Source organism: Plectropomus leopardus, chromosome 7 (assembly GCF_008729295.1).
Source record: "Plectropomus leopardus isolate mb chromosome 7, YSFRI_Pleo_2.0, whole genome shotgun sequence".
Taxonomy (NCBI): Eukaryota; Metazoa; Chordata; class Actinopteri; order Perciformes; family Serranidae; genus Plectropomus; species Plectropomus leopardus.
Window position 1 is genome coordinate 387,292 of NC_056469.1, and position 254,990 is coordinate 642,281.

At 40.8% G+C, this 254,990-nt stretch overlaps 4 protein-coding genes across 6 annotated transcripts in view; 2 read left to right on the forward strand and 2 right to left on the reverse strand.

Annotated features, from left to right (window-relative positions):
• Positions 1-7,940, reverse strand: part of pomgnt2 (protein O-linked mannose N-acetylglucosaminyltransferase 2 (beta 1,4-)) — a 16,763-nt gene extending 8,823 nt beyond the window's left edge. The window contains exon 1 of one of the 2 annotated variants that reach the window (XM_042490590.1): positions 7,716-7,940. The gene's annotated coding sequence lies outside the window, so the exon portion shown is untranslated. The remainder of the gene's footprint in view (positions 1-7,715) is intronic. The other variant, XM_042490591.1, reaches the window with a different exon arrangement.
• A 13,839-nt stretch (positions 7,941-21,779) lies between these two features.
• Positions 21,780-76,799, forward strand: snrka (SNF related kinase a). Its single transcript, XM_042489467.1, is given in 9 exon segments — positions 21,780-22,020; positions 23,133-23,846; positions 59,858-59,999; positions 61,804-62,016; positions 67,642-67,776; positions 69,282-69,480; positions 71,649-71,755; positions 73,182-73,896; positions 73,898-76,799. Coding segments are annotated over 8 exon segments (2,571 nt in total). The 5' UTR covers positions 21,780-22,020; positions 23,133-23,257; the 3' UTR covers positions 74,369-76,799.
• Positions 76,800-94,697: 17,898 nt separating this feature from the next.
• On the reverse strand, positions 94,698-126,073 carry ano10a (anoctamin 10a). 2 transcript variants are annotated; one of them, XM_042489480.1, is made up of 15 exons: positions 126,011-126,069; positions 121,179-121,227; positions 119,474-119,629; positions 119,201-119,398; positions 116,385-116,519; positions 111,642-111,761; positions 110,984-111,168; positions 109,743-110,127; positions 108,981-109,036; positions 108,783-108,857; positions 108,142-108,330; positions 107,849-108,040; positions 107,297-107,425; positions 103,261-103,377; positions 94,698-96,234 (listed from the first exon to the last, which is right to left on the reverse strand). In XM_042489480.1, the coding sequence occupies exons 3-15, from the start codon at positions 119,607-119,609 to the stop codon at positions 96,193-96,195; spliced, it is 1,959 nt and encodes a 652-aa protein (XP_042345414.1). In that variant the 5' UTR covers positions 119,610-119,629; positions 121,179-121,227; positions 126,011-126,069; the 3' UTR covers positions 94,698-96,192. The 2 variants fall into 2 exon arrangements, with proteins under 2 accessions (XP_042345414.1, XP_042345415.1); XM_042489481.1 differs by lacking the exon at positions 121,179-121,227 and having other exon boundaries at positions 126,011-126,073.
• A 458-nt stretch (positions 126,074-126,531) lies between these two features.
• abhd5a (abhydrolase domain containing 5a) lies at positions 126,532-153,045 on the forward strand. Its single transcript, XM_042489466.1, is given in 11 exon segments — positions 126,532-126,560; positions 128,257-128,337; positions 129,589-129,674; positions 130,482-130,857; positions 136,718-136,872; positions 140,334-140,445; positions 140,584-140,770; positions 145,518-145,648; positions 151,582-151,637; positions 152,512-152,531; positions 152,758-153,045. Coding segments are annotated over 11 exon segments (1,521 nt in total).
• The last annotated feature ends 101,945 nt before the right edge of the window (positions 153,046-254,990 follow it).

Consider the following 254,990-nt stretch of genomic DNA (forward strand, 5'->3'; position numbering starts at 1 on the left):
CAAGTAGTGAGATTTGCTTCGTCAACACAATTATTTCCCAGATCACTAGAAAAAAGTCGCTATAGATTTGTCGCTGGTCACTTTTGACAAATTAAGTCATCAAGGGGGTTTGGACAGTCACTAGATATAGAGACAAAGTCGCCAAGTTGGCAACACTGGTTGTCTCTGTTCTGCAGGAGCACAGCAAAGTCCCTGGGCTATTTTTGACATCCCAAAAAGTACAAAATGTCACGAGCAAAAGGGTCACTCTTTTTGATGAAACTCAGCAAATACACATTAGTGCATTAGTGCCAAGGTTTGTCCTTGCACAGTCTCATTTACTAAGCACCCACGATTAAAATGTAGAAACGACAGTCTTGTGTCTTTATGGATACATGATGTTTGTGTGAGGTGCATTCAATGCTGCCTAAAAGATACAGCGCATCTCTGAACTATACCAGTGGACTCTGTCTTTCACTATTTTAAATGCAATAACAAAACTGGAGATATAATGGAAATGAATGTTTGGTAATAGTATTACTATCACTGACATTGTATCTGTGTGCCAGTGTCTGTGCCCATGCTTAAGGGTTAACACACAGCACCACAGCAATTCATCTGTATACTGGACTAAGGCTGCATCTGAGGATTATTTTCCTCATCTACTATTTTCTCAATTTATCAGTAAACTGTTTGGTCAATAAAATGTGAGGCAACTGTGAAAAAAAAAAGCTTCTGAACACCAAGGTGAGCTATAGATACAAGATCTTCATTTGGTGACATTAGGAAAGAGAAGCAGATGCTGAGACACAGAATTCCTGGCATTTCAGATAAAGAAATTATTTCAATAATTATTCAAATATTGTAGAATAGGCTGTGTTATGACCCCTGGGGTCATCTTGGTCTTTTCTGTGCCTGTGGTGAGCTGCAGGTGGAGTGCCATCATTGGGTGTTCCAGGGGCCTGGCTGCTACAGGACTGGCTTCTTGGGGATTGGAGGGCTTTTTAAGATGAGAAAACCAACAGCTCCGCCTTCCCTGCTTTCTCCACTCTCAACAGAGCCAGGTAGAGAAAGTGTTTTTTCTACAATTCTGTACTTTGTGATTTGGTAATCCATCAGTGCCTTTTGGCCTTATTTTGTGTTTAATGCTGATTCTGGGTTCGTAGCTTATGTAAATACTATTTTTGGTTTATTGTAGTCATTGTATATAATCGAGCACTTAAAGTGAGTAACCGTTTTTCTTCTATTGAACATTTTCCCATTTTCAGTTAGGAATTTAGGTAAGAGACCTGTCTTTTGTTTGACTTTTGTTTTTAGGCAAGTTAGTGGAATGAGGTGTGTTTTGTGTTGTATTCTGTTGGTTTGCTCACGTCCAAGTAATAAGCTGCTCATTTTGCCTTCAATAAGCACTGTAAGCTGGTTTGTCCTTGAGAGTGGGAGAGCTGGAAAGCACCTTCATGTTGTGTCTAGGTCCCACCTACAATTATTTTCTAGCCACTGACTAATAAATGAATTTACTGAAAGCCTACACTGGGCTGGATCAAAGTCCAGCCCACTTGAATTAAAGGTACAGAGCAAACACCGAGTGGCATGTTGTTTTACACTGTGTGTACACTGTATTGAGCCTAAAGTGCAGCCATAGTGACCACTGGAGGACCTGTCAGCTCCTTAACCATGTGTCTGTGAAGATCTGCGCAGAGCTATGGAGGACTACAACTGCCCAAATCAAAAATAAATAAAAAAATAAATAAATGTGTCAATAAATAAATGAATATGCCCAAAATGCCAATATTTAATTGTTTCCCTATTCATTTTCCATTTTATTTACCAATTTATTCATTTTTATATTTATTTGCTTATTTATTTATGTATTATTTTATTTATTTAATTTCCCAGTTTATTTTACATATTTATTTATTAATTTTTAAATGTATCTATTTATTTTTTTGTGTAATTATTTATGCATTTATTTATGTATTATTTTCTCTTTTTTCCTTTTCCACCTATATTTCCATATGCATTTCAACCTCATTCAGCAAATGAGGCAAAAAGAGAAAATAAATTAATTTAAAGCTGCAAGCAGCGATGAACGGGCCCTCGCACCTCTGCGCATGCCGGAGCTACTTGCTGGACTCTGACTGATGAGATCTCTCATCTCTCTGAAAAAGGGCAATACTGCGTGCAGCAGTGAATTACTACTTCCTCCATGTAGTGATAAGGCTGGAGATGACCTAAGTCACTTTAGCAGGTGCGTGTGTGTATTGTGATCTGCCACCTACAACACTGTTGTGAGCTAACTCACAGCAACAAACATGGGAAAAAATGACGGTATATTTGTCCTATTTCCTGATAATCTAAGTCCCTAAATGTGTCTTTCATTGCTGCTTAAATATAATGCTGCTAAGAGGGTCTGGAAAATTGCTAAATACAATAAAGTCAGCTGGTTGGTAGTGTTTTCCTCCTGTACCCTGGAACCTTAGATCATCTTGTTTGTTTGTAGAAAGCTGAGGCCATTGTTTTTAAACATAACAGTATGTATTTCAATGTTGCTTACCGTTAAAACTCTCTGACTGACTGCACCATCGTCCACTATTCTGCAAGGCTCTCTGTCACAATGTCCTTGAGTGCTGAGAGTAGTATAACGATGGAGTAGGAGCGCACTCTGACTCTGTCTCTCTCTGACTCTTTTTCTCTGTGCCAGAGGTGTGAAAAAACAAGCAGACAGCCTGTGTTATTGAAGGAGGCTGTAGTTGTTCTAATCTGCTGATTTTACAGTGCAGAGAGAAAGGTCAACAATGGAGTAAGCGCTCTATCTGCTGGACAACTATAGAAGGCAACTATTTCTAAAACACTGCTGCATTATATGGTCTGTGAGCAGAGCTTACCTATCAGCGCATATGGTAAAAAATATGAGCCAAGGCTGATTTGCTCCATTTTGTCTGTATAAGGCTTATATCAGGTGATAATATAGGTACACTGAACAATCAGTTGGGCTCTAGCAGAAATGGCAAAAAATTGCCCAAAATTTTAAATGAAATGAAAATTGGTGGACTTTCTGTTGGGTTTAGGGCATGGCTCCAAGAGGCTTTTTTGTAGCTCTTGGGCATTTACACATTTTGTAGCTCTAGGTTAAACGGTTCGCGGGGGCTGCTTCATTGAAAATTAGTAGCTGGCGCTATAGAGCACATTTTGGCACATCACAGCAAAAAGAATTATATCAAATAACACATTATAGGTCTATTAATGTGTATGCAACGTTTCGTGAGTTTTTAAGCATCTTTAGCCCCTCAAACACAACTTCCTGTTTTATGGCAAAGAATGCGGCAGAACGTCAACAGCACTTGATGAAATCAAAAATCAAAAACTTTAGGGATCACTATGGTCTGGATGTGAAGTCGATCAGATGAAATCTGTAGGACAAGATGGTTTTAGAACTGAGGCTAGAATTACAAAAAATCTGAAAATTGAAATCAAAATGCCCTTCCTGTTGGGTTTAGGGCATGGCTCCAAGGCTTTTTTGTAGGTCTTGGTCTTGTACACATATTTCCCAAGTTTTATTGCTCTGAAATTTTTGTAGGGGGGTGCTGGAGAGCCATTTTGGTACATCAATTTGAAAAAATCATATCAGATATCACATTTTAGGATTTCTGATGGATCTAAAAAAATTTGATGTGTTTTCGTGCATGCCTTGCCCCTCATAAAGTGCTTTCTATTTTATGGCAAATAGTGTGTTACCATGGCAACAGCATGTGATGAAATCACAAACGTATTTTTTCACTGTATCATGAAAGTCTTTGCAGTAATATGACTGAATATGAGGTCGCTGGGGTTAACCTGCTCTAACCTGGGGAAACATCAAAGTGTAAAAAAAGTAACTTCCTCTGACCACTAAGTGGCATTATGGCTGTGATTCAAAACTCCACTGCAGATGTGTTCAGGCATGTACTCTCATCAAATGCGTGAAATTTTAACAACAATGAGAGTACCAGGAGGAAATCAACAATCTTGCACAGTGGTGCACAGACAACAACCTACTGCTCAATGTCAGCAAAACCAAGGAGCTGATTGTTGATTTTAGAAAGAAAATTTAGGAAACTTAGGAAGGCTGAATTCCATAGCAAGATCCTGGCTAACTTCTACAGAGGAGTAGTAGAAAGCATTCTGACTGGAAACATCATCAACTGGCATGATTTGTGCACAGCCCAGGACAGGAAGGCTCCACAGCAGGTGATTTAAACTGCCCAAAACATCACTGGTTCCCATCTACAGAGCATCAGTGACCTCGGTGAAGTGAGGTGTCTGCACAGAGCCCAAAGGATACTGAAAGACAGCAGCCACCCCAGCCACAGTCTGTTAACCCTGCTGACATCTAGAAAAGATACAGAAGTATCCACTGCAGAACCACCAGACTACAGAGCAGCTTCTTTCTCAGGCTATAAGACTCCTCAACTCCTCCTTTGATGCCAAAAGATGTAGCAGGGTTAAGGATCACCTTAAATTTAATTTCTTTTTTAAGAAAAATGACAATAAAGTTACCTTGTACCTTCACCACAAATGACTACTGACAAGAGATCAGCTTTAAAAGGATACCTTGGAGTTTTTGAAGTGGGGCTGTATGGGGTATTTATCCATAACCTGTGTGTTCCTTAGAGTGAATGTCAGTCAGCACACCTTCAGTAAGGAGAAGCAGGCTGGAGTCTGACATGGAAGTGCAGCATTGTACTGCTGTGAATGGCACTCAGCACCAAAACGTCTTTTAGCAACATTAAAAAAGTCCCACCTAAAAAGATCAATTTCAGTTTAAATGTAAACTTCACTGAGAGTTTTTTCACAGCTTTAACTTCATGTCAGACTGCCCGTTTTGACAGGGGAGCCCACAACGGCTTCAGTTCCCCCATCCACAGGGTTCCCACATATTTTCATAGACAAAATTTAAAAACTTTTCAATGACTTTTTAAGGACCTTTGATAATCCACAAAGAAGATTACTGTTACAATTTCATTACACGCAGCAATAACTTTCCCAGAACTTCCAATAATTTATCTAATTCCATGACTTTTCAAGGCCTGGAAATGTGATTGTGAAATTCCATGACTTTCACAGGTTTTACATGACTGTGGAAGCCCTGCATTTATGCTCTTGTCAAAGCCACCAGACTCCATAGAGAAAAACTGGGGGTATTCCAGAAAAGAAGTTCTACAAACTATGAGTCTAACCCTGAACTCTGGGTTGATTTACATCGAGATGGGAAACTCTGAGTATTCGGTTCCAGAACAGCTGATCTGAATTAGTTTAATCAACTCTGAGTATGTTCAACTTGAGTTCAGCGCGTGCATGACCTCAATAAAAAGCCATTGCCAATGGCGCCCTGATACCTCGATTCACCATGGCAACCGCTGAGAAAAAGAAACCAAGCTGCTTTACTTCATTGGAACTAGAGGTCCTCATGCTGCCTATGGCAAATATAAGCCCATATTAAGAGAGAAAACTGTTGCAGCAGCTAAGGAGAGAAAAGCGGCATGGTAGAAAATTGCTGCTCGTGTCAATACGTAAGTTTGAATGCACATGTCCATTGACTTAACATTAACCGCGCTTTATCAAAATTGTGGCATTCATCTGAAAAAGTGATGGATCGAATAAATTTTGATTTCCATTTAAGTGCACTCCCACAGGGGGAAATGCACATGGAAGCAACTGAAAATTAAAATATAAAAACATCATTCATAAAGGTATGGCATATTTTGCTAAGCCAAGATTGTAGGCCGACCTCACTTTGGTTTTACTCATATTTGATGTTAAACAAAGTAAATATTCATTCAATGGCTATTTCAACATGTAGTCATTTAAACCCCCAACAGAATGCTGTTTTATATGTCCTCTCTCCTAATATCTCACTAAGTAAATTAACATTTGATATACTGATGTAAAGCAGACACTGTGAACATAATAGTTACTTTCTTCATGGGACTAAGAATTATATGATGATTGTGTATTTGATTATGGTGCATATGTGGGGATGGTATTTTTATTTAGCTAACTGATATCTGATTACTGATTTTGTTTTATTACTTTTATTTCATGTTGGTATGTTAGCTTGTTGGATGCTTTTTAAATTGTATTTATTACTGGAGTTTTGTTTTACTTTATTATTTTTAATATATTCATTTTATATTTCCTTTTTTAAAAATAATTTTTTATTTATTTTATACCTATTGGAGTCACTGGTTTGTATACTAAAATGTGGTGATGTGTATATGAAAATTCAATGAAATACTAATTATAAAAACGGAGCACGATACACAAAATGTGCTCTTATGTAAGCGCACGTCCACGGTGTCTGAGATTGGATATGTACAGCCGCAGAATGCTATTAAGATAAATGATTGATTGTAATGAAAAACTGCCATTATAACAAATATTCATCGGGAAATGAGAGCACATCCATCGAGATCTGAAAATCCTCTCCCAACATAAGGCACTGCGTAATAATTCTTCTGCAATATCTATCGGATTGCAAAAATGCAGACAATCCATGTCTGATGGCTTCAGGTCGGAGGAGACAGGTAGAAACTCTGTGTTTCTTATAGAAAACCTGCCAGCGAGTGGGTTACGTTCACATAGTCAGTTACCATGGTGATTGACTCAGAGTTTGATTTAACTCTCTTTCTGGAACGGATAACACAGAGTTTCCCTCATCTCAGGGTTGACATAATCAGAGTTTTCACATAACCTGCTTTCTGAAATACCCCCCTGCTGCTTAAATCAGTGGGTTATTTTGTGTTATTGTGTGACTTTGGTGAATTCAAGCTAACCCTCAAAAATACCAAAGTCACACAATAACAAAATCTAACTAAGTGATGGAGGCAGCAGCACACCAGCAGCGTCTTTGTTCAAAGATGTTAAATCACTGTTTTTCTCCATGGAGTCTGCCTTTGAAAAAAACAATATAACAGCTTTATTGATGTGATGTTATTATTTTGATTTATTTTTTAACTTATTAGATAACCCAGTGTTTTATGTATTATAACGTTTTTATTTAATTATCACCAAAACCTGAGTACTTAATTTTATTCTTTTCATGTACTGCATGACTGGAATGACAACAAAGAATCCTTGACCTTTGATTTTCCTGTTGGAAATCGCTGTCTGACATTACAATGAAGCACAGAAAATACTCTCAATAAAGTGTACACTTAAATCAATATGTATTTTTTTTTAGGCGGGACTTTTTAAGGTGGCTAAAATATAAGCTATTTAGTTGCTGACCTCTCCACAGCAGTACACTGCTGAGATTCCATGTTGGACTCCAGCCTGCTTTTCCAAACTGGAGGTGTGCTGACTGACATCTACTGTTTGTGAATCAGTACTCAATACAGCCACACTTCAAAAAAACTGAACTCCCTTTAACACCTAAAGCACCAAAACACATTGCAACATAGTTTTGTGGTGTGTCAAAACGTGTAACTAAACATTAGATTATGAAATTATATATTATGTACATTCGAAATATAAATATGGACACTGTGAACAAGGGTTCTTCCTAGCTGCACTGTAATCAAATATTCTTTCATTCATACAGTCACACATTCACATAGCCTCTTCATATGCTGGAAGCTTCTTTCTCTCGAGAAAACAGCTGGACACGCTCGTTAGTGACAACACAGTGTGCAGAGACGGAGGCGCGTGACAGTCCGGCTAACACACATGTAGTGACACAAAGATCCGGTCATTCATACCTCAGTTCTCGGCAAAACGTTAGCTCCTCAGAGTGCTACACGTAATGGAACGCTCGTGGAAATGAAAATAAGAATCCCGTCAGAGGCGGACACTGACACGATGAGTAAAAACACCGGCGGCATCGGTCATTTCACTGACCGATACACTGGCGGTGCCTCTGCTGTTGTTGACAAGCTAGCCACCCGTTAGCCGTGTGTCAGAGAGGCGGGGACAGAGCGCGGAGCACGGACAGACACACGGACCACAGGCGGACAGACGGACAGACGGAGAACAGCTCCACCTACCACCCTGGGAAATCCCGCGCTCACATCTCGCGATAACTCTAAATATGACGTTGTGTGTGGCTTGTGTGGCTTGGGCTGGATCGGACTGGATGCCAAGCATTATCCCAAATCCTGAAATTGCATCCATGCTTCCCTCACTTGCGTCTATTCCTTGGGTCTAAGCTCCGCCCATCAGGGATGCATGGAGAGACGCAAGGAAACCACGAAAGAAGAGAGGAAACGAGCACAGACGGTTTTAAGAGACAGGAGATGACGTTTCCTTTGAAGCCTCACGTGAAGCAACACCCGTTTCTGATGATGGCAGCAGTTGATCAGCTGATTGGGCTGCTGCTGGTCGTTGTAGGTGCACTAAGCATGATGTGATGCTCACATAGAAAAGAGGAAAAGCCACAAAACTTTACAAACTCTGCATATGTGTTCGACTAAAGCTGAACTATAGAACAGGCATTTTCAGCAGCTGTTCTGCAGAGAAACTGCATCACCTGCTGCCAGGTCGTTAATGACGTCATCATATGATTATACTGTGACAGATTCTGACAGAGTACTTCACTGATGACAACAACCACTGATGTTTCTGTCTCACTGATGAACGCAGGTATGTTTCAATGAGCTTAAGTGACAAAAAAAACGTTGCTCTGAGGCAACAGACTGTATAGGCCCAAATAACTATGATATTAACCAAAAATGGAGCTAGTGCTGCAGCTGCTGTGTTCACTGAACCAGCGACAGTGTTGTGTCTGAGAGGGCCTTCACTGAGAGACTTGATGCAATACTTGAGATTACGGTTGATGATGATGATATTGGGCTGTTATGGTGCGCCCTCTGGTACAGGTGCCATATGCACAGCGCCTATTGGCGCGCGAGCAGCACTGCATCTGACCACAACTTGATCAGCTGTCAGTGGCCTTTAACAGCTGCAGAGACTTTTGATAGCATTGATGTCACATCTACACTAACAGATAAATAATAGCCTAATAATACAGATAGAGTTCGGCCTGTCAGTGACACAGCAACAGAGTTTCTCTTTTTAACAAACACCACCACATAACCTGCACACTGTATTCATACTGTACCAAGTTCCGTTTAGAGTCGCAGAACCCTTTATTACCCTTTATTTTTATTTAATAACCCAGAATGTTGATCCCGATGATCAGGGATGATCAGCCTCATGTGTGACTGAATATAAATGAGAATAAAGGGTTTTATGACAGACAGACTCTCAGATCGATGGAGCCAATCGTTAATGAAAACAAATGAAGATAGTTGTTTTTGGCCCTTTTTTGTTCTGTTTTTTTGGATAGTGAATCAGGAGATAAATGAAATATCAAACCAGGGAGTGATAAACTTGAGTGTAGTCTTTGATCTGTAAACTGTCAGTCAATAACTGCTGGGGGCGTGTCAACCGACAAAAGACTTCCGTAAAGACTGCTCTCGAGTGTCCTCGCTCATCGCTTCTCAGAGGTCCCTCCTCGATTCTCGATCCTTGGCACAAATAAGCGCTTTGGTGCGTCCTTTAAGATGGTGCATCAAGATCGACTTCCTGTCCAAGCGAGCATCAAGGAGCGAGGAAATTAAAAATATGAGGCTTGGGATCTGGCCCGTTGTGGCCTGCAAATCTGTTCTTCTTCTTCTCTAAATTTAATGGTGGATCGCAACCAATATGAGCCGGAACCCAACAAAACTGCATATTAATTCCAAGTCTTTGAAGTCTCATAATTATCATATGAATTTCCATCTGTAAATCTTTTCTAGTTGTTTCTTTTGAATTCAAACTTTTAAGAGCTGAAGCTGAGTCTGAACAAATGGCAACTCTTTCTGGTCTTACCTCCTCGATCCACTGCACTCCTATTATTATAGCAGTGAGTTCTGCTGTAAACACAGATAATTCATTATCAATCCTTTTACATAAGGTGATATAAAACTCTGGAAAAAACACTCTGTTCCCACACATCCACTTTCTGGCTCTTTAGATCCATTAGTAAATATTGGAATGAAGTTGTAATATTTATTTCCCAAATATTCAGTCACAAATATTATGTAAATTCTATTTAATCCATTTACACTTTAACTCAATAAACAGAAAGATCACACAGAGCTCTGGGAACATCCATGGAGGAACATTACCCCAGGCAACATATGGTCCATACTCAAAGCTATTCAATTTGTATTCTTATGCCATCACATTAATATGTCATCTAAAACCTTTGCCTTAACATGTCTGTAAATGCTCCCAACAAACATGTGTCACTTTGGTTGCAGGCTGTTCCTCTCCTGATCCCCGTAACTTAACCCAATAAGCTAATGACAACTTGGAGCGACTTAGATCTTAACGTAACTCATTAGCTTCTACCAGCAGCACATTAGTAGGAGTTGTTTTAACTGCATCAATACTGAGTCTTAGAGCTCTGAATTGTATTTTGTTCAGTTTTTCCAAAATACTCTTTGTTGCTGCACCATATACCATGCATCCATAATCTATACTGTATTAAAGCTCTATAGATGTCCAGGAGAGATTGTTTATCTGCTCCCCACTCACATCCAGAGACTGATCTCATGAGGTTCAAAACCTTTTTACACTTTGTTCAACCTGTGTAATATTGTTTCTCCATATACATTTCTCATTAAACCACAATCCTAAGTATTTGAACTCACTTACCCTTTCTAAGTTTTGCCCATATAATTCCAGGTGCACAGTATCTATCTTTCTCTTCCTGGTAAATACCATAAAGCAGGACTTTGAAACTGACATTTTTAAACCTGTCATATGACCATCTTTCAACCTTTAGAATAGCCTCCTGAATACAATTAATTATATGTTTGATATTTCTCACTCTTTTCCATATAGCCCCATCATCTACGTAAAGTGATGACCCAGTATCTCCACCAACATTCATAAAAATATCATTTATCACGATGTTAAACAGTATAGGGCTAATAGCACTACCTTGAGGAATACCATTTACAAAATCAAAAGTTTCTGAGACTGCATCTCCAACTTTAACACAAAATGTTCTGTTAATCTGCAAATCTGATTCAGTTGTAAAACAAGTGTATAGTGATCTTTTTTTTAAGCTAACGTAGCAATACCTGTCTAAATACTCCTTTACGTTTTCATGTACCTAGACTATGTTTGTACATTATAGCAAAATGTATGTTTGACCCCTGTCAGTGGTATTACAATACTCAGTAGCATGTTATACATTAAAAAGTGAGAAAAAAAAATAATGTGTTAAGTGAAATATTAACAACAGTAGTCAAATGAATACAGTAAGGCAAAACAGTCTAAAATGTATGAAATATAATTTCCAAGTGAAAAGTGGTGAAGTTGAAGAAAAATGGCAGTGGAGTGAAATACTCAAGTACCTGTACCTCAAAGTAGCGTAGTACTTAATTACAGTACATAGTAGGTGAAATGTTTTTCTTTTATTCTTTTTATTATTTAGGATTCCCTCATGTTTTCATGGACAAAAAATCAAAATTTTTCATGACTTTTCAGGAACCCATAATACAATTTCCTGGTTGGAAAAGCATGCATTTGACTGCATCTGCAGCATATTATCTGTCCTGTTAACAGTACAGAACAGTACAGAATTTACGTCTGTGATCTTCAACCTGGCAGATTGAATCATCCTTTGGTTTCCTTTTCAGTGTTTTAACAATTGTGAAATCAGTTTAGGTCATGTTTGCTGTAGCTTCTGATGCAAGTCACTGCTGCTTAAGCTAACTTTCTGTGTGTGTCACAGCCAGCATAGATCACACCAGCATTCAACCTTGCATTCATGTGGTGTCAGAATAATTAATAAAATGAGTTCACAACTGGAAGAATTCTCCCTCAGGTGGGAACAACTCGTAAAGTTGATGTAATGACCTCTGTGTTCAGCAGTTAAATTTGCTTTCTTTTGACTGGTTTTATGTTGCTTTTATTTATTCATTTCCTGCTGTAACACAGAAGTGCTTTTATTTTGAAGAAGCAGTAGACAGGTGGGAAAAAGACAGAAATTGATTAGAGGGAAACACTGAAATAACAACAAGACAAACACAAACAAGGAGGAAATAGTTAAAAAGATGAATGGAGAGAGTTTAACAGAGTTGAGCTCCAGTTGAGTGGGCAACAAGGTATGGATTGAATTTATTTGTGTCTGTCTCATAATCAAGAGTTTTTGTGTATTTTATTAATTTATGGTATCATTAGAGCAGAGATTAATGTATTATGTATAAAGCTTCAGTTGGTTACTAACATGTTGTTTAAACGCTCTAAGCATTAAAATACAACGCATCTTCTTTGTAGCCTACATGTTATTTCCATGTTACAACTTAAAGCTCATGGACACACAAAAGTCAGAGGACGACTTCCCCACTTGTGAAACAGAACCACTGGAGGGGCAGAGAGTAGATGCAGTATGATATCATAAACACAAGTTCAGTTGTTTTTCCATGACTCAGCATGACTAGTGGTGGGCAGACTGTGGCTTCCTGTGGCAATGACAAAATGTTACATGGAAATGAATGACAAGTTATTTTTTCAACATTTTACTTTTCACTTATCATTGTTGTTGGCCTTAAGTGATCCTTACATTCTGTAATTGTAAAAATGTGCAGCTTATACACAGAATTGAAAAAAAAAAGTTTTAACATTTCATTCATTTTCCATAACCGCTTGTCCTCGTAAAGGTCGCAGGGGGGCTGGAGCCAATCCCAGCTGTCATCGGGCAGAAGGCGGGGTCCACCCTGGACAGGTCGCCAGACTATCGCAGGGCTGACACATATAGACAGACAACCTTTCACGCTCACAGTCAAATCTAAGGGCAATTAAGAGTCACCAATAAACCTGAGCTGCATGTCTTTGGACTATGGGAGGAAGCCGGAGACCCTGGAGAGAACCCACGCAGTCACAGGGAGAACATGCAAACTTCGCACAGAAGGGCCCCCATCCACGGACCGAACCCCATTCCAACCGGGTTTCAAACCAGAGACCCTCTTGCTGTGAGGCTAACCACGACGCCACCATGCTGCCCAGTTTTAATATTTCATCAACTAAAATGTTTGTTGCATTTCTATATAAACAAAGCATAATAAGGAAGTTAGTCAACATGGTTGTGTTGGTCACTCTGGCATGATTCTTGAAGCAGACACCAACTGACCACAGTAGCAGAGCCCATGCTCACAGGTTGTGACAATCAGGTGCCAATCAGGCATCTGATTGTCAGCACCTGTGGAACCTTTTAAAAAGGGAAATAAACAGGCTTTCCAACGGTATAAGATTTATTGCCAAGAAGTGTTGTTACAACAAGGAAATGATCTACCAAACACAATTTTCCTTACTTTTTATGCTTAGTATATACAGTATATATAATATATATATATATATATATATATATATAGAGAGAGAGAAGAGAGAGAGAGAGAGAGAGAGAGAGAGCAAGAGCAAGAGACAGACACTAGTACTTGTACAAATTAGTTTGCTTTCATCACCAACACTGCAAAGTTAAAGTGCCAAACAAGGTGGCAGCCACTTTATTGTAAAATATATTAAGGAATGTTCATTTAAACCAATCATTAAGGTTGATGGGCTCATTTAGGCTCGGTCAATCAATTTTTCTTTCCATTCTTCATGTATGTTAATTTTAAGGACAACACACATGAAAGAACATTTTTGTAAATGTGCCAGTGTTAGCCATCAGATACATTTTTCAACTGTAGTTCTTCTGCAAGATGTTTTAAAACCTGTAAAATCTCAAAAATAAGGCCAGAGGTAAAGATCCCAGCCACCTGGATAACTGCCTTTTCACTTTGTAAAGATCTGGAAGAAGGTACAGGTTACACCAGGTAGCACTAAGAGGCTCAGCAAGAGCTTCAACCTTCAGGACACAAGGATCCTAATCTCATATACATTATTACACTCATTTTAAAGCACAAATTAAAGGAACTGAACCAAATTAAATTTCACTGACTTGTATTTTATATTATGTCATGTGACAAAAAAATTGATTCGGGGATGCACAATAATATTAGCACATTATTGCTATCGCCCAATATCAATTTTAAAATTAACTAGTGGAATCAGCCAACATGCTTTTTCTTATTATGCACAGTGAGCAAATATTACATACATTAACAAGCACTGCATTTAATGTCTCCATCTACTGGTGAGCCATCATGATAAGAGTATACATAATAAAATGTTAATCCCACTTCTTAAGAGCCTTGATGATCATTAAAATAGGAAAAGGTGCATATCGATATTGGTATGAGTTATCGGCCAAATGAGTTATTATAAGTCGGCATATCAGATATTGGCAAAAAATCCAATACTGTGCATCCCTATATTGACTGAATGATTTATTGAATCAGCTGTGTTACCCTCAATGTAAGGCTTAAATATGTTGGGGGCAAAATTGTCTTTCTTGTTATTTAAGGTTGCTGGCTCCTGAACATGACTGAGTCAGCATGCACCAGACCATAACCAGGCCATCAGTGCAACATGTCAACTTCCCAGCTGATGCAGAAACAATCGACCACAGGTGAAGGAGGTACAGACATCGGTGAATTACACTAATGCCTCTGCTATAGGAAATGTAAATAACATTGTGTGTCTGTCTGTCTGTCTGTCTGTTTAGTTGCTAATTGTGTGTTCAGTATGCAAAATGAAGTTGCTAGTGGACTTTGTTTACTAGGTCCAGAATGGAAAAATATTTTCAACACACAACAGATTTCCTCTATCAAGCTAACTCCTGAGCATTGCTGGAGAAGCAAAGTGCGATTCTGAGAACAGTGTATACACTGACTTTGTCGGCTGGTGTGAGATCTATGCCCTGCAAATCAATGCCAACAAGACAAAGGAGATGGTCATAGACTTCAGGAGGAAGTCACCCCCTGTCACACCGGTGAGAATCCAGGGAAAAGAGGTAGAGACAGTGGACTCTTACAAGTACCTTGGTGTTCACCTCAATAATAATCTGGATTGGACTACAAACACAGATGCCCTGTAAGAGAAGGGCCAGAGTCGACTCCACCTGCTGAGGAGACTGAGGTCCTTCGGAGTCTGCAGGACCCTGTTAAAGACATTCTACGACTCCGTTGTAGCATCTGCCCTCTTCTATTCAGTGGTCTGCTGGGGAGGGGATGCACCGACAAGGATAGAAACAGGATCGACAAACTGGTGCGGAGGTTTGGCTCTGTGCTGGGATGTTCTCTGGAATCTGTGGTCGTGGTGGGTGAGAGGATGGACAACTCTCACCACCCTCTGCATGAGACTGTGAGTGTGCTGAGCACCCTCGCTGCAGGAAGGAGCGCTTTCGCAGATCATTCATCCCAACAGCAGTTAGACTCTATAACGCATCATAAAGTCATGAGTCACTTGGACACTTCACTGCCACTGTCTCCACTTACCTTGAGCCACTCGAACACTTTACCTCCACTGTCCCTATTTTACGCACACACAGTGCACCCCCACGCACATAGAGTATTTATATTACATACATTCATATATAGTACATATACATATGTATACTTATTTATTATCTACATATTTCCACAACCCTTCGCCTATAATGCATACTGTGTATGCTTGCAAATAGATTACCTTCAGCTAACGATGTATATATTATGTCTTTTTTCTTTGATATCTTTATTTTTAAATTGCTGAATATAATGCTACTCTTCTTATTTATATCTCTTTTAAATTGCTGTTTTCCTTATGTCATCTGTATCTGAGCTGCAGTAACACACAAATTTCCCCAATGTGGGATCAATAAAGTTTTATCTATCTATCTATCTATCTATCTACAGCGTGTGGTGACACATCAAATCCAAGGCAACACTCCCATCTTGAGTCTGGAAAAAGAAAAGCAACAATGAAAGCATTTTTTTCAAGTTGGCATGAATATTAAAGGCATGGGCTGCACACTTAAGCCCTGTCCCTGTCTTTCACATTGTAGTTAAAACCCCAAATACCTGCAGAGGATGACTAACTGAAGGATAAAAATAGCAAAGTATGTCAATAAGGCTTTGGTCAACAACAAGCTGCCAGAGCAGCCTCAGTGCTCCTTGGTCTCACGTCTCGAAATCTCTGAACAGACTGAGGGGGTGAACACTATTCTTCTGAAAGATATTTCCAGAAAAGACCACACCATATGATAGAATACATCTCCTGTATCCTTTTTGTTTTGCACCATGGTTTACTGAAACTTTTTAATTTCATGTTTTAGTCAATGTTAACCTCTGCAAATACAATACAAAACCTGTAAGACTAAGCTCAGAAACACAGAAGTCAATAAGTTGAGGGGCAAAGGCTGAGGTAGCACTGTTTTGAGGAAACAAATCACTTTTGTGTGAGACTGAAACGAGAACACAAACACACAAATGTGAGATGTGGCTGCGGTCGAATACCTCTTTTTGCTTAGGAAGGTTCCTAACTGAGTGAGATAACCGGAAGCACCTGAACGGTTCCAATTCTCCTATTAAGGAAAGGTGCGTCAATGCTTCCTTTGTAATCTCCTTTAGCATAGGATACACTATCCTTTACCAAAGGAAATGAGAGAATCTGTCCCACAATTCTTTGCAGTGGCAACTTTTAAAGTGACACACGACATCGGCCATTATTTGGGGAATCAGCTGTTGTATTACATCACAGATCCACAGTCTGTATGAGCTGAAACAACTTTAACACAAACATGTGAACATGAAGTTGTTAACACAGCTGTGTGCTGCTTCTTAAGATGTTATATACACAGGCTTATAATCAGATCTTTGTCCTGAATTTAGGTTCTATATTTTTCAAAAAACATATTTTTTATTGCTACCTATATGCTGATTTTGTTATTATATTTTTGCATGTTTTATGTGTTTTTAATATTGACTATTGACTGTTTTCTTTAATACAGCTTCTAGTGAAAATATTTCCTATTATTATACTTCTGTAATCTGAGTGACAATAAACATCTTTATGAGATCAGAATCAGCACATTGACATGAGGGGATGCTTTAAGACAGATGATGTTTGAAACATAAGAATGCTATGTACAGTGGTGGGTGTAACACATTGTACATATTTTATATTTATTACCTTAATAAGTATTATTTTCATAAAATCATATAGCCTAAGGATTCATCACGGTAAATATGAGGGGAAAAGGAGGGTGAGTGTGAGCAAATATCTTGTGTGACAATGTTACATTTCACTTCTGTGACTGAACTTATGCCCCTGTATTGGAGCCATAGCAGACATATATACACTCTATGGGCGCAAAGCATTGCTTTTTCTAATCAATAATAAATTACCATGTAAAATAAAGGCAGTTACATTTTTTCACAAATACTACAGTGCACCTTGGAAGACTTGCATTTTATACTTTTTATTTTTGGATTGAGATTCCACTTCACACATGCAATGAGGCCTTCACAAAAATAAAAAATAGTGTTTGTTTTGGTTAGCACAACAAATTGATTATCTTATAGGACTGATGCAAAAAAATAATTATTGACTTTTCAAACTGGGTCACGATTGAAAGTTTGGAAATCTGTTCACAGAGTAGTTATTGAAAGAATTATTTTATTTTTTGAACAGATTTATGAGTGATTTTTTGTTTTTTGTGTGAGTGTGTGTGTGTGTGTGTGTGTGTGTGTGTGTGTGTGTGTGTGTGTGTGAGAGAGAGAGAGAGAGAGAGAGAGAGACATGGAAACATAGTACAGAACAAGTGACCAAAAACTAGTGTAATACAAGCTAAAACAATTATGCTATTCTCACCATCTCTTATGACCCAGGGCACATATTTGTATGAGAACTTATATAAAATGATCATCTATTAGGCCTATAATATTTTCATTGTGATGCAGATCCGAAACATAGATTGGCATTTTTCAGAAATAGACCTGGGGAGTATTCCTGAAAGGAAGTTCAAGTTATTATTGACTTATTCCATGACTTTTCAAGGCCTGGAAATATGATTGTGAAATTCCATGATTTTTCCAGTTTTTCCATGACCATCACACTCCATAGAGAAAAACTGGGGGTATTCCAAAAAGGAGGTTCAAAAAACTATGAGTCTAACCCTGAACTCTGAGTTGATTTACTCTGAGATGGGAAACTGAGTACTCTGTTCCTGAACAGCTGATCTAAAATAGTTCAATTAACTCGGAGTATGTTCCATGGATGTATTATAGAGAAGTCGGGGTATGTTCACCCTGAGTTCACGAACTCCATGGATCATCCATCATCCACGGAGCCCTGATACCTCGATTAACCATGACAACTGCCGAAAAAAAAGAAACCAAGCTACTGTACCGCATTGGAACTAGTATAATAAAAGGTGGTGCCTTGTAATATTGCCCCATGTATTAATACACAGCTCAACTTTAAGTAAATACTACCTAAGTACCTTTTAGTAACTGTCATTAGTGCTCCACGCTGCTCACTGATAACCAGTTATTTGAATACAGACCGTAGACTGTATATATGTTCTCTGATACAGACACAGTAAGACGTCCATGTTTCAGGCTTTAAAGCCAACAGCGTATGGATGTGTTGTAAAATGGTCAAAATGATGAATTATGATTAAGAAATGATGAACTACAGCAAAAATATCCATTACTATGGCCGGTACGAAGCCTCTGCTGTGTCAGAGTTACATGCGAGTTCACATGGTAGAGTCTCGCGGGTTCGATGCGCGTTCATTTTATGTCTGGAGAAACACCGAATTCCAATCCTTGATTCCGAAAATAGCACATTTTACGTCTTTAGAACTTAATGTTTTTAATAATGGCTATAAAAAAATGCGTTCTGAAAAGTCTCAAAGAAAATTATATAGTGATTTAAGCAGGTCTCTTTCCCAATGTTAACAAATGGGGAAAAGCCTTTCTGGGCCAGTGTGCGTTCCACTTTCGGCCACTATGTAAATTTTGCTTCAGAGGGTGGCGCGCTTCCTGGGGGCTTGGGAATGCTTGTGAACAAGCGTTTTTCGCTTTGAGCACGGAGTCAATGCTCGGGTACACTCAGCTGCACTCGGCAGCGTTAGGCTGTCGTTACTCACTTCTACACATGCTCTATGGGCCAGTAGATCTGGGTATTTTACACTTTACACTACACTATTTTACACTTTTCTAAACCTGGAAAAAGAGTTTTCTCTGCTTCATGCGCCACTGAGCAGCTCTCATAGGAATGAACGAGGCCCGCCCCCACGGCTGTATCCAGATTTATACTAGATCCATGGGTGGATGTGCCATAAATACCAGATAAAATAAGAAACTATTAATTTCACTGAATAGTTTTAAATGTTTTTAGAGTATATGTAGCATGCGATTTGCAGTAATTTATTTTTCTTTATATTTTTAAACCATGACAAAGAAGATTCTGCATATAGTAGTATTTATATAGCAACTGTAATGAAGTGTTTTTTTAAAATAGTTTGGAATAGTTTAGAAATACATTATAATTGACCATTTTTACATGAGTAACATCTTTTCGTCAAATGTGATTTGTTCATGCTGCGGGCTTCACATAAAATGATCTCAAGTACTGCTGCACCCTGCACAGAGGAATGATGAATTAATGACATATATTTGTAGGCCAACCAGGAAGTAAGCATCGCGTTGGTTCCCTTGTCAAAAACCTTATGGGACTTTTGAATGTGATTTTCGATTATCGCCAAAAATAAGCTCTCTGACGAACACAAGTTTATGAGACTTACACTTTTTGTTCAGCATGATAATCTTCACAGATGAACACCACTTTTGTGTGTTTTGAGGAGTAAATGAAATCACCAGGAGCAAAAAGTTTTTGTTAGGCTATAACTGGTTGCACAACTTAAACATCACCAATACAATCACTTTAAAAACACGTTAAAACACGATGGAAAAATATCATAAACAGATAAATCTACAAGTTCAAGTGTGACTCTGTAAGGCTGTAAAGGCGGACAAGTGGTTTTTAATAAGTTTCAATATCAGCAAATGAAGCATGAATAGAGTAGATAACATTTAAGTGACAATGGTGCTCATGAGTGTATGTAATTTATTATATGCCCCCCATTATTGTTGTAAGTACCTGCAATATATGTTGTTTAGATGGCAAAAGCCCTCATAAAGGCTTTCCCAGCCATCCCTGACATGAACTTCAGCACATCTAAGAAGGAAATGGCGAAGGAGAGGAGAGATCTGGCGCTCAACATCCTGGAGGCCTCTGGTAAAGGCAAATTAAGCATAATCAGAAACAAGATAGATAGGGATATGGTTAAATAAATGTTTTTGTTTTGTTTTGTTTTTAGTCTTTGATGATCAGGATTGCTGTGCTATGTGTGCCACCTTCAAGCCACCAGGACAGGGAACTGCCATTGTACAGTGGGTGAGTGATTGAAAACAGTTAAAGACACATTGAATTGTTATATAGCCATAAAAACCCATAATAATGTTTAAGTCTCCAATGATAGTAAATAGAAAATTAAAATTAATAAAATACATATTTCATTTTTACCTAAACAGATCCAATGTGATAACTGCAACTGGTGGTTCCATGGCTCATGTCTCTCCATGGACATAGAGGATGCCAAGAAAACTTGGAAATGTCCCTTATGCCAATAAAAACAAGGGGCATATGATAAAATAAAATAAAGTGTTGCATCATGTTACTTAACTGTCTTCATGAGATACACCTCTTGTTTTTACATTTTACACTTTTTATAATTTTTATTATTTTTTTATATGTAAATATTAGCATTTTAGCTCAATAGCTCCCAGGTCATATGACCAATGGACTCAAAATCAGTGTGGGATGATAGTACTCCACTGGCTGCATTAAACACACCTCTTATTTTTTACATTTTACACCTATTTCTAATTTTTATTAATTTTTTATATGTAAATATTAGCATTTTAGCTCAATAGCTCATAGGTCATGTGACCAATGGATTCAAAATCAGTGTGGGATGATAGTACTCCACTGGCTGCAATTTGATACACCTCTTATTTTTATATTTTAAATCTCCAAATAATTTTTATTAATTTTTTATATGTAAATATTAGCATTTTAGCTCAATAGCTCCTGTCATGTCAATGCTCACGGTGCAGGCTGGTCAGATGTCAAATGATTAGAAACAACAGGGGCTCTGAGCTTCTGATTATTTCTGTCTTTGTTTGGTCATTTGTTATTTGGATGCTAATGGGTGCAGCAAATTATTGTCGTTTTTTTTTTTTTGGAGCGTGACCAGCCCTGTGCTGGAGGTCCTGCTTATCTTAAAACCCCCTTATCAAAAACTGTCCCTTTCCTCAAGCTCACACTGACATCCCTGTGGAGGCTCCTTAGACAGGCCTACCTCTCTATATGATTTATTGATGTGTAAATATGGAATCATGCTTCGGCACCCTTCCCCAGTCAAAGACTGTGTTTGACGTCACAGTTATGTGGTTGACAATGCTCTGATGCTGCCTTCAGTGATCATCGGAAAGAGCGATTCTGACTCTCAACCCGCCAAACAGTCAATAAACAGCTCGTCCCGCAGGAAAGCGCGTTTTAGTCCAACAACACGACACAGAACACAACACAGCGGTCAAATGAGAAATCTTCTTTTTTCACTGTTGTTGGTTCAGGAAAAAAGAACAGTCCACCTTATGATAGATTTAATGGTCAAACTGTGGCTTTGTAGCCTATAGTATGTTTCCATTAACGTTTTAAACATTTGTGATGCACATTTCCTGAACAGCGGGAATCATTTCCGAACACAACTATCCATGATAACGTTTGTGAGAATGTCGATAGTTAGTTGAGGCCGTGAAGGCAGCGTCAGGGCTCAGCGCCTCGCTGGGAGGAAACAGCACTCCGCTCTAACCAGCTCGCCGCTGCCAGCGATGCAATGCTTCTTTCCACACATGAAGCCCGGGCATAGGCAGCTCCTGAGTGCCGCGGTGAGCTCCAAGACACGCTGCCATCCTCGTCCTCTGTGATAATTTGCGCTAAGCTTCAGTAGGGACCGTACGGGGGGAGCCAAGGTGGGCGGTGGAGACCGGACTCGGGGCTGTATGTTTCGGAGAGGTGAGCTAAACGAGCCCTAACTCTAGCTTGCTACATGCTAGCTTGCTACAACTGAGGCTAGCAGTGTGACATGTACAGCAGCACCTGTATATCTGTGTTAACTGCGCTTTGTCTCTCAGCTCTATGTGTGTGTGTAGAAACCATTGTTTGTCAGTTAGCGAGCGACCTGGCGTTAAACAACGAAAACGATTAACGTCAGTCAGCCAGGAACGGTATGCTAACACGGATCAATCAATGAACAACAAGCTAGCTGCTGGTAACGTCAGGCTAACGTCCGTACCGCCGGGCCCGTTCTGGGCCGGTCTGTCAAACTCCACCGTGGGAGCAAAACGACCACAGCAAGCTTTGTCTTCTAGTAAGGGCCAGTTTTCAGACTGGAGTCGTAGGATCAGTGAGCTAATGTTAGTGCAGCAGCCTGCCTGTCAAAACAAGCCCAGCGGCTGCTCGCACTGTTCAGCATGGAGCCACACACACACACACACACACACACACACACACACACACACACACTAACTCACTGCGCAACACACACACACACACACACACACACACACACAAACAAACACAAACACTGAAACACATATCGTACCTCATTGAACTCACAGGACACAGGTCTGTCAGCTGTTACTGTCAGGTGAACATGATATGGGTTTTACACTTGATTTGGACTCAGTTTAACTCCTTGAAACCTGGCACATCAGTCTTCTTGTTTTCCTTGAAAATATGTCTGAAAAGGCAAGAAGAAACTTGGAAAGAGATGTCCAACAGATTACCAGATATTAGGAAAGAAAATGGCTTGAACATAAGTTTGATAATACGCCAGTTAAAATATAATAATAATAATAATAATAAGAAGAAGAATAAGAAGAACAACAACAATAGTTATTATTCATTTTAACCTTTTTCTGTTGGTTACATTTTTTTTAAAAAAAAAGTGTCTTAAATTTCAGGTAATTTTCTTGTAACTCATAACTTGTTACTGCTTCCTATGTCTTTGAAAGAAATCAAGCCAATTTGCTCAGGTTTAAAATGGTTAATGGATAACTTTGCCAAGGTAATCTATATAGTGTTTATTGAAACGGTATTGGTTGTGTGTGTTTGATATTGTGTAGGAAGCTGGAGCTATGGCTCTGTCCTTCAGCCTTGGATGAAGTGAACTAAGCTGGACTCACACGACTCAGCCAGCCTGCCCCTGCCTGCAGCAGGGGCTCCCCTCTCCCCATCGCCCTCTCCAGCTATGGCAGGCTTCAAGCGGGGCTATGATGGCAAGATTGCTGGCCTGTATGACCTGGACAAGACGCTGGGCCGCGGCCACTTTGCTGTGGTCAAGCTGGCGCGCCATGTCTTCACTGGGGAGAAAGTGGCCGTGAAGGTGATCGACAAGACTAAGCTGGACTCTGTGGCCACTGGCCACCTTTTCCAGGAAGTGCGCTGTATGAAGCTGGTCCAGCACCCCAACATAGTGCGCCTGTATGAAGTGATTGATACTCAGACCAAGCTGTATCTCATCCTGGAGTTGGGTGATGGAGGGGATATGTTTGACTACATCATGAAACATGAGGAAGGTCTGAATGAAGAGCTCGCCAAGAAATATTTTGCCCAGATTGTCCACGCTATCTCCTACTGCCATCGGCTGCACGTGGTGCACAGGGACCTGAAGCCAGAGAATGTGGTGTTTTTCGAGAAGCAGGGGCTGGTCAAGCTCACCGACTTTGGGTTCAGTAACAAGTTTCAACCGGGGAAGAAGCTGACGACCAGTTGTGGATCTCTAGCGTACTCGGCACCGGAAATCCTGCTGGGTGATGAGTATGATGCTCCAGCCGTAGGTATGCAAAACATATAGGCTGATGAATAATGCTTAAGTCATGAAATGAGTCACACTGTTAATTAGACAATGGCAGAGAGACAGAGTGTGGTGCCAGAAGACAGAATTTTAGCTACACCACTGATTCAGATTCTGTTTAAAGGGATAGCTTGAGATTTTTTGAAGTATCCATAGCCAGTGTATTACAGATGGTATTTGACGCCCCCAGTTTGGAGAAGCAGGCTGGGGTCATACACGGAAGCTCACCAATGAACTGCTGTGGACAGTGTTAGCAATGTATTTTAGCCACAGAATAAAGTCCTGCCTAAAAAAAAGAGTATGCTATGTTGACAGTATTATCACAGCTTTACCTTCATGCCAGACAGTGATTTCAGAAAGGGAAATATCATATCTTTAAAGCCAAATTTCATGGAGAAAATCAGTGATTTAACGTCTTTGAATAAAGACGCTGCCAGTCTGCTGCTGCCTCCATCAATAAATTAGTTTGTGTTATTGTGTGACTGGTGTTTTAAGGGTTAGTTTAGATTCACCAAGGTCACACAATAACACAAACTAACTAACTGATTAAAGCAGCAGCAGACCAGCAGCTCCCTAGCTCAGCAAGCTAAAAATACTGGTTTACTCTGTGGAGTCTGGTGGCTTTGACAAGAGCATAGTTGGGGGAACTGAAGCGCTGAACAGCTTCTCTGTCTAAATGGTTTCCCTGAAGAAAAAGTACAGAGGTGAAACTACTCTCAGTTTAGGGTACACTTAAACTAATATTGATTTTTTTTAGGTGGTTAAGGTATGTTTTGTTGCTGAGTCCCAATCACAGCAATACATTGCTGAGCTTCCATGTCAGACTCCTGCCTGCTAAACTGGGGGTGTGCTGCTGACTAACATCAGCTGTATGCAACACACTGACTATGGATTAGTACCCCACACAATCCCACTTTAGCAAAACCTGAATTATGCCATTTTAAGTTGGATAGACCAGGCTTGTTGCTTTTGTTGCCGGTGGTATGAACTCAGTTTCCAGTCCTCCTGTTAAATCCCTCACCTCCTGAGAAGCATGTTCCTGTGGGGGAACTCAGGCTTTTGGCATCAGACTCTACAGGGCATCTTCATCACAGTGGTATTTAAAGCTAGCATCAGCACAGTGCTGTAATGAGGTTGACCATGTGGCCAGCACCCATTTCACACATTTTGTCACACCTTGCTGTAACACCTTGGCTGTTAGCTTGCTTCCAGAGCCTGAACACGTATTCATGTGGATGCTTTTGTGTTTGGATTGCTTCAGTCTTGAGCAGCCATCATATGCCACTGTCCTTTGCTACACAACACGGCTGAACGTGTTTTAAATATCAAGCTGCGTGTAGCAGTAGCATCATGGCGCTAACAGTAGCCTGACCAGACAGTAAACATTTTGCAGGCAGCTCTGGGTAATGTGCTACAAGGTCAGCTCCACTAGCACTGATGTCCGTGGGTGTCCCATTGCACTAAATGAACTGGCTCATTGATTTTCTGTGAGGGCTGACAGAGTGCAGACCAACAGATTGTGTGTTCTTCCATTACTGATACGATATTTTTAGGGCTGGGGCGACGCATCGTCACGCAATTACGTGAATACGTTGATTCACGTAACGTGCATTGACGCGTCGCACCGTTTCACACAGTGCGTGGAACAACAGCGTGAGCAGCGCCGGGCGTGTTGTGTTTTGTTTCGGCGCTCGTCTATAAAGTTAGAGCGTGCACAATGCTCGCCCAAGCAGCGGTTGTCAGGCGCATCTGAGCTGCGTATCAGCTGCAGCACATCTAGAGAAACGGTGGCTTGCGGTTTTTTTTATGCGTGATGCTTTTGTTGACTCTATACCACTTTATACTGCAGTTTAAAGTAGCTCTGTCACAGAGATGAGGAAATACAAAGATGTTTGTTTTACCTCAACTTCAGGATTCCCTTTCAAAACAAAGGCTTCATAAATGAGTGGAACGTGCTTATAAATATGAAAATACAGAACTCATATCAGCAGGCAGCAGTATGCCTTAAGGCTTGATTCAGAAATAATTTACTAGTTCTAATTATTTCTGTTAGAGAAAAGTTATAGTGTTACTCAAATTGCACTAATTTTACTGTAAGATGTTTCGTTGGACTGCTAGATTTGAGGTTTGTTACTGTAACAAAGAGTAACTTTTGTTAAGTGACTTGAATTTTACATAGTTTTATTTATTTTGCTGTTGGGTTGCTAAATATAGATTGCACTACATTCCTTTTACTTGAGTGGAACAAGCTCTTGCATTGATTTTATTTTGGAGCGACTTCATATCGGACTGCAAAACACAGGTTACCAGTTAAGACTGGGCTATTTTTTGTCGGGGAATAATGCCCTGAAGTGTTGTACTTGTCCATGTGCTTTGGCCATGTAGTTGTCGTTAAGGAGTAACATGCATAGGCGGGGCTGACCAGAGCTCCTCACAATGATGCCGGCTCACATGCTGGATCATGTTAGTTGTACTATTTGTGTAGTTCAGCATCCTCTTGCAATATTTGCTGCATGTTTTTTCTGTTGTCTTCTCGCTTTTATTTCTTTCTGACTTGATCAAGCTCAAATACCACCACACCTCCACTTTGACAATGGAGGGTGCATCTTCTATATCATAATCACCTGTCGTGGTGCCTTTGCTTCATCTTTTTTTTTACGTTGGCGAGCTGTCTCAAGTCTCGCACAAGACATTGGATGTTAAACATGTAGTGACATATCACCTTGAGCAAGCTAAGTCAAGAGCAGATTATGCCCTCTGCTGTTCAAAAAGAGTGTTCATTTTTCAAGAGTGTTCATTTATCATTTCACTGATTTGAATCTCACATATTTATTGTATTTTTGATTTTTAACTGCCTTGCAATGCATCGTTACATTCCTACTAGGACGGCACAGTGGTGCAGTGCCTAGTGCTAGGTTTGAGTCTCGGCCCTCCCAGGTCCTTTCCATGTGGAGTTTGCATGGTGTCTACGTGGGTATCCTGCGGTTGCTCTAGTTTTCCCCATGATCAAAAACACGTACATTAGGTTAATACTCCTGTTGGTGCTCTTGACCAAGGCGCTGGCTGAAGATCTGGAGTTGGTCCCCACAGCTCACTGCTCCGTTAGACGATTGGTTAAATGCAGAGGACAAATTTTACAGTACAATGTGCATATGACAAGAAATACTTCTTCTGCTTCTAAGACTCTGGGGGCCAGATGCATAATATTCTGTGTAGCTGCACTACTAAAACTGTGGTTACGCACAGAGGCAGAAATATGCAGACACATTCTTTTGGTCAGATTTATAAAGCTGTGTGTATGCCTAATTCTGTTCTGATCTCAATCATTGTGGTGCACAAGCCTTATTTCCACACCCACAATTCACCATCAATAAATGTTGAAACACCTGAAACATCTGTTTGTATAATGACACGTTTGCCCCTCCACCATCATTCCACCTGTCTGTGAGAAATACAGAGAAAGAGCAGTTTCACTGACTGTTGCATTAGCAGGCTCCCTAACAGAGCAGTCGCCATTACACACGGCTGTGAAAATTTCTAGCATCTGTTCCACTAATTCATCAGATTTCTGCAGATCATTGTTGCATTGAAATCTTGATCATTATGATTAGTAAACATCAGAGGGATCAATGATTCATTTAGAGTGCTCATTTATTTTGAAACTGACTTCACAAAATTCTCCACATGAAAAAAATTACATGATCATTAACAGGGAGATGAATGTAGATAAAAATAATGCTGAAATGTATCACTCATAAATAATTTAAGATTTAATATTAACTTAAATGCGCCTGACATTTTACAGAACGTCATGGAAGCTGCAAAAAAAAAAATAAAGCTATCAGTGAAGTTGGCAAACAACCTTAAAAGATTTCTAAAAAAAAGTTTGGCTGAGGAGTGCTACTTAACATGTATAGGTTTCAAAAATAGCTGCTCTTTGGATACAGGTATACAGAGAGAGGTTAGACCATGGATGTATTATAAGGGTTAGACTTGTTATTTCTTTTGTTAGTAAGTCACAACCAAAATATTCCAAAATTGGCACACTGTTTTGCAAAAGTTAAAAAGTCTTAAATAAATGGGTTTGATGCCTATGTGTTTCAGCGTACGGTCTTCACCAGGGCATATAAAAACATGTGGCAGCTCACAGATATACCAAGGCTGATGTCAGGTGCCAGCCAATCAGAGGAACACTAGATAGCTATCACAGGTGCAATCAATGAAGTGAGTGTGCACACACTCAGGTAACTCCAAAAAACCACTATGTGCTCAAGACCAGCAAATTCATCACACAATCAGCAATCAGATACAGATCTAATAATACATACAAATACATTGATAAATAAATGAAAATCCAAAATTGTACAGGGTACATGAATCCTCAGTATAGGTTCCAATGCTTCCCTGAAGGACTCAGGAAGTGCACTTGGTCCTTCTTCATCTCAAACCTTAGAGATGGCACCATCTCTATCCCTGCCATCGCATTGCTCTTCAGGCACAGCCAGCATCTCCTCTAGCAGCGCATCTTTAATGTGGTCTATGGAGTAGCTGTCCCTGTATCTTGAGTCAGCGAATGAGGCCCTCTCCAGAAGATGCTGTGTTGTAGGTGCACTGTATTTGTCCTTCTAAGACTTTTGTCACTTTTCTTTTTAGGTTGGGAGTGGAGCGGTTTAAATAGGGTATTCATTAATTAATCATTTAATTGATAACAATAATAACAATTAAATTAAATTATTAATTAATTAATAATTAATACCAAAATAGCTAACTATAACTAACTAACTAACTAACATAATGCAAAATGATGACTCAGAAATATATGAATTGGTATAAATATGAAGTAGAGTAATGGGAGTCAACTTCAGCTATCAGGAACAATAAGTTTACATTGAAAATTAGAGTTAAAAAACCTTGGAGCACCACCCATTAAAATGGAAAGGTTGATAGCGCATTTTACCTTATAAATTAGTTTAGTGTCATCATTTGAAGTTTGCTACAGAGTTCTTTTTCCAGGTGTACAGGGACCTGACATTATACACACACACACATCACAAGATCAAGTCTTTATAAATGAAAGTTTTATTAAATGACTCACTACACATCAAAACTACTCCTAGAAAACTACAAATGAATGAGTTTAGGAGTGAGTAGGGATAAATGATGACAGCGAATACAGCAAAGACACAAAGTGAATAAAATGACTAAATGAACAACAAACTCATAAATAAAGCAACACTAAAATTTAAAGCTGCAAGCATCGAGGCTACTTGCTGAAAGCTGACTGATGAGACCGCGTCTCTGAGAAGGGGCAATACTGCAGGCAGCAGTGAGTTAGTGTTTCTTCCATGTAGTGCTAAGGCTGGAGATGGCCTAAGTCACTTTAGCAGGTGTGTGTGTGCGTTGTGATTTGCCACTGACAGTGCTGTTGTGGGCTTACTCACAGCAACGAATGTGGGAAAAAATTACAGTATATTTTTCCTTTTTTTTTTGATGATCTAAGTAAGTCCCTAAATGTGTCTGTCATTGCTGCTTAAATATAACGCTGCAAAGAGGGTCTGGAAAATTGCTAAATACAATAAAGTCAGCTGGTTGGTAGTGTTTTCCTCCTGTACCCTGGAACCTTAGATCATCTTGTTTGTTTGTAGAAAGCTGAGGCCATTGTTTTTAAACATAACAGTATGTATTTCAATGTTGCTTACCGTTAAAACTCTCTGACTGACTGCACCACCGTCCACTATTCTGCAACGCTCTCTATCAGTGTCCTTGAGTGTTGAGTAGTTTAACAATGAAGAGTGCACTTTTACTCTCTCTCTCTCTCTCTCTCTCTCTCTCTTTCTCTTTCTTTCTGTGTGTGTGTGTGTGTGTGTGTGTGTGTGGTTAAGTCAAACATTGGGTGAACAATGGAGTAAGAGCACTATCTAGTGGACAGCTATAGAAGGCAACTAGTTTTAAAACCCCCCCAGCATCATTTCCTGCATTATATGGTCTATGAACAGAGTTTTCCTATCAGCGCATTTGGGAAAAATATGAGCGGAGGCTGATTTGCTCCATTTTTTCTGTGAAAGGCTTGTATCAGGTGATAATATGGGTGTATTGAAAAAATTAGTCAGGCTTTAGGAGAAATTTCAAAAAATGTATATAAAATTAAAATTGGTGGACTTTATGTTGTGTTTAGGTCATGGTTCCAAGAGGCTTTTTTGTAGGTCTTGGGCTTTTACATAAGTTTCTTAAGTTTTGTAGCTCTAGGTTAAACGTTTCGCAGGGGCTGCTTTGCTGAAAATTAGTAGGTGGTGCTCCAGAGCACATTTTGGCACATCACAGCAAAAAAAAAAAAAAATCATATCAAATAACACATCATAGGACTATTGATGTGTCTGCTACGTTTCGTGAGTTTTTAAGCATCATTAGCCCCTCAAACGTAACTTCCTCTTTTATGGTGAAGAACGCCGCAGAATGGCAACAGTGTTTGATGAAATCAAAAATGGCGTGCAATTTAACATCACCAAATTTAGAAAATACTGGTGTCCAGATTTGAAGTCGATCAGATGAAATCTGCAGGACAACTGTTGAAACCAAAGAGACACTAAAACAACAAAAAATGTGAAAATTCAAATTAAAATGGCGCACTTCATGTTGTGTTTAGGGCACAGCTCCAAGAGGCTTTTTTGTAGGTCTTGGGCTTTTGAACATGATTCTCAAGTTTCATAGCTCTAGGTTTAACGGTCTGCAGGGGCTGCTTCATTGAAATTTTCTAGGGGGCGCACAAGAGCCATTTTTGAACATTAATGCAAAAAAATCATATCAGTCACAATTTAGGACTTTTGATGTCTGTGCCACTTTTGGTGAGTATTTTTTCTGTGCATCATGAAAGTCTTTGCAGTATTATGAGAGCATTTGAGGTTGCTCAGGTGTATCTGCTATAGGAGACACATTAAAGTGTAAAAAAACGAACTTCCTGTTAACACTAGGTGGCGCTATGACTGAGATTCAAAATTGTGCTGCAGATGTGTTCAGGCCTGGACTGTCATCAAATGTGTGAAATTCCTGCGTCACAGGAACACCGTTCAACAAAAATATTCATTTTCCATCATCACCAACATCTTAATGATTTTTTGACACAAGTTTGAGATCAATCAAGTCAACCTGCTAGGAGCTGGACCTCTTAGTGTAAAACTTTATCTTTCCTTTGTCAATAGGTGGAAGCTCTCAGTATCGAAGAAAATTGTCATATAGATGTGTTCAGGGTGGACTTTTATCAAGCGTGTGAAGTTTGGGGCATCTTGGATCGTGTATAATACTTTTAAAAACTACTTCCTGTTTGGTGGCGAAACACGTAACTTCTTGGCCCCATAACTTTCACACCGTTACACAAAAATGAAAACTGGTCACAAACTAGGGTTGCCCACATCTGAAAAAAGTGACTAAGTATAAATAAGGGTTAAACATGATTAAAATACAAAAACTAAAATATATAAAATATAATAGAAAGTTAGCCCACATGTAGTTTTCGGCTGCTACTAAGTGACTGTTACCCTATTGGCTGGAAGGGTGTTTATGTCTTGAAATACCTTGATCTGACTTTATTGCCATAAGTCATCATTTCCAATAATCAAACGTGGTTACCTCACAACCATAAAGTAATTGACACTAATCTGCCTTATCTCAGTGGACATATTGTATGCACTTTATACATGTACAGGAGCATAACTGGCTGCACTGCTTGTGTGCGCCATGTACCCTATGTGCTCTCAACATACAACGGGATGTATCAATAATAGGATAAATGATATGGTATATATCAAAACTGAAATATCACATGGTCATAAGTATTCAGACCCTTTGCTCAGTATTTAGTAGAAGGGACAGGTGATGAGCAGTGCCTGGTGTTCTCCACACATACCGCTTAGAATTAAGGCCAAAAAGTTCTATCTTGGTCTCATCAGACCGGAGAATCTTATTTCTCACCATCTTGGAGTCCTTCAGGTGTTTTTTTTAGCAAACTCCATGCGGGCTTTCATGCGTCTTGCACTGAGGAGAGGCTTCCGGCGGGCCACTCTGCCATAAAGCCTCGACTGGTGGAGGGCTGCAGTGATGGTTGACTTTCTACAACTTTTCCATCATCTCCCGACTGCATCTCTGGAGCTCAGCCACAGTGATCTTTGGGTTCTTCTTTACCTTCCTCACCAAGGCTCTTCTCCCCCGATTGCTCAGTTTGGCCAGACGGCCAGCTCTAGGAAGGATTCTGGTCATCCCAAACGTCTTCCATTTAAGGATTATGGAGGCCACTGTGCTCTTATGAACCTTAAATGCAGCAGAAATTTTTTTGTAACCTCGGCCAGATCTGTGCCTTGCCACAATTCTGTCTCTGAGCTCTTCAGGCAGGTCCTTTGACCTCATGATTCTCATTTGCTCTGACATGCACTGTGAGCTGTAAGGTGTTATATAGACAGGTGTGTGGCTTTCCTAATCAAGTCCAATCAGTATAATAAAACACAGCTGGACTCCAATGAAGGTGTAGAACCATCTCAAGGATGATCAGAGGAAATGGACAGCACCTGAGTTATATATGAGTGTCACAGCAAAGGGTCTGAATACTTATGACCATGTGATATTTCAGTGTTTCTTTTTAATAAATCTGCAAAAATGTCAACAATTCTGTGTTTTTCTGTCAATATGGGGTGCTGTGTATACATTAATGAGGAAAAAAATGAACTTAAATGATTTTAGCAAATGGCTGCAAAACAAAGAGTGAAAAATTTAAGGGGGTCTGAATACTTTCCGTACCCACTGTATATGGTTATGCTGACATATTTTAGACTTATCATGGTAAAGGAGCAGGTTACTGTTTATTGCTTATATATATATAAATGTGTATTTTATTTATCTTTGTCTTTCTACTGACGTACTGCAATTCATTAATTTCATTAATATCTAATAAACTCAGAAACATAAATAGCACATCAAGCAGTTGTTATATGTCCCACTTTTGTGGTGTCCTCTCAGATAGTCTCCACCATGTTTTGCTGTGCTGCACAGGGACGATCCAGGCATGAAGAGAAAGGCAAGCTGACACGCAGATGAGGAAAATGTTGTTGATAAATACCAGCAGAAGTAGTCTTACACTCACCACAGATTACAACTACAAAAAATATGTGAGGTTATCATTTTCCAAAACTGCATTAGAACATTTTACCCAAACAAAGAGCACACCATTGGGATGCCTTGTATATGGTTTAGTAAAAATAAGGAAAAGGGAAAGGCTTGCAGAAGACAGGGAGCTGATACTCAGGATGAGGGTGCTGTCTTAGTGCAGGGAGTCTTCAGGCTCTATTGAATCCGTGTAGCTCTTTTGCTGAAAGAGGGAGAGAGAAAAGGACAGGAGGGTTAGACATACCTTTATAGGCCTGGGTGGGAAACCGCTTTGGGAGATGAGGCATGTTTTGTTCCCCAACTTCAGTTATGAAACTTTGTTAGTTGTGTTAAGTTTGCGCTTCTCATAGTGAAATACTTGCTTGGAAATTAGCTTTTGCTGTGCTAACCTCAGCATTTGTCTATAAGGTCTCATATGAAAGGTCTACAAATATTGATCCTTTTTTAATAATTTATCAGACTTTGATCCTCTGTCAGCCTGCCCGTCCCTGTGTCCAAGCTTTGTCCTTTGTTTAAAAAGGTCTAGGCTACTTCACTGTTCTATGTCGTCACACTACTGTTAATGTAAGAGAGTGATTTTGATACAAAGTGTAAACCACTGCATGTGAATGCATGAATTAGTCAGATCTGTGCTCCAGAGGAGAGCCCTCATCAGACTGTGTAATATTGCACTTTACTGGATTTATACGATTTATAGAACAATAAGATTGGGAGTTAAAGGGGAGAAAAGGCTTGTGTGATTTATTTTACAAGTCAGTGTGAGTTACATGTCAGCTTTGTTAGAGATAACATGGTGCTTGATAGCAGAATGCTATTTTGTGAAATATTAGTATTGATATGGATTAAGAGTGCATATTTGAGACTAATAAATAATGTAAAAACATCACTGTAAACAGAAACGCAATTTAAGGGTGACTGTTTTAGCTTTGGGATTCTGTTGGCTCCATTTGTCTTTATTATGTTTCAGCTCAGCTGATTTTCCATTGATGGCAAAGGGAGGGAAGCTGAAAGACCTGACTGAGATCACAGGGTAAATCATTTAGAAAAATGAAACCTACTAGGCTTAATGGGGAATTATTCTAAACACTGAAATTGTTACACTACTGTATTATATTATCTTTAATTATTTTGTTATATATCTAATCATGTTATTGTATATTGGTAACTTACAATAGGAGCACTGGGTGCTCGAGGAACTATTTTGAAGCGGGTTATAAAAACACAGAAGGCTCTAGTTTAATGCAGTTCATTAACGTATAAATCCAGTAGAGGGCAATATTACACAGCCTGATGAAGGCTCTCCTCTAGAGCACAGATCTGACTAATTCATGCATTCACATGCAGCGGTTTACACTTTGTATCAAAATCACTCTCTTACATTAACAGTAGTGTGACAACATAGAACAATGAAGTAGTCTAGACCTTTTTAAACAAAGGAAAAAGCTTGGACACAGGGACGGGCAGGCTGACAGAGGATCAAAGTCTGATAAATTATTAAAAAAGGATCAATATTTGTAGACCTTTCATATGAGACCTTATAGACAAATGCTGAGGTTAGCACAGCAAAAGCTGATTTCCAAGCGAGTATTTCACTATGAGAAGCGCAAACTTAACACAACTAACAAAGTTTCATAACTGAGGTTGGGGAACAAACATGGCTCATCTCCCAAAGCGGTTTCCCACCCAGGCCTATAAAGGTATGTTTAACCCTCTCTCCTGTCCTTTTCTCCCTCCCTCTTTCAGCAAAAGAGCTACACAGGATTCAATAGAGCCTGGAGACTCCCTGCACTAAGACAGCACCCTCATCCTGAGTATCAGCTCCCTGTCTTCTGCAAGCCTTTCCCTTTTCCTTATTTTTTTTACTAAACCATATACAAGGCTTCCCAATGGTGTGCTCTTTGTTTGGGTAAAATGTTCTAATGCAGTTTTGGAAAATGATAACCTCACATATTTTTTTGCAGTTGTAATCTGTGGTGAGTGTAAGACTACTTCTGCTGCCATTAATCAACAACATTTTCCTCATCTGCAAGTCAGCTTGCCTTTCTCTACACCTGGATCGTCCCTGTGCAGCACAACAAAGCATGGTGGACACTATCTGAGAGGACACCACAAAAGTGGGACATATAGCAACTGCTTGATGTGCTATTTATGTTTCTAAGTTTATTAGATATTAATGAAATTAATGAATTGCAGTAAGTCAGTAGAAAGACAAAGATAAATAAAATACACATTTATATATATAAATATATATAAATATCAGCATAACTATATATGTACTATATATACTATCATAATATACTATCATATTTATACTATGTAATTATACATTTTTATATATAAAAGTACTATATATGTATGTACTTATATATATATATATATATATATACATGTATGTATGTGTGTGTGTGTGTGTGTGTATATATATATAGTTTAGATATTTTATGTTTTACTTTTTAACTTATATTTTATTTTTTGTATTTAATCATATTTGACCCTTATTTAGCACTCAGTCGCTTTTTTTTCTTTTGCCTCTGACACTTGAGCTACTGAAATGTGTGAATCTCCCGAGTGTGACATTAATCAGTCTAATCTAACCCTGGCAGTTAACATTAATCTTCAAATATAAGCATGTTTTACTTTAAAAAAGCAATTTTTTTGTCTCCTTGTAATGTATTCAGATGGCCCGCCAGACACTTACGGGAACTATTCGAAGCCTCCATGTGTCATGTGACACCCGAGCATTTTGAACTTCCGTTGTCAGTACTCCGTTTATTCTAGTGCACTAGTCCGACCCTTTTTATTAGCTGACAGTATGTCGGCATTAGTAACAGAGAAATATGATCTGACAGGCTGTGAGGGTGTGGGATGGCTTTTTAGCTGTCAGGAATATTTGTATACACATGGTCCAGGATATTTCTTCCTCTGTTGGGGATCTGGACATGCTCGTGGAAATTAGGTTAGACAGATTTGAGGTCTATTTGATTAAAATCACCAGCTACTATGAAGATTCTATCTGGTTGCCTGGTGATGTTGCTGCTGATGGCATCATAGAATTTTTGCAGTGCATTTTTGAAAGTGCATCTGTCGGAATGTAAACAGCATCAATAAAAACACTGGTGAATTCTCTGGGCAGATAATATGTACAACATCTGCGTTTGAGCACCAAGCATCATTTATATAAACACAAAGTCCTCCTCCTCTCCTCTTACCAGAGTCTTGTGTCCTGTCTGCTCTGAACAAGGTCTGCTCATCCAGTGCAACAGCTTGAACTGGGATTTTAGGGGTTAACAGTGTCTTTGGGAAGATGTGTGCAGAGCAGTCTCTGATGTTCTGTTGCTGAGTGAGCCTCAGTTGCATCTCATCCATTTTATTCTCCTGCAACCGGACATTAGCCAGAAGAAGGCTTGGTAATGGAATGGCTCTCTGTCCAAGCCGGCTCTCCTACCTCTTCGTCTGGCGCTTTCGGTTTCGTTTCTCCCCTCTGGTCAGACTGGCAGCTCAGCATATGCTATTGGTGGAGATCCTCTCACGGTCTGGTGCATTCAGTCCAAGACTCACACAGCTTTTCCTGATGATGATAAGTGCTTCTCCATCATTGAAAAGTTGTAATTCAGCAGAAGGGGCCATGGAGTTGAAAATGTTTGTTAAAAAAAATGTAGCAAAAAGTAGCAAGGATTTGAGGAGCTACTGGCTCCTGCATCTACATAAGCCGCCGTCATAACATTTCAGTGCCTCACATCAAGATAGAGGGTCAAAAAAACTTGATCATGACTGGGGGTAGGTGGTATATCTCATGTTTTCAAAGTACTGCCACTTAATCTACATGTGATAAATGTGATCACAAACACTGACTATAAATTGTCAATTTTTAGGCCTCCTACATGAGACTTGCCTTTGAGTGTCGGCATTCTTGCACTCTCCTTTGGCTGTCTCTCACAGACACACACACACACACACACACACACACACACACACACACACACACACAGGGCTTTTGCAGAGCTTCAGGCCCTAACTACTTAGTCGCATTTTGCGACGATGGAGCACTTCTGCAACTTGTATAATAGGAATGCTGTGTGCCTGTGCCCTGCAGAGCTGTTTAGCAGGCCTTTGCATCTTAACCATGAGGGCTTCAGAAGTGTCTCTCTCTCTCTCTCTCTCTCTCTCTCTCTCTCTCATGAGAGAGAGAGAGAGAGAGAGAGAGAGAGAGAAGCCTGAGGGGCTTAATTGCGTAATTGCGGTCCTGCCTGCTGCCAGTAGAAGGGAAGAACAGTTAATCCATACTGTTGTTTGAACTGGGCCAGGAGAGGATGAGAGGGAGGCAGGATGCAGTGATTACACAGTCCTGTGTAGACACAGACTGGCTTGTAACTCATTTATTTAGTTCCCACCACTGGTCCAAAGACCAACTTCCTCATTATCTGTACAATTTTCCTCCCCAAACCCTTTTTTTTGACAAAGCAACATATTTTAGGAGTTCTTAAAACAATTTGATTGAAGAAAAAAATACACTGATGAAATAAATAGATGCAAGCAGCAGTCCTGACATTCAATCACATTCTCAGCCAACAGAAGGACGCAAACTTGCTGCAAACTTTTTGCAAAATTGCTACAAACGTGCAGGAAATAGGCCATAGCGGTCTATTTCCTGCACATCCCCGCAATTTGCCAAGACATTTGGATTGATGAACAAATAACATTGTTTTTTTTTGTTTTGTTTTTTTAAATTGTTTTTATTAATTGCCTTTTTGAGCTTGCTTATTTATAGTGGAATTGTGTATCTCTGTCCCACAATACTTATTAAAATGTATTGTTGATAGGGTCAAAATTGATATGAATGAAAATACTGCTTTATTTGAATTGTTCACCAATTTTACAACATATGACCTTACAGAGGTACTCAGAATGCAGCTTTCTTAAAACTTGATTTAATATAAATAATAATAGCTAGCATTAGTATACACTGGCAACCAATTCTAACAATGAACAGATAACTGGATTTGCTTGATCCCTGGCTTATCTTTGCTCTGCAGCCGTAATGCGCACATCAGGGTTTTTAAAAACCAGACCCAACCGGGCCCGCTATGTGAGCCTGCCTGCCCCAACTTGCTCATACACATAGGCATTAATCAATGACCTGAAGCCGAACTGCATACCTGTCAAATGAAACTGAAAGTTTCTGGTAATAACTTGCTTGCTGTTGGCTATATTGTATGTCATTTACAGTAAATATCACAATATGAAACATGTTTTCTTTCTAACATGTTGATTACACGAGCACACAGCTGATAGGTATAGTGGTTTGTTTACATTATGTTACAGAAGTAAATAGCCTGTTAATGGATTCAATGTGGACAGAAAGACTCTTGCTTGTTGTAGCTAATGGCATGGTGTGAGTCCTACATACACTATATGGACAAAAGTATTGGGCCACACCTCTTAATCATTGAATTCAGGTGTTTCATTCAGTCCCATTGCCACAGGTGTATAAAATCAAGCACCTAGTCATCCAGTCTGCCGTTACAAACATTTGTGAAAGAATGGGTCGTTCTAAAGAGCTCACTGAATTCGAGCATAATATAATAGGCCACCGTTGCAACAAGTCAGTTCGTGAAATTTCTTCCCTCCTAGATGATCAGCTATAAATTGTATCATTGCAAAGTTGCAAACATTTAGGAACCACAGCAACTCAGCCACGAAGTGGCAGGCCACGTAACGTTACAGAGTGGGGTCGCAGAGTGCTGAGGCGCATAGTGCATAAAAGTCGCCAATGTTCTGTTGACTCATTTACTGCAGAGTTCCAAACCTCCTGTGGAATTAACATCAGCACAGAAACTGTGCACCGGGAGCTTCATTGCATGGGTTTCCATGGCCTAGCAGCTGCATGCAAACCTTACGTCACCAAGCACAATGCCAAGCGTCGGATGGAGTGGTGTAAAGCACGCCGCCACTGGACTCTGGAGCAGTGGAAACATGTTCTGTGGAGTGACAAACTGCAATGTGTCAACTGTAAAGTTTGGTGGAGGAGGGATAATGTTATGGAGTTGTTTTTCTGGGGTTGGCCTAGGTCCCTTAGTTCCACTGAAGGGAAATCTTAATGTTTCAGCTTACCAAGACATTTTGGACAATTGTATGCTTCCAACTTTGTGAGAACAGTTTGGGGAAGGCCCTTTTCTGTTCCAGCATGACTGTGCCCCAATGCACAAAGCAAGGTCCATAAAGGCATAAATGGGTGAGTTTGGTGTGGAGAAACTTGACTGGCCTGTACAGAGCCCTGACCTCAACCCAATCCAACACCTTTGGGATGACCTAGAATGGGGAATGCGAGCCAGGCCCTCTTGTCCAACATCAGTGTCTGACCTCACAAATGCTCTTCTGGGTGAATGGGCAAAACTTCCCTAAGACACACTCCAGAATCTTGTAGACAGCCTTCTCAGAAGAGTGGAAGCTGTTATAGCTGTAAAGGGGGGACCAACTCCATATTAATGCCTATGGATTTAGAATGGGATGTCATGAAAGCTCCTGTAGGTGTTATGTGTAGGTGCACCAATAGTCAAGTCAGGTCAATTTTATTCATAAAGCCCATTATCACAAAACAGGGTTTGCCTCAGAGGGCTTTACAGCATACGACATACCTCTGCCCTTAGACCCTCACATCACCTAAGAAAAAATACTTTCGTCCATATAGTGTATTTGCAAAGGGAATATTTTAACAGGAAATTTTGACTAAAGAGATTTTTAAAGGCCTGTGCCTGGACAAAAGTCAAATCAGAAAGCCAGAGCGCAACAGTGTTGATGAGAAAGCTGCTTGTTGTGTGAGAGAGAGAAAGGGAAGAGAAGATGTTAATTGGATTTTTGTGCAGTGTTTCTGTAAATTATAACAGCTTACTTAGAACACTGCTTTGTCCCATTATGACCCGCCCCACCTGAAACCTGTGATATTTGACAAAAAGCTTACCAAAACCGCCCAACCCGCAGGCTGTGGGTTGACCCACACATCATTACTTTGCAGCTATTTGCAGATAATTACATCACCATGTGTGGAGTTGTAGTTGCACACCTGGCTACCCCTTCACAGTAATTTTTCAGCTGTCCATAGGTGATAGAACAGTTTATTTATACTGGTCATTTTCAAGATGGAGCGATAATGGTTCATTAAACTTAAGGTATAAAGCTTTTCCTTAAAAGTAACTAGTAAATATAGCTGTGGCATAAAGGTAGTGAAAGTACAGTATTTCTTTCTGAGATGTGGTGTATGGAAGAGTAGAAGTAAAAAGTATGTGTTGGGATTTCATCAACAAAGGCCTGGGATGCCAGAAAAGTTCTGAGGGTAAAACACAGTTTGATGGTGTTGAAGAAAACAAGGCTGCTGATGTCCGTAACAGCTACTTTGCAGAGGCCTGAGCCAGCAGCAACTGCTCTCCTCCATCAATTTTCCCATTACGACCATCTGCCGAAGAGATTGACCAATGCAGCATTGGTCTTATGAAGCAAGCAACCTTCCGTCTACCCATGTCCACTTAAAAGACTGTTTGTTAAAACACTTTGTACATTGGTTATACCAACGACATAGGACTGTCTCAGGCCATCCCTTTAACCAATATACAGAGTGACACCTCAGTGGTGATGAAAGCCCAGCAGCTCGATAAATGGGCTGCATCAAACAACATGCTGTTCAGTGGAGAAAAATCTGTGGAACTGAGAAGTTACTTCTCCAGAAACCTACCACAACCTCCTCCTCTGTTTCTTGGGGGACAGGAGGTCCGAGTAGTGACCACCAGCAAATACTTAGACTCTTTACCTGTAATCTGACCTTAGGGGTACACTCACATTGAACAGGTGATGATAAAAGCCTCTAAATGGCTCCACTCTCTGACTGTTCTGTAGCCCGACACGGCAGCAAGAATCTTGTTACCATCTACACAGCTGTGATCAGACCATGACTGGAGTATGGTAGTGTCCTCCTGGAGGGGTGCGATAAAAGCCAGGCTGCACTGCTGGAGACGGTGCAGAAAAGGGCCCTGAGGATCATTTACAGAGACTATAACCTACCACTGCAACTTCCATCTCTTCAGAACAGGAAGGAGTGGGCAGCCACCCAGCTGGTCAAAGAGTTGACAGATGTACAACATCCACACCAGGATTTGCTCCCACAGACAAAAGCAGACAATACAAACAGACAGCTACAGAGCAGTAGCAACCTCATGCACATCCAGTGCAGAACCAACAGGTTTAAAGCAGCAACCCTGCCTATAGCAGTCAGACTGTACAATACAGGAGAAAATGATACAAAAGATAGTTTTAGTGGTAGAAGTTTCTGGGGTTCGCTGTAGTGTTGTAAATTGCTGATTTAATGACTTTTGAAATGCGTGCATGGTATTATAAAGTATGGTGTGTATAAGTAGGCTCTTAATGTCTAAGTGTACAAGTCTGATTAAAGTATAATAGACAGCAGTGCCTCCATGTTATTATTTCATAACCTTCACAAGTATGGGCACAACACTAGCCAACATGTAACTGGCGACGTGTGACAGTTTAGTGGTCAGCTGATCCAGACCAGTTGAGCTGCTTGGTAGTGAGAGCAGAGGAGAAGCCCACAGCTATCATGATGCTGGCACAGAGCTGCACATTATTCTAGGTTCAGGTTTCATCCATATTCAGCAACAGCAGCTGTGCTCGTCATTGAGAGCTCACATATTTCTCCTCTCAGTTCTCTCTCACCCTCTCTTTCATTGTCTTAGTAGCTTGTTGCTGTCGCTCTTTCTGTCACTGGCAGGACAAGGAGAAGAAACAAGCTCTAGGAAAAAATCACCCATTAGGTCCGTTTCACACAGCGCAAATGAGCAGCCAATGACTGAGGACAGACAGTTGTTAGTAAAGGCTTTGAAACTGCAGACTGTCTATTATTCAGACACAGAGAATATCACCTTTAAACACAGTGCCTGTATTTGACATGGGACTATGCACACACGTTCTACCCACACTTGACCCATTCATACCAGACTGCTACAAACCTTCCCTATATCTAATTTAGGCATCATGAGCTGGTATAAAGGAAGGATGGAGCCCACCAGCTTGATGTACTAGTTGTACTTGTTGTCTGTGCAGAGGTGTTACCTCTGTGCCCACTTTTTTCTGCTTCTGGAAGTAGCCAGTTGAAATTGTCTCACTCACCCACTCATGTTCTCTCTGTCAGTCTCTTGCATTTTTTGACTGGTCTTGTAGTGGATTACATAAATACAAGGGTGTAAGATACATCCATTGTATTGATGCATTTATTTATATTCCTGCAATCAAACTACATCAATAGGTAAAAACAGCAAGTCGTACTTCTAGTGTGACTTGTGTTGATCTAAAATATTTTATAAGGTATAAATCCATTGTATTGATACTAGAAATTTGAGCCTAGTATTTTGCACGTCAAACTTTATGTGGATGTATTTTTCATGCTTAGAATGATAAATAATTGTAAATGTTACTCTGGTTCATTCTCCTATTCTCTTATGTCCTGGATGTGTATAGTGTCAGCACTCATCAGTGTGTTTTCAGATAATGGTGGATCGTGGCAGGTCAACGGAGAGCGAGAGATTGTAGTCTGCGTTTGCAGTCCAAGGTTTGGACACATATTTGCCCTTACTAAAAACTGACATGTTGCTTTCTGTTTGCAGAATATGCAGATATGAGATCAAATGCAACGGCAATTGGCTATCTAACGCTTGCGTAAACTTATTATGTTGATTTACTTCTGATTCCCTAGCACAAAAAAAAACGGCTGAATCCTGACCTATACTATCCAGTATCCAGGTATTTGTCTCACACACATTGAATAAGAGGTCTTGCACTGAATGTGTCATTCAGTGCATCATACTTTTTAACCTCCATATCAAGTCCATATTGCTCTTGTATCCCCAACCATGTATCGCAACACACATTGTATCGTTGTTAGAAAGCAGTCTCCAGATATCATGAGACTTCCTCTTCCTGTTTAGAGCGCCTGTATGATTTAATGAAAACAACAATATTTTGCGCCAGTGTATTGATAACGTCTCTCAAGAGGAACTTGAGAGATTTTGGCATTGTTTTCATTAAATCATACAGGTCCTCTAAACATCCCCCACATTAGGCTTGTTACCATTTTAGACTCACATGGTTCCACTTGGTGGCGCTTACCAAATGAATGAGGGTAAAACTGATTGGAGGAGGAAGACAGGGAAGAAGAAGAAGAAGAAGAAGAAAAAAACAAAAACTCGTGGAAAATTGCAAATAGCACCAGAACCTGATGCTTTTTATTTCAGCACCCTTGTTAACATATTAGAGCAGCCTCAGTGTTTGCGTGAGCAGCACTGCTTGGCTGCTGCTCAGCTGCTGCTCAAATAAAAACCCTCTGTGAATGTTTCTTTTGACAGATTCCCATCAGTTCACAACAAAAAGCTTTTTATCACAAAATATTTGCAAGAATATGTTGTTGACAACAGAGTTGCTTGCAGGGCTCCATAAATTAGTGGCGTATGTGCTTTTAATTATGGAAATACAGTAGTTAGAGCTGCTCTGCAGCAGTGTCGCAACAACTCCACAACTGTTGTGCTTTCTGGCAGTTTGGCCTATTGCCAGTTTGTTTGACGCTAGAATGATGCTGCACGTCATGGACAAGTTGCTGTCAGTGTGAGTAAGAGGCACTATGCTAAGACTGTGTACTTTGTTGTGTGCTGTGTCATCTCAATTGTCAACTTCTGTGAAACTGACATGCCAGTGCAGTGAATAAATACATAATTTCTACTTCTTACCTTTTGAGGGGAAGAATCGCAATATCATGATAGAATTGTTATGAGTTATCCTCTGATTCACACCCCTACTGTTCAGTGTGTCGAGATGCCACCAAAACATTTGAATGTATGGCTTATATCACTAGGTGTTTTTTTTCCTGGTGTTAAAGGCTGCATTACAGTAAAGTGATGTCATTTTGTAGACTTTCCAGATTGTCCTCGCTGTTCTGTTATTTGCATTTAGTTAATTTGCCTCAGAGGGCTTCAGTGTATAAGACCCTTGGACCCTCATCTCGACTAAGGACCCCCCCCCAAACTCCAACGAGGGAAAAAAAAACCCCAGTAGAAACCTCCGGAAGAGGGACTGAGGAGGAAAGGGTTCTTTTTACCCGTTACAGGGGTTCTTTTTCGGGAGTTTTTCCTTGGGTGATGTGAGCGTCTAAGCGCAGAGGGATGTCGTACTCTGTAAAGCCCTCTGAGGCAAACCATGTTTTGTGATAATGGGCTCTACAAATAAAATTGACTTGACTGCAATAGATGTTGTTGCACAACAACAAAATTACCATAGTTTATGACAAGTCAAGTCAAGTCCATATTTTATAAAGCCCATAATCACAAAACATGGTTTGCCTCAGAGGGCTTTTCAGCATACGACATCCCTGACAAACTGATGCATAGGAAAGGAAGAGGCAGAGATGCAGAGCAGCAATAACATATAACAGTAATAGACAAGAATATTATTAAATGTCGTTCATGATAGTTATTATATTACATGCATAAATGCAAAGACTTAGACATTATACAAGGTGCAAGGTAGATTTATAAGTTCGTTTGTTTTTAAATGTAGTTTAGAAAATAAATGAAATTAAAATGAGTCCCTAAATCCTGCTATATCCGTGTGGATCCATTATTTCCACACTACTGATGACTCTTAACAATAATCTCATAGTGTAAATATTTTTGTGAAAGCACGAATATTCAGCCTACATTATTGTCAGAAATATTGAGATATTTCATCTCTCCATATCACCCAGCCCCAGTATGACTGTACTAAACATCACTCGCTTCATATTATGGGTCATAAAAGAATACTGTTTTGTGTCAGTGTCACTGTAAGGATACTGGTATAAGTACTGGAATCATCATTTTTTAAAACGATACCCAGCCCCATATGTTATAAAACTGAACGTGCTGAAAGCTCTTCTTGGAGCAGCGTGTGGATAAAACAGATATAACTGATTGCATATATACTCAGCAGTAAACCTGACGGAGAGCATGTGGAGCTGCAGCAGGTCTGTCCGTGACAGCAGTTCTCCAGCTGTCCCCCAGACTGCTCTCTCCTCTCTATCTGCCTGCCAGTGACACTACCATTTGTGTGTGTGTGTGTGTGTGTGCGTGTGTGCGTGTGTGCGTGCGTGCGTGCGTGCGTGCGTGTGTGCGCTCTTGGGTTGACAGCTCTGTGCGTGATGGTGACAGCAGCTTCTAAAGTTGCTGTTCATTAATGTGACTATGGTGCCTGCATGTGCTTGTTTGGTATGCCTTTCATTTTATATGAAGATAGTTGCCTGAGTAACTTTTTGCATACTTGAACTGATTTTGTGTTTGTCTGTACTTTATTAAAAGTAAAATTCATCTACCGTATTTAAACTAAGTATTTAAGAATTTAAATTGCTGTAAGTATATAGTACAAGACACTTTGCTGGTTAGAGTTTAGGTCTAGTTCTAAAGGGCAATAAAACTAAAAGCCTGGCTACTCTGCTTTGACTTTTGCGTGGGGTTTTCGTTTTTGTTACTCACATACACTAAAAAAACTTGCTGGTTCACATATTCTTAAAGATTTCAATGTCCCAGACAAATTCCAGACAAATATGAAGTGAGTGTATTGATCTTAAAATCATAATAGTGCTGAGGCACCCAGTAACCTGGAACAAAGGCTATGTCCATGCAGCAGCAGCTGTGGGTTAGATTCCATCCTTGGCCCTTTGCTGCATGTCATCTGTCTTTCCCCCTTTCATGCTATCTGCCCTTTTAAATAAAGGGAAAATCCACCTAAAAATAATCTTCAAAATGATGATAGTGCTGTTATGTCATGTAAATAAACCATGTAACTATCAGCTGTGTGCTTGAGATCAGACTGGATGTGTAACCACTTAAAATATGGATGAGTGGCCACTTCCTATCTGCTTATGTTTGTCTTTTCTGTTTTTTTTAATAAAGAAAACACGTTTTATAATGTGATATTTATTTGAAATTATATACAAGCCAGCCAGCCTACACCTTATTTAAGTTTTTGTTGCGAGTCCTGTGTTGCACTGCACAGCACTGCATTGCTTGCAGCCAATTAGGATATTCCATGAGAAAACAAAGACTTCTAACCGATGCTTGAAAAACGGATAATTAGCAGGTAATAGAACCCCTGGCTGTTAATGTGGAAGCTTCCATTCTTCAGATTAATAGCACTTTCATACCAGTGTGATGGAAAAATGTGGGTGGGAAAAACAGAAAACCAAAGTCTTTAAAGACAAAACACTGACTTAACAATTACTAGATTAATCAAGCAAAAGAATCAGCAGATTAATTGATTATTAAAATAACCGCAATACCAAGCCTCTGGCCAAAGAGCCAGCCTACACCTTATTTAAGTTTTTGTTGCGAGTCCTGTGTTGCACTGCACAGCACTGCATTGCTTGCAGCCAATTAGGATATTCCATGAGAAAACAAAGACATCTAACCGATGCTTGAAAAACGGATAATTAGCAGGTAATAGAACCCCTGGCTGTTAATGTGGAAGCTTCCATTCTTCAGATTAATAGCACTTTCATACCAGTGTGATGGAAAAATGTGGGTGGGAAAAACAGAAAACCAAAGTCTTTAAAGACAAAACACTGACTTAACAATTACTAGATTAATCAAGCAAAAGAATCAGCAGATTAATTGATTATTAAAATAACCGCAATACCAAGCCTCTGGCCAAAGAGGCAGCTACAGATTAGCACAATGTTCCAACCGAACATGCTATGTGTCCTTGCATGAACAGCCTGTGCTATTACTGTTGTCAAAGGCTACGATTACATGCACATCACATTTCTGACTAGGACAATGTTGTGAATTTCATGTGGGTCATATACACAGCATATTCTGTTTAAATGTTTCAAATTAGGGTGTTTTCTGAAGTTAGCATTTTCTGATTAAGAGAATGGGATATGCTGGTATTAGTCGGGGGTTTAGGGGCATTATTTGACCATGTATACAGCTAATTCAGAATTTGAGTCGCAATTGGAGTTTTCACTGCAGTTTATGACACACGGCCTCTCGTCTGTTCACTCTCAGCTCTGTGCGTTGTCATGCTTATGTTGTCCACAAACCAGCTTGCCAACAGATTTCAAAGCTGAGGTAGAGATGCACAAATATCGCAGCGCTGACTGTTCTAAGAAGGAGGTAAAAGGAATGAAAAAGGGGGGCTGAGCTTGCATGGCCCAACAGTCCACCACCGCAAGGAAAATGTGAAAAAGTCCTATTTTGACGCAAATAGCAAAATGACAAGCCGCTCCAGCTGTTCTACTTCTCCATATTTTGACATAATAAACGACATGTTAGGTTATGTAATCAGATTACGCGCAGCTGCATGTAAACAGGAGTATTATTCATTTTTTTGAAAAAGCTTAGTAGGAATATTTTTGTTTTTGGAATTAATGCGGAAACTGAAATATTTTGTTTATGTAAAAGTACTCAAAGAGTCCCCTCTCTGTGCTGCTCGCACACATAGGGTGCTTTCACACTAGAACTGTTTGGTCCTCTTTAAACAAACCCTGGTTTGTTTCCTTGGATAGTCACAGTTGCGCAGCATCAGGTAGCATCACGATATTTTGAAGGAATATCATGATGCGTGATATATATCGCAATATTTATATCATGTTTAAGCCATATTGCCCAGCCCTACAATGAATGCATTTCTGGACATTTACATTGTTCCCTGCTGTTAAAAAAACATCTTTCACAGGGGATAGAGGTGGCTACTGTGGAAAGTTTTGCTTTTGCTAGAGAGGAAAGCAGAGAGGGCAGGTTTGAAGAATTAAATTGGCATTTCCCACTCGTGGGTGATAAGCTGGGCACTTTGTTTGGCTCTTGTACTTGTTTGGGCAAACAGGGTTCCAAATGCGCTTGTCAGTGTGTGACCGGAACACTTCACCATAATACTGGCCTACATGCTGCATCATTTTAGCTATGCTATTAATGTAGGATGTTGAACATGTAGTGACTTGACACTTCAAGCAAGCAAAGTCAAAAGTAGATTCTTCCAAACTTCTGCTGTTCAAAAAAAGTAGCACGGTTCATTTTTCATTTACCGATTTAAATGTCACATATTTTGAATTGGTTTTAACTGCCTCGCGATGCATAGTTACATCCCTATTAGTTTTAGTTATTAATACAGTCAAATGCCTCTGCTGAGCAAAGTTTTTCAAAACTTAAGGTTATATAAACATGTACAGTGGGTACGGAAAGTATTCAGACCCCCTTAAATTTTTCACTCTTTGTTATATTGCAGCCATTTGCTAAAATCATTTAAGTTCATTTTTTTTTCCTCATTAATGTACACACAGCACCCCATATTGACAGAAAAACACAGAATTGTTGACATTTTTGAAGATTTATTAAAAAAGAAAAACTGAAATATCACATGGTCATAAGTATTCAGACCCTTTGCTCAGTATTTAGTAGAAGCACCCTTTTGAGCTAATACAGCCATGAGTCTTTTTGGGAATGATGCAACAAGTTTTTCACACCTGGATTTGGGGATCCTCTGCCATTCATTGAATTGGTTGATAAGGATCTAACGTTCAAGAGTCCGCATTTAATTCTCCTGTTATTATGCTGTATGACAGGAGATGAGTTAATTTTTATGAGATTTTCATGTACAACTCCCCTTTTGTTTATTTTAGTATTAAACAAATGAAGTGGTCGGGGGACAGACACTGTTTTTATAACATTTACATTATGGGTGTGTGACTGTGCTAGAAGAAGCTCAGAGAAGCGTGTAAGACTGCGACTCTGAAACCTGGTCCCAACTCTGGTTTGTCATGGCTTTGGGCCTCTAATAAAATCGGCCAGATTCTTAGAGAGGAGAGCGGCTCCATCCAAAGTGGGATGGATGCCGTCCCTCCGGATAAGACCAGGTTTACCCCAAAAGGAGCGCCAATTATTAACGAAGCCCACATCATTTGCTGGACACCACCACGACAACCAGCGGTTGAGTGCTGACATGCGGCTAAACATGTCATCACTGGTCACATAGTGGAGGCATGACTCATAATAATATTAGTAGAAGGTCGCGTCGAGCAGGATCATGGCATGTGCGCAACCAAGGCCCATGACACAGGCTCAGCTGCAGACAGGACCATAGCAACAGAAACAGCACAACCAAGACCACGATCAAGGCAATCAGGAGGTACAGCATCAGTTCAGCCACAGCACGAGCACAGCCAAAGGCAGGATCACACCATCAGCACAGCATCACCACAATCCAGGCTCAGCCAGGATTGCAGCCAAGATCCAGGAACACTATGAAACAAGGGAGCACGAATGCTCCGGGGAGGCAACCGATTTTGTGTAATGCAGTAAAAGGACATAAGCATTTGCAGATGGAAGGAATAAGAGAAGAAAAAAAGGAGCTCAGTGTATCATAGAAAGTCCCCCGGCAGCCTAACTAGGGGCTTGTCCAGGCAACCTGAGCCAGCCCTGATTATAGGTGTTATCAAAGAAGAAGGTCTTAAGTCTACCCTTAAAAGTGAAGCAGTGTCTGATGCCCTGACTGAAACTGGAAGATAGTTTTAAAAGAGGAGTGTGGTAACTGAAGGCTCTTGCTCCCATCCTGCGTTTTCAGAGTGCAGTGCTTTTGAGGGTTGATAGGGAACTATAGGATGCTACAGAAAGGACACAACCTGTCCATTCAGAGATTTGTAGGTAAGGAGAAAGATTTTAAATTCAATTATGGATTTTACAGGGATCCAGTGCAAAGAAGCTAAAACCGGAGAAATATGATCCCTTTTCTTGGTTCCTGTTAGTTACACAAGCAGCAGCATTCTGCACCAGCTGGAGAGACTTGTCAGGGTAACGGGATAATAGGGAGTTACAGTAATCCAGCCTAGAAGTAACATGCGTGCACTCATTTTTCAGCATCTGTTTCTGACAGGATATGTCTAATTTTTGCAATGTTACGCAAGTGAAAAAAAGTAGTCCTTGAAGTTTGTTTTATAAGAGAGGCAAACATAAAACTTAATCAGATATAACTCTGAGGTTCCTTACGGTTGTGCTGGAGGCCAAGGCAATACCATTTTAGAGATATTATATAGTTTCTGAGGTGTTTGGGGCCAAGAACAGTAACTTCAGTTTTGTCTGAATTTAACATCAGGAAATTGCTAATTGTTAATAGAAACACATGGATTATATCTAACAAAGAGTTGTCAATTAAGTGTAAAACTTCTTTATGTAGCCTAGTTGGGATATGGTTTTACAGGCATGTTGATTTCCCCATCCAAGTCATCAACATGCCTGTTAGACCCCATCCCAACTAGGCTACTTAAGGAACAGTCTACAACCCCTGGCAAAAATTATGGAATCACCAGTCTTGGAGGATGATCATTCAGTTGTTTAATTTTGTAGAAAAAAAAAACAGATCATAGACATGCCATAAAACTAAGGTCATTTAAAATGGCCACTTTCTGGCTAAGAAACACTAAAAGAAATCAAGAAAAAAATTGTGGTAGTCAATAACTATTGCTTTTTTAGATTAAGCAGAGGGAAAAAGTTATGGAATCACTCAATTTTGAAGAAAAAGTTATGGAATCACCTTGTAAATTTCCATTTCCAAAACTAACACCTGCATCAGATTAAATCTGCTCATTAGTTTGCAGTTAAAAAGGAGTGCTCACACCTTGGAGAGCTGTTGCAACAAGTGGATTGACATGAATCATGGCTCCAACACGAGAGATGTAAATTGAAACAAAGGAGAGGATTATCAAACTTCTTAAAGAAGGTAAATTATCACGGAATGTTGCAAAAGATGTTGGTTGTTCACAGTCAGCTGTGTCTAAAATCTGGACCAAGTACAAACAACATGGGAAGGTTGTAAAAGGCAAGCATAGACTAAGGAAGACATCAAAGTGTCAAGACAGAACACTTAAAGCAATATGTCTTGAAACCAGAAAAAGCACAGCAAAACAATTGAGGAACAAATGGGTGGAAACTGGAGTCAACGTCTGTGACGGAACTGTAAGAAACCGTCTAAAGGAAATGGGATTTACATACAGAAAAGCTAAACAAAAGCCATCATTAACACCTAAACAGAAAAAACAACGTTACCATGGGCTAAGGAAAAGCAATCGTGGACTGTGAATGACTGGATGAAAGTCATATTCAGTGATTAATTGTGAATTTGCATTGGGCAAGGTGATGATGCTGGAACTTTCGTTTGATGCTGTTCCAATGAGATTTATGAAGACGACTGCGTGAAGAAAAAATGCAAATTTCAACAGTCATTGATGATATGAGGCTGCATGTCAGGTAAAGGCACTGGGGAGATGGCTGCCATTACATCTTCAATAAATGCACAAGTTTATGTTGACATTTTGGACACTTTTCTTATTCCATCACTTGAAAGGATGTTTGGGAATGATGACATCATTTTCAAGATGATAATGCATCTTGCCATAGGGCAAAAACTGTGAAAACTTTCCTTAAAGAGTACTGTTTGTCACCTGTTCCATGTCTCAGAGACTGCAAGCTGTTATAAAAGCCAGAGGTGGTGCAACAAAGTACTAGTGGTGTGTTGTAATGTTTTTTTGTTTGTTAGTTTTTTCATTATTCCATCATTTTTTCCTCAGAATTGAGTCATTCCATAATTTTTTTCCCTCTGCTTGATCTAAAAAAGCAATTGTTATTGACAGCCAGCCAGAAAGTTGCCATTTTAATGACTTAAGTGTTGTGGCATGTCTGATCAGCATTTTGGTGGACTGGTGATTACATAATTTTTGGCAGGGGTTGTAAATAAACTTCAGGCCCTACTGCCATATCCAAATTACCTGTGTCTGAGGTCAGGTCGGTTGTAGGCAAGAGGTGATGGATTTTAGCTCTAACAGTTATAATTTTATCATTAAAGAAACTGATAAAGTCATTGCTGCTGAGGGCCAAATGAATACAAGGCTCTGTAGTGCTGTGCCTGAGTCAGACTGGCTACAGTGTTGAAAAGAAACCTGGGATTGTTTTTATTTTCCTTAATTAATAATTAGTAATAGTTTCCTCTGACATGGCGGAGGGCCTTTCTATACATTTTAAGACTGTCCTGCTAGACTAAACGGAACTCTTCCAGATTGGTTGAACGTCACTTTCTTTCAAATTTCAGGCAGGGTCTTAGAAGACCTTTGGACAGTGAGCCCCCTAAAAATAAAGAAATAATTACAGCCAAACCTCCATAACCTCTAATTTAATCACTAGATTAAGTGATAGATAACATACTGCGCACTTATTCCTCAGCATTTATTATATTTAAAATCACTCCAAACAGCAACATATTAAGAAAACTAAATGCAAGAGTCTACAAGCTTCTGTACAGGACTGACTGTTTAGGGTAAAAAATATATCCATTAAAAATACTACATTAAACAAAAAATCTCTCATGGTTCCAAAAGATAAAAACTGGAGGTCCAAAAAACCAAGGCTGAACCTGATGGGGAAAAATCCAAACCAGTGCACCATCTCCATGTTACTTACTTTACTATTTGCGATGGGGGAGAATAAACCCAACAAAATAATATGAGGGCATTCTCTGAGCTAGCCTCCTCATGTGTTGGAAGCTTCCTTTGTCGAGATGAGTGAAATGTCAGTAATGTCACTGATCTGAAGCGCTATGCAAGCAGTGCATCAGACTGCAAGTATGAGTTCAAGTTGCACATCACTTGGGACACATCACATATATAGGGAGAGGAGACTGAGAGCATTTCAGGTTCCACTGCTTTTTCCACTGCTTCTTTCGACAGATTTCTGTATTTTAACGTTTTTCTTGAATTGACGGCTCAAGTTATAGTCTTTTAATGCACACACATGTTGAATGCAAACTTAGCACATTGTTTAACCACCAGCCTCTGTGGAAAAATACTTAGCAGTCCATAACTTATTAAACACTCTACATTTGGCATCAACCCAAGCGCTTATATGAAATAGTTGATGTCTCCACTCTCAAATTGTAGCTCCTGTCATCTGTGTACGCGCACACTAACTAATGAGCTCAGCAGACGAAGCTACTTGTGACAGTTAGAAGCAAACTCACAATTTCAAAAGCCAATTCGGGTTATTTCTTTTTAAATTTTTAAGATTATTTTTCTGGGTTTTTATGCCTTTAATTGATAGGAAAGGTCAAGCATGAGAGAGAGTGGGCAACATGCAAGAAAGGGCCAGGGTTGCAATCAAACTACGGTGATGACACAATCTCTGTACATGGGGTGCCTGCTCTATCCACCGAGCCACCAGGCACCCCACTTCATTTTATTTTATTTTTATTTTGGTCTCACAGTAAAATTGTGGGGTTTCCTCCCAGGCCCATCTAGAACCATCAGGCCAGCAACCCATGTGGTGCCCACATCCACTCTATGGAGAACATAGACTTTGTCTGATGCTCACACAAAATGAACTGATTGCTTGTCATGTTTGGAGAATTTAGCATCATGTCTTGAAGATAGATGAGTCAAATTTAAGTGTAAATAACTTCTCTTAAAAAGCAGGTGTTGTTCTGGTCTTGTCTCCTGGATGCTGTCGTCAGTGGTTTTTTATCAGTTCCTTGTTCCATGCTACCTTAACTTAAGCTTTTCTAGGGGATGCAATGATCCAACATTTTGTCTTTCCCTACACTGTTTACAGTACCTAAAGTCACCCAGTACTCAAATGTCAAATCTGTAGATGTTACTGTGTGATCATCTAATTTTTATGTAATTTTAATGGTGGTGCAAAAGCAAAAAAGAAAAGAGAGTGTTACTAAGAGAATGTTAAACATTGACTTTTGTCATTGTCATCGGCAAAGAAACCGTATTTTCTGTGGTTTGGACATGTCATGATGCTGATAACTGTCCAGCAGATTGGTTGGTCCATCCATACTTTTCATTCAGCCAATTCCTCCAGAAGAGCCTTTTTTTGTTCAAGCTAGACTTAAGCCCCTTACCCACTGGACAAAAAAACACCAACACCCACTAACTATCTGGCTGTTTTTATGTGAAAGATTACAGTGGACATTCACTTCTGATCAAAATGACTCAGCAGTAGTCACAGGTATTTATCTGCTTCAGCTCCAATCAAATTTGATTGGCAGTGATGGAAATTTGACACCTGGGTGGACATGCTAGTTTTAGCCAAGCATTTTGTTTTAGCTCCTTTGCTGGTGCGATGCAAGGATGCTTCGCCGCAAAGTACCACCCGTCTCCACCCATGCAGCACTCGAACGTTTTAAAATTACTTTGCACTGATTTTGAGAGAGATTTAATTAATAAGATATATAAAAAAGAACTAACTAAAGTAACATTTTCACTGGCCCCAATGTACTGGGGCTGTTAACTAACCTGTTTTTCAAAACACACCAGAAAAAACCCCAAAAGGCATCCCTATCTGTTGCAGAGCCTTGCAGTTGGATCTAGTATACTAGCAATGGGAAAGTAGTCTATAGCCTATTTTTAATGAGTTTTCCCATGTTTAGAAAACCTGCATGCACATGTTAATATTGGGTGGAAAAACGATTTAGGTCCCCATGGTGCTCTTCCGGGCTGAGCCTAAGGATCCCTTTTGTTCCATGTTACTTCATTCACAATTATGCTGGTATAATCATCTGTAAGATAATTAAAATCTGTGTCATGTTGATGGCATATCATGACTTGCTATTGTTATGACTGATAGAAACGTGGCTGAAAGTGAAATTGCTACAGGCTCTGAAGAGAAGCAGTGAAAAGGGAAAGTGACTTAGTAGAGCAGATTGAACAGGTCAAGCCCACATTTAGCCCTGAAGGACAGTTTAAATGCAGTCAGTTAAGAGCTGTCCAGTCAAAGCATTATCATTTATGAGATTGCAAATCAATTCTGAGAGTTTGCATGTGTTGTTGACTCATGCGCATCCACAGCCTTTCATAGTGTGAGCAGATGCTTTGCAGAGACCTGATTGGTCCACTGAGCAGCTGGAGGATACTGTGTGTCCATCATTCAGCAGGAGAGGAGACATTTCTGCAGGCTGTTTCAGTTATCCAAAATATTGCACGTGTGGTGATGTTGTATGCCAGCTGTTCTGAGGACATGCCTTCTACCAGTTGTTTGATCATCTTGCACCCAGGCAGCTTTTTGGTCCATTAACAGGCCTAAAATGAGCAGCTTGTTGTGGTTGACTAATAGCCATTACACAAACTAGTGCAGCTACAACACACTGAGCGCACTGATGCATTTTTCATTTTAGTTAAAACCATCAAGTGCTAACTATCCTTGTAACACCCCATATGTCAAACTTCAGCAGTTGTTGGGTTTTACTAATACCCTTCTCTTTTGTCTTCTCTCAGAACAAAAGCCACCTGGAGTCAGACAGAAAACAGGGATTATGCTGTAAACTCCCACACTGCCTGTGTTTTGCTTGGTCTCACCAGACAAGCTAAACCTGTATGGCATTGTCAGCCACAGCTGCTTCCTTATGCGTGCTGTGTTCATATTGCCTTGTCATTTCACTGCTGCTGAGTGAACATGACTCAATGGGATTGGTCTAAAACATGCCTCAGGGACACTACTCTCCTGTACTGTGCTGTGCTCCATGCACCAGAGACTTGACCCTGATGGCTGTTACAGACAGAGCCAAGGATAGGAGGAGCACAGGTGTGCCTTTTTTCTTTGTTTTGTTTTTTAAAGAGATTTTTGGGGCAATTTTTACATTTTGTTGATATTGAGTACAGATGATAAAGGGCTGAAGTAAGGACCCAGCCTTAATGGTACATGCTGAGCAACTGCAGCAACCCATACAGATTGAATTTGATGGATGGTTTTAAAGGGGAACTACACCCTTTCATGTGATTCCTATGGTCTAAGAGAGTCCTCAGTCAGGCCCCTAAGTTGAGCAGTGTTTTTTTTTTAGTCTGTTCTGTGCAGTGAACTTCAGGAGATGCTTTGGTCTCCAGATTTATCACAATAATTGCAGTGAATTTCCTCTTCCTCTTAGTAATATCATTCAAATGTGATTATCGTGCTTTGAAATCATGGTAAAAACTGTCGGCGGGGTCTGAAATTAACACCCGCTGAGCGCCAAATGCGGGTAAATCTCTGAGGGTTATCCGCCACACTGCGGGTAAATGTTTGTACCAAAATAGTCACAAATTATACTCTGGTGAGAGTTTGTGCTGTATTTTTAGGGGTCCACTGCTCTGCTGCTCTGTGCAGCTGCTCCATTGCTTTCTCTGTGTTTCACACACACACCTAAGCGGTGCGGCAAAGCCTGTCTTGAGCACTACTCGTTCTGCAGCACTGTTTACCATATGAGACATCAGCTGATCGACTATCACCAGCTGCCGGTCTGCTGGGAGCTAACGCTGCATGCATACTGATGAAGGTTGTGAGATATGAGACAACCTGAGACGGAGGTCCCGCAGTTTGAACCAACACGGTAAACTCTCTTTGCCTCTCACATTGACAGTGACAGCCCAGTAGCTCCAGTTCTTCCGTTATTACCTTTCACAATAAAAGCTGAGGCTGTCAATATATTTAATGCTTTTACTTCAGATTTTGCTCTGGCCTCTTCTCTAAGTTAGCATTCATTATTTTCACAATTAAATTTACTGAAACAAATTTATATGTGAAACAAAAAAGGCAATTTATTATTTTAGCTGGTAAAAATATGCTTGGCAGGTAGATGTTTTAATTAATTTTGGACACTAACTCTCAGACTGTAATGAGTCAACCAAATTTAGCAGCAACAATGTCCTTCAGACACAACAACGCTGAATGTGCAGCCCATACCTCCCCCTTCTGAAAAAAAATCTATAATTCTGTTGTGTAATCTATATATTGGAAAAAAAAACTTTTGACGTATATACATATTAAACAGCCAGATCTGATTTGGCTGTCATAACTCTGAGTTGGGTACAGCCCTACCAAAAATATGAGTAAACATGGGTAACTCTCTCCCAAATCCAAAAAAGAGAGTGCTTAAATTCAAGCTGGTGATGTCAAAGGGTATATGCCAACCAAGTGAGCCCTTCCCTCGAATGAGTCCTCTTAAAAGTTCTATGAGCTCAAGTCCTGGTGCTGTCTGAATGATCCCTCTCTCAGTTCTGCCTTCAGCTCAGGCCTGCACTGCTGATACTAGTCCAGCAAAGCTGGAACTAAGATAGGGCGAGCCCAATTTAGAATGCATCAGTGAGGTAACTGAAGGCTAAGCCTTAGGCTAAAAGCATTTCACCATCTGTGTGAAAAGTCTTTGTCATGCTGTTTGGCCACAAAGAGTAATTCTCAGAGTTGGATTTTTTTTTAGCATCTGGCATTTTTTTCTTGCTCATCATCATTATTCTGCCAACTCACTAAGTTCTGAGGGCATCTAAGCATTTGAGCTTAATTAGAAAGTTACTTAAAAATCCTCATTTGGGTAATTACTTCAGAGTTGCTAATGTTCAACTGGAGCTGCTGTTTTCTTTTTCTCCCAGTCAGTGTGTTGGCTCTGCTTTGCTGCTCAACAGGGGATAGGAGGAGAAAACCATATTGAAATGAATTCACAAATATTTATATTATGTACGAACATATTATGTTAGGACCTATGCAGTACTGTACAAAACTCTTCAGCCACCATATATTTGCAGAGAGTTGTAATGAGGATGTAATATATATATATATATATATATATTATATAATATATATATATATATATTAGTGCTGGGCATAGATTAATTTTTTTAATCTAGATTAATCTCACTGCAATCCTGTAGTTAATCTAGATTAATCTAGATTAAAATTATAGATTTGAATTTTGCCAAAGACATTCAAAATAATATCTATCTATCTAAATGATGAAAATGCATCACAAACTGCTTGAGAAAGATGTTCTACTATAATATTTGGTAAAGAAAAATAATGTTCCATAAGATTTACTTTGGTGTTTAACTTTTTTTTATTTTGTTAAACACAGACATTTAGGAACACAGGTTCTGTCTCCATGTGGAAAAAGCTTTTTCCTGCTAACTGGAATGAACAGCAGAGGGCGCAGCCTCCTGATAACATGACCCTAACTGAACTGTGGGCCTACATTAGAGGTCATGAAGAAGACCATTAACAGTCAGCAGCTTTGTGACACGGCTTGAGCCAATCACTCCAGTCACTCAGGCAGACCAGCTTCCGCCTTGTTCGCGCCCCCTCCGCGTAATTCGACCAGGTATACATCCGCGCTTAAACAACAAAGTGAAATTGGTGCCTTGCTCACTGTATAGACCCAACTTATCGCGCGATAATTTCCTTATCGCGCGATAAGAATCCCGCGTTAACGCAGCACGTTAACGCCGTTAACGGCCCAGCACTAATATATATATATATATACATCCTCCTGTCAAGATTGTTTTTATAGATCACAGTTTTTGCGCGGGAAGTGGCATACACCTCTTTCAGGCCTTTTTTTGTGTGTACACGATGGTTATAAATGAGATCCCTGGTGTGGTCACACATGGTCTGCAGTTGTGAGACTGGTTGGATGTACTGCCAAACTAACAGAAACGACAACAAAGGTGTTGCTTGGACTGTATTTATATTTTCATATCTATCCATACCATACCATATATTGTGCTGGCAAACACTCAGCCCCTGCTTTGTGCACAGCCATTCCTCATTCCACCTGCGAGTGCACAGGATTGATTCAAATGCCATGAGTGAAAACAGTGACATTGACTGGAGGATGGTTGTCCTTCCCTGCATCCCTGCTGTTTCCCTGACTCTGAGTGCATACAGCTCCCCTTATTGTCCCATGTTTCCAGTCACTGGTGTCTCTTCGATTGTGGTCAGCCTTTCTAAAGACAGAACGAAGACATGAGAGAAAAGATGTTATGTATGGCACTGCAGACATGCATGTCCACCACTCAAATATCATCTGATGTAATGTCAGTTACTGAGGACGACTGCAGCACAGTCAGCTGTCAGTGGGCTTCACCTTCTCTGTAGCACTGGTGGTTGCCTTTCTTCAGAAGAGAAAATATAATCCACAGGCCACAGTGTGTCCAGTCACTGATATTACCTCCCACATGATTGAACAGATTGTAAAAACATTAACACTTATTGACAACAAATCTCTGTGTCAAAGTGACCATCATCTCTGACCGTTCAGTGCGCTTGTTTTTCTAACTCTGAGTACATTAAAAAAGTGAATGACTTTGTTAGTAGTTTCCACAACCTGTTGACAGATTGAGCTTTAACCTCTTGAAAACCAAATTGGCCTAATTTCTCTCAGAAACATAGGAAGAAGACAATGAGCAATAGAAGAATAAATGACCCAAAAATTAGCAAGAAAGAAAGATAGCAAGAAAATTACCTTAAACTTTATTTATGTAACTATTATTTTTTTCCTCCCTCTTTTCTTTTTTTTTTCCTCTAGACATTTTCCCTGTAGCTGTTGCTCATTGTTCCTCGCCCTTTCCCATGTTTAAAAATTAATAATCTTCTCAGAGATCCAAGGTTTAAATACTTGTGAAAGGCTACTGAAAGCAACAGTGATGTTACTTCAGGTTTCAAAGGGTTAATCACTATATGTCACAAAATCTAATATTAAATATCTTGATTGATCTTTCTGTCAGATGCTAGCCTTTGCATCTGCATTCATAGATTTTCTATTTTTTGTTTCTAAGTCCATGAAATAATAATCTATACAATGATGACAGCACGTCACAGTGTCGAAAGAACTTAGAAGAAATTAAAGGACATCTCGCCCATATCACAACTAGTGTTTGCATCTCGCATATTCTGACTGACATGTTTGTGACATATGTGTGTGGTTTGGTGATGTATGCTGATTGAGACTGTGTTTGTCTGGTTCCCTTTACCTCAGATATCTGGAGTCTAGGTGTGATCCTCTTCATGTTGGTATGTGGCCAGCCACCGTTCCAGGAAGCTAACGACAGCGAGACACTCACCATGATCATGGACTGTAAATACACTGTACCAGCCCACGTCTCCAGTGCCTGCAAAGAGTGAGTGATAAACACACACACGCATGCACGCACGCACAGTAGGCTTGGGTCATATAAAAATGATGATTGCAGTTGTTATGGTGACACACGTAGTGGAGCTGTAAAATATATCAGACTACCTAGTTTGAGAACTCTGTTTTGGCCTTTGTTACCCCTTTTGTCCTTATTCAACAGAAACATACAACTTTAGTGATCTAAGTTTTGACACGGGGCAACCCTTTATGTTGGGTATTATGCCTTACGCAAGGGTTGCCAATTGTTAGGGTATGGCTATCAGAAATAATAAATAATTATTAAGAATAATCATTTATTATGGTCAATAATGTGACTTAATTTACATTAAATCACCTTGTGGGGCACCATTCCCAAAAAAGAGGAAAATGATAGCCAATCAATAAAATCAGTCTCATAAAATACAAAATCAGAAAATAATCCATTTTCCATGTTTTGATTTAATAATAAAAATTGAAAAACTTTAAAAAAGAGTGATTTTCCTTGATGTGCTTATAAATGGAAATTGGGAAATAAAATACAGGTGTGAAAACCTTCTGTCTCAATTTTGCAATGATTTTTTGTTTTGACCTGGAAGTTGCTGGAAGTAGTGTACTGCTCATAGTTATCAGAAAGCAGATACCTCATTGGCCACTGGTCTAAGCTTGCCATGATTTCTCGACAAAATCGACTGTAATTCTCTTAATTCTCAACCAATTTTCATGAAATTTGTTTTTTATAATCATCAGAAAGTGAACGTGACAGTGGTTACCTGCTTGAATTGATTTTTTTGTTACTGGAGGCAATCTAATCATCTATATGACAAAACAGTAATCTTCTAAATAGCAACATCCAGTAATGGAGTGTAACAAAGTACATTTATTCAAGTACTGTAGTGAAATACAATGTTGAGGTACTGGCACTTCCCTTGAGTATTTGCATTTTTCTTTAAATTTCATGCAACTTCATTTAATTTAACATCATACTTCCACTACATTTCAGAAACACCATGTCTATTTGTCTGCCTTATGTAGATGACAAAGATGGCTGCATAATGGCTTTTTCCTTTATTGTTCACTTCTCACTAGATTCCATATCCCAATTTTTCCGATTCAGCTGCAATCTCAGCTTTTAACAGTGTCATTTGAGTTGGATTGAATTTCCCAGCTGGAGTTTTAACTCCTTAGCTCAATCGCAGAGAAATGTCTTGCACAGTCTGTCGCTGTAAATTATAGAACTTATATTACATGCCGGCATCTGCTTTTACTGAACACAACGTGTTATTTCAACAAGATAGGTTAGATTCTACCCAAACATCAAATGCTGCTTCAGCAGACAGCTGACATGTTGGCTTCACTATGAAAGGTTTCCACCGACTGGTGGCAGATTGACTAAACCTCTGTCTGCTCTGTAAATGCTTTCAAATCAAGAAGGGTCATTTCCCACAGATGTTCAGAGCCGCCTCTTCAAACTGGTGTTGGGGCTGATCCGGACATACTGTATACACAACTGTAATAATTATATAAAACTCTGAATATAGAACATGATGATCGGCAAGGCCAATTATTGGCTAGCCAGCTAACTTTAAACATAACATCCAGATAACAGCTCTCACTCCAAAGCAGGGCATGTGCTCAACGATCAAAAATCAAGCTAACCAATATCAACCAGAAGCAAAAGTCCAGCTGTTCTTATACAGACCACAGCCCTCATCACACTTCCATCTGTGAAACTGTAAAATCATTTTACAGGATTTTTGAGTCTTGTGAATTTAGATTAAATTGAAGTTGTTGTTCTCGTCCCTTCTCTCCAGTCTGATAGACCGCATGCTTCAGAGGGATCCCAAGCGACGGGCTTCCCTGGAGGAGATTGAGAGTCATGCTTGGCTGCAAGGGGTGGATCCCTCCCCAGCTACCAAGTACAACACTCCCCTTGTCTCCCACAAGAACCTGTCTGAGGAAGAACACAACAGCATCATCCAGCGCATGGTGCTCGGAGACATCGCCGACCGAGAGGCCATAGTAGAGTAAGTTTCGCTCTCTTTTTTCTGCTGTCCAAACTGGAGTATAGAGTTGTTTCATTCATGTGCAAGCGTCATGGTGTTTTTCTAGGCTTGGTTTTACATCCAGTCTCTCCTCTGCCTTTTGCCTTAAGTGTGAAAAGTACAGTTAAATGGTAATGACACAAGAAGAACTGCAGCTGACCTCTTCATCAGTCAAACGGACATTAGCACATGCTAATGTAACTGGTAGTGTCTGCCGCTGTGTTTAAATGAAGAGGCCCAGACCAGGATATCTTTGGAGGTGATCTCCATTTCTTCTGACAAAAGAGGGAAATAACAAAACCCTTCATCAACTGTCAAATGTGTGCCTTGAGCCCCTACACAAATTCAGTGACACAGGAATGTGTTAAAGTGCTACACATTCAGTAAAACCCAGGAAGTCCACCTTAAGTAATCAGTCCATGAGTTGTAACACCCAAACACTGTACATTGCATTGATGTATTCAGTATTGTTTCACAACCTTAAAATAATTAGAATAATTAAAAAATGTCATGCAATCTTATATTCCTCCTCAACAATCACAGGTGTCATAACCCGGCCCGTTGGTCATGACAAAAACAGGAACTGACATAAAATGCCAAGAAATATAACTTAATACGTCAGCACAAACATGATGTGGACCTCTTAATGAACAAACACAAGTGTTTTCCAGATTATGGAATGATAAATACTGTTTTAATGGAATGGCACTAAATTACCAGATGATTTGGTAATTTGACTGTAATGTCCCTCACACATTAATCAATGAGAACTGCATACAGCCACATGCAATACTCTGAAAGCAGTCACAGTGTCTGATAAATGCGGGTCTGCCTGTTCATTTCACTGCACTGATGTGTGAGGAGCTGTAACACTGCACAGAGAGAGAGAGAGAGAGACCATAAAAGGAATAAAAGAGAGGAGCTGCTGATTTCAGAGTTATAACCTCAGGTTCATACTTGTTTCTTGCAGCCTCATTTCACACTTTAAATGAATGTTGTTCTATGGAGCTTCCTGTGTGGTGATGAAAAGGAACAAACACACACACACACACACACACACACACACACAAAAAAAAAAATAGGGTTGAAAGATGAATCCAAAAAAACCCAACCCAGCAAAACAAAATGCAATTTTCACATCCCAAAAGTTTTGATATTTTTTTAAAAGCTACTCAATGGAGTAGAGGCTCAGAAATGGCTGGGCCAGTGGGCTTCACATGCACAAAGTGCAAACTGATGCTCACACTATTACTGCATGCCAAAAGCCAAGGCTGAGTTTGAACTGCAGTCCACATTGTATGCATTTACTAAAGTCATGTAATGTGTGCAGGGAGTGTTTGGTTGAGTAAAAGGGACAGTGGATGAGCTCAGAGCAGACAGGTTTTGGTAGAGAGCAGAGAGGACATTAACAGTAGTCAAGTAAATATTGAGTGTAGGTTTCAGTCAAGTCAAGTCCCCGCATCCTGCTGCTCAAGATACCCTGCTGACGAAAGTCAAGCGAGTTAGATATGTTTCAGTGGTAGAGCCAAGTCACTGTGCACTTAAGTTTTTGTAACTGACAGGAGATAAGTCAGATTCATATACATTTTTGAATCACAATAATAATAATAATAATAATAATAATAATACAGATATATAGAAGGAAAAAAAAAAAGGTAATGTTTTTTTTTCATTGCATACTAAATAGTAGCTGCAAAATTGGTATTAAAAAAATCCCAGTTGTATTATTTTCCCACATGGTTTGGCCCTAATATTAAGTGTACACACACACACACACACACACACACACACACACACACAAATACACCACTCTGAGTGTTTACATTGATGCAATTGTTTCTAATTGCGCTCCACTTCCTCTGCTTATTCTGTTGTTGTTTCTTGTGTTTTGTTGTTTGTTTTTGAACTTTATTGATTGTACTCTCAACATTGTTATAAATGAGGGCATGCTCTCAATGATATCTCGAGGTTAAATAAAGGTTGAAGAATGAATTCTTCATGTGCACCTTTTGCCTTTGTCTTTCCTCTCCTGCCTTCAGAGCTACGTCCCCTCTAACCACTTCACAGTTACATGTGTATGTACACACTGACAGGGAGTGTTCATGTGTGTGCGTATGCTGACAGATGAGCAAACCATGTGCTTCTTGCACAGATACGGTGGATAAGCTCATGAGATACTTGTAGAGCAAGAGACATGCTTCACACTGAGCATCAGTCTTTGATTGGTTGTTTCAGAGTGTGTGTGACGTTGTGTTACCACACTTTACACTCTTTGCTTCCTGTATGACACAGTGAGCTTAAGTGGTACACAGTAGAGACCTTGCCTAGCTATCACACACAGCTCATTTCCTCATTATCTCAAGCATCTGAGAGGTTCATTCACAGTCAGCGACAGACTAGGACTTTTGATTGGCCCTCAAACCTTAAGTTCTAATGCCCCTGGCTGAGCAGTCAATTAGCTCTGCCCCACTTGATTAAAAGAAGCTGTGGCACAACATCTGCTGACAGAAATGTCTCTGGAAAAATGCAGTTTGCATGGGTTTAACATAAAAAGCGTTTTGAGCGGTGCCAGTGCTCAAGACATCAGAATTTACATTCACAGCAAACACCATCAGCAGCTAGTTAAAATGGATGCAGACAACCTCCCTGGTACTCTGATCCACCTCTACTATGACTGTCATTATGGGAGAGTTGACTGTCTCATGGGAAAAAGGAATGGAGTCTGCCTTGGAGAGAAAGAAAAAATAATCCAAGCTGGCCTGCTGAGTGCTCACAAGCAGGGTGGAGGGCTCTTACCTTTCTTGTGGAAGTTGGCTGCAGAGGTTACACTGGAACATGCACCCAGCGGGTCCTAAGGTCTCTCTGGATCACAAGCTCCAAGCTGGGGAGGGCTCTCAAAGACCTTGTGGAGGAGGCAGAACAAGGGAGCATTTGGCTCCGGGTCTGAAGAAAGGACAAGGCATGGGAAAAGCAAGGATCCTTGGGCTGGCTGCAGGGGGCAGCTTCCGCTGCTCCACCACTGCGAGATGCTGCGGGATTAAGGGAGCAAAACATTAGTGAAGGGTGGCTCCCAGCTCATGATCCTGCAGCCAGCACAATGGCACTGTCGGAGGTGTGTCATGTAGAACTGCCCAGCAGGTGGACCCAGCTGTGTGTACATCTAATACACATAGAACACACATCTTCACTGGCATGTGTCCAGGATAAGCCTGCTAGAGAGCAAAGTCCTGCTTCTCCCTGCAGCTGTGGTTAATAAAGGCCATTAGATGACTGTTTACAGTATAACTTCCATTTCCATGTCTTTTTAAATAGTTCAATCTGAAAAAGTGAAATATTTGACAGTCTGGAACAATTCAGTAATTAGATTCCCAGCAGCTGACATGACAATAAAAGCAGTGTTTATAATGTACAAAAAGCTCAAAAGACCACACCACTGCAGTGTTCAACATGACACAGTGAATCAGTGTCTGTGTTGTGAATCAACAGAAATATACTGAAGGATTTATCAGTTATGTCTCCTAATAGATGTACAGTTGTACCAGTAAGACACGGCTCTGTAGGAGTCTGTGGTGCAACTTGGAATTTATATCATGTTCTGTCATTATACTAACAACCTTCAACAGAAACAATGCAGATGGGCCGTTTATCCTTGCATATAAAGTATGTGAACAGTAGTCAGATGAGGTTGTACAGTCTTCACATTTGTTGTTGAAGCGGAAGGCAGCTGTTTGTTTGGTTTTTTTTTTTTTTACAAAGACAGCAAACAGCCTTATCTTTGTGAGCCATTTTGCAAGTGGAGGAGCCAAAATACTTGATAGTTTGATTTCATGATTACGGGATCTTAGGGCATGCAGTACATGGAGTTGGTAGGAAATTTTAGAGCACCTTCTGCTGGACCACAAAGACAACCACTTTAATCAGTCTTGTTGCACTGATGGACTACACAATTTAAATTTGAACAGGCCATTGTAGTTGGGTACTTCATTTATTCTCAGTTGCAACCAAAAGTTGGAATTAGTGAAGAAATGAGAGCATCATGTGCAGCAATGTGACGAAATCTACTGCAGACAGGACTAGTTGCAGTTCAACAAAGATATAGAAATCTACTGATTCAACCACTTAGCTACATTTATCTAGTGCCGTGCTGTTGGAGATATTAATTACTGTGATATTTGACAGTTGGTGTTGACGCAGATGTTGGAAATCACAGAAAGCTATCTGAATATTTTGAATTTATAGACTTAATCACTTTGACATTGTGCTGCTTTACGAAAGTCATTTCTAGGTAGAAAACTGGCTGCTGTTTTGAAGTGAGGACATATGTAAATTAAGCAAACTTTTTTTTCTGTTGTCATTTTCAGTCATAGTTGTAACATGTAAAGATAGAGTTAAACAAGGTGGTCCGACCTGTGAGATGCTTCTGCTTTGATTATTTTATGAACTGTGATGCTTTGCTAACGTCGTTGATAAACCAAATCTACAAGTGTTGTACCTGGTATTTAAAAGAAAATTAATGAGAGATGTTTTTTTTTTTTACTGTGGCTCAGGTGAGCAACATACAACTTTAAATGGTGGTATTTTGTATTTATTTGAAATAACCTCTGAGCCCCAAATCCCGCTAGTGGATTTGAAAGGCATGTTTTCTAAAAAATCTGCAAAATCACAGCATTTATCATAGCCTGGAGCTGTAAACACAGAGAAATCAAGTTTCCAATGGCTCTTTAACATGTCATTTTAAGGAGGATTTTCATTTTGCTTAATTCAATGTTTGTTTTCATGATAACTAACGTTGCGGTGTTTAGCAGTTGCATTAGCAAGCATTAGAAGACCTATATTTGGTGTGATTACAAAAAAAAATATTCAAGTTATTAATGGGGGATGGAGGGTGATTGATGTGGAAAAGCATTTATAGCTTCGGTCGACATGAACAAATGAGTCACACCCCTGCCACCCCTCTCCTCTGATAAATGAAGTATAGGCCCTTATAGGGTCAGGGTCAGGTTTAGGTAGAAGTAATACATATCGACGGGGAAACAGTCTTCCACACAACACCAGCACAGAAACTTATTATTTACTTCTGTGAAATGGGGCTGCTGCAAAACATATCCTGCAAAAATCAATATCAGTTTAAGTGTACATTTTTGTTCAGTTTAGGTGAGTGTTTTGGAATAAGTGGCTTCAAATCCTCATAGGTAAAGGCTGTCCTACAACAAGGTAAAGCGGTGAGAATATTCAAAATATAGCGTACACTTAAACTGATACTGATTTTTTTTAGGTGGCATAAAACTAATCAATAAAGGAAGAGTTGGCTCAGCACCATTTATATGTGGCAGGTTTCTACCCCGAAGTTATTGTAAACAAACTTGCGATTTAAACAGACTCCTGTTTCACTGGTTGTACAATAAAGGAAAACACACAGACAAATGCACAGTTAGAAAGGAGCTGGCCTGTACTAACATGTAGACCTACACAAAGTAGCAAGCCAATAATTAATGATCTGTTATCACTTTTTACTGATACTTATAAATTGCCCTCACAGAAGTATTGTATAAAAGCAATATGTGTCTCCCACTTGTAGTTGTTCCTAATGTGACTTTGTTGTTTCAGAGCCCTGGAGACCAACAAATACAACCACATCACAGCTACATACTACCTACTAGCAGAAAGGATCCTGAGGGAGAAGCAGGAAAAAGAGGTGCAGACCCGCTCCTCCAGCCCCAGCAACATCAAGGCACACTTCAGGTAAAAAAACAAAACCCAGCTGAAGGCCACCTCCCTCGTTCTATGGCTTCTGCACCAACTCTGGAACTAGTAAAGAGTTTAACTAAGAAATATCAGTGCTCATCATCATTACGAGTCATGGTATGAGTCAAGAGGGGGATAATTGACCTTTCTTGCTCGGCTGCTTTACACTGCAGCCTGTCTGGCTCTTCTCGGCAGAGTCCAGGCACAGCTGATTCAGACTGGGTTACATCTCCAAAGGTTTATCTTCCATTGCTGGCTTAACTAGGCCTCCACCTGCTGTGCTCAGGAGAGGTGCAGAAGAGGACATGAGAGAGAGAATAGTTCACAATATGTCATATTTGGGCCTTAGTCTCTGTGACTTTTCATCATGAGTCTATCTCAATGTAATGTTCAACATCCGTCCCATTCACTGATTGACTTCAGTCAGTCACCATAAAGGTAAAAACTAAGAAAATATATCCTAGTTCATCCCTTTAACTGTCCAAGTATTTCCTCTTTGCTTCTCTACTAACCTTGTTTATCTTACAAATGTGATTCTTAAACAGTTGGGACACTAATTAAAGCTTTAATAAAAAACAGAATGCAATGATTTGCAAATCAGACAGACAGATGGATAAACAGCCAGTCATGAAGCTCGGTGTTACTGAACTGAAATGAATCTTCAGCCTCCTGTGCACAAGACTGAGTTAAATGTGTTTAAGGGGACCTCAGACTGACCCACATACCAGGGGCTAGATGCATAGACCATGTGAACGCACAAAAACCATGCGTACACCTTTTTCCACACTGACTGGTATTCATAAGGGAGTTAGAATGTGAACACCTCACACACTTTTCAGAGCAGCGTACACTCAGTTTCAGCTGAGACAGCTGCGGGTCAGATGATAAGAAGGAGATTGAATATAAGTTAAGGGAGCGAAAACAATGTTTTAAGGTTGTTTGTCATCTTAACTGATTGTTTAATATATTTATTTATTTATTTTAGCATACAGTGCATTCTAATTATTTCATGTAGAGCATTTTGTGAAGTTAGTTTCAACATGAGAGCTCTGAATGAGTCATTGATCCTTAATCCTGACATTTAATAATAATGACAATGGATATTTCACCATGACAATGGTGTGCAGAAACATGATGAGTTGGTGGTACATGTTTGTGATCTCCATTCCATAGTTTGTCCTTGGGACTTTTTTCGTGGGTCAAATACTTTAATAACCAAACGAAAAGACTGGTTCATGTTGTGCGTGTATAAGAAGATAAAGATAAAGAAATCAACAAGTACAACAAGGATGGACTGGAAAGCTGCAGAGACCCATCTGAAATTCACCTTATGAATGATTTGCGTGTGAACTACAGTGCATTAGGAGCAGCATGTACATGTGTATTAAATGTATTTTTTATGTATCAATTCACATTTTGTTGATCATTCATTTTTGTTTGTTTTTTAAATTGTTTTCATATTCTTCTATGCATTGTCTTCATCATCTGGCTTATTTCTATAGGCAGTCGTGGCCTACCAGAGTGGACATGCACCAGGACATAGAGGACAGCTTGGCAGCATCCTCTATCTCCCATGCTGGGGGCCCCCAGTCCCCAGCCCGCAGTGCAGAAAACCTGCTCAATGGACATCGCTCCAAGGGCATGATGGAGCTGGGCCGACGCACTGAAACAGTGAGTGACTCTCCAGGACTGCAAGCACAGGTACACTCACCTTCATCACACCCAGCGTGCGTTTTCACCGCTGGAAATATTAAAGGAATGTGGCTCTGTCTGAATGCACTGGATACTTAAAGGAAACTTCAACCATAAAACGACCATTTATAAATCAGATAGTTGTGTCCTGCTACCTTGAAGTAGTGAAGAAAATGTTTTTCTCACAGGCCTCTAGTGGGCAAAGACTCCAAAAACTGAAAATGTTAATCTCTATAAAAATATCAGTGCCTTCAGCCTTTTCTGACAGGAACAAAAAGTGAACCTTGTAAATGCTTTCACTCTCAGATAATTGAGACTTGGATTTTACTGGAGGAGTTGTGTGAGTTTGTACACAAGCTATAAGGTACAAGGTAGATTTATTAGTCATTTTTTAAACGTAGTTTAGAAAAAAATGAAATTAAAATTAGTCCCTAAATCCTGCTACATCTTTTGGCGTCGAAGTAGGAGTTGAGGATTCTCGCAGCTTAGGGAAAGAAGCTGCTCTGTAGTCTGGTGGTTCTGCAGCGGATACTTCTGTATCTTTTTCCAGATGGCAGCAGGGTGAACAGACTGTGGCTGGGGTAGCTGCTGTCTTTCAGTATCCTTTGGGCTCTGTGCAGACACCTCACTTCACCGAGGTCACAGATGCTCTGTAGATGGGAACCAGTGATGTTCTGGGCAGTTTTAATCACCCGCTGTAGAGCCTTCCTGTTCTGGGCCGTGCATGAACCGTGCCTGTTTGTGATGTTTCCAGTCAGTGTGCTTTCTATTGCTCCTCTGTAGAAGTTAACCAGAATCTTGCTCTGGAATTTGGCCTTCCTAAGTTTCCGTAGGAAGTAGAGCCTTTTTACAGATGCTTTCATATATTTTGCTGTCACCTTTACTTTAATTAATCAACAATATTTATGTATTTATTTTTGGATTCTCTATTCATGGTAGAGACAACCCAGCTAGCAATTTTTGGGTCTACAAATGTTCTCAGAAGGTTTAAATGCAACCACTGAATGTTTTAGACACGTTTTCAGTGGTTAAAGTACATGTTAAAGTTTTGTTAATATTACCAGAACATTCTTTTTCAAGTTTGGGCAACATTCTCTATATTCTCTATTCTCTATAAACATAAAAATGTATTTATTTATTTATTTTTATTGTTAATACATCACATTACATTATATTTTCATCTAAAAAAGGTGTGTAAGCTCAGTCCTCAATTACATGTTCTGAATATTGCTTCGAAAATGTTCTTCCTTTGTTGTCATGTAACGTGGGAATGTTTTATAAAAGAACATTCTATGATTCTGTCAACTCTTAACATCACCAAAACATAGTCAGAATATTGGAGTTAAAAAGTTATGTCTTAGTCAGCATTTAACTGTACAGGAACACTTTTTGAAATGATAAACATCCTTAAAATGTTGTTTGAACATTTGATTAAAATGATTTTTTTAAAACATTATTGCAACTTGTAGGTAAAATTTTGTGGGAATATTCCCTGCTAGCTGGGATGCAAGAAAGACAGTTTTCTTCACAAAGTCAAGGTAAAACAACTTGACTAATATATCAGCGATCACTTTGTGGGTCAAGTACTCCTTTAACCCTTTGGAACCTGAGGAAATAAGCTTGATTTCTTTCAAAAACATGAGAAGAAAGCAATTAGCAACTTAAGTAGAAATGGCCTAAAAATTAGCAAGAAATTAATACAAAGTTACAAGGAAATTAGCTGAAAATAAGCACAAAACATATAGCATATAAGCAATAAAAGTAAAAAAACAAAAAGAAACAAGAATACGACCTTTAGAAAGAGCTAAAATGAAATAAATATATATATCTTGTAACATAATTTAAAATATATCATTTTAAGAAGTATAAATATAGTTTTCTGGACATTTTTTCTTGTTTTTATATCTATTATCTCCCCAAAGCTAGTAGTCAAGTAATTTTCTTGTCACCTTTTACACATTTCCTTGCAATTTGCTAGACAATTCTTTCCAAGTTTCTCATCGCCTTTTTCCCATGTTTTCAAAAGAAATCAAATTAACTATTCCAGGTTCAACACGTTTGAATTCTTGTTACAGGTGACTGAATGCAACAAAACAAAACTGATGCAGATCCAGGTTCTAGTGACTTTATGAATGAATGCATGTGGCTGCTCTTTTTTTATTCCCATCTGACTGCAGGGAGCCTGTGCTGCTACCTCGGGCCCTGCTCCAGGGTCTGCCTCTGGGACCGTCAGGGCCACACCATCCACCTCAGCTGCAGCCAAGCAGAGAACCTGTCTGTTCAGGTCTGACTCAAATGGATTGTTTTTATTGTGTGTTTGTTTTTATGAAATCATCCAATGTCACTGTCTGAAAAAGGAGTTAGTACATGAAGACTTATGTAAATAACGGTGATATTGATAGCTTTGTAGTGCTGTGGTTGGCACCAAAATGATAATCATGATAATTTATTACAATTATTCATTGACTTTAGAGACAAAATATTTTCACTGTACTTTCACATTTAAATGAGAAGCATTGCTTTTGCTTTGGCATCAAAATAAGACTGGTCCTTATTCACAGTGCATCTCTAAAAAACAAAATGTAAACAAATTTGTACCAAAACCTTTTACCCAGAATTAAATCAACAGAGCACTGCTTTCATTTTCTCTTACCCCTGAACTCAGTGCATCCCCTAAAGCAAAATATTAATAAGATTGGATCTACAATAAAAGCTAACTTAAGATAAATACGGCATCACAGAATGCAACCAAAAAAAAAACAGTGTTTACTGGACTCATATCTTTGACCAAATGTGACTGCATGGATTATTCAGATTTTTGAGATTGGGTGTTTTACAGCAGAGAAGAGGTAGAAATGAACTTTCAATCAGGAAGTGCTCCTCAGTTAGCCTCTGCACACCTTAATGTCCAACAATCACAAGTACACAAAAGGGACATCTCCAACCGTGAGACCGACCCAACTCACGGAGCAAAAAAAAGTGTCACATGAGCAAACATACAGAGAACATTAACACAGAACAGAGCATGATGGGCAATGCCTGAATGACCCTGCACACATCTAAACACACTCCAAAACACAGTCCCCAAAGCAATGCTGGGAAAGCCCTACCTACACATCCCCAACACACTACAATACGTTGATGCGCTTACAGTGTTGCTGTAAAGGGTGTCTGAGTTTATTCATTGAGGACATGTTAGTGACATTATTCCAAACAAACAATGGTGATCTGTTTTAAGGGACTAGATCTCAACCTTCTACTGTACTATCCTCTCTGCACTTTAGCTGCAACATTCAGAAAAGTTTTTCAAAGGCCATCACAGAAGGGTGTGCATGAAGTAGCATGACAACTCCCCAAAATGGAGGCTGGGTTTTAGTTTGGGAATAGGGATGTCCCGATTCCAGTCTCAAAGATTGGAATCTGGGCTGATCAGGGCCATAACTGATTATGATCGCATATATTGACAGGGTCCCAGCAGATCCTAAAGAAGTCGTAAAGTGTTCAATATTTAAGGTCTAAAAATGTCTTTAAAAGTCTGGAATTGTAGGAGGGAGTTATTAAATGAATAAGTGTGTGATATGAATAAAGTCATGTGACACCATCAATGGTAACTTCACTTGAAATCAGAGTGGTCCTGCAGGGTGCAGCCATGTGATCCGTCTCTCCCCTGGTCAATTAAGTCACACCATCCATGTCTCCTGTTTTTGCAGGGTAGAGGAGGATGAAGAGGAGGAGGAGGAGCAGGACCCGTCTCCCCTTCCAACCCAGGTGATTCTGAGGCGTAAGCCCCCCTCCATCACTAACCGCCTTACCTCCAGGAAGAGCGCCCCAGTGCTCAACCAGATCTTTGAGGAGGAAGGGGAGTCAGATGATGACTTTGAGATGGACGAGGGACTGCCGCCCAAACTCAGCCGTCTCAAGATGAACATGGCCGGGAATGCTGCTAATCTGGGCTCGGGCACAGGCTCCTCCTCATCCCCGGGAGGTACGCAAAAGCGCTACCACAGACGCAAGAGCCAGGGGAGGGGGTCGTCATGTTCGAGCTCTGAGACCAGCGATGACGACTCCGAGAGCCACCGGAGGCGTCTGGATAAAGACTCAGGTTTCAGTTACGGCTGGAACAGAAGGGACAGCAGCGAGGGGCCCCCCGGCAGCTCAGGGGGCAACGGGGGAGGCAGCAGCTCAGGGCAAAGTAAACCTCCTGGAGAGGGAGGGGGAACCTCTGGTCCTGACAGGGGGAGTCCTCCTGGAGGAGGTGGTAACGGAGGAGGGGGAGATGGTGGCAGTGGAGGAGGGGGTGGAGGAGGAGGAGGAGGAGGGGGTAATAAAGGAGAAGACAGCCCCTCCAGTTGTTGTAACAACAGTAGCACTACACACCCCTCCTCCACTGCCACCATCTCCCCCTCCTCCGTTACCACCTCCTCCAGGAGAGCTGATGGAAAGTCTGAAGCTGATGAGTCTGTGCCTCAGCTCCCGCCCCCAGGGGGGGCAGCACGGGGGGGGGGGAGGGGGACGGGGAGAGGGGGGAGGGGGGGGGTTCATTATTGACCCTGGTAGCCTCTCAGGAGAGAGCATGAAGATCCAGGAGAAATCAGCCTGGAAGATGTGCATTGGCTCCACTGGGTGCCTGGACACGGTCACCCTCCCCACCACCACTGCCCTGCCTCGCTCTTACACTGCGCACCACCACCGCAAGACAGCGCAGCATGGCCCCCCCGGCCTGCAGGTGGGGCCAGGCGGCAGGGTGGTCCACAGCAACCTGAGCACTTTGAAAAACGGAGTGCTTCAACTACCTCTGTGTGAGAAGACCATCTCTGTGAACATCCAGCGGGGAGGAGGCTCAAGAGACAGCTTGCTCTGCACCTCGGCTCCCGCCAGCTGCTGCCAGGTCATCTGAAGCTCCGCCTTTCAGTCCCTCTGCGCGCTGGTTGAGTTTCATCCCCTGACTGTCGCGGTGAGCTGGCTCACATCAGCTCACCATCAACACACCTGCCTTCTGCTGCTGTCCTCAACTTGTTTTTAACATGTATCAGTCTCTCTTTTAATCCTTGTTTTGTGTCCCACAGATGCCCCCTAGATAAGTGGAACTGATGTTTTTACAATTTAAAAGGATAGTTGTGATGAAGTGGGGCTGAATGAGGCACTTCTCAATAGTAAGTGTATCACTAACAGTTGATGTCATTCAGCATGCTCCCTGTTCAGAGAAGCAGACAGGATTAAAGCCATGGAAGTTCAGCTCTGTGATGCTGTGGACAGGGGTTTGCAGCAAAATGTATTTTTACTGTTTGAAAAAAAGTTCTGCTTAAAAATATGGACAATATTTTCTCTGTTTTACCTAAACGTCAGTCAGCCCTTTGCTTTGGCGCCATTTTTTCTCAACCACAGAACCAACTGTGCCTGCACTTTATTACACTGCAGGTCAGGAGTGGAGTTAGAAAATGCTATCACACAATCCGACTGAAATAAAACTTCACTTTTCTAAAGATATCAACGATAGTGCTTGTTTTTATTATTCAGGGCTGTTCATGGCAGCTGTGGCCAGTTACACTGAATATAAACATGAACACTCCACCTGACAGACTTTGCAGTGAACATTTCTCTCAGCAGGGTTACATAAAAGCACTGCAAATGACAGAGAGACATATGCTGAAGAGCACACAACCCTAAATGCCCAGCTATGAAAAAATAATTCATAACTACAAATAAATGAAAGGACTCAACAAACAGCCAGGAAAGTTGGAGCACTGGCATCATCTTTCATATCCTGACACAGTGTTGTCACAAACTCATGGCAGCAGCTCTCTTTGTCTGTGTGCTCATTCTTAGCTTTCTGTATCTACAGAAACTTCCCCCTCTCTGTCTTTCTCAGCCCATTCAGTCTTCCTCTGCAGAAGTCCTTCTCTGTGTCTTCCAGTTTACAAGGTATCCTTTTGTCTCTATGGTGAACAGCATTTAGTTAAAGCCAACCAAAATGCTGGTAACATCCATTAGTGCCTGTCTGATGGCAAGGTACAGTGGTAAAAATATTCTAAATATAGCGTCCATTTAAATTGATATTGATTTTTTTCATGCAGGTCTTAATTGGCTAAAATAGGTTTTGCTGCTGACCTCCATCCACCTGTCTGCTTCTCCAAACAGGGAGCGTGTCAAGTGACATCCGCTGCAGGTAATACACTGACCATAGATACTTACCTCATACAGCCCACTTCAAAAATATCCCAGAACAATATGCTGTTTTGAGACCATATGAAAATGATGAAGGTTTGATGGTTACTGGACATGGTATGGAAAACATAACAGTAAAAGTACTGTACAGTAGCTGTACTGTGAAGAGAAAAAAATGTCAGCAAGAAAAGTCATTTTATGTAATGTTATGAGCATAACGTCAATATTTTGGGGGAAAAAGGTCAATATAAGAACAAAATAGTAATTTATAAATTATAAAATTATAAAGTTAATTTTAAAAAGAGCATAATTTTACAGAACATTTTTAACTTGGTCACAATTGTACCAAAAAACATATATTGAGGCTAAGTTGTACAACACGAATTCCAAAAAAAGGTTGGATGCTGTGTAAAACATTAATAAAAACAGAATTCTGATTTGTCAATCCCCTTTGACCTATATTAGCACCACCTGCACTACAACTGTATGCTCTGCTACCAGCACGTGATCAAAACCAACATGCTTAACAGCCACCTGTCTAATGTCTATACCCTAACATGTTGGATATGATGGTCATCATGAAATCATGAAAAGAAACTGAATGCATTGATTTGTGAATCTCTTTTGACCTATATTCAGTTGAATACAATCCAAAGACAATATATTTTGTGTTCAAATTGATACACTTTATTGTTTTTCGTAAATAAACACTTGTTCTGAACTTGATGCCTGCAACATGTTCCAAAAAGGTGGGACAGGAACATGTTCACCACTTTGAAAGTGAAATGTTTTCCCATTCATGCTTGATATGTGACTTCAGTTGTTTAACAGTTGTCGGGCTTTGCTCTTCATAATGCTCAACACAGTGGGAGTCAGGTTTGGACTGCAGCAGGTCAGTCTAGTAGCTGCACTATTTTACTATGAAGCCACGCTGTTGGAACATGTGCATAATGAAGAAGATGGATTTTTTCACCTGTGAGTATCCTTGCTTGTCAACAACTTCCCCTTTCGAACCCACTTATGATTCTTTCACCTGTTATCAATTAACCTGCTGATGTGTGGAATGTTTCAAACAGGCCTTTTAAGAGCATTCCACAACTTTCCCAGTCTTTTGTTGCTCCTTTTCCAACTTTTTTGGAAAGTGATGCTGGCCAGAAATTCAGAATGAGTGTACATATACAAATAAAACAATATAGTTCATCAGTCTGAGCATTAAATATTTTGTCTTTGTACTGTATTCAACTGAATATGGGTATAAAAAAAAGTCTGCAACTTGTTACTTGTTTGTGTTTTGTACAGTTTCCCAACTGTTTTTGGAATCAGTGTTGTAATTTCACAATAAGGATTGTAATAGTTTGTAGCTGGCAGCTAACTCTATGCTTATACAGAGAACAGAAACACTCCTGCCCTCCTTCCATCTTCACTCAACGTTAGCCGTCAGCAGCTTTATGGTGTGGATTTTATCTTTATAAATCCATGCAGGAACCTTTGTTTTACCTGAAGAGAAAAGGTTTTAATTTTGACTCCATATTGCACTCAGACAATCTGTTTTATGTTTTTGAAATTATTTCTTCTAGAATGAATCCATATGATGTGTCAAAACCCCTTTAAACATGGACAGAGGCTCTTTATAGAGGCAACAGAGTTTTACTTTAACAAATGAGACCCCAAGACTTGTGTGTGTGTGCATGCGCATGTGTGCGTGCGCACACACTTCTCTGTAGCAAGATAATGAAATGTTACTGCTGACCATTTATTTAAAATGAAGTATTGGTATTGTTTTATTCATAATTTAATGTGTTACTGGTAGAGAACATTAGCTGTGTCTGACTCAAGTAATGTGTCCTGGTTTGGCCTCTGCTGACTTCTTTTAGTACCACCAGCACCCACATGTCACCCATAGCTGACTGTACATGTGGGTGCAGTGTGTTGACTCATGTACATACAGTATGTTGAATAGTAAAGTTTATTTTTAAAACGTGTAAACTTTTTGGAGCGATATGCTGTTGATAACATAGGTGTAAAGTGTCATTGGTTAGAAGAAGAGTGTGTGGTGCAGGTAAACCTGTGCTTTAAAGAGCTGGCCAACAAATGAAAGACAGGAAATGGGGAAATTCTTTAAGGGCATTGGCAATAAGCTATCCGGTGTGTTGCAGCTATCTGTACAGAAACATTTTCATTAGTTTAATTTTCTAAAAGTCCAAACTTGTGCAGCCTTAAAACGGCCGACAAACAGGAAAGCTATGTTTGAAATATTTCTTTCTCTCTTTGTTTGTTGTATTAGTTTTATTTTTCAAAGCAGATGTAAATAAAGTTGTAAATAAGGTGCTCTTTCTCTTTATCTAGAACAGCAGAGTGAACCCTTTGGTGCATAGCTGTACAGTAATCTAGCCTTATGATAATTAGTAATAGTGTATGGGTGTCTCAGCTAAAGGTAAAGCCTATTCATACTGTCAGGTCTGTTTGACTGTTGTCTTACTCAGTTGTATCCAGGTGAATGATGTGCATGTGTTTCAGTGTTTGACATTCAATGACAGAGAGAGAATCAGCTACAGAAACGTTACTGGACCAAAAAGCAGCAGAAGAAGAAGAAAAAGATGCAAAAAAAGAGTTGGAACTGACAGAAATATTCAATGTATTATTCTGTAGTTGATATCTGTTGTCAGAAGTTACATATAGCTATGGTAATATCCAAAAAATAAAATGTGGAATCAGTCTCATACATGGGGTCTTTGTTTGATTTTTTTTTTTGATTATTCTTCATGACACAAGAGACATATCACCACTGCCAAAAGTTGTAAAAGTGCTTATTTATACAAACAACATTTACCGAGTAACATTATCAGTAATGCAACACTCATTAAATTAGATCCTAATCAAATTACAATTGATCACAAATCCAAATGTTGGTGATTACAAAGGAGTGACATCTTGCCAGATCCCTTTAAGAGAGTGGCGTCATCTCTGTTTGCTCCAGTGGACCGTTTTTTTACAGCAATGTCAAAACTTGGAGCATCTCAATAGTTCCTGGAAGTAGCATTAATTGCTAGTGACGCAATGGAGTTGCAGCAATGAAGACCATTTGTGATGGGCTGTAACAGGGTATGACGTCTAAAGAATTGTTGTTTATATATCTTAGCTAAATTAATGTGCATTAAAGCATGATATTGGATTATCTGCTGCTAAATTTGTAGATTTACGAAGCAATAACAGATATACTAACAGAGTACGCTAACGTTAGTACATTGTACTATATATACGAAACATATATCATTAGCCGCTAACAGCCTGTTAATTTAAAATGTCCTGCTCTTGAGTAATTTCATCTAACATTAAGGAGTTAAAGGGGAGAAAAGGCTTGTGTGATTTATTTTACAGCTGAGTGTGAGTTACATGTCAGCTTTGTTAAAGATAACATGGTGCTTGATAGCAGAGTGCTATTTTATGATACATAAGTATTGATATGAATTCAGATTGCATTTTTTTTACATACTTTTTATTGAACAATTTGAACACTATATTACAAACATAGTGCGATTTCCTTGCCATTTAATACATTTTAAGGAAAAAGGAAGAGTATTTTGGTCGTTGTAACGTGCGTAGGCGAATACGAGCTCTTTTATCATTCCATATGAATTTAGTGTTCAGGGACTGTAGTTCATCAAAGTATTTAGGTGGTGGAGGCATAGGGATCATAGAGAACAGGAAATTTAGTTGGCTTAGTACATTCATTTTCAGTATCGCAATTCTGCCTTGCAGTGACATCTTGAGATCAGACCAACTCTGAATGTGCGATACAATCTGTGTTTCAAGTTTATTGTATTTTGCCTGTGATATATCTGAGAAATTGTTCACAATTATGCCTAGATATGTAAATGTGGATTTATGCCATTGAATATGTTGAATGACTGGTAAATTGAGGTGTTTTGCAGGGGCATTTAAAGAAATGAGGAGGGATTTGTCCCAATTAATTTTATAACCAGAAAATAGACTGAACCACCTGAAGACTTTAAATATTTGAGGTAGAGACTCAGAAATCTTGGTAAAAAAAAAAAGTAATACATCATCCATGTAAAGCAAATTTTTTTTGTGTGTACCTTGTATACTAATGGGTGAGACGTGCGGGTCTAATCTAATTGTCTGGGCTAGCGATTCGAGTGACAAAGCAAAAAGGAGTGGGGACAGTGGGCAGCGTTGCCGAGTTCCACGTTGCAGAGGGAATGTTTTAGACAAAATATTATTTGTTTGTACGACTTGTGACGGCCTCCCTAATCTGTGCCTCTCTCCTCAGCTTCTTCCTTTGCTGCAGCCCCAGAGTAGTTGGGCCGTCTAAATGGCTGGCCACACCTATAGGCGGGGCCTACCTCTATAAAAGGGCTGCTCTGCTGGAGTCATTCTGTTCTCTCTCTCTGGTGGTTGAGCAGCTGACGCCACATGGCCGACATGGTTTAGTTTAGTTTGTTATGTTCTTTGTTTGTTGCGCACACACACACACACACACACACATCTCATTCCACCTCACACACTGGTCTACTGATATGCACCTTATTTTCCTTTTAATTATGTTTAGTTAAATAAACATCTCCTTATTCCCTGGCAAACTTTGTGTGGACTCTCTCTTTGTTGCAAACCAGTGAGCCAGGTTTGTAACAGACTGCACAAGGATTGGTGTACAGTGTTTTGATCATTGATATACATTTTTTGCCACATCCGAAATTCTCCAACACCTGCCATAAACATATCTAGCTCACTCGATCAAAGGCTTTTAGTGCATCCAAGCTGAATATAGCTGTGGGGTGTTTATCCAATTCTGATGAAAGGTGATTCATGAAGGTGTCGGACATTGTCTGATGCAAGTCTCCCCTTTAAAAAACCTGTTTGGTCACAATGGATTCATTCACCAACACATGGCTCCAGTCTTCTGACTAACACTTTGGCAAACAGCTTCAGTTGTGTTGTGATAAGTGATGTCAGTCCGTAACTGCCGCATCTCAAAGGTGGTTTATCTTTCTTAAGCAGGACTGATATGAGAGATGTATCTTGGTCACGATGGAAGGAGCCAGTGTCTAAAGCATAGTTAAAAGAATTTAAAAGCAATGGCCCAACCATATCCCACAATTCCAAAAACAACTCTGGAGGCAGCCCATGGAGGCCAGGCGATTTCCCTTTTTGCATCGATCTCAGTGCCTCTTTAAGTTCTAAAAGAGTCAGTGGTGTTTCAAGGGATTCTGCATCATTGTCAGTCAGTGATGGTTATTTAAGTTCTGACAGATACAATTTAAGGGCAGCCAAGTCCGGAACAGGGTCCGCCGTATAGAGATGGGAATAAAATTCTGCAAAAGTATTATTTATTTCACCTGGGTCATAGGTGACAGATCCAGATGATGTTTGGATTGCACTGATAGTGGAAAAGGATTCATTTTGTTTCAATCTGGCTGCTAAAAGCTTGCTTGATCTTTCGCTCTTGTCATAATATATGAGTCTCCTACGATGAATTATAAACTCAGCTTTAGCCTTGAACAAATTATTCAATTCAAATTTCAGGGTCGAAAGAGCTGAATGGTTTTGCTCAGAAAACCGCTGTTTTAGGTCAGATTCCAAAGTTCGTATCTCATCTTTTAATTGCATAACCCTGCGCCTCTTGGTCGTCTTCAAGTGGAAGGCAAATGACAAGGCTTCTCCCCTTATAAAGCATTTACTTGTTGAGGCTGCCATCTCTGAGTTTATTTCTAAAAATACTTTAAGATTATTTCTCTGGTTTTTTTTTCTTCAAAAAATGCATTCTGGAGTAATGTTATATTGAAACGCCCTCTCTGTGTATGTTTACTGTGTGTCCGTAGGAAGTTATATAACACAGGAGCATGGCCTGGTATTACAATAGGGAGGATATCGGTGGAATTGATACAGAATTGCAGCTAATTTATTTTCATTTTTCCTGCACACCTAAACTGTTAACATAAGCATAAAGGGGCAAGCCAGCCTTTATGAGGGTAGAACATTCTGCTTATTACTGCTGAACCAACACATACATCTCCTGATATTCACAACCCATCTAACTGGGTTTTTATCCATAATCCACCTGTTCTAAAGACTGTTGTTCCTGTCTGATAGTAGTGTGTATGAAGACTATTGTTGAGTTTTATCCCTGGATTGCCAGTATATTCCTTCTGACCAAAGACAAATCAGATGTTGCAAGATACCATCAGCTAATGGACACACCCCTTGTTTTACAGAGTGGTCCTTTAAGTTGAATCTGTGCTTTGCCTACCATTTAGCCATTCATGGCTTCATCCAGACATGACTATGAGTTGTCTTATCTTATGCCTAGACAAATGCTACCACCCATCATGCAGGACAGAACAGAATTGTGGGATCTTCACCAAGAATTTACATGGCAAAGGATGGATCAATGTCAGATCTGGGAGCTGTCAGTGACTATGAATTATTCCCAGATCAAGAAGAGCAGTACCTGGAGCAGATTAATTTTCTCTGTACACAAAAAGACATCTTCCACATTAGCTGCTTTTACATCCAACTTTATGCATAGTAAGACCAAAGGGACTAAGGGTATTGAAATTTTAACAAATATGGATGACATCAGCACCTCCAGGCCTGATCCCAGCCTCTAGCTGCACCTTCTGCTGGTATATGGTCATCAGCTCCTACGATGAACTCACCATACCAATAATAACAATATGGTCCATAACCAACATGATCGGTACCAACATGCTCAATAGCCACTTAATCCTGAGTGTCTAAACCATAACATGTTAGAGATGATTGCATCTTCCTATGTCCCCAAACCTAAACAACAAATAGTAGATGTTGTTAGAGCATTTGAAGTTTCCCAGTGCATCCCAAGTAGCTGAACAATACATACATGACCTTACTCCCTATGCAAGTGCCACATAGCCCCAACAGTTAGTTAAAAGTAAACTCAGTGCCCCCTTGCACTCATCACCCCCAAAAAATGTGATGGTCAAGCCTTTCAAGACTTCACCCAGGCTGCTGCCAGTCTAGCAGGGATGCTTACCTGTGTGGAAGGAGTAGCAGAGAGAGTGAGCTTCATTCTGGCCCCCATATGAACAGACTACTTGCTAAACTTCAAGGTACAAGGTACAAGGTACAAGGTAGATTTATTGTCATTTTCTGAAAAGTGGTTTAAGAAGAAATGAAACTGCAGTTGATCCTAAATCCTGCTACATCTTTTTAGCATCGAAGGAGGAGTTGAAGAGTCTCGCAGCCTGGGGAAAGAAGCTGCTCTGTAGTCTGGTAGTTTTGCAGTGGATACTTCTGTATCTTTTTCCAGATGCCAGCAGGGTGAACAGACTGTGGCTGGGGGTCTTTCAGTATCCTTTAGGCTCTGTGCAGACACCTCACTTCACAGAGGTCACAGATGCTCTGTAGATGGAAACTAGTGATGTTCTGGGCAGTTTTAATCACCCGCTGTAGAGCCTTTCTGTCCTGGGCTATGCACAAACCATGCTAGTTCATGATGTTTCCAGTCAGTATGCTTTCTATTGCTCCTCTGTAGAAGTTAACCAGGATCGTGCTCTGGAATTTAGCCTTCCTAAGTTTCTGCAGGAAGTAGAGCCTTTTCTGTGCTTTTTTAACCTGGGTGGTGATGTGTGATGACCAAGATAGGTTCTCAGTGACAGTAATTCCAAGGAACCTATAGCTGTTCACCTGCTCCACCTCAGCTCTGCTGATGTAGACAGGGTTCTGTGTCTTCTGTGTTCTTTCTAAAATCAAAAATCAGCTCCTTGGTTTTACTGACATTGAGCAGTGGGTTGTTCTTGGTGCACCACTTGACAAGATTGTTGATTTCCCCCAGTATGAATTCTTATTGTTTTTTGTAATACGACCAAAGATGGTGGTGTCACAGGGGGTGGAACCCCTGTTTTAGTTTTACTTTCTTTACCTGGTTCAGTTGGGGAGCAATCTGCTCAATCAACATGCAGATTATCAATGTGATGTGCAAAATGTACAATTTATTAAAAACTAAGCCAATAAATAATCAAAAACTATTAAAAGGGCTCCAGTTAAAAGTCTCTTTTAAAACCACTGTCCATCAAGTCCACTTTGAAGGTCTGTCCACTTCCTTGCTCCGAGCGAGGCTGGGTGCAGGGGGAGGCAGGTGAAGGAGAGGAGAGGGAGAGGTGAGGTGAAGCACACTTCACCCCTTCATGTGTCCCACTGAGCCGCCTCTCACGTCTCTCTCTCCTTTGGGTGCTGATCGGCTGCCGAGTCACTGCCATTGTCGGGGGTCACCAGGTCCCTCACTGACGTGCTTCCCCGTCTCTCACCACTGGCCGCTGTCTGCACCTCCCTTGTCGCCAGCTGCAGCTTCGCTCTCATGGTCCGTTCACTGTCGGCTGCACACCATCTCTCTTGCCGTATTCTAGCCACTCTCCTCATGCTCTTTTCATTTTCAGCCTTCTGCGCCTGTCTGCCCCTCTCTTATACATACGCTCACCTCTACACACCTGTGCTTATTCAGGATCACCAAGAAAAAGCCCACACTACCAATATGTGCAAGACTGTCGCTCTCTCTCCCCAGAGTGGAAGGTGTAAGCAGTTAGTAATTAGAGGGCACACAGAGGAGGAAGGGAGAGAAGGCAGAGTCACACCAACACACACACAGTCACACACACCCTGTGATAGTGTTAACAGGAGGGGGCTGAGCACACAGCCCTGGGGGGCTCCGATGTTGAGCACTACTATAGAGGAGGTGTGACTGCCATTTCGAACTCTCTGGGGTCTGCATGTGAGGAAGTCCAGTAATTAGTTGCAGAGTATTGTACTAAACCCAGAGTGTTAAGTTTTCCAATCAGCTTCATGGGAGAGATTGTGTTGAATGCTGAGCTGAAGTCAACAAACAGCATCCTGATGTAACTGTTCTTATTCTCCAGGTGAGTGAAGACTGAGTGAAAAGCAGTAGATATGGCATCCTCTGTGGATCTGTTGGTTCTGAAAGCGGTATGAGCCACAGGGTGGTAGTCATTAAGACTAGACACAGCAGACTTTTTGGGTACAGGAACGATGATGGCTGTCTTGAGGAGTCAGTCATATCAGTTATAACATAAACAAGCTGATCAACACGTTTTTAGTACATGTCCAGGAATGTTGTCAGGGCCAGCAGACCTGTTTATATTCACTCTCAGTAGGAGTTTTCTCACATCTGCTATGGTCACTGAGAGTGGCTGGTCCTCTGGAGGCGGAGTAGACTTTTCAGCTGAGTCCTTATTGAGGAGGTCAAAGTGAGCGTAAAATGTGTTCAGCTCGTCTGGCAACGTGGCCTCACATTTGATGGGGGTGTTCCTGCTTTTGTAGCCTGTGATATTTTGAATCGCCTGCCACATATCTTTAGTGCTGTTGGTGTTGAGGTCTTTCTCCAGTCTCTGCTGATGTCTCCTCTAAGCCTCCTTGATGCCAGCTCTCAGTCATGCTCTGGCAATAATGTATGCCTCCTTGGCTTGGCTTGGCTTGGCTTGGCTTGGCTTAGCTTGGCAAGGCAAGGCAGCTTATTTGTATAGCACATTTCACACACAGGGCAATTCAAAGTGCAAATCAACTAAATTATAAAAACATAATAAAAGATACAGATTTACAATAAAAGAGAAAGAGATAAAATATACAAGGTAAAATCAATTACTAAATGATAAAAAAAAAAAAAGCAGACAAGAGGTGCCAAGATAAGAAGATCATTTAAAATGATTTAAAATCAAGTTTAAGAATCACGGGGTCATTCAGCAGGTGGAGTAGGCAGTGTAAAAAAAAAAGGAAAGGAATCTGGGCCTGTCGAACCTCATCTGGGAGGTTATTCCAGGTTTGTGCTGCATGATAACAAAATGCTGCTTCACCATGTTTAGTTCTGACTCTTGAGATGCTAAGTAGGCCGGCCCCTGATGTTCTGAGGGTCCTTGAAGGTTCATATGACACAAGTCAAGTCAAGTCAAGTCAGTTACATATTTATAGAGCCCATTATCTTGCCTCAGAGGGATTTACAGTGTATGACATCCCTCTGCCCTTAGACCCTCACATCACCTAAGGAAAAACTCCCGAAAAAGAACAAGCATGCCAGAGATATATTTTGGCGCTGAGCCACAGATTGATTTATAGACAAGCAGCGAGATTTTAAAATCAATTTTCTGAGTGACAGGTAGCCAGTGTAAGGATTTTAGAACTGGAGTAATGTGGTCATATTTCGTAGTTTTTGTCAGGACTCTCACAGCAGCATTCTGTATAAGCTGAAGTTGCTGAACAGCTTGTTTTAAAAGGGCTACAAACAGACCGTTGCAGTAATCTAACCTACTGGAAATAAAGCCGTGGGTGAGCCTATCCATGTCTTACTGTGACATTATTCCTCAGACTCTGGCAAAGTTTTTGAAATGATAGTAGGCAGATGAAGTTACTGATTTGAAGTGACTGTGGAAATTTAAATAAGAGTCCATGATAACCCCAAGGTTTCTTGCTTGACTCTGAGTTATGAGAGAGAGGGATTTAAGGTGAGAGCGAACACTCTGCCTTTCTTTCCATGGCCCAAAGACAATGATGTTGGTCTTATCTCTATTGATTAGAGAAAGTTTTGATGCATCCAATCACTGATTTGCTCAATAGAGTGACACAATGTTCTGCAGCTTCATAATCTTGAAAGTGATATGTATATTTGCGTGCCATCTGCATAATTGTGGTAGGCTACTTTGTTATTTTGCATAATTGGCCTAATAGAAGCATATATGTGATAGTCATCTTTTCTGACTTACAGTTTCCAATTGAGACAAGTACTTCCTGTCATGAAGATATTACTTGAACCATTTAAGGACAGTGCCAGACAGTCCAATCCAGTTTTCTAGTCTTTCTAATAAAATTGTGTGGTCCACTGTGTCAAACTTAGATCCAGTAGCACTAAAACAGAGACTTTGTCGGAATCAGTGTTAAGGTGGATGTTATGTAATACCTTTATGAGTCTCAGTGCTGTGATGGGACCGAAAACCTGACTGAAAGTTATCATAGCAATTGTTAAGTTTTAAGAAGTTGCTAAGTTGCTAGTGGACAACTTTTTCAATAACTTTTCTGAAAAAATGGTAAGTTTAAAATAGGCCGGTAGTTGTTGAGTACAGTGGCACCCAGGCTGCTCTTCTTGATGACTGCGGTTTTCAAAGCAACTATAAGAGTGAGTTGTTTTACCAGACTGCTCAGAACAGTTTTAAGGAAGCTAGTGGGTAAAACATCAAGGCAACAGGTGGAGGAAGTGAGACGGGAGATAATTTCTGATGGCTTTAAATTGTTCCACACTTAGCAAGTTACCTTGTGAAGCCTGCAGTGATGGCTCATTATTCTTTGGCATTGAAGAGTTAATTGCAAGTCTGATGCCTTGAACCTTGCTATTAAAAACGTCTGCAAACTCATTTGCTGGTGGAAACAAGTTCTGCAGATATTGGAACAGGAGGGTTAGTTAATCTGTCCTTTGTAGCAAATAACACACGTGAATTGTTACTGTTTCTGTTGATGATCTCAGAGAAAAATGACTACCTTGCACTTCTCAAGGTCAAATTACAAATGTGTAAATTTTCTTTATAGATTTCAAAATGAAGGTGATGCTTTGACTTACCATTTTCGTTCTGCTTTCCGGCACTCCCTTTTCTGGACCATCACAGAAGGAGTGTTTCTCCACGGTGCCTTCAGCCTTTGACTGATTAATTTATCCTTAATAGGAGCAATGGTGTCAATTACATTTGCAATTTCAGAAGTGCAGGGGTGCGAGAGATCATCAACATGGTTTGAGATTGTGTCAGTTTCAAATTGAATGGCTTCCATGAAAAGTGTTCTGGTATTCTCACTGAAGTATCTTTTTTCAATATTTGTTGATCTGTGGACAGTTAAAGAGTTACTGACAGATCAAAAAATACACAGAAATGATCTAACAGAGCAACATCCAGCACAGTGACATTTGAAATATTAAAACCTTTAGTGATGACTAGATCTAGAGTGTGTCTGTGTCTCTATTGTGGGTTGGCTCTCTCATATGTTGACAAAGATCAAATGTAGATCAAAAGATCAAAAGTATTGCAGAAAGTTGTGCGGCATTTTTCTCACAGACATGATCCACATGTATATTAAAATCACCTGTGATTACTACACAGTCAAATTCTGTGCAAAAAATTGAAAGCATCTCAGTAAAATTACAAAGAAAATTTGGAGAGTATTTTGGTGGCCTGTAAATAACTGTATAGAAGATACACAGAGAGAATTTAACTTCCATTTTACGGTAAATGACATATATTCAAAAGACAAAAACTCACCAAATGACAGCTTACAGAGAACTCTGTCTCCCTTAAAAGGGCATAGACACTACCCACCTAGGAGCAGCATTTCCATTTTTGCTGTCTAAACAAATCTCAAAGGGGTTATAAAATCATCATGATCAAAAGTGATTTATTACCCAAGGATCTGATATTAAGTACAGCTAGTTTCACGTTTGTTGATGCAGGGCCTGAGATACTCTGCTGACAGGGAATTTGAATCAGATTTTTAAATTATCTGTCAGGATGTCCTCCTGCTATGTGGAGGGGGCATGTACTTGGAAGTGTCCAAGACAAGTCAAAGGTAAGACATAGTAAAAAGCCTTTACTGCTGAGCAGTTGGCATTAGCTGAACAATACTGCTCCACAAACATTCGAAGTACAAGGTAACTTTACTGTCTTTTTCTTTTAGATGTAGTTTAAGAAGAAATGAAGATTGAGGGGATACCCCCATCTCAACAGTTTCGGCCAGGTAAAGCTGATTCAGTCCAATCACCCTCACCACATCACCCCTGTTGGTCCTGTGCTCCACAAGTCACCAGGAAGGCCAGTGGCTGTTTGTGTAACGGGTGCCAGGCTGCGGCTCCAGTGGACAGCTATATGTAGCTGAAATGACAAAGAAGAAAGGATGACTTGGTAGACGTGGTTTCTTCTTCACTGCATCACGCAGCTATATTTATGAAACATCTCATGTCACTTACTGTCTGTATGCATTGTCCATTTTCATATTTAACCAGCAGGACACTGTATTTTCTTAATGTCTCTTTAGACATATTCAAATCCATAAAACATGTGTTTCTCTCATAATCAGTCACTATCCCAAAATCTACATAAAAATAACATTATGACAAAACCTGCACTTGAAATGCACTTCACTCAAATATTATATTGTATTTTCTGGACTTGTATGTTTCAAAGCAACATGTAAATAGACATAACTTTTTAACTTTTTTAGCTAACTGACTTACTTTCACAGCAACGTGAATTTCCTTATTTTTACTCAACGGCTTACTATTTAACCTGTTTTTAACACAGCTTTTAACACAGTTTTAACACACCGATTAAACACATTGAAATATATCATGGAGCCAGTTCTTAAATAAATAAAAAAAACTTGCATCAAAAGAATGGAGAGGTGCTGCCCACACTAACATGTACAACTTTATCACTCTGCTGAACAGTAACCGAGTGTGGCGCAGTCATTTTGACTACTTTTGTCGGGCATGCAGTCTCATAAACACAGGATTAAGTACTCTACTGTTCATCTTAGCTGACTGTGCGTTGACGAAAACTACCACAGAACATTCACAAGCTTGTTAAACAACTTTCACTTAGTTCTGAGCTCATTTCTGAGCTTATTTCTGAGCTTATTTCGTACCTGAAATGACAAAGAAGAACGGATGACATGGGAGACGTGGCTTCTTCTTCACTGGATCACACTGCTATCAGAGTGACCAGTTTGGAGCGGCAGGTAAACCACAACAACCTCACAGTGCCCCCTACTGGCTGAAGGACCGTGACTACATGTCCATTTCCCTCATTTGTAAACCACACTGTTGTACTAGTATAGATCTTTTTAACAAAAAAATAACTGGCACACATTAGTGGGCATCACATTTGTGCTAAACTAGGTTGGGCACAACAAGGGCTTGCTGGTGTTCTACCACATCAGGTAGAGTGTTTTTTACACTCCTCCTTTGTCACTCAGTCACCAAACCTCTATAAGAAAGTATAAAAGCTGTGGCAATCACAGACCCTGCCCTTCAAGAACAAGAAGGAGGTGAAGCACACAAAGGAAGATCAACATGCAATAGACATGCTGGAGTCACGGTCTATTCATCTACCATTAGATGGAGCTGAGCAGAGTGCCACCCTGTTGCTGAGGCTAAAAGAGCTCTCTTTCCTTCGTGCACCCCCAGGAGCAGTCATGGCCCGTCATAGAACCACAGAGTGTCTGATGCTGAAGGACCAAGGTCAAACTGATAAATTAAACTAAGAGATTGACTGGAGGAAGTTAAATGACTCTGGTTGTGGTAAAACTAACTCCAGAGGGGATGAGCAGTTCCACTGGATCATCGCACATCCTGTGGCATGTTGTAATATTATAATGGCTAATATATTTAAATGCTTTACAACCAGATGCCTGCATCTGGACCAGAGTCATTCCTGATATCAAAGCGCAGATTAATTTCCCATAGTGGAAAACCATATGAGGTATGATCAGACTTGGGCACCAATTTTTGCCCAGCCTCAAAATCATTGGTCTTTTGTCACATTCCTGTGATAGGGGTGGAATGCTCTGGTGAGCTGGACTCCATGTGAAGCCGAGCACTAGGCCATAAACAGCACACTTTTACCGCTTTCCCACCAAAAGTAGCTTGTGCGCAGGTTTTTCAGACACAGGTAAACCTGCTAAATACTGTATTAGAGTGTGCCTTTCTGTCAGCTGTTTTGGGTGTGGGGGGTGGTTTGTTGGTGTGTTTGTACGATGTCACAGACAGGCAGGGGAACAGGTAAACAGTAGACAACAGCAGGAACAAAGGTCTTTTAAAACTTCTCAGTGGTTTCTTCTATTTCTACATATTTATTCAATCTATATTTCAAACTCGGTGCAGACTATTTTGGATCGGTGATTTAGTGCTGCTTTCAGAGGAAACAGATGGTAATTAGTAACGGCGCGTCATTGCATTTTGCCACTTAAAGAGTTGAAATGACCACATTCACCCGGGTGTGGCGTTCCCATCAATGTTGATTTGAGGTGATAAAAACCTGTGTCTACTGCATTTGTCATTTGTCAGTCATTTGACCCGGGTGTGAATGCCGATTGTATGTATTCCCCTTGCATTAAAAAGCCAAATGTTAACAAGTGTTAGCTGTTTTTTTTGTGTAGTGAGAATGAGGCTTGTGTTTACCTGTAAAACACTGACCCTCAAAATGCCACACCCTAATTACCAATTGGTCTGACTCACATCTCACATGTTCAAACTCAGCTGGCAAAACACTCCAGCCATCTGTCAGAGCATGACAGAGGTCTCAGGTGACCTAAACTGTCTAGGGGAAAAACGGAGCAGCATGAGAAGCAGAGAGGAAGAGTGAGAGCAAAGTGAAGAAAGAGGAGGAAGGGGAAGAGGAGGATGAATGCCTTTTGTGCTCTGATTTCATCATTATAGCTCCACATAATACTCTAAACATTTTCTTACTGTAGTGTTTCTCATTTGACTTATGCGTGCGATTTTTGTGATTGTTGCCATAATATGTCAGATTTGTATATATTTGTTTATTCTCAGAAGTCTGATAATGCTGCAGGATCAACTTTTACAGTATGACTCTGTGAAGCTGGTTGGTGAGTTTAGCCCAAATGGAGTTCAGTGGATAAACAAATGTGCATAGTATCCTATGCTGTAACAATGCAATATTCATCCAATACATTAACAAAATGGCAGCATGAAATTGCAGTCTATTTTGGGACAGAACCCCTACAATTTAAAAAAAATTTAATTTCTACCCCATTTTATACATTTGAATCCAAGCCAAATGCATCTAGTGGTTATTTTGATGGTAAATCTTTTACACCAGTGTTTGATTGAAGCGCTGATATATTTACCACCTCTGTTTACTGTTTCTGAAAACAAAATTATCCCTTTTATATACTACATTAAACATCCACTCAAGTTACTGTTTTCGCAACATCCCCTCCCATTAGCTCTTTTTCTAAATGTTTTACAAATTCAGGGTCTATTACGTGCCCTCTTGACCCCATGCCCACTCCTCTGATTAAATCATATTTACCTGTGCTCTTCGTTAGCTTCTGACATCAGTGTGTGAATGTGTGTGTGAATGGGTGAATGTGACATGTAGTGTAAAAGTGCTTTGAATGGTCAGAAGACTAAAAAGGGCTATACAAGTGCAGTCCATTTACCCTTGTCCCCCTGCTGACACAAATCTTTACTGCATCCCTTCTGTCTGGCTTGGTTCTCTACTGTTAAAATATGACTGCTGTACCCCCTTTTTTTAGGAAGGTTCCTCACTGAGTGAAAAGACCCATTAGTATCTAAGCGGCAGTCATATTTGGATTCATGGCGATAAGCATGAGGTGTAAGTAGGATGAGTGTGAGCAACTATTGTGTGTGACAACAATACATTTCACTTCTGTGACTGATTATATTATTAAACTTTTTAATTTGAATTCTAACCTTAATAATGATGTAATATTTTTCACCAGGTTGGCCTTGTTTAGCCTGTGTGACATGCATGAAACAACGAGGTAAGAATGCAAAGTAATTAAGATAATAACAGCAACAACCACAACAACAACAACACTAATAATAATAATAACAGTCTTAATAGTAGCACACTTTTTAAGATCCAAATTACAAAGTGCTTCAAAAAGACAACAAATCATCAAGTGTTTTTTCAAGACAACAGATAAATAAAACAGCAGTTATGAAAGAAAGGGTGCATAAAAAAAACAACAATTTAATGAAGATGTGCTTTTGGTAGTCCATAATCTGAACATTTTAGTTTCATCAACTTTCCTTGACCCCATGATGTTTGACCTCATGGCCTTGACCTTGAACCATCCTCCCTCTTGGACAAATAATTTGTCGACATGGCCTCAATTTCAACTGATCAGCTGCACCTGGACACTCTAACCTAACAGACTGTTCAAGTGGCGCTACAGTTACAGCTCAATTAGGTCATAAAATCAGACTGCTGTCCTTGTTCCAGTAGACAAGGGGGAGGATCCATTTACTAATCGACCAATCCACAGTCAGTAGAGATATGCCCCCTTTCAGCTAGTTGCTACTGGACATTTGGTGAAAACATGGATAACTTTTCCATGCTGTATGTTTTGTATGTACCCTAACGCTTTACTTTTTTACCTTGGTCTTGGTTTTGTTTTCCTCCCCTCTTTTTCTTTGATGTCTGAGCTTTCTTCTATAAATTTGCGCTGTTTGACTTCCAGGTCAAAACCCGGTGTGGGAACTATGGAGCAGCACAGAACACCTAGACCAGGTCAGGTCTGGTTGAGGCGTAGAAATGAAAGAGTATATTGACATCCAATCACTTTATCCAGGTGTTAGTCCAACTTTAAGAAATTCGACTTAGTACAACTTCAGTCAGACTAACATGTTTAAATGTACTTTAAAAGTCCAGTTTTACTTAGACTAACACACTTTTTCTAACATCATCTAGAGAGTTGATCTTTCTACTCTCTCTTTCTTGCAAACACTTTAAAATGTTAGGAGTGTGTGTAAAGCATGTCGGGCGTCTGTGGCTCAGGAAGTAGAGTTAGTCATCCACTAAATGGAAAATTGGTGGTTCACTTTTATTTATTAATATTATTAAGTGTCCTCTGTCCTTACCATGTGTTAGATTCCTGTCTCCTCCAGTCTGCACATCACAGTGTCTTTGGGCACAAATTGTACAATTGGTTTGTAAAAGCGTACAAATGTTTCACTGATGAACAGGTGGTATCTTGTACGGTAGCCTCGGCCACCAGTGAATGAATGTGCGTGTGAATGGGTGAATGTGGTTTGTAAGGTAGAAACACTGAGTGGTTGAAAGACTAGAAATGCATTATATAAATGCAAGTCCACTTTCTATTTTTCAGGCCTCCTGCGCTAAAATACAATAACACTGTAAACACACAGAAGGTACAGATGGACACATATTTCATTTCTGTCTTTATAACTTTACCCTGTAAGGCAGGTATCACCAATTGGCGGACCGCGGTCCAGACCAGGACCAAAACTTCATCCTATCTGGACCCGAAGCCAAGTTGTAATAAAATGTAGAAATGAGAACAATATTTTTTAAGGAGTAGTGCTGGGCAATTAATCAAAAAATAATCGAAACCAACATTTATAACCTCTAACCGACATAATCTTGCCCATGTTGGATATTTCAGTTATTCAAAAATTCTGTTAACCTTTTCCTCACCGGGGCTGCCAACTCCCATGCATCTGCCGTGTGTCTCACACTTTTGGGCTCTGTCTCACGCTCTTATAACACTGAGGAAAATCTCACGCCAAAACACAGCGAGGGCAGAAGTGTTGAACAATCATGTAAAAAAGTGAAAGACTTTAGAAAGACTCTAGAACAGCTGAGTGTTTGACAGCCACAGCATTTCATCATCGCAGATCAAACAGCTGATGGTCCAACAGCAGTGCAGTGAGACAGACAAACAGAGCGCAAAGTGTCTGAAACAGACACATTTGCAGAGGTGGAAAGTGACTTGTTTTTACTCCTACAGACTACTTTGTGTTATTTTCAGGTTTAATCAGACATTGGATGAATTATTTAGAAACAACTCTCATCCAGCCGCTCACTGTGAGCTCTCATTATTATTACCAGGGGCAGATGTAAGGTTTTGGGGGCCTGGGGCCACAAGCACGTGACCTTATTTTTAACCTTTTTCTAACTGGGAAGAATCACAAAAATCGCATGCATAAGGCTGTTGGCAGCTATAGGAGAAGTAGGCCTACTCAAAAGTTTTTAATTCTTGAGTAAAATGATTAATAGCACAGACATTTCACAGAAATTGAAGTCAGAGTCCTGAAGTCAGAAGAGAAATTTACCCAAAGTTTGTTAAAGATGGAGCTTTTAATTTTCATATAATGCTGGAAAGTTTAACAAATACTAATAAATCATATGTTTATTACACTCCAACAAACCATGGTCACATGAAACTGTGTCAGTGAACTATGAGGGCAAAAAAACAAACCAGAAAAAAAGCAAAATATTCATTTATTAATCGTAATCAAGGTAAAAATGTTCAATTAATCGTGATTCTGATTTTAGGTATGAGGTTCGGACCTTTGCTGGGAGGGAATTTTAGCAACTGGACCCATTTGAATTTTAACTGAATACCCCTGCTGTACGGTTTCAATCTACTTTATTCTCCACAACAGTTTCAACACATTAAGTCATGTAAATAGCAAAGGACTGTGTGCAGAGCGTAGGAAAAGAAATATTCAGATAGGCAATACAATTCAAGGCACCAGGGGTGTTTAACTTCAAGTCATATTCCTGAACACTGAAAGTAAAAGACTGATGTTTTTTCTAGCTGATAATACCCTGTTCACATCACATGCTAAGATAATGAAGCCCAGCGTTTGTCATCAACTCTTGTCCAAAGAAGCAAAGAAGAAAGTCATTTTTTTCCTTTAATTTTATAAGGAACTGAATACCTGATTGTGAAATTATCACTACCTATTACTTAATTTTGAAATCAAATACCACTACATTTAATTTTTTAATTTTTAATTTTTGTGGTTTTAATTCCCAGATGGGAGTTTCAGGTTTTTCTTGGTCAAAATCCTGTAAATATGTAATTCAAAAAAGATGATGGAAATGAAATGATTGACAAACCATTACTCAATAGGACGCAGCTCTGATCATTTCCAGTCAGGCTTGATAGCTTTTTCTTGGTAGACCCGGTGTTTAAATTTTGAATTTTGATTTCAATAACTGTCTAAGCAATTTGGAATGGAATTTTTTTGATTAAGAAATGTCCATTGCAAAATTTAATTTTCTCCATGAACTTGTGAGCCCTTGAAAAAAAATCTTTAAATTTAGTTTTTCCAAGTTCTTAAGTTAAATATTTCATACCTACAAATTCACATTTCACAATTCAGGTGTTCAGTTGCTTTTAAAATTGAAATCTTTATGGACATAATTTGCTCCATACTTGGAGTGCAGAACTCAAAATGATACAAGCACCTTTCATAGTGAAGGACAGTCAGTACTTACATCAAGGCTTTGGTTTACTCTGTATACACCATCACTAATCATAATTTTTAACACTCCCAAACCACAGTACTGATTAAAATCAATCAAAACTTCCCCCAGTGACTGAGGAACAGAACAAATACAGTATGTAACAGAAAAAAATGTACTTTTATCAACTCTCATGGATATAAACTCAATACTTGCTACAGTATAGTATGTCATAATACAGCATTCTTTTGTGATTTTAACCACACCATTTATCTCATGTGTACACCACCATCAACACCATTATTACAGTGTACTGTGTAGAGCAATGTAATATCTCTAGTAGTGCCCCACAGTTTGCAGCCCATTCTGAGAAGATATTGCAGGGAAGCAGCACAGCCCTGTGTGAAGATCAGCCACAAATTCTCCAAAGCAGTTTGGTCTTAATACATACATGTGAATTTGTTGGAGTAAACAACAGTGTGAGGTGGCTGCTGCGGTCTGTCACTGTCTATAGGTCCTCCTCTCCTCCTCACTGGATGGTCTTACTGAGTTCCGAGGCTTCAAGCATTTTCTGAAACACAGCAACAACTTAATGTTTCACTACAGAAAAGTGCTTTGTGTTACACTGTACTCAAACCTCCACTCCAACCTCATTAACTGTGACTCTTCTGTCAAAATGTCAGACAGCACAGATATGTGTGATGTGTTCTGAATGTGCAGAATGTTTTGAACATGAGCAACAATATCTTGTTGAAACACATGAATGCTATTAAAGTTCATGGGTTAATAAATTAAATGAATCATGACTGAAAAAATATGTGCCACATGCACACTTAAAGAGGTAACGTTCCCAAACGAAAGACACAAAAGGATGGATCATGCCTACGTGTGCTTTTGTGTGTGTGTGTGTGTGTGTGTGTGTGAGTCAGACACTATTAAATGAGCGATGTTTAGAATAAATATTTGATTGGGTTTTCCTTTGTATGAATTTCTCATTTCCTCCATGAATTTAAGCATGAAAAATTTACAGAATACACAGACACATAGCAGAGTTCATATGAACACCTCTTCTTTTTCTACCGTTATCAGTGTCCTCTGTCACCCAGAGGCAGAATGTCTCTTTCTGTTTCTCCCACAGTGACATTAGGTTTGGAGCAGAGTTTTTAAAATAGTATTTCATGTGTGTGGAAGGCTGCAGGGTGTGGACAGTCTCTGTCTGAAGCCATTTAGCTTCAGAGAGGTTAGACACAAACTGTCTCCTCCAGGATCAGAAAGGAGCAATTAAATGTTTCCAGTAGCCGGAAGGAGAACTGTATCCTTCTTCCAGAGGAGAATCCTGAGCATTAATGTGTTTTAAAGAACACAATGTCTACATCCAAAATTTGCATTCCCCCTTCACACTTAACACAAACAGCAGCGTGTAGCAAAAGAAAGAAGGAAAACGGACAAAAATACAATGTAAGTTTGACTTGTCAAAGCAAAATAAGTGTAGGCTGGCTTACATTTAGTGTTCCTATTGGCTAAGGGCACAGAATTGGGAAGGGACTGCAGGGACATGTAATTATTAATATCAGGCAACTACCGATTTGTCTATAGCAAAAACACAGGTGTATGTCTGTGTCTAGTAAATACACACTGAACAAAAATTTAAAAGCAACATTTATTTATTTATTTTTGCTTTTTATGCACATAAAAACCTATGTCTCTCAAATTTCAATTGCAAATGAGTTTAAAGCCATGTTAGTGAGCACTTCTCTTTTTTCAGGATAATCCATCCACCTGCAGCTGATTAAACAGTGTCATCTGTCAGTCACTATCGCATGTGACCACCATTTGCCTCATATAGTGCAACAAATCTCCTTCTCATAGTTCTACGTCGTTGGTTGGTTCACACCAATCCAGAGCATCCCAAACATACTTAGGTAGGTAGAAACACTGAGTGGTTGAAAGACTAGAAATGCATTATATAATAAATCATATGTTTATTACACTCCAACAAACCATGGTCACATGAAACTGTGTCAGTGAACTATGAGGGCAAAAAAACAAACCACAAAAAAAGCAAAATATTCATTTATTAATCGTAATCAAGGTAAAAATGTTCAATTAATCGTGATTCTGATTTTAGGTATGAGGTTCGGACCTTTGCTGGGAGGGAATTTTAGCAACTGAACTCATTTGAATTTTAATTGAATACCCCTGCTGTATGGTTTCAATCTACTTTATTCTCCACAACAGTTTCAACACATTAAGCCATGTAAATAGCAAAAGAATTGTGTGCAGAGTGTAGGAAAAGAAATATTCAGATAGGCATTACAATTCAAGGCACCAGGGGTGTTTAACTTCAAGTCATATTCCTGAACACTGAAAGTAAAAGACTGATGTTTTTTTTTAGCTGATAATACCCTGTTCACATCACATGCTAAGATAATGAAGCCCAGCGTTTGTCATCAACTCTTGTCCAAAGAAGCAAGAAACTGAATACCTGATTGTGAAATTAACACTACCTATTACTTAATTTTGAAATCAAATACCACTACATTTAATTTTTAATTTTAAAATTTTGTGGTTTTAATTCCCAGATGGAAGTTTCAGGTTTTTCTTGGTCAAAATCCTGTAAATATGTAATTCAAAAAAGATGATGGAAATGAAATGATTGACAAACCATTACTCAATAGGACGCAGCTCTGATCATTTCCAGTCAGGCTTGATAGCTTTTTCTTGGTAGACCCGGTGTTTAAATTTTGAATTTTGATTTCAATAACTGTCTAAGAAATTTGGAATGGAATTTTTTTGATTAAAAAAATGTCCATTGCAAAATTTAATTTTCTCCATGAACTTGTGAGCCCTTGAAAAAAAATCTTTAAATTTAGTTTTTCCAAGTTCTTAAGTTAAATATTTCATACCTACAAATTCACATTTCGCAATTCAGGTGTTCAGTTGCTTTTAAAATTGAAATCTTTATGGACATAATTTGCTCCATACTTGGAGTGCAGAACTCAAAATGATACAAGCAACTTTAATAGTGAAGGACAGTCAGTACTTAGATGAAGGCTTTAGAGCATCCCAAACATACTTTGTGGCTGACTGATGAGTCTGCAGGGACGACAAGAAATGGCTGACCTCAGGATCTCATCATGGTATCTTTGTGGACTCAACCTGCTATCAATAAAATGCACCTGTTTTTGTTGTGTGCATGCTACTCCATATCATAACCCCACCCTGTCATGGGACACTGTTCACAAAGCTGACATTAGCTAACTGCTCACCCACACAACACCGTACATGCTTTCCACTATCTGAGTAATCAGAGTAAACTGGGATCACTGGGAAGAGAACACTTCTCCAAAGTGCCAGAAGCCATTGACAAAGAGCAGCTGCTCACATAAGTTACAAAAATGAACTGCAGTCACAGCGGGACCCTTGAGAGGATGACAAGCACGCAGATGAGTTTGACTGAGATGGGCTCTGATGGTTTGTGCAGAAATTCTTTGGTTTTGCAATTTTTTTTCATTTATTCCAATTATTTCATCAGCTGATGTGGTTACATGTGCTCTGTGACTGTGAGGCTGTTTGATGTACTGACATATTCACAGAAATCACACTGGAGGCAGCTTATGGGAGTAAAATCAATATACAGCTCATAGGCAGCAGCTCTGGTGGACATTCCTGCACTCCCACACTCTGAGGCATTGTGTTTTGTGATCATCTGTGTAGCGATGACGCTGCTTAATTAGCATCTTGATATGTCACACCTGTCAGAAAAAGCTAAAGTGCTCACTAACATGGATTTCAGGTGGAGAGATAGCGGTAGGCAGCACTTGTCTATGTCGTGAACCACGCTGGTTAATGTGAATATAATATGAACACAATTAGGGATGATATTGGATTTTTTTGCCAGTATCTGGTATGCTGATATATACCAAACTCATTTGGCGTACAACTGATAGTGATATAGATTTAGACTTTCTCTACCTAATTTTAGTGATCATTGAATCTCTTCTGTAGTGGAATTAACATCATATTCTGCATACTCTTATCATGATGGCCCACCAGCAGATGGAGACATAAAATACAATGCTTTTCTGTGTGTGTAATTTTCATTCAATGTGCAAAATAAGGAAAATACTTCAACTTAGGGTTGATATTTTGAACATGTTCACTATGTCACAATTTATTATGTGATTTAATTTTGTATAAATAATCTGATTCTGCAAAGTAACATAAGCTGTCAGATAAATATAGCAGCATAAAAAGAACAATATGTACCTGTAGTAGAAGTATGATATAGCAGAAAATGGTAACACTTAGTATAGTACAAGTACCTTAATAAGTAGAGTACTTTGGTAATGCACTAAGTTACAATCCACTACTATTGGCATGAATACATTTAACTGTTTTTCTAACTCTAATCAATAAATGATTGATTGAAAACATTTTGAACATCACAATTTACAAGTAACCTGCAAAGTAGGTTAAAAAACACATTTTGAGGTACATATTTAAATTTTTCAATTATTAAGACATGTACTTTGGATGTAAAGAAGGTAGCACAGGGTGTTTTAAGCATCAAAATGGAGTTTGTTTATAAAAAATGTTCCTGTTTAACTTCAGAGGTCCGCTTTAAGCCCAGATTGCCCATAAAGCCAGAAAATGAGTGGAAGTGGTGATGCTGAGAACCCAGCATGTTATCTCACAGATTCACAAACCACTGGAGATAGGATATTAGATGAGTAGTCAACAATGAGAATACCAATAATATCTCTAATATCATCCTAATAATAAACACAAAGCCCTTTAATACTGTCACTTCAGCCTAAAAACCAACATCATCCAAACTCACACAGCCGTGGCTACTCACCCTCCGTGGAGCTTTCTCTGCAGAACCAAGAGACCACAGAACAGCAATGTCAAACCTTCATTTCACCAGGCCATGATAAGCATGTCATCATGGGTGCAGCCTGCGCAGGACTGGAAGTGAACTATCATTGCATGCACGCTGCACGTGTATCCTTCAGAAGAACACATTTCTTACTAGCTGGAACAATGCAGAAATACTCAATTTCTGTGTGTAGTCTGTATTACAGGGACTGGGTTGTGTAAACTATCCTTCTTGGCAACTGGGACCCTCCATGTAGAGAGTCAAAGCTGTAAAATGGCTGCATACTGATGTGCTGGGCGATATGGACAAAAATTCCTATCTGGGTATTTTCAGGCTGAATAGCGATACATAATATATATCTTGGTATTCTCTATGAAATGGGCTACATGCTTAGATGCAAGTCAAAGCCACATTTGGGATGTAACAAGCACTTTATGTGAAAAAATAAATAAAAAATCCCCAATATACTACCATTTGAAGTTGTATGTCCCTAATCTAAGCCAAAATCAAAATTACAAGTCCTTCCTAAGTGCTTTCTTGGGGTTTTTTTTGTTAAATGCCTGACCCCTCTCCTGAATAATGCACAGTCCCTATCTCTAACCACAGATGGAGGCCGGTAACTAGGAGCACGCAGAGACTGCCTCGTCCACTTAAAGTCATGCTGTGACTGAAGTAGAGCAATGAGTGAAGTGAAGCTGTGAGTGAGGTGAAGCTGTGAGTGAGGTGAAGCTGTGAGTGAGGTGGAGCTGTAAGTGAGGTGAAGCTGTAAGTGAGGTGAAGCTGTGAGTGAGGTGGAGCTGTGAGTGAAGTAGAGCTGTGAGTGAGGTGAAGCTGTGAGTGAGGTGGAGCTGTGATTGAAGTAGAGCTGTGAGTGAAGTGAAGCTGTGAGTATGTGAAGCTGTGAGTGAAGTGAAACTGTGAGTGAGGTGAAGCTGTGAGTGAGGTGGAGCTGTGATTAAGAAGAGCTGTGAGTGCAGTAGAGCTGTGAGGGAGGTGAAGCTGTGAGTGAAGTGAAGCTGTGAGTGAGGGGGAGCTGTGAGTGATGCGGAGCTGTGAGTGAAGTGAAACTGTGAAAGAGGGGGAGCTGTGAGTGAAGTAAAACTGTGAGTGAGGGGGAGCTGTGAGTGAAGTGAAGCTGTGAGTGAGGGGGAGCTGTGAGTGATGCGGAGCTGTGAGTGAAGTGAAACTGTGAAAGAGGGGGAGCTGTGAGTGAAGTAAAACTGTGAGTGAGGGGGAGCTGTGAGTGGGGTGAAGTTGTGAGTGAAGTGAAGCTGTGAGTGAAGTGAAGCTGTGAGTGAGGCGGAGCTGTGAGTGAAGTGAAACTGTGAGTGAGGGGGAGCTGTGAGTGGGGTGAAGCTGTGTGGAGAGTGTGAGAGAGGAGCGATAGCATGGCTTTTTGACAGAATGCCATTATGTAAACTGAAAGCAATGGAGGAGCATGTTGTACTGGACATATACTTTTACACCAATATCACAGGGCTGGACAATATATTCCAATGTATGCATATGCAGTATTTAATTTTACACTTGTTAAATCGCTAATACAGTGGATAATAAAGTGTACTACAATTTCTTTATAGGTCATACACAAAGACCTTGGCTAACATGGTCGCTCTTCACTCGAAGTGGACTAATGTCCATGAGTCAAGGGGTTGGTCATGCCAGTTTTAAGGGATTATTTCGCTATATGATTATTTTAAAGGTTTTTTTCATCCTTCAATATTACAATTTTTTAATGTCTTTTTGCCATTACAGAGTTGCCATAAGAAAGAATAACCTTCACAGAATATCATTCAGTCATAATTACTTGTAAAGATTCGACTACCAGTCACATTTTCATGGAACCAGGGACAACAGTCTTGACCTTTGACCTCTAATGCTGCAGTAGGGCCTAGAAGTGTGTGTGTGTGTAGAGTGTTGATGCACATGGCTCAGCCCTGACTCTTACAAACATCAGCAGTGTTGAAGAGAGCGAGACAGGGGACTATTGAGAGTTGAAGACCCGGTCATCTCTGAGTGACAGTGTCTCTGACTATCTATCTTTTCTGTGGTCATTCTGCAGCTCTACTATGTCTTTTCATGAGGCATCTAATGCTGAAAAATCTATATATGATTGTCTTTTGAGTAACACATTTCAGGACATGTGTCTGTGTGAATGTGGAGGTATTTCATATAACATGCTAAGGTTTTTTGTTTTATTGTCAGCACTCCCTCTTTTACAAAACCGATCAAACAGGTCATGATGTGTCTTCTAATAAGAAACTGAAATTCACTTTAAAAGAATCACTTAAAAAATATTATAGAATCTGGTTTATTTGTTATTGATTATGTGGAGAATCATTTTTTTCCAGCATGTTGATTACTTATGGCATTTAGTGCAAGTGATATTAACATTTGTTTTTCTTTTACTGTATTGTTAGTTTTATTTTTATTTGATTTGTTTTTGCTCAAGGATGCTGTTTTAGTTATATTTATTTTTGCCTCAATCCTTGAATCTTTGCAGTACAGACCCACCCCCACATAGTTATGACATTAAGGATCAGCTTCATCAAGACAGAAATTTTGTATTCATCTTGTGCTTGTGCATTGCTGTTGTTTCTATTGTTAATTGATATTGTTTTATTTAATTGGGAAAAATGAATTTTTAAAAAAGGGGAATGACATTGTGTTGAAGCTTGCCTTCATCCATACAGATACTTTGTAGTCAGGTTTTACCTTTTTCTTGAGGGCTTCCAGTGATTCAAACTCCAGGCGGGCCAAATTGATCTGGATGTGTTTGGGAACATCTGGGATGAGGAAGGTCAGGATGAACTTGAAGGCCAAAAGCCCATGCTGAAATCATAAAACAACAGACACGTGGCAGGGATTACAAATACTTTAGATTTAGTTGTTCTCAGCTTTATTTGCATCCTCTTTTTTTTTGAAAAAGTAGTGAGCAGAGCATGCTTTGTCAAAGAGATCAACATTACTTGATTCTGTTTTTATCGGATAGTGTGCTGTAAAACCAGAGGATGAGAAATATCAGGGTGAGACAGACAGTCTCTGTACAAATGCTCTTGAATCTGAATGATGACAATATAAAGCACGAGTTGCACTTAAAGTTTACATCCAACATTAATGCTTCACACACAGAAGATCTAAAGCATTAGCGTAGCTTCAAGGTGGACACCCGAGATTTCATATCTGACCAAATTTTTGCAAACGTTATGATGCCCATCTCATTTCTTCGCAAAATGAGACAGGCACTAGGTCACAGTGACTTTGACTTTTGACTTTTTTATGCTTGTGCCAAGTTTGAGGAAATTCCTCCAAGGTTTTCTTTAGAATCTGCTCAGTGACACTGCCACCTACGAGACACTGAGGCAAGGTCCTATGAGTAGCTACAAAAAGAAGGCAATGGACTAAATGCAAAACTGGAAAAGGACAAAGTCAGTGACAGTCCACTGCATTACTGACTATTCCCTGGAGAAGCCATCCGATTCATCTATGGACTTCCCAATATAGACAAGGAAGACACACTACTCAGACCAATCATCAGCAGCATCAACTCAGCTATTTACAACATCTCCAGATGGGCCATTATCATATATTATACATCACAAACTCACAGAAGTTTGCTAACACCAAAGAAATTCAACATTCATCAATGTTGATCCATTCTTACTTCTACCCAAGACCCAATCTAATATTACTGCTTTCTTGACTTTGTATTTGATTATATGTATGCCCTAAATGGTGAACGAAGGGGGAAAAAAAGCAAGACCAAAGAAACAGTGGACTCAGACAAAACGTCAATCCACTTTTCTTGCTTTCCCACCCAAGAAGCAGTAAAGAAAACTGACTCGTTGTGCAAGGGCCTTAACCCTGAACTCTGAGCTGATGAACCCTGAGATGGAAAACATGAGTTTTCGCATCCCAAGCAGCTGATCAGAGCCACTTCAACCATCTCTGACTATGTTTAATTTGAATTTAGCCTGTGTGAGGTGAATGACAAAAGTCATCATCAATAGAGCTCCAATACTATGATTCACCATGGCAACACATAAATATCTGTATAATACGACAATTATTATTCATATGCATAATAATTGTAATTGCACCACTTCCCAGCAGGTGTGCTCGGCCCCTCCCCTCACAGTTCAAAAAGAAGTTTCAGCACAAGTTGAAAACAGTGTTGCCAACTTGGCGGCCTTGTCTTCATATTAAGTGACCGTCAGGGTAAGCAAAAAATGTTTTCAAATATATTATTATGTGTTTCATTCCCACGTGCACTGAGCAGGACAGTACATAGCACCTCTGAGCACTCTCTCTCACCCTCTCCTTTTTTCAGAGTTGTACATGCCACCACCCCCACACCCCTGTTATAGGGGTGTCATATGCTGTAAAGCCCTCTGAGGCAAATTGTGATTTGTGATAATGGGCTTTATAAATAAAATTGACTTGACTTGAATTGACTTGACTTCCATTTCTGTCAGGAGCACAATTACTTCACCCAACCACCATTCCCTCTCTCCTCTGTAGCACCACCATCGTGCTCACGCAGAGATCAATCCATCCATGCATTTTCGTCTGCTTATCCAAGGCCAGGTTGCGGGGGCAACATGCTAAGCAGAGCACTCCAGAAGTACCTCTCCCCAACAATGTTTTCCAGTTCCTCCTGGGGGACCCCAAAGCGTTCCCAGGCCAGATGAGATATGTAATCCCTCCAGTGTGTACCTGGGTCTGCCCAAGGGCCTCCTATCAGTAGTACCTGCCTGGAACGCCTCCAGTGGGAGGCGCCCAGGAGGTATCCTGATCAGATGCCTGAACCACCACAACTGGCCCCTGATGCAAAGGAGCAGTGGCTCTACCCCGAGCTCCTCCCGGATGTACGAGCTCCTCACCCTATCTCTAAGGCTGAGCCCAGCCACCCTGCGGAGGAGGCTCATTTCGGCCGCTTATATCCACCATCTCATTCTTTCAGTCACTACCAGGAGCTCATGACCATAGGTGAGGGTTGGAACATAGATGGACTGGTAAATCGAGAGCTTTGCCTTCCGGCTCAACTCCTTCTTCATCGCGACAGTCTAATGCAACTTCCGCATCACTGCAGATGCCGCACCAAACCGCCTGTCCATCTCACGCTCCATTCTACCCTCACTTATGAACAAGAACCCGAGAACTCCTTCGCTTGGGGCAGCAGCAGCCGAAACTTCACCTGGTGCTCCAGTTCCCCTGGAATTCCTATGTTCTTTGTTCAGGTTTTAACTTGGAGCAGAATTACTTGCAGAGGTCTCTTCCTGCACATAAACTATTTTTTTAATATTCACATTTCTATAACTATTGCTATATGTTCTGTTATTATTATTGTTTTTCTTTCTTGTTTTGTTTTCTCTCTTTCCTATATATCATTTTGACACATACTAATTAGTAGTAATTTTATTGTTCTTCACAGCATCTGTTGCACGTCTGTCTGTCCTGGAAGAGGGATCCCTCCTCAGTTGCTCCTACTGAGGTTTCTACCATTTTGTCCCTGTTAAGGGGTTTTAGAGGGGAATTTTTCCTCAGTAACAGTGAGGGTCTAAGGATAGAGGGATGCTGTATGCTGTAAAGCCCTCTGAGGCTAATCATGATTTGTGATAATGGGCTTTAACAATAAAACTGACATGACCTGACTCTCCAAAACAAACAGACCAGGCGATTTAAACTGGTAAAAACTGGATGAAGCATTTCATGTTAAAAATCTGTGTTTCTTCTACACTGTTTGGCATGACTTAGACGGACCTCTGTTAATGTGTGCTCACCTTTTTTTCCTCTGGTAACTTCAAATTCAGACGTTTGCTAGTTTCCTTTTTCCACTCCACAACAAGCGGACCCTTGATTTTAACCAGTAAAAACATTGAATAGCGCAGTTTCACATTAAAAATTGGTGTTTTTCTGACATTGCAGGACGGTAGCTACCTACAGTGGCCAATACAAGAATGTAAATGGCCCTATCTAGAGCCAGTTGTTTGTCAACGTGGCGATTTCTGAATATTCTAAGGTAATAAAAACACAACCATTCTTATTTTCAGGTGCTTATAAACTAGATCTTTAATCCTGTTAATAACGTCCTAATTTAATATTCATATTTTCCTACATTTTATACATGGGGCTGCACAGTATACGCAGTGTAAAATGAGTCATCACTAAACTGAGTGAAGTCAAGTTATGTCTGACAGCTAAACTGCTCAGACAGTTTGGGGGAAAGTTTGCATGTAGTTTCATATGGTTTTTTGGTGTTGTCTATAAAATCAGTAGACGGGAGGTATCAGTGTGGAACAATTTTGTAAAGAAGCTTTGGACGTGAACTGGGCCCCTGAATATATTGGTGCATGTCTTTGACTCGGGCCAAAACATCTGCTCATGTTGCTGTTAAATAATTACACTATTGTAGAGTTCAGCAGTTGTAATGTAGCACACTGCAGGGTTTATTATATCCAGAGCACAGTGGGTTACCATTAACAAGAAATGAGAAGTAAATCAGTGTTTATACAGCCAATACTGATCTTTTTTTTAAATCCCTGATCAGCTCCTTTAGTAATCCTGCAGACTGGCTTTGGACATTCTCATTAAAAAAAACCCAGACTTGTCCCTGCTCCTTGAGCATTGGTTGTGCTTTTAGCATTCTGACATGAGACAAGCTAAGCCTTGTTCTATAACAAGTCGTACCAAAGCTATCAGATAGTGCACTAGATCATGCTGCTGGTGTATGAGTGTGTATATAAATTACCTCAATAGCCACGGTCCACAGGATGAGCTGTGTCTCTGAGTCGGGGAACTGAGCTTTGACTTGTGGAGACATGCCTATTAGTGCACAGTTGGTCACAACAGCTATCACGCTCATGGCCTCAAAGGCAAGCTGGACAGAGACAGAAAGACAGCAACAGTCATAAAACAAATTTGTTGAAATGTGTCTTAAAGAGTCTACTGGAGGTCATACACTTACTATGGGTAAGGACTTTATACAGCCCCACCTCAAAAAACTCCTAATTATCCTTTAATCAACTGGCACTGTTAGGATTAGGAACAAAGGTTCATAATAGAAATAATAACAGTATTTTATCCTTGGGGTACTCAGATCACTGTGGTGACAGGAGAGAATATGTGTGTGTTAGTCATTGGTCTTAAGTTCAATCATTCTTTAACCTGTGCTTTGCTCTGCACTTTAAAAATAAAGAGCACTAGGCCATGCATGAAGTTGTTTTACTTCCTGCAACAAATGCTCCCTTTGTGTCAAGAAAAATTTGATCGATCCAGAAGAGATGCAGTCGGAGACTCTCACCTGCCAGACTCCTATGTTTGCTGCCGGGTCAGAGAAGGGTCGTTTGAACACACTGCACATCTTGAAGGCATCAGAGTAAACCTCGGTGATATTGTTCAGCACCACCAGGACAGCAGCCAGAGGGTAGACGCAGGAGAACAGACTGACATAACCAAAAAGCAGGAAGAGCTCCAGGTAGTCATCAAAGGTACCCTGAGAGAGGTAGGCGCGTACACACACACCAATGGACTGTGAAACTCACAGTATAACAAAGTCACGTAAAACCTTCCGTCTGTTTCAGAATGTGTGCCTACCAAGTACGTGCTCATGTCAGCCTCTAGCCGGACCTGCTCGGCTAGAGGAAGCTCCTTCCCCTCCAGGGTTCTTCTCCTCTGGACTTTGCGGATCATCTTCTTGTTGCGTCTCCTCTGGAGCCAGTAGGGCAGGAAGGCCTCCATAAACTGATTCAAGATCTGACTGGTGATCAACAGGGTGGCCAGACTCTGGATACGGACACAAAGAGAGCGAACAACAGAAACCAGGTGGGGGAAGATGAGGAAGGATGGAAAGAGGGGAGGAAAAATACTTAAGGGAGGAGGTGGGATAAATAATAAGGGACGTAAATAAATGTGGAGAAACAGAAAAAAGAATCAAAGAAAGTGAAGTTAGAAATTAAAGAGTGGACAGAGAGGAGGACAGTAGGAAAGATAAATGGAGGGTGGGGAGGCAGCGTGGTGGAGGAAAAAAGAGAAAATTGAACAAAGACAGGAAAGGTAGAAAAGTGTAGAGTGAAGTATTAAAGGGATCAAGGAAGGAAAAAAGGAAACAAAAGTAAATTAACACAAAAAACAAGGGAACAAATCAAAGACAATCAATCAAATAAGAAAAAAAGGAGTGCAGAGAGAAAGCAAAAAGGGAAAGAAGAAACCTGACAAAATAAGTAAAGTAGGCCTACCTGTCTGAGCAGCACCACGTCTTGCATGACAAAGGCGACGTAAAACAGCGAGGCGAAACAGTTGAAGAAGTTGAACTACCAGGAAAGAGTCAGGACAGCCATGATAAGTCTAGTGTTGACAGGAAATGCTGCACTCTGATCACTCAGGGATCAAACTGGCCATGTTATGGAAAACAGAAATACAGGATTTATACTCACTACTAATACTTTGAGGACCAAATGATTCTGATAGGAAGACTCCAGCCTGTGATTTTCTAAAAGCACAGAAGGTAAAACACAATTGGGAAAGGTCAGACAAGTCAGACAGAGCTGAATTTTCAAGATAAAATCCTGTAAATGGTAATATGGTTGAATTTTAGGCTTTTCCAAATGTTCTATTTGCAGTGAATTGAAAACAAAATTCTTGTCTTCAGTCCACTTTAATATGAAATTCTACTACTCTCCATACTGTCTTCTTGAGATTTTATCGTTTTAAACAGGCTTCAAAGTAATAATACGTTTCCTGTATTTTTCTTTTGCCTGCTCTCACTTCTGAATACCTCATGCAGCAAAAGCCATTCAAATGTGAAAATGTTCTGCTCTTCAACATTTATGCTTGTTTTCAACTTTTTTCTTCTTTTTCAAGTACAAAGCACTTATTCTCTCAGCCTTTTCAGTGAACCTCAACAGTTAACTCCCATCTTTTACAATATAACAGTTTAGCTTTCAGCTTTTTGGCAATGTATTTTGGCTCTCAGCTTTTTTTCTTTGGTAATGCAGTTCAGCTTTCAATTCTGCCAGATCTTTAATACAATTCATTTTACTTCTGCATTTTCAGCAATGCTTTTGAATTAATTTCAGCATTCACACACATTTTTTGCAAGGGATGCATTGTCTAGTTCATGTTTTTATACTAAGTCCTGCTAAAGCAAACATTAGCACATGCATGTGTCTGTGCATAAATCAATGGGTGCTACTCACCCCACTCAGTGAGGAACTCAGCAGCATATCTGTAGATGAGATTCATAATCTCTATGACCACAGCATAGATAATACTGGGGATGAACAACAGTATTCCTGTCCAGAAAGTGGGGTCTTCATCATGGACTGACAGGGCCCAGCCCTCCATTTGAAAATAGATCATCATTACGAGGAGAGACAGGTAGAGGCAGAGCAGGACAAAGGGCAGGGACACGAGGTAGACACGCAGCTGTCTCTTGGCGTTGGGGAAGAGAGGCTCCTCACGGCCCGTCACAGGGTTGAATCCAAGGACACCGTGGAAACCAGGCCGAGGTTCTTCAAAGGCTTTCTTCCTGCTCAGTGTACCCCAGTGATAGGCTAGTGAGGCACTGCAACGCTTCCATAACTGGTGGAAGGAAATGTTAAGCCCATCCGTTACTCACCTTTCACTGGATTCATGTTTCTTCAAGCAACAATGTATTAAACCCCTTTCATTATCACTTTATTTATTTATTACATTTCTTTAATAGTCCTCTAACAGAATTCTTAGAATGATGATGTTTTCTAAGAATTTCCCCTTAAAGTTAAGAATTGGTCTTGGGGAAGATAAAAGTTACTTACAAATCATTCTTTCTGTAAGAGAACTTCTAAGGTGAAATACTGTTAGTAGTAGGGAGGAGGACTTCTGAGAGGCTTAAGAGTGTCTTATGAAGAGAAGAATATGATAGAAATACAAAGAGGTAGGAGAAATATTTTCCAAACACTGGATGACAGTGAGCAAATTAAACGCTGCAGATTAGATGGTGCAGGGATAATGTTTGTGGTCGATCTCATTAGAGATTCTCTCACATCTCTCACCCAGCACAATAACAATATAATGCCAGAAATGAAGTGATTGCAACACTAAGACTGCACTACTGGAAAAATGTTACAGTGCTGCAGTGATCACACAAACTGCACTTTCTCATATTGTGATGCAATTCATTTCATTTCCACTGGGTGTCCACATTTCACAGGCTCGCAAAAGCAAGTGTCTGTGACAACCAATCACACCTTTTAAAAGAATGTGTCATACCTAGCAACACAGTCAACCACACCTCCTCAATAAGATGTCTTCCTCGCTCTAAGCAAGGAAGTGAGTTGCTCTGTGTTACTTTTTCCTAAATCACTCCTAAACTAGGACTCGTTGCTAAAAATGCTTAGCTTAAGCTCCTGAGAGTATTCTGAGATTGTTTCTAAGTATGTACAATCACTGTCCATACCTCTAGGATAACAGTGCACCAGACCAGGTTGAACACAGCAAAGACGACATATTTATCATAATCCTCCCAGTCAAACAGGTAGTATGGCACTCCTATGAGAGCCATAGGAAGCAGGGCAAAGGTAAAGTACTCCAGGAAGCCAAAGTAGAGGGCCTGACCCTCACCATAGTAGTGTCTGATGTCATCTGGGGATAGAGAATGGAGAGGAAAATAGCAGGCAGAAACATTTATTTCAATGTGCAAGTCAGTCACAAATATGACAGAGGAAAATTATCATAAAATAATAATTATAAAAATAGGAGTAAAACATCTACAAAGATTGAGTACAACTCTGAGCTGAACAGCAAAGGAGGCATCATGTAATCGCAATGTAGTAATCTTTCCCACACATTCATCCTGACCTGATTAAAACATCTGCTGCCACAAATAGATATAGATATTTTTGAAGTGCTGTTTGGTTTGGTACTTTATTGCAGCATACTCCTCAGAATTTAGAGAGGGCAAACAGAGTGATACAAGTGGATGCACACATTTAAATGAAAGAAGAAGTCCTTTGGTCAGCTACCGCCACACATAGACTGAATCTGTGGAAAACACTGTAACAAAAATGTGGATTATGTGAGCTTGACAATGACAGATAGTTGGTGCTTCTACTTACCAAGAGGCTGAAAGGACAACTTCACCTTTTTGTACCAAGAAAAGGACAGCCTCTTCAGCTCTACTTTTTCGTGGAGAGGAAACACTTGGATCAGGATCCCCTTGGACTGCAGTCTGCGAACTAAGATGTAAATCATTTTTTATATTTTTTGCCAACTGATCTTATGTGATTTAACAATATAACGGTGGATGAAAATGTTGTATGTAGGTAGTTGAGTGAAGCTTATTTGCTCAAAGCTTCAATTATTTGGGAGATGTTTCACTGACTTTTGAGTGACATGAAAAAAGCCTTAGTAAATTTTGTGTGCTTGAATACACATTTCTAGCCAAAAATTCTTTAAGCTTCATTTTATAAAATGAAGGGCAGGCAAACAAAAGCTATGAGGCAGTCAGCTGTACACAGTGCACTTTCAGCTGCAAACATCTCGATATGACGATATGCATTTGTCACCTCTAGGCTGGATTACTGGAACTCCCTATTATTCGGTTGCCCAAACAAATCTCTTAGGTCTTTCCAACTGGTGCAGAACACTGCTGCACGTGTTCTAACGGGAACCAAGACAAGGGACCATATTTCTCCTGTTTTAGCTTCTTTGCACTGGCTCCCAGTGAAATCCTCCTCTTTACTTACAAAGCTCTAAATGGTCAGGCTCATTCCTATCCGTCGCAGCTCATAGTTCCTTACCAACCCTCAAGATCACTGCGTTCTGAAAATGCAGGATTACTTGTGGTTCCCAAAGTCTCCAAAAGTAGGATAGGAACCAGAGCCTTCAGCTACCATGCTTCTCTCTTATGGAACCATCTTCCAGTTTTGGTCAGGGAGGCAGACACCGTTTACACTTTTAAGGGTAGACTTAAGACCTTCCTCTTTGATAAAGCTTATAATTAGGGCTGGCTCAGGTTGCCTGGACCAGCCCATAGTTAGGCTGACATAGGTTTAATCTGCCAGGGGACTTTCTGTGATACGCTGAGCTCCTTTTCCTTCTCTTACTACCGCCATCTGAAAAATCATGCACGTCTGTTTACTGCATCACCCTTACTGCTAAGCTTAGCCTCGTATCTGTGACAGCCGTTTGTAAGCTTAGCTTAGCCTCAGTAGTTCAGCTTAGCCTTGCATCTGTGATAGCCATGTGGCACTGTCACTACCTGGGGCTCGCGATTAAGGAGCCTGGGTCTGTTGAACTGCACTACGCTAATACCCGTTGCCTCTCTGGAGCATTCCTGCTCCCTTGTTTCCTAGTTTTCGCTGATCCTGGCTGTAACCTTGGCTGTGCCTGATCGTGGTGATATCTGTGCTGGTGCTGTGACCCTCCCTGGTTGTGCTTGTGCTGTGGCTGCAATGATACTGTACAGCCTGCTCGCCCTGATCGTGGTCTGGTCCTGGTTGTGCCGATGCCGTGATCTTGTCTTTGGACACCTCCCTATCAATATACGCATGAGACTCTTATCATCACCCTCAACATCATCATACAGTGCATTTAATAATTTCACACCTATCGTTATTGTAATATGACATGCATCTGTTTCTATTATTGCTGTGCCTCTCTTCCCCTCTCTCCCCCTCTCCTCCCCTCTCTCTTACTCTTGCTTTTTTGCCATGATTGTATTTCATTTGTTATTTACAACATCTATTGCACGTCTAACTGTCCTGGAAGAGGGATCCCTCATCATCCTCTACCGCTCGTCCTGAGGTTTCTTCCTTTTTTTTCCTGTTACAGGGGTTCTTTTTTGGGAGTTTTTCCTTGGGTGATGTGAGGGTCTAAGGGCAGAGGGATGTCATACACTGTAAAGCCCTCTGAGGCAAACCATGTTTTGTGATAATAGGCTCTATAAATACGAGGTTTGAAAAAGAGAAGATCTGAACTGTTGAACAATTTCACAGAAAGAAAAAAAAGGCACGTACACACTTGATTTTCATTCATATTCACAATTCACTTCTCAAAGTTTATGGAGCCTGTAAATTGATTTCATACAGTTTAACTTGGTTGCTTTTTTAAAATAATATGAAGTTCATTCTTTTTCTTTGCCTCAGAGTCTCAGATTGCTACTGTGGCAGCCTAAATTTCACTGTTATTTTGGAATGTGTGTTTTTCACTCACACAGGCAGGTAAATTAAGTTGACCTGTTGGAGGTGAGCCATTACCAGAGGTGCAGTCAGAGCCTGCTGTCTGCAGCTCTTCCTCTGTCTGTGACAGTTTCTGCTTTTACTTTCCTACCTGTGGTATCATCTTGGTAGTCTAAACACTAACAAAGTTCCATTAATGAACACATTTCATTTGACTGTTCACGCTGAGAGCTGAACACACAGATACTTTGAAAAGGCCTCTGAGTTGAGTGTCGCACACATACTTGTTTGAGGGGGAAAAGTGGGACATGACTTCTCAATCTCACCCAACATTATACATGTGTTTTACTTTGGACCACTCCATCTCAAAGCCCTGGCAAAACAGATATGTTGGCATGGTAACACTTCAGTGTGGACTTCAAATGATGTTAGATTCAGGCAGACATGTGGGTCTCTAGTGATTAGTTAAAGAAAATCTAACCTTCCTCCCCCACAGAAATCAGTTAGAGTGGACACAGTGTCAAACTGAAGATGGAAATAAAAATGTAACGAGTTGACAGTTCTGTCTGATATCCAGCCAGAAAACCATATAACTGGGCTGAGAATGAAAAGCAGTGTTATAAGGGCCTGTGTCCACAGCATTTTTTTTACGAGCAGCAGCATCTTTTCTCAGTAGTTCCCAATAACGAGAGCGTACAAGGCTGCATGTCACTTCCTAGAGAAAGAGCTATGCCCAGAATCTTTTTTCAGAAAGGCGCTGGTGAAGTCATTGCAGCTCCTTAAGCTTCTGACCATCCTGAGCTGTAAGATGTCAGTCAGAAACTATCACAACAGAGACTGAAACTCTGTCGCAGCTATGTGGACACACACTCTAAGAGTGTAAAGAGTGTGTACTGTGTGCCATAGTGAGTGTGTGGGTGAGTGACAGAGAGAGAGAAGGAGAAAAAGGGAGAGCAGACAGCTGAGAGCAGACGGCTGAGAGCGATCAGAGCAAGAAAACCTGTGATCCATGGCACACCAGTCTTATCCAGATTTCTTTGCTCACAACTCTCATTATTCTTCCAAACAAAATGTACCGCTTTGCGTTGCGTCATCCAGTGCAGACAGAGAGCAATGTGTTTGCGATGGATAAGCAGAAATAAAATTCTTTTTTTTGGTTTGTTTCTTTATTTCTTTTCCAGGTATCCAGTGCTCAGTATTTCAGGGTTTTTTTTTCTAATTTGGAACTTTTAGTTCCAATGTGTCTGAAAGACACACTCAGATCAATGTGTCTGAAAGTGCCATTTAGAGCAGCATTTAACCTTTACTTTTATTTTCCATTCATCTGTTAATTATTTCCCCAAAAAACAATTTATAGTTCAGCTTTTAGAGCCTTTAGTTTTTGAAGTCCAAGGTGACATCTTTTAGTGACTTCTTTTGTAAATGAACATTCCAACACTCAAAGATATTCACATTTGAATTAGTGCTGTGCAATAAACTGATTTTTATCAATTAATTTGAATTTGCTGTTTGGGACGATATTAAAAATGAAAATGCAGATTTTCTCTTTAACTTCCTCTGTCGCTCCCTTTGGGTTCCCATAGTTCATAGTGGGCTATCCCCCTCTATGCCCCCACCCCTGTGCTTATCTCCTTGAGATACACAAACAAAACAACATGACAGCAAGCATAAATGACAATAAAGAGTTTGTTCCCAAAAAAGACACAGTCTCTTCAGTCTTTTGGAACTGATTCGGTTTTGCAGTGTCAGATTCTGAACAAACCACAGTCTGCTGCAAAGTTTTTTTAAAGTCTGTTACAACTAAAGGCAGCAGTATGTCAGCTTTATTTCAACATCTCAAACAGAGGTTGCAGCCAAGTGGGAGAAATGTGTCCCCGAGATGCACAAGATGGCATCAGCCCACAAACAGCCAGAAAAAAGCACCCGACATTAGTAGAACCGTTTTCCGGTTGTGTCCCGTATGACAGGAAAGCTGCCCGATGCAGAGCTGTTACTGAGTCAGTCGCACTGCATATTACTAAAGATACGGTGTCCATATATACAGCGGAAAAGCCTGCAGGCTTATCCACATGCTAAAAACTATCCTCCCCAGCTACAGTATGTGCTACCAGCCGCCCCGCCTCATCTGTACAACTGAACATGTGAAAAGATTTCAGAGAGCTGGAGGGGATGCGGTTTGACTCCACTACAACAGACCTGTGGTCCACTCAGTTTAACACAAACAACAGCATTATTTGTTAACATGAAACTCATGATGCATGACGGCTGTATGATTTCAGGATTGATCATTTTCAATACTCCACTGCTTCAACTGCAAAACTGTTTAATATGCAAAATTGTGCAATATGCAATACTGACTTGAAGCCCTCTACATTTTTCAGTTTACCTTTCTTAATTTTTATTTTTAAAATTAAAGCAAAACTTGTTTTGAGGAATTTCTTTGTCATTTCTTGACTGTTTTTAAGAGGGATAAAAATTAATTAAAATCGTACATTGATATTTTATTTTTAGGCCATATCGCCCAGCCCTAATGATGATGATGACGATGGTTGACAATTAACTTTCTGTCAGTTGACTTCCTGCCTATGCAGATATATTCATACTGTACATACCAAGATATGGTAACCTGGAGCCTATTTGAATTTCACAGTGACAGAGTGAGAGCAGACAGACACTTACTGATAGATTTCCCAGGGTAGAGCTTGGCCTCAGCGTGTCCTGGTACATGAGTCTCATCTTTGGCGCGTAATGTGTCCAACTCATGTTTAATGATGTACTGACACTCAGCCATGCTGAGGAAGGAGTCCCCATCCCCTGCAGAGACAGAGACAGAGCAGATACAAACATCTCAGGACATTGACAACAGAGCCATGTTACTCAGCTCAGAGGCTCTTACACTGAGCTCATCGATTTCAAACTGCAGTCAGTGTGTCAGTTACAATGACAACAGTTCGTTCCGACACTCCCATTCATTTCCAGCTCTTCTGATTTCAGAGTACCTTGCAAGAGGAGTACTGATGATTAGAAAACATCAGTCATAATCCTGTTATATCAAACTGCAGTGACTCATTTGACTTCACCACTTTACAGGTGACGCTTATAATTACTCTCATTTCTGATTTATCTACAGATTATTTGTGATTAATCAGTCAGGTTTCATTCAGTCATGAATAAACTTTTTATGTTTGATACAACAGAAGCTTAAATATGCTTATATGACACATATTAAACATTGTGATACTACACAATACGGTTTCCAGTCTCCAGTCTGTGTGAGATAACGCTACATTCTGGAAGTCACTGATAGTTTGTAGTATTTTACAGAACTATACCTGCGACATCAGCCATTTAAGGCCCAGACACAACAAACCGACTTTAGAGAACAAGCAGCGCTTGAAAGTCTCCTGCTGCGTCCATAGTCTGTATAGCCTGTCTCAGCCAAAAGTTGCACATGAACACACAAAGACTACCACCATTGACCAACCAGCACATTCATTCTGCATCTGCATGAGAGGAAATACCGCTCCATACCAGCAGATGGAGCTTGTCTGTAACTGTCATTCAAAAAGTAAACAGTAAGAGCATCTTGATGCTATTTAGCCAGTTAGCACATTAACAACACAATCTAATGATGAAAGAACACAACATATTTACCAAGAACACAACCCATCAGCAAGCGTTTCTGCTAAAGAGCTCACTGGCTACAGAAAAACTATCTGACCTGTTAGAAAAAGCTGTTTTGGCCTTATTCTAGCTCTTTGTTTACTTTCCCTACTTCTGTTTCACTCATGCTCATGCTCTGAGCTGAGCTGCCGATGAACTGCCATCACTGTCACTGATTATAAATGCTGAACTGCCGAAAAACAGACCCTAGTGCCCACAAGCGGCAACAGTGCAGGACACACCAAGAAGCGACTAGGGCAACGAACACTAATCGACGGCCCAACATTGACCAACAGCTGACCTTCGACTTGGTGTGTCAGGGCTATCAGACGCAATAACTAATTCTTTTGGCTACCTGGAAAACAGTGGACACAACTCAGGAGCACCAAATTATCATATCATGACCTTTTAAGTTAAAGATCCAGTGTGAAGGATTTAGTGGCATCAAGTGGTGAGTTTACAAAACTAAAACTTCACCACTGCGTCAATTGTGTAGGAGGATTACAGCGGCCGATGTGAAACGCAAATAGCCCTATCTAACAGCCAGCATTTGGTTTGTCCATTCTGGGCTTCTGTAGAAACAAGGTGCCAGACAGCATGGAAGAGGACCAACTCCATATGTAGATATAGATAGATAGATAGATAACAGCTCATTCTAAGGTAACAAAAACATGACAAGTTTTACTTTCTGGTGATTATCCACTGATGACAAAATAGTTATGAATATTATATGCAATTTCTGCCAATTGATGCTCCTAAAGCTTACACACCAGACCTTTAATACAGTAAACCCGTAAGCTAGCAGCTGCAGCCGGCAGTTACACAGCAACATGATCATCTATTTGGAGTTGTGTTTGTGTCGATGTGATGAATGTAAGCCCAGTGATGACCCTTTGTGTTTTGTTGTCTACCAACTCCTGATGGAAAAATGTGTCTCTTCACATGCTAAATGCTACACTAAGGCTACATCCACACTAATATAGTTTAATTTTAAAAGTGCCTTTGTGTTTTCAGAAATATTCTCTTTCTGCACTCTACACACAAACCATGACCATTCACACACACACTGGGCATGTGTGTACCCATGTAAAGAGGATGCAGATTGTCTCTCAACAACTGGTTGCATAGTTAAAGAAAATACCAGGAAAGACTAGATTTCTTTGTGTGGACCAACACTGAGGTGGAACTCTTAATGAAAGTGTATAAGATAGTAAAGGCAGCAGAGAACAGCTTAGGAGTCACTGGAAAGCAAAAATAGTCCTGGAGCTGTAATGTTTTGGTTTGACATTTTGTGACTGAACACTAATATAAAACTAATATAAGTCATAGTTTTCAAAAGTCTCCCTTTCTGCCCAACCAAACAAAAACACAAAGGTTTCTTTTTTAGGGGTTCCCGAACACAGGAGTGGTGTGAACGCTAAACATGAATGTAACAAGATTTACAGATTTAAAACGGAAAGGTATTATTGAAGATGTAGCCTGTGCTCACCAGCTAGTCTGTGTCTGTCTGCTGAGTGCTGCTGAGCAGGTAGTGTACAGTTAGTTTCTGTAGCTTTTTTGAACTTTGAAAACAGCTGCCATATGCAGCTAAAAATGACGCGATGAGAGCAATGAGAGTGACTCAGAACAGTGAAGTTGTGGCCCAGACAGATAAACAATAAGCTGTAATGCTACAAAGCTCATTGTTCACTCACTCACCCCCTCACATCGCCACATTGTTTTCAAATGTTTACAGTAAGAATACTGATTATAGCTGCTTTAAGTAAGAACATATTCGGCAGAAATATTTCCAAGACTAAACTGCCTTCATGCAGTTTCCTGCTGGCCTGTACCTTTAAAGTCTTTGAAGTTGTGTTTGTTAGCACAGGTAAAGCCTCTCATGGATCCATCATTGAACTCCTTGAAGAGGCCTACATCCTCAGCACCAGAGAGCAGCCTCTGCCATGTGGCCCCGACCAGGAACATGTTGAGGTTACCCTTCTCCTGACCCTGCACTCCAGGGGCCAGCTGCTCCACCAGCAGCTCAGCACCTGGGAGAAGTGATGGGGTTAATAACACTGAACGGAATGGCAAACAGGGACACAGATTTACTTTAACTTCCACACCTCCATTCTGTTGTTGGTCTCTTATCCTCCTCAGTAGCCATGCAATGGCTTCCTCCTTGGTGTCTGAGGCCAGCTCCAGCACCACCAGAGGAGTGAACCTGGAGCCACTTATGTCTATGGATGGCCCCTGCAGCATAGTCCCCTTTCCCAGAGCACCTGCACAACAAATGAGAGAGAAATCAATGCAGGACAAAATGTCTTGTGGTGCTTGTCTGAGAGAAAGAGAGTATTTTATTTGGCTTAAAGCTCTGAAGGGGCAGAACCCTACTGAGTTTGTGACGGTTTAATGTTATTGTTGGGGTCCAAGCACCAACGGTGTGCAAGGACCCTGTTGAAACTGCTGTTTATTATTATTATTACTATGGGGTTTAAGCCCAAAGGGTTGAAAGTGTTTTGTTTTTGCTTTGACTTCTTTTTTGGTTTTTTCTTCGGGAAAGTTTTCACAAATTCCTGCAAGATGATACAGCCTTTTAGCCAGTCATCACAAAAGTTGGCGAAACTGTCTACATGTCTTCTAGCAACATACTCTGAAAGGTTAATTGATATTGACCACTAGGGGGCACCACAAATACAAAAAATGGGCGTGACATAACAAAAATCGGATTATAAAATATAGCCGCAAGGGTGACTCTGGGGTTCAAGTCAGCATGAATGTTTGAAACTTGAAGACTGTTGACAGTTTATGACAACTGCAATGAAAATAACCAGCAGGTTTTATGATGCTCATTCATTTACATCCAAATCCCTGCTGGGCCAAGCTCTTCTTTGGCAATACTACTTCCTACTGGTCAACTGCAGAAAACTTTACAAACTGTACAAACTACATTCATTCATTCATTCAAGTTTTGGAATAATTAGAGAAACAATGTCTGATTTACAGTCTTATTTGTGTTATGCTACAACCAATTCTGCATTTGTTGTTCAGTGCTCACATCTGATAGATATGTGTTTCCTTGTCCACCAAGACTGTGTTCCAAAAAGTTTTGCTGATAGAATAAAATTTTAAACAAATGTCATTTTACTGTTTTTCACATTATGCAAATTGGAAAAAAAATCAATTTTTGTGGACTTAAATGGTCAAAAAGGTTTTTTTGTTGAGCTGCACAGGCGTGCCAAAATTCAAGTCAATCAGACTTGCTGCATGAGGGCCGTGGCCTTTTGCCAATCACATTTTTAGGTATTAACTACAGTGGCTATGTGGCCGTTTTGAGTCATATTTCGTTTGAAGCATTTGCATGTCATTGCCAGTTATTGGGACAAATTTCATATTTCTATCAGCTCATTTCAGCTCAAAGGAAACTGAGTAAAGGGATCCGCCCCCTCAGGGCCTGAACCCTTATTCTGGAAATCTTAGGGACAGGCTTTCAGGTGTGTCTAGAGCTGCTCCATGCTCCATAGTGCACTCCCAGCAATCAAGGGATCTTATCATTACAAGTGATATCATTACTGTAGAGGGTCAATAAATGCATTCCACAGCCATATGCTGTAAGGGCGGGGGCCTGAGAACACAGCACAGATGAAGTCTACTGACAGAAACAGCTGACAGAGAGAAGGAGGGGCTGACTGGTGGAGGAGGCCACGTGTTTGGAAGACAGGCACTAGTGGAAAAGAAGAGCTGGAAAGCCAGACTGCTGCAGCAGAAATCGGCAGTGTGACAAGCACTGACGGTTTTTCTGGATATGCATCAGGAAATCTCAGTACTCACCCAGATCTGTGTCTGTGAAGGAAACTGCTCTTCCAGACTCTGGACTGATCTGTGAACAGATTAGATTAGAAACAACATGTCTGCAGTCTTAAGTTTCCTGACACAAAGCAGCACAGCAAGCCTGACCTGTACGCCCACTGACGTCACAGTCACGCTGCTTATTGCAGCAGACGTAAACGGAAAAAAAAAAATCATAGCTGAGATTTTTCCAAAATAAAAGCTTTGTTTTTCTATATGCTGTTACGGATGATGAAGACAAAAATCCATAGAGTAGGTCATGGCTCATTCCATCTTATTGCCCCATATGTCTGTTTTGAAGTGGCTGGTTGCTGTAATCCTTAGTTCTTTATTTTAGAAATGGTCCTCTAATGTAGATATTTAAAATGGATATTATTTCAGGTAACTGTATAATTTTGTCTTTTAGTGATTAGACAACATAGGCTGACAGTTGGACTGCGCTTCCTCGGAAAGGGTAAAGCTGTTTTCCATTTTAGTGAAGGCTGAAGCATCTGTACTAGTTATTATGGTAATAGGTAATGAAGTGTATGAACATGAAAAAAAAGCTTGCTCAACTCTTTCATCATAAGCTATTGAAAATATTGTCTTCATCATGCTCTGGGCATAAGACAAAAAGTCATTTAGCTCTGACACCTACAATGACACCTACTGTTAACAGGCAGTGTCTGAGGGGGAAAGCAACAAGACTTCACTGAAAAACATGGAATGTTTGAAGATTAAGTTGAATGAATTTCCTACAAGTGCTAGTCCAGTCTTGCAAACATATACCAACACAATTAACTCTTTGAAACCTGGGCAAATCACTGGGCTTGATTTCTTTTAAAAATATGGGCACAAGGTAATGAGACACTTCAAAAGAAATGATTAAGAAATTAGTAAAAGTACAAGTAAATAACCTGAAAATAAGCACACAAAAAAGAACACAAGGAAATGACCTGATTTTTTAAATTATAATAATTCTGCAAAATAAATTAAAATATATAACTGTGATAATTATAAATCTACGTATTTATTGCAATTTACGGGACATTTTTGCCAAGTTGCTCAGGGTTCAAAGGTTCAAAAGTGATGTCAAGCTGGGTTTGAAAGAGTTGAAGAGAGCTACCAAGTGTGGCATGCAGCTGTTAGCATCGGTCCTCCTCCACAGTAGTAATAAACTGGCAATGACTTCACCTTGACTCTTCACCAAGTTGACTTGACTGACATTCTTTCCCAAATCAATAATAATATTCAGAACAATGGTGTTCCATTACTTTTATTTACTATAAAATAAATCTAAGGAAAGATTATGCCAAACTATTAAATAGGGTAACACACAATTTCACCATTTTTTAAAAAGGTTTAATTATTTTGTGAAAAGCTTTTAAGGTTACACCACATGAACGTTTTTGCCATCATCCTTCTCCCAAATTTGATTAAAACCAGAAACTGTAAACTAGATCCTCAAAAATATTTAAAAAGAAAAAATGAACACCAACATCAACTATATGAACACCACAAAGAAGTGTCATATCATTGATCCACTGTTGTGGACCACAAAGTCATAGGCCAAAGCAAGAACACAGGTTTAAGAGTTCAACAATGGTGTTTGTTTTTTTTTTCCCCAAAAAAAATTTTTTACAGAGCAAATAACTGAAGGCAACAAATTTAGAGTTAAAGAGTTCTAAAGAGGTCAACAAAATGTAACTCTACTAAACAGTGTATTGTTAAAGTGCTAATAACTATAATCCGGACAACATGGGACCTCGTGCAAGGAACTATATATGAACAAATTTTATCTTAATTTTGCTCATATCCAGGATTTGTTCTTATTTTGTTAGTACCGACTGATTTTTGGGATTCACCGATGTTTTCTTATTTTAGCTTTTCTCCTTGGTGAGAGAAAATTTTACAAGTGGTCCAGGGAAATCTTACCAAAATAAGAAAAAAAACATCCCCCTTTCAAAGGCTATAAATTGTTGTCCAACATGAGGAAAAATAAGTTTTATATTTGGAGCACTTAAAAATGCACTAATATCACATAATCAAATTTAGATAATGTTTTTGAGGAATTATAATGACTGGATTATTAAATTTATGGGATAAAGGGATACAAGTATACTCAGTCTGTTGATCCCATTTACTGTAATTTCAGTTACTGTGCATCCCTTGTTGACCAGAGCTGAACTGTAATTAAGTACATCTACTCAAGTACTGTACTTAAGTACCAATCCGAGGTTACTTCATAATCTAAATCTCATGCCACTTTCCACTTCTACCCCACTAAATATCAGAGGGAATATTGTACTTTTTTACTCCACTACTTTTATTAGATAACTACTTTACAAATTCAAAGCAAAAATATGAAAATACATCAGTGCAGCTGAAACAATTAGTTGATTTATTAGAAAATTAATTGGCAACTACTTTTTCTGTGACATTTTTCATGCATTAAAAAAAAAAAAAAGTCCATGGTTCCGGATCTCATACATATTGTTTGTATGAGGCATTGCTGCTTTTTCTTTAAACTATTGTAATATTTTTTTTTTAATTAAGTTTGTTTAAACCTTTTTGCATGTGTACTTTTACTTTTAATACTTAAATCGTCCTCCTGAAATCACATTTACTTTATGTAACATTATATCAGTGTCACTCCTGCAGAAGTTTTTCTGCTTACAGCCTTTTTTGGTGTCATCTCTCCAGTCTTGTTCATGAGTCGTTGCATGCGGCGCAAAATCTGCCCTTATATAGTGTTTAGGGGACGTTACCTGTGCTAACATGTAAGTTAAGATCAAGTGGGATTCATCATAGAGCCCACCTGGGTAACAGCAAATTTGGGTGGTTAAGAGCATTTGGTGCATCTGGAGGTGACTTCTCTTACATTTTCTCTTACCAGAAAATTAAGAGACAATAAGAGAAATTTAAGAGAATGCTGCTGCATGAGGCCCTGGGTTTTGTATGTTATTTAAGTGACTGCAAATAAAAGGTAACTGAACATGTGGTAATGTGTGTGTGTGAGTGTGTGAATTATTCACGTTTTTGTGTGGCTGTGGGCACATCCATCCCACATCCAGAATAACAAAGGTAGCTCTAGCATTTCAGTAAAAGAGACAGGCTGAGAGCCTGCTGTCACTCTCAAACTGATAGTGTGATTGGTCTTACTGAAGGAAGTTATGTTCAGTAACAACTCTGTCAAAGTTATTTCACTTTTCTTATGTTGCTGCTGTTGTGTAATGCTGTACATTACAGTGTGGCTGTGCAGGGCATTTAGAATTCTAATTCTGTGTCCACTGTGTTGTTATTTTTCTGAAAGGGACTATTCACAGTAATACAAACCGATTTCAGAAAGACAGTAAGACATATTTTGGTTTTGCATTATCTTGTACTTAACCCCTTGAAACCATCACTTTTCTTGTGCTGCATTCCAATGCTTTTTAAAGTATTTAAACCTTTGAACCATAACACTGGTGCATTTTCTTTCAAAAACATGGGAAAAAAGCAATGAGCAACTTGGTGCGAAATCTCCCATAAACTGCAAGAAATTATAGATTTAGAAACTGAATTTTAAAAAAGCTGGGGAAAAATGTAAAAGGATTACATTATAATTGTCAATGACATATTTAAAATTATTTTGACTAATTATTATAATGTAAAGCAGATTTTTTTCCAGTTTTTTTTAATTTACTTTTTTTTTTTTAAAGATGACATTTTCTTTGGTTTGTTCATTAGTTTTTATTACAAATTTTCAGGTAATTTGGGGGCCCCTCTGTGCGGAGTTTGCATGTTCCGGGGTCTCCGGCTTCCTCCCACAGTCCAAAGACATGCAGCCCAGGTTGATTGGTGACTCTAAATTGCCCTTAGGTGTGACTGTGTGCGTGTATGGTTGTCTGTCTATATGTGTCAGTCCTGTGATAGTCTGGCGACCTGTCCAGGGTGTACCCCGCCTTCTGCCCGATGACAGCTGGGATAGGCGCCAGCCCCCCCGCGACCCTTACGAGGACAAGCGGTTACAGAAAATGACTGACTGACTTATTTTCAGGTAATGTTTTTTGTGCTTTTACAAATTCCTTGGTCATTTCTTCTTAAGTTGCTAATTACATTCTTACCATGTTTTCTGAAATAAATAAATAAATAAATAAATTAAAAAAAACAAACATTTCCCCCAGGTTTCAGATGGTTAAGTAACCAATGAAAGAGAATGAATTGTTGAAATTTGGTTTTAAGATTCAATTTGGGGCAGGAATTCTTTAGGAAACATTTCAACTTGTCATAGCAGGAGAGCACAGGAGGGAGTGATCAGAATGGATTGTGGCAGTCTGCAGTTAACTGGAAAATGACATGACATGACATGAAAAAACATAACATAACATAACATAACATAACATAACATAACATAACATGTAAAATAGCGGAGCCTTGGAACTGGGACACTACATGTAATGTAGATTACACCTCATTGTTTCATACTACAATAAGTCTAGATATGTAAGATCTGTAGCTTATCTGCAATCTTTATTTACAGCTTGTTTGCAAAGAACAGGCCCACGTTTATGATGAGGTAGACTGCCAATAGTTCTATTGGAAATTGCGGTTAACTTTTTTGTATTTGTATTGTATTGAATTTTTGTATATAAGGTGTCGATAACCTAGAGACATTAATATTTAGTTGAGTGAACATGCGAAAGTCCTACATTGAGGAAGACAAGCTCTGAACCAAACAGCAACACGTTAGTGTGCCGACAGCTGTCAGCGCTGAGTCGATCATCTGTGCTACGGATAATAAGCACCACTTACTGACTAAGTAAACTGTTAATATCGCATAGCTAGCTACTCACCAGCTGTGTCCCCGCTGAGCAGCAGCCGTCACAGCGTTTAGGAAATGTTTAGAAAAGCTACTTCCGCAGTGGCTGACGATGGGTGGCGCGTGCGCTTGTTTTGTGTCACAGAAATGCTGCAGTGGGCGGGGACGGATGCAGTTCAAACGTGAAGACACCGCTAACTCAAACAACAAATCAACAGGTCTTCGACAATATGGGTGTGTAGGTCAATCCAATCAAACACTCAGTACTAAGATGACAGCGCTGTTGTTCCAACTAAGTTCTATTTCTACGTGGATAAAGGAACAGATAAAGTCCCCACACAGTCACTGCGCCCGGCGCTCAGCTGCTCCGTCTGCACTGACACTAAGCCAGAGCACACTGTGTGCTCCGGATAACCGACAGGTACATTCCAACAGCGCTCCGAATTTACAAACGGTTCAGTTTGTGGCCGAATACGCCCCGGCACTCGAAGTGAGTCTATTCGAATGCACCCTGTCCGTCAGAGTTCCTCTGTCACGTGATGAAGTGGATAACCGATGGCAGAGCAGGCGGTGACAGCTGACACGCGTTGAAAACGAACACACGGCCTTGTTTGTAATTCTGTACCGGACTACAAACGGTGTTCATTGTGTCTGTCTGTTTGTGCACCTCCGGAGAATACCTACCCGTTACTGTCAGACACCTGTAAAGAGACAGTCGCTGTCAAGAGTCAGGCTTGAACTCTGGAGTCCAGATATACTCACACATACACACACACACACACACACCAGTAGTAACCTGGTGTCCAGAGCCAGAGCATATGATAAAACAGGGTTTGCTTGTCCCGTGAAGAACACAGTAGTTTTGCCTCTTGTCCTGGAAGACGAGTGTGTATGAATGTCTGCTTCAGCTGAAGACTACTGTTATCTTGTATGGACTCAGTATTAAGTCATTAAACCCTTACTAACATTACCTAATCACAACTATATAGACTGTAAAGCTTTGATATTAAACTTACGGCTTATGGGCCAAAACTGGCTCCGATACAATGCTGCCCCCCCAACTATTTTCTAGTTCACAATAAAAATAGAGTGATTCACATTAGGAATTGTTTGGGGTTTTTTTTACTTTAGAATACATAATGTCCAAAATTCTGAGAAATTCCCTAAAATCCTTGAAACATATATGCAGCTGCTGCGACTGGCCCCAGGACTTCTGTCACTTTCCAAAAGTGGACCACAAGCAAAGCAAGTTGAGTATCTTTGGTATGAAGAATGTAACATAGGCTATATATTATAATTGCAAGGCAGCAGCATGCAATTTAAGATGAGGCCAAAAAGAGACTAACTTACTAAAAACACTGACAAAAAGTAAATCATTTAAGAAGGAAAACAGAAAAAAAATTAAGTTCAGGGATAATGCCTGGGATACACACTGCTGCGCCTGACTGACAGGCCGGTGGTCATGACTTGTCAGTCAAAAGGTAGCCATTCCCAAACCATGCCCCTGTTTTATCCAGTATTTTACTCAAAACAGGGCCATAATGTACAAACTGAACACCACATTATATTGAAGAAGGCTTAAAACTAGTGATTGTGTCCCTAAATTCCTCAGGAAAATATCTACTGAGGTAATAAATCAAAAGAGAAGCATTGTCATTTTCTTATAAGCAACCAGTAGAGTTGCCCCCTGCTGTTGTATTGTATGTATGTATTTGAAAGAATGCAGGTTAAAGGCACTTGTGCATTGGATTCACTTTTCAGGCCTGGAGGCTACTTCCACTAAATTTATCTGTGCAACTTTGCACCCTGAGCAAAGAGATGTTAGCACAGGGCTCCTGCAGGATGCAACTGCACCACTGAAGAGATGTTGTGGTCCTCTTCAAATTAAGCCCTGTTTCAGCAGGGTTGACTGCAGCCAGCAGCAGAGTGTAGGCTGTTGGAGCAGGGGTCTGGACCTTACGCGCTGACTCACTGTCATTGCAGCATCAGATTGAAGCATCTGAAGTAATCCCACCATATCTAGACAGTGCTTTGTGCATGGTCTGCAGCGAGGCACTGAAGAGGTGATGGCTAATCACCATTGCTAAAGAGAAAAAGGATTGCAGACTGCAGTGTGTGCTGCCTCATACACTGTTGGTCCACACGTATTCCAGGAGGCACATCCTGATGACTTGCTATGTTTATACAGATCTCAGTAAATAGCAGAGCCTGTGGGAGATAGAACCACTCTCTCATCAGTCACTAATCTTTGTTTGTTGATCCATTTTGTTCTGGCTTCAGGGTTGTTCAGAAGATTCTGTCTGTGGTTGGTGCTCACAGTCTGCTCAGCTCTGTGTGGTGCTTTGTGGACTCCACATTAAGGTCAGTCCAGTCTCCAACTCTCACACACTGAAGCAGAGCCTGCAGGTCTGTGCTGGAGCCCTTAAAGAAGTGAACCCCGCGGGTCTTGACCGAAGTACCTCTCCCCTGGAAATTCAAAATATGCCTCTAGAACATGAACAAAGTATTGGCATAGGCAGGGCTTGAGAGCGGGGCTCAAATGGAATCTATATATCTGCGTTGAATGGATACTGTACCTATGGCATAGACTATGCATACACTATGCTAGGGGTAGAGAATATGGCCCTAAGTAATAGCTCAATATTTCAGAGAATTTTTTTGCGATAGTAAAATTCTTGATGTTATGAAAAAACACTGAAAACTATTTTATTATTAATTTTAAGATCACACAATTACAACATAGTAAGTGTTTTAGTTATATATGCCAGCATATTTGTAAAAGTTTGAGTACAAATATTCATTAAAAACTAAACAAAAAAGAACTCTCAGTTCTCAAGTTTGCAAACAACAACAGTGACTCAGAGACTAGCACCCTTTCCAGCAATGAGCAAACACCAGAAACAACTTCACTACTTTCACACCATTAAACACCTCTCAGCAAATGTATTTTCTCATATAGAGAAATGAGAGATGCCAGTGTGCTGATTGCAGACTGCAGGAACATGCCTGTCAATTTAGAATGACTCTAATTCACTAAGATACGCAAGGTGGTAAGAAGAAAATTAGCCTGTGCACACGTCATGAAAATGACCATAATTTTGCATGTGCTGATTAACAACATTTCTACGCATGTGAGTGAATGAGGCCAATTGTCACACAGGGGTTTCACCAGTCTGTAGCCTGATAAACTACCACATAAAGAGAGCATTCTGTTGAAAATAATTTTAGCTCACTTTTTTTTATTCCCTTTGTGAAATAGAGATAAAATTCTAGAAGTCAAAAGATGATTTTGGTCATCAGTGTTTTTTTTTTACAGCTTTGCTCTCTAATGATCTATCCCTAAACCACACTGCTTCTACAGAGCCTGCCTATTGAAGTACCATCTACTAATACGGTTGAACCCACACTAGGCAGCAAAAGTCATCAAATGTGATGCTCTTAAACACATTAAGCAGTAACATACAGTCTCATGCAGCCACATGCTCAGTTTAATATGCTTGTACTTGAACTTGTAAACTATAATGTTTTTTTCTCTCTTTCTGTCTGAATCCTTTAAGAATAGTGCCACGTCGCAGTGACACTGTGTGTTTAAAGTTAAGTTATTCTGTGCAGGCGGTGCCGGATCCCCACCTGGCTGCCGTCATGGTGTCCCACCTCTCAGATCCAGCTACAGACCGCAGAGGACATGATGCTGCGATGTAAGGATCAGCGTCTCAAACTTTTAGTTTCAACATACAGTAGGACTGTCAGGACCTTTACTCAGGGAAAGAGCAATGATTGTATGATAAAACTTAATTTTAAATACACCTACTGAATTGTTACATATGTAACCCTACTTTCTTGATCGGTAACATTCTCCAGTCCTCGAACAATCCAAAAGAAAACTCCAAGGCACTCTCTTGAAATGTTAAAATGCCTTCTTTCTACGGCATGGTCATAATGAACCTTTAAAACACTCACAAACTACGCATTCTGGCATACAAGCCTTTGTTAGGGAGTCAAACAGATGTCAGAAAAACAAAAGGTCCTTTATACTGGTTAAACAGCAATAGGAAACTTAAGCATGTATCTGGGGGCTGTGGCCTGGAAAGAGTGTAGGTGTTTACAAATTCCAGCAGATGGCATTATTTAGGTACACAATACTCATAGATATTAAATATGGCAACAAAACAGTGAAAACAATTCACAAAAACCAAGAAAACTTTCATTTACACAGTGTAGTATTCTCCAGTCTTTATTTTGAAATTGGTCAATAGGGTCCGCTGCAAGGCCATTTAGATTTTTATGAAAGACATATTTCATTTATCGTAATCAAACAAGATGCCACCTCAAAAAACAATTAATCAAATCTACCAACAAGGAAAGACACAAATCACATAAGAGAGAGGTTGTAAAACAATATATTTCCCCTTATCCCTTTCAGCTAAAAGAAATAATCACAATTTCTTGACAATTCTTTTTAGCTCTATGTTCTTCTCTTTCCTTGCTCATCTCTGTCTTTTCAGGTGTAGAGAACACTTTCTCAAAACAGTATGTCCCTATCTCCAACGGTAACCTGCTGTGGACGCTGTCCTTCAGCCGGGACCATGTCAAAGACAAAGTTCCCATAGTTCTGCTTCATGGGTTTGGAGGTGGTGTGGGTCTTTGGGCTCAGAACCTGGACGCTCTCTCACAGCGTCGGCCTGTCTTTGCCATGGACCTGCTGGGCTTTGGATAGAGCAGCAGGCCTCTGTTCTCCACAAACCCCCAGGAGGCAGAGGACCAGTTTGTGGAGTCTATAGAGCAATGGAGGGCTAAAGTGGGTCTAGAGTTGATGATCCTGCTGGGACACAACCTGGGAGGTTACCTGACTGTGTCTTACTCTATTAAATACCCTTGCAGGTGGGTGCAGACTATGGGATTTCTTTTATCATTGGTTATCTGTTGAGTTGTGCTATGTTTCATTAAAAAGTGGTCTTATAATATTTTAAGCAGATCTTGTTGATCTGAGCTATGATAACTTTAATACCAATGGCAAAGCAAATTAGACTTTTGAACTGACACTGAAAGGTGAAAGTATGAGCTTGAGCTCAGCTGTTTTATGACATGAATCTTATAGGTGGGAGTATTTGTAGGTGTTTTTGAGGCATTGCTGTTCATTTAATGAATTGGTAGATGCAGGGGTTAGTGATGGAGACAGAATAAATACTGTGATAGTTATCACAGAAAGGCCAAAAAAATGTCAGACTGAGTCTTTTTTTCAGTGTAAAATTTTCTGAAACAGAAAGGCAGAAGAATCCTTACGCTGGGAAAGCTGACTGACTTGAAGAGTGAATCGAATATCAAATAGGTGTACCTCACAGAGACTTTGCCCTTTACTGTACTCTATGGGTATTGCTCTCCTACAAGCATGCATTTGCCCACTGAAATATTCATAAACTTATCAAATAAGGACGTGCCTACCTGAATATGTGTCTATAAGGCAGCATTTACTGCAAGGGCAGGACACAGATGGTATAAAGAAAAGAAGGTTTATTTTGCCTCAAAGAATGATGAAAATGCTGGTAGGGGGCTGGGGTCGGGGTCCATGGGAAGGAGTGGAGGAGGCTGAGGTGAAGCTGGCGTGGGCAGACAGTGAAGGAAGCGAGGTGAGTAGGTGGGTGATGATCCTGGAACACAGGAAGCACAGGTTACATAAACATATTACTACAGTTAAACTGAGTCGGCCATGAGGTTTATCTACCATAGAAGGTTGAACAATGACCTGGTGGTAAGTGGTTGGACAGCTGGGGTAGAAATACTGCAAGTTGATGAGCTGATAAGAAGCAGGTTTGCTTGATGAGCAGATGGCAGAAAGGTGAGTGTGATGAGCAGAGCTGGGAACCACAGAGACCAGGAAGGGGGACCACGCCCACTCCAGCACAGACAAAACTAGACAGAAGGAAACATGCTGACAGTAACACAGGGAAGAGAAAACACAAGGAAACATTAGTGTTAACATAGATGACAGCAATGTTGTAACAGAGATGGGATTTTGCAGCATTTTTAGTTGCTTTCTGGCAGCTTTTTGCTTGTCCCCTGACACAGTTTTATGCGGAGTAGCAAAGCAACTGTGTGAATGGAATGGATGGACAAGACACTGAGACTGAGCTGTTCTCTCCAGTTCTGCTGCATTCCTCCCCTGTTCATAGGCATCAAAGAGGTGAATCTATCCTCCCAGCAGGAGACAGATTACCCCTTTGCAGAGTTCCAGGACGTATTACAGACACAGTCCATGTCCAACGTCTCCACTCACGACAGAAAGGGTTTTAATCTGCGTACTTTCTAATTCCCAAGAAGGTGGGTTAAAAGCCAGGGTCACTTTGGATTCCACAGTGTTGCACTGCCACAAGATGTTTGGTATGCTAACCATCATGCGGTTACAAGAATTGTTTCAGCTAGACTAGTGGTTCACCACCATTGACTTCATGTTGAGTAATTTCTTGCATTTTGCCCTCCAGGGTGTTAGCCTGGGAGTCCAACATCAGTGTATGTCCATGACATTAGGGTCTGCTTTTATCTCAATGACCTCAATGTCATGGCCAAATCAAACGAATGGGCTATTCCACACAGAGCAGTTGATCTCACAACTAATGTGTTATGTTCATCACACGCAAGGTGCGGGCCACTCTGTCAGAACATAGACAGTAGCACTAGTGACACTTGGCTACCATTCTCCCCCAGTACAGAACAACCTTTAGAATCTGTGAGTCTCCACAAGTCGAATGGAACACTGCTGGACCTCCTATGTCACAGTGTTCATAGATGCCTCCGTCATGTGGTGCAGAGGGACCTGCCTGGCAAGACTGGTAGTTGGTGTATGGCCTCAGACGGAGTGTGTGAGCAAAGCTGGAGAGAGTTGGTGACAATTATTGTTTATAATGCAGTCTTTGCAGTGCTGTATTCCAGGGGTGCGTCAGAGGAAACTGCTCACTCGTCTATGATCTTCTTAGCTTTGAAAGTTAGCTTGAAGACTTTGTGTCTGCCAGGACCAACTTGTCTGGTCTCTCCAACAATTAAGAAGAGTTTTTGGGTCTGCTGAGGACAGGCCACATGAGGAGAGCTAGGCTGAGTTTTGTGGGCCTGTTGACATCAAAGGGTCACATGCCACAGTGAGCAATGTTGGTTGAAAACTGGGTGTGTGGGCAGGTCTTCACACTGAGGTCAGAAACATGAAGGACCTTAGGAAAATGACTTAATTTGGCTGTCCTTTGTCTGAAGATAAAAGGGGACCACAGCTGCCATTTTGAGTGGGCTAAACTTACAGGACATGCTTTAATCATCTCTGGAGTCCAGTGGTTCCAACAACTCCTGATGAATGATAATGTTGAACTTCATCAATTTAAAAGGTGAAGATATGTCAGTGCTGTGAAAGAAGAAGGCCATGTGATGCAGTTGTACGTCCCATAATAAGTAAGGAAGTGCACCTTTTATTTTAGAAGGAGGAGAATGACTCTGAATTAAATAGTTATTCTGCCCTTTTGTGTTAACATGACTGTAGTGAGACATGCCAGCGTGTGTACGAGACACAGTTGTAGCAGTGTGCCTGAAGGTGCTGGCAGCCTGTGATAACAGCAGTGTCCTGATCTTGCGTACAAACCAGCACAGATCAACGCGCAGAAATCATCAAATAATAGGGTTCATATGTGATTCACAGAACGTTTTTATCTAGCAGATCACAGCGTAGGAATGAAGGGGTGGTGTTGTGACACCTGAAAACAATTGTCATTTAAATATCCCGCCACAATATATTCTCTGTTTAGAGGGCTCACCCTTAGAGTTTATGACACATAGAGGTGTAATACAGCCAAGAGGAGAAACTCCACTGAGCTGAGATGGAAATGCTGATGTCCTGCAGGTCCAACTTAACCAATTAATTCAATTTTTGAAAAGAAAGGTGTCAAAGGAAGTCGGAAAAACACAGTATGGAAAGAAAACACTGCTGCAGTCAACTGTGTTGCAGTGGACAATCAAACTGAAGGTTGGCAGATTTAATAAATACATCCATGATATGTACCTACCCATAGCCTACAATTATCAATAATATCGGCCTATATATTGTACAGTCTTTATATTGTTATAATATTGACATTAAAGCTTATAATTGTCCAAGACCACGAGCGTATGGCCAAGTGTTTCAGGTCTGCTTCAGTTTTGGGCAGAAGAGGTGGCAGAGGAGACACAGAGTTGGACAAAGATACTCAGCTTAGGCGATAAAATTTTTAAACAATTACAGTATTGCAAGGTATATACATTTTTGTCAAATTATGGTTTAATGATGAATATTTAAACATGCACTGGCTTGTCAGCTGTAAAAAAAGGAATTCTAAGTTAAAACTGGGCAGCAGTGATGTTCAGCCTGTTCAGCGTACAGTCAGCTCCACAGGGCCAGGACAATGTGTGCTGTGGTAGAGAGCATGTGGCGATGAACGCCGCTACAAAATATAATATTTTCTTATAGGCCAGGTTATACATTTTAAGTAATTGACATGTAGCTGCACATGCTTAAATGTCAGTCAGAATATGGTCTAATAACAATTCTCCAACTCGGCTAGATTTACTGCTGGACAGTTAATTCACACTGACTTGTCTATGTGACATGAGATGTGATCGTGGCCTCCATTCATATCCACATTGATATATGCTGAGCTTTGCGTTAAAATGCTGTACACACAGTATCTGTATTTGCCTACGTAACTGCTTCGATCTGAGCATGGTGACATCACTACAGCAAAGTCAGACAGGGCAAGAAACAACTCAGTAATCAAATGGGTTTTAACAAAATATTTGTTTAACTAATGAATCCAAAACATTTCATCTGGAGATCAAACTAAAGATGTGGATGCTTGGTCTCTATGAAACAGCATGAAAAAAACCCATTGCAGTGTAGTATGTTTTTTATGGTCACAGCTTGTTGTATCAAATTAAGAATAAGCAATATGTCACCTGCGTCATGTACTCAAAGGTGCCATCTCTGCACTTTGCTTTTTCATGGTGGTGGTCATACTGTGAATATATTGCACAATGTTTAGTATGGATTCTTTACTGAGGGACAACTACAGTTGAAGCTCGTTCAGTTTAGGTTTATGAAGCTTAAGGGTTATTGTGATCCTAAGCAAACTCTGGCCAGAAGAAAGAGCAAAGGCTGAGTGTCAGTTCTGTTACATCACCAGTTTGTTGTGTTTGATAATTTTAAATGTGTTCAGAATATGGACTCAGCTCCTCGTGTTTTCCCTTAGTACCCTAAAGGGTGTCTATGCAGGGTCATTTGTGTGCTGAACTATAGTGCAATGCTAGGAGAAAAGCCTGACGAATGTATGTAAGGACAGATCATCAGTGGTCAAAGAGAGTGAAGCTGTGATCTGAGATAGACACTGCAGTATGTGTAATGTATCTGTAATTGTAAGAATATGGAAGAAATATTTTTTTTCCAATATTTTTTTTTTAGGAGCCACTGAAAATGAAACTCACTGCATTCACTCGTCACAATTTATGTTCCTGCAGAATCCATTGATGGGGATCACACTTGGAATCTATAACACAAGCTTAATACTCCAGACTGACCAATCACCTTATGAAGTCATTGTTGTAACATGTTTACAAAACATTGGACACATCAGCATTTACTTGAGGCAATGTTAGTAGCTACCTTTGTCTTTTGGCCATTGTACTGGCCCTGTAGCAGTTTTTTTTTTACCTTTTCTTTTCTGTGTTTTAAAGACAGCAGAGTTGTTTAAGGGCCAGGACCAAAACAATTAGCTAAAATAGGCTTAAAATGTCTGCAGAGCTGAGGTGAACTGCAGAGTCAGTGATCATTTTCTTTGGATTTATTATTTGAGCAACCCCATTTTTTCATGCAATGCTGTTATAATAGAGCAGTTTAAGAATCTACATGTGACATCAATTTCAAAGATACAGTAATTGGTTTGTTTTGGTTTGTTTTTTTAGTTTTGGGTATCATGCCCATTGGTTAGCACTGCACCTGTGCAAGGTCCATCACATCAGACAGGTTAGAAACAACTTCCCAGTTTAACTGTAAAATCCAAACCACTTACTTAGATGTAAAAAATAAAGTAAACTCCTCATATATATTAAAAAGAAAAATGCCTTGGTTAAATCTTGCAGTGCAACAAACTACCTACTGCACCGAATGTAGCTGTGACAGTAGTTTCACTGCACAACAGTGCCTCTAACTAGTCATTCTAGTGTGTTTATTTTCTAAATTGACACGGCACATAAATCATCTGTTAATGATCATCTCATGCTGCTCCTCATAATGGACACTGTTGTTGTATTGGTGCTGACAGTCACAGAGTTGGTGAAATGTCATAATTTAATAAATGATGCAAACAAGACCCAGGTAGTAAAAAATCACAAAACAAAAACAGCTTTATTTTTCCTTAAATTGTGATGCAAGAGATATTTTACATGTAACCATTTTGTAGGAAATTCAAACCAAATAAAACTACCTTGATTCTAGTGTTTAAAGTTGGACGTTTTGGGAGTTCAGTGAGGGGACTGATACTACCATTAGACTACCTATCCTCTCATTCAGCTCGCAGCATGAAAGCAAATAAGTGAACATGTCCCAACATGTCCCAACATGTCCCAAATTTCATGTTAAGATATGTTCATGGGACTGAATGATCCCTTCAACTTAAAACATGAAATAACCCAAATAGCAGTTGAATGTATATTGAACTTGTCTGTCTCTGGCCTACAGAGTACAGCACATAGTGCTGGTGGAGCCCTGGGGTTTCCCTGAGCGCCCAGACACAGCAGAAGCAGACTGTCCCATCCCAGTATGGCTCAAAGCCCTGGGGGCCATGTTCAGTCCCTTCAACCCTCTGGCTGGCCTGAGACTGGTTGGACCACTAGGTAACACTGAAGACTCCTAACCTGTTTCAGAGAGATTAGATAAACCCGAATGATTCCAGCAGTGGCTGCAGCACAACAGGAGGGAAATGGATGCGAGACAAGTCAGAGTAGAGCAAATAGATTAGAATCAAACATAGGAAAACTGATTAATGAAAGGTATAATTAAACAAGAAGTATAACAATGAGAGGAATTAAAAGATAGTTGAGCAACTGTATAGAGAAAATTAATGACAAATATGAAAGGCACTGTGAAAACATAAGAGGGCAATGTTAAAATGTTTTGCTAATGCTGTTTTAGCTAAGAGCATCTACATGTATTTTTTAATGTACAGAAAAGTAGGCTAATAATGAAAAAAAGTCATAGTCATCATTGACTTTTTTAAAGACATGATGGCACCTACAGCTTATTTTGTAATGTTTGGTATGGGGAAGGAGCCTGAGCTGGTGCGCGAGGTTGAGAAGTTCCGACTAGATATAGTCGGCCTCACCTCGACGCATGGCTTGGGCTCCGGAACCAGTCTTCTAGAGAGGGGATGGACTCTCTTCCACTCTGGAGTTGCCACTGGTGAGAGGCGCCGGGCAGGGGTGGCAATACTTATTGCCCCCCGGCTCGGTGCCTGTACGTTGGAGTTTACGCCGGTGAATGAGAGGGTAGCCTCCCTCTGCCTTTGGGTTGGGGGACGGATCCTGACTGTTGTTTGTGCCTATGGTCCAAACAGCAGTTCAGAGTATCCACCCTTTTTGGAGTCCTTAGAGGGGGTGCTGGAGAGTGCTCCTTCTGGGGACTCCCTCGTTCTGCTGGGGGACTTCAACGCTCACGTTGGCAACGACAGTGAGACCTGGAGGGGCGTGATCGGGAGGAATGGCCCCCCCGATCTGAACCTGAGTGGTGTTTTGTTTTTGGACTTCTGTGCTCGCCACAGATTGTCCATAACGAACACCATGTTCGAGCATAAGGGTGTCCATATGCGCACTTGGCATCAGGACACCCTAGGCCGCAGTTCAATGATCGACTTTGTAGTCGTATCGTTGGACTTGCGGCCGTATGTCTTGGACACTCGGGTGAAGAGAGGGGCGGAGCTGTCAACCGATCACCATCTGGTGGTGAGTTGGCTCCGATGGTGGGGGAGGACGCCGGTCAGACCTGGCAGACCCAAACGCATAGTGAGGGTCTGCTGGGAACGTCTGGCAGAGTCTCCCGTCAGAAGGAGCTTCAACTCCCACCTCCGGAAGAGCTTCGACCATGTCCCGGGGGAGGCTGGGGACATTGAGTCCGAGTGGGCCGTGTTCCGTGCCTCCATTGCTGAGGCGGCCGACCGGTGCTGTGGCCGTAAGGTGGTTGGTGCCTGTCGGGGCGGCAACACCCGAACCCGCTGGTGGACACCGGCGGTAAGGGGTGCCGTCAAGCTGAAGAAGGAGTCCTATCGGGCCTTCTTGGCCTGTGGGACTCCGGAGGCAGCAGACAGGTACCGACAGGCCAAGCGGAATGCGGCGGTGGCGGTCGCCGAGGCGAAAACCCGGGCATGGGAGGAGTTCGGCGAGGCCATGGAAAACGACTTCCGGACGGCTTCGAAGAGGTTCTGGACCACCATCCGGCGTCTCAGGAGGGGGAAGCAGTGCTCCGTCAACACTGTGTATGGTGGCGACGGGGCACTGCTGACCTCGACTCGGGACGTTGTGGATCGGTGGAAGGAATACTTCGAAGACCTCCTCAATCCCACCGACACGCCTTCCGTTGGGGAAGCAGGGCCTGGGGACCCGGGGGTGGGCTCCTCTATCTCTGGGGCTGAGGTTACCGAGGTGGTCAAAAAGCTCCTCGGTGGCAGGGCCCCGGGGGTGGACGAGGTCCGCCCAGAGTTCCTCAAGGCCCTGGATGTTGTGGGGCTGTCGTGGCTGACACGACTCTGCAACATTGCGTGGACATCGGGGGCAGTGCCCTTGGACTGGCAGACTGGGGTGGTGGTCCCTCTTTTCAAGAAGGGGGACCGGAGGGTGTGTTCCAACTACAGGGGGATCACACTCCTCAGCCTCCCTGGTAAGGTCTATTCGGGGGTACTAGAGAGGAGGGTCCGCCGGATAGTCGAACCCCGGATTCAGGAGGAGCAATACGGTTTTCGCCCCGGTCGTGGAACTGTGGACCAGCTCTGGACCCTTGGCAGGATCCTTGAGGGTGCTTGGGAGTTTGCCCAACCAGTCCACATGTGCTTTGTGGACTTGGAGAAGGCATTCGACCGTGTCCCTCGGGGAGTCCTGTGGGGGGTTCTCCGGGAATATGGGGTTTCGGACTCCCTGATACGGGCTGTCCGTTCCCTGTATGACCGGTGCCGGAGCTTGGTCCGCATTGCCGGCAGTAAGTCGAACTCGTTTCCGGTGAGGGTTGGACTCCGCCAGGGCTGCCCTTTGTCACCGATTCTGTTCATAACTTTTATGGACAGAATTTCTAGGCGCAGCCAGGGTGTTGAGGGGGTCCGGTTTGGTGACCTCAGGATTAGGTCTCTGCTCTTTGCAGATGATGTGGTCCTGTTGGCTTCATCGGGCCGCGACCTTCAGCTCTCACTGGATCGGTTCGCAGCCGAGTGTGAAGCGGCTGGAATGAAAATCAGCACCTCCAAATCCGAGACCATGGTTCTCAGCCGGAAAAGGGTGGCGTGCCCCCTCCGGATCGGGGATGAAGTCCTGCCCCAAGTGGAGGAGTTTAAGTACCTCGGGGTCTTGTTCACGAGTGAGGGAAGGATGGAACGGGAGATCGACAGGCGGATCGGTGCGGCGTCTGCAGTAATGCGGACTCTGCACCGGTCTGTCTTGGTGAAGAGGGAGCTGAGCCGAAAGGCAAAGCTCTCGATTTACCAGTCGATCTTCGTTCCTACCCTCACCTATGGTCACGAGCTTTGGGTAGTGACCGAAAGAACTAGATCGCGGGTACAAGCGGCCGAAATGAGTTTCCTCCGTAGGGTGGCTGGGCTCTCCCTTAGAGATAGGGTGAGAAGCTCGGTCATCCGGGAGGAGCTCGGAGTAGAGCCGCTGCTCCTCCGCATTGAGAAGAGCCAGATGAGGTGGCTCGGGCATCTAATTAGGATGCCTCCAGGACGCCTCCCTGGTGAGGTGTTCAGGGCACGTCCCACCGGTAGGAGGCCCCGGGGAAGACCCAGGACACGCTGGAGAGACTACGTCTCTCAGCTGGCCTGGGAACGCCTCGGGGTCCCCCGGGAAGAGCTGGATGAAGTGGCCGGGGAGAGGGAAGTCTGGGTTTCCCTGCTTAGGCTGCTGCCCCCGCGACCCGACCCCGGATAAGCGGAAGAAATGGATGGATGGTATGAAACCCAGTGAAAGCGTAGCTGTTTTTGTGCCCCCCAATCTCTCCTGTTGTTTATAATCATGTCAAATGTAACAAAGTAGCCTTGTCTCCAAATGGCTACATGCTTGGTTTTGGCACTTGAGTGTCCCCTCTGTGGCCCCTGCAGGGCCCACTCTAGTCCAGACTGTGAGACCGGACTTCAAGAGGAAATTCTCCTCCATGTTCAGTGACAACACCGTGTCAGAGTACATCTACCACCTGAATGTACAAACTCCCATGTGTGTCTCCTTGTGGAGCCACATTACGACTTGAAAGCGATGTAGTCATCAGCTTTGTTACGCTCATGAGTTAATGTTTAAGGTATGCTTTATGAGCAACATCTGAATTAGCCTAGTTTTTTCTCTGTCTTGTCACAGTGGGGAAACCGCCTTTAAGAATATGACCATTCCCTACGGCTGGGCTACAAGACCGATGCTGCAAAGAATGGACCAGCTACAGTCTGAGATCCCAATCACCATCATCTACGGATCCCGCTCCAGCATAGACAGCAACTCAGGCAGCGCTGTCAAAGAGATGAGGCCACACTCTCATGTGGAGATCATAGTAAGTTGATGGTGTTCTGGACGACAAAGACGGAAGTGACTTTTCATGTCAGACCCCCTCTGCTTTAAGCTTTTTTTTAGAGGGAAAACATTTTATATTTTTTTCAAATATAATTGATATCATGTAAATCTGTGTATTCATGTATTTATTATTGTTCTTCTTTTCTTTATTAGTGTGGATGCTTATGCATTAAACTATCAAACTGTTCAGCTTCTTCGGGAATCGACTGCTATGACTTTTCTCATTTGTACTCGTTATACTTTTTAAAATATTAAGCTTTTTTTTTTTTAACTTTTTTTCCCCATTTAAATGAATGGGGAAATTTTTCAAATTCTCTTTAACCCACTCCACTTTCAAAGTCTACTGCTTCCGTATACTTTCAGCTAGAGACTCCATTTAACTGTTTAACGGGTCACAAGGCCTTCAACTCTTCTGGTATGATTCAGCTCTTTTGTATCTTTTACCGTTTTTGAATTTTGGCGATTTAAGTTTTATGCTCTTTTCAGACGATTTCTGCGTTTATAATGATGTCAAATGGAGACGAATGTTGGAGGTAAGAGCACTTGACATCACTTATGGGCTCCCGAACTCTGGATATCTCTGTCTCTGCTTTTTCAAAAGCAAATCTTAAACAAAGTCTTCTGCTGCCCACAGTATAAGGTCTTCATAAACAATTTGCACATCACAATGTAGGAAAACTTGTGGCGGTCGGAGAAAAGTAGGTTTGAAAGCTGACAACCCAACACAGCTGGCTCAGTGCACCTCCAAAGGAAGGAAGACCCAAAAAATTCCCCATTTACTCCAATACAAACTGAGATGAGAAATTGCTGCCTCAAGCTTTTTCTTACACAAGGATTTTGGATTTGTAGCAGATATTTTTTCAGGCAAGTTGGTATTTCTGCATTCGGTAGTTGATGTCAACTGAAAAGATTAAAAGAATCAGTGTTATATATTTTAGGCATAAAATGTAGAAAATAAAATGAGAGGCATAAATGTCGTCAAAGAGCATAATATTTTGATGATAAAATGGTTTCTGTAGCTTAAAGTAGGCAGAGGTAGCAGTTGACTAGAAAGTACAGGAGAAATAGTACTAGTAGTATTAGTAGCATGAGTGAAAGCCGTAGTAGTAGTAGTTGCAGTTCTGGAAGTAGAGAAAGTAGCAGTACTTCTATCACTACAAAGACCAGTACTTGAGGCCGACAGAGAAACTGACACTTGAGAGGCCACAAGGGCCAATTAAGGGCCCCATCCACCTGAGGGGCCACAAAGGCCAATCAATGGCTGACTTGTGGCCTCTCCTCTGGAGGTCCCCCAAGTGGACCATTAATTACTAACTGGCAACTTTAATTGGCCACAAGGGCCAAATAAGGGCCCACTCCACCTGAGGGGCCACAAGGGCCAATGCTGGTAATATAAAGGATCAGTTAACCATTAATTACTAGTGGACAAGTAGACCAGGCATCACAAACTGGCATCATTGTATTGGAAAGGTCACGCATACCAGGATGGCACTCTGTGTGTGTGTAAGTGCCCGTTGCCATGGTAATTAATGTCCCAGGTGCACCCCTCCTCTCCCCTCTCTCCCCTCAGGTCAGCTCAAAGGAGGCAGCTGAATTTGATGGAAATGTCCCTGTCAAACTCCTCCATTTTACAGCCATACCTTTCACCAAATAGTCAAAATATTACACTGAAAGCGAAAAGAGGTTGTACCGAACGCAGAAATACCAAATTTGCCTGAAAAAATATCTGCTACATATCCCAAATCCTTGCGTAAGAAAAAGCTTGCGGCAGCAAATTTCCAGAAATTTCTCGTCCCTATATACTCTATTGAAGTATATAGGGACTTTTTTGGGTCTCCCTTCCTTTGGAGGTGCACTGAGCCAGCTGTGTTGGGTTGGCAGCTTTCAAACCTAATTTTCTCCGACCGCCACAAGTTTTCCTTCATTGTGATGTACAAATTATATATGAAGACCTTAAACTTTGGGCAGCAGAAGACAGAAGAGCAGAGACAGAGATATCTAGAGTGCAGGTGCTCGTTAGTGATGTCACGTGCTCTGACCTCCAACATTCCATCTCCATTTGAATCCATTATATTATATATGCATAAAACTTAAATTGCCAAAACTCAAAAATCGTAAAAGATACAAAAGAGCTGAATTATACCAGAAGAGTTGAAGGCCTTGTGACCTGTTAAACAGTTAAATGGAGTCTCTAGCTGAAAGTATGCGGAAGCAGTAGACTAAAAATTTCCCCATTCATTTAAAAGGGAAAAAAAGCTTAATATAAAAGTATAAAGAGTAGAAATGAGAAAAATCATAGCAGAATTTTTTTTTTTGTTTTACCGGTGTGGAATACAGTAGGCCCCAAGGATAGAAGAAAACTGGTAGTGGAACAGGTACGTAGGCAGGAGGAGACTGTAAGGGGGGCTAAGGCAGTGGCTCAGGCTAAGCCAGGTCAGTGGTTGAATTGGGAAAGCGTAGAGAGGAGGAAGCTTAGCTGGAGGGACCTGTGGAATATGGAGGAGAGCTGCATTAGATTTTCTGATAGGGGCTACATATGATGTGTTACCAACCCCCCAGAACCTGAAGCTCTGGGTAAATGGCAACCCATCATGCCCATTGTGTTCAGGTACTGCAACCTTAAGACATATTTTGTCAAGCTGCAAAATTAGTTTATCACAAGGCCGGTATACATGGTGACATAATCAGGTGTTGAGAAGCTTAGCTGCAGGTATTGAGGGGAGAAGACGACACGTGAATTTAGGAAGTTTAAAAAAAAGAGAGTATAGATATCCAGTTAGTACTTGAGTGGGAGAAACAGAGGCAGTAAGTTAGGGAGGAGGCAGGGGTGTGGTCGCCTGGAGGGAGCTTGTGACTGGGAAATGCAGGTAGATTTAGGAGGAATGCTTGTTGTTCCCCAGGAAATAGTCTACTATTTCTACTAATTTGAGGCCTGACATAGTGCTGTGGTCGGTGAGTCAACGGATTGTTTATTTCATTGAGCTTACAGTCCCCTGGGAAGCTTCAGTGGAAGAAGCCTATGAAAGGAAGAAACTGAGGTACACAGATTTACAGGCAGAAGCTGAATAGAAAGTATGGAAAGCTAGGTTCCGCCCAGTTGAAGTGGGATGTAGGGGATTTGTAGCTGGATCGGCTATCTCTTTCCTGGGGGAACTGGGAGTAAGGGGACAAAGTTTGAGAAAGACAGTGAGGGAAGTGTCAGATGAGGCACTTAAATCCAGTCAGTGTATTTGGATTAGGAGAAACAATGGTAGATGGGGACCAGCAGGGGGATCCACTGAACGGACAACTCCTTGAGATCAGGTGGAGAGATCCACCAATCAGTCCTCTCAGGAGAAAATCCAGGAAGTGTGAGGGTATTTAGGAGTGGAAGTGGTCTGTTTGAGTCTCTGTGTGAGACCATGCTGCCATCCAAGTAAGCGTGTGGGTTGATCCACTTCACCCTTATTTCCCTTAGCTTGAGTCTTGCATGTGAGTTGTAGCATATTGGCAATTATGATGCATGTGCTAGGAAAGGTAGCATCAGCACAGTCACTACCTGGAGTCTGCATAAATAGAGCCTGGGTCTGTTGAAGGTGGTATTGCTGTTTGGGCTGTGATAGCCATGTGATAGCCAGCCTAGCTAGCTTAGTTAACTCAGTTTAGCCTCCTGGGGGATAGCCATGTATTAGCTTAGCTTAGCTTTGTATCTGTGATAGCCTGTGGTATCTGTCTGTAGGCTGTGATAGCCATGTGATAACTAGCCCAGCTAGCGTGGCTAGCATAGCTTAGCCTTAGCCTTGTATCTGTGATAGCCATGTTATAGTGAAGCTTAGCCTTGTAACTGTGATAGCTTTATAGTAGTTTAGCTTGCATCTGTGAGAGCTTTGTAGTAGTTTAGCTTAGCCTTGTATCTGTGATAGCCAGGTGGTACTGCCACTACCTGAGGCTCGCATAAACGGAGCCTGGGTCTGTTGAAGGTGGCAGGGCTGATGGCTGGCACTAGGGGAGTGGCTTTGGGACGCCAGAGCGCTTGCCTAGCCTCCTGGAGGTGTTGTGGGACCAGAAACAGGAACTAGGTGAAACACTGATGAAAGGAGGTTCCCACCTGATGACACCAAAGATGTGTTACTCTTCACTGCTCTCTGACCTTTATATTAAGCCATAATAGCTGATTGGTGACCCTAGTTTCTTTAGTGTGTATATTCCTGGAGCACAGGTTTCGGCAGGGGTGGTTTTGAGTCCGTTCAGACCTTCCACCCTGGCTCTGCTTCCTCTTTCCCTTGTTTTTTCTATTTCATTTTCTCTTTCTTTTTCTATTACTGCTCTCTGGCATTCATATTTAAGTCATAATTGCTGATCAGTGACCCTAGGATCCTCATTGAGTGCTTATCCTTTTCTGGAGCACAAATTTTTTGTGTTTTAGTTGAACTATTGTATATGAAAACTCGTACGCACTCTTACTAGGGTGTTAATTGTTAATGAAAGGTAATTATGTGTACACACAGGCTTATAAAACTAACAGAAATGTCCATTGTTGTAATTGATTAAGACATGTTGAAGTCATGTTGCTTGGCAGCCACATTATTGTACTGATTTGTGATAACGGAATGCTTTTGATTAAAAATGTCTTTTTGTCTTTGCTTTATTAAAGCAATAACACATAAACCCAGTTCTCTTCAGTGAAAGTTTCCTCTTGGTATATTGCCTCCTGTTTTTAATCATCCTATCCTTGATCCTCCCTGCAGACAATCTGTGGAGCCGGACACTATGTATATGCTGACCAGCCAGAGGATTTCAACCACAGAGTTGTGCATGTGTGTGATAAAGTGGGCCGAAGAGGAGAAACAAGCCGGGTCACTGAACTCTGGAAAAAAAGGTCTGTCATTTGTGTCCCACAAATAATTGTGTACACAAATAATTTGTGTCCCACAAATGACAGACTGAACTTCAGCAGATGCTGTTTACAGACAGGATTCCATGTCCTTAAAGCAGGAAGAAGGAGTGTATTTTCATATCATGTAAAAATACTTCAAGTATAAAGTATGCTGTATTTATCATTATTATTATTTGATATAAATTATATGTAGTTAGATTTTAAATCATATAGTGAAACAGAACCAATGTCACTGAATTCAGAAACCTTGATTACAGTGTCATGTGCTAGATATTTCCTGTAAAGTGCTTGACCTGTAGTTTGATTTTCTTATGATTCTAATGCAGACAGGGAGCATACTCTTTCAAAAAGGCACTTGGACGAACACCAACATAATTACTGGCTGCATTTAAATCTAGAACTGCTTCTTGGTGCTGATGCAGTGCTGTAATTTTTTTGGCTCATCTTTGTAATTCAAAAGTTAATTTTATTGACCTTAATTATGTATATATTCTCAAAATTGGGCTAATAAGTCCTGGACAGTGCCTTCAGATGGATTACTCTTTCTAAATGTTGATCTGACAGATCAAATAACTCTGGCAAGAGAGGGGAAGATAGATGTTGTAAATTAGTGCAAATGTTGGATAAACCAACAGTTTAAATGAAGTGCAGTTTTAATTGATCATATATTTTAAAACAATAGTAACATAAATGAAAACTAAATGCAATGACTTGTAGATCTTTTTGGGCCTTTCTTCAATTTAATTGAGTACAAAGTCAAGATATTTGATGTTCAAACTGATCAACTTTATTGTTTTTAAAGACATAATCTTTTTCTGAATATAATGCTTGCAACATAACACAACACAAAAAAATTGGGACAGAAACAACAAAAGACTGGAAAAGTTGTTGGATGTTGGAATGCTCAAAAAACACCTGTTTGGAACATTTCATAGGTAAACAGGTTAATTTGTAACAGATAAAGGTACCATAAATAGGTATAAAGAGGCATCCTCAAAAGGCTTTGTTTTTCATGAGCAACTCTGTCTGAAATACTGTATGAAAAAAGTCCAACAGTTTAAGAGAGTGTCAAACTGCCCAATTACAAGGAATTTATGGGATTTTATCGTCTACACTCAATATATCATCTAAAGATTTATAAAATCTAGAGAGATCTCTGCACATAAGGGGCAGGGCTAAAAACCAACATTGCCTGTCTGTGACCTTTAACCTCTCAGACAACACTGCATTAAACACTGACTTGATTGTGTAAACAATATCACTTCATGGGCTCAGGAACACTTTGGAAAACAACTGTCAGTAAACATAGTTCATCGCTGCATCTACAAATGTAAGTTCAAACTGTACCATTCAAAGTGAAAGCCAGATATCAACAACATCAAGAAACACCACCGACTTCTCTGGACCCGAGCTCATCTGAGATGGACTGACACAAAGTGGAAAAATGTGCTGTGGTCTGACGAGTCCACATTTCAAATTGTTGGAAATCGTGGACGTCGTTTCCTCTGGGCTAAAGAGGAAAAGGACCATCCAGATTGTTACCAGTTCAAAGTTCGAAGCATTTATGATGGTATGTGGAGGTGGTTGCATCATGGGTAACATTACATCTGTGAAGGCACCACAAATGCTGAGAGGTAGATACAGGTTTTGGAGCAACATATGCTGCCATCCAGACAAGGTCTTTTTCAGGGATGTCTCTGCTTATTCCAGTGAGACAATGAGACACATTCTGTATGTGTTCCAACAGCTTGGCTTTGTAGTAAAAGAATGCTGCCACTGGACTGACCTGCTGCAGTCCAGAACTGACTTCCACTGAACATTTGTGGGGAACTTTGAAGTGTAAAATATGACACTGGAGAAGTCAGACTGCTGAGCAACTAAAGCTGTATAGCAAACAAGAATGGGAAAGAATTTCACTTTCAAAACTTCAACAGTTAACGTTTTCAGTTTTCAAGCACTTACTGAGTGTTGTGAAAATAAAGGTCACACAGTAGTAAACATGCTCCTGTCCCAACTTTTTCTGGAACATGTGAATGCATCAAATTTTAGAATGAGAGAGAGTATACAGCATTTACAAAAAATAATAAAGTTTTCCAGTTTGAACATTTAATATCTCATCTTTGTACTTATTCATTAAATATAGGATAAAAAGGTTTTACAATTTGTTTTTATTTACATTTTACACAATGTTTCAACTTTTTGGCTGGACTTCAGCACACTAGGCCAGCCCTATAAATAGGAAACTCTGTCCATGAGTGAGTGATTGAGTGACAAAGCTGCAGCATGGGTTGGTGTAGCTGATGATGTGTTGTTGCTATTTCCCCATTGGCTGTTGTTCTTTCAAAATAAATAGGTGCGGACACGGTGAACACGACAGACATGGATGGTCCTGTAGTACTGCAATGTTATTTCTCATTCTCGGTAACCAGTGTAACAAGGCAGCATGGTGGGAAGATGAGGAATTCAGGAATTGAAACTGCGTTTCTCTCCATGCCCACGATGCAAATAAATACAAAGACAAAAGCTACCATATACACACACACATATATATGTATATGTGTGTGTGTATATGGTAGCTTTTGTCTTTGTATATACACACATATATATAGTATATATAAAGATGGAATTAAATAATTGGGCAATAGAAAGAAGAAAATGTAGACATGATGTATGTACATACCTATGCTATATACAAATTCACATGTGTGCAATATGGTGCAGTGTTGTGGGTGCAAATAAAGGCAGGTTTGCATTTGCATGAGGTAATGTGTTAATTTAATATTTAGCATTTAGATTTAAAATAATATTTAGGTTTAAGATTTAACATTTAGATTTAACATATACAATATTAACAATATATATATTTATTTAACAATATTTAGATATAATATTAATGTTTTGCCTTCACATATAGCATTTAGATTATATATCTAACATTTAGATATAACATTTAACATTTAGAATTAATTTTAAACATTTTTATTTAACAGTGACATTATCTTGAACATATTTTTTCCCAAAAGAATAAATCTGACAAGAGTTCACAAATATTGCTCTAAATTAAAAAAATTAAATCTAAATTAAACCACTTTTTAATTAAGATTAAATAGTGGTTTTCAAAAATTCACACCTCTTTTTAATCATGTTTTAGAGCTAAATGTGGAGAAATGTTGCTGTTTCTTTTAGAGTGCACAACTTTACAATCTGCACCCCGAGTGTGTAAATGTATATGTGTGTGTCGGTATGCATGCATGTATGTATATTACTCTATTATAATTTGCTGGTCCAACATTTGTTCATGGCTTCTTCGTGGCCATTAGGGGATTTTGTGCATTTATTTTTCTCTCAAGTGATTTTGTGCTGACTTTTGTAGTGTGCTGGTTTAATTGTTGATTTTTGTTTTGTTTTGTCTTTTTAGTTCCTGAAAGTCTTTGTTTTGTTTCTTGTTATTTATTTCTGTTTGTATGTTTGAGATGGATAATCTCAAGGGGTTTAACTTAACGACTGATCCTAAAACTTCCAGTATGTATGAGAGCTGCAGTAATGCTTGTGAAAACTGGGTCTGCTCGCTGGTACATGAAATACGTGCAGGATGCTAATCACAAGTGTTATGGAGGTGGTGTTACAGTAATGTTAGTGCAAAAAAACATGAATCGTTCGCTCACTCCCTTGCTGAGTAGACTGTGTTTATGTGTGCAGTGAAACTCTGTGTTGCGGTTGGGCATTTCTAGTGCTTACTAGTAAAAATAGAATCCTGCTGGCACTACTGCATAGTGCTATTATGTTAGAGTGGACATTTGCACTTGGTAAATTGAGAAAGTAAAACCTTTTGTTTATGCTGCATTTGGCTGAAATTTCAGTGGTTTGTTTTGCACACTAAGAGCACCAACTGCACAGTCTTCTTTTGTTATCAACAAATTGATAATGGCGAGAATCACTAAAATGACGCTTTTTCTCTGAAGTGAAAAGACAAATTGACAAACTTTAGCTTGCAAAATATGGGATATAATGTCTAATGGAGAAATCCAAATAAAGCCTATTGGATGAATGACAGAAACAACTTTAATTTGTGCAACTACTGTAGCAGAAAAAAAATCAAAGTAAAACCGATTTTCCTTTAAGTACTATTGCACTATAAGCTCCCCCACTCTTCTAATATTACAAACACATACACACTCTCTTGGGTGGTGGTGGTGGTGGTGGTGGTGGTGGGGGGGGTGTCTGGGGTGTGTCCATCCATCTCAGCGTCTTGCCATGCTCTTGCAGAGGCTTTCCATCACATTCAGTAGCAGAGCTATCCAGCCAGCACTCTCCCTCATTACCCCCCATGCTTCTTCTTCCTGAAAATGCACTTTTAAAGCACCTTAATTGCATTGGGGAGATAACCCTGAGGACACCAGACAGGAAGCCTTGCCCATATAGAGCTTTGAGCGGCTGGATTGGTGGTGGTGGTGTGTGTGTGTGTGTGTGTGTGTGTGTGTGTGAGAGAGAGAGAAAGACAGAGAGAGAGAGTTCAGATGGGTAGGCTTTTTGCATCAAATCAATGGCCCATCCAGAGTCTAATGCAGCTCCGGGCAACTCCTCAGGAAGCATTTAAAATATTAACACAGGCCTGGCAGGAATACACACATACACATTTTGCCTATCTGTGATGCACACACACTTATATTAACATTATTTGAAAATTTGAAGGAGCTTAAGCAATTTTGATTCTGGTCATATAAATGCATTTGAAACATGGTCAGGCTGGCTTTTGTGTTAGTGTGTGTGTGTGTGTGTGTGTGCGTGTGTGTGCGTGAGTGTGTGTGCATGCATGTGTGTGAGTTTATGTAAAGGGAGTCTCCTGGAGCAAATGCACGTTTGTACAGTGCACACAAATTTGTGCTTTTGACTGTCTTCTTTTCGATTTGCATAGTTTTTGTCTGCATGTCCAAGATTGATAAAAAAGTAAATGTGATTTTTTTGTGTCGTATATGTGCTAGTGTTTGTTTGTGACAATGGTGAAGACCACAATCATCAACTGCAAACAAAATGGACAAAACACACACACAGGGGGTGCCCAGTGCATGGCAGCCCACTGATTGCCAATCAAACTGTGAGTGATTACCAAAGCACAAAGAAACAGAGTGGTATAAGCTCTTACCGACCAGGAAGATGGAAAGAGTACGCTGAGTGAATGTGCGACATTACAGCAGGTAAAGTTGCACCTACAGGCATGATCAATTTGTTATAACTTACCAGACCCAAGGGCGACTTTGCTTCTTCACAATATGTTCTAGGTATCCTCCTGCGTCTGTTGTTTACACTCCAGGATGCCGCTACCATGATGTCAACACCAGCACATGGTGGGACAGCACTGCATGTGGTTATGTTTAGGCAACAACAGCACATGGCAACCAATGGCAGGATGTCAACAAATGCACATTAGATAAGTTTAGATTAAATTAACTTTAATAATCAAAAAGCAAATCAAAGCGCCAAGCGCAGCTCACAGTAATAAAGAATTATACAAGATAATAAAAACAAGCTAAAAACAACATATAAAAACAGATAAAAACAAAAACAGATAGAAAAATGTAAAAAAAAAAAAAAACCTAGAAGACACTAAAGGACTAAAACTTAAAAATAAAAATCAGAGGGCAGAGAATCAATGGTAGAAAAACTCAACCGTAAAAAAGACTGAGTATAAAATGCATCATAAGTGCTTCATTCCTGTGCAAATTAGCCTAGTTATGTGCAAAGAGCGAGGAATTAAAAAGTCTTACTTATAGTAATGAGACTGTCGCTGAAAGTGCTTGTCTGTGCAATGGATGCTGCTCAATTTCCAAGTCCCTTGAGCGATCTCCTCTCAGCCATTTCTACCAGTGAGTCCAGCTGTACACCGAGGACTGAGTCTGCCTTTTTGATCACCTCAGTGAGCCAGTGAGCACAGCGCCCCCTGGCCAGTCCAGATTAGAGAAGGCTCGATGGAGTAAGTAGGTGACAGCATCTTCCACCCTGATGTTATGTTTGTAAGCAAACTGTATAAGATCTAACAATGATCTAACCAGTGGCCTAAGAACACCCAGGAGCAGCCGATTCAGGGTCTTCATGATGTGAAAAGTGAGGCCACTGGTCTGAAGACATTTGGGGTGCTGGAGTTCCCTTTCTTTTCAAAAAGGAACCAGGCAGGATGTTTCCCAGAGCTCAGAGAACTTCTGCAGGCTTAAACTCATATTAAAAATGAGTTGGAGGATATACTGGAGCTGACTGGAACATGCCTTCAAGACCCTCAGACTAACACAATCAAGACCAACAGCTTTACCAGCATGGAGTCTTTTAAATTCTCTCCCCCCCTGGTCGGCAGTAAAGGCAATGGAGTGACTGCTGGACTTTGGAAGGGATGGTGTAGAAGGTGGGGGGGTGGGTGGGCGGATATCGAACCTGTTGAAAAACAAGTTGAATTCATCAGCCCTGACCAAGTCCCCCTCCACTCCCCAGCTGTTGGTCTGTTTAATGCCAGTGATGGTTTTCATGCCGTTCCACACTTCACTCACGTTATTTTGTTGTAGTTGTGTTCAAATTTCTTTGCGTAATTCTCCTTAGCTTCCCTTAAACAGACCCTACCTACACTCTGGATGGCCTCCTTGTCCCCAGCTCTAAAAAGGCCCTCTTTTTGTTATTAAGGAGAAACTTTAGATCCCTGGTAACCCATGGCTTGTGGCACAGGAGAGTCTTTGGAGGGACAATTTCTTTACCAAAATTAATTATAGGGCTGTGGCTGTGGTACCTGGTACTTTGTGGGGCTGGTGGTCTGGTGTTTTGGGTGCTGGGTGTTTTTTTTCTGTTTCTCTGCTGTGTTGCAGGGGCTGGGCGTGGCCTGCGGGTACTGGAGCTCTCCGCACACTTCTTCACCTGCGTCTAATCATTAATCACTAATCACCTCTCCCTGCAGTATAAAGACGCCTGCTTCACTCTTCTCGGCGCCAGATTGTTTCCCACCTTACCAGTGGTAGATCAGCCGTCTCTTTGAGAATTTTTTGATCGCATCTCATGTTTTTTGTGATTCCTGGATTTTGTACTTACTCGTGTTGTCTCTGTGTTTCCTCCAGTGGTTCTCCTCACCGAGCTCCAGTGCCTCACCGCCCAGCCCTTGCCTTTGGACTCATTCTCGCTCAGCCTTCTTCCCCACGGACAAACCTCGCTCTCAGCCACCACCAGCCTCATGTTCTCACTCGCCACGGACAATCCTCGCTCTTGGCCACCACCAGCCACACGCTCTCCCTCTCCACCCTGCAGCCACCATTCCCAACTGCCTCACCTGCTTCCCTCACTTTCACGCTCCCTGGCTTCCCATTTCCCCAGTCCCTTTTACCATCCTGCATCACAACTATTATTAAAAGAATTTTTGTTAATTGTTCTCCCCTCGTCTGCGTGGGTCACAGTGGCCCTGTATGCACCTTTAACATTTGCATAAAATAAGTCCAGAGTTTTGTTTTTTCTTCATTGGGCAGTCAACAAATTGGTGAAAGGTTGGAAGAGCTGAGGCCCTCGCAATGAGTAGCTGTAGTGTGCAGTTCCCTCCAAAAACAAGGTGTAACTTTGCTTGAATTTAGTGAAAAATCACAGTTTTACTTTAACATTTGCATAAAATAAGTCCAGAGTTTTGTTTTTTCTTCATTGGGCAGTCAACAAATTGGTGAAAGGTTGGAAGAGCTGAGGCCCTCGCAATGAGTAGCTGTAGTGTGCAGTTCCCCCCAAAAACAAGATGTAACTTTGCTTGAAATTAGTGAAAAATCACAGTTTTACTTCTCTCTTTTTCCTTTTTTGTAAAACTGAAAAAAAGCACAAATAGTATACAGAAATCAGAATATTGCTCTTACACATACAACAAACATCATACAAGGCACAATTAGCAAAAACAAAACATGCTGAGTCACTCTGCTAATTACTGTCTGAAGCTTGACATATTTTAAGCAAAACAACTAAATCCTTAAGATATGCTGTAAACATGCAAAATATTATAAGCATAACACTTATGGACAGATAGTGTCCAAGGCAATAACGTAGAAAGATGAAAGCTGCAGCAGGATAAGTTCTCACAGTCTGCTCTCCATCATGCCCTGTTAACTCTAACAATGCGGCTGCTGCCATTGAATATTCAGCAGAGGGCACTACCGCGCACACACTCTACTGAACAACCATATATACCGTCAAAAGGGGGCAGAATAGGTGCATGATTAAAATCTACAGATGTAGAGATGAAGGCATTAGTGTGTACGGTCTGCAGTTTGGTGACAACAGTGTGGATGACGTTACAAGCAGTGGCTCTGTTGGCAGATGGCTGGATGTAAACAACAATGGCAATGATGGGTGAAAACTCTAAGGGCATGTAATACGGTCACAGACCTAAAGCAATGAGCTCAATCGGGGAGCAGATCCTTTCTTTAACTGTAATATGCCCAGGATTACAATACCTGTTATTCACAAAGACGGCATGTCCCCCCTACACTCTCCCTGGTTCTGTCAGCCCCGATGGTGTCAGAGCTGCCACTACTCCATTTTGTTGGGGAGGGAATTCACGTTGACCATTTAGATTGATGGCAGAAACAGTTTGTATCAGTCTGGCTGAAGATGCCTGACAGAGGGCCAAAAGTTCCACTCTTGGGTATACCGCAGGTACTCCATTGTGATGGCATGCTTGGACTGAGTAGTGTGATATCAAAGTCCATAAAAGCAGTATAAACACTAAAACCTTTGTTGCCTTCTGCACGTCCATTGTTAAAAGCACACCGTTAGTAGTGTTACATTAAGACTGACATTAAACAAACAAAAGTACCAGAGGAAGGTAGCCGCACAGCATGGCACCATGACACACATGACATGACATGCTGCTAGAGATTTGACAACAAGGCCACAGATGGTTAGGGGAAGGATGCACATGTTAAGATGTAGAAGAAAAACATCACATTCACACAGGAAGTGAATACTGAAAACATGCCCTGCCTTTTGGTGCACTCATGCTGCTTACATTACATCCTTACTGGTAGCATTTCAACCTGATGGCATACGGCGAGTGGCCAGTCAGACCAGAGGGGAGAAACAAAACCGAAAGTGCCAGACAAAGAGAGGGAGGAAAGCCGGCATCAGGCTGACCCAACTTGGACTGCGAGCTGTTCCTCTACCAAGCCTTCTTCTGGCTAATGTCTGGTCGCAAGAGAATAGAGTGGATGAGATATGACTGAGGTTCACTCAGCAACAGGAGATAAGGGACTGTTCCACGTACATCTTCACAGAGACATGGGTAACCCCTAACATCCTGGATCAAGCTGTTACACTGGATGGACTGACCTTGTTGGGAGCCATAAGGACACAAGACTCTGACGCAAATTCACTGCATCAGAATGCACTGCAGGAATTGAATGATGCCACCAGCAGCAACATGCCCAAACAACCAGATGGAATTTTCATAACAGCTGATTTAATCAACTCATACCTCAACTCCTAAGATGGACAAATGTAATTTTGTTTTTTTAATTTTAAAAAGAAAAAAAAGACTAAGAACTCAACCTTATACTTTCTTCTTCTTCCTCTTCTTCTACCCGTACATCAAAAGCACTACAGAAAGCGGCAGTGTTTGACAGCTCTGGAATGAAAACCGGCTGGACAATCACATGGTTACAGGTTAACTGACATGAAATGACACAAATATGTACCATGTTAAGCAATTTGCCGCTCTTTTTCTGTGCAGCTTTGGACAGGTGGGGCAACTTGGGTACTTGTCTCAGAGTAGTGTGTGAACTGAAATGGAAAAAGTGCAACAATGTGATTGCAAAGCACAGTGCCAGCTACATATTAGCAATAATGCTGAGTTACATTCTGTTTTTGTGAGTTTTCCTGCCTTATTAATTGTTCTGCCCTGCACTGATTGGTTTCACCTGTCCCTTGCTAGTTCTGCAGTCAACTCACCTGTTTTCAATCCCCCAGTTAGTGTTTGCCTACTTTTACCTGCCTAGTTCCTTTGTTTGTCGGATCATCTGTTCCAGCTCCCTTGTGGTTTCCTTGTATTCTTGTTTGTTCCTGCTGATCTTCCTTCCTGTTTGCCTGCCTGCCTGGTATGCATCTTATATGCCTATAAGCCTATTCTTCTTAAATTGAAGTACTTTTTCTTAATCCACCTGCCCGCTGCCCTGCTTTAGGGTCCGACCTGCCTGTGCTGCTTCAGTCAGTCATAACAATTTATAGATTAAAAAAAGGCTTGGTGTAACATTACTGTGCACTGTAATTTAGTCCTTTTTTGCTTTGTCTTACATTGTTGGGTGCTGCTTTATGTTTACACATGCTGCTGGTAATCCATTGTTTCTGGTTGTGGAATGATTTAACTGTCCACACATACTGACCTCAGCAAGACAACTCCCTGTTCACTCTTCTTGAATACAGCAGTGATGCACTGCAGCCACTGTTAGCATTGATCCACGGCAGGACAGGCCGAGACAGCACATCACATTCCCACTGACAAACCAGTCCTTATTGACAATAAAACACACACTTCATCTCTGTCTCTCCAGGGGTCCTCCAGTCTGTTGAATCAGCAGGTAGAAAAAGAGTTAGTTGAACAGTGCTGTCCAGAATGAAGTGAATCACAGGATATATATAGATATTATTCCCTGATATCCTATTGGAATTTGATGCAGCAGGAAGGTCGTCCAGTTTATTTCTAACACCTGTACAGTGCTAATAGGATGCTTGTTTAGCTGGTGTCCATGTTTTCATCTTTACTGATATTTACATTTGAAAACCTCCACCTGGCTAGCTAGCAGCTAGATAGCTAGAACTCTGCAGGAGGACAGTTTATAGACTGGTGAGTTCACTTAACCCCGCTATGCTTAAGTAAAGCTAAAATATCCCGGATACGGGCGCTGCCATCTTGCGCTTGTGAGGTCATTCAGAGCCGGAGTGTGCGCAGTAGCGATATCCGCAGTAGGGGAGTTCCCACAAAAACACTTGTCTGACCTTTCACGAGCAGCTCCATTGCATGCGATTGCATGGGTTGGCTGTCACAGCTAAGCTGATCATGAAAATGATCACTTGAACAAACATCAGGGTGATGAAACCTGCCTTCAGTGAAGGAAACCATCTTTAGGAAAAATTTATTTGATGTATACTTTTGATGTGTACTTTTACTTTTTATTTGATGTGTACTGTTTACTTTTTTAGTTTGGCCTGTGTCCCATTCAGTAACATGCAGGGGTGGGCTTCATGACCTATACTGCAGCCAGACACCAATCAAGATTGCAAAGCCACACTTTAGGGGGGTTATCATGTTGTCCATCTTTAGATACAGTCTGTGATCCCGACAATCCCACACTGCAGCTACAAGCCACCATCGTCCAACACATACCAACAAAAGGACCACAAACACTTGCTAAATGGATAATAGACAAGCCTAAAGTATAGTGGAGCTGTCAGAGAAGCAGCTGGAAGTGTCAGTGCCCATTTATATTCTTTGTATTTGTGTTTTAGTCTATGAATGGGCATTTTATTTGTGATTCAGATTTAATTATTGTATATGTCAGTACATAAGCTCTTTCAGTAGACTGGCATGGATGCTGTGGGGCAATAATGACAAAAACAATGAGTGAAGAAACTCATTTGAAATGGTTATCATGTTTCCAAGTGCTTATATAAATGCTTCAAACAAACTGATACCAAAGAGGTTTTTCCACCATTTTTACCAAATTTTGGCCTGGCCTAGTATAATTCTTTATATATATATAACATATAGGTTTTTGCATAAATGTGTAACATACAAACAACACATGTAATTTCATTTATAAAAAAATATCAGGGGTACACAGGAATTTAACCCCAGTCTTCAGCAGAAAAGTCATATTAAAGCATAAAGAATTTTTGTATATATGTTCTTTTTCTCAGAAACTTGCTCATATAAATTCAGTATCTCTCATTAACATAGAATGTTTATGTTCTTTTTCATAAATTTACATATATACATCAAACATATATTGTTGACATACATGGTAGCAACAATACCATAATATATAATACCATATTTTGATCACACTGATACAAATTTTACTATGGATATTTCATATATGTTACAAACTTATGTCGTCATGTATCCAGAGAATGTAATGTTATATATCACCTTAAAGGTACCAAATATGGCAACATTACTCTTTATATAGACATACATGTCATATATTATATTTCTGTTTAAATCCATCTATACACTGCTAGAAATATTTTGGTGATAGAACCCAAAATTCTGTTTTGTTTTTCTTAAAAAAAGATGCTGAAGTATAGCTTACTTTCTGGAAAAATCCCTATCCAATCAAGCTGCTTTTCCCTCATTAGCTCATGTTTCATTAGTATGTAAAATGACAACTTCAATGTACCAGCCCAACCACATGTCTATCAGGAATGACCTCTAATTAAAGGAATATTTCAGCATTGTGAAAAATGTTTATTCCCTTTTTGCAGAGAGTAGATTAACATTCCGATGTTGTGCATTAGGTATGGGTTTATCCTTGCTGAGTATACAGACCAGAAGCACCTGGAAACAGCTTTTTTGGCTCTATCCAAAGTTAAATTTCATTAATGTTCTCATGTGACAATGGATCAAATGACTGTCAGCTTTGGTTTTATGACCTGTTACTCCAGGGCTGCCAACTTTTTAGAAAAATTTGGAGTGAGATTTGGAAGGGGTTTTTTTGGTGGTGGTGGTGCTGCATGTGCGAATGTGTCATGCAGCATTTTTTTTTTTTACACATTTTTTTTTAAGCATGGCATAGCCTGGCTTATTTTGTGTAAAAGAAGTTCATTCTTTCTAGCGTTACAACAAATAACATATGATTCATACACAGATGTGCATTAAAAAACATTACATTAGTGAATGTCAAACTGCACTTATTAAACTAAAAGTGAATTATGCCTTAACCGACGCGCAGTAACTGTAGGCCTACTTTATGTTACACTGGGGCAGCCAGGTGCATTGTGTGTGAAAACAGCATAACTTATTCTACAGCCCACCACCACTCCGAGTTAGAGAATGGTGGAAATCAAAGCAAGGCAGATAGACTGGGGCACGAGGCCTCCAAATCACTAAATTCGCTCCTGATAAAAACGGAAGCAACAAAGCGCAGCTGGATGAGAGATGGAGCGATGCGTCGTCATGTTTATAACAAATTCCATCTAAAGTCTGACTGAAAGTGAAACTAAAACAAAGTCTTTTGTAGAAATCTGAAGAAGTCATTTGCCCTGCTAACTGTTCAGACGCTGTGAGTGTGGCGTGGTGAGGTGTGTGTTCACTTAGTAATGTGAGGGGGAGAACCGACAACGCCACCTGAGGAATTGCACCCCAGGAAATACCTCAAAATATTAAAGTTTGGAAGATCAGTAAGGCACACAGATTCGTTTCTGAAACAGGACAGAGACGTATTTTCCAAAAAAATCAAATATTTATTTGATAATCAAAATAAACAGGCAGCGCTGGAAAGGAAAGGAAGAGGGAAAAATTAACTAGTCAAATAAACTGAATCAATAAACAACATTAAAGGGATTAAAAATATTTTTATTACAAAGTCGTCTAAAAAAGGCCTTAACAACTACAATTTAAAAACCAGAGATGTGGTAAAATATCAAAGACACTCAGCCCAACATAACCTAAATAAAAGAGTGAGCAGAGGCCATCAGTGGGGAGGCAGACTACTATGGAGGGGTGCCTAAAGGTGCCACCACTACTCACCTCAGTGAAACACAGCAAACCTCACAGCAATCTAAAGAACAGCAATCGTGTCCCAGTGCCTTTACTCACATGCAATGTGTAGGAACCTCACCTGGGGTGCCTAGCCTCCCCAGCAAAATGGTGCTCCACTTCACTAAAAGAAAAATACTAATAGCAAAATTAACAAATGCAGCAACCCAATTGTTTCAATATATTCAAAGAAAGAAGAAAGAATAAAGCAAAATTAAGAGCAAAATGCAAAGAGCAAAACAGGAAACCAAACAACAAAACAGAAGCAAAACGAGGGCAAAACAGCAGTAAATCGCGTGAACCACCTGGATTACCAGACCACTACAGCAGGAAGGCTCAGACACCACTGCTACCTCCAGCCTACCAGAGAGAAAAAAAGGGGGTTTTAAATAAAGTGCAGGGAAGAAATAAAACATGACAACTAAACTGAAAAGGGCTCCCGTACCTACCAGTACAGCAAACAGCAGCCACCACACACAGGAACCAGCAGCCAAAAGGAAGGAGCATGTGCTCACTGGTCCCTTATATAGGCTGGCTGTGATTAAGGGAGTGGCTACTGAGGAGTGGAGTCTGGAGGTGCATTCACAGGCGCTACTCAACTGTCAGGTGCTATACCTCACTACATGAGGAAAAACTCTGCTCTGTCTCTGTCTCTGTTACTGCACTGGGCTGTCAGTCTGCTGCAATTTATCGATCAGCTGTGTGATCAGCAAAATGTATAAGGCATATTGTTTTCATTAGTGCCTTCTGTTTTTTGTCAGTGGTTGAACATAGTAAAATTAATTTCTTGGGCTCAGTTACTTCGGACTTCGGTTCGGACAGGAATGTGCGGCCTGAGTCCAAATGCACACACACCTGGCGCAGTCTGTATTCAGGCACGTTTTATAAATACAAAACTATTTAACTCTCTAACCAGCTGCTGCATGTCAGATGTTCAGCAAAACACAAGACAAAAAGTGAAATTTTTGGAGCGGTTCCCCATGGAGACCACGTGCATGGCCCAGGGTTCTAAATCGGGAGTAATACAGGACAAATGTGATGCCGGGAGGACACCGAGAGAGGGCTGCATGAAACAGGAATCTCCCCTGGATTAGGGAGGGTTTGCGGTATGGCTGTGACCAAGGACTATATGGCTGTGACACGCTAGTCATGCACGCTGGCTCTCCAGCTGATTGTGGTGTTGATGTGTGAAATAACAGGTCCTGCTGACAGATGAGAAAAGGTCCAGGAAGGTAGTCAGACAAGCCACAGCGTTGCAGATATATATAGCCTTTGTTTGCATTAATTAATTTCTATGTCACATTTAGGAACCGATACCTGGCGTTAAGTAGGCTACTTGGTTCTAATTTGGAACCGAGTTTTGGATCCCAACCCTACTAGATAGGCAGATCTGCCTTAAGAACTCTCATTCTGAAAAATTCTGAAGGAAGCCCAAACGATATTGCTGGTGACTTGACCGACCCTCTTCACGAGTTCAAGTTTTTTTTCTTGTTTTGGATTTGATTGAGTGAAATAGGGGGGTGTGGTGTGACAGCGTGTGAAAGGGGGTGAACACGTGAGAGTTGGCAGCTCTTGTTACTTTGCTTCTTTGCCTTACTCTGCTGTAATGAAGCGACTGTAATACACCACCTGCGCAGCAACACACAGCAGACAGACAGAGTTAGTGGTTCACTGTGGAACACAGTGGAGCATTTAGCAGCTAAAGAGTCACATATTTTCCTCAGGAGTTGGTGGAGAACAAAGAAAGAGCTAAAAGAGACTGAATAGTTGACTGACAATTATCAGGTGACAATAAACACTGCATGAACACTCTGCATGAATAATAATGTTGCTGTGTAACTGCAGTGTGTATGTAGGTTTTAATTATTTGCTCAACAGAATAACATTATTAGTTGCTGATGTGTAAATGTTATGTTTACAGCTTGTTGTGATGCTCCCAGGTGGACAAAAATAAAAAATATAATATGAATGTAAGTGTGCCCGTAGAAACGCAAATCATCTGTTTGCATAAAGCAATACCTCTGGACAAAGCCAGACTAGCTGCTTCTATAGACTGAAATAAGCTTGCTGCCCTTTGGCTTCCACTCTACTTAACCCTTTAAAGTCACCAAGAAAAAAGAAATGGAGAGTTTCTTCTCTGCATTTTTTAATTTTGGTTCATTTGTAAACAGACCCCACAGACAGGCTTCGACCAAACGGTTTAGGTGGCTATTCATGAGATTGGTAAAACAGAAAGAAAAACAATCAAAATGACAAATCACATAAATTACTGTTACAATGCTTGAAATCCGTTAGTATTCCATCATATATCAAATTGTGACCATGAAATCAGTACTATTACCAGCACAAGTATTATTTCCACATGTTTTCTAGATATTTACCATTACAGTACAGTAAAAACATCTCAGAGATTGTAAAAAGGTCAAAATGATATAATTTCTTTCATGAGATATATAACGGAATAAAAATAGTGGATATTCATCTTATTTATTTCGAATCTATTATCCTTAAAGGCCTGTTCAACCAGTTGGCTTTGGGTAGTAAAAAATAAAACTTGGGAAATTATTTCACCATATATACTGAGCAACATTAAATGTATCATTTAACAGCAATGAACGATCATAAGTTCATTTATTTCTTAGCAAATAGTGTTAAAGTAGTGAGTCCTAAAATGTGGAAGTCCGTTAGCCTTTTGGGACTTCCGTTTCCCTCGTCTTAGAGTCTATGGGTTTTTTGAATGGGTTTTCAGTAAAATGCCTTAAATGAGGTCTGTTTTTTATGGGGTTTTTTCTGCAACATAAAATACATCTTTACAAACACAATTTTTTAACTTTTAAGGTCTTACCCAAGTTGTTAAATCGGACTACAGTGTTTGTTGGAGACATCACACGACATCACACCGAACACAGAAACTCATTGAACCCACTTGTCACCTTTACGAGCTTTACAGCAACAGTCAAGCACCAACTTGTAGATTTATCTGTTTATAATAATTTTCAATTGTGTTTTAACGTCTTTTTACAGTGAAGTTAAATGATTCAGGGTGGTGACGTTAACATCGTGCAACCACGAGTTGTTCGTTTATAGCCATAAAAATAGCTTTTTACTTTTGGTGATTTCATTTCCTCTTCAAAACACATGAAAGTGGTGTTCATGTGTTAAGATTATCACGCTGAACAAAATGTGTAAGTATCATAAACGTTTAGCCAAACATATCTAAATCAAATGGAAGAGATGGCTCAACCAGGTTGAGTTCAGTTGTACACAATTTTTTTGTTTTTTTTTAGATATGGTTACTCAAAATGTGCTCGACCAAATGGCTGAGCAGGATATTATAGGAGCAAACATGAGAGTGGTAACCTATTGATCTTCTCATCTCAGTTTTTGGATGAAGCAAATATATTTGATAATATATTTTTATATTATAATAGTATTATAATACTGACTCTAAAGAATATCAGACGCAGCCTTAACAAAGTACCATATGTTATCTGTGGGTAACTGTAGACCGTAAACTAAAATGCAACATGGACTCCTCAATAATTGTTGTCAGGCACAGCTGAGCATCTGTTGCATAATGGTCCTGTGAGTGAAACATTTTAGATAGTGTGTTAGGCCTGTCCACTGCTCTTGGAACCTGGAATCTTGGTGAAACACTTTTATACCTGTCTGCTTAGACACCTGCCTCCCACTGGCCAACATCCCTTCTTTCAACTGGGACTCCCCTGGTTGCTATGGTAACCCCACTGGGGGGCTTTCAGTATGCCTCAGCTGAGCAGTTCCAGGACACCCCCCATTTATTTCTGTTTTCTCTGCTTGCACATAACCTGACACAGCCAGCTTCACATTGATTTTGGCATGCAAGATTTCTTCTGCTCTGTCTTCTGTACCTCCATTTGCTTTCCCTCAGCATTCCCTCCTTGTCTTATTTTTCTTACTGAAATGAAGTTTGGATACTGGACTGTAATGGCAGATGGACGGCAGACTATGGGAGTCCTTCAACTTGCCTCAGCTGGCCTCCGACTCTGATCAGCTCTGTGGTCCTATCAAACACAGGGGCCAAGGTAAGTATGCAGCTAGTTGTTGGTACAGGTCTACTGGCTTTAAGTAGATGGTATGCTGATGAAGACCTTAAATCAACATGACTCCGACTGAAGTCAGTTGAGCACAGTTGTGGAGTCTGTCCAGTATATGGTTTGTCTGATGTGTACAGTCAGCTCATTTTGGATTAGCTGGGCAAGCTGGGCGCCAGTCACAGCAGCACAAAGTTCCAGCCTCGGCACGGATTGTTATTATTTGGCGGGGACTCGAGATCTGGCCATGATGAAAGTGACTTGGACATTAGCTTGGGTGTCCTCAGACTGCACGTATGCCACCGAACCGTAGGCTTTCTCTGAGGCATCACAGAAAACATGTATATCTCTGACAGTGTCTGCTGTATCTGTGTTAGCTGTGACGTAACATCTTGGCATGGTAATCTGATGCAGACTTGAGAGGTCACTTTGCCAAGTATTCCAGATCCTGAGCAGGTCATCTGGAAAAAGTGGGTCATCCCAGACTTGCTGCTTGTCCCACAACGTCTGTACCAGCACCTTGGCACGAGTTGTGAATGGCAGTATGAATCCAAGGGGGTCATACTGTGAGGCAAGGACTCAGTATACATTGTGAAGGGTAGGTGCCCCATAACTGGATGATGCTTGAACCTGAGGATTTCATCTGACCACTGCCACCTCAGGCCCAGTGTCGACTCTTGGGGATTGGCATGAGCTTGGAAAAGCCGCGGCTCATAGATGTCAGATCTCATCTCCTTGGGTAGGTGTTCCACCACACTTGCCTCATTACTGGCCCACTGGCGTATTTCAAATCCACCAGATGCCTATTGGTCTCTCAGTTTGTTGACCAGGTGTCTTGCCTCTTCCTTGGTAGGTAGGCTCTGGAGGCAGTTTTCAACATAAAAGCATCTCTCTACCGAGAACCTAACATCTTTTTCAGGCTGGCTATGGTTGACAACATGCTATTGAAGGGCAAATGTGGCACAGCACGGGCTACAGGTAGTGCCGAACAGAAGAACTTGCCACTCATATACATATGGTGCTGTAGCTGAGTTTGCTCCACGCCACAAGAATCTTTGCAGGGATCTGTAATCAAGGAGGAGACGAACCTGATGGAACATCCCCTTTATATTGCCACTAATGGTGAAGGCATGTTCTCTGGACTGAAGGAGTACCCCTATGAGTGTTGGAGCAGACCAGAGCAGGTCCTGGCAGCAATGACTCATTTAAGATGAGTCCCTTGAATTGGAAGGAGCAGTTGAACACAATGTGATATTTCCCATTATGTTGCACCAGGTCATGAGGGATATACCATGATTTGCTGGCTCTGTTGACCTCGTCTGGCTGGAGCTTCACCGCTGATCCAGCATCCATCAATTTCTGGACCTCTGCATTGTAGACAGCTGTCTTACTTGGATCTCAGGCAAGGCATCTCTTGGTGTTTTGCAGTAGTGGCATAACAGCCTCTTTTTTGGCCTCAAACTGCGGCATATCTTTTCTTTGGAACAATGGCGTTGCATACTGTGGTATTCCATTCACCTCAACATGAGTGGTCTTGGTCTCTAGCATATGAATGGCTTTCTGGTCCTCCCTAGACCTCGTCACCAGCTTCTCATTGCGGTATGGCATTGTGTCCACTTGCCATAGCCTTTCCACGTCTCCCTGCAGATGAGCAAACGGTGGGTCAACTGCTGTTCCACTAGCCTTGTAGGGCCCCGCAGCACCCTCCCAAGCCTGGTCTTGACAGCAGCTGGCCCTCCAGGGGGTCCCAGGCACACAGGTTCAACTGGTGTCACAAGGTGAGGATGGTCTGCTCCTATGAGAAGTAAAGGGCTGATATTCTTAAAGGACTGGATGGGGAGATGATGTTTAAGCTGTTTCTGCAGGGTGACCATAGGGTATGAGTGGTTGGCTAGTCCAAGAGTCTTAGCAGTAAAGGATCTGAAAGCTCTAACCAGGCCATGTTGCCGATGAGATACGGAATGAAACCTTGGCTCCCTGCACAGTCCGAATGTCCTGCCTTATGGTTCTCTGGGCCAAGTCCTCTGGAGTTCCTTGTAACCCTAGGTTGCTGATAGTGGCAGCCAAGAAGATGGTCCGCTCGGATCCATCATCAAGGACAGCATAAGTTTCTATTGTGCGATTACCATGGTGCAGGAGGACACGGACTACCTTTAACAGGACTCAGCTACTGTCTCCTTGTCGGTCGAGGTAAAGAGTCTCAGTCTCAGGAGCTGACAAGACCGGTGCCTTGGTTAGATGGCTTGCTGTTCACTTCATGGAGTATTTTGATGTGTTTACCTTGGCAAATACAAAAACTAAGTCCACAGATTGCCGTGATGAAGTGAAATGAAGTCCAACCTTCTGCGTTCACGTTGCTTGTACGTCTTCCTATTAGGAGAAAAAGTCTCACAAACCTGTGCAGCTATGACATCATCATCATATGACATCAGAGGGCAGCTGCTTGTTATTTCCGGGGCTTTTTTACACTTACGTTTTTTTTACTTGGCCACCATCCCTATCCACTCTATTCATCCTCCTCACTTCTGGCACTTTGCAGGCTCTCCAGCAGTTCTCTTTCTTCTGTTCATCTCTGTCTCCCTCCCTCCCGGGCTTTTATATTTCCTGTGCGACATCACAGCAGCTGTGGCCTGCCTCACACACCTGGCGCAGGAGGAGAGAGGGGAGAGACGGTGGCCTGTCGACCACTAACTGGTGTTTCGTGGTTACTGAGTGCAGCGAGCATTTCCTTCTTGTTCCTTGATGATCTCAATAAGTCACTAAATGTGTCTCTTGTAGCTTTTTAAATATAACACCACAAAGAGAGTCCAAAAAGCCGCTAAATAGCGAAAACGTTTTCTAGCTTTCGGGTTTACTTACACAGTATGCAGCCATTGAATATGCACAGTAGTGTTTCTCACACTGGCCCCCTCAGAGAGTTCCAGTTTCATCACCTGCACTAGTCTATACTAGTTACATTAAGGGTTTAGAGAACAGCATAACGTCTTCTACAGCTGCCAACAGCCCACCATCACTTCAAGTTAGAGATTTGGTGAAATCAAGGCAAAGCAGTTGGGCTGGGGTACCAGGCCCCCAATTCACTAGGCCCCCTTGATAACAACGCGAGCAGCAGAGAGCAGCTGGATGAGAGGTCTGCCTCTGATGGATCAGTCAGTCAGCTATGTGATCAGCCAGGTATTATGTTTGTTTTTATTTGGCCCACTTTTTGTCAGTCTTTGACAATAGTAAAATTAATCACTTTGGCTCAGTTACTTTGCTTCGGACACGAATGTGTGGCATGAGCTGCGCTCTAGTATCTAAATCAGCACAGGGGTGTAGGGGGGTAGAAAAGTTGCAGACAACGCCACCTAGGGGCTTTCACCCCAATATATAAACAGGATTTAACAATTACCAGTTTTCAATTTGAAACAAAGGCGCACAGTTCGAAAAATCCCACAGGACAGGAACGTGATTTCCAATTACAAAAATATTTTTATTAAACAATTATTTTAAAATGAGTAACAGACTAAATAAATAATAATAATATTAGTAATAATAATAAGGATAAGGAGTGATATGAGGAGCTACCAAAAGGAAAAGGGGATAGGGCTGGGGCTTACCACGACAGCGGTAACAAAAAGGGGAGGGATCCAAAAAACTACACCGCACCCGTGACACAGCAAACCAAAAAGTGAAAAAGGAACCACCACCAAGGGAACCGCTGCGCTCTAGGCCCTCAGCACCTGTCAAAGGAAAAGAACATCATTAAACACATGAAATCAAGGCAACTCTCACACACACGATAACCAAAATGTCAGCCACCCCAAACTCAAAAGAAACTATTCCAAATCACAAATTATCAAGATAAGGGCAAAGAGGTTTCTAAACAATAAAGCAAATATAATCCAGAAACCCAATCAATAATAATTCGAAGAAAGAAATAACAAATGGAAAAGGAATAAACTCAGGTAATTAATTAAATGTCTGCCACTCTAAATTAATTAAAATCAGTCTCTAGAGGGGACGGCTCTGTGTCAAAGGGAGGGTCAAGACGCCCTCTCCTAGCTCACGTTGGCAGCTTCTTTTTTTGTCCAGGCTGTACTGCCACAGCTTTGGGCCGCAGTTAATGGGGACAGATAAAGGCGTCAGATATGAGCGGAATCAGAGCGCCAAATTAATGCGATTGGAGTCCCAAGAGAGCCAAACCAAGGGGAGTAAATACACAGAGGGGAAGAGCCAAACCAAGGGGAGTAAATACACAGAGGGAAAGAGCCAAAACAGCAGCGAGGCCCACAGCGGCAAGTGACAGCCGCGCACTGCAAAATAAACAAATTAACCTAATTAGAATCTGGGCATAAAACATTACAAAAAATAACAAAAGCTGCAAATAAACATTTCCTACCGGAGGGCAGGAAGGCGTCACACAGCGGCGGGAAGAGGAAGCCCGCAGCCCAGACTCCACCAGTGATGGCTGGGAGAGAACAATAATCAATACACCTCACCAGACCATCGGCAGCTTAATATAAAAAGGCAGACAACTAAGCGTCCCACCCACAGAAAGTGCACCGCGCACACACAGGCCCGAGGGAGACAACCCGGCTCCCGGTAACACCACACTGCTGGACGGAGCGAAACTGGAGTAAACACAAGGCCCATAACACTGAATAAATCGAGCGGAACAGAGCATGCGTACCTTTGTTTTGAAACCCGATCTTCTACCCAGCAAGACGCTACCACACACGGCTGCCGGCTCCGTGAAGGAGGAAGAGGAAGCGGAAGGAAGGTGAAGGGTCCGACTGGGTGTACTTATAGGGGATCACTCGCCAATTGTCTGCCACACTGCCCCTCACGGTGGGGAGCGTAGCGCTGTCCTGCCACAACTATTTTTGTGCATTGTCAGTATTTGCTCTATAACAATCTGCCGTTGGATGTACCATCAAATTTCTCCCTTTCCTATACTGAGGCGGACGTGACTCCCGTTTCTCTGTGGAGATTATGTGCGTCGTTGAGGGCTCTAAATCGGGAGAAATACGGGAGATCTGGGACACTAAGCGGACACCGGAAGAGGGCAGGGAAAAACGGCGGGTGTCCCGGGAAAATTGGGAGGGTTGGCAAGTTTGCTTCTACCTCCCGAGGAGAAAGATACAGTGTACTTTGCCGTTCTACGCAAACCTCGCTAACTTTTAGCCCTGGCAGGGGTCTCTAGTCTCATTAACATTGTAGGGAAACACTGCAGATTTGCTGCAGGTCGTTGACCTATCATATGGGTCACAGCAGGAAAATGCTTCCACTAATGTCAACTGCTTTTTACCAGCTGTTTGTGGGCTGACAAGGTCAGAGTGAGACACGTTTTCCCCCTCTGCTGCTGCCTCTGTTTGAGATGTTTAAACAAAGTGGTCGCTCTGCTGCCTTTAGTTGCAACAGCCTTTAAATAAACTTTGCAGGACTGTGGTTTGTTTGAGATCTGACGCTGCAAAACTGAAACTGATTCCAAATGAATGGCCAGACTCTGCCTTTTTGGGAATGTATGGCAGAGGTGAAAATCGCGATTTTCATTTTAAAAAATCGTCCTGAACCACAAATTCAAATTAATCAATTTATCACCCAGCCCTAATGCAGCTTTAATGTTATAACTCTGAGAATTTAAATTTATCAAACCACAATTTTATACGTTATGCTTGGTATTTTTTCTCGTAATGCAATGTATTTGCATTCTGTAAATGCTTCCCTAATTAGAACTGTTCAGTACTACCGAGTCCGCACACACTACTACCCTTGTAAAATTATTCTGACGACATTAGCTCAACATTGTTTTTCTCTCCCTTGTTCAGTGTGGAATCTCTGCCACCTCAAACACTTTCAGTGGACGGGAGTTACTCACTTTGACAGGCAAACTCCTTCTGCCAACCCTGACGCCAGCATCAGTGTGTGCACCTCTACTACACAAATACATTGTCAGTTAACCAGTATGTTTACCCTTTGTGTGTAATATGTACCTCGTCAACAACAATCCCCATGAGGCTTCTGTGATACATTGGTGTTGCCAGTATAATGTTATTTCAGCGTTTCTCCTTCAGCAGCCAGCTGCCTCTGAACTGCAAAATACCAGCTGGCAACGTCCTTGTTGTCTGTCTGAAGCATTGTGAACCAGTGTTCATCTGCATGGCTGTGATCTCCAGCTTTGCAGCCTCTCATATCTGCTCCTCCATCAGCCAATCAGAGGCCAAACAACAATAAACATTGTATTTGAGAGTGAGAAGAAGAGACCGCAACAGAATGTTAAGCTCCTGTCATTAAGATGGTCTTGCCGTGTCCATACTGTCAGGGCTCAAATCATAAACCCACATATAAGGGGCACAGAATCATTGTTGAATGTCATCCTTATACCTCTTTATTGAAACAACATGATGTTTTCTTTGGCTGAATTGATAACAAATTAACTAGCTGCTCTTTTTCTGTTACATTTCTGAAATAGTAGCTGCTCATGGGGCATTTGTTTCACTAGTGGTCAGTTTATGCTACAAATCATTTCGAATGGTGATGACAGGTGTTGCGGTTTCCACAACGACTAAAATCTGAAGGATTCTTTAAAGTTTCCAAAGTGCAATTAATTGTATTAGACAGTCTTTATGAATCACAATAGTTTTTCTTAACATTTTGTGGAGAACATGGATTTTTGTCTCAGGATTTTATGGAAATCCATTCATTAGATACCCAAACATTTAATTTCAATCGCTCCAGAGATCATTCCGATCTAAGTGCTGGAGTGACCTACTGACACCAACACATGAGCCATTACTAGCCTGACTTTATTTTTACCGCCTGTAAAACTACATCTCAGCATTAATGTCACAAAATGCCACAGTTCATTCCAAGCCAAAGCTTTCAGTATTAGTGATATGAACAGCACCTTGAAGTGTCACAAAATTTCTTGCCATAGGTGATATACGCCACACCAGTGTTCCCTCTAAGCTGCGCGCTCGCTCAATCGCAATTTAAGGAGTGGTCTGCATTTGACATTGAAGCATTGAGCTCAGACATCAGTTTTGAGTATGGATCAACAGACATTGCTACACTGGCAAAGAAGTACGAGGCCATTCTCTACCACCCACATTCGGTGGAGGCCATTAACAGTGAATATGCAGAATTCAAGAACATAATGAAGCAAAAAATTAGACAAGGGTCAATCAGCACATTCTCAGATATGGTGGCTGCAGCACTCAGATGTAAGGAGCTAAAGCAGATCTCACAGCTTGTGGATATTTGTGCTACATTTCAAGCATCCAGTGCAGATTGTGAAAGAGGCTTCAGTTTGATGAATCATATCAAAACAGCATCCAGTGTTGTCTTGAAGTGGCACATCTGGACCAGCTGAAGTCAAAGCAAGAAGCAGATGGGGTCATCAACCTGGACAAAGTCTACAACCACTGGAGAAGTGAGAAGGACAGACAGGAAAAATAAGGTGAAATTGTGCTTATTCTAGTGTCATTTATTAAGAATTTTCATTCATGGATATTAATCATTAAATGCTGTTCCTAGATTATGAGTAGTAGAAATGCTAATGAAAAACTGTAATTATAAAATTTTCAGATGAAAAGTTACAGGAATTTACACTATATCACATGCTTGTGCTACAGCATACATCTCATTGTGCAAAATGTGAATGTTTTATTGTTAACAAAATTTGATCTCTGAAAGGTGTAAATGTCTCAATTCTTCCAGAGCAGGACCTCCCACCCAGACCAGAGCAGGACCCTCACCCAGACCAAAGAAGGACCCTCACCTAGACATACAACATACTACACAGCTCATGAAAAACAAGATTTTTGTCTTTTTCACTGTAAGTGGGCCAAATTGCTGATATTAAAAGTAATCTAACGGAAATTACTGCTGTAATTTGATTCTTTTAATAAGGTTTGGACCAGATACTGGTGTGGACACAATGTGCACATCTGATGTTGCTCACAGTGGTCCAAGGAATTCTCAGGGAGTTTATGTGTATGCTCAGACAAATGAAAAATAAGGGGGAACATTGTGCCACACGATGTCACGATTGCTCACCAGAATTTCTTGCCCCGGGTGAAATAGGTTGCGCTTTCATGAGAGGTCAAAAAGGCCAAAATTTCTCTCAGAAAAAAAGTTCATGTGAGTCATCACAGTCTAAACCAGTTCTGGACCAGTGGCCAAGTTGTAATAAAATTTAAGAATGAGAACAATATTTTTTAAGTAGTAGTGTACTGACCCGTGGCCAAGTTGTGCTGGGCAATTAATCAAAAAATAATCGAAACCAACATTCAGAACCTCTAACCGACATAATCTTGCCCGTGTTGGGTATTTCAATTATTTAAAAATTCTGTTAACCCTTTCCCCACCGGGGCTGCCAACTCCCACGAATCTGCCGTGCGTCTCACGCTTTTGGGCTCTGTCTCACAATGTCATGACACAGAGGAAAATCTCACCCCAAAGCACAGCAAGGGCAGAAGTGTTGAACAATCATGTAAAAAAGTGAAAGACTCTAGAACAGCTGAGTGTTTGACAGCCACAGCATTTCATCATCGTGGATCAAACAGCTGATGGTCCGACAGCAGCACAGTGAGACAGACAAACAGAGCACAGCTTCTCCTCAAAACACTAAAGTGTCTGAAATAGACACATTTGCAGAGGTGGAAAGTGACTTCTTTATACTTCTACAGAATACTTTGTGTTATTTTCTGGTTTAATCAGATTTTGGATGAATTATTTAGAAACAGCGGGGCGCATTGCTTCGTGTCTCATCCAGCTGCTCGCTCTGAGCTCTCATTAATATTACCAGGGGCAGATGTAATGTTTTGGGGGCCTGGGGCCACAAGCACATGACCTTATTTTCACCCTTTTTCTAACTTGGAGTTTTGGCAGGCTGTTGGCAGGTATAGGAGAAGTAGGCCTACTCAAAAGTTTTTAATTCCTTAGTAAAATGATTAAGAGCACAGAAGTTTCACAGAAGTTGAAGTCAGAGTCCTGCAGTCAGGAGAGATTAGCCTATTATCAGCACAATGTGCTTAAATTTACCTGCAGTTTGTTTAAGATGGAACTTTTAATTTTCATATAATGCTGGAAAGTTTAACATATAATAATTATTCATATGTTTATTACACTCCAACACAACATGGTCACATGAAACTGTGTCAGTGAACTATGAGGGCAAAAAATAAACCACAACAAAAGTAAAATAATTATTAATTAATTGTAATAGAGGTAAAAATGTTCAGTTAATCGTGATTCTGATTTTAAGTATGAGGTTTGGACCTTTGCTGGGAGGGAATCTTTGCGACTGGACCCCTTTGAATTTTAATTGAATACCCCTGGTCAAAACAATGCACGACGCACAAGAAATTTATGGAATTTTACAATACATATTCATGAAGACCAACCCACTGGCTAACTCCCCTCATTGTAAAAAAAAAACTGTATGCCAAAAAACATTTTGAGAGAATGGATTGTTGAGAGCTGTTAACTGAATTTTCTTAATTATGGAGGAATGAAAACATTTTCAAAATTCCCAATTGGGGGCAGCAAAACTATATCACTTGCAGCGTTTCAACAGCAGTTTCACTCCCATCATTAACTTCACCTGAGCCCTTGATATAGAGTGTCTAGGATGGCATTTTTTTTGTAGGCCAACATGGAAGCTAACATTGCCCTGGTTGCTTCTTCAGAGAACTTAAGGGATTTCTCCATTGGATTTTGGATCATAAAAAATATATATAATAGGAAATAATCTCTGTGGTAAACAAACCTTTATGATACTTGCACGTTTTGTTCAGTACAATAATCTTCACAAATTAACACCACTTTCAGGATTTTTTAAGCCTACATACTCACCAGAAGTAAAAACATTAGGCTTTGAATGGACAACACTACAGGCAAGTCGCCACTGCTACAAGGCAGTTTGGCTTGATGACGTTCCAAAGTCTCTATTAGCCACTTGTTGGCATCCGTCTTTTTTAAGACACATACATACTTCAGAGTTCACAGTGGGGTATATACTCAAGTATCTGATGTTATGTAACAAAACCTGAAAGTCTCTGGCGCTTGTATTAACCACAGACCTTATTTGAAGCTTCTAACCAAAAACCCAGTCAATGAACCCATTGACTTTGAGACGAGGGGACCGGGGGTGCTGAATTGCTACCTCATTTATAGTTTTTTTCTGTGATGCATACACCATCTAACATCAGTTTACATTTAATCTGCAGATTCTCATCCATTCTGACCAGAACGGTGTAATCAATGGGATTCATGAAACAGATAACGTCACCAACTAATGTACCATGATGTCACTAATGATGTCACCAGTCCTCCCTGAGAGTTCATGAAGAGGGTCCTTGGCCAGCCTGTAGATTTACATTTCCTCCTATCTTTGGAGGAAATGACTGGATCTTTGAATCCTGGAGCCCAGCTGCTTGCAGAGTCTGCTTCATGCTACATGTTGCAGCCAGCTGTTTTGACTGCCTGGCTGTCTCTCCTGGAACCAGAGAGCTAGTGTCTAGTGACAGTCCACCAAGTATCCACACACATACACACACACACACACACACACACACACACACACACACACACACACACATAAGGGTGGGGGGTAAAGCTTTCATTATTAGTGATATGAGACGCATCTTCACAAGGTGTCGCCAAAATTTCTAACCATTGGTGATGTAGGCCCCACTTTCATGAGGTGTCGTCAAAATTTTTGCCATAGGTGATATATATAAGATGTGTCACCAACATTTCTTGCACAATAATCTTCACAAATTAACGCCACTGTATTTTAAGCCTACATGTAACAACCAGAAGTAAAAATCTAACTTAAGGCTGTGAATGGACTCCACTACAGTCAATATTTCTTGCACAATTATCTTCACAAATTAACACCACTTTCAGGATTTTTTAAGCCTACATGTATTTGCCAGAAGTAAAAATCTAATGTTAGGCTATGAATGAACAACACTACAGTTAAGTCGCCACTGCTACAAGGCGGTTTGGCTTGATGATGTTCTATAGTCTGTATTAGCCACTTGTTGGCAACCGTCTTTTTTAACACACATACAATCTTCAGAGTTCACAGTGGGGTATAAATTGCAGTACTTGATGCCGTGGAACAAAACCTGAAAGTCAGCTGTTTTGTGCCAGCTCGAAAACTGACTGAGACTGCGCCTGGATGTCTCTTCTGGGACCAGAGAACCAGTGTTGAGTGACAGTCCACCAAGCATCCCCCTATATCTTCTTATTCAAATTTTTGTTCAGGTTATCAGTTCCCTGGCGGCATTCCAGCAGACTTACTTTTCTTTTTCATCACCATCTGATTCCGTCAAACACACAGGAGAGCCTGAGGGTGTGTAGAGTGCAATTAATAATTTCACAACAACCGTTATTGTAATATGACATGCATCTGTTTCTATTATTGCTGTGCCTCTTTCCCCCTCTCTCTTTCTCTTTCCTTTTTTGCCATGATTGTATTTCATTTGTTATTTACGACATCTATTGCTCATCTGTCCTTTCTGGAAGAGGGATCCCTCATCATCCTCTACCGCTCTTCCTGAGGTTTCTTCCTTTTTTTTCCCCGTTCAGGGGTTCTTTTTCGGGAGTTTTTCCTTGGGTGATGTGAGGGTCTAAGGGCAGAGGAATGTCGTACACTGTAAAGCCCTCTGAGGCAAATCATGTTTTGTGATAATGGACTCTATAAATAAAATTGACTTGACTTGACTTGACTTGATGATTCGTAGAGACTGAAGCTGTGGTGGGGTTCAATGAGTAATGAGACAGATAAAGATTCTGCTTCAACAAGTGTTTTAATGGCCTTTTGCAGCTTTTCTGAGTGTTATCTGGGGCTGGGAACAGGTAACGCGGCCTCTTGGCACCCTGCCACCTCCTGGTTTGCTGTGTCACTGTGGCTTATAAAATGATGACTGAGGCTTATGTGTATTCAGTCGTGCCACTGATCTCATTCTGCTGAGGTCACGAGCAACTACACCCTTAATGATGAGAAGGTGATCCTGGCAGCAGGATGTGCAGGGTAAATTTGTCTGTCTTCTGTCTGATGCCTTGAACATCTTTAAAATTGTCAAGTAAAAATTCACCCAATTCTAAATCACTTTTTCTTAGCCATTATTTTGACCATGGTTATAATCAGAGGAACATATGTTGATGGATTATCAGACTAGTATATGTCACATTTTAGTCAGGATACTGTTTTGAAACTATTTCAGTTTTTTGACACCTGATGTCTTTCAAGTCCTTACTGACCCAGTCCTGTTTGACTACGTATAAAGTAAAAATTGCAACCAAAAGCGTTATCTCTTCTTAGCCAACTAGCCAACTCTAATTAATTATCACAAGTTAGTGTTAGTTGTAGGTGAAATTGTCTTAACTCAGCATTGTCTGATTTGCTCCAAATTTCAAGTTTTGTAAGACTTCAGACCTGAATACATCTACATGACAATCAGGTATCATTATCATTGGACCACCACTGGTGACAGGACATCATGTGATCTTCATCATGTGATTTACATGACATTTACATTGTGAGGTCTACACAACGTAACATAAGATATCATTATACTGTTTGTTCACTGTTTGTTCTCGCTCTGTAAGGGAATATAGGAAGTAGTACACTCCATGTAGGACATGCCATTTCAAAAATTACAGTCCAATAAAACAATATAAATGAATTTAAAATTAGCCATTCTGCATTATGAATATTGCTCCTGGTAATTTAAGTTTATTTTGATGCTTATACTTCTGTGCTTCTACTCAAAGTAAGTTTTGAAATGCAGGACTTTTACTTGGAACAGAGTATTTTGACACTGTAGTACTGTTACTTTCACGCAAGTACAAGATCTGATTACTTTTTTGACCTCTGGTAATTTTACATTTTACCTTAACGACCTTAAAGTTGACAAAATACTCTAACTAATAACATTACATATTGTGTATCAACTTGTTCCAGCTCTTCACTGAAATTTGACAATAGACTTAACCGCAAGCTAATTATTAGTGAAATAATCAAGGTACAAGGTACAAGATAGATTTATTGTCATTTTTCTTAAACATGGTTTAAGAAGAAATTAAATTGAAGTTGATCCTAAATACTGCTACAAAACCAAACCAAATACTCAGTGTTTTAATGGTTACACCATTTCATCAAATGGAAATATTCTTAATGTCATGCTCCCTTCCCCCGGCCCCCTAAGCGACACTAAAGACTACTCTGTACATCTTATTCCTCTGCTCTGAGCTCATCCCCTGTCTCTGTCACTTGACCCCACTCACCACAAGATAAGCATCAACAAGGATACTCTGCCAATATCAACACACTGTTATTTAACATTTTGATGACTGTCACTTTTTAAACAGAAAAATGTTTAGAGTGCCCCAGGGATGATATGTTTCTTCTTTGGATTTCTGACAGAATAGCTGCATTCTTACCACCAGTCTTCGGTATTTGGTTTAATTTGCAAGCACAAAATAACTGACAACTGATTTCATCATTATATCTATGTAAAATGTAATTGTAATGGCAGTAAAGCATGTAGAATTTAACAAGTAGAGTAGACAGCAATCGCAATTTGACCCTTTGTCGCCCGGAGTGGAAGTCCCAACATCTCTAAAAATCAGGTCATTTGGGGGGAAACTTTATGAGCTTATGAGACGCTGTCTATGGCATATTAAAAATTAATCATGCCTTGTAAACTCAGCAAACATAATATATTATTCTTATTTCTTTCTTTGAATAAGAAATATGTGTCTATGTCATGTTTCACAAAAGTTCAAGGCTCAGTTGCTAAAGCATCAAGCAGGCAGGATTAGAGAACAAAAAAGCTAGCTTTAATGCAGCTGGCCTGGCCTGGGTACAACAGGAGCTGGACAGAAAACCCCACAGGAATGGTCTGAGGACCGAATAAGGGTGGAGCAGGAAACCACTGCAGGATGGCCACATAGATGGGACCTCACTAGATGATGGATACAGGTTGGACCCACTGAGAGCCCATCAAGAAGCCAGCGACAGGACAGCTGAGCTGGAGGCCGGCGAAAGGACAGCAAGACAAGAACAACACCAGCACACACCACACCACCAGCACTCCAACACCAGAACACATAGGATGTCGGGAGCTACAAGACTGAGAGTCAGGCATCTTTTAAAAATCCTTTAGCCAGTCAGGTAATAGGCTCCTCAACCAAGATTTTATGGTAGCTTTCCATCTTACCACCCTTAGAGCAGCCTCCCTAAGGGGCTGTCTTTCATTCCATAAAAATACAAGTCAGGGGGCACGACAAATTGTAGAGTTTATCCTCAAAAAAGGGTATCTGTGACTCAATATTTGTTTAGTGCGTACTGTCACATGTAATAAAAGTTCAACAGGATTTGTAAAATCGCCATGGAGTCAGGATTGGAAGACAAAAAATTAGTTTTAACCCACTTGAGACCCACCAGACCACCAGTAATCCTGGCCAACATTCAATTCTTTGAAGAGTAACTAATCCCCCAGACCACTGTTTTCACTATAAAGAAATTTAAATGGGTATTTAGTAGTGTAGTTTGATTGATTCAGGTCAACTTTTGACATTTTAGAGGAAAGTATTAAAATTCTATAAATATAGTGACGGCATTTGCTATTGAATTCCTTGAGTTCCTTGAGTGTGTTTTTTTTTTTTTTACGAAGCAAGGCAATAGGGGCCTAACTAAAACAGTGTTTATTAGAGCATCAGTGCTGAGCTGCATCTAAAAGTTATCTTTAGGTTCCCAGCTTTTAGGTGATGTATACCACATATATACCACTGTGGCATCAGCCCATTCTCATTCCAAAGTTGCCAAATACCATTGCAGTTGCAATGTTTTCAGTGTATGATCCCAATGCCAAAAGTCAGCTTTTGAAGCAATATGATACACTGCAGAATGGCACCTGCTGTGGCAACATAATACAGAGATTTATGACATTAGATGAAAACATGGTGGGACCCGATCTGTCATGTCCACTAGATATAGCGCTGCACAAATGCTGCTGGTAAGGACTTGATATAAGGAGCAGCATAGGGCGGGTGGGAAAGGAAGTGGATGGATCGAACAAACCCTGGACTTTAATGCAGGAGTCTGGTTTTTTCATACCTGTCTAAATGTTATGTTTTTTTTTTTACAACTTATCATGTGCCTCTTTTATATTACACAGGGAAGGAAAAGGATGGAAAGCACAGGCATTGGCTGACAATGAAGATGAGTGTGTGGTGGGTAAAACCAGGGTGAAACAAACAATACAGGGCAGGTGCATAGGGAAAACTCTGGAATAGGGAAGTATTAACAAGACTGAAGAAAAAGGCAGGCAACAGACAGAGTTTGGAAGCGATATACTTTATGTTTAAAAACAATCTGAATCAGGGTTTCAAATCACTTAAGATATGTCATGATCCATGGCTCTACAATTGCAAGCAATTCACTTGCGATTGCACCTAAAAATTGATATGTGTAAACTGGAAAAGTAATTAAAAGCACTGCAATAGAAAGGACATAACAAACACCTTTTTTTTAATGAGGAGCCTTTGAATTTGAAATGACGGACACTGGAAGAGGCGACACTTACCTCAGCAATACTACCTTTATCTTACAGTCACAAACAAACGACTTTTGCTTACAAATTGATAACGATACAAATGCTGACATCGTGATGTCACAGACAGGATGAGCTAAGGAATTCAGCAAAGGATATTTATATGCAGGGTCCGAAATTAACAAGCACCAAATGTGCATGGATTTTTGGTTTGACGAGTAAATCTGAGTAGGCCAGCCACCACTCTGATGGGTAAATGTTTTTTACTGAAATAGTCAGGTAATTTCAGATAATTTAGTGTGCATATAAGTCGAAAGGGAGGGTGGCGGGGGACCATCGCTTGTTCTCCATTGACATTTATGCCTGCTAGCAACCAACACAAAAATGCCTTCAATTTGTTGTGCGGAATGTACTAACAAACTGATAAAGGATATATGATCAGGTGGTATGAAATGATAATGATAATAATCATTTAAAGTATGCTCTGTGTTGGAAGCACACTCCCTCACAGCCCACACACATCAGATAGAATAAGACTTTGTGATTTCTGAGCTGATTTCAGGTGCAGTGAACCGCCTCAGCTTCCTCAATCACTGCTCTGTGTGGTATATATAGGTAATCCATTGCAATTGGTTTTCCCAAGGAGTGTTAGGAGTCAGCCCCACTTTTACACCATCATCGTGGGGGATTTCATTCCAGCCACAGGCCAGCCAAGGACCCAGCAAGGTCATGTATCTGTCTGAGCCCCATCACCAAGGAATGGGAAATTCATAGTTGGCAGCTTCTGTATGAGGAAGTCCAGGTGTTGCAGAATCTTCCAATATCAACACTGCGTGTGGTAATAAGGTTGAACCTCCCAAACCCAAAACACTTTGACTGCTGAGGCTGAGCTGACTGAGGTGAAAGTGAGGATAAACTGATGTAAATTTGAGCACCTGTGGGAGTAACGGCAGCAGGGTGAGGCAGACAGCTAGTTGGTCCCCCTGACACCTAACCTTCATCTCTGCTAATCTGTCTGCTTTATTAGACACACTCTCATACACAAACGGGGGTGCCAGCAATGTGGCTGGATTGTGTACTAAACTATACAGCATCAAAAATTCATGACTGGGCTCTTTGTTCATTTTTGTCAAAAATTTTATTCCTATACTCCAAAATATTTCCTGTACTAATCCTTGATTCGGTCTTCAATCCTTTGAGGCATTGCTTCCATCATACCCATCCTCTGCTCATCTTTCCTTCATTTTCATGCTTTCCCTTTCCTCTCCTCTCCTCTCTCATCCCTCCTTTCAGTCCCACACTTCTTCCTCCCATTCCCACTCTCTCTATTCTCCTTCCTCTCTATCTTGTTCCCTTTTATTCTCTCCTTCCTTGTTAATTCCCTCAACCCTCCACATGCAGAGAGGATGTAGCGAGGCAAGACCTCCTGTCATCAGTGGGAAAAATGGGAGAGACCATCAGCTCACAGACGGAGGGATGCAGCAAAGGTATAGGTTGGAAGGTAGTAATATAGGCCTGCTTAGTCTTTCCTCCCCCTCCCCTCCCTCCCTGTTCCTGAGCCGGAGTGGTATGACCTGCTGGATTACAAAAGAGCCCTCCCATGTGTCTGCCTGTTCTCTTTGCCAGCTGAGAGACAGTGATACCAGCCTCCTGGAGCACAGGGTAGGGTGACACAGAGGAGCAGTGGAAAAGGGATGAGAAATTAAGGGAGAGAGGGTGATGGGTGGAGAAGAAAGAAAGGAAGAAAGTGAAAAATAAGGAGATACAGAGCAAGAGTGGTGCGAGAGAAAAGAAGAAACCAAGGAGGTGATAGAAGAGGGATGCAAAAGGAGAAAAATGGAGACAGTGCAGGGAGACAGAAGCAGGAGAAAGAAAGAGAGAGTGTGTCTGGAAGTTTAGAGTGATGCCGAACATACTGTAGATCAAAGCTGTCTGGAGAATCGGGACGCTGAGAAGCATCACCACTGGCAGACCATGTTCAGCCCTTAGGAACAGCTGAGGGTAAGTCACACGCTACCCCGCCACACACACGCATGTGCACCTGCCACACATACATTCCATGCTTCACACACATACACACACTCACTCGTGTATTTAGACACTACAGCATCTTAATGTGTGTCTACTCGAGCCTTGTCTGTGAAACCTCCAGGCTAAATTCCACACATAGCGGGAAACTTGAATGTTCCTGGCGTAAGTGTAGAAAATCTATTTTTCTATGAATGATAAAAGCTCCAGTTAGATTAACGTGTTTTCCACTGGTGAGTAGAGCTGCTCTGATCTGCAGGTCAAAAGCTCCACAGTGCTTTTAACGAAGGAAGACCTTAAAGATATAACATACATAGCTGGACTTCTTCCAAAAGTGTTCCTAATAATGTTTCCTTCACTTTTACATCATCCATATGTGGCTGTACCTCTCTCTCATTCTGTTGGCCCTAGAGAGTAGCAGGTGGGCCATTTTATAAGACGGTAAGACAGACTGATCAACAGCAAGGTATACAGATAATGGCGCAGGAAGAGAGAGGGGAGCTTTAGCTGTGTAGAATCAATTTCATATGTGTGACAGGCTGTCATAGAATCATTACGCAACCCCCAGAGACAAAGAGATGCTAAGAAGCTGTGTGTGTTCGTGTGAGTGTTTGGGTTGTGCTTCTGTCAGAATACACACTTACGTGCATGCAGATTTCTGTAGCCTATAATCCTCGTCATTTATAAGTGCAGGCAGCTTAGTTTCAAAATAACCAAGCAGTAAGGCCCTAAATCAGGTTACAGCAGCCAATCAAGGAATTTTCTAGCAGCCTCTAAAAATCTGCTGTGAATTTTCTCCAGGATACAACAGAAAGAAGCTATAGTTCCAGGGAGTTGTTTGGTCCTTGTTTAGCAGCACAGTAAGTTCAACTGATTCCTGTGCTCAGAGGCAAAAGGTTCCCTCACAGGGAGGAACGATGAGGACAGACTGGGTTTTTTTTGTCTGAATGAACTTTCTGAATGAACCTCAAATTTTGCTGCTTTAACCCCTTGGAGTGGATCGATTAAAGGCCTGTGTCTATGTAGCATTGTCTTTTATTAATTTTTTTTTTTTATCCCAAGTTGTCACATATGTCTGCTTTGCAGTGGACTTGCATCTACATGTTACACTTTAGGCACATGGTACGGAGAAGAAAAAGAAGTGAACACCAAATTAAATTTTCAATTTTATTTATATAAAGCCCATTATCACAAATCACACGAACCATCTCACTTCGTGATAATTCCGGTCAGTATACTTTCTATTGTGCCTCTGTAGAAGTTAACTAGGATCTTGTTCTGGAATTTTGCCTTCCTAAGTTTCTTCAGGAAGTAGAGCTTTTTCTGTGTTTTTTTAAGCAGGATGGTGATATGTGATGACCAAGATAGGTTCTCAGTGATAGTAATTCCATGAAACCTATAGCTGTTCACTTGCTCCACCTCACCTCCACTGATGTAGACAGGGGTGTGTGTCTTTGCCTCCTTCTTTATAAAATCAGCTCCTTGGTTTTAATGAGGTTGAGCAGTTGTTCTCTGTGCACCACAAGATTGTTGATTTCCTCCCGGTATGAACTCTCATCGTTGTTTGTAACACGGCCAATGATGGTGGTGTAATCCACATACTTCACAACAGAGGTCTCCTGATGTCTGAGAGTGCAGTCATGGGTGTACAGTGTGAACTAATGTAGAAGAGATGTGACTGCCAATTTGAACTGTCTGGGGTCTGCATGTGAGGAAGTCCAGTATCCAGTTGCAGAGTGTTGTACTGAAGTTTTAAGTGTTTTGCAATCAGCTTCATGGGAGAGACTGTGTTGAAAGCTCACGTCAACAAACAGCATCCTGATGTAACTGTTCTTATTCTTCAGGTGAGTGAAGACTGAGTGAAGAGCAGTAGATATGGCATCCTCTGTGGATCTGTTGGTTCTGAAAGCATACTGGTGAGGGTCCAGGCTGGCAGAATGTTGTCTTTGATGTGCTGGAGAACCAGATTCTCAAAGAACTTCATCAGGATGAGGGTAAGAGCCACAGGGCAATAGTCATTAAGACTAGACACAGCAGACTTTTTAGGTACAGGGATGATGATGGCTGTCTTGAGGCAGGAGGGAACAGTCTCTTGTGAGAGTAAGATGTTAAAAATGTCAGTTATAACATTAACAAACTGATCAGCACATGCTTTCAGTACACTTCCAGGAATGTTGTCGGGGCTGGCTGACTTTTTTATATTCACTCTCAGCACTCTCATATTTCTTACATCTGCTGTGGTCACTGAGAGTGGTTGGTCCTCTTCAGATGGAAAAAGGAGATGCCAAAAGCACTGTCAAATTTGATATTTGGTATTTGATGACTTCAGAATGAGAATGGGCTGTGACGTCACTGCCGCTCCTTTAGATACTGTGACAAAAAAAAGACAAAAGCCCATCTGTGGGAGCTGATCAGCCAGCAGACTGGATGTTGCTGGTGAATGTAGCACTTTAATTACTGTACTGTTGTAGTGTAGTGTCTCTGTTAGCGTAGCATTACATTAGCTTCCTAGTTAAAGTTAATGTCAAGATATTGTTGTCATAGCAACAAAACCCCACGTGCAGGGCATCATTTAAAAAAGTACTGGGAGCACTATGTAATAACGTGATGGGATGAAGATCCTCAGCGCTCTGCCACCACTGCTGCCAAAGAAAAATGCTATGTGGACACAGACCCCACAGAGGGTGGTGGTCTCCACAGCAGCCATATTAGCTCCTTGACAAGTCTTGTGGGAACAACTGGATGACAGAGGTTGGCATAGTATGTGGGGTCGTCACAGTAAGTGGTTGTCATGGAGATTGTGGCGACCCCTGTGAATGGAGCTTATCTGATCTTAAGAGACCAATATGATCACATCGTACCTGCAACTGCTTATTTTCGTCCTCATATTCTCCAAGTGTCTGCTACACAGAAAAGAAAGGAGATCAGCATTGTAAGACAAAGTTTTTCTGCTGAAAATACACAGATGGATGCCAGAAAGGCAGGGTCAGTTTTTCTTTTTTTGTCTTTTTTTTTAATCTTTACTTTGTGTTGGTGTTGACATTTGTCATTGACAGAGTATTAATACAGCTCCACTTTGTGTATTTCATTAATTAATCCTCTCATAACCCTGCTCTTAGGCCATGACAAATTGAAAAGAGACGCACCAAAACAACGACTTAATAGTCAAAGAAATTTATTTGACAAATTAAGTTCAAATATAACATAATCAAAAACACATTGAATGGAATGTGATTATCAGTAGATCAGGAATGTAAGATGTGTTGTGTGAGTGGTAATGTGACGTGTAGAGTGTGCACAAATTATATGAATGAAACCAAAAAGCAACAGAAGGCCCACATCACCAGGGAGGGGTGCCTGCTGGAGAAGAGAGAAAGACAATTGCTAGCTTGGCTTATATACTAGAATACTGGGACCAGGTGCTCCAAGAAAGCACTGATTAACCACTCATAATAGAAAACACTAGCAGACATTGCAGGCAGGGCTGAGAAACAGCAGGGGACATCACATCCCCCTCCTTAAGACAGGGTCTCAATGAGATCACCAAAAAACAAACATGACAGGATTCCCCCACATCAGTTAAATTTTGTTGGTATGAGCTGAACTTCTTAAAGAAGTAACAAACGAGTTTATTTATGCCATCTGACTCCTGTAACAAGACGGCACCAGTGCCCACCTGGCTGGCATCCACCTGGATCTTAAAATGCTCATTTAAGGACGGCGCAAATAGACAGCGCAACCTTCACGACCTGACACAACCATATTCATAAGATGCTGAAAAGTTGCAGGAGCATTTCGAAGTCCAAAGCTCATGACAGTGTACTCAAACAATCCAGTGGGTGTTACAAATGCAGAAATTTCCCGAGCGCACGCAGACAGAGGAACCTGTCAATACCCTTTCAGTAAATCAAATTTACTGACAAATTTGGCAGCACCGACTTGGTCTATGCAGTCTTCCATACGGGGTAATGGATAGGAGTCTGGTTTTGGGATTTTGTTAACTTTGCGATAATCTTTGCAAAATCTAGGTGAATAATCAGACTTCAACCAATCAACCAATAAACACGACAAGGCCCAACTATAAGAAGAATCAGTCACCATCATCCTCTGTTTATGTGGCGCACATGGATAAAACCGCTGTTTAATTGGTGCATTGTCGGCAACATCAATGTCATGTTCTATCAGATGTGTGCGCGACTGCGTATCACCAAAAAAAGCAGGTTACCCTCTGAGTAACTCAGCAAGTTCAACACTCTGGGACTCAGGCAAATGGACAAACAAACTCTCCAAGTTGCGCAACGTCTGAATTTTTCAGCCTACCACAAACCACAGGGTCATCAGGTGCTCTGATATCTATCTATCTGGATCCACGCCCACACACACCGGTCTTTTCCCCACAACTGCAGAACAAAGCATCGCCGGAGAATGAGGTTGCGACGGAGAGTTATGTTTACTTTTGACTGCAATCGCTGACACTGACCTTTCCAATGACCAACGCCTTTACAGTAATGACACACTTTCCCCACCTGATCTTTAACACAAGAGGTCTGCGGAGACTGTGAGGGCCCAGCCATTGGAAACTGATTACTACAATGCAAGCCACCACTACTGTTTCCCCCACGCTTGGCATCACCCCAGAATACACATCCCCAAAATCCACTTTATGAGTCAGAACAAAAGGGCTGAAAAACAGCAGGGGACATCACAATCCTCAACTAAACTAAAAAATGCTTACACTCAAGGCTTCACCACTTTTGTTTCATTAACTTTGGCTGCATTTAGATTCCATTAAAGCATGTGAGGCAGGAAGAGGGGCAGACTTTGTCACAAAGATTTAAAAATCTGATCTGTTGATTCACTCTGTGCTAAGTTGTATCTGGGAAAGTGAAATATCAAACGTGTGTACAGTGATTTTCGTCTGTTATTTTGCTCAAAACTTTCTCCAGCAGCACAGCCAGGAAGAAGTGTGCATTCGTGGGTGAGCTGCTATTACAGACCAGTTGGCTAGATCATTACTAGGCCAGGAAGGAGCAGGCACTGTACATGTACACCCATAGGCGCGCGCACGTGCACGCACATGCACGCACGCACACACACACACACACACACACACACGCACTCAAACTGGTTTATACGGTGTAGACGGACTACATTGTCAAACAAGCCCGACAGTGGTTAAGGTGGACTACCCTTTCCTGAGGTCCTAGAGCTATGGTAGTAAGATCGAAACACTCTAAAAAATCAGAAAAAAAATCAGCTAACTTTAGCTTTCCTATACACCCTTCAGAACATGATACACACCCACCTGATTCTATTGTGGTTTAGGCAGAAATTCATAATATGTGACTTATAAGGACCTAACAAACACTATCGGGACATTAAAGGGACACGGATGTCACTTTTAAACCCCCCCTCTTTAACATAATACACACTGACCTGACTGCAAACATTATTAAAAGAACAGGGCATTTATTTTCATTTCTGTACTGTATATAGCTGAAACATTACCATAATGTGGTGGTGACACTGACTCTAGTGCTCAGGGAGCTTTACTCCACACTGCCCTGCATGTACAGGTACACTACATTCAGTTCTTTTACTACCAAGTAGTGGTAAAGCATCCACAGTGCTTGGTATGAGTAGGACTGCAACCTCCCTGTCCCTTTTGACCAGTGATTTCAATTCATCTGAAACTGTTGCAGTCTATGTTCAGTCCTTAACAACTCCATGCAACATCTTCATGGAACTTCTCCAGAAGTTTTTAATTAAACACCATGATTTGTGCAAGAATGTCTTCAGCAAGATGAGCATATTTCCGAGTGAAGGCTTCCTCCTTCAACCTGTAAAGGCACTTTCTGCAGATTTACTTGAGGCAACAATGAGGGATCCAAACATCTTCTGTGAAGGGCAATTTTGATGGCTTGTTGTATTTTGCATCACTCAGTGCGTTCAGGGCACTGTGAGACACCAGCTCAGACAACTAGGAGGTGCACCACTTCTTGAATATGTCAATGGACCTTATCAGTTATTAATCTCCTGGCTTTTCTATTGATGAGTCTATCCCGCAATTCACTGTATTAGATGTGTCAGCAGTGTTGGGAGCCATGTGATCTTCCAAAGGTTGCCAACATTTTGATTTGCAGGGTACATCTGTAAAGCTTGTGTCTGACCAATATGATGTTCCAACATCAGGTCTGGGTGGTTTTCCTTGGATCTGTGCAGCTTTTGACAGCAGCATACAATGGAGGCTTGCATCTTCATCATCCTTTGACTCTGAGTGAGGTATGAATTCCTTTTTGGACATTTCTTCATCCTCACCTGACAAGTCATCCCCAAATAATATAGAAAACTGTTTTTCCTAAAATAATACGAAAGAAAACTGTTTTACATGGTAACAACAGTTCAGGTCCACCATATATAAATTACAAGTCCAACATATATAACCTGTGCTAACCCATCTGAGGCAGACATTTGAGGAACACATTTTGAGTAAATTAATGTTGACAGTGCATGTGTATTTATGCTGATTACCTGTCATAGCATTGGAGTGATCTGGAATACACAAAACAGCAAAAAAAACAAACATTTTCACTGTTGAAGAGATATTTAATGAATTTTATGTTTGCTTATTGAAATTGAATATGATGTTGGATTTAGAAAAGCCTGCAGCACTCTCTACCAATCTCCCCCTGTTAAAGCGGACAGTAGTGTTTATTTTCATCATGATATCATATTACTCTTACTCTTATTTTTTAAATTGGCATGGTAGCCTTTTCTGTCATATTTGTTTCTTTAAAGGGTTAATCAGCAGCGTTGGGGTTTTTAGTAAAAAATAGATAATTATATCAAAACAAAAACTCAAAAAATAATGGAGTTCACATTTATTGTTACTTCTGGGAGCGGGCACATGCCCGACAAGCCTCGCTGGGGGCAGTTGCTGATGTGGTGCTGTTGAGCTCATTGAATCAACTGAGCACTGGATTAGATGGACACCGCCTCTTGTATTTCACATCATTTGCTTTTTTTTCTGAATAATTAAGTGGTTAGATACTATTTACTGAGTGTTGGCTTTACAATAGTGAATTTCGAAATTTGAAATTGACATCATTAGCCAGCAGTTAATGTAGGCTGTAAACAAACTGCACTTCAGATGCATGACTTCACAGTCCAACCATCACAGAACATGTGATGGTTGGACATGTGTAATAACTTTCTGAATATTGCTAGCCCAGTAATAGTAAAGGAGGTTGGGCATGGACATCCCTCCCGATGTTTTGGGTCTTTGTAAGAAGGCCCTGCCAATCCGAGGCTGCTTGCCATCCCAGATGAAATTAGAAAATATCCTATCAAGAGAATTAAACTTCTTTTTGGAAATGAATACAGGGATATTCTGGAAAAGATATATAAATTTAGGAATTATATTCATTTTAAGTAAATTAATATGCCCGGCCAATGATAATGGTAACATGCGCCAACGCTCCAAATCTTTTTTGCATTTGTCAATTAAAGGAGAAAAATTAAGTTTATATAATAGCTGAAAAGAGCGAGGGACCGTAATCCCCAGATATTTAAAATGGGATGTTACTCTCTTGAAGGGGAACATGGAAGCAGGAATATTAAGGGCAGTGGGGTTCAGAGGGAAAATTTCACTTTTTTGCATATTGACCTTGTAACCGGAGAGTTTCCCGAACTGTTCCAACTTAGATAGAATGGACGGAAGGGACTTTGCATGATTGGTAGTATATAGGGGGAGGTCGTCTGCGTACAGTGACACCTTATGTACCTTATCACCTCGAATTATACCCTCAAAGGTGCGACACTGTCTTAAGGAAATTGCAAGCGGCTCAATCACTAAGTCAAAAAGCAGCGGCGATAGGGGGCATCCCTGTCTCGTTCCGCGGTACAAAGGGATATAGCTTGATTGTACTTCACTTGTTCGAACTGAGGCTAAGGGACCGCTGTAAAGTAATTTGACCCAGGAAATAAAAGTGGGTCCAAAACCGAGTCTTGAAAGGGTATCGAAAAGGAAGCCCCATTCCACCCGATCAAAAGCCTTTTCTGCATCTAAGGCTACAATAATTTCAGGAGAATAAGACTCTGACTGGGTGTACAATATATCAAGGAGCCTACGGGTGTTCGAAAAGGAGTGTGGTCCTTGAACAAATCCTGTATGATCAGGTGAAATGAGGGCTGGGAGAACCTTTTCTAGGCGCTTGGCAAGACACTTCGCTAAAATCTTACAGTCCACATTGAGTAGACTAATTGGGCGATAGGACTCACAGCGAAGGGGGTCTTTGTCTTTTTTAGGAATTAGACATATAGAGGCTTGCCTCGATGTTTGTGGCAGCTGGCCGTGCAGGAGGGCTTCATTGTACATATTCAAAAGTAATGGGGAAAGCTCACTAGAGAACTTTTTGAAAAATTCCACTGGGAACCCATCGGGCCCGGGTGTTTTCCCAGACTGCATGCAGTTAATGGCTTCCCAAACTTCCTCAACTGTCAATGGATTGTCAAGAGTAGATCTCAAAGTATCGTTCAGCCTAGGTAGATTCAGTTCCTGATAAAAAGAGTCTGCTTCACTGGGGCCAGTGGTGCACTCGGAAGTATATAATTTACCATAGTACTCAGCAAATGTGTCATTAATTTGTTTGTGGTCAGTGACCGTGGAGCCTGTGCTAAATTATCACTGAGTTCCTTTAATTTAGAGATGTTTTCTTTTTTACTGGGGGAAGTGAAACTAAAAATCTGGCCACGCAGGAAGGCTTTTAAGGTCTCCCAAAGAATACCATGCGAGATATCTGGCATGGCATTTGTTTCAATAAAGAACTTTATCTGAGTGCTCGCAAAATTTGTAAATTTAGAGTCTGAGAGTAAAAGAGAGTTCAGACGCCATGCTCTGCATGCAGGGGGTTGCTCAGGGAAAGACAATTCGAAGGAGAGTGGGGCATGATCGGAGATGACTATACTATGATATGTGATGCGGCCAATAAGGGGAATAAGCCGAGTGTCTAGCAAAAAGTAATCAATTCGAAAGTACTATAAACTGGCGAGAAAAAAGAAAACGCTCTACCAGTTGGAAAATTAAACCTACAGGGTTCGAACAGCCCGTATTGTCCTATATAATTATGAATGACTTTGGCTGACTTAGAAAGCGGTCCAGGTTTGGCAGTGGAGCGGTCTAGCTCAGGACTAAGAACGCAATTAAAGTCCCCACCAATAATTAAATTATGAACGTCAACATCGGGCAAGGCAGAAAAAGGATTTCATAAAAGTCTCATCATCCCAGTTAGGAGCGTATATGTTTGCTAGAATTACAGATTTATTAAGGAGTTTACCAGTAACTATCACATATCTACCGCTTGTGTCAGCCACAATTTTCTCAGCTGTGAATGAGATGTCTTCGTGAATGAGTATAGCAGTGCCTCTGGCCTTGGAGTTGAATCTCGAGTGAAAGACCCCCCCAACCCAGCTTCTACGAATTCTATTAACATCAGCGTTGCGAAAGTGTGTTTCTTGTAGAAACGCTATGCCCACATGCAGCTGAGAGAGATGGGCCAGTACTCTATTCCTTTTAACTGGGTGGTTTAAGCCCTTTACATTCCAAGAGATCAAGTTGAGCTTTCTATTCTTAACCCCAGTCATCGATGCAGGTGAGTATAGCTGGTATTCTTATGGTGAAAAACTTTAGGTAGTGCAAAACAAAAAAAAAAAAAACGTGAGAGGAAAAGAAAAAGGAAAAGGAGAAAAAAAAAAAAAACACAAACCAGAGGATATGCCCCCCACCCCACCCTGGCACTTACCCAAACTAAGTGCTGTACTTATCCAACAACAACAAAAGCTTCTAAGATGCATTAAACCTAACGCATGCATCTTAGCACTCCTCACCAAACTCAAAAATTGGAAGTGACAACTTATATCATCATCATAGAACCAAGAAAATGATAATCATTTATAATCATAATATCGTAATTTAGCAACAAAAGATAGAAATGTACTTTACTGAGAACTTAGCATAACTTAGTAAAGTCGCAAAACATGTCTCTAGTAAAATGGATCAGTGAAATTAAACTGGTCTGATAAATCAGCTTTCATTATAACATCGCAGCAGTTCGACACGGACTAATAAACATAGCACTACTTACAGACTGTGATCAGGGGGAATAATCTCCAACAGTGCACACATTTCAGCGGTCAAAAATGAGGAAACCAGCTGGTTAGTCCTCTAATGCGGGCATATCGTCGCTCCCCGCGGCTGCCGAAGCTTCCCCCGTCTTCTGGATATTTGCTTTGACAAAGGCGGCTGCATCCTGTAGTGACTTGAACTCGTGTTTGGCCCCGTTACATGTGAACCGGAGGGTTGCAGGATATGCGAGCGAGTATTTCACGCCAGCTTCCTGAAGTTGTTTCTTTACTGGGTTGAAAGCCGCTCTCCTTCAAACCAAGTCAATGTTGAGGTCAGGATAGAAGCTGATCTTCTGCCCCCGGTATGTCAGCTGACCAGCTCGCTCCCAGGATAAGCGTAGGATCAGTTCCTTGGTCCGGTAATGATGCAGACGGGCGATCATGGCTCGCGGGGGCCCGTTTTGCTGCGGCGGTCTGAGGGCGCGGTGAGCGTGGTCCACTGTCGGTTTATGAGGGAAGCTGTCCTCCCCGAATACCTCCACCAGGAAAGTTTCCATGAAGGTGGTGGGTTGACCGCCTTCAATTTTTTCTGGGAGACCAACAACTCAGATGTTCTGCCTTCGTGACCTGTTTTCCTGGTCATCCACGTGAGCGCGGAGTTTTTCATTCTCAGCCTTCAAATCAGCATATGAGCGCTCCAGCGCGGTGACTCTGCCATCCACGCCATCCAAGATTTATTTTCTCTTACTAAGATTTTGCAGATAATGTGGAGATAATGATTTGATTATTAACTGTAATATAATTACTGTATTTAGGTGCGGTAATGCATTACATTACAGCATTACAGACAAATGTAATGTGATCACATTACATATTACTGCAATGTGTTTCTTTGTAAGTGTGTTAGAGCATACCACATGCTGTATATTCACTTACTGTCCTTTAACACATGTACAAATCTTCTAAATATCTCACCTTTACAGTGATAGCTAAGCCACTTGAAGGAAGGTACCGTGTACCATGTTTTTGACACTGTACTAAAATTAAAATGTAACACTTGTACTACACAGTATGAGGAAATTATTGCACATTTACATGTTGATATCTATTAGTCCAGAGAGCAATTACGTATAAATGTGGCACTTAATTTACCTTTTCACTGTTGACAACTGGATCCATTTGATTTGGACTGGAGAGCTGACTCTGGTTATTATCAGTGACCATCTAAAAAAGTAAATAGATTAACAATTAATAGTGTTCTGTGTCTGTGACTTAGGTATCACATTGAACCTACACTACATAAAGATCAAATACAAGACATCCATGTATACTTAAAAAGCAAAATGATGCCACTTTAAACCCCACCTATGACAGGACCTTATAAACCGTATGGTCCTCACAAGTCACACACCGGTACTTTACTATTTCACAGACATACACTCAGACATCAGCCCATCCCCCACTTGAAGACAGGACCCTATAAACCAGATGGTCCTCATAGGTCATATTTAGGTGGGTTACTGTTCCACACAGTGACTTTCCTCGGGGTTTCGAAAGATTTTAACAATAAACATCAGACCACTGAATTCACAATGAGATCAAGTAAAAATGCATTTTCTAATGCAGTCGTTATCTCAGATATGTGATTATGGCAGTGTACTTGTTTATACTACACTCAACTTCCAATGTAAATAGCTGTTTTTTTCATGCTATAAATATCATGTTCAAACTATGTTTGATTTATAAATTACAGTATTTATAGGCATGGACTTTTCCATGTTTATAATATTTCCTTTATGAGAACTAAAAGTGATTTTTTTTTAATTTATTATAGTTACTTCATATACTTAAGCAGTGTAAATTAGCCTGATATAAGAACCATCTATCAGAAATGTTTGCATGTTTGGAAAAACAAAATGCAAAGTGTCATATAATTCCAATTAGACAGAGCACTGACATAACACACACCACCACAGTTTTCTATTGAAATTGTACTTGACAATAAACACTTGAAAGCAGTCATGGTAAAGTCCCTGTCTCCTCTCACATTTTTGCTTGCTTATTAGTTAACCTCTGTATTTCAACAGAAAGTCCCCTTTTATTGACTGAATCGCTGTAACGTCACACTAACAACAAAAGTCGGGTGGGTAGAAATTGTAGTTGTTTTGAATTGCAGACATATGTAAATTCAGCAAGCTTGTTGTAATTTATCAGTTAAAATAAAAATTTAAAAAAATGTTTTTCTCAGTGTACTTTGGTGTTTATGATATAACAGCCTCATATCCCAGTTGCTAAGGGCTGTCTGACAGCAAGGTAAACCAGTGAAAATACTCTACATGTAGCTATTACACAGGCTATACTGAAACTGATACAGCTTTTTTAGGAGGCTTAAAACTAATCAGTGAAGGCTCAGCACTGTTTGATTATATGTACATGAAGCGGAGGTTTTCTACCCGGAAGTTACTGTAAATATACAGTGTTACTCGGTTTATAAATGGAGCAGAGGTGAAGATGCCACGATGTGGTTCAAACACAAACAACAAAGAAGTGACAAAAAGTAAAGTGATATATTTTAGTGTAATCATGATTTAACAGTCAGACGACTCGCCTTACCTTTGAAGTCATTTATGTATTTGATGTCAAGTCCAACTTTGCCTTTCCAGCAGGTGTCAAAAGCCTGAAAACAAAAGGTGATATATCAGAATAATTAGAAAATAAAGTTCACAGATGTTAAAACCAGTAATGTATGAGCAACCTCTGATTTTATTAAACCTGTTTAACACATAAACTAATTAATTCTCTACAACATTTAAAAGGAAGAATATGGCACTTCCTACTCTTCTGATAAAATGTTGCCAAATTTAGGTACATATTTGAAGAACACATCAAGCATATTTTGACTGTATTGTGTTGCGCAACACCTTTCCACCATAAAAATACACCGGTTGGAGTCTGCATTATGTAATAATAGGAGGAGGGTGGCTTTTGCTGAAACAAGCAGCTGTGCTTGACCAAATCCATACTGATCTGCACTCTTTCACTATATTTTTTGATACTCTACAAAGTTAACCACAACATGACACAGTTTGCTTAACACAACCAACTCCAGTGAACCTCCAAAAGAACCACACAGACAAAGGTATGGAAAGGGAAAATGTTTTAGCTGAGGTCCACTAACAGAAATGGATATTTTTCCAAAAATATATGGTTCCGTTTGTCTGGTTGACAAGACCGAACTAGGAGCTGAACCCAAATGCAAGACACACAAGATCAAAAGTATCAAAATATAAATCTTATTAAAGGCAAAAGAAAATAGTCTCTCACAAGAAGGCAAAATCAAAATCACTCCGAAGAGGCTGCAAAAGTAACAACAAAAAACCACTCTGATGAGGAAGCAAAAGTAACAAAAAAAAATCACTCTAACGAGGAAGCAAAAGTAACAAAAAAAATCACTCTGACGAGGAAGCAAAAGTAACAAAAAAAAAATCACTCTGACGAAGTATAAAGAAAACAAGAGTCCAACAAAGTATCAAACAAAACTCGGTACTTGACCTGAAAATAAAACAGGAAATCACAAGACAACATAGACACAAGACAAAAAGCAAATCAACACAACTTCCTTGGCATGACACTGGTTCTCTGTTCTCTGTATGATCATCTTCAGTCATTAAATCACATCTTCCTTCTCTCACTCGCCCATGGATGTATTATAAGGAAGTCTGGATACAGCCATGGGGGCGGGGCCTCATTCACTCCCATGAGAGCTGCTCAGTGGCGCATGAAGTAGAGAAAACTCTTTTTCCGGGTTTAGAAAAGTGTAAAATACCAAGCCCCCAGGAGGTGCGCCACGCTCTGAAGCAAAATTTACATAGTGACCGAAGGTGGAACTTCAGCGTCACGTGATGCACACTGGCCCAGAAAGGCTTTTATCCATTTGTTAACATTGGGAAAGAGACCTCCTTAAATCACTGGATAATTTTTTTTGAGACATGTTGACTTTTCAGAACGCATTTTTTATAGCCATTATTAAAAAAAATAAGTCCTAAAGACGTAAAATGCGCTATTTTCCGAATCAAGATTTGGAATTCGGACATTTCTCCAGACATAAAATGAACGCGCATCGGACCCGCGGAACTCTACCACGAGAACGCGCATGTAACTCTCAGAGTTTCTGACACAACACAGGCTTTGTGCCGGCCTTAGTAATGGATATTTTTGCTGTAATTCATCATTTTTTAATCACAATTCATTTTTACCATTTTACAACACATCCATACGCTGTTGGCTGTAAAGCCTTTAATATGGACGTCTTACCTTGTCTGTATCATAGACTGTATATACACTCTACGGTCAGTATTCAAACTACCGGTTATCAGTAAGCAAAGGTACTGAACGTAGTATTTACTTAAAGCTGAGCTGTGTAATAATACGGGCAATATTACAAGGCACCACCTTTCATTACCTTTTTATGGGCACAATACTTTCCGATTCTGTTAATTTGATTTCTCCGGTTGAGATTATGATATGATTCCCTGATGAGTTGTATATATGTGTGTGTGTGTGTGTGTGTATGTAGAGAGAGATAAATATACCATTATCTGATTTTCACGTAAATATTAAAACCGACCGCTGATTAGCTGCTGTTGCTAATAAACTAAGCTACTACGAGCGCACTCGTGCACGGGCGCTGTTCATTTCAAGCACTGGGGTCATCTCTGTGAGCGAGCCAGTGAGTCGGAGTCAGTGCTCGGGTACACTCAGGTACACTCGGCCGCGTTCGGCTGTCATTAATCACTTCTACGCAAGGTCTATGGGCCAGTAGATCCAGGTATTTTACACTTTTCTAAACCTTAAAAAGAATTTTCTCTGCTTCATGCAACACTGAGCAGCTCTCATAGATGAATGAGGCCCCGGGGCTGTATCCAGACTTCCTTATAATACATCCATGCTCTCGCCGGACGATCTATTCTAGCATCATTTTTCCGTACATGCGCACTGCTTTGCTGTAGGATATGGGTTTTGTATTCATTGGACACATGTTGAAAATGGACTGTAAAAATGGACCTAACCCTAACCCAGAGCAAAAGTACTGAATATGAATGAAGTCAAATTTGTTTAAAATGAGACACAAAAGGTGGGCACAATAGTTAAAAAATAATTCAATGAAGACATAGCATCTGTCTTAAGTTATCAGCTTACATTAAATAGTATAGCCTAAACTGTCTAGGGCAGCAAGCTAGCATTGGCATGTAGGCGAATGTTTGCCAAAGTTTATTTTAATGTTAGTGCCTTTAATTCTGATACTGTCATAGTTAGTTTAAAATTAACGTTACACAATGCTGTGCGGCTAGATGTTGTTCATGTTGCTGTCCCATTCCCCAATATTTGTGTCTCATTTTAAAAAATTTAAACTTAATTCATATTCAGTGCTTACGGTCTGTTCAGTTCAGAGTGTATCCTTATAAAGTACTATTTTGGTGGTACTTGATAAAAAATATTTTGGTGGAATAAGGAATAAACCTTTAAAGTATCCTGTATTTTTGCATTCAACCATATCACTGGGTGGTGCTGTTGTGAAAAACAAGGGTCGTAGATCTGCGGACCTGACAGTGACCTGTCTGGGTCTGTGTCCATGCAGCGGCAGCAGGAGGAGAGGACAGAAGACAGCCGGAGCAGTGAGGTGAGTGGACATTAATATTGGCAGCCTTATACAACCCAGCAAGGAGAATAAATGTTGTATGTTAATATTTATAAATGTGTGGTTTAAGTTTAATGTTGTTGGTCGTGGAACAAGCATTGAAAATGATGTCAGCTTAGTTAACCTTTAGCTAACGTTAGACTGACGTTAGCCATTTTGTCGACTACGTTCGTGTTAGACGGTGGTCCAGCAAAGTAGTTAAGAGCCAGTTACATGAGGTAATTTTGAAACTTAAATGGAAATTATTTTAATCTGTTTATAGTTTCTGCTGGCTGACCTCTAAGGTTGTGGCAAGGTCTCTGGCTAACGAACAATCGTGACGGAGGCTAACCGAGTGTTGGTTGCAATAAAACACTAACTGGCTAACATTAGTTAACTAGGCCTTCTAGCCATCTAATGTATATTTGTGCCAGTATTGAATCTGAATGTTATCCCTACTCTGCATTGAAAACAGTAAATAGTTCTCCCTCTCAGTCCAGAACTGTTGCTAGTTCAAGATGTGATAAGGGCCTGGCTACCAGAGTAGCCACAGGTCCTATTTTATAGGCAAATATTTAATTTGAAATGTGAGCTTGTAACTGTTTTGTGATTCTTGGGCAGCAAACATGACTAGCTATTTTCTAGACACATTGTTGCTATCTGAGCTGCTTTTCAACCCATATTAGTGACCTGTCAGACCACCAGGGTGAAATGAGATACATCTGTAAATGTATACTGTCAGGGCATGCTGCTTAAAGTAATTTCAAAGGCTATTCTGGCAACAGCACAGCCTCTTTCCTTCCAATGCATCACCTGAGACATGCGCATGCTTGGGAGGACTTTACGCCCCATGTTAATTTCAGGCTGTATGCTATAATGCTAAAATAAAACAGGTATAGCAGCAATTACAGCACATGGGCTAGTGCTAAATTTAATTTAATATTATATTCTACATATTTATGTGATTTTGTGTGAATAAGTGAGTAAAGTAATAAAAAATAGTGAGCTTGAACATCAATATTTAAATTATTTAAGTGATTAAAATTTCATAGTTAGGACAATAATTCTGTAATAGGGTCAATATTCTGCATTGTTTGATTAACCGTATCGGTCTCTGTGTTTTTGTTGTATAAATTTGGTCATTTTAAACTTAGATTACACACTGTGAAACATCTTGCTACAGGACTATGGTTGAAATGAGCCAGATGGCTAGCAGTTGCACATCTACAGTTTGAGATAACTACAGTAAAATTGTTTAATGTGCGTTGCCCCTACAATTAACTGATGAAATCAATTTTCACGTGGACATTTCTTTTCTCCTTTTCAGGTAAAAATGCTTAACAACGCTGTTGTGAGCCATCATTTCAGAAAACAAAATCAGATGCCTTTCATTTGGAAACATTCCCCAAAGTGCTGAGGAACTGTGCCAGGTGTTACAAACAAACTTTGCACTGAAAGGTGGATTCATTTTACAATTTGAGGATCCGGAATTCAGTAATCAGTTGTGCAACCTCACAGACTCACTGTGAGAGTGTCCCTAAAGCACTTGTTGAGAGGCATCCCAGTCTGAAGGAGCCAGGGTCTTCAGAGGGATGGTATTTGTGGTTTCATAGCCTAAAATTTAAGCTTTGAAACAACAGGCAAAGGTTACGTGAAGCAGGATGCCTAGAGGTTGTTGTCAATAAAAGAAAAGCAGGAGGAGATGGAAGGGGAAGACATGTAAAGAAATCAAAGAAAAGTGAGGTCAACTACTGTCCAGATCCACTGGAAGGACAGAGTCCCGAAAACATGAATGAAAAGCAGAAGATGATGGAGATGGAAATACTGAAAAAAAGAGCCTGATCACCAGCTGATTGACGTTCTGATGACTGCGCCATTTTCCCCCCAGAGATGAGAGATTATTGGAGATCAACCTCTCGTCACAGTGGTTATTAAAAAAGGGCCAGCTCCATTCCATGAGAGATAGGTAATCAGTCACAAAAAGAGACGGAGAGTGTGTGTTTATCAGATATTGTGTCTTCTATTCAGAAGTGTTTGTCTATGTTTCCCCAGATTCAAGCAGAATTCAAGAGAATTGTCACCATCGACCTTCCTGAATCTTTCCTCGAGAGGCTTGATGATCTGGTCCCAAGACTCCTTGAGGTCTACAAAGCAGCAGCCACATCTGGAAAGAAGCAAGCACTCAAAGACACTTTGGACTGCCTTGAGAAAGAAGAATGTTGAGTAGCTGGAGTGGATAAAAGCAGGCACTATTTGATATGTTTCCTATAACACTGATCTCACTGCATATTTGTCTTTTAGGACACAAATGAGAGGAGGACTTCAGCTTTGCTTGGTCTACCATAATACTTGTCCAAAGATCCATCAGATGTCATCAGGACATGTGATGTAAGAACACATCTATTTCTGTAATGTGTATATACATGTACATAAACAAAATATTTTATCACATTGGTCCCTTGGTGTATCAAGGACTGTTTTTTTTCTCCTTTTTTATTTATTTATTTATGTATTTTTTACACTATAACCACTAAGTCCAGGGTTTGAGTTATGAAAGCAGTAAGCAGCTTTGGGGGTCAGTAATACATAAACCAGTAATTGCTATATTATTACAAATAATGCCATTTCAATGTTATGATTATAATATATATGTTTTAGATTTTTTTTTTTTAAAGTCTGAAAGAAACATATTTTTCTAAAGATAAATAAGATAAATTTTGACTTTTATGCGTCTTTAATTGTATGTCTTATTCATAAATGTAACTTTTATTTCATAATTCTGGCTTTTTATCACCTTAATCATAATTAAGAGATTGAAAATTGTAAATTATAAGGTAAAAGCCATAATTACGAGAAAAGAAATTAAATGAAGATGAAAGGTAAAAATGATGAGATAAAAAGCTACAATGATATGTTACAATTATGAGTTGAAGAGTTGAAATTTTAAGATGGAAAAAGTCAATATTATGAAATAAAGTAAGAATTATCACAAACAAAATTCTGAGATAAAGTCGAAACTTTGAAAAGGAAAAAAATATGAGATAAAAAGTCAAAATTTAATTTGACTGTACTTTTTTAATCTCAAAATTTCAACTATCTCTTCCTCATTACTTTTTTTCATAATTTTGTTTCTTATCTCTGAATTTTGACATTAATATCATATTTCTGACTTATATTTTATGAATTTGACTTTTTTTATTATTAATTTATCATTGAGGTTTTGGTTTGCACTGGTGTTGAATTGGACTACATTATACAAAGAGGTGATATTTTGGCCACCCGATTTACATATAAGAGCAGGGCAGAAATTTTGAAACACCTCTCTCGCAATATAATACACTAAAGTACTACATCACCACCTACACTGACCTTACTAATAAAGAAGAATTGTTGGCTTTCTAAAGGGACTTTAAGACAGACCGCAATTTGTGTTGCACTGGCTGCAGGGTTGGGAGTAAGTGCACTCTAATAAATTGTAAGCTTTGTAAAAGTTGAATTCATGGCAGAGCTGTTGTATTTGATAGCATTGCATTGTACAGGCATATGTAATAAAGTGACTAGTGAATGTATGTTATTGTAAACAAAAATGGTCACTCTATTGTTTCTGTTTTTCAGGGCTAATCATAAGACTTTGGATGAAGTCATGATGGGGATGCAAGTTGGCCTGCTGATAGGCTATGAAGGTAATGAAGAAGATGCCTCTCCATGCAAGGTCTTTGATGTGGCAGTTGTGGTTGAGGAGACCATTGCGCTACACAGCTCCAAAAATCTGCCATACAGCTTTGCCATGCTTATGGGCACTACTGTTTGAATCTCGAGTATCCACAAGCCATGAAGTACACCTTTGAGTTTCCTCAGAGGGTGGTGATGAAGATCAAACCACAACAAGCGTCTGCCCGAGTGCACAGATTCAGAAACAAATTCTTGAGGTACAAACTGTAAAACCTTGATCAACTGGGTTGTGCATTGGAATGCATGTTTAATGCATTTGTTTCAGAAATTACATACGGATACGGACTTGCAAACAGCCTTTTCATGTGAACTGAATGTGCAAAGGATTTCTGGATTTCTAACTAATTTCAAGGCAGCTGATAGGAATTTTCTTGTTTAATTTATTCTGTAGTATGTTTTATAAAAAAAAATGTAACTGTCATTCTCAGCATTTAAAGCAGTTCATGTGTGGAAAAAAATGAAGAGGTAAAATATTGTCATTTACTTTGAACTTGAACTGGTTAGAGTAAAAAGCAGTTGATCTCAGCTGATGTCTGCTTAGGCGGAAACCTTCATTTTCAGGATTTAAAGCAGTTCATTTTGAAAAAATGTATAGAGGTTAAAACTTGTCAGTTACATTTGGTTGGACTGGTTACAGTATTGTGGGCATGTCTGATACTGATTAGGAACTGTCTAAGGATTTAAGGGAAAAAATACAAAGCCTTAAAAGTGGTCTGTTGTGACTCAAATTTCTAAGTTAAAACACTTCATCCTTGTAGGTAATCTTAACTCAAAAATTATAGTCAAGACTGTATTAAACTAAAGCAATTACGTTGACACCATTTACTGGGAGAAGTAATCAGAATGCATGTTAATAAGTTATCCATATTTTAAACTTTTATTGTGAAGTCGAAACAACATGTACGTATCGTACATCAACTCAACTTACAGCAATCAATCCAAAGCCAAACTAGACTCAACAGAGTTAGTTGAAACTGATAAATGCAAGTTGATTTGACTTAAATATTTATGACAGCAATTAAACTTAAATATTTTAAGTTAAACCACCCCATTTATATTTAGTGTGTACATGTTTTGTGTGTATGTGTGTGTGTGTATATATCTTATTCTTGTTCTTGTTTTTTTAGTTTTTTGTTCTCCCATATATTTTCCCTCATTTTAACCCCATTAAATGTTTTTAATAACTTCAGTTATTAGTTACTTTGCATATTCCAGTTATTAGAAATAGTTTAGTTTATAAATAGTTTATAAAGAAGGGCTGTCAGTGTTGACGCTTCATTGGCTGTGTGATTAAACTTCACATATAACGTGTACTTTTAAAAAAAATCTTGTTAAGTGTGGGCAGTTCTGGCCGACATTCCTGTCTTTAAGAGGCTGAAACTGGCTGAGTTTTAAAGGTGCATTGATGATATAATGGTATCATTATGAAACTAATGAATCCAGTGGTAACAGCCATACCAACTTGTCAGGAAGAGAGCTAAATATAACACTATAAAGCACTTTCATGAGGCTGGGGGACAGAAGACATCAACATGTCAATCTCATACTCAGTACACCACCTACTGCTCCACCTAGTGGCCACAGGAAGTGGTACAACATGTGAAACAGCTCACTTCTACTGTATGTCCAGACTCTCTACATGCATTATCTGACTTTCACAGAAAAGAACAACCGCTACCGCTTCAGCGGACGTTCCACCAGTACCCCCAACGTGTGCATAGTTACATTATTTTTGTCTTCATAACTCACAGAAAAACAGAAAAGTGCAGGCATCGTAAAACTAAGCACAAAGAGAATATATTGTAATGATGGGCAGCTGTGGCTGAAAGGTAGAGTGGGTCTTCCTCTAATCGAAAGGCCGGCAGTTTGATCCCTGGCTCCTCCAGTCGACATATCAAAGTATCCTGGGGCAAGATACTAACACCCAAATTCCTCCCAATGCTGCACCATCAGAGTATGTGTGTATGAATGGTTACTGAGCAGCAGGTGGCACCTTGTATGGAAGCCTCGGCAATCAGTGTGTGAATGTGTGTGTGAATAGGCAAATGTGACGTGTAAAAGCGCTTTGAGTAGTTATAAGACTAGAAAAGTGCAAGTGCAGTCCATTTACCATGTATTATGTTGTTTGACAACTCTTTGCCAATCCTGTGATTTTAGTTAATGTATATGCCCCTAACTACAAGGACAATAATTATTTTTGAAAATTTGTTTTTGACAATACCTAAACTAAATGGATTTCTCATAATAATAGGAGATTTCACTTGTCACTTTACATGGGTCATCAAACACCCCCCAGAATCTCTCTAGGTCAGCTGGAGTTGTGACTTCATGAATCACTGAGGCCTTTCAGACATTTGGAGGACTAGGTTCCCCCACACCAGAGCTCATTCCTTTTCCTCTAACATGCACCACACCTACACCTGTATAGATTATTTCTTACTCTATGCAGAGTAAGAATTCTACACAAAGAATCTGGAGACTCAATCATCTCATTCTATCACACGGCAAATTTGAACAGTCCATTTCAGCCCAAATACATTTTTTTCTGGAGACAAATTTCTCTCCAGAGATTTCACAAGCCACTTTATGGTAGACTCTTAAAGTATACATGAAATAGCAAGTTATGGCTTATTCCTCTACAATCAAAAAAGAAAAAAATAATATGCTTAATCCTTATCTCCAGATCTTAATAAGGAACGGTTAAGATCACAAACTGAGTTTAATCTTTCATCCACTAATGAGGTAGCTTCTGTTATCTCTCTGATAGAATCCTGAAGTTACAACCTTTTCACAGCGGTAATGTTCCTTACTCCCTGTGCAAATACAGCAGGTATGCAGGACAGAATGAAAATCCAAACACACACACACACGCACACACACACTTTAACAATGTCACTATTGCATGCTAAAATGTAGCTGTCCACTGTTTTTTAATGTCTGTGTAATACCAGCCCCCCCCCCCCCCCCCCCCCTTTTTTTTTTCTTTGAAGAGCAGAAATTGGCCAGCCTCACTTGTCCTCATCACCCCTGTGTTAAAACATCCACCATCCACCAACATCCATCCAGCTTCCTATTGTGTTGTAATGGCACCATTAGCAGCCATCAATAATGCAGAGGGAGTAAGTACATGTAGCCATGATCCCCCTCAGGACTAATAAAATGGACCAGAGCTGTTTACTCCCTGATGCCCATGCTGACAGAGGCACTGTTAAGGTGCCTATTTGTTTATCCTAAAACCTAACCCTTTCAGCACAACACACACACACACACACACACACACACACACACACACACACACACACGTAAATATCATGCACAGGCATAATGTGTAGTAATGCACATGCACAAATGAAAAATACACATAAGATATTAACGCACAAATGTACACATTATGCACAAAATAGCTGAATCGCATCACACACATCACATGATCACCCGATCTGTTATCAGACTGGGAGAATGTGTGTGCGTGTGCATCAGTGCTACTCCTATATGTTTCCATCCAGACACAGCTACATATCTATGTGGGAGGGGTTATGAGAACAATGATGGGTTCTTGTTTCTGCCTCTTTGCACACGCTGTGTGTGAGCACATGGGAGCACATGTGTGATGATTGGGTTTGTATGTGCATGTATGTGTGTGTGTGTGTGTGTGTGTGTGTGTGTGTGTGAGAGAGAGAGAGAGAAAGAGAGAGAGAAAGAAAGAGAGAGAGTGAAAAGCAGTGGACTCTTACATGTGGCTTTGGGACTTAAAGGTAAGCCCCTTTCTTTGTCTATGTGTTGCTGTATTCCTGTAGTGTTTGGCTGCATTTCAGTGTAATTCAGTTGAAATCAGGGCTTTACAACATGTGACACCTGTGTTCCTGGACCCTCATTACAGCAGGAAGAAACCTCTAGTAGGGAAAACAATGATCACGACATGGATTTTGTTATTCATTTTTACCATTTAGATTTCTCCTCCTACTGTCTCTTAAGGCGTGGATATTCAATTTTGAACTATCAAGTGATTCTTGTTAACTGTATTCTCATATTTCTTGGTTCCCGTCACCTGCCTTACACTAAACGCCTGTTAACCTCTCTACTAAGTCAATCATCCACACCTATCATTTGTCATAAGTCAGTCTGATGTGTGTGCATGTTGGCTGTGAAAGCATATCCTTAGTCCCAATTTGAGTTAACAGTTTATGACACAGTTCCCTGAGGATACACCCCCCATTTGTCACTGTCTTCCCACACTCAACCCACACACACAGTAGATTAAAATGTATTGTTTAAGTATGCATCCTACACAGCACCGGCAGCGTTTCCACATCAAACATTGTCTCCCACTGAAGAAGATCCATTATTTTTCGTTGCAGGCTAATATTAGCTCCTGGCTGTGTGTTGAATGACATCTTGGGGACAGCGAGGTAGAACAGGTAAAGGGAGGGTGGTTACTGGAAAGACAGGAGGGTGAAAGGTAAAGGGTCATAGAGATGAAGTCAACACATGATAAAGGAAAAAGAAAGCGGAGTGAAAGAAATAAAGCATAAAGGAGTCAGGGTGAAGAAGAAAAGAGGAGAGAGTCACTGTGAAGTATTTTCACACATCAGTATGCTCCCTGCAGACAGCATCCACCCCCCTACCACCACCACCATTCCACATCTCTGTCCTCCATCCCCCCAGCCAGGGTATGGACGGCAGGCAGGTGTAGCGGGCCTTTGTTTGACATAAAGCCACACACAAAGGCATGCAAATGTGAAATAGTGCTGGAGAGCAGCACTAATCAGGACCACTTCTGATTGGCTCAAATTAGGCATCATGCTGATGCTGGAGAAAACTGATATATATATATATATATATATATACAGTACAGGCCAAAAGTTTTGGACACACCTTCTCATTCAATGCATTTTCTTTATTTTCATGACTATTTACATTGTAGATTCTCACTGAAGGCATCAAAACTATGAATGAACACATGTGGAGTTAGGTACTTAAAAAAAAGGTGAAATAAGTGAAAACATGTTTTATATTCTAGTTTCTTCAAAATAGCCACCCTTTGCTCTGATTACTGCTTTGCACACTCTTGGCATTCTCTCGATGAGCTTCAAGAGGTAGTCAATTGAAATGGTTTTCCAACAGTCTTGAAGGAGTTCCCAGAGGTGTTTAGCACTTGTTGGCCCCTTTGCCTTCACTCTGCGGTCCAGCTCACCCCAAACCATCTCGATTGGGTTCAGGTCCGGTGACTGTGGAGGCCAGGTCATCTGCCGCAGCACTCCATCACTCTCCTTCTTGGTCAAATAGCCCTTACACAGCCTGGAGGTGTGTTTGGGGTCATTGTCCTGTTGAAAAATAAATTATCGTCCAACTAAACGCAAACCGGATGGGATGGCATGTCGCTGCAGGATGCTGTGGTAGCCATGCTGGTTCAGTGTGCCTTCAATTTTGAATAAATCCCCAACAGTGTCACCAGCAAAACACCCCCACACCACACATCACACCTCCTCCTCCATGCTTCACAGTGGGAACCAGGCATGTGGAATCCATCCGTTCACCTTTTCTGCATCTCACAAAGACACGGCGGTTGGAACCAAAGATCTCAAATTTGGACTCATCAGACCAAAGCACAGATTTCCACTGGTCTAATGTCCATTCCTTGTGTTTCTTGGCCCAAACAAATCTCTTCTGCTTGTTGCCTCTCCTTAGCAGTGGTTTCCTAGCAGCTATTTGACCATGAAGGCCTGATTCGCGCAGTCTCCTCTCAACAGTTGTTCTAGAGATGCGTCTGCTGCTAGAACTCTGTGTGGCATTCATCTGGTCTCTGATCTGAGCTGCTGTTAACTCATGATTTCTTTCCGTGGTGACTCGGATGAACTTATCCTCAGAAGCAGGGGTGACTCTTGGTGTTCCTTTCCTGGCTGTGTGCCAGTTTCGTTGTAGCGCTTGATGGTTTTTGCGACTCCACTTGGGGACACATTTAAAGCTTTTGCAATTTTCCGGACTGACTGACCTTCATTTCTTAAAGTAATGATGGCCACTCGTTTTTCTTTAGTTAGCTGATTGGTTCTTGCCATAATATGAATTTTAACAGTTGTCCAATAGGGCTGTCGGCTGTGTATTAACCTGACTTCTGCACAACACAACTGATAGTCCCAACCCCATAGATAAAGCAAGAAATTCCACTAATTAACCCTGATAAGGTACACCTGTGAAGTGAAAACCATTTCAGGTGACTACCTCTTGAAGCTCATCGAGAGAATGCCAAGAGTATGCAAAGCAGTAATCAGAGCAAAGGGTGGCTATTTTGAAGAAACTAGAATATAAAACATGTTTTCACTTATTTCACCTTTTTTTGTTAAGTACATAACTCCACGTGTTCATTCATAGTTTTGATGCCTTCAGTGAGAATCTACAATGTAAATAGTCATGAAAATAAAGAAAATGCATTGAATGAGAAGGTGTGTCCAAACTTTTGGCCTGTATTGTATACTCTATTGACATTACTTATATTTACAATATATGTAACCTTCTCCACAGACAAAACACATTGTATCAACTTTAGATTGCTCCTTTTGAGGTGATTTGAGATTTGACTTGACTGTTGCCGGGGTTCTTGCAGATACACAACATGAGTCGTCAGGCTGAATTCACAGTTTCGAGCATCAGTTTTTTGTTTGCAGTTTTGCATTCAGAAACCAGTATGTCTGCTCTGGACGGGAAAAAAAAAAGATCTGACATGTTTAGCTCCAGAGTAAATGCAGCAATTTAGACTGTATTTTGTGCAGTTTGCAGACATGAACAATGCAGAAAGTTATATTTTGTGGAGAATTCTATTTTTGATCAGATCAGTCATGAAATAAATACTTGGTGCATTGCTGGGACCTGATGCACACGCTGCTACTCACACTGAAATAAAAGAAAAAGAAGTTAAACCCTCACTTTTGCCTTTTAGTGTTCCTGTGCCTCAGGGAGCAAGGATCAGATGCATAAACAATGTGTACATGCAAAAAACATGTGTACGCCTTTTTCCACATGAACTGGTATTTATAAAGGAGGAATGTTGGTGTGTGAACACCTCATACTCTTCAGAACAGCATACACAGTTTCAACTGAGACAACTGCGGATTAGATGATAAGAAGGAAATTAAATACAAATTGAGAGATGGAATACAATGTTTTAGGGTGTTTGCCAACTTCAGTTATTGTTTTATTTATTTACTTATTTTACACTGCATTCTGTAAAACAGGCACATTGATAAGTTCACCTTAAATTATTTATGAGTGATACATTTCAGCATTATTTTTATTTAAATCCATCTCCCTGTTAGTGATTGTGTAATCTTTTTCATGTAGAGCATTTTCTGAAGTCAGTTTCCACATGAGCACTGTAAATAAATCATTGATCCATCTGACTTTTGATGATAATGACGATCAAGATTTCATTGCAACAATGATTTGCAGAAATCTGATGAATTAGTGGTACAGAAGCTGCAAATTTCAACAGCCCTGTGTAATGGCGACTGCTCTGTTAGGGAGTCTGCTAATGCAACAGTCAGTGAAACTGCTCTTTCTCTGTATTTCTCACTGACAGGTGGAATGATGGTGGAGGGGCAAACGTGTCATTATACAAACAGATGTTTCAGGCGTTTCTGTGTCTATTGATGGTGAACTGTGGGTGTGGAAATAAGGCTTGTGCATCACAGTGATTGAGATTTATAAAACAGAATCAGGCGTACACACAGCTTTATCTTCATCTGCATATTTCTGCCTCTGTGCATACACACAGTTTTTCTGGTAAAGTTTTATGCATCTGGCCCCTGGCCTGTATAGAGTCTTCTGATGCCTTTTATGAAAGATTAACCCTTCTGTGACAGAGCAGCCATCTTTGTTTACCACCAGGAGATACTTCTTTCTCACAGACAAAGAAACAGAGTAAACTGACAAAAGAGAAAAAGATATAGCATCCTGTCTTTTCACTTTATATTACAGTAAAGCTTCTTCCATATTTCAGGGGGATCTTTTCAATGAGATGACAAGCTTTCTGCAGGAAATTGATTAAATCGTAAATGGATGGATTTCACACCACACTCCTCATAACAGGGGATTTAGGGTGCTGGCGGGCAAGAGAGTAATATTTGCCACCAGAATGCCAGCAGTTTCCAATCCACCATCTGAACTGCGAAACAGTGTGAAAAACACTGTACAAGACAGATCATGGCATTAACCCATGGAATCCCCAACACTAAAAAAACAGCATGCTGGCATTTGAATTTGATAAATAAAACCAAAAAGATATATCTAGAAAGTGGAAGGCAATTCCATGTATAAAAGCTTAAGTCTCTGTGAGCATGCAGAAGCCCAATCTTACATTTTTCAATATGGAAATTATTACCACAGCTTCTAATCCCATGCACTCTGCTGAGCTACTTAGAGAGGGAGACAATGTGTGTGTGGGTTGAGGGTCAGTAAGAGAGCAAGGTGAGGTTTTCATTCCAGCAGAAGATGGCAGGTATGTTAAAACCAGATAAAATGAGACATTAACTGAGTGACAGAGTGGGTTTTATCAGACTGTGTGTGTGTGTGTGTGTGTGTGTGTGTGTGTGTGTGTGTGTGTGTGTGTGAGGTGTATGTGTGAGAGAGAGAGAGGATTTCTGAGTGTGGTCTCATCTCTTCTCCTCTGTCTCCTCAGTTGTGCCTCTCTGCTGTCTGGTTAAGTTGTGTGTGTTTTATGAGGCTGCTGAACCAGGTGGACCATGACATCAAGAAACAACAGCATAAATGGCTGTCTTAAAACTTGAAATGAGCAGGCTTTGACATATGGGGCACCGACTGTAAAGTTGTGCACTCTCAAAGAAACAGCAACATTTCTCCACATTTAGATCTAAAACATGATTTTTCAAATTCAGTTTTTAATCACACTTAGAGAAATATATGCAAAATTTGTCAGATTTATTCTTTCCTGAAAAAATATGTTCAAGATAATGTCACTGTAAAAGATAATGTCACCCTGTTCCAACCTGGTTCGAAACCCAGTTGGAATGGGGTTCGGTCCGTGGGCGGGGGCCCTTCTGTGCGGAGTTTGCATGTTCTCACCGTGTCTGCATGGGTTCTCTCTGGGGTCTCTGGCTTCCTCCCATAGTCCAAAGACATGCAGCTCAGGTTGATTGGTGATTCTAAATTGCCCTTATGTTTGACTGTGAGCGTGTATGGTTGTCTGTCTATATGTGTCAGCCCTGCGATAGTGTGGCGACCTGTCCAGGGTGTACCCCGCCTTCTGCCCGATGAGAGCTAGGATTGGCTCCAGCCTCCCCGCAACCTTTATGGAGACAAGCGGTTATGGAAAATGAATGAATGAATGTTGATTGTTATATGTAAATGTTGTATGTTAATCTAAATGTCAAATATTAAATCTAAATGTTATTTGTTAAATCTAAATGTTACATATTTAATCGAAATGTTAAATGTTAAATCTAAAGGTCAAATGTTAGATCTACATCTTAAATCTTTATGTCATGATTCTAAATATTTAGCCAAAAGTACCGAAATAAGAGCTCGATGTTGTGATATTCCGTGTACATGGTGACCGAACGACAGATTTTCGTTTTGAAATGAGAAAATTAAAATCGGGAAACGAGTTTTCATTCCGTGGTTCAACTCTGCCTCACTCCTGGCTTGTGTTAAAAACTTTTCCTGTGAGGAGAGTGGTCTGCACCTCTGGAGAGGGGACGAAGTCGCTGTAGCAGCTGAATTCAGCCAGCAATAACTTGCTAATCCAGGGAGGGCCTGCTTCTCCTTTAAGAAGCAGAGTTCAGAGTTGACAGAAGGGGATTCTGGCAGATGGAGTTTCAGGGCTTTGTTGTTGGCGCATTTTAGCCTTCCTGCTGGTTTACTGTGAGCTTGTGCTGAGCATGTCTTGTTGCTGTTTGGAAGTGTGACTTGGCTTGTCTCATTACTTCATCTCGTCATTCCTGCACTCCCCACTGTACCTAACCTAATACCTAAACCTAATAACATCCCACAAATGTAATGAACCACAAACATCATACAAATCTGCAGCTTTTAATGTAATAATCCCTCAAAAGTAATATATTTCTCACAAACATAATAGCAGTTCAGAATATGAAATTTCAGGGATTTGTTACGTTTGTGTGAAGGTGAAAATCTTCAGCTTTTAAAATTCTAATAACTTCCCACAAATGTAATATGAAAATGAAAAATGATTTTTATGGTCATTGATGTTTGTTTATTTACTTATACACCTGCCAATGGGTTTGAGTCCGCTCATTAGAAAATAGTACAGGTTTGGGCAGAGTGGGTCATGTCAAAACAGCACTCTGAGTGAGTTATATATAACTTACAGAAACATTGCGTGCAATATAGATTGTATGCAGCAGCTATATTATTCCTTGTCACTTTACAGAATTCCTTCATAGCTATTACATGTGCAGGAAATTCAAATTACATTTATAGTAAACAACTGCTATAACGTTTGTGGAAAATGTATTACATTTGTGGGATTATTACATTAAAAGCTGCAGATCTGTATTACATTTGCAAGTGTTACAGGTACCATTGACAACTTTTCACAATGGAAAAAAGCAAACCAAACCGAACTGAACCAAACAGACCTGCATGTGGAAACGCCCCATAAGTGTTTCTAGTTACCTCTGACAGAGTACTGAAAATCCCAGTCCAGTAGCAATGCATCGATGTACACAACCAGAGCATATGCACATGCGTTGCAGGTATTTCATGACATTTTTCACAAGCAGGGTCAATATTTTCATATGTTTTAAAAGCCTAACTTTGGTTCAATGAATGCGATGTGCAGCTTTGCATTGGATCAAGTCATGAGGTATGCACACATTCAAGACTGCTCCCGAGAGCTCCCCAGAGATCTCCTCCTCCCAAGTCCCCTTCCCAAAGAGCCTTTGCAGAGTTCAGGGAGGCTGAATTATGGCCTCTGAAAGAAGACTGGTCTCAGTATTAATCCTCATAGATCTCAGTCCCGCAATTAACACCTTTGACCATCAAATCTTACTGCACAGACTGGATCACTTAATTGGCCTTAAAGGATCAGCACTAAGCTGGTTTAAATCATACTTATCAGATCCTTCCCAGTTTGTTTATATTAATGATCAATCCTCCATGCATACTAAGGTCTGCTTCGGAGTATCACAAGGTTCTGTGCCTGGACCAATCCTTCTCACTTTATAAATGCTTCCGCGAGGCAACATCATTAGAAATCACTGTAAACTTCCATGTTATGCCGATGACACACAACTGTATCTATCTGTGAAGCTAGTTATCTAGACTACAAGCATACCTTCAGGACATACAAGCCTGGATGAACCGCAATTTCCTTATGTTAAATTCACACAAAATGGAGATTATTGTTCTTGGCCCCAAACACCTCAGAAACTCATTTTCTAGGGATAGAATTTCTTTAAATGGCATTGCCATGGCCTCTAGCAAAACTGTAAGGAACCTTGGAGTTATATTCGACCAAGATTTATCTTGTGCCTCCCATACAAAACAAACTAGAAGTACTGCTTTCTTTCACTTGTGGAATATTGCAAAAATTATATATATATCCTGCCATATACATATCCTGTCTCGAACAGACGCCGAAAAATTTGTGCCTGCATTTGGTACTTCTAGGAAGTATTACTATAACTCCCAATTATATGGTTGCCCCAACAAGTCTCTCCAACTTGTGCAGAACACTGCTGCACATGTACTAACAGGAACCAAGAAATGGGATAATAATTCTCCTTTTTCAGGTTCCTTGCACTGGATTCCTGTAAAATCCAGAATTGAATTTAAAGTTCTCTTCCTTAACTACAAAGCTCTGAATGGACAGACTCTGTCCTATCTGTCGCAGCTCATAGTTCCCTATCAACCCCCAAGAGCACTGCACTCTGAAAACGCAGGGTTACTTGTGGTTCCCAGAGTCTCCAAATTAGGTTGGTAGCAGAGCCTTCAGTTACCACGCTCTTCTTTTATGGAACCATGGTCCAGGTTCGGTCAGGGAGGCAGACACAGTCTCCACTCCATTACACTAACTCAGCTGCCTTTTCAGAGCAATTGTGCTCCCTTGTTTCATAGTTTTCCCAGATCTTAGCTGCAATCTTGGCTGCGCCTGTGTCGTGGGCCTTGGTTACACAGATGCCGTGATCCTGCTTGACGCAACTTTCTACTGCCATTATTATGCGTCATGCCTCCACTATTAATATACGCATGGGACTCTTATCAACGCCTACAGTATTTGCTCGTAACATCACAGAGGCTGTGACATCATACGTCAGCTTTTGCCAGGACTTGTGTGTAACATCATGCACTACGGTGAGTTACAATAACAACAAGCCCTGGTTCTCAACTCCAGCGGTTAAGGCAGACAAAGGAGGAGGCATTCAAGAGTGGGGACAAGGAGGGCTACATAAAAGCTAAATACACCTTTAGCAGGAAGGTGAGTGAAGCCAAGCATCTCTACTCTGAGAAACTGCAAAAACAGTTCACAGACAGAGATGCTGGCTCAGTCTGGAAGGACTTCAAATAGCTCACCAACTACAAGCCCAACACCCACCACTCTGTGAATGACTTACGCCTGGCCAATGACCTGAATGAGTTTTACTGTTGCTTTGAAAGACAATGGCACAGTACTGAAACCACACCCTATGATGACTCTACTCCACAATTCACCAGCTCCGCCTCCCCCACCACAGCAGGGCCCAGGACTCAGCACGACGATCCACCCCAGCTATCCCCTCCCACCAGCAACACCTCTGTCCATCCTGGAAAGAGATGTCAATTAGATCTTCAGGAGACAGAAATACCTTGCAAAGTAGCTGGACCGGACTCTGTCTTCCCCTCCACCCTGTAGCACTGTGCCGATCAGCTGTCTCCAGCATTTAAAGACATTTTTAACACCTCGCTGGAGACATGCCATGTGCCAACCTGCTTCAAGGCCTCCACCATCATTCCTGTCCCTAAAAAAACAAGGACCACAGGACTCAATGACTATAGACCCGTTGCCTTCAACTCTGTGGTGATGAAGTCCTTTGAGTGCTTTGTACTGTCACACCTGAAACACATCACGGACCCTCTCCTAGACCCCCTGCAGTTTGCCTACAGAGCCAACAGTGCTGTAGACGACACAGTCAACCTGTCCCTCTACTTCATCCTAGAACATCTGGACTCAGCAGGAACCTATGCCAGGATCCTGTTTGAGGATTTCAGCTCTGCTTTAAACACATTAATCCCGGCTCTGCTACAGGACAAGCTCTCCAAGCTGAACGTGCCTGACTCCACCTGTAGGTGGCTCACAGACTTCCTGTCTGACAGGGAGCAGCAGGTGAAGCTGGGGAAACATGTTTCTTACAGCAGAACCATCAGCACCGGCTCTCCTCAAGGCTGCGTTCTGTCTCCTCTCCTCGTCTCCCTGTATACAAGCAACTGAACCTCAAGTCACCAGTCAAGCTCCTCAAGTTCGTGGATGACACCACCCTCATTGGACTCATCTCTGGTGGGGATGAGTGCACCTACAGGTGGGAGGTTGAGCATCTGGTGACCTGGTGCAATGAGAACAATTTAGAGCTTAATGCTCTAAAGACAGTGGAGATGGTAGTGGATTTCAAAAGGATCGCTGCCACCACTGCCCCCTTCATCCTCTGTGACTCCCTAGTTTCCACTGTGGAGTCCTACTGCCTCCTGGGGACCATCATCACCCAGAACCTCAAGTGAGAGCTGAATGTCAGCTCCCTCATAAAGAAAGCCAAGTAGAGGATGTACTTCCTGCGGCAGCTGAAGAAATTCAACCCGCCAAAGACAATGATGGTGCACTTCTACACCGCCATCATTGAGTCCACAGTCTGGCACAATGCAGCCACGGCGAGGGACAAGAACAGGCTGCAGTGTATCATCCGTGCTGCAGAGAGGGTGATTGGCTGCCACCTGCCATGACCTGTACACCTCCAGAGCCCTGAGGCATGCAGGTAAAATTGTGGCAGACCCCTCTCACTCCAGACACGGACTTTTTGAGACCCTCCCGTCTGGCAAGAGGCTGTGGTCCATCATGACCAAAACCTTATGACTCAAAAATCATAAACAATACTCCAGCCCTCCCCCTCCCCTACAGCCTACATGACACAGGCTCTAATCTAGCCCCAGAAATGTCTGAAAAATTACATTAATGTTAAGCTAAATCAGTTTTAAGCATTGCATTGGACTGCATTTCTGTCCACTGCATACTGTAGGTCACCTTAATTATTCAGACTTTAGACTAGATATTTGCACAGTAACTATACTTCCAAAAAACTGTACAATCCCTCCATTGCACCTCATTTTGTATCCTTTATATTCTATTATGTCATTTTATATATTTAAAGTGCTTCTATATTTTTTATCTTATGCCCTGTTCTATTTAAATTCACTATTTTATTTTATTCTGTCCTTTATGTTAATTGTTTTGCACCAAAACACAAAGTCTCATTCCTTTTATATGTAAATGTACTAGAAAATAAAAAATAAAACCTGATTCTGATTCACATGCTATCATAGAGTGCATTTAGTAATTTTACGTCTATCACTATTGTTATATGATATGCTATTGTTACCATTATTGCTGTGCTTCTCTCCCCCTCTCTCTTTTTCTCTTTCCTCTTTGTCATTACTGTAATTTAATTATTTGTTGTTCTCAGTCGCTCTCTCTGAGGCTTCTAGCATTTTTTTCCCTGAGTTTTTCCTTAAACAATGTGTGGGTCTAAGGGCAGAGGGATGTCATATGCTGTAAAGCCCTCTGAGGCAAACTGTGTTTTGTGATAATGGGCTTTATAAATAAAATTGAATTGTATTGAATTAAATTGAAGAAAAGGTTTGAGTTTGATTGTGAATATTTGAAATCATACCTGTCATCACAGGGACCTGAGCTAGAAAAGCATCTAGAAGCATGTCGTCAGGCAAGTCAGGGAACTGGGTATATTTATTTATTAACAAAAATTAATTCTCAGATTCTCACACCATTCAAATGACCCCAGAAAGCAAGAACAAGAGCCTGTACTGCTGCTCTCCATAATAGAATGTGTCTGATACCCAGATCGAGTGGGGACTAGTTTGCAAGTCAATCGTCAAATGCTCCTGTCACTTTAAAGTGATGCAACTGAAAGCTAATGCAGATGGTGTGTCAGTGTGTTTGTCAGCCTACTACTTTAAACAGAGCTGTGAGGACACATTTGCTTTCATTTCAGGAGCAGATTGAGGTAATTTTGACCAGACCCTGGAGCCTTGGTGCTCATCTTTCTATTCCAATCTCCTTTTTTGGTTGCCCTAATTTCATATCCTCATTTCTTGTGGAGGAGGGTGAGGGATCGTTGTAACACAGCATTCAGCAGAACTTCTCCAAAGTGAAACATATTGGGCTTTAATACAGTTCATGGACTTTTACCAGGTTTAAATCCCAAAGTTTCAGATATCTAGGGAGTATATTTTATTTATCTGTTAGAAATGAGTTCCAGTGAAAACGTGTTGAAAAAAAAGTTTTGTTTTTTTTTTTTTTTTTGTTTAATGGGATATTGTTTTTGGAATAAGAAATTGCTGATTTTTTTTCTTTCTTTCCTTTTTTTTGAAAAGATAACCAAAAACTAAATGCCATTCACTGCCATTGTATCCTGGTCTGCATGACTTATAGCATGTGAGAAAATATGTTTCATTTGTAATTTGGGTGAAATTACCCTGTAACTGTTTACATTATGGAAACATTTTCATGTCATGACAAATGTGTACAGCCTCTGTAAACCTGTAACCCTGTAACATTTTATTCTCTAACATCCTGCTCAACTGTTTGATAGAGCACATTTTGAGTCACTATATGAAAAATGTGTTGAATTTAATTCAATCTGATTGAGCCATCTCTGCAACTAGGTTTGGGTTTGTTATGCTAAAAAAAATCCAATAGATGTCTGCATGTTCAGTTCGCCTCCTACAGAAAGTTGGTAACAAGAAAAATCGCACCAGACATGAGGGCTGGTGGGGGGATTATTAAAAGAAGGCATGTTTATGTGACATGTTATAGTTTCGTGTCATACTGAACAGATTTTGGTAACTTAATGTTATGTTATGTCATGTACATATGAAGGACTCAAACATTTGAACTGTCCTTTCATAAAAGTAGTGATTGTACAATAATAAATTTACATATTTTTTTAACAAAAGGACGATAATTCACGATTTCTTGATATCATATATTTAATGTAAGTCCGTATTTCATGAAAGAAATTATGTCTGTGTATATATGAGATGTTTTCAAAGCACTGTTATGGTAAATATCTATAATACTTACATGGAAATAATATTAGTACAGGAAGTACCACTACTTACATGGTCACAATTTGATAGATTTTGGTATACTAACATGTTACAGCATTATAACAGAACAGACTTTTTGTTTGTTTTTTTCTTTATGTTTAACTGGTACCATGAATAGCTATCTCAGCGTTTGGTAGATATTAAAAAACCCTAAAACAACAACTGTGTGGTATTTTTTAAAAAAAAACAACCACAAAAAAAACATTGTTTTTTCTTATTATAGCCCCAAGGAAATGAAAATAAAAATAATTTGTTCCCCATTACTTTTCCTTGGTGAGGACTATAAAGGGCTAAACAGAAATACTGAAGTAATTCATTGCAGTTTGTCAACCAAATTTATTATAAATATTGTTACCTTAAGCAAATATACAGTATGTAGAGAGACAGAGACAGTAGATTAATTGATAACTCTAAATAGCAATTATTGTACCTTTGCCGTATTTAAAAGTTGTCCTCAGATTGTTGAAAATAGTAATCTGGTTTTACATTTTGTAATTGTAGCAGATCTTGTGATTTGACTATGTCAGTTAAAACACGTTGGATATATTGTTATATAGCAGAATAATTGTGATCTGTAGTTTTATATGGAATCCAAAACAAAATCTATATTTTCTGGACATATATCCTGGGCAGACCCATGATATATGGCTAATGTCCCCTATCAAGCCCTTGCAACCTAAGTCAGATTAATCCTCATATTTTGAAATAAGGATTTTATTGTATCGCATTTTGAATTTACATTCACAGCCACATCATGCTGTAACGCTGTTTGTCATGTGCTTGAGTCTTTTCTCCCAAGTGTCATGTGGTATACCATCTTCAGTTATGTCCTGGTATTATATGCTGAATAAGACCAAAATCTCCACTGAGTCCCTCCTGCGTGGATTATCTCCTGCTGCTGTCTTATCTCATCTAAACATTCAGACTCCATTCAGACGATGACTTCCCCTCCTCTGCTATATCCCCGCAACAACCCTTGCCTCCATTGGTCCAGAGGCAGTGTTTGCTTTTTCCTGAGCCAATCAGTGTTGATGATCATAGCTGGATAGAGACGCCAAGCTGCAGACCGTATTGCTTCATGATTAATTAGCTTTTTATCAGCACAGAGTGGACCTCATCACAGCCACACACAGGCAATGGAGAGGCAGCACACAGATAGGCTATAGGAACACACACACACACACACACACACACACATACACACACACACACACACATACACAAGACATGAGCAAATGTAGAAGCAACCGCAACACACTCAAAAAACACAACCACATGAGTGCCATTGTATAGTCACTGAATTTGAAAAAGCTACAATGTATGCATAAGTGTGTGTGTGTAGGGGGAAATGGGGTGGGGGAGTCATAGTTCAGCCTGTGAAACACACACCACTGGTCCTTTATTATTGTTCCTTAAGGAAAAGAAATGAATGATTTTGACATTTTGCTTTCTTCCTGCAGGCTGGCCTTCAGCAGCTCTGAGTTCAGCTGAGAGAATGGGAAATACTGCAAATCGAAGTGTTCACTGCCTGTTTACTGCAAAAGTGTGGAGATAAAGGTCAGCTTCATTTAGATTTGATTGCACTGATGTGATCAGACTGAGATTTGTTTTGTCTTCAGTTCAACTCAGATTCACAAGTGAAGCCTCCACAGGACACATGGCACATTTAAACCAATTGTGTCAAAAAACAATTTGTTTCTAACATGAAAATATTTAAATATATAGAAATAATTCTTTTAGTGATGAGGAAGGTGTGCTGCATGCATATTTGAGCTCATTCTTGAGCTTTATGAGTCTTGTGGACCAATCAGATAGCATAGTCAGAAATATTTGTATAATGAACAAACCAAACAGTGACTCTGTGTCAGCTCTTAGAGTAGTCCTATAGGCTTAGCACATGCATGGGAGAAGTTTCACTCCTGCACCCTCATCACTAGATGCCAATAAACCCCAAAAATTCTTAATGGTGGAAAATCATGTCAGCAGACTTGAGGCTTTTTGTAGTGCACATTGAGCTAAACGTGCGTGTTGTTTCTAATTAGAAGTCTATGTGATTTATGGTGTTAAGGGTGTGGCCTTTACAAAATGTCATTTTTGTGCCACCTTCAGGCCCATTGGGCTCATATCTTTTGGTCAGCATTTGCACGCAACGTCCAATCACTGTTGAAAATGTAATGATTCTACAATATACCATCTTATAGCAATTTGCGATAACAATTCTAAAGAACAAAATCAATACATTCACCCAAAATCAATTTAGTGATCCAAGCTTTTCTGGCTTGAATCCCTAAATATTTCATTTTTCACTGACAATTAAATGGTTGTCTCCCTTTTTTTGTTATCAGAGAAAGACACTCATGGCAGTCATGTGACATGAATGTAGGCCAAGAGAAAAGGTAAGCATCTTGTAATTTTAAACCTGTCATTGTGAAACTGTGAATGTGTTTGGTGCTGTGGACATCACTTTGGTCCATACAATGTCCTCATTACAGATAGGATTGATGGCCAAACCTACAAAAAATTGCACCTGAATTGGTAAAAAGTAACTGAGTACATTTATTTGTTAAGTATTATACTCAAGGTTCTTGTACTTGACTTATTCCATTTTGTGCTACTTTATACTAATACTTCACCATATTTCAGAATAAATATACTTTTTACTTCACTGCATTTGCCATTATAAATTACAACTTACTTTGAAGATCAGGGTTTTACATACCAAATATTTTACAATATTTTTATTTCATATATAAATATAGTTCATAAAATATTATGTATTTTTATAGATTTAATAACGCACAATATAAAAAGCAGTTAGAATTGGCTTCACCTCGACCAGTGAGAACATAAACTGCTGTGTGTATTATGGCATTTGTAATTTTCATCCAAAAATATAATAAAACACTACAAGGGTTTATTCTATTTCCCTTTTACTTAATTTATTTACTTTGCCTAACTAAGGTTCTGAATGCAAGACTGTCACTAATAATCTTGCTGCAAAACATTGCTACAAAAGATCTTAATACTTCTTACACCAATCATGTGATAAAACATGATTTTGACATGTGGCGCCTTTCAGCACCTACAGACTGCAGACTGTGTGTGTCAACTTTCCCTGCATAAGTAAAGGTATAGGCAAGAAAAATCTGTGTGGTTGGCTTAGCTGTTTCTGACAGTGTTTTGACTTCATGGTGGCAGCCTGCAGCTTGGCTTCTCATCTTCTCTTAGTGCAGCTTAAAAAGAAACCGGGCCACTCCACATCCAGTTAACACTGCGGTCCCTGGGGTCCTCCCCTACCCACCTCCCTCCCCTCCTGTTGAAGCCGTCCATCCTTCATGCTGCTTTCAGACAGCTGTGCTTGCTCTGCACTACATAGAGAGGGAGGGAAAAAAGAGTCAGGGAGGAAAATAGAGTCTGCCTGCAGCTGGATTAAAGCATGCTTTTGTTTCCTTGTGATGCCTGCCCTTTATATTTAGACCAGGCAGTGCCTGAAATTGGCATCATTGATTTAACATAATTCAATATGTGAGGAGGAAAATGAGAAGATGAAGGTGGCTGAGACTTCTGAGAAATGAGGAGAGCATCAGGGATACTGCATTGAGTCAATTCATTCATTAAGCCTATTTTTTATCGGAAATATATCAATTAAATGTACCATTTTAATATTCTTTTCATTTACATTTACAAAAAAGCTTGATCATCTTTGGCCTTGACTGACTGACTGACTGACTGAGTGATAGCCAGGGGTATGGGCTGCAGTTTGTGAGCAGATACACAGAGAGGCTGCTAAATGATCGGCAGACAGCCAGATTGAGTCCAGTATTTTCAGCCCCAGAATAAACTCAATTCTTATCACAGGAGGAGCATCTGGCTGCTGGGCAGGACAGTGACAGAGATGATGCTGACAGCAGCCCGGCCTGCCAGTCCAACATTTCTGTGGATTCTCAAAGCAAGGGGAAAAGAGTTCCATTGACAGAAATCTGAAAGTGGCTGTACAGTGAAAGTAGAGGTCATCAGAAAGTGGGAAATTCCTTTAATGTGAGATTGAGTAAGTTGCTTTTGCAGAATGTTCAGGTTGTGCCACCTGGAGAAGTCTGAAGTCATGACATGATGTAACAGGAACGTTTTAATTAAAGCTAGACTGGCTACACTACTGCATATTTGCTCAACGATTGTTTATTTGTTTTTTGTGACACTGGATGCCCCATTAGGTGCTACCAGTGTGGTAACTAGTCTTCCTGCTTTCTGTTAGTGAAGAGCTACGCAATACCAACTAGCTAACAGCACGCTAAACTGAGGTTATTCCACTAGCTGTTAGTTATTCTGTAAAGGCTTGCAGTTGATTCTTCACTTTAGCTGATAAAGTAATATAATAATATGCAATTCGAAAGCTAGCTCGTATCATGGAGTCAGTGGCCTCAGTTCTTTTCAACCAGTTGAACAACAAAAACTCAGATGAAAAGCCCACAAGCCTGATGCAAATGGGTGATTACATCATATTTTGACTATATCCAATTTTATCCAAAATCCAGAATATGTTGAGTTTTACTGAGTTTTTATGTTCAGTGAATTTGCTGAAAGCTACTCTTTCCACACTTTTTTTGTATATTTGACAAATGTTACTGGGAAAAAACAGGCATGTGAAAACAATATTTATGAGCAAGCCTCAGTAGCATGAGAGAGGCAGTTTGTCTGAAACAATCAGTAAATTAGTTGATTGCTTGATCAATTCGAAAAAATCAAACTTTTTATTAACTGATTGATGGTTTGAGTCATTTTTCATGTCAAAATACCAAAACCTCCTCTGGTGCCAGTGGGAATATAAGTTTCTCTTCTCTGACGTATGTAGTAAAGTAAACTGAAAAAAAAAAGGTTATGAACTGTTGGTTGGATAAAACAAGATACCTGAAGATGTCTCCTTATCCTGTGGGAAATTATAATGGATCATCAATGCATCATTGCAGATGCCGCACCAAACCGTCTGTCCACACTCCATTCAACCCTCACTTGTGAACAAGACTCCGAGACACCTGAACTCCTTCACTTGGGGCAGCAATTCTCCCCTAACCCAGAGGAGACAATCCACAGCTTTCCAGAAGAGAACCAGGTGCTGACTCTTTTCCCAACCACTTCACATTCGGCTGCAAACCGCCCCAGTGCATGCTGGAGGTCATAGTGTAATGAAGGCAACAAAACCAACTCATCCGCGAAAAGCAGAGATTCAATTCTGAGGTCCTCAAACCAGACCCCTTCCTCCCCTCGGCTGCACCTTTAAATCCTGTCCATGAATATCACAAACAGGATCAGAGACAAGGGGCAACCCTGGCGGAGGCCAACACCAACCGGGAATGCGTTTTACTTCACGCCAAGGATGCAGACACAGCTCTCACTTTGGTCATACAGGGCACGCATGGCTGAATCCAGGGTTCAACAATCGGTTGGAGCCTCCTTTTCAGCAGTAAAGTAAACTTTCACGGGGAGGCTAAGCAATGTGATACCCCGATAACTGGAGCACACTCTCTGATCCCCTTTTTCAAAAATGGGAACCACCACACCTGTCTGCTACTCCACCACCTCCTACAAGACACCACCTCCTCCAGCTGCCTCACCCAGCTAGGGAAGCTCTGGCTCCTGTCGCCAGTGAAGGGAGAGGACAGGTCAACCTGACAGGCGGGTGTCTGCCAAACATCGTGACGAGTCCTCAGCTCCACACCACATCTTCGTAACTTAGTCATGCAGTCTTGAAACACTGTGCGGGGCTTGGCCAGCTAGCTATAGTGAGGCAGCTTAGCTAAAAACAACAGCGCTGTATCGGCTCCACAGTACACTAAAGCCCTCACAGCAGCTTGTTAAGGAACACCACTGCCACCAATGTAACCGAGGGTCCTGGGTATGCCTAACTGGATAACTAACAGACAAAAAACATGATGGAAGATAGTGTGACAGCTCCAACAGCAACTGCTGCCCTTTTTATTTTCCTCAACCAAAACTCCCACACATGCATGAGCCCCAAAAACAGTGGAAGCTCCCCCCATAACTTTTTCTCTTCCATACGGCAACTCAAGATAATAGGCCTATAGAACAGTGTGTTTCACTACAATCTACTGTAACGTCAGAAAACTACCAACCATTACTGTATGTCTAATTAATAGCTTAGAACACCTGTAAAGTGGAGTGATGCATGCAGAGTTAGAATTCCTAGTGATGCTGTACTGTATATCAGCTCTCATGGAATGTCACTCGACCAATCAAATTGGTTGGAACCATAGTCTATATATAAAGATTGATGACATGACAGCTCCCCCAAAGTGTGGCTATTCAATCTTGATCGCCCCCTGGTGTCTAACTGCAGTGCAGGTCCTAAGGCCCGTCCCTCCATGTTAGTGAATGTTTTTATTTAAACATTTACATTGTTTTGTTAGTTCAGTTTAAATGAGTTATTAAATTATACAAAAAGGAGCTTTTCCATGATTGACAGCTGTGACAGCCAATTTGTGTGCTCGTATTTATTGGAGCTGCTCACAATTGGTCAGATGGGTGTTTTGGCAGGAACTCCCCCACCGCGGATATCGCTACTACACAGATGTGGCCTCTTAATTACATCACCCTCGCAGGATGGCAACGCCCATATCCCGGATATTTAAACCTCACTTGAGCATAGTGGGAGAAAGTGGGGTGTGTCGTCCATCTTTATATGAAGTCTATGGTTGGAACTGATTGTTGTATAAAGCATTATATTGCATGATGTTTTTTCCATTTCACTTGTCATATTTACTCTAATTTTTGTGGGGTTTTTTTTAGATGAATAAATTAATTTCCATCATACAGTGATTCACCAAAATTCACCAGAATGCAGGATACAGTATTTTGATGCTCAAAATTCCCTGGAGGAGGATCCCTGACTGCTTCTTATGTGTCCCTCCCCAAATGTTAATATACAAACCCTGCACTCTTGTTAGTAACCTTGGCTATGTCTTTATGATTAGCTGTTATGGACTTTTTTGCCTTCAGCTGCTGTATCCAAATGATGATCCTATTAGACTGACCATTTAAAAATGATTTTCATCTGAGCCCTCATGTCCCCATCACTTTTCAACAAAAAATGATACCCCTGTGCAGCTCTAATTGACAAACAACATGCATGCATGCCACTTGAAAGTTTGGCTCATCATTCTGCAGGCTGTGTATCTGGAGACTGAAGATCAGCATGGGAACAATCCACATCTACTTTTGAAAGTGAAGATGACAGTATACTGTCAGTCAGGACAGGAAGAGCAATTAATGCCTGTCAATAGAAGGACTGTTTCTGTGACGGGTTGGGACCCAAGCGCTGACACAAGACACAGACAAGAATTACGGTGAATCAATTTATTTATAGTCATGTTTGAGCGTGGGGGGGGGGGTGAAGTCGGACCGTCCTTCGATGGTGACGTGAGGAGGAAGGCTCCGTGCAATCTCCACGTAAAACTAACAAACCACTTCAACCAGGATCAGGTCAGGATCCCTTCTGTGAGGACTTGAGTGCTCGAATGAGAGTGGGAAGCAAGCAGGCAGGCAGGCACACAGACAAGTGAACACCACTACGGCTGGAGCAGGAAGCAAGGATCTGCGGTAACTCTGAGACAAGACAGGAAACACAAGGGAGTAAGCCGCACAGGCAAAAATCCAGAACACTTGGAGACACAAAATACTGACAGGCTGTGAGGACCATCTACCACTTGGCAGGAGTAATACTCAGGTGACGAGTAGGTCTGAAGCCACAGCTTAAGTACACCACCGGCTCATCAGGAGATTGCCTGCACCAGGCCCAGCCTATGGGAGAACAAACCATGCCCACACTCACACACACACACACAAACACACACATACACACACACACACACACACACAGGTTGGGCACAGAAGGGTATGCAGGCTTAGAGAAACACACAAAGGAGGAGGGGGAGGGGGGCTGCACAGCAGCCGATCCCGACAGTTTCTTTCCTGGCTGTTAGACAGTCCAAACTTTAACACTACCACATGGTTTTCAAATGGAAATAAAATTGTGAGTGATGAAAAATTATATTTTTTCTCTCTCTCTTATAGTTTCTTCAAGTACTGTATAAATCTTGACTTTCTTGTGGAAGAGGGCAACTTTTAGTGCCTAATTAGTTCATAAAATCTTGTAGGGTGAGCCAGCCCTGAAACAGTCCCCATGGCAGACCAACAACAGTCTGCTCATTAGAGGAAGCCACTGGTCTGTGACTGTCATTCTGCATGGGCTGTTATCAAGCTTAGAGGATGCCACAGTTGCACTGAGGAACACATATGTTTATATATAATATATATATATATATATATATATATATATATATATAAAACATATGAACTATATATTAATCCTGAAGTCAAGATGATGGAAGAAAAATTGAGTCACATAGTGATTAAATTACATTTTAATTATATTTTATATTACCCCGGGAATGCTCCAAAAACATTTTTTAGTTTTTTAGATTTTATTTTTAGTGCACACTGCACTGCTCACTTCATCTAATCACTTATTGAATTACTTATTTGTGACCCAGTGTTTTTATTGTAATGTTTATTATTTAATTCTCACTGAGACCTGGGTATATTTCCTTCTTTTCATATATTTGCATGGCTGGAATGACAATAAACAGTCCTTGTTGTTTGATTCTTGATTGTTGCTTATCCCACAAAGGGATCCTAAAATTATTGGGATGTATTTAAGAATTTATGCAATTTGTTCAATACTTTATATAGTGCAAATGCAAATTGAATACAGTGATTTAAGTGGCTATAAGTCAGTGCGCAGGAGAAGAGGCAGGATTATTAGAGATTATTAGAACTCAATTAGTCTTTCCCAAAGTTGGACTGGTTTTCATTGGGTCACCAACTGGGTAAAATACTATAAAATGTGAATTCATTTTTTCTAATCGAAATAGAAAAAGAGCGTTCTACTGTTTACTTCCGTGCTCTGTCTCTTCTTGCAAACCTTGATCTGAACACTTATTCATGCTCTCTGGCTGACCAACACTTTTTCATCCCAACTCTGTCAGCGACTTTCTGCGTCTGCTCATGACGTTTTAGGTAACCTTATGTCAGCTGTTTACGCTCTGGAATGCCGTTACAGTGAGTCAATAAATGCATATGGTGAGATGACTCTGACAATTTGTGGATTGTGGACCATGGGTGGGAGCAAACACACAGACAGGTTGAGGGAACAATTAACAACGTGTTTAATGAAGATTGTGTGGAGCAAGGGAATGGCGGAGGGGAGAGGAGCCTGGAATTGTGTGGGCAGTGGTGGCAGGAGAGGCAGGGGCTCGTGAAGGCGACAAGGGCTGGTGAGGCCGGTGAGGTGGAAGGTGACGGTGATCCAGAGGTGGTGGATGAGGCAAAGGACTGTGCACAACAACGAGTGGCTGAGCGGTGAGGCGCTCGAGCTTGGAGACGGGAGGCACTGGAGAAAACACAAAAAATACACCAAAAGCAAAAAATCCCAAACCACGAGAGAGTCACAAGAATGCAAGGAAAAATCTCAGAATGAGACGGCCGATCTACCACGTGTTAAGTAGGCAATAATCTGGCACCAATGAGAGGTGAAGCCAGCGTATATAAACAGTCAGAGGATGATTGCAGATGAGACGCATGTGAGGAAGTGTGTCCCGCGCTCCAGCACCCGGGAGCCACGCCCAGCCCCTGCAACACAGAGAGAGACACAGACAAAAAAAACATGCACCCAAATAGACCCAAGCACTAAACAGAAACCCCCAAGAGCACCACACTGACTTCATGTTGGGATGATGTCATGGTGGGATGATGTGACCCATTATGGTGATGTCAACAAATGCACATGGTGGGGGTGAAGAAGGTTAGGTTAGGTGAAGTTAGGATTAGGCAGAAAAAGGCTGGTTAGACATGGATGGTTAGGTGTAGGCAAAAGAGGCACATGGTCAAGTCTAGAAGAAAACAAAAACACACACACACACACATCCACACAGGAAGCAAGCTCCAGACTTCTGCACAAAGGAAAGTTGTTTGTGGGACCCATCAACCTCTCCACCCGCTTACCCTATAAGCGCACTCACACTCCTTATATTACGTAATTATCGGCAGTGTAATTACGTGACGCTGTCCTTCAGCAATTCATACACAGACAACCATTTCCGTCTGGCTGCGTTCTTAAGTGACATCGCCCATGTGCGTTGCATGTGGACTTGCCCAGTGCCCTCCGGCTTTCCACCAGCATATGATAACAATGCCACCAGTTCTGTCTGTCTGTCTCATCTGATGCAGTTCAGCCGCATTCTGGTTGGACACTGAAGGTGGCTTTTGGCGTCATGCTCATTGGCTTCACCAAAGCCATGCAAAATTCCAGTTGTGTAATGTAATGAAGTAATGATATTGCATTGGGAGTATCTCTGTCAACTTTTACTGTCATTCCACCACATTTCCTAAAATAAAATGTATGCTTTTACTCCACTACATTTTTCCTGAACATCTTATTTACTAACTACAAAATAGAGAATGAAGGGAGGAAGAGAGGAGCAGACAAACTGAAGACTGAAGGAATGGGAGTGAAGGAAAACTGGATTTTGTTCTATAAATCCTTTAAGTCTTAAAAAAAAGACCTTGTTTTTCTTTTTTTCAAATGTAATGTACGCTCCATTTTCACGGTGGCGTTTAAACTTCATAATTCTTAAAATTTTGACAGCTTGCATTTTTTATCACCTGCATTTACTTGTACTTTCACTTTCAATAGTGCCTTTAATATCAAATAATTACTTTTATTATGTAATGACAGTAAATATCAGGTACACTTTTACTCATCTAATATTCTAATAGCAGAATTTAACTTCAAAGTAATTTTCTAGTAATATATCTGTACTTCTACTCAAGTATGGCTTTCAGGTACTGTATCCACTGCAGCAAAATAAGAGAAGAGGCCTCAGTTGATTTTATGTGAGAGGGTGCACAATAATGAGAGCTTAAAAATGAAATTGTTGGACAGACATCTAGTAAGGAAGCACTTTCAGCATTTGGGCAAATCAAAATAATTTTTCTTGTGCAAAAAATGGGACTTTGTAGAGACTGTGTTCTGACAGCCAAAAAGTGTTGCTTGTTGTTTGTCTAGAATTTCAACATGGTAACCATGAGCAAGCCAACATCACTGCCCATTACATCACTTCCATTATCTTGCCCGCTCTGATTGCCTTCCTTCCTCGATTTGGGGGCTTTTCCCTGATGTAGACCAGTCAGCTAAGTGCATTTTTCACCTTTGTTGGGAGGGTGAAAGAGTCAGTAAAGTGTGCATGCCTGACAAATATCAGATGTATGTGTGAGTGTGTGTATATGTGTGACTTATGTTGTGGTGAAATTTTATATTTTACAAAGATATTAAATGCATGGCTTGTTGTTGTCTTTATCAGTAGTTTATAAATAATATACAATTAAAGCTGCAAGCAGCGATGAATGGCCCCTTACACCCCCACATATGTCAGGGTACTGGTGAACTCTAGCTGAAGCGGTCATTCATTTTTGTGAAAGTCAGATAATGCATGCAGAGCGTTTGAACCCTGGATTGAGATATTTCACATGATGTAGTACTTCAAACTACCATTAGATTGCACTGGGGGCCACATAAATTCCAGGTCATGTTGGTGTACATCATTTGTAGACCAGACCATGAAATTTTCATGTAAATTAAAACAGAATTGTCTGGCAAGGCTTACTTCCTGTTGCCAGTAGGTAGCGCTAATACAACTAGTGATTATTGTCATACAAATGCGTTAAGGGTGGGACCTCTATCAAACCTATGAAGTTTCACGCAGGTTGGACAATGCACACCGAAGTTACAAAAATTGCCTGTTTCCTGCTACAGGGGAACCGTAAAAGTTTTGCGTGGACCTTTGATAACTTCTAACTTTTCATCACAAAGGGGTTAAGATTGAACCCACCAAATTTTAAGTCAATCAGATTAATCCTGTAGGACAAGTTCGCAAAACTAAGACAGGTGGAAATCACACAAAATTCAAAATGGGCAATCTCCTGTTGGGTTTGGGGGGTGGGTCCAAGAGGCTTTTTTGTATGTCTGGACATGATAGACACGTCTACCAGATTTTATACATGCAGCTGAAACGCAGTGGGAGGGCTGCCTTGTTGAAATATTCTAGGAGGCACTCCTAAGGCATGTTAGCACACTGACAGAAAATTAGCATACAGACCTGCTTAGGGCTGGACTGTTGTTCACCATGCCCAGTTTGGAGAACATTCGAGCATGTACAGTAAAGTTATAATAATTTTCCCCTCTATGGGGAAACATCAGCATTCAATGCTAAGCCACAGACAAACGGAAAAAGTTTTAAGTGGACCTTGAATAACTTTCAGTCTTGAAGGTCTTAAGATCATACAGACAGAATTTCAACTGAATCGAATTAATTGTGTAGGACAAGTTCGTAAAAGTATAAATAAAACATTATTTCCTGTGCCGCCATCAATACTAGTGAATATTGTTATACAGATGTGTTCAGGGTGGGACCCTTATCAAACCCATGAAGTTTCAGGCAGATTGGACAATGTACACCAAAGTTACAACAATTTCCTGTTTCATGGTGAAACATAAAAATTCTATGCCGCGCCACTGGAAAACTGTTTTGCAAGTTTTGTGCGGACCTGTGATAGCTTTTCATCACCAAGGGGTTGAGAATGGACACACCAATTCTGAAGTCAAGTGGATGAATCCTGTAGGACAAGATGGCAAAAGTACAAGGCTCAAAATCGCCAAAAATGAGCACAAAATTCAAAATGGCCAACTTCCTGTTGGGTTTGGGGGGTGGATCCAAGAGGGTGTTTTGTGCGGTTAGGCATGATACATAAGTGTACCGAATTTCGTACTTGTAGGTGAAACTTTAGGTAAAAACTCCCCATTGGGGTGGAGCCATTTTACCACGCCCATACAGCTTTTGGGCATGTTTAGACCTCAAAAATGCGATTCACTGAGTAAAAAAATAATAATAATAATTCCTTGCATTCCAAAAGTGTCCTGGCACCGTTCAGTGCTCAGGCCCTGATAACAACAAATTTGTAACAATGTTTATGGCAGAAAATGAGAGGCTTAACCCTCCAAAGTCAACTCCATCTGTGGGGTCAAAACTGAAATTTAACTACCTGGGTGTAAATATTAGCCCTTCAATTGACCGAATGATTCCAGCTAACTTCAGTTTCCTCACAGATGCAGTTTTACAGCTTATTAATAGATTGACAAAATTGCTCATAGCCTTGATCAGACGCATCAATGTTCTGAAAATGAATTTGCCAAAATTCTTGTACTTGTTCCAATCGATTCCACTTTCTCCACCATCCTCCTATGGTAGTTTGGGTATTGGAACACACAGGCAGCTTATGGTGAAAACCACAAGGAACCAAAGCCATGACTGCTTGAAGCACTCAGTATGTAGCAGCTCCATCTCTCTGACATCACTCTACAAAAATTTACACGCCTACAGGTCTTGTGTGTCAATGTGTGTATTTTTTATGTATCTTTGTATGTAAGGATTACAAGAGTGAAAAAATAGAATTTCCCCATTGAGGGATTAATAATTAAAAATGTCTTATTGTATCAATATTGATTCAAGCTAAAAAATAGAGCAGCATTACAGGCAGTCATGGAACGGCAACAGACGTCAGCACAGTCGGCACTGCGGCCGACCAAAAACACAACACAACCATGACCACAACTCAGACTTAAAGAAAATAAAAACGGCCCTTGATATTCTCAGATGTAGGTTGGAGGCAGTAGCTCAGTCTGGTGTGGGAACCAGAGGGTGTGGGGTTAGAGTCCAGAAGTCCAGTGTAGACCATGAGTGTGGACTGGTAAAAAGACAAACAAAAAGGAGATATAGAGGGATAGTCGTGGCACAGCGGCCAAAAACACAACACAGACGTAAGGCCCATTCGCACGGGACTATTATTACCGAGGGAACTCATGTTATGTCGAAATTACCATCCCTACATCTGTGTTTCATGGAGCGCATTCACACAGGATAAGTGATGGCTGTGTTTTACCCAAATTTACTGACAATATAATACTAAATTTGTAACACAGTAAATGTATAATCATAAATTCATGGTTGATAATGAGGTTGTTTTTTCTTTCTCTCAAAATGAGACAACTGATAAACCATGATGACCATGCAGATTCCTCACTTATGCTAAAGGTCGAAATTTCAGTACTTACAGCCACTAGATTGCCACTAATGGATTTCATCTGCAGACTTGCAAAAATGTCTGTTTTAAAAAATTTAGAATTTCTTTGTCATTCAAATGTATATTTATACACATAGTTTGATTGACGTGCACTTGAAACAGCTTGTTGTGTTAACTTCATCACATGTTGCTAACAGCCTATGATACGCTACAACCAGAAGGCTCATGTTCTGTCTGTGGGCAGGCTGATGAAACTTTAATCATGTTTTCTCAGTGTAAAATAACAATGAATTTTTGGTAGAAGAAAAAGAAGTTAGAAGGTAGATTTAGTCATTTTTTAAATAAAGTTTAAAAAATGAAATTTAATTTGTCCTTGATCCTGTTGCATCTCTGGAGTTGACAGATGAGCTGATTAAAATCAGCAGCTGCTATGAAAATTCCATCTGGTTCTGTGGACATTTTACCGCTGGTGGCATCATTCAATAATTATGAATGAATGAATTAATTATTAATCTAATTTAAGTTCTCATGTTTTCAATAATTGTTATATCACTCATGATTTTACCCTTAAATATGTAATCTCTTATGATGAACTATGTCATTAGTTGTTTTTTTTTTAAACGGAGAAATTCTTTATCCATAAACAAAAATGTTTAGGTTCACACCCTTCTTTCAATCTTTACTGGATGGATTTAAACTCAACACTTTACTCCCTTGCCTTTACAAATTTAAAAAAAAAGCAACGGGTTTTTAGACTATTACAAAATTTTATCTGGTGAAACCCTGTGATGTGATATGAGTGTGAATTTTTTGTTTGTTTGTTTCTATCAGTGTCAATTATGAATTTATTTTTTATTTTATTGTGAGACTTTATTGATGCATGTATTGATGTTATTGATATTATGATTATTCATTTATTCCTCAGCATTCTTGCTCACCAAAATAACCTCCATTAGCTAATGTTATTAAATTATTTAGCCAGCAATGTAATTTGCAAAAGCTTCTTTAATAACATTTATAATATCTTCATGACGAGGCTTATTTCCCTTAACACCTTAAAAGCTCGGATGAAAGTAGCTAACATTAGCTAACTGTTAAGAAGCTAACTTTACGATGACAGGTGTCATTTGGAAACAAAGGCTTGGTAGCATTTATGTTAAATTGGTTGACCTTAGGTGAAAAAACAACAACATCAGTTTGTCAACAATTTTAAGGGAACCTCACTTTATCAATAAATGTTTAATTTACAGTTGAGTGTATGGAAGTTGAGAGTGATTCTGGTTCTATAGCATGATAACAGTAGCCTACCTTGTGGAGGACCTTCTAAAAACCGAGTGTTTCTTCGTGAATACATGACCATAAAAACTATAAAATCATCTCTGTTTGATGTTACAGTTGGACATGAGATCTCCTTTTTAAGTTTATTAATAGGGTTAAGGTGAAAAATTAAGTACACAAATAACTTTTTGGGTTATGGCTTGTGAGTTTAACCAACAAGTGAGGAGAGGCTCTCTATGCCAGCTGACGGAAGCACACATCAGGCATGCTGAACGTGAATGCACCCGGGCGAAACGGCAAAACCCCACTTTTTTACTTTTTACCTTCCTTTTGTTCCACCATTAGCTAATGCTACTTTAAAGTTATGTTCTAACTCATTAGTGAGCTACCTACCATTAGCTTAACCATGACACAGCATCGCATTAAGCACGCTTATGTCAGTGGTACTGAAGTTACTAAAAACAGCTTAAAATTGTCCTAAATATACTAGTTTTCCAATCACAGAGAAACTATTTTCACCACAGTATAACATTCAAATACATCAGTAATATATCTAAAAGATGTACTGCCTTTTTCTAAAATGACAGTGAAAATGTTGGAAGATTTCTGAAATTCTCACCAGATGAGAAGGATTCCTTTAGAATGCTAGCGATCCAGAAATTTCCAGAAAGTTAAGGGTCCGCCGAGCTAAGGGTCCAGAAAGTTCCAGAAACACAACAGGAACATTCAAAATCTGGCGGTCCATAGTATGCGTGTGACCATAGATGTATTTTACTGAAGTCGTGACGCTATCCCTCTCTCACAGACATGCGCAGTAGGCGGGGTCAGTCTGAGTTACTGGGCAGTTAACGTTTTTCCCATAAAAAAGACACACACACATCTGGATATAAATGTATAACATTGGAACTGACCTAAAAGGAGCTATAGTGGTCATCCAAAGAATGTCCATAAGCAGTGTGCATATTTCCATTGTATATCTAAGTATCTAAACAGCAATCAAAATGTTCAGAAAACTTCCACATATGCTGCATGAGACTGTATTTCCATAGCTGTATTTAGATTAGGACAAAAACAGAAAGTCTAAACATAGCCTAATTTTACCGTCTATTTTGGTCCACACATAGACTAATTTTCAATGTCTTTTATTGTGCTAAATTAGGACCAAGTATTAAAGTATTCTAATGTATTGTATTACTTGTAATGTAATGTATTACCTTCTGTTCTATAAGCCCAGTTGAGTTTCTATTTTTTTTTTAATGGTGCAAATAAATAAATAAAATAGCAAGGCAAGGCAAGGCAGCTTTATTTGTATAGCACATTTCATACACAGGTCTTTTTGCTTTACAGAATAATAAAATATAAAAACATAATAAAAGATACAGATTTACAATAAAAGAGAAAGAGACAAGATGAACATGTTGAAATCAATTACTAAATTACTAAAAAAAAAAAAATTAAAAAGTGCAGACAAAAGGTGCAAAGATAAAAAGATAATTGAAAAAATGATTTAAAATCAAATTTAAAAAATAAGTTGGTAGTCAGCAGGTGGAGTAGGCAGTGTGAAAAAGGAATGTTTTTAGCTTTGCCTTAAAAGTGATCAAAGTCTGGGCTTGACGAACCTCATTTGGGAGGTTATTCCAGGTTGATTAAAATTGATTTATTACCCAAGGATCTAGTACAGCTAGTGTTTGTTGGAGCAGGGCCTGAGATCCTCTGCTGACAGGGAATTTGAATCAGATTTTTAGGATTGGAGGATCTTACTGTCACCCTCTTATCTATTCTTTGCCTTGAGACTGGAGCGATTGTACTCGGGATGTGACAGTAGAGGCCCAGGGTGTCCTAGTGGCTGCACACAGTGATAGCAGATGACCCTGTGCTGCCTAAGGCCTTAGAAGCCAGGAGTCTGGGTGCAGGCCGAGGTGGCCGACTATGTGTGGCTGAGGAGGGAGGGGCAGGTAAACTGGGTGGGTGTTTGTGGGTTTTGTATGGGTGATAACAGTGCCTGAGATCTGGCCATACTAGGGGTGAGTGGGATCATTTTAATCCCAGACTTTACCAAGTCCTCCATCTGGCTTGTGAACCTGAGAGGTGAGACAGGGGAGGGAAAGGATGTCAGAGAGTCAGAGGAGAGTGAAGATACAGGTGGGGGGATCCGGGGCTGGGGTTGGGTTGGTGATGGGGTCAGAAGCAGGGGTTGGGTGATGATGAGATCCAGGGCTGGGGTCGAGGTAGGGGTGGTGATGAAGGAAAATCCACAGGGAAGGCAGGTGGAGCAGTGTCAGTTTTTTATCCTGGGGCTGGCTCTCCCTCTGCAGGGGAGACTTTGGCTGACGGAGAGGAGGCTTGGTATGTTTTTTCTTCCTCAGACAGTGGAGGAGATTGTCTGTCAGGCACATCAGTCCACGTCCATTCAGGTCAGGATCCATTCAATTGAAGAGCTCCACCCGTTCCCAAAACAGGTTGAAGTTATCAATAAAGTTTCTTCCTTCACAGACATTAAAACGCCGAGTATTCAAAGCAAGGAGGCGACTGAACTTATTGCTCCCTCTGTCAATCGTTGGGAGAGGCCCACTGATGAATGACTGAACTTTCAGCTTGTCAAGTCTGTTAAAAAGTTCTAAGAAATCCTTTCTTAAAACTTCAGATTCTCCTCTCCTGGCGTCAACAGCTCCCACATGCACGATGACCTGTTTGATTCCAGGGTGGTTTGACAGCTCCTGGGAAAGAAGTCCAGTTATATCACCGACCTCAGCACTTGGATAGCTGCATGTGATGATCCTCTCATTGTTTACAGCACTGATAGCACCTTCACCCCAAGCAGGATTTCTCTCGCCCTTACCTCTGGCACAGATCCTTTGTCCTTGAGTGCCTTGTGCTTCTTCTTCTTTAATGCCTTAGCGAATTTCACGTTTCCCCTTGTGAATCTAATCATTGTTAATTTCCTGCTTCCCATTTATAAAATTGCTCTCTGGCTTGTTCACAGTTAGTTCAGACAGTGGTTGATATTTGTTTCTTAGCTGTATGCCTGGCAGTGCTGTAATTCTTCCTGTGATACCAGCATTTGTTTTTCTGATTCTTTTCTGTTTCGGCTTAGCACCAAGTGTATGCCAGGCGGCAGTGATATCAATCTGTTCGGGTCCCATTCTAGCAAATTTCGGGAAAGACACTGTGTCATCCAGGTTTAAAATTTTTGAGGTAGACTTAGCTGTCTTACCATAGGATGTTATTGGGAGTGTCTCATGAAGTCTTCTTTCTGCTTTAAGTGTAATAATCTAGCAAAGCTGGTAGTACCAAAAAAGTACTAGAAAATTTTTAAAAAATAGTCTAAACACAGCCCAATTGTCAACATCTGACAACAGTCAGACCAGTTTTTGAGGTCTACTCGGGGGCTAAATTAAGCCAACGAGATTTAGCCCCCCCAAAAAAGTCTAAATGACATCTAGTGCTCGATGGGTAGTCCCGTGCGAATAGGGCTTTAGAGAAAATAAAAACAACACAACACTTATTCTTTGAAGATCTTAGTGGATGGCAGTAGCTCAGCTGTCATGGCTTGGAATCTGCCAGTGCACTTTTCAGCCATCTGATGGTTACAGATGAATTTTTTTTTTTTTAAATTTAAGATGAGCATTTTTTAAATGTATAACAACAAATCATTTGAACTGAAAAACCAGACTATTAATTTTAACTTTTATAAATACAACAACTTAAATTGTTTGGTTGTACCAAACTATGAGTATACTTGCTGTCACAGAGAAAAAGATGGAGAAAATATTACATATATTACAATCTAGCATTGTGTCTCACTAATTAATTGATAACATAGTCCAGCTTAGACCACATCACAGAGTGTGGACTGGTATAGCTGGACACTGATGAGGTGCCCTTAACCAAATCACCAAGGCTCTAACTGCTTGGAGCTCTGACTATGTGTCAGCTCCATCACTCTGACATCTCTCTATAAAGTCAAAGTCAAAGTCAAAGTCAGCTTTATTGTCAATTCTGCAGTATGCACAATACAAACAGAGGATTGAAATTGCGTTACTCTCAACTCTCTGTGACAGAGAGTAGACATAAATATATATATATTTAAAAAGAGATAAACAAAAACTGTACAATACAAACAATGACACATTAAAAAATAGACAAGGCAAAGTTATAGTAGTGCAAATGTATATGGTAGTGCAAGAAGAAAGAAAGAAATTAGCTTATCGGCTGGTGGTGATTAAAGTGTCTGTGTGTGTTTTTTCCTGAGGGGAGGAGTTCACTTCGGTGAGAGTTTTTTAGAGTCCATGGTGCATGTGTGTGTGTGTGTGTGTGTGTGGGAACCTTTCAGAATCCAGGGTGTGTGTGTGTGTGCGCGCGCGCGTGCGTGTGTGAGTGCGTGTATGTGAGTAGGGGTGGGGTGGGGCAGCAGGGAGTTGTAGTCCAGGTGGTGCGTGTGTGTGGAGGGGGGGCAGAGCAGGGAGAGATTTCAGCGTCGAGGGGGGTGCAGAGCAGGAGAGGGGGGTGGGCAGAGCAGGGATAGAGTTCAGCATCCTGACAGCCTGGTGGACAAAGCTGTCCCGCAGTCTGCTGGTCCTGGCCCACAGGCTCTGCAGTCTCCTCCCTGATGGCAGCAGGCTGAAGAGGCTGTGTGACGGGTGGGTGGGGTCACTCACAATGCCAAGGGCTTTGCGGGTGAGACGAGAGGTGTAGAGGTCTTGGAGGGAGGGGAGAGAAGCACACCGACGATCTTCTCAGCTGCTCTCACGATGCGCTGGAGGTTCTTCCTGCAGGACGTGGAGCAGGCGCCGTACCACACTGTGATGCTGCTGGTCAGGACGCTCTCGATGGTGCCTCTGTAGAAGGTGTGCATGATGGGGGCCGGGCTCTAGCTTTCCTCAGTTTGTGGAGGAAGTAGAGACGCTGGTTCGCTTTCTTGGCCAGCCGATGTGGTGTTGGTGGTCCAGGAGAGGTCCTCAGTGACGTGCACACCCAGGAATTTGGTGCTGCTCACCCTCTCCACCGTGGCACCATTGATGGTAAGAGGAGCGTGCTGGGGGCGTTTTCTCCTGAAGTCCACAACAATCTCCTTCGTCTTCTTCACGTTCAGAGAGAGATTGTTGTGTTCACACCACAAGGTCAGGCGGCTCACCTCGCTCCTGTAGTCCGTCTCGTCGTCATTGCTGATGAGACCCACCACAGTTGTGTCATCGGCGAACTTTGCAATGCATAAGGATAACTGTCCTGCTTTGTTAGGAGGAATTTATGTAATATTACGTCTCAATAAGTCATATGAAATGTATTATTAATGCTTTTGGTTCATATGCTGACACTGATTATAGAGTGACACTCCTGAAGGAAACTGTTAAATACGCTTTTCAGCTGATTTCAAGCTGAAACTCAGAACATAACCTGCTCCCGACCAGGTTAAGTTTGACACATAAGCTACAGTGGTGATCCAGCCAGGTCAAAAGAGAGCCACCTTCGTAGTAGAGGAAACCCTGGCTTTAGACTCAACAGGCCTCACTAAGGCACTAATCTCACTTCATAGTATACCCCCCAGATCTGTGATCTTTGTGATATACAATTCTGGTATCCTAACGGATATGTCACAGATATCATAAATACATAGAACATATAATATCTTTAATGTCATTGTACACGAACAACGAAACTGGATGCAATCCCCATCGAGAATGCAGGAAAACATATTTATGAATCTACTACGGATCAGATCTTCTAGGAAACTCTCTGAAAATGTTTTGGATATGTGACAGATCCTAGAATTTGTCCTTTTCATCCAGTGTACACAAAACAGATTTCTGCAGATTTAGTTTAAGCAGCTGAAGAGAAGGACAAACCTTGCTCACCTAAACTGCCTTTAAATAAGCCTGAAACTCAGATCCTTGACTGGCTTCATCTTTTCTGAAACTGTGAGGCACTTCTTCAAATAGATCACTTTAACTGAGTGTCTATCTTTGTTTCCATCCCCAAACACACACACACACACACACACACACACGCGCGCGCGCGCGCGCGCGCGCACACACACATAGACACCGCCTGCTCCAGCTCAAAATCCCTCAGGCTAGTTTTGATTGTTTCTTAAATCTTTGTGTACCTTCCTCAAAAAAAACCTGCAAAACCTCTGGCTCTGAATGGAATTGTGAGGTGAGTGGCTGGGTGGGTTTTCTCTTTTTCTCACATTATGCACTTCTTATTGCTCTTCCTCAATCAAGTGTTTCTCTCCATCACGCATAGTGACATTCTTTGTCTGAGGGACACTGGCATTCAGCCAAAAGCTTCTGCTGGGCCATTTAATAGAAAGCGTAAAAGAACTTTCCTTTGGCACAAAAGCTTGACCAGAAAGATCAGCAAAGCTGGTAAAATATGGATCATGAAGAATGTATTGCTGGGATATGATGTTAAATCTGACAGAGCAGCTTGTGGAGGACTAAGTAAAGGCCTGACCTGGCCTGGATTGGTCAGGAAGAAGGACAAACCAATGATTTGACAAGTTGGGAGTGAGAATGTGTTGACGCACTGCAGCTGTTGGAATGTCGGGACGATGCCAGGTTGTGGCAGGTGGAGGGACACAGAAAAGTGTGACTTGCCTTACTCTGATATTATGCACATATACACTGAGTCCTTTTCACCTCACACTGTTAACAAGGCTAACTGATGAAATTATATTCATCAGTTGTAGAAATTCACCAAATAGCAATAAAGAACTGCAGAAGAAAGTGTCAACGGTTTGGGATAATACCTTCTGATACAGTGCATGTATCACCAAAGACAGTTTTATAATAACAATAATGATACATTTTATTTATAAAGCACTTCTCACACACTCAAAGACACTGTACAATAGATAGAGCATTTCAAACAACAACAACAACAAAAAAAAGGAACCAAAAAAAAAGAAAGTACACATAGCAACATAGCACAAGCATATAAAAAAAACACACATCACAGTTACATTTTAAAAGCTTGTTTAAAAAGATGAGTCTTGAGCAGTGATTCGAACATGGATGGGTCAGTACAGTCTTGAATATTTTTGGGGAGTGAGTTCCAGAGGGAGGGGGCCATGATGAAGAAGGCTCTGTCCCCCCAGTTTCAGTGCTTGGTTCTGAGTGGTGGAGAGAGGAGGTTGGCGTCAGAGGAACGAAGGCTGCCGGAATGAGTGTGTCGATGGAGAAGGTCAGTGAGGTAGGAGGGGGCTTGGTGGTTGAGGGCTTTGCAGGTGAGGAGCAGGATTTTGAATTGGATGGGGTATGGGACAGGGATCAAGTGGAGATTTTAGAGGACAGGGGCGATGTGGTCACGGGAGCGGGTGTGGGTGAGGAGGCGGGCAGCAGAGTTCTGGATGTAGTGTAGTTTATTGGGGATTTTGGATGATGTACCATATAGGATGCTATTGCAGTAGTCGAGTCTGGATATAATGAAGGCGTAAATCAGCGTTTCAGCAGCAGAGAAGGAGAGAAATGGAGATTTATTGTAGTTCAAAGTGAGGAAATTATTTTGCATCCAAGTTTTTATTTCAGTGAAGCAGTTGGTGGGTATGGAGTGGGTTTCTGTAGTGATAGAGTTGGTGGAGATGTAGAGCTGGGCGTCATCAGCATAGCAGTGGAAATGAAGACCTTGATGACGGATGATGTTGCCAAGGGGGAGCAGGTAGGTAGTAGCACCAAACCCTGTGGGACAGAAGAGCCATGGAGGAGTGGAGAGTGGGTTATTGTATTAGGTAACAAGTTCTGTAGGATAGACGGGGGGGGGGGCAGTGATGTGACGTGAGATGGAGGCTGAGAGCAGAGGGGGAGATTGATTTGAGATTTCTGAAGGAGATTGTCCGTTTTTTTTTTAGGAGTGGGAATGGGGATGTCAGTGTCCATAGTTATTGCCAGGTGGTCGGAGATATGGAGGTTGAGATTTGACAGTTGATGGACTGTAAATGCCAGTGGAGCAAACCAACTCCAGAATATGACCACGGCTGTGTGTGGGGAAGTTGATGTGCTGTATGAAATTGAAATAGTGAAGAAGATCGAGGAGGTCGTTGGCAGAGTTGCAGTGTATATTGTCAATATAGAAGTTAAAATCACTGAGGAGTATGGAAGATGGGTCAGAAAGTGTGGGAAATCAGTGAAAAAGGAGGGGTTTTGTTTGGGCGGGCGATAAATAATAGCAGTGACCAGAGGGGTGGGAGGGGTGTTCAAATGAATTGACTGCAGGCATGGAAATGATTGTGGTTTTAATGTCCTTCCTACAAACAGAAGCAACACCACCACCCCGCCCATCAGGGAATTGTCGATGTATGGAAATCCTGTGGGTGTGGTCTGGTTTAGTAAAAAATAGTCCAAGGGTTTGTGCCAGGTTTCATTGAGACAGAGGAAGTCCAGGTTGTTGTCCGTTATGAAGTCATGGAGAATGGGGCCTTTGTTATTGAGAGAGCGAGTGTTGAGGAGAGCCAGTTTCATGTGATGATGTGATGTGAATGAGTTTGAAGAATGAGGGGGAGGCAGTGACAGGGAATGATTGACAGATTTGGCGGTGACTGTGCTATTTTTTTTTTTTAGATCTATATGTAATGATGGTCTCTATTGGAAATGTGGGTGGTGAATGGGGTAGTGATAGATGAAGCCACTGAGGGGAGCTGATGTACACAAAGAGTGCTGAGCCGATGAAGGGGCAGACTATTGAGGCAGGGGGGACTAGTGAGGGAAACTGGCTGTGGTGAGACAGTAGAAAAAGGGGGGGGGGGAGTGATGTCAGATATAAATAGTCAATGACGTTTTAGTTTTCTGATAGTTTTTGTGTGTAAAATGGCTGCAGTGAACACAACTGTGCTGTCACTGGAGTCATTGCAGTGTCGGCCACACACACTTTGCCTCCTGTCAGTTACGAGGCACATCTGCACACACTGAGTAAATGAGCAAAGTCTGGATTTAAAGCCTGTGACAGTTCTCACACTATCATTACACTCCATAACAATCTTTTATCACCTCATACTTAAATAACAGTCACTGTTAAATGTTTTTTTGTCTCTGTCCTTATTTTGGTCTACACTTTCTCTCCATTTTTCCCCTATTTTACTATATATGCTGCATTGCCTGATTGTACTGTATTACCTAAGTTTAGTAATCCTACACTTTCTGTTTTAATTCTACAAGCCTAACCAGGGATAGGGTCTGCATATTAGTCGTGGCTAAAAACCTATATGCATTTCTTCTACTTTGTATTTTACATATGACGCAATGTTATATGCATTTCATTAATTCATTCATTTATTCATTAGTAATAACCTCTGGGCTGGAGCATTCACACTCACATTTACACCTGGGGACAATTTAGAGTCACCAGTTAACCTGCATATTTTTGGACCTTTGGGAGGAAGCCAGGGAACCTGAGAAAACCCATGTTGACACAGAGATAACATGCAAACTCCTTTTTTTTTGTGCATTTCCAGCCAGCAGGGAACATCCCAGCTGTTCGATATCATCTAAAAAAAACAAAAAAACTGGGAAAAAATGTCCAGAAAACTATATTTGTGAATTTATAAATTGTATAATTATATATTTAAAATGATTAAATACATTTTTATTCTATATTTTCTCTCTTTAGTACATTCTAAGGGTCATTAAGGGTCATTTTCTTGTGATGTTTTACTTATTTGTTGCTGTATTTTAGCCGGTTCTTGTGAAGTTCCTAATCGGTTTCTTAACATGCTTTTGAAAGAAAACAAGCTTATTTGTTCAGGTTTCAAAGGGTTTATGTTTATTGTATTATTATTTACATATAATGTAATATTTTTTATGTTGTGTTGGTAAAGAATTAGAACACTCCCTCTTCCACTGCTACCTACATGTTGTTGTCTCGTTTATTTTCATTGAAAATGAAGAATTCAAGATGACTAAATTTGATAAATTGTTCCAGTCTGACACCAACAGTGCAGCTCATCCACAATTCCTCTATTGATTTTTTCATTAAGACTACATGTACTGTAACTCTGCAGTGAAACATTGCCTGAACATCATTTTACTGCCAACCCACTTAACCACCACATGATTTCACTTTTTATACACAGCTGGCTGCTTCAAGGTGGATCAATGCTTGCCACTGTGAAACCAAAGTTATTCTCAGCTTCTTCACTGCCCCTGTCTTCAGTATCAAAGCACTTTAAAAATAGACAACCAAACAGAGCACTGTTACATCTGAGGATGTCTTGTGTTGTGCAGTCACACTGAGTGTTTGCTAAAGATAATCTCACAAAGCAGTTTTTCAGTAATGTTACTGAGTGTCATGTGATTTTTGAACATTTTCAATATATTCACCTGAAAGGTTTTTTTTCTATTTTAAAGTAATTTCCCTGTTTCTGTCTTATTTTGTGCAGGTTAAATCTCAGTGGGTGACAAGCTTGGCATCAGATCAACAGTCTCAGCTGCCCTCCAGTAGAGAGAGTGTGTACTGCACCCATGCTGCCCCCATGTCCCAGTTTCACCTCACTGTCCACTCATTGTGTTTTTTGTCATTAACCATCGTCACCACACTGCAGTCAGTATGCCGAGGACACAAGTGTACTACCGAGAAGATGTGAGTGCTCTCAGTCCACACATTTATGGTCTCTCACTATCTGAATGCTTCAAATAAAAGGTGAGTAAATTTCATTTCTTTCTGCGGCCCTCTGAGAACATTCAATCCACTATTACCTTCACTAATGTCTCTTTAGTGGCTTGTTTCTCTCACTGGATCACTGAAGAAGAACTCCTAACTTCAGCTTTAACACTGCATTTGCACTGTACCAGACTCCTGTGAGAGTGTGTGATACTGGGTAGGGAGGGTCAGCTGGTGTTGTGAATCAGGCCGCTGAAGTGTCACACACGGCTTCTTCACAACACCAGGGTTCCTTTTTACCTCTTCCTGCTGGGAAGCCCCCATTTCCCCATTCACACACTGATGGTCGAGGCTACCATATAAGATGCCACCAGATCATCAGTTTAATATTCACACATTCTCACACACCAATGGCACAATTTGGGGTTCAGTATATCTCCCAAGGATACTTTGATGTGAGGACTGGAAGAGCTAGGAGTCAAACAACTGATCTGGAGTGGACGACCTGCTCTACCAACTGAGCCACAGCCACCCCAGTTGAGGTTGAGAAGACACCTGTAATGATCTACAGTATAATTGCTATCAGCTCAGTTTTGTAATTGTAGGAGATGGATCTTGTATCTTTATGTTATTTCTATTGTGGCCAAAGCTACTGGATTTTCTATGTGCCAAAAATGTGCCTTAATGTTATGTCATTAGAGTTTAATGCAAAGATATTTTATTTAGTCATAATATGCTTTTTTTCTTCTTGTTCTTCTTCTTCTTTAAATGCCTGTGTATCCCCTTTTCGTCTCTCCCTAATTGTGGACATTATTGTGGGCACGTGAACGCAGGGCAGCAGGCAGAGATCTCAGTGAGATCTTTTTTTCCTCTGCAGTAGTTTATCACTTGCTGGGTGGATAATTGATCGATTGATCCATTCACAGCTCATCAGATTACATCAATGGTTGAGAGAACAACTGTTTGTAAGCGAAAAGCAAACTTTTAGACCCAGCAGAATGCATGGTTAAGTTTCACTTCAGTATGTCTGATGTGCTGTTGCGCCGTCTCTGTCCCAAGTGTGCTAAAAATAACCCAATGGTAAATATCTTCCAATAGTGCTCCTTTTGAACAATTCAGCTCCAGAAATCTAGTTGTAAATGTATGTGTGGGAAACCCTGGATGTCAACAGACTGGCGTATTAAGACTGAAATAGATTGTACATATACAACAGTCAAGAAACAACATTGTTGACTATAGAAATATGCCTTTGGTTGGACACAAACCACTTTCAATTGAGACCTTTGTTACATCTCATCACCCTCTCTGTTCAAATGCTAAAGTACTTGTATTAATGTTTTGAAGAATTCTTAAAGAACAATGTTGATGGTGAAATGCACAGTACTAAGGGTAGGACTCTGTCCTGGGTAGAGTGCTTTAACATCTGACAGCGGTTGGATTCTGTCCATACATACAGCGACACATCTCTCTGCACAGCTTGTGTCCATCTAGATCTTCAGTCTTGGTTCTGAAACAATTTACTATAACAACTATACACTCCTCAGCCTCCCTGGTCAGGTCTATTCAGGGGTACTAGAGAGGAGGGTCCGCCGGACAGTCGAACCCCAGATTCAGGAGGAGCAATGCCATTTTCGCCCTGATCATGGAACTGTGGAGCAGCTCTGGACCCTTGGCAGGATCCTTGAGGGGGCATGGGAGTTTGCCCAACCAGTCCACATGTGCTTTGTGGACTTGGAGAAGGCATTCGACTGTGTCCCCCAGGGATAACTGTTGGGGGTTCTCCAGGAATATGGGGTATCAGACCCCCTGATACGCGCCATCTGTTCCCTGTACGATCGGTACCAGAGCTTGGTTCGCATTGCCGGCATTAAGTCGGACTCTTTTCCAGTGAGGGTTGGACTCCGCCAGGGCTGCCCTTTGTCACCGATTCTTTTCATAGCTTTAATGGAAAGAATTTCTAGGTGCCGCCAGGGTGTTTAGGCGGTCCGGTTTGGTGACCTCAGGATTTTGTCCCTGCTTTTTGTAGATGATGCGATCCTTTTGGCTTCATCAGGCTGTGGCCTCCAGCTCTCACTGGATCGGTTCACAGTCGAGTGTGAAGCGGCTGGGATGAGAATCAGCACCTCCAAATTCAAGGCCATGGTTCTCAGCCGGAAAAGAGTGGAGTGCCTCCCCAGATCAGGGATGAAATCCTGCCCCAAGTGGAGGAGTTTAAGTACCTCAGGGTCTTGTTCACGAGTGAGGGAAAGATGGAGTAAGAAATCGATATGTGGATCGGTGCAGCGTCTGCAGTAATGTGGACTCTGCACCAATCTGTCGTGGTGAAGAGGGAGCTGAGCCGAAAGGCAAAACTCTCGATTTACCGGTCGATCTTCGTTCCTACCCTCACCTATGGTCACAGCTTTGGGTAGTGACCAAAAGAAGAAGATCACGGGTACAAGCTGCTGAAATGAGCTTCCCCGTTAGGGTGGCTGGGCTCTATCTTAGAGATAGGGTGAGAAGCTCGGTCATCCAGGAGGAGCTTGGAGTAGAGCCGCTGCTCCTCTGCATTGAGAAGAGCCAGATCTGGTGGCTTGAGCATCTAATTAGGATGCCTACAGGACGCCTCCCTGGTGAGGTGTTCAGGGCACGTCCCACCGGTAGGAGGCCCCGGGGAAGACCCAGGACACGCTGGACAGACTACGTCTCTCAGCTGGCCTGGGAACATCTCGGGATCCCCCAGGAAGAGCTGGACGAAGTGGCCGGGGAGAGGGAAATCTGGGCTTCCCTGCTTAGGCTGCTGCCCCCGCAACCCAACTACGGATAAGCGGAAGAAAATTGATGGATGGATGGATGTTTGGATGGCAAATAAACACCTCATGACTGAAGGAACTATGTCTGTGTTTCTGTATTAAACACTCATTAAGGAACATTTGGACATTTTCTTGCATGATAAAAAAGTACCAATTGTTGCATTGTACAGCGTTTACTACATGTCTCACACACACACACGCAAAGCAATGAGACATGAGATGAATTAAGACATTTTGACCAATCAAAAGTAGTAGCACACGCTGTTATGAGTCACTCACAATGTCAAAATGATGGATAGACAGACAGACAGACCTCCAGTCCGCATTTTGCAATATTCTTTGGAGATACTGAGCCCCAAACTGCTCCCCCTGGCTGTGCTGTCTTGATGTATCCAGTATAGGCTTGTAGTCAACCAAAGAACATCTTGGTTGACTGAAATTCTACCTACACCTCAACCAATCAATTGTTCGATGGGAAAAAAAACCCTGCATATTATCTCTGGAATAACTATATCAACACAGGTCACTGAGTCCACTCTACCAAGTAGTGTTGTGTGTCCACCAAGGTGTTTTTTTTTTTCTTCAACGTTAACACGGCAAGGCAAGTAAACTCTGTGTGGAAGCAAGTGGAATGCCTCAAGCGAAAAATAATTGTAATCTTGCATCTACCCAGAAATAAACTGAACACTGCAACACTTTTCCACCTGAGCTGTGTGTGCGAGTCTTGTCTCATCAGTAAGCATTGAACAGGACTAATGAGACGGATCTGACATACTGGACACATTGGAAGTATGATGTGTATGATGGTGGTGTTTGAGGAAAATATGCTTAACGTGACCTGAGACCTTTTAAAGGATAGGACTAGACAATTAAGAGTGGCAGCGTCTCTCTCAGAGCACAGCAGGCATAGATAACGGAACTCCACTGGGGAGTGTAATAAGCCTGGTATTATTTAACATCATGGTGAATGACATGTTCAGTGAGGTGGGTTATGGTTTTGGGAGGTCGCTGTTTGCTGATAATGGGCCTTTTTGGAAGAGAGGCAGGAATGTGGAATATGTTATGGGCCAAATGCAGCAAGCTCTTGTTAAGGTGGAGCAGGGGGCAGGAAGGTGAGGGTCTCAGCTATCTGAATATCTGAAGTCTGAATATCTAGTGTTTGGAAGGAAAAGGGTAAGAAATCAAGCGCTGCCGGCGTATGGTGCTCCTGTTGAAATTGTTAGGGAATTTGAATTTTTAGGTGTGTCATTTGGTGAATGGATGACGTGGAGGGTGCATGTTGGTAAAGTCACTGAGAAGTGTAAAAAAATGCATTAATTTACCACAGTGCTTATCAGGCTAACCCTGATTTATCAAGCAATATCTGCCAGAGACTATGGATGTTTTGGATATTCTACAGCAGCAGCAGCACCTGTGCGGGTAAACTGGATGTAGTTCAGGCCAAGTGTTTAGGCTATGTTCTGGAGCTTTCAGTACCACCACCGTTACAGCTTTGTTGGTGGAGATGGGAGAGGAGCCTCTGAGACTGTGGCAAATCAAGTTAGGTCTCATGAGGGAAAAAAGGTAACACCTGAACACTTACTCCATGTACCACAAGTTTACTAAAGATAATGTTTCGATCCTGCCTGGATCTTCGTCTGGTCAAATGTGTGGACAGGTCAGGTGCAAACATTTAACCTGACATGTTACTTTTTTTCCCTCATGAAAGTTTTTTGAAAGCCTTGCACATACGCTGTGTCATGATTCCTGCATTTCCTCCTCCTCCCCCCGCTGCCAGTATTTTTCCATTCACCCTTCCTCTGCTCTGCTCCACCTGCAAGCCACGCCCACAGCTGCAGCCTGCTCTCCCCACAGCTGCAGCTCATCACCAATCAACCCAGTATTTAAGACACTCCAGCCCGCTCACTCATTGCCAGATCGTCCTCTGCTATTATGCATGTCTTTCCAGCGTTTACCTGCCAGATCTTCCGTTGCCGACTCTGCCTGTCCCCGGCCTGCTCTCCTCGCCTGCTTCCCAGTGTACCTACCTGCCTTCTGTCTTCGACCACGTGCTCTGTTTCGGCGTTCCGGAAATCTGACGACTTCTCTGGTAAAGACTCCCCTGCTCGGTTTTGACGTTTCTTCTGCCTGTTCCCTGTCGGTGCTGCTGCCTCCGCGGACGGACTTCCTGGTGACCGAACCCCTGCCTGCCCTCGACCATACTTCTGCTCGACCCCCGACGACGCTTCCACACGTGTTGTCGGCTCGTTGTGCTACGGGGCTTCCTCCTCACCAGCCACAGTGGGTACAGGCTTCGTTTCTTCTCTTCGTGGGAAACCCAGAGACATTGCAAGGGCTCTCCGCCTGAAGCACGAACTGACTATCTGTAAGCTGAACTTTATTTGTGTTGGTATTAATAAAAGTTATTACCGACCGCCAGAGCGTTTTTGTGTACTGCATCTGGGTCCTAAGCACACACCTGTGTGTGTGTAACTAGCCGTTTTTCTGCTATAAATTAAGTTAGGTCTGACATATTGATGAAATTTAAAGAGTCTGGCTCGGCTCTGTCTGCAAGTGATCTGCTTTTCGAGGACTGGAAGTTCACAGGAAGAGTACAAAAGTAAAAAAGGGGTCAGTTGGGTTAACTATATCACTTAGTGGGCAAGAAAGATTGGAAAAGATGGGCTAGATATTGCACCATCAGTTTGTGGGCTAAGAGTTCCTGTATGGATGATGTCAGAGAGTGAGGTGGATATGAGCATTATGGATGGATTGAGGTCTGGGAAAGCTGGACATCCAGTCAGGATACTTGATGAGTAAAGGCATCTGAAAAAAGGGATATTGTCCTCATCACGGGGGCGGCTGTGGCTCAGAGTTAGAGTGGGACGTCCTCTAATTGGAAGGGTCAGCAGTTAGATTCCCAGCTCCTCCAGGCAGCATGTCGAAATATCCTTGGGCAAGATACCGAACCCCAAATTGCTCCCGATGTTGCGTCATCAGAGTGTGAGTGTGTGTGAATGATTACTGAGTAGCAGGTGGCACCTTGTACAGAGTCCTCGGCCACCAGTGTGTGAATGTGTGTGTGAATGGGTGAATGTGACATGTAATGTTAAAGCGTTTTGAGTGGTCAATAAGACTAGAATAGCACTATACAAGTATAGCCCATTTACCATTTACCATCACTGACTTCATTAAAACTACCTTTGCAACCTGATCAGTCATTTCTAATCATCTCAACAACTGCAATAATAGCCTACCAATATGTTCTATTTATTCACTTCGTCTTACTTCTTAGAGCAGTATTAAAAGAATGACTGGTTGTGTTGTGGATTAAAGTGCTGACTTTTAATTGATTGGTCCAGGTTTGAATGATAGAAGATGCTAGTGCCATCACTAGCTTTGCTGTTAATACCAAAGCTAGTGTAATGCTCAATGCCTCAGCGGCACCGTTGATTGCTGTCAACGTTCAGGGTTACCAATGTAGGAGAACAGGAATGATGAGACAAAGAGACTGAGTCGAGTAGGAGCAGCAGTTTCTGGTGAATGCCTCTATAATGTCTTTATAATGTGAGCCACCACAATAAAATGCTAAACCACTCGGGTGGTTCAGCTTCCATTTAGTTGCTGCATGGGTTTTTAAAATAAAATATAGGAAATGGGAAAATGCCCAGGTAGTTGGAAAGAGGCAGCGATCTGGAAACCAGGGATGGACCCATCAAGCCCAATGAACTATAGGCCAGTAACCTGACATCACATCTAGGGGAAGATGATGATTACAGACAGATGAACATTTTATGAGGAAAGCAGAGGAATTCTGTTTCCTTATCAGAGTGTATTTAGGAGATGTGGAGGAACCATGGACTGTGCAGTGCATCTGGAAACAGAGAAAAGGAAATCTCAAGAGTCTGTTATGGCAGTGTTTGATGTAGAATGACATGGTTTGGAAGGAAGGACGAATGATTAAATTGAAGAAGAACATATAATTGGATTTAAGATGTTTTATTTGACAGATTTATACAATTCAGAAAAGGACAGCGTTATCTACCATTATATAGTTGATAATGGGACAGGGCAGTATCATCTGTCCAATACTCTTCTCTATTATGATTAACCCTCTAACACCTGGATCACCATCCCTTTTCGTGTTCTGCAGCCAGATGCCTTTCACAAGCATTTAAACATAGAATTACAAGAACATTAATGTGAACTCAAGCTCACACAGGAATCAGAGGCAGTATATTCATCAGACAGTATGTACATATCACTCAATAAAGCTGAAGCAAAAGGAATAATCTACAGAGTGGCAGCAGAGTCGGGATACTGGAAGCACAAGACGACACATATGCAGCACAGTGCGAACATGAGCACAGTGAGAGCATGAACACAGTGAGAATATGGTCTCAGTGAGCATGAACACAGTGAAAACATGAGCACAGAGAGAACCTGAACACAGAACATAAGCAAAGAGAGAACATGAACAAAGTGAGAACATGAGTACACAGAGAACATGAACACATTGAGAACTTGAACACAGTGACATGAGCACAATGTGAAGGTGAGCACAGTGAGAACATGACAACATGAGCACAGTGAGGACATAAACACAGTGAAAACTTGAGCACACTAAGAACATGAGAACATGAACACAGTGAGAACATGAGCACAGTGAGAACATGAACACATTGAGAACATGCGCACAGTTACAACGTGAGCAAAGTGAGACCATGAGCTCAGTGACATCACCACAGTGAGAACATGAGCACAATGTGAACGTGAGAAACATGAGAACAGTGACAACATAAGCACAGTCAGAACATGAGCACAGTGAGAACTCACTCAGAGCACTCGACTGATTTGATCCCTTTGCAGAAAGTAATCAATCAAGTCCTCTCTCAAACACCTTTTCTTTCCCTGGTGAATCCTCAGTCACCAAGTGTGATGTGACCTTCCTCCAACCACAGGTACATATCTGCAGTGTGTGGCCAGCTGTTGCAGCTGTAGTTGTGGCAACTGCTGTGGCACTCTCTTGCCCTGTGCTGTTGTTACTCATAGTTATTTTCGGTCCAAGGTCTGCTACAATTATGTCAGCCAATGAGTTTTCTTCCGCCCCCGCTCTCACAGACTCTTCTTTTCATAGCTAAGGTGGGTGCTTCCAACATACCACAAGGCATGGGAAACTACAGCAATGGGTAGCTAGCCCATGACATGACAATGGGGTCTATTCCCTCTCGTCAACTGTCTCTGTATGCCATCACAAGGACTTTCCCCTGTCAGCTGATCTTTCTCAGTAGTCACTAGACAAGTCCAGATATTCAGATTACAAAACACAGGATAAGATGTAGATTTTCTTTGTGCAAGCACTTACAAGGGAGTGTCATCTGGATGTCATCTTGATGATGATGGTGACGCAAGGGAGCCTGGCTTTGGTTGGGACGCATTATCAGTAGCGTACTTTTGGTTCTTTGGGTGTTTCAGGGTGCTGTGCGGCACTTCTTCTGCCACTAGACGGCAATACCTGTGACCAATCACACCTGAAGCACTTTTTGCACTTACTAAGGGTTTTTTTCCTTAAGTCTAAATTCTTGCTTGTGTTGTACGTCGCTTTGGATAAAAGCGTCTGCTAAATGAAATTGTAGAATTGTAGAATTGTAGTTGCAAACATCTAATGGGACTGTGCATGGCAGGGGCGTCCTCTTCCTTGAGTCAAGACTACGCTGACTGCATACCTCCTTGTCTGCTGCTTTGGAACCCAGCAGGGGTCTTTCCTCTTGATTCAGAGCCACTGGCTGCTTTTTTCTGCTGCCTCTGATGCAGCTTTGATGGCTGAACGCTGACTCTGGCCTCTGATTTTCAGCTCTAAAAGCAGCCCGAGGGTAGATGTTGCCACAAAACCTCAGCACCCCACCTCCACTGGGCAGACTTCAGTGTTCCAGCCATGATGCTGTAAACATGAACACAGTGAAAATGTGAACACAGTAAGAACATGATAACAATATAAACATGAGCACACTTAGAACATGGAGTCAGTGAGAACAAAAGCACAATGAGAACATGAACAGAGTGAGAACATGAACACAGTCAGAACAAGTACACATGAACCCATGAACACAATGAGAACATGAGCACAGTTAGAACATGAGCACAGTCACAATATGAGCACAGTGAGAATATGAACACAGTGAGAACATTACCACAGTAAGAACATGAACACAGTTAGAACATGAGCACAGTAAGAACATGATCACAGTGAGAACATAAGCACAATGTGAACGTCAGAACATGAGCAGAATGTGAAAGTGAGCACAATGAGAACATGAGCACAGTGAGAATATGAACTCAGTGAGAAAATGAGAACAGTTAGAACATGATCACAGTGAGAACATGAACACACTGAGAACATGAGCACAGTGAGCTGGCGAACACATGACCAAAGTAAGAATGTGAATGTGAATGCACAACGTGAGCACAGCTATAACATGGACACAGTGAGAATGGGAAAACAGTGAGAACATTAGCACAGTGATAACATGAACACAGTGAGAATGTGAACACAGTGAGAACATGAGCACAGTTGGAACATAAACACAGTGATAATGGGAACAGAGTGAGAATGTGAGCACAGTGAGAACATGAACACAGTCAGAACATGAAAATGGTGATCACATGAATGCAATGAGAACATGAACAAAGTAAGATCATGATCACAGTGAGAACATGAGCACTGTGAGAACATGAACAAAGTGAGGACATGAACATAGTTAAAACATGAACACATGAGATCATGGGCACAGTCGGAACATGAGCTCAGTGACAACATGAACACAGTGAAAACTTGGAAACATAAGAACATGAGCACAGTGAGAACATGAGCACAGTGAGAACATGAGCACAGTGAGAATGTGAGCACAGTGAGAATATGAACAAAGTGAGAACATGAACACAATGAGAACATGAAAACAGTTAGAATGTGAACACAGTAAAAGCATAAAAATAAACATGAGCACAGGGAGAACATTAGAATAGTTAGAACATGAACACGCTGAGAGCCTGAACACAGCAACAACATAAGCACAGAAATAACATGAGCACAGACAGAACATGAACACAGTAAAAACTTGAACACAGCAAGACAATGAACACAGAGAGAACATGAACACACTGAGAACATGAACATAGTGAGAATATGATCACAAAGAACATGAGCACAGTTACAAAATTAACACAATGAGACCATGAACACAGTGAGACCATGAGAACAGTGAGACCATGAGCACAATGTGAATGTGAATGTGAGCACAGTGAGAACATGAAAACACTGAGAACATGAACACACTGAACACACTAACAGTTACCACATGATCACAGTGACAACATCAACATAGTGAGAACATGAGCACAGTGAGAACCTGAACATAGCAACAACATAAGCAAAGCAAGACCATGAACACAGTGAGAACATGAGCACAGTAAGAACATGAGCACAGTAAGAACATGAGCATAGTGAGAACATGAATGCAGTAAGAACATAAGCACAGTAAGAACATGAACACAGTGACAATATGAACAAAGTGAGAACATGAACACAATAAGAACATGAAAACAGTAAGAACATGAACGCAGTGAAAATGTTAACACAGTAAGAACATGAACACAGTGACAATATGAACAAAGTGAGAACATGAACACAATGAGAACATGAAAACAGTAAGAACATGAGCACAGTGAGAACATGAACACAGTGAAAACATGAACACAGTAAGAACATGAGCGCAGTGAGAACATGAAAACATGAGCACAGTCTGAACGTAAGCACACTGAGAACATGAGCACTGTGAGAACATAAGCACAGTTACAACATGAATACAGTTAGAGCATGAGCACAGTTAGAACGTGAACACAGTGAGAACATGAGCACAGTCAGAACATGAAAACAGTGAGAACATGAGCACAGCTGGAACATGAGCACAGTAATAAATGCACAGTTAGAACATAAGCACAGTGATGTGAGCACAGTTAGAACATGAGCACAGTGACAACATGAGCACAGTTAGAACAAGAACACAGTGACCACATGAGCATATTTAGAAAATGAACACAATGAGAACGTGAACAGAGTTACAACATGAGTACAATTAGAAAATGAGCACAGTGGGAACATGAATATGAATAATTAATAACACAGTAATAACATGAGCACGGAGAGAACATGAACATGAGAACACAAGCACAGAGAGAACATGAGCACAGTTAAAACATGAACACGGTAAGAACATGAGCACAGTAAGAACATGAACAAAATGAGAACATGGACACAGTGAGAACATCAGCACAGTTAGAACATGAACACAGTTAGAAAATGAGCACAGTTAGAACGCGAACACAGTGAGAACAGGAGTACAGTTAGAACATGAAAACAGTGAGAACATGAGCACAGTTAGAAGAGCACAGAGACATGAGCAAAGTTCTGTGGCTTTGTAGAGGCAGAACTCTAGCCTCAGCCTGGCCTTATTGTTACACCTTCACAAAGCCACAGCATTGTGATCAGGCCCATTCTGTTGTCTGTCCCTTTGGGTCAAATTGATTGCCAATTTGGCTTCTCCGATTAAAAAATTCAAAATGTTTGACCGGGATTTTTTGGTTTTGTTGTGTTTCATTCCACAGATAAAAAGAGGGCTACAAAAAACACCAAAAAAGGGCAAAAACACCAGTTAAAAAGCTGTGTCTCCTGCCATCGGTAAAAACATGAAAAATGCTTTCAGACAGGCTACAGAGAGGACACTCAAAACAGTGCGATTAATCACAGGTAAAAAAGCGTTCGCAGCAATGACACCACGTAAAATCCTCCACTGTCGTTCACCAGTTTGTTTTTTTAGTGGTGGTTTGTATAGAGTCCTCCACTGAGAGAGTTGTCCCTCCAGTCTGTCTGTCCATACAGAGACAGCTCTGTCACACAGATTCTTTTTGTTTATGACTTTAACGCAGTTTTGATACAGGGTCTTTTTTTCATACTGTGCAGGTTCAGTTAGTCTGTTTATTGGGCTGTCAAGAGAGGACCAGTGAACTCTTCGAACCCCGGGCATACGTTAAGGTCAGGGAAATTGTTCATGGGGTCAGGCTGAACCTCTCCCTCACAGTATTCCTGGAGTAGATTCCTCTCTTTCACAGTTTTTGTTTCCATAACTCCAGGGTTCTCT

Bases quoted from the DNA above. Each gene is read 5' to 3' on its own strand.
- ano10a (XM_042489481.1), bottom strand. From the start codon at position 119,609: ATGCTGCAGGGGCCATCCATAGACATAAGTGGCTCCAGGTTCACTCCT. The intron at 108,858-108,980 runs GTGAGTATAAAT...CTTTCCTGGTAG, and splicing joins TGGTCCTCAAAGTATTAGTA to TTCAACTTCTTCAACTGTTT. The intron at 108,041-108,141 runs GTAGGCACACAT...TACCTCTCTCAG, and splicing joins CTGACATGAGCACGTACTTG to GGTACCTTTGATGACTACCT.